The sequence below is a fragment of the Lissotriton helveticus genome, chromosome 1_1 (genome assembly GCF_964261635.1).
Source record: "Lissotriton helveticus chromosome 1_1, aLisHel1.1, whole genome shotgun sequence".
NCBI classification, from domain to species: Eukaryota; Metazoa; Chordata; class Amphibia; order Caudata; family Salamandridae; genus Lissotriton; species Lissotriton helveticus.
The window spans coordinates 827,415,377-827,703,734 of record NC_136057.1 but is presented as its reverse complement, the minus strand read 5'-3'; the positions used below and the strand labels follow the sequence as shown (position 1 = coordinate 827,703,734).

The 288,358-nt window shown below is 45.5% G+C and overlaps 1 protein-coding gene across 1 annotated transcript; it reads right to left on the bottom strand.

The window, feature by feature from the left end:
* Window positions 1-87,601: 87,601 nt before the first annotated feature.
* MRPL42 (mitochondrial ribosomal protein L42) lies at window positions 87,602-287,144 on the bottom strand. Its single transcript, XM_078655671.1, has 6 exons — window positions 286,923-287,144; window positions 229,555-229,636; window positions 181,051-181,114; window positions 140,082-140,166; window positions 110,038-110,201; window positions 87,602-87,841 (listed from the first exon to the last, which is right to left on the bottom strand). The coding sequence occupies exons 1-6, from the start codon at window positions 286,950-286,952 to the stop codon at window positions 87,796-87,798; spliced, it is 471 nt and encodes a 156-aa protein (XP_078511797.1). The 5' UTR covers window positions 286,953-287,144; the 3' UTR covers window positions 87,602-87,795.
* Between the last annotated feature and the right edge of the window lie 1,214 nt (window positions 287,145-288,358).

Genomic DNA, 288,358 nt, shown 5'->3' with positions numbered 1-288,358 from the left:
AACCCCGCTTAAGAATATCGGACCGGGTCCAGGAGACTGGCGGTTTGAAAGAAGCTCCTACGGGACACCGCCCCACCCCCCTCCCTACGTGGGGGTGGGGATAGTAGATTAGCTGGCTGTGCAGCAAATGGTTGAAGTAAGATCAGACATCTCCGGAATACAGAAGTAGGCGGGTTGAGGGACCATTCCCACCCACTCGTCGCCCCTGCTTTTTTCTTACCCCCCGCAACAGGCGCGGACTGAGAATTATGATGGTATATATACAAATAGTGCTGCGCTGGACATAGACAGGTAGTTAGTATCCCAGTTATTAATCCCCTGTTTGATAAGTTTTGCGTATGCAAGATTCTGACCTGGCAAGGACACCATATACCCAGACATAGTTACTCTGAACGTTACGAGAATGTAAAATCCCACAGGGCTACATGGGCATGGAACCAGTCACTATAGAATGAGGTAATGTAATGGCAAAATGGGGTGTGTTACCTGCTGGGAGCCATGCCTATTGGGCCCTGTTTATAGATATGCTAGAGACGTAGAGTGTTTAAATATCTATATCGAATTCTGCACTAGCCTGCTGATAAGTGTGATTATTTGATTTTTGTTCTTGAAACTAAACACGTGAAGTGACCGGAAAAGATAATATATGTGGTTTATTGTATACTAAAATGTCAATACAAATATGTTAAAGAAAGATGGCCTGCATGACACATAAAACCTTACACTACAAAATCCCCAATACCTAGCCTAAAAACGTACGTTATCAGGTGGAAACAGACTCACTAGGAGCTCCGACAATCTGCTCCTAAACCTTCTTCATTCAGCAAGAAAAAAAAACATATGATGGAGCATTTTCCGGAGTTGCACCAAGAATTTGGAACTCTCTCCCTCGAGCATCAGAAGAGTCTCTTCAACAACAACATTCAAAACGGAAGCTAAAATGTTTCTGATGAGCAAATTTCTCCTTTAAAATCCTCAGCATTCCTCATCCACCTTAACTTATTAAACTTCAACAGATATCATTTCTACTTACCCCTTTCTTAGAGTGACTCTCCCCACTTCTTCGATTACTAAATCGGTTTCCTGAGGAAGTTCCTCCTTTGATTACATCCCTGCTAACAACTCACCTATTCCACTATTCGAAACTCATCTCTATGATTCTTTGTGTGGACTGCCTTGCCAAATATGATTTGTTTTGTACTTAAACATGCTTTAATGCACCAAACTGAAATACCTATGTCTACTTATGTTTTTATCGAACTGTACTTTTCCCTTCTTCATATATGCCTGATATCATCCTGTTTAGGACCCTACTAAAACGTCTTTTCTTTTACTCATTACTGTAAAGCACTTGGATACCCTATTTTGGGTCTTTTTTGCTGTATAAAAAAACTCCCAAAATAAATAGTAGGTATTGTTGAAGATTGAAAACAATTTCAATGCTCTTCAGGATAATAGTAGTCAAAAATTTTACAGAATCATTTATTTACATTTCTGAAAAGGCTAGAGTATATAATAGAATATTCATGATAAACTGAACAAATGTTTAAAATTTATTTATATGTTATTCGTTTCCAATATAAATAATCTACAAGTTTTAGACTATTGTAAGCCTCAGCATGCTTCTCAAGGTATCAATGTGTGTGTTTGTGATTTTTTCTAGTGGCAGGATATATAAAAAGAAGCATACACATATCACAATACATTTGTTTCACAACATATGTTCTCAAAATTTGCGTACAAGAAAGTGCATGTATTACTTTCTCTTCCTTATACAGGACAGGAAGTATTCAAAGTGCTTTTTATTATATTTGAAAAGTTTATCGTTTTGACGATTGATGCATCTTCTCATTTGAACAACTATTTTAAGATATATTATAGAGCTAATAGGCCTAAGGTTTAAATGATATAAACTACTATATATGGCACAACCCGTGCACTCATACATTCATCTTCTACATATTACCAGTAGACTTATGAATCACATAGCGACTAGCTTTGCACTCTTTTATTTACTCATGCAGTACCTATGCACTCATTCATTGACTCAAGCATTATCCATGCACTCACGCATTCACAAAAGGAGTACCTTTGCACTCATTTCAACAGTCATACACTATTCATTGCACTTTTCTATTTCTTGATGCATTATCCATAAACTCCTCAATTCACTCAGCCACTACTCATGCACTCACACAACCCAGGCACTACCCATGCACTCATCCAATCACCCAGACACCACTCATGCGCTCATCTAATCACCCAGGAACTCCCCATGCACTCATTAAATCACTCAGGCACTATCTTTACACTTACCCATTCACTCAGGTACTACGCATGCAGTCCTATATTCACTCAAACACTATCCTTGCACTCAACTATTCACTCAAGCACTATGCATGCACTCATCCAATCACTGTGGTGCTATCCTTCAACTTAACCATTTACTCACGCACTACCCATGCACTCATACGTTCACTCAGCCATTACTCATGCACTCCTCTATTTACTCAATCACTACCCATGCACTTATGCAACCAAACAGGCACTATGCATGCAGTCATCCAGTCACCCACACACTACCCATATACTCATTCATTCACATGCACATTCACATGCACTGATGGAATCACCCAGAGACTGCTCTTGCACTCACCCGTTCACCTATTCACTATTCATGCACTCATCCATTCATTCATGCACTGCCCATACATTTATGAAATCATCGATGCACTACTCATGCAATCATCCAATCACCCACATACTACCTATGTACTCATCCAATGAGTCAGGCACTGCCCTTGCACTAATCCATTCACTCGGACACCACCCATGCACTCCTTTATTCACCCAGCCACTACCTATGCAGTCATGGAAGCACCCAGGGACTACCCATGCACTCATGCAACCAACCAGGCATTTTGCATGCACTCATCCAAGCACCCAGGCTCTACCCATACACTAATTTGTTCACCCAGGTACCATGCATGCACTCATGGAATTACCCAGGCACTGTCCTTGCAGTTATCCATTCAATGAGTCTGCACCCATTCACTCATGCAATCATCCAGGTGTTACTTGCACTCATCCAGTCACCCAGCCACTACCCATGCACACATGGAATCACTCAGTCACTACCTTTGCACTCATCCATTCAGTTAGGCAGTTCCCATGCACTCATTCAATCACCCCTGAACTACCCATGCACACACCCAATCCCTCTGGTACTATCCTTTCACTCAACCATTTACTCAGATACTACCTGTGGACTCATTTAATCACACATGCACTACCCATGCACTCATCCAATCACTCAGGCATTATCCTTGCACTCAAACATTTACTCAGGTACTACCCATGCCTCATTCAATTACTCAGGTACTACCCATGCACTAATTCATGTACCCAGCCATTACCCATGCCCACAAAGAATCACCCAGTGACTACCTTTGCACTCATCCATTCATTCAGGCAGCTACCATGCAGTCATTCAATCAGCTAGGAACTACCCATGCACTTATCCAATTACTCAGGCACTAGCCCTGCACTCAATCATTTTCCCAGGCATGACCCATGCACTCCTCTATTTACTCAGGCATTATCTTTTTAATTAACTATTCACTCAAGCACTACCCATGTTCTCTTCTAATCACTCAGGCACTATCCTTCAATTCAACCATTCATTCAAGTAGTATCCATGCACTCATGCATTCACTCAGGCAATACTCATGTACTCATCCAATCACCCAGGCACTACCCATGCACTTCTGCAATCACCCAGACACTACCCTCCACTCATGCATTCACTGAGGCACAACCAATGCACTCATCCAATCATTCAAACACTATCCTTCCACTCATTCATTCAATCAGGCACTATACATACACTCATCCAATCACCCAGATACTACTCTTGCAGTCATTCAATCACCCAGACACTACCCATGCACTGTTCAATCACCCAGGCACTACCCATGCACGCCTCTATCCACCCAGCGACTATCTATGCACTCATGGAATTACTCAGGCATTACCCTTGCACTCAGGCAACCAAACGGGCAATATGCATGCACTCATCCAGTTACCCAGGCACTATACATGCACTCATTCATTCACCCAGGTCAATCAATCAATCAATCAAAAAAGAAGTTTATTATGACTAATTGGTCTTTAAACTACATACACCATCATATCACAGTTAAAAATACAACTATACATTTTTTTTAAAAGGACCATCAACCAAATATTATCATACTATAAGACAAGACCGAATACTTAAAAATTCAATAAATAAAATAAATTTGCCTTTGATTATCCCTCCTTGGTCCACCCTTCCCATTTCCTTATTCCATGAGAAATCTTTTTGCTTCTTGTACAAACTTCGCCAAGGCAATTGCAATGTCAAAGAACTGCATGTCAGTAAGGAGCTTAATTGCTTGCGCCCTTGAGCTTATTCCATATTTTAAAAAGAGTGGCCTTAAAAGCATCCACCGTACTGGTAGCAATTTTTGGCAATCCATTACAAAATGAACACAGGTACATTTTAAATCTAACCTGCATGTACATTTACCACAGTCATCCATTAATATGTTTTTTATTCTCTCATTTGAACGGGCGGGATTGATACCTATTCTCATTTTCAATAATTCCAATCTCATTGCATGATTCAATACAATATCTAGATACGGATACCAATTATCGTTACTCCAGGTATTTAGCACAAAATGCACAGACTCCTTTTGATTGAAGTAACCCATGTCGATCTACCTAGATTTTTCATTTCCAAGGATTTTTAGTACACTCTTCCATTCTTCAATACGTAATGACTCAGTCAATTTTTACTTTTAAGGTTTCTCAAATGGAGTGCAGTTTATTTCTGGTAGCTTTTGCCCACTTCAGTTAAAACTGTTGGATCTCCCTCCTACACTAACATGCCACTTTCTCCTCCTCTCCTGATCCCAACCGGTTCCAAAATCTACACAGATTTACCTGGACTTGTATGTTCCATGCTGGCCAATCTAGTTCTAACCTAACGGCCTGTAACATTGAGGAGCTGAGTAAGGAAAGAAGAGTTTTTAAACATTTCCCTTCCTCCTTATCCCATGAACATTCCCCCCCAGCACAACATTTCTGCCCCATACTGCATCTGAGGGGGGATCATAGCCTTAAATGCTTTCAACACTGGTCTATGTGACATGTCTCCGTAATTACTATTACATTTTTTCAACCCATAGATTCCTGCTATGCCTTTTGTTTTCTGGGCTTGTAAGTGCATACCCCAGTTTAAAGCTCTATCGAACCATACTCCCAAATATTTATATTTATTACCGACTTCCAATTTTGTCTGACCCCGGAACCAGCTATATTTATGAGTTTTCTCTTTTTTCCAAAACACACTATTTTAGTTATTTCCATATATACTATTAGGTGTTTGGATAAACAATATGTCTCGAAAACATATAGCTTTCCTTGCAACCCTAATTCCGTTTGGTCAAAGATAACTAGGTCATCTGCATATAGTAGGCAAGACAGATGCTTTCCATTTATTTTTGGGCTTGCTCCTCTTTCAGTTATTAATAGTTTCGGTTACCCTGAACGAAAAATAGAAAATAGAAGAGGGGCCAATACACATCCCTGTCTTAAACCATTATTGAGGGCCTCGGGGATATTTGGTCTTTTTAGCGTCTCCCATAAGCATAAGCATTCTCTATCTACTAGATCGAATGCTGCCCGGAAGTCAACAAAGCAGCAGTATTATCTACGCTGCTGTTCTACCGACTTCCTAGCCACAGCTCTCAAGGTAAACCAATGATCGAATTTTGAGTGCCCCTCTTTAAACCCTCTCTGTTCTACCGGGACAATTGTATTTAATTCAACCAATTCTTTCAGTTCTCCCAGGATTATTTTGGAGAACACTTTCACACCGATATCTAATAGATTAATTAATCTAGAATTCTTGGGGTCCTTTCTATCCCCTTTTTTATGCAAAGGCCCAATTACGGCTCCCCTCCAAGAATCTGGAATTATACCTGTGGTTAATACTGCTGTAAACATTTTTGAGAAAAATTGGGCCCACCATTTTAACTCAGTTTTAATTATTACTGCAGGTAAATTATCAGGCCCTGCTGCACGGGCTTGATTTAACCTCTTAATTCTGGCCCATTGCTGGACTTATATGAATGATTTAGGTGCTCCTTCCAGGAAGCCTCATCGACTTCACAACTCATGGTTCCCGGGGATCGACCTGCTGCATCTTGGATCAGCCTCCAGAACTCTTTAATATTTTTACTTTCTATGGTTTCCAGTAAAGAGACCCAGCATTTTTATTTGAAGCTTCTTTTGTTAATTCTCACTAACATTTTGTATTCCTTCATCAATTTCAGTAAATTATTGTAACCCTCCTGATCGAATCTTAACTTCCACGTTCTTTCTTCTCTTCTCAGTAGCCTTTTTTTCTCTCTACATGCGGAGTCAAACAAACCCATTTGCTGTCTGCCTCCCCCATGCAGAGCTTTGACTCCTTTTTTTACATTGACAGATAGGCATAGTGCAGCCTGCTTGATTGTTTCTTCAGACCATGCAACACTCGGGCTCCATGCTATCTCAGAGTCTGAATTTTGTTGAAAACTAGATAATTTTGTAATATATTCCTCCATCAATTTTGTGGATAGTCTTTTTGGGTAGTCCATAGGTTGTGGTAAAACTTTTTCACAATCTCTTGGGGAGCTCTCAATATTTCACAGTCACATTCACCCAGGTACTATCCATGCACTCATAGAATCACCCAGACACTGCTCTTGCTCTCACCCATTCATCCAGGCACAACTCATGCACTGATTGATTCACTCAGGCACTATTCATGCAGTCATGCAATCATGCAATCATTGAGGCACTACCAATGCAGTCATCCAATCACTCAGACACTACTCATTGACTCATCCAATAAGCCAGGCACTACCCATGCACTCTTCCAATCACTCAGGCTCTACTCATGCATTCCACTATTCAATCAAGACACAGTGCATATATTCAACCATTCTCTCAGGCACTACTCTTGTATTCATACAATGATGCATGCACTACTCTTGCAGTCATCCATTCACTCAAGCACTATCATGCACTCCGACACTACCTTTGCACTCATGTATTTAGTCTGGCACTATCCATGCACTCATCCAATTACCCAGGCACTACCCTTGCACTCATGCAATCACTCAGGCAGTACCCCTGCACTCAACCAATCACTTAGGCAGTATCCTTACACTCATACATTCACTGAGGTACTACACATGCATTCATTCAATCATCCAGGCACTATCCATACATTCATCTACACACACATTTATGCAAGCAATCAGTTTCACTACATACACTTTTTCAATTTTTAACCAGTATCGTTGGTTCCATAAGAACCTTCTTTTTAAACTATTTAGATGCTTTTTTTGTATTTTTGTAACAATATTTTTTGTTGCTGGTTTTTTTGACATTTGTAAAGAGAAAAAAAGCTTGTGCAGTCCAACTTCAGTGTTTTTTAAAGAGCAAAGAAACACAGTTTCAAAACCAATAAAGAAAGTTAACACTGTGTTTTTTTAGAAGGTTGATGATAGCAGCAATAGATAGTTCCTCCACACACAGAGAGTGATTAGGCACTTCCTGCAGTGCAGTCCACCATCTGCCAATTTGGGGAAGATCTGGGGTTAAGGTGTGGTGGAAACCAATCCAGCAGGTGGTGATGGCTGATTTGGGTCACCTTGGGCAGCTTGCTTCCTCTTCTCCCGAGCCATCACTTCCCTCTCAAGAAGAGTCAGGTGCATGGTCTACAGATGCTTCTTCATGGAGGATGTCCCACATGAATTTTTCTTCTCCGATCCTCTAAATAGAACATTCTGGTTCAGGGAGCAGGTGACCTTCCTGGGATTGAGCTTTTTTTTCACCTTCAGGGATGGTAAAATAAGGCCTAAACAATGCTATGCTTATGCTTCTTGATGGACTGTTCAATATCTTCGAAATTCTCCAGCTGCTCTTCCTGTGGATTTGAAGATGCCATAATGACAAATTTGTATGTCAAAAGACCCCACAAATTAAAATCTAGTAGAGACTACAAAAAAATGCCCACAGATGTAGACACACCCAAAACAAGAAGAAAGGAACAGGTGTTTTATCCTCCTTCTAAGAGAATGAAAACCTTTTTAACCAATGAAAAGCTTTTGCTTCATGTCACATGGAGTCGCGCACCCATAGCAAATATGTTGCGCACCCTAAAAATGTGCTACATTTTAATTTAAAAGTAAACATTGTTATTTGTAAATTGTTTTTTAAACTAATTTAGTGGAAATTCTTTAAGCTAGTCAGATATTTAAACTTTGTACAGTGATATTTCATACTTTTTTCCCTACGCAATCCCAGAAATACGTGCTGCCAGGGTTCGCTACTCCTACGCGACCGGTGCGCAATGGTGCTGTGTACATAAAAATGTCTTAAAAATATTTTACAACTACATTAATAAAAAAAATGATATTCAGTAATAAACCTCTTTGTTGAACAAATATATTGTTTTAGTGTAAATCTGTATTTTACACTTAACGGATTCGAGCACCGAACATGTTGATCCGCGACTGGTGCGCGATATTGTCGCATCCATAAAAATCTGTTCAAAACAAATTCATAACTTCTGTAACACTAATTATTTACATTCAGTAATAAACATCTTCCTGAAAAACATATATATTATTTCATTCTAAATATGTATTTTACAATTACATTCGTATAATAGATTCACATACCTATCGTGTAGCTTCACGGTCAGTGCCCGGCGCTTTTGTGAAAACAAAAAACAAACAAAAAAATAAATATATATATATATATATATATATATAGAGAGAGAGAGAGAGAGAGAGAGTGTGAGAGAGAGAGAGAGAGAGAGAGAGAGAGAGAGAGAAGATATTTGTCATAATGACAACAATACATGTTCTATACTATTAAAAGTAATCATACAAAACTTAATTTAGCAAAAAAAACAGCAAATAAAGTTACCCCAAGATATTAAACACAGTTTTTCTTTTTCTATTGATAATTCTGTCATATATCGTACTCTACAAAATTATAAACAATAGAGCAATATTTCAATTAACAAAAAATTGCAATCATTTCAATAAATAATACTATAAATCTTTAATCAGCTACATTAAATATATTTTGAAAGTGTTTATAATTTTTTTACGTTTTTTAGAAATACACAGAAAATCTTACAAAAGAAAACACAAAAAATAGTTACAAACACCTTAGCAAACATACTGCTCAAAGACTAGTATTGTTAATCCCTTCGCTGCTAGGCCTTTTTCCCCCCCTGTGCCAAGCCTTTTTTGGCTATTTGGTGGAGTGCGATTTAGGCTCCTGTAACTTATTGTCCACATAAGGTATCCACCCCAAATTTGCATCCTTTTCTTCCGACATCATGGGGATTCTAAAGGTACCCAGGGTTTGTGGATTCCCCTGGAGGGGACCCAGAAATTAGACAAAATAAACCTAATTTTAGTTTTTGGGGAAAAATGGGGAAAAAACTGCTGCAAATGAAAGCATCTGTTTTTTCCCCTGCAAACGGTATTGAAAAAGGGTTTGTGGGGCTGAAATCACCATTTTCCCAGCATTTAGGGAATTATATACTTTTGTCAGAAAACAAAAATAATTACACATTTTGGCATTTTTCTGGGACATAGCCTATTTTTTGTGCTTTCAACCTCCTTCCAGTTAATGGTAGAAATGGGTATGAAAGCAATAATGGATCCTAGAAAGCATTTTAAAAAAGTAGACAAAATTCTGAATTCAGCAAGGGGTCATTTGTGTAGACCCTTCAAGGTTTCGTTATAGAAACTAACAGTTAAATATGGGAAAATTGAATATTAGGTGAAAAAAACAGCCTTTTGTGTCAACGTTTTAACCTGTAACTTCTTCTAATTATGACAGCTCTTTGAAAGCAATATACCGTTACATCTGCTGGACCTTACTGGTTGTGGGGATATATAGGACTTGTAGGTTCACCAAGAACCCAACGATCCCAGAGCCAAAAACTGAGCCGCGACTTGCAATGGTTTTTTATTATGTACCGGGTATATAGCAATTATTCTGGGAAAATGTATACATGGAAAAATCAGTATGAAAGACACCTATGTATTTCTGAAATGGGAACAAACTATAGAGTTTAGAAACAGTAGATATTTGCACATTTCCGAAATTGGGAATACTCATACTAGCATGAGAATCATTGGTCATTTTTCAAAATGACTTCTTTTTTTACACATTGTCTTTCATTTTGAAGGCAGAAATGCATCGAAAGTCAATAGGTAATAACATTTGCTTTACAAATCTGAATTACCCTAAGTCTCCCAATAAAAATGGTACCTCACTTGTGTGGGTAGGCATAGTGCCCATGACAGGAAACGGCTCAAAACGCAACGTGAACACACCACAATTTCACAATAAAAAATTACTCTATTTTTGCAAAGTGCGTAGCTGTAGTTTTTTAATCCTCGCCCTGCCGGCACCTAGGGAAACCTATCAAAGCTAAACATTTTTCAAAACTAGTCACCCAGGGGAATCCAGGATGGGGTGACTTGACTGACTCATCAGGTTCTGTTACCCAGAATCCCTTGCAAACCTAAAAAATTGTCAACAAAAACAAATTTTCCTCACGTTTCTGTGGTGGAAAGTTTTGGAATCTGCGTGGATCCACAAATTTCCATCCCCCCCCGTTATCCAAAGTCTTCCGAGAAAAACTGTACCTCAGTTGTTTGGGTAGGCCTAGTACCCGCAACAGGAACCGGCGCAAAACGCGACGTGGACACATCACAATTTCACAGTGAAAAATGACCCTTTTTGGCAAAGTACCTAGCTGTAGTTTTTTAACCCCAGCTCTGCCGGCACCTAGGGAAACCTACCAAACCTATACATTTTTAAAAAACTAGATACCCAGGGAAATCCAGGATGGAGGATCTTGACTGCCTCTCACCAGGTTCTGTTACCCACAATCCCTTGCAAACTTAAAATATTGTCCAAAAAAACGAAATTTCCTCACATTTCTGTGGTGGAAGGTTATGGAATCTGCATGGATCCACAAATTTCCACCCACCCGCGTTCCCCAGAGTCTTCCGAGAAAACCGATACCTCACTTGTGTGGGTAGGCCTAGTGCCCGCGACAGGAAACGGCGCAAAACGCAACGTGGACACACCACAATTTCTTTCTTTTTTTAAACTTCTTTATTAAAAATGTTCAGTTTTTCCTCCCAAGGCATCAGCACAAATCCAACTCAAGCAAAGCAACAGAAATGCAAGGCTTAATCGAAGAAAGTAACAAGAGCAAAAACAATATACTAAATTAAACGAATTCATACATTTGTCAGCTAAAGCTTAGGCAAACAAAAAAATATACAAATACAACAATAGGAAAAATACAGAAAATTGCATAGTACACATATCTCATTTCCAAGTAATATTTGAATAGTTTCACCCAGGTGTATTCCTCTCCTGTTGCTTTTAATTAGACTGATGCCTTCCATCTTATACGAGGGGCCCAGACTTGCTGCCCCAACTGCTTCGCTTTCTTTCCCTTCCTTTCATATCTCGCTCTCTCCAGCATGGATATATAGAGCAGTCGAGTTAGCCATTGCTGAAATGTGGGGGGGGGGGGGGGGGGGAGGAGAGGATCTAGCCAGGCAGAGGCAATATTAATCCTTAGCACTGCCAAGGATACAAAAAGAAAACGATAAGCAGTCCCTATCTTACTCATACTGCTTATTCCTAGCAGGATTAATTCAGGAGTTAATATAATTTTTTTTCCAAGAGAGCGATCAAGGTATTCAGTAATTAGCTCCAAGAGTCCCTGTAAATGCGGGCAGGAAGCGAACATATGAACCAGATCTGCCTCCAGCCCACCACATCTGGGACATGTAGTCCCAGATACTACACCCCACTGTGCTATTCTAGCCGGGGTATAGTATAAGGAGAAGACCGTTCTAAAGTGTTGAGCCTGGAGACCGGTAGAGCATAAAACCGATTGCGCCAACTCCAGAGATTTCAAAACTGCATTGGGAGCAGCACCCACCCGCTCTGCCCATTTAGCCTCATGTTTAGGCAGATCATCCAGTTTTAGGCTCATCAATTCTCCATATATCACCTTGATAGCCCCCTTAGTCCAACCTTTAATAATATAAATAATTACATTACTACCAAACCCGCTCACCCCACCAGCTTTTTTGCTAAAAAAGCTATACAATTGTAGATATTTAAAACAATTGGCTCTTTCTAACCCAAACTCCATCTGTAAATCGCTAAAGTGGCGAAACCTTACATTATTGATTAAAATCCCCAACCTTTTTGATCCCCTTACTAGCCCAACCTGCCATAATCTCATCTGAGAAGATTCCGGGGAATGTAGGATTTATATATAGAACTTATAGTAGTTGAATCTCCCCAGGCCAATCTTCCTTTTTAACCCCTCCAGATCTTAAAAGCAGCAATCAAAGTCTTAAATGTTGTCCTCTTATAATAACTTGGATCTGTAAACTTAAAAAAACAATTCTCTGCATTTTCGCCCAATAGTAATTTGTAGACGTCTGGAAGATCAATTTGACCTTCCCCATCCATATTCTCGGACATGATCCAACCAATATCCCCATATATTGTAAGGCAGCTGCACAATAATAACTTCGAAAATCAGGAACTGAAAATCCCCCCTTTTTCTTGTGATAACAACATAAATCTAAGTGCCGGCCTTGTTTCCCCCTGCGCCCAAATAAACCGATTAACTAAACCATCCAAAATAACAAACCAAGATCTCTGAAATTCCAGTGGGATTGCCCTAAAAAGATACAAAATCTTTGGTAAAAACAGCATCTTGATGATGTTGCATCTACCAACGAGCGACAGATGGAGGTTATTTACTCTATCAAAATCTCCCCCTTCCCTTCCTAATCACTGGTTACATATTTTTATCAACCAATTTTTCTAAATCTGCTGTAATACGTATACCAAGGTATATTGCCGAGTCAACCACACAAGAATCTTCACAACTAGCCGACCGATTCTTTATTACTTGGGTCTTAGAACTATTAAGTGCGTACCCTGAGAATGTGCCATACTCTGCAGCGATTGACTCAACGTTTCCAACGCCATATGTGGATCTGTGGTAGTGATAGCCACGTCATCGGCATAGGCGAGGACTTTGGTTTCATGCCCCTGACTTACGACTGGACAGATTCGAATATTAGTCTCAAGTAACTGTAAAAGGGGATCCATGTATGTAGCAAATAACAAAGGGGAAGAAGGGTATCCCTGCCGCGTCACCCTCTGTATATTAAAAGAAAGAGTGTAATTACCATTGAATTTTAACCAGGCAGTGGGGGCCCTATATAGCACTGAATTGATTTAATAAAACCCTCTCCCAGTCCGAACCATCTTGTTGTTCCCCAAAGGAAATCCCAGGAGACCCTATTGAATGCCTTTTCAGCATCTAACAATAAAACAGCCATAGGGTCTCCTGGGATCTCCATTGCATCAAAAAAGAGTAATCACCCGGCGTATATGTTGGGTTGTGCCACGCCCCACAATAAACCTGTGCTGGCTCAGGTGTATGGTCTTCCGTGAGATGCCGTTTAGTCGGGTGGCCAGTATTTTAGGGAAGATTTTAACATCACTATTCATAAGGGTGATCGGACGATATGACCCCGGGTTCTCTGGCTGGTTTGTCTTTTTTTAAGAAAACAACAATATCAGCGCTGGCCCAAGATTCAGGAGCAGGCCCACCCTTTTGAGCTAGCATCATTACCTCTATGAGATCTGGTTCAATAGAATCTTTAAAGATCTTATAGAACTCCAACGGGATCTGGTCTGGGCCAGGGGCTTTTCCAGAGGGCAGATCCTGCAGGGCCCCCATAATCTCATCTTGAGAGAAAACCCTCTTGAGTTCCTCCCTGTCTACAGGATCTACTTTCTTAGTAGGTACCATATCCAAATAATTACAGACCCCGCCTGGCACTAAAGCTTAGCCTGCATCATATAGCTGCTGGAAGAAAAGCCTAAAAGTTTCATGTATTTCTGATGCATCTGTGATAACTTTCTTTTCAGCATCATACATTTCAGAAATCTCCCCGCCTGATGTTTTTTGCCTAGCTCTTACGGCGAAGGTATGCCCCACCCGCTCATTAAATTCATAGCAATGCTCTTTTAGATAGATACATCTCAGCAGCCATCTTAGCAAAATGATCCACTGCCTCCACCTTTTTCAAGGCCAGCTGCAATAATATCCCATCTGCCACTTCCCCAGCAACAACGATCCTAGCTAACACTTCCTCTAGATTCATTCCTATCTTACTTCCTGCTCCCTCAATCGCTCCTTCTTTTGGCGATGCAAACTATAACTTAATGTCTCCCCTCTCATCCCCGCCTTAAAAGCATCCCAAACAATTCCCAACCTAGTGCTCCCCCGATTAAAATCCCCAAACTCCTTAATCCATTCCTATATATATACAGCACGGATGGCCCTGCGGTGACAAGAGACACGGAATACAACTGGCGCCACGCTGTGAGCAGCGTTTTCTGAGACCGAGGGATCGGTAATTCCGGTGTCCGCCTGGAACTTCAAGGAAGCTTTGACTGCGCAGAGATATTTGATCTCGTGAGGGCACACAGTCTCGCATTTGACAGCCCGACTTTCATTGTGTACCTTGGGGCAACAGGCTACTGCAGTAATACAAAGGGGACCCAAGGCTGACGCCCTTGTTTCAGCGGACCTGTGCACCTCCAGACTCACCTGCTGTGCGCACCCGTCCCACGACGATGCTCACTCCCCCACGCCACCAACCTGACTTTGCCAACACAGTGCTTGCTGGGAAATGAAGTTTACCTGAATTCACCGTGAACTTCAGCTGGTGAGCCGATTGCTTGAGGGGGAGGAGACTCAGGTGTTCACATTTGGACTTTAACAGGAGGAGTCAATTTGGGCGTTCTTAGCAGCGAAGGGCGCTGAAGAAGGCAGTCATGCTGAAATGCATTCGCCGCCGCTGGGGTTCTAAGAAATAAAGTGGTGTTCTGCCCGAAATTCCTCTTTGTGGCCTCTGATCTTTTCCGCGGAAAGGATGTTCAGCAATGTTTCCTGTGCTAGCCAGAAGCACAGCACGGATGGCCCTGCGGTGACAAGAGACACGGAATACAACTGGCGCCACGCTGTGAGCAGCGTTTTCTGAGACCGAGGGATCGGTAATTCCGGTGTCCGCCTGGAACTTCAAGGAAGCTTTGACTGCGCAGAGATATTTGATCTCGTGAGGGCACACAGTCTCGCATTTGACAGCCCGACTTTCATTGTGTACCTTGGGGCAACAGGCTACTGCAGTAATACAAAGGGGACCCAAGGCTGACGCCCTTGTTTCAGCGGACCTGTGCACCTCCAGACTCACCTGCTGTGCGCACCCGTCCCACGACGATGCTCACTCCCCCACGCCACCAACCTGACTTTGCCAACACAGTGCTTGCTGGGAAATGAAGTTTACCTGAATTCACCGTGAACTTCAGCTGGTGAGCCGATTGCTTGAGGGGGAGGAGACTCAGGTGTTCACATTTGGACTTTAACAGGAGGAGTCAATTTGGGCGTTCTTAGCAGCGAAGGGCGCTGAAGAAGGCAGTCATGCTGAAATGCATTCGCCGCCGCTGGGGTTCTAAGAAATAAAGTGGTGTTCTGCCCGAAATTCCTCTTTGTGGCCTCTGATCTTTTCCGCGGAAAGGATGTTCAGCAATATATATATATATATATATATATATATATATATATATATATATATATATATATATATATATATATATAAAAAACATAGTCAGGGTCAATCAACAGCCTTCGCTCAAACGTCCATGTGAAATTCCTTTTTTCCGTCCTCAAAAAATTAACAGTCAAAAGTAATGGGTTATGATCAGAAAGGATGCGTGGATGCTTCTCAATACCTAAATTAGTGTTAAGTTCGTTGGACGCAAAAAAAAAAAATCCAAACTGGAAATGACCTTATGTGGAGAAGAGAAAAATGTGCTACCTGCTTCAGAAGGTCTCAGGTGAGCCCAAACATCCAACAAACCTTTATTACAAACTAGATTAGAAAGGGCAGATCCCACCTTGCTTTTTTCCCTGAATAATTTCACCCTGAGACACCCCATTGTACCCCCAGTCCATTTATGTTAAAGTCCCTGCAAATAATTATCGGAGCAGGCCAGATCGCTAAGGTAGAATATAAATGTTCTAGCAGCTCTGGATCATCCCGTGTTGAGCCGTACACTGTACAGAGTGTAAACTTCTGGTTATTTACCAGACATTCGAACATAGCCCAACATCCCCATTGATCTACTAACTTTTTAAGGACCCTAGCATCGTTCCTCCGAGTGAGGATTGCCAACCCAGAGTTCGAGAACCCGGTGTTGTGTGTGCCAAAAGTTTAAACCCAAGTTGTTCTATAATGCGTGCTCTACAACCCTCTACATGCGTCTCCTGAATAAACAGAAAATCTACCCGAAGAGATTTCAGCCAGGTTGCTACCTTATTTTTCTTATACTGGTCGTTAAGCCCACATATATTAACTGTCAAAATCCGTAAGCTCATATTATGAAATGACTAAATTCTCTGCACTTAAGCCTATCCAGCATTAATTTCTCGCCCCGCAGATTCTCCTTTATGCTAATAGAACAGAACACACTAAATGACCAAATGAAACCGGCTTGAATCCATAAAAACATTCCTCCAATAGCCTTACAACTTGATATATTTCCTGCTGTGCTGATGCCTTACCGAACACCCCCGAACACCTCCCCTCTGCCACCCTCCAACCCCCACCCCCCTACCTCCCATACAGGCAATTTGGTCAAGCATGACCTAGGTACTACCACTGAGTTTGCTCCACTCCAGCGCCCACCCCCCCCATGCAATGAGCCCGCCAACTTTGTAACGTGACCCTCCCCAAGAAAAACCCTATCACCGCAATGCCAAAACCAAAATTAGCCGATGAGGTAACCTCGGAATCTTACATCTAATACCCGGCCCATACACCCAATAGTTCCATTATAGCTGAATTTAGCTTCAAGCTTTTCCTAAAAAGTTCAATAAGGTTCAATCCTTTCCTGTGGCTCCCTTTCCCATTACAGTACCTGGGGGCCTTCCCCCTCGTGATTCAGTAATTTCTGTAGGGAAGTCCTGGGCTTTAATCTCAGAAAAAAACATCCTGACCTTCCCTCTGTGAATAACCTTGAGCCGAGCAGGAAAGAGCAAAAAGCCTTTGCAGCCCAAGGCTTGAAATGGATTAATTATCTGGCTCAGCCTCCATCTGCGCTCGACCGTTGTGTGGCAAAAATCTGGTCGAGCGAAGAAGGTATGTCCCTCATAAGTTTTTTTAGAGTCAGGTCTGGCGAGTTCTAGGATTGCCTGCCTTAACAAAAAATTGCAGACAACAATCAAAATAGCTCTAGGTCACCCCTCTTGGTTTTTTGGCTGCGTTCTCGGCACCATTGGGAAGCAATGTGCTCGTTTTATTTCTGCCTCCCAATTCCAATGGGCCAGGTCTGGAAAGGAGCCCTTCAATAGCTTCACCACGTTCTCCTCTAAGCCGAGCAGACGGTCATTATTGCGGTGCTGCCGGTTCTCGAAATCCTCGAGCTTCCAATCTATGTTACGTGAGTGTTTCTCTTGGGTAGTCCTAAAGGCCTGTAGTTTCTCAACCTCTTCCTCGACTGTTCGTTCTTCTACATGAGTAATTCGGTCAGCCATATCAGAGCAAAGCTTATTTGTTTTCCTAATGGCACCTTGGAGTTTCTTAGTCGCCAATTGTGACCTCTTGCTTTTCTGCCTGGCCTCCCCCTGCATTTGTTTGAGGGTCGCATATAACAATTCCAGTGTTGGCGCAGGAGGGGTGCTTCCCGCCCTATTAGATCCGACTACACCACACCTGCAGCCTCTGCCTCGGGCCATTACTAGTACAGGCAAACTATGTTGACGCTGAATAATCCCACTCCAGCAGCCGAACGATCTGCCCTTGGTCCCGGCCCGCAGTCTAGAGGTCCTTACCTGGCTATTATGTCTCTTCTGTGTGACTGGGGATTATTCTCCTGATTCATCGCCTGATATACTCTCCTGTGATGTTTCAATTTCACTGGACTGCGTTGTGTCCGCTTCTTCATTTACTGAAAAGAATTTATCCGCATCCGGGGAGAGCAGGGGAGCACTTGCCCACATCGAGATCCCTCCACTATCCTCCTGCCCAGAAGAACTAGTACACGTGATGCCGGCTTGGGGCACCACGACTCCCGCATTTGGATGAGCCGGGGCAGACATGTTAGACTGACCTGATGCCTGAGGGGATGCTATCTCCACGTCTACGTTCATTGCTGCCGTTTCAACACTGGTAGGCAGATCACAAGCAGCTATGCTTCTTCCTTCTATGTCCTCGAAAGAGGTAGTTTGTATATTCCCCATTCCTGGTGTACTCTCCGTGTTCCCCCTATCTTTCTTTGTGGCAGCTGTTGTGTAATTAGACTCTACCCCCTCTTTTCCCAGACAGTCCTTTTCGCTACTTAATTCAAGTTCCCCCCTCAAAGTTTTCAGTTCTCTGAGGCAGCATCTTGAAACTGGAACTACCTGTCCCAGAATGCATCAGCTCATATGTAAGGGGATCAGGCACCTGGATACAACAAGTAGGGCTTTCCATCTGTGAGGGCTCCTGTTGGCCAGGTGGGGACTCACCACAATTTCACAGTGAAAAATGACCCTTTTTTGGCAAAGTGCCTAGCTGTAGTGTTTGAACACTAGCTCTGCCGGGACCAAAAGAAACCTAGCAAACCTATACATTTTTAAAAACTAGACACCCAGAAGAATCCAGGATGGGCTGACTTGACTGGCTCTCACCAGGTACTGTTACCCAGAACCCCTTGCAAACCTAAAAAATTGTCAAAAAAACCCATTTTCCTCACATTTCTGTGGTGAAAAGTTCTGGAATCTGTGTGGATTCACACATTTCCACCCACCCCGCTTTCCCCAAAGTCTTATGAGAAAAATGGTACCTCACTTGTGTGGGTAGGCCTAGTTCCCGCAGCAGGAAACAGCGCAAAACGCAATGTGGACTCACCACAATTTCACAGTGAAAAATGACCCTTTTTTGGCAAAGTGCCTAGCAGTTGTTTTTTAACCCTATCTCTGCCGGCACTTAGGGGAAACCTAGCAAAACTATGTATTTTTGAAAACTAGACACCCAGGGGAATACAGGATAGGGTAACTTGACTGTCTCTCACCAGGTTCTGCTACACAAAACAATTGTCAAAAAAAGCATATTTTCCTCACATTTCTGTGGTGAAAAGTTCTGGAATCTGCATGGATCCACAAATTTCCACTCACCACACGTTCCACAAAGTCTTTAGAAAAAAATGGTACCTCACTTGCGTGGGTGGGTCAAAGACCCGTGACCGGCAAGGGCCAAAAACCTATTGAGGTGACATCAAAATTACCTATCACAAACCAACCTGGTTTTACAAGGGGGTCCCATGAGTTTTTGGCCCTGGGCTCGGTGACCATCTAGGGAAACCTACCAAACCCACACATTTCTGGAAACTAGACACCTGGGGGAGTCCAGCAAGGTAAGGTTTGTGTAGGTCCCCTAAAGCTTTCCTACCCACAATCCCCTGAGAACCTCAAATTTAGCTGAAAAAAACCCTTTTTCTGAAATTTGTGTTGGAAAGTTTTGGAATCTACATGGATCCACAAATGTCCTCCCACCCGGCGTTCCCCAAGGTCTCCTGATAAAAATGATACCTCACTCGTGTGAGTGGGTCAAGTACCCACGACAGGCAAGGGACCAAAACCTATTGAGGCGACATCAAAATTACCTAATCACAAAACAAACTGGTTTTGCAATGGGGGTCACCTGGGTATTTGTCCCCGGGCTCGGCAGCCATCTTGGGAAACTACCAAACCCAAATATTTATGAAAACTAGACACCCGGGGGAGTCCAACAATTTATGGCTTGCGTGGGTCCCCCAACGTTTTCCTACCCAGAATCCCCTGCAAACCTCATATTTAGCTGAAAAAAATCACTTTTTCCATACATTTTTGCGTGGGAGCACCATGCCCGCACAAATGTCCTACCACCCAGCAATCCCCTTGTTCTCCCGAGTAAAATAATACCTCTCTTGTGTGGGTGGGCCAAAGGCCTGTGACTAGGAAGAGCCCAAAACAGACATTTTGAGTGTAGCACCGAGAATTCTAAGAGCTAAATTCTTTTAAAAATACGCTTTTAGCCAGTTCTGCTTTGGACACCCACACAAGTGAGGTATCATTTTACTCCGGAGAACAAGGGGAACGCTGGGTGGTTGGACATTTGTGCCAGCATGGTGATTCCACGCCAAAATATGTGGAAAATGTTTTTTTCAGGAACATTTGAGGTTTGCAAGGGATTCTGGGTAGGGAAACGGGGGATCCACACAAGCATACCTCCTTGGACTCCCTAGGGTGTCTAGTTTTCAGAAACATGTGGGTTAGGTAGGTTTCCCTAGATGGCGGCAGGCCCGGGGCCAAAAAAACAGGTGCCCCCCCAAAACCAGGTCGTTTTCTTATAGTAATTTTGAAAAATCACAAAACGATTTGCGCCGTTTCCTGTTTCAGCCACTGTGCCTACCCACACAAGTGAGGTAACATTTTTATCGAGAGACCTGGGAGAACGCTGGGTGGGAGGAAATGTGTGGATCCACGGAGATTCCAGAACTTTTTTTTGAGAAAAAAAGTTCTTTTTTTCAGCTAAATTTGAGGTTTGCAGGGAATTCTGGGTAGGAAAATGTTGGGGGACCCACGCAAGCCATATCTCGCTGGACTTCCCCAGGTGTCTACCTTTTAGAAATATGAGGGTTTGGAAGTTTCCTAAGGTGGCTGACGAGACCTGGGCCAAAAACCCTGGGGACCCCCTTTGCAAATCCAGGTTGTTTTGTGATAGGTAATTTTGATTTCTCCTCAATACATTTTGGGCCCTTGCCTGTCGCGGGTACTTGACCCACCCACGCAAGTGAGGTACCATTTTTATTGGGAGACCTGAGAGAACACAGGGTGGTAGGACATTTGTGGAACCACAACGATTCCAGATCTTTCCCACACAGAAATCTGATAAAAAAGTGATTTTTTTCAGGCGTTAAGAATTGGGCACCATCTCAAAACAAAGACATGTTACTCTGCATTTCTTTTGTGGTATGCATAAGGGTACTCCACCTCAAGGTGCTTGGTCAGGCACTGCCCCATTATTCCATTGAATGGTTGAAGATTAATAGCATGTTATTGCACATATGTACATATCTCAGTTACATTCTTTCAAGTCTGTGCTCTGGTAATACACTGAGCTACCATTATGTTTCGGTCAGTCCTCTTACCATCTCTCATTATATTTGCAATATGTCTGTCCATAGCAGGGTGTGAAGCAGTGGTCAACACCAATCCTATGTGTCCTGTTCAGATTATAGGTTGTAATTGAATGAAATTTATGGTGTGCACAAGCCTACCCTGGAACAAATTCATTTGCTCAGCGTAGGTTAAGGACACCTCAATGTACTTATAAGGATCATACTGTGCTGGAACATATATCTGTTTTCTTGGTGAAAACCCTTGCTTCAAATGTAGGTTTTATCTCAACCCAATAACCAAAGCTCTCAGGAGTATACTCCAAGATTGTCCCAATAATGTTATTAACAGTAATTGAAGGCTGTACTTTCACTAGTGTTTCTATTTGATCAACCCATGCGTACAAAGTCTCAGATGTTGATACTCCCGATTTTATGTTAACTATCCTTTGTACCTATTAGGATTACCAAACTGTAGATGGATACGAGGATGGACACCTTTCCTGCTCCGGAGGAGGATTTTGAAATTCCGACTGACATCTACAATTTAGCAAGTGTATGACAGTTTTTTTGGTCGTGCTAATTTAAAGACTCTTGAATGACACGCTGGGCATCCCTGTTGTAAAACCCCCAAATTTTTGGGTGTTGTATGGTTTCTACTTTTCCAGTGGGAATTACGTGTTTGCAACATAAACATTGGGATTGGTGCCAGACTGATTCTATGCACCGCCTCAGCATATGTTGTACCAGAGGCCAGCTAGCTCACGGTGCCCCGTCAGCCCCCCCCCCCCCAATCTAGACAGGACGCAAATGGTTTGGGCAACCTCAAAACATGACAACCATGATCTCTCTCACAAATCGTGGTAACAGATCTAGTACCTTTTTGCTCAGTCACTTATGTGCTCTCAGAAAGGTATACAGGAAGGACACAAAGGGGGGTTTTCAATATTTATGGAACAATCATGATTCTTGTATAAAATATACGCACTACAATGTCAAGAGACAGAAGCAGATGAAAGTGATTATAAGTATGAGGATGGTAAAGAGAATTAACAATTCCACCATTGTGCTAAAACAGTGTATATATGCTGGCATATAAGTACTGAGTATAGTGTACTCCTACAATGCTTTCCCTAACCTAGTTTTCCAGGGTGTGTGTGCTCTGCCAAGAATCCCCTACAGAATGATTTAACTCCTCTTTACCTAGATGCAAAGTATGTAGGTACCCGTCTTGGTCACAGGTTGGACATCCCTCCTCACTGAGGGATCAATAGGAACCAGCAAAGCTGAAACAAAAACATAGAAATGACCTCTCAATTGACAGCCAAGTGCTCCTCTGTCAAGCACAGAAGTGTATGTGTATTTATAAGAATGGCATCCATGCTTCAGTGTTGATGCCTCAGCTGAGGTGACATTTATGATCTCTTTGATAGCAAAGTCAGCCTCAAGAACAAAATAACAATTAACATTTGCACAATGTGTGTCCGGTCTTGAATGAAATGTTCAACGTGTTGTGCAAAGAAGTTTGGTAATCAAAGTGGTTTTGTAGAAACTAACCCTGCACTGTCACACAAAGAAATGAGTGTCAAAAGTAATTAAGTGAAAGAAAAAGCAACTTAAGAAATGTGTGCATGTTAAAATGGCAATGTTTCCTATCGGGCCGAACAGCCACGTGTCACCCACTCCTCAGACTAAGTCGACTAAAAGCTATCTAATAATAAAGCTAAGCATAATGATGCTGTAGTATATGTATATATATATATATATATATATATATATATATATATATATATATATATATATATATATATATATATATATATTACCTACTGGCGGTCGCCAGTAGGTATATATAGTAAGGATTTTTTCTCTATGGGTTTTTTGAAAATTCTATGTCTAATAACTTTGGCGTTTGTGGACGGAATTGGCTGAAATTTTCAGGAAAATGGCACATTTTGTTTCTGAGCAGCCCCTGAAAATTGGGGGTGGGGGGGTTCGTCCAGGGGGGGTCGAGAAAAAAGGGGAGTCCCAAAACGTGTTTTTAACATTGAGTTTTCCATAGGGCGGTTGGCCTCACTTTTAGCCCGAACGGCTGAATGGATTTGCACGAAACTTGGCAAAATTGTAGGGACTGGTAGCCCGATGTGCCTTTTGTAGGTCTCAATATATGTGCTACAGTGGATTTTGAGAAATTAACGTTTAAAAAAAGATATATATCTGTAACAGCGGACCGGGCAGCGCTCCAGGACGCGTACTTTTCGCGCAACGGAGCTTTGTGAAGCGAAGCTGATTGGTTCTCCGGCGTCTGTCAACATTCCAAACAGTCCGTAGCGGCCGCCATCTTGTCTCTCGGTAGGATCGAGAGACAAGAGGAGGCCAAAGCGAAGGGGCAAATGACCATAAGGGGGAATAGTAGATCCTCGCTGACCCCCTAGGTTTGATGTGGAGGTTTTAAAAGGGCCCCGCGGGGCAAAAAAAAAAAATAATAATAATAATCGAACGGCTGAATGGATTTGCACGAAACTTGGCAAAATTGTAGGGACTGGTAGCCCGATGTGCCTTTGCTAGGTCTCAATATATGTGCTTCAGTGGATTTTGAGAAATTAACGTTCAAAAAAAGATATATATCTGTAACAGCGCACCGCTTCGCGTACTTTTCGCGTTACGGAGCTTTGCGAAGCGAAGCGGATTGGCTCTCCGGTGTCTGTAAACATTCCAAACAGTACGTAGCGGCCGCCATCTTGTCTCTCGGTAGGATCGAGAGACAAGAGGAGGCCAAAGCGAAGGGGCAAATGACCATAAGGGGGCATAGTAGATCCTCGCTGACCCCCTAGGTTTGATGTGGAGGTTTTAAAAGGGCCCCGCGGGGCAAAAAAAAAAAATAATAATAATAATCGAACGGCTGAATGGATTTGCACGAAACTTGGTAAAATATTAGGGACTGGTAGCCCGATGTGCCTTTGCTAGGTCTCAATATATGTGCTTCAGTGCATTTTGAGAAATTAACGTTCAAAAACAAGATATATATCTGTAACAGCGCTCCGCTTCGCGGAGATAAAATTATATCTGTATTACCTAGCTGTTGCTAACACCAGTTAGCGACGGCTAGTAGGAGATAGCGACCATCTTGGGCCCCACTTTGCATGTGAGTGATATTTATCACTAATGACATGCAAAGTGGGCATGCCAAGATGTTAGCGACTGGAAACAGTCGCTAACATCGCTATCTCCTATTATCAACTTTTGGAAATATTCGAGATAAGCGCGAATATCTCCAAAAAGTAACAGCTGCCCTGAGCAGTTCTTAGCCATGTTATCCAATGGGAGGTGGATGACATGGCTAAGAGCATTAGCTCTGTAATGCATGAATATCGCTGAGTTTTCAGCGATATTAATGCATTGCGGTCGTTTTTTATCGTATTTGCGATAAACCTTGATAATAGCAAGGTTTATCTGCGATAATTTCTGACGGTAAAAAAATCTTTGCAATGCATCGTTAGGGATAAATATCGCTTAACTTTGGTAATATGCCCCAACGTCTGTTAACGTTCGATTCGAAGGAAATCAGGAAGTGTTGAAAAACATTGTCTGCGCCATCTTGTCTTTTTTCAAATGCCACACTTTTGTCGTGCACGGCAGCCATTTTAGATGCCTTGACCAGACCCACTCTGTGCACGCTGTCGATCCTTAGCATGGCTCCCCACCCTCGCAAGCATCTCACCCAGGCAGTGGTCACCCCCGCTCTCTGTCTTATGCATGGGTAATAAACCTCCCCCCATCTGCGCTGCTCTTCCCTGAGAATCACACCCTGTGCCCGCCCGACACCTCCCTTTCGCCCTATTCACTACCGCACCCTCTGACACTCCTTTTCCTCTGTGTCCGATTGTCCAGGCCGGTCCTAGGCTATCAGCTAGCCCTGCAGATGTAGTTTTTGGCCACAGCTGTAAAGAATCACCCCTCTTCAAAGGAGTTATAGTAGATCAAGGCCCACACTCGATGAGATCCGTCACAGCAGAAGCGTTGCTATTATCTGAAAACCATCCTGTATTGTGATTGGGGAGGGGACCGAGCGTGAAGCGGAAGATTCCAGGGATGACTCTTTGTACATCAAAGTTTTTACAATTATGTGCCACATTAAAAATATATAGCACTCCGACAAAGTAGTAAGATTATAAAACTTTAATAATTTATAAATATATACAAGAAAACAAAAATAGTAATAACATATAAACATTTTTAGGGAAAAACAACGAAGTAGCGGTCGGCTGTGCGAATAGTCCCAACGCAGCACAACGTCCAGATTTCCGGCGTGGGGCGTCGCGGGGGGTGGGTCATCAGTAGCAAACTGTTGTGCGAATAGTTCCAAGGCAGCAGAACGCGCCGAAATCTAGATGACACGAAAGTGATGTCTAGTAAGTTGCCACCCAGCAAATAACGGCGTGGGGCGTCGCGGGGGGTGGGTCATCAGTAGCAAACTGTTGTGCGAATAGTTCCAAGGCAGCAGAACGATGGCACCAAGGTGATGTCCAGTAAGTTGCCGCACTGGTTTTGGTATCCTACAATGCTGCTCCGAATAACGGCGTGGGGCGCCCCGGGGGAGGCGGCGTGAACGGGCCTCTCCAGGTGGAGTGTCATCTGTTGTAGTGGGGCGCCCCTTTACCGTTTCAGTTGCCATTCCGTCCGTTTTTGGTCCACTGTGTCAAAAGCCGCAATTCAGCTGAGTTGCGCCCACTCTTGCGGTGCAGCGATAGGCGGCTGTCACAGGACTCTCAAAATGGCGGCAGGCTCTTTCCTTTTTGGGCCTGGTCCACTGAAATGGCCCTGGGACACCTTGGAAATCGGACGCTTGTCTGCTAGGTCTTGGACCCCATTCTCGAAAGCGTCCCCTCCGCCTTGAGAATTCATCAAAAGTTTTGGGGGCCCCGACTCCTGCAGGCTTCTGGTGGGGAGCGGCTGCCATGATTGCTCGCGGAATGACCACGACGGAGCTACGAGATGGTGGTGCTCTCATGCTGACGCCAGTTTAGTCTGAAACATCCAGAAACAAGGTGGGGCTTTCATCGTTTGGGAAAAAAAAAAAAGTTTTCATCCAATGAAAAGTGTTGTTTTTAGGTCATATGATCAAGCCTTCCATCATTAGGAAACCAAAAGTAAAATGAACCAATGAAAAGTTTTATAAACAAGTCACATGACCTGTTATGCGGCATAGGGTATAAAATGCGGAGAAAATACGTTGGCACGTGAGGCGGCGTCAGTAGCGGACCGATGTGCGAATAGGCCGAAGGCAATACAACGCGCCAAGATCCGGATGGCACCGAGGTGGTGTCCAGCAAGTTGCAGCACTGGTGTGGCCATCCTACAATGCTGAAAGTCGGCGTGGGGCGCCCCGTTGGCCTGTGAGTTTGCGTCAGTAGCGGACCGATGTGCGAATAGGTCGAAGGCAGCACAACGCGCCAAGATCCGGATGGCACCGAGGTGGTGTCTAGTAAGTTGCCGCACTGGTGTGGCCATCCAACAATGCTGAAAGTCGGCGTGGGGCGCCCCGTTGGCCTGTGAGATGGCGTCAGTAGCGGACCGATGTGCGAATAGGCCGAAGGCAGCACAACGCGCCAAGATCCGGATGGCACCGAGGTGGTGTCTAGTAAGTTGTCGCACTTCTGTGGCCATCCTACAATGTTGAAAGTCGGCGTGGGGCGCCCCGTTGGCCTGTGAGATGGCGTCAGTAGCGGACCGATGTGCGAATGGGGCCAAAGGCAGCGCAACAATATTTTCTGACTGACACCACAAGGCGCTGAGATGCTGAGATGGCACCGAGGTGATGTCTAAGTTGCGGACTGATGTGCGAATGGGGCCAAAGGCAGCGTAACAATATTTTTTGTATGGAAGATACCACTAGGCGTTGAGATGCCAAGATTCGGATGGCACCGAGGTGATGTCTAGCAAGTTGCTGTACTGGTGTGGTCATCCTACAATGCTGAAACTCGGCGTGGGTCGCCCCATTAGCCTGTGAGATGGCGTCAGTAGCGGACCGATGTGCGAATAGGCCGAAGGCAGCACAACGCGCCAAGATCCGGATGTCACCGTGGTGGTTTCATAGTTGAGAGGCACTTCATCTGCAGTGGGGCGCCGAGATCCGGATGGCACCGAGGTGATGTCTAGCAAGTTGCTGTACTGGTGTGGTCATTCTACAATGCTGAAAGTCGGCGTGGGGCGCCCCATTAGCCTGTGAGATGGCGTCAGTAGTGGACTGATGTGCGAATGGGGCCAAAGGCAGCGCAACAATATTTTCTGAAGAGAAGACACCAAAAGGTGCTGACATTCCAAGATCCGGATGGCACCGAGGTGGTGTCTAGCAAGCTATGCAGTTGAGTTGTGTGCGCACTTGCGGCGAATAGGTCGAAGGCAGCATAACAATGTTTTTTGAATAGAAGACACCACAAAGCGTTGAGATTCGGTTACCACCGAGGTGATGTCTAGCAAGTTGCCGCACTGGTGTGGCCATCCTACAATACTGCTCCGAATAACGGCGTGGGGTGCCCGAAGGGGGGGGGAGCCGGCGTGAATGGGCCTTCCTAGGTGGAGGCTCGTCTGCTGTAGTGGGGCGCCCCTTTACCGTTTCAGTTGCCATTCAGCTGAGTTTCGGCTGCTCTTGATGCTACAGCGACAGGCGGCTGCAAGAGGACTCTCAAAATGGCGGCCTGTTCTTTGGATTTGGGCCTGGTCCACTAAAATGGCCCTGGGACACCTTAGAACTCGGACGCTCGATTTTTTTTTCCTTTCCTGTACATGCAAAAAAAGGTAAATGCCCGGTACGTTACACGCTTCATCTGCCACGATGAACTCTCCAGAGGAACCGAAAAAAAATATAGTTGTGGTAACTATACCATGCATCGTCATATGGAGAGGTGGCACCAATTAATTATAGTGCTGCATAAAAGAGAGATTTGGAGGAGAACCCCTGACCTGCTAGTACATTCATCAAAGAAGTGGCACTGAGAGCTTCAGAGGCAAGGGAAACGGTCCCAAATATTTAGAAGAACTTTGGAAAGATTAAAATGACATGTTTAGATTGTGGCAAATTAATTTCATGTGGACAGATGAGTGTTACTCTAACAAATACAGCATATGAACATCATCATAGTCGATGGTTGGTAGAGACATTTTGACTATATCCTGGACCTGCCCGTCCTCGCCCAAAATGGCGCGGGAATAAATGGGACTCGTAACTCCTTGTTGTGTACTGGTTGCAGAACCTTGAAATCACGAGATACGTATGCAGTTTTGAAGCACATGGCGGGCGGGGACGAGAATTGATTGACTATTTCGACATCCCTATTGATATTAAGTTCTGATGTGTTATTGATTACTGTACTGTTGAAAGTTCGAATTAACGTCACCCATGGTACTTGCCCGCAAATGTATATCTAGATAATTTTATTGTAACTGGCCCTGTCGTATTTTAATTATAAAATGTACGTCCACCGATTCCGTAACTGTTAGACACCTTAGTTCTTGCAACCTAATGGCCCGCCCGTTACGTTCCTCTACAGTGTAAATGTCTATTCATCATATACGATTACAGTTTGCTCTGTGGCAGGCCCACGTGGTTATAGGCTCGTATTTGTATAATGAAATTTTCACAATAAAGGTTTTTAAAAGAAAACATGGTAGTAGTATATACATTGGTAAAGTTTTTAATAATAGTGACTGTTTTAGAATCATTAAAAGGCAAGTGAAATAAAGCAGACCAATTACATGAAGGGTAAAAGGTATAATACGAAGGAACGCAGTAAAGATAAATGGTCAAGGGCTGTTGTGTTTTCTATTCCTGCAACATAAAGTGATCGATAAGAATCTCATATTCAGGCGTATCGGCGACTAAGACAGCAGGTCGACCCTCTTTTGCTCAACGGCTCCGTCATGGGACGAAGAAACGCTCTTTTTCTCGAAAAAAGAATATATTTTACTTGCAGGACAGTTGTAAAATTTCCGGGAAAGTACATTAGTCTGGAACATTATAACATATATTTAAGAAAAAATAATGTTCGGAAGTAATGAAAAGCGTAATTTTTAGGTCATATGACCAAGCCTTTCATCATTACAATAAGAAAAGTAAAATGAACCAATGAAAAGTTTTATTAACAAGTCACATGACTTGTTATGCTTACGTTACGCGCTGCGCGCCCCGGATGACTTCCGGATGCGCTAACGCGGCGCGTCATATGACGCATTACGCGACAACGCAGGTACAGAATATAGTCAAAATGTCTCCACCAACCAGCGGTCGGAACACAACCCCTTTCAGCAGGCTAAATAGTGCTGTTAAATGACAACAGAAGGGACAGGCAACAAGAACCATCAGTCAAAGAGGGGAGGGCTAGTTCTTCTCTACCGGGTTACATTGGGGCGCTACCGGAACTGATCGAATTGGTAGTCTACAGTGTTTCTGGATGTTTCAGACTGAAGCTGGGGTTAGCATGAGAGCAGCACCATTTCGTAGCTCCGTCGTGGTCATTCCGCAACCAATCATGGCAGCCGTTCTTTATCGTTATTTTGGGCGGGGTGGGTGGCGGAGCCGAGCTGTTTTGCAGCCATCATTGTGTGGAGTTCAGTTCATCTCACTAGTTTTGTATTTGTCATGAGGGGTTGTTCCTAATGTTTCTATTTTAGCGAGGTCAAAAAGAGATCCCATTAGTGGCCTACTGATTTTGCTCGATTCCTTTTCTTTTTTTTTTACACGATTTTTCGTTATCTGCAAAGACTAAACAGAGTATTGCGACTCTGTGTTTGTTTGTAAATAGAGAATGAACCAAAGAGAACTAATTCTAAAACAGTAAATACTTGGATAACAATCAATCAAATGGAGAGAGAAGCAGGCACGACGGATTACAACGGGGGCAAAGGCCTGCGTTAACTACCTTTCACTATCTGCAAAGAGAGAGTACTCCTCATAGAAATGAGGGGGGGGCACCATTCAAAGCAGATCAGTGTGCATAAACACGAAAATGTTTTCACTTACCACGTACTTGACATTCGACAGCTTATGATATTTGCTATTAAAAAACCATTGAAATTCACTGAAAAAACCATAGGTTATAGACCATATATAGTTAGGAATTAGCATTTACAAAACCTTATTTTACTCACACAAAACCATTGAAATTCCATATATAGTTAGTTGCACTAACTATATATCGCGCACCCGCAATCCACTGCTGATCATGTCACATATTACATCATTCATGACATGGTCAGTGACATCACTGATGACATCACTGATGACATCTCAAATGACATCACTGATGACATCACTGATGACATCTCATTTGACATCATTCTTGTGCTAATACGATAAACCTCTTCAGACTCTAATATAACCTTAGATACACTCAGTGTATACAGACACTCACACACTGCCACTCATCCATGGAGTTACTCACACACCCAGTCAGTCATGCAAAGAAACAATCTCACCTCCATTTCTTCAACTATACAGTTAAACACACCTTACTTATTGAAACATATACTAACACATATTTACTCTCTTATACAATCCCTGATACAAGTTCACAATGATCGATACAACCACTCACTCATTCAGTGGCTCTCATGCACAGTTATTTATATATGCCAACTCTCACATGTACTGTGTTTTACATATGTACTTACTATGACATGTAGCATTGAGATATCCATTCACTCATCAATACACTCATGCACACAGTCAACTGCCCATGTAGCTGTTTCCACATGCACTCTTGAACTCATACACCTAGTGAATAAACTGCTCACACATCTATGCATAGAGTCACACACCTTCCAGCCACCCCCACACAAACTCAATCTCCCATAGAAATACTTGGGCAACCAATTAATAACACATATAGCCTCTCGTATAGCTAATGATCAACACATGCAGCAGTTTACAGAACAACAGACATAATGATGCACAAATTAAGACAGTTTAGTCACTAACCCATGCATTCAGTGAGACACATTTAATCACTCACTCATACAGTCAGTCACGCACCTACTAAATCCTTCATCCAGACACTTATACATCCACTCATTCTTCAATATGGAAGACATATTTTAACTTTACAGAAACATACAGTCACTGGATGTTGTCATCAGTGATGTCATTTGAGATGTCATCAGTGATGTCATCAGTGATGTCACTGACCATGTCATGAATGATGTAATATGTGACATGATCAGCAGTGGATTGCGGGTGCGCGATATATAGTTAGTGCAACTAACTATATATGGAATTTCAATGGTTTTGTGTGAGTAAAATAAGGTTTTTTAAATGCTAATTCCTAACTATATATGGTCTATAACCTATGGTTTTTTCAGTGAATATATATATATATATATATATATATATATATGTACATATACTACAGCATCATTATGCTTAGCTTTATTATATATATAAATATATATATATATATATATATATATATATATATATATATAAATAAATAAATTCACTGAAAAAAACCATAGGTTTCACACCAGTTCTAGTTAGCTGCACATTTTACTCATACAAAACCATTGAAATTCCCACGTTATAGTTAGTTGGACTCACTATAACTCGCGCGCCCGCAATCCACTGCTGATGATGTCACATATTACATCATTCATGACATGGTCAGTGACATCACTGATGACATCACTGATGACATCATCCAGTGTCTGTGTGTTTCTGTAAAGTTTAAATAGGTTTTACATATTGAAGAATGAGTGGATGTATAAGTGTCTGGATGAAGGATTTAGTAGGTGTGTGACGGACTGTATGAGTGAGTGATTAAATGTGTCTTACTGAATGCATGGGTTAGTGACTAAACTGTATGTTGTGTGCATCATTATGTCTGCTGTTGTGTAAGCTGCTGCAAGTGTTGATCAGTAGCTATATGAGTGGCTATATGAGTTACTGATTGGTTGCCCAAGTATTTGTATGTGAGGCTGCGTGTGTGTGTGGGTGGCTAGGAGGTGTGTGACTCTGTGCATACATGTGTGAGCAGTTGATTCACTTGGTGTATGGGTTCAAGAGTGCATGCGAAAACAACTGTATGGGCGGTTGACTGTGTGCATGGGTGTGTGGGTGAGTGAATGGATAGCTCAGTGCTACATGTCCAAGTAAGTACATATGTAAAATACAGTGCATGTGAGAGTTGGCATATATAAATGACTATACATGAGAGCCTGTGATTGCATAAGTGACTGTATCTATCAATGTGTACTTGTATCAGTGATTGTAAAAGAGAGTAAGTATATGTTAGTCTATATTTGAATAAGTAAGGTTTTGTGTGTATAACTGTATAGATGAGAAAATGGGAGTGTGATTGATTCTTTGCATGACTGACCAGGTGTGTGAGTAACTCCATGGATGAGTGGCAGTGTGTGAGTGTCTGTATAGGTGTATGAGTGCATATGATAGTGTTGTAATGATGAGTGTCTGGATGTATGAGGGATTGTATGTGTGAATGAGTGGATGTGTGTGTAGACCTAGGAATCAGTGAGTGCGTATTTAGTTACTGATATTGGTGTGTCAATAATTTCAGGAATGGTAGTTTGTATTTATTACTTGATGTATCAAAGGTTAGATTAGAGTGTGAGCAGGTGCATCGTATTATCATATGGATGATGTCATCTGTGATGTCATCAGTGATGTCATTTGAGATGTCATCAGTGATGTCATTTAAGATGTCATCAGTGATGTCACTGACCATGTCATGAATGATGTAATATGTGACATCATCAGCAGTGGATTGCGGGCGCGCGAGTTATAGTGAGTCCAACTAACTATAACGTGGGAATTTCAATGGTTTTGTATGATTAAAATGTTCAGCGAACTATAACTGGTGTGAAACCTATGGTTTTTTCAGTGAATTTGAAAGGTTTTTTTAAATGCTAATTCCTAACTATAACGATTGTGAAACCTATGGTTTTGTCAGTGAATTTCAAAGGTTTTTTAAAAGCTAATTCCTTGCTATATCGAGTTTGTAACCTATGATTTTTTTTTTTTTTTTTTTAAATAAGACTTTATTTGCAGTTGCCAGATCCACAAAATTCTGAAAGCACCACAGAAAGGAAGAACTTATAAACATTCACAATGGCAACGTGTAACACAGCTATTCAGCCGACAACCTTCCGGTCCGGCAGCGAATTTGTAGAATGTGACATCGGGCAGCCAAAATACATCAGCAATTAGTATGTCGTCTTATATATATTTTCTTTTTTTTAACTAGTGTAAAGTACAAAATGCAAACAACTCAAACTTCAGACTTCTGCTGAAAAGGATAGATAGAAATTGTCAGTGTAATCATCCCTAATGACGTAGGTTATGCCCAGATACCTATGATGCGAGCACATTCCCGCCCCAGGAAACTCTATGCGGAACCAGGACTCAAAAAGCCCCTCATTCCCCTGGCCAACCGCCCTCCACCCACAGGCCTAATCTTCCAACCCTTCATCCTCGTCCGAGCTATCGCCCTCATCCTCTGAAAGTGGTTCGCACAGGTCCCCTCTATATTTATTCCACGCCATCCAAAGTGCATTCCATTTGCGTGGGTTGGCCCTCATTCTGTACACAGCACGTTCAATCACCATCAGTCTGTCCATAGTTCTACACCACAAAGCCAACGTAGGTGTTTCCGCTACTCCCCACCTTTGCGCGATGTCGCGTTTGGCCACCATAGTTCCAATTGTAACCCATTGCTGTTTCCGACGTGTCAGATCCGTCCCCTCCCATATGTGCAGAAGACACAAACGAGGGTCCGGGGTTAGTGACGTGTCAAGGGCCTGGGAAATGGTGCGCATGACTTGCTGCCAGTAGGGCGAGATAATCGGGCAACCCCAGAGCGTGTGTAGCAATGTACCGTCCTCCCCACACCCTCTAAGGCAAAGCGGGGTCTCCGCCCTGTGCATTTTGTGCAGTGCGGTCCTGGTGTAGTAGACCCTATGCAGTACTTTAAGCTGTATCAATCGGAACCGGGATGACACACCCGCCTCTCGTGGCGACGCTAGGGCGGTATTCCAGTCAGTCTCGTCCAGGGAGCCTAACTCAGATTCCCACTTCTCCTTCAGTCGCTGCAGGGGATCGGGTAAATTGTTCAGTAACTTGCGATATGTGAGTGATGTAGCGCGTGTAAGCATGTAGTCTGTGAGGAGTCTGTCCTCCAGAGGCGAGGACTCCGGGACAGTAGATCCCGGCTCAATGACCGCCATTAGCGCATGACGTATTTGTATATATCTGTAAGTTTCAGTGGGACTCATCGCATACTGTTGCAGTTGTTGAAAGGGGATCATGCCAGTGGAAGTCCAGAGGTCTCCCACAGTCGAGATGCCAATAGTGTCCCACCGGGTAAAGCCCTTACTCGACCTGAGGCAACCAAGTTGTTTAGTGTCCCACAGTGGAGTGAGTTTGGTTATGACGCCCTTCCATTTAAGCCGTGCCAGTGCCCTGTGCCATATGACGACCGTGTGTTTAGTCGGACCAAGTAGTGTCTTCGCGAGGCTAGGTGTGTAAAGCGGGGCCAGCAAGCTGTGGGTTCCCAGTTGTGTTCTGTCCGAGAAGTACGCCGGGTCACCCTGCGGGGCATGTATCCAGAAATTAATAACTTTGAGCTGTGAGGCCCAGTAGTAGAGCTCCACATTCGGTAAGGCTATACCCCCATCATACCACCCACGGTTGAGCTTAACGTGTGCTATTCTGGGCGGACGTTCTCCCCATAGCAATTCGGTCACCAATGCTGTCACTTTCCGGAAATAGGATGGTGGGATCAGGACAGGGGTGTTTTCCAGTACGTACAGGAGGCGCGGCAGCGCCATCATTTTGAAGAGCGCCGCACGCCCCAGCAGTGTGAGGGGCAAGGTCTTCCAGTGCCGTACATCCGCCCGCAGGCGGTTAAGGGGTGGTGTCAAGTTTAGATCGTGGAACGCATCCGCGTCACCAGTGACCTGAATGCCCAAGTATTTAAAGGAGGTATGGGTTACAACCAGCGGGCAGGTACTAGGGAGGAGCGGTGCTGGGCCTTTCAGTACATAAACCACTGACTTCGTCCAGTTGATCAAGTATCCGGAGTGCAGGCCGTGCGCATCACAGATTGCCAACAAATGAGGAATGCCCACCTCAGGTTGAGACAGGTAAACCAGCATGTCATCGGCATACAGGGATACTCTGTCCTCCCAATCGCCACCCCACGTCAGCCCTTTCAGTAGCGGAGTAGTCCTAATGACGGTAGCCAACGGTTCCAACACTAGGGCGAACAGTAAGGGGGACAGCGGGCACCCCTGACGCGTCCCTCTGGCCAAGGGGATCTCTCGCGAGATGTGGCCATTGGCCGCCACGTGCGCCACTGGCTCTGTGTAAAGCAGTCTGATCCATGAGATAAATTTGGGGCCAAAGCCCATACGAGCCAGAACCGCGAATAAGTACTGCCATTCCACCATGTCAAATGCCATTCTGGCATCCAACGAGAGAATGGCCGCCGGTTCCAATAGCAAGTGGGCTCGCGCCAGCACCCCATGTACACGCCGGAGATTGAGCGCCGTGCTCCTGTGCGGCATGAAGCCCGACTGATCCGGATGGATCAGATCTTGCAAGTGTGGGGTCAGCCTGTTTGCAATTAATTTTGCCAATATTTTGGCTTCCACATTGAGCAATGAGATGGGGCGGTAGGACGCGCAGTCCGCGGGCGATTTACCCGGTTTCGGGATAGTTACTATGGTCGCCATCCGCTGATCCCGGGGCAGAATCCCCACTCCCCGACACTCTTCAAACATGGCCAGCAGCGGTGAGCACAAGGTGCCCGAGACCGCTTGGAACCACTCAGCTGGAATCCCATTAGGGCCAAGTGCCTTACCCGTACATAAGGCACTAATTGCTGTTCGGAGCTCGTCCTCCGACAGGTCCGCCTCTAGTTCAGCCACCGCCTCTGGCGTTAAAGTGGGGACCGGCACGGTCCGCAGCGCTGCCGTCGCCGCCTCAGCGGTAACTGCTGCTAGTGGGGTGTAGACCGACTGATAGTGGTCGGCCAGGATCTCAACAATTGCGGAGGGGCGTGTATGATACGTCCCCTCCGGATCCTGCAATTGTAGAATATGTCTGCTACCCACACTTTTTTTCTCAAGCCAAGCCAGTAGCTTGTTGGCTTTGTCCCCCACATCATAGATTCTTTGCGCGGTCGATGTAATGTTTTCTACTGTCCGTCCCCTGAGGAGATCGTCATGTAGCTGTTGGCTGAGTTGGAGTGAGTGACGCGTAGCGTCCGACGGGTGCGCCATATGGGCCTCGTTAGCTCGCTCCAGTTGAAGCTCCAGAGCTAGCAGTTCGGATTTCTGCTCGCGTTTGTGTCTCGTTATCACAGCAATTGCTTGACCCCGAAACACCGCCTTGTATGCTTCCCACAGGGTCGTGGGGGAGGGCACCGAGCCCGAGTTTTCGGGGAAATAGAGCTTGGTGGCCTTTTTCAAGTCTCTACGGACGCGGGGAATCTTGAGATAGCCGGGGTAGACAGGGTACACTCTCCTACGAGATATCGCTGCACAGGACATGGACATAGTTAAGGGGGAATGGTCTGATATACCCCGGGGCCGTATCCGCACATCCTGTACTGTAAGTCGGCCGCCCGCCAGTGTAAGGAAGTAGTCGATACGGGATAAGCAGTCGTGTGTGGCCGAGTAGTAAGAGTATTGTCGGTCCTCGGGGTGCAAGTGTCGCCATATGTCTATCAGTCCCTGTGCCTCAACAAACTCACTAAACCTGGATAGGCCAGGTGTCTGTGTCCGGGTCGGGAATCTATCATGCGAACCATGGGCCAGCGCGTTGAAATCACCCCCCACCACTAAGTCCCCGTCGGGGAGTTCCAGGAGGAATTTACCCAGGTCTGGAAGCGCCGTCGCATGTAACGCCGGCGGAACATACACCGACACCACATTGACGGAGACTCCCTCCCATTGTCCGCAGGCTGCTGCAAAGCGGCCTGAACGATCAGTCTTAGTAGTTTGCAGAATAAATCGAGATGCTTTTTTTAGTAAAATGCCAGTCCCACGAGACCCCGTGGTGAAGTCCGAGTGTGCGACCATACGGTACCCCCGTCTATCTAGAGCCTTGTTCGCCGCACCCACCAAATGTGTCTCTTGAAGGAGGATCAGATCGCAGCGGAGCTGCCGAATGTGTTTAAAAACCAGTCCCCTCTTCACTTTATCCCCCAGACCCCTGACATTCCACGACATGATCTGTAGCGGTGGCACAGGTCCCGCCCCGGGATCATCGATCACGTGATTGGAATGTGACAGTCCTGCCATTGTGTAGTTGCAGATGTGAATCTCTGACCCATGGGGCCCGACAGCGGCACATTCAGAGTGCACCCAATCCCAGGGCGTCCCGCTTGTGTAAGCAGTGGGTGACCCAGTGTCAGTGAAGCAGCACAGGCCGGACGGCGTGCGCAGCCAGGCACAGTACGACTAATATGGATGTCAGTGTAATCAGCAGAGTCAAACAGTACAAACCAACAATTCGGAACCACCCTCCCTTACCCATAACTCCCCCCCTCCCTGCTTCCCTGCCACACGGACTTAGAACTGCCCGCCGCCCCAATTTAGCAGAGTGCTTAAACCCACCCAAGAAAAGGTATAAAGTTACTTGCTCGTTGGGGGTGAGGAATACTCCAAAGTCAGCGACCCCTCTTACCCTCCGCAGAGGCCCTCAGCCCAGGGGCCATGGCAGCCCAGGCAACAGCCTTACCATACAATGAGTCTCGAATCTGCCGGGCCACTAAGAATCGACCTCCAGTTCAGCATCAGTAATGTCTCTGAGTGGTGAGCCCCGTCCGGTCTCGAGGTCGTCCTCACGAACATCGCCATGATCCACCGGATGTTTGTCCTTGGCACCTCGCCCCCGACGTCGGGGCTGGGAGGCTGGCCGCCAGCCGTCCAACCAGTCCCGGGCAACCTCCGGATTATCAAAGAACCACGTCCTGTTGTCCGCTACCACACGCAGCCTTGCCGGGAATATCATGGAATATTGGATCTCCCTCCTCCTGAGCTCCTTTTTAATATCCACAAACGTCTTCCTCCGCCTCGCCACCTCCGCTGTGTAGTCCGGGAAGAATGCCACGGTGGAGTTCTGAATCTTAACGGGTGGGGACACCCGTGCCGCCTGTAAGATGGCGTTCCTATCCCGAAAGTTGAAAAGCCTCGCCAAGATCGGTCTAGGGGAGGCCCCCGGCTTAGGCTGGCCACCGGGCACTCTGTGCGCCCTTTCGATTGAGAAGAACGTCGATAGTCCCTTTGGCTGGAGCTGCGTTTGGATGAGCTCCTCTACAAAGAGGTCCGTCGCTCTAACTCCTTCCGACTCCGGAACCCCAAGAATTCGGATGTTGTTCCGCCTGGAGCGCCCCTCCTGGTCATCCAACTTCTCCTTCAGCCTTTTATTCTCAGCCGTGACCGCTTCCATCGCCGTTTGGAGCTCCGAGACATCTTCCACCAGGGATTTTGTGACCAGTTCCAGAGACCCCACTTTTTCAGCCATTTTGTGGAGGTCCGCTCGAATGAGAGTAATTTCCGTGGAAATGGAACCCACCGTAGCCTGTACCTGCGTGAGCGCCCGCATCACGTCATCCAGGGTCGCCTTTTTCGGCCCCGCATTGTCCGACGACCTCGTGGAAGTATGTCGTCCATCCGCCAGAGGGGAGGCCTGTTTGTCACTGGTGTAGCGTTCGATACGCGTCTGGGTCGTACCGCCCTTGGCGCCTTTGCCTGCCATAGCGTCCGCCGCACGGCACCTCAAGCCAGCCGGATGAGTGAGTCGGAGGAGAAGAGGCAGACCCCGGGCACTAGTTCGCCCCTACTGCTGTCGGGGCACTCAGCCGGACGTATGCAGGGAGCACGTACCGGTCAGCAGCGGCGACTCGGCCACACTATACTGGTTTTAACAGGTGCGCTGCCCTGCTGACCGCCGCGCACTGTGTACGTGCCACAGGGACCTCGTCGTGCACAGTTCAGGGTTGCACAAACAAACGACGCCGTCAGCGTCTCCAATCCTTGGGCCCCAGGCTCCGCAGCGGGTCCCCGGCGCACGGATGGGGTGGTCTGGCTCAGCTCCAATTTTCGCGCCTGAGCGACGCAGACCGAGCAACCAGCGTCACTTCGTGGCTCCCTAAGTGTGAGAGGCGGATGGGGGGGAGGGGGGGGCGAGTTCTGTAGGCGCCCGCAGCCCCCGCGGGTCTTGTGCTCCCCGGCGGCTGATGCGGAGGGTCCCGCAGTGATCTTCACCAACCGGCACTGCAAGGCGCCCCAGCCCCCTGTTGCCCCTCCGTTACCCCCGTCTCCCCAGCAGCACAGAGTCCTCTGCGCGGCGCTCCTCCACAGCCGGCGCTGACAGTGCGGCTCGCCGAGTTTGACACGGAGGTCTCCTCCAGCCGTGGGTACTTCCGGTCCAGTGCCGCCGGGTAGATCACACTTCCGGTCGGCTGTCCCGTCCACTGGGTTCCCGGGATGCTGGCCTGTGCACCGGGCTCACCGCCACTCGGCTGAAGCTCCGCTCCCCGGCACCCGATTTTCCTCCGGATTCCTGCCGCCTGGAGCGCCCGGCCCCGGGCCTTTGATACCTCCGCTTGAGGTTAAATTCGGTCACGGATCAATGGTCGGATAGACGGAGAGGCCGCTTCGTGATCGGAGCTGGTCCTCTAGGCAGCCGCCATGCTCAGTCGCTAGCCACGCCCCCTCGTAACCTATGATTTTTAAAGTGAATTAATACATTTTTTAAGTAGCTGGTTTTTTATAACTATTAATTATTATATTTTTTATATTTTTTTCTTTTTTTTTTCTAAAATTAATTTTTCAATGTATTTTTCATGTGTTTTTTTTTATCATTTTACCTCGGAGCGCTCAGGGTGCGCGCACCAGTAAGCGCACCCGTTAGCGTAGCGAGAGCGCTATTCCCACGTGCGGAAAAAAAAAGTATGTATTTAAAGTAAATAATAATGCAAGACATTCAGTGGCATACTTATAAAAGTAGTATTTTTGATTTTAAATAACCATATTTTAACTTTAGACGCATTTCGTAAAATCTAACAAAATGTCATTCAGGCACGCCGCGTAAGCGCCCCCGGAAGCGCTCCGGTGCACGTAGCGTAAGCGCATCAAGTCATGTGACCTTAAAATAACACTTTTCATTGGTTGTTAACAGTTTTTTTTACAACTAATGAAAACCCCACCCATTTCCTTCCCTACCTCTTTCACTTTGGAGAGAGCAAGACCTATTCCCTTCTGCTCTTCAATTCTTCAGAAAGAATGGCTGCAAGACCACCCAGCAGCAGTGAGGACTCTGATGAGTTTCTTCAAGAGGACTCTCCTCAGCCCAAAGTGAAGGAGCACTTCATTTGGAAATTTTTTACCATTCCACAAGGACATAAAAAGGTAAATGCTCCAAAGGTGGAGTGCAAAATTTGCCATACTATTCTTTCACGGGGTGACCCCACAAGAAAATATAGTTTTGGTAACCCCACAATGTTTCAGCATGTTCAAACGAGGCACCCCCAGAACTATCCCCGGGAGAGTGTCAGGGACCTGGCACGTAATCCCCCCAGAGATGGTGCCTCAACTTCCACCGGAGGAGCAACAACATCCGTGAGAGGAAGACCAGTTGAATTAATTCCAAATATTCAATCTGTTTTTACGGACATTGCAATTAAGTGTAAGCAGTGTGACGGAGAGCAGAGTATCATGCTAATTGTACGCAAAAGAGAAGACCATCGCTGCCCTCTCCAGCCCTAATTTTTCCCCTTTTTTTTTGCTCCTGTTGAGTAGTTTGCCATTCCCTATTTTTGTTTTTGTTCAGAAAAAATAATAATAATAATTTAAACGTTCGGAAAAAGTAAAAAAAAAAAAAAAAAAAAAGAAGAAAAAAAACCCAGTTCTTTTTAGAACTACCTCCAATCCTCCAAAAAGAGCTGTATTCTTTACAAATTCAAAAGGAGTGAGTGAGTGAGTGAAGTGGAGTGCAGTGAGAGAGGAAAGGAAAATGAGTGAGGGAGTAAAGAAAGGGACGAGAGGGGAAGGGAAGTGAAGTAGCGGGATTGAAAGAAGGTGAGTGTGGGAGGTGAGTGAGGGGAAGGGGAGTGAACAAGGGGAATGAGGATAAGTGAAGAAAACGGAGTAAGGGAACGGGGGTGAGGAAGGGTAAGAGAAGAGCAGTGAGGTTGAGGAAAGAGTGGTGATAGAGAGTGGATAAAGGCAAGTGAGCGTGAGACAAGGGGAGTGAGGGAGTGAGGAGACAGAGGAAGTGAAGGAAAGAGTGAGAGAAGCGGACTGAGTGAGGGAGCAAAGAAAGATAAGTGAGGGAGTGTGGCTGAGTTATAGGGAGTAAGCGTAACAGAAGAGGAGTGAGAGACTAAGAGGACGGAGAGAATGGGGGTAACAGAGAGAGAGTGAGGGAAGGGGAGTGAGTAAGTTAGAGGACAGAGGGATTGAGAGAAGGAGTTACTGAAGTGGAGTAAGGAGAGTAACAGAAGGGAAAAGAGTGAAGGAGCAAAGGAAGGGAAGAGACAGGAAGGAAAGTAAAGGAGAAGGTCTAAAGAAGGTGAGTGTGGGAGTATGGCTGAGTTATAGGGAGTGAGCGTGACAGAAGAGGAGAGAGAGACAAAGGGGACGGAGAGAATGAGGCTAACAGAGAGCGAATGAGGGAAGGGGAGTGTAGAAGTAAGAGGACAAAGGGAGTAAGAGAAGGAGTTAGTGAAGTGGAGTAAGGAGAGTAAGGGAAGGGAAAAGAGTGAAGGAGCGAAGGAAGGGAAGAGACAGGAAGGAAAGTAAAGGAGAAGGTCTGAAAGAAGGTGAGTGTGGGAGTATGGCTCAGTTATAGGGAGTTAGCGTGACAGAAGAGGAGTGAGAGACTAAGAGGACGGAGAGAATGGGGGTAACAGAGAGAGTGAGGGAAGGGGAGTGAGTAAGTTAGAGGACAGAGGGATTGAGAGAAGGAGTTACTGAAGTGGAGTAAGGGGAGTAACAGAAGGGAAAAGAGTGAAGGAGCGAAGGAAGGGAAGAGACAGGAAGGAAAGTAAAGGAGAAGGTCTAAAGAAGGTGAGTGTGGGAGTATGGCTGAGTTATAGGGAGTGAGCGTGACAGAAGAGGAGTGAGAGACTAAGGGGACGGAGAGAATGAGGCTAACAGACAGAGAATGAGGGAAGGGGAGTGTAGAAGTAAGAGGACAGAGGGAGTAAGAGAAGGAGTTAGTGAAGTGGAGTAAGGAGAGTAAGGGACGGAAAAGAGTGAAGGGGTGAAGGAAGGGAAGAGAGAGGAAGGAAAGTAAAGGAGACGGTCTGAAAGAAAGTGAGTGTGGGAGTGTGGCTGAGTTATAGGGAGTGAGCGTGACAGAAGAGGAGTGAGAGACTAAGAGGACGGAGAGAATGAGGCTAACAGAGAGAGAATGAGGGAAGGGAAGTGTAGAAGTAAGAGGACAAAGGGAGTAAGAGAAGGAGTTAGTAAAGTGGAGTAAGGAGAGTAAGGGAAGGGAAAAGAGTGAAGGAGTGAAGGAAGGGAAGAGAGACGAATGAAAGTAAAGGAGAAGGTCTGAAAGAAGGTGAGTGTGGGAGTTTGGCTCAGTTATAGGGAGTGAGCGTGACAGAAGAGGAGTGAGAGACTAAGGGGACGGAGAGAATGAGGCTAACAGAGAGAGAATGAGGGAAGGGGAGTGTAGAAATAAGAGGACAGAGGGAGTAAGAGAAAGATTTAGTGAAGTGGAGTGAGGAGAGTAAGGGAAGGGAAAAGAGTGAAGGAGTGAAGGAAGGGAAGAGAGAGGAAGGAAAGTAAAGGAGAAGGTCTGAAAGAAGGTGAGTGTTGGAGTATGGCTGAGGTATAGGGAGTGAGCGTGACAGAAGAGGAGTGAGAGACTAAGGGGACGGAGAGAATGAGGCTAACAGAGAGAGAATGAGAGAAGGGGAGTGTAGAAGAGGACAGAGGGAGTAAGAGAAGGAGTTAGTGAAGTGGATTAAGGAGAGTAAGGGAAGGGAAAAGAGTGAAGGAGTGAAGGAAGGGAAGAAAGAGGAAGGAAAGTAAAGGAGAAGGTCTGAAAGAAGGTGAGTGTGGGAGTATGGCTGAGTTATAGGGAGTGAGTGAGACAGAAGAGGAGTGAGAGACTAAGGGGATGGAGAGAATGAGGCTAACAGAGAGAGAATGAGGGAAGGGGAGTGTAGAAGTAAGAGGACAGAGGGAGTAAGAGAAGGATTTAGTGAAGTGGAGTAAGGAGAGTAAGGGAAGGGAAAAGAGTGAAGGAGTGAAGGAAGGGAAGAGAGAGGAAGGAAAGTAAAGGAGAAGGTCTGAAAGAAGGTGAGTGTGGGAGTATGGCTGAGGTATAGGGAGTGAGCGTGACAGAAGAGGAGTGAGAGACTAAGGGGACGGAGAGAATGAGGCTAACAGAGAGAATGAGGGAAGGGGAGTGTAGAAGAGGACAGAGGGAGTAAGAGAAGGAGTTAGTGAAGTGGAGTAAGGGAAGGGAAAAGAGTGAAGGAGTGAAGGAAGGGAAGAGAGAGGAAGGAAAGTAAAGGAGAAGGTCTGAAAGAAGGTGAGTGTGGGAGTATGGCTCAGTTATAGGGAGTGAGCGTGACAGAAGAGGAGTGAGAGGCTAAGAGGACAGAGAGAATGAGGCTAACAGAGAGAATGAGGGAAGGGGAGTGTAGAAGTAAGAGGACAGAGGGAGTAAGAGAAGGAGTTAGTGAAGTGGAGTAAGGAGAGTAAGGGAAGGGAAAAGAGTGAAGGAGTTAAGGAAGGGAAGAGAGAGGAAGGAAAGTAAAGGAGAAGGTCTGAAAGAAGGTGAGTGTGAGAGAGGAGTGAGGAAAAGGGGAGTAAACGTGGGGATTCAGAATAAGTGAGGGAAGCACAGTAAGCGAACAGGGGTGTGGGAGCATGAGAGAAGAGTTGTGAGGTTAAGGAAAAGAGTGTTGAGAAAGTAAATTTTGTACGTCAAACTTACCTTATAAGTAATGTAAACTTAATTACATATTTTCATTAAATTTATTATCTGTGAAAGAGAGAAAAAAGTAAGTTATAATATTTATAATATATATTTTACAATACAAGACACAAAGCAGGAGATTAAAAGTCATAAAAGGTTAGTAAGAGATAAAGTAGGAGTGAAGGACTCAGAAAGGAAAACAAAGGAATGGTGAAGGTCAGAGAGAGTTAAAAAGAAATAGAGGGAGAGCAAATTACTAAAAGGATAATGCCATGGATATATTCACTGACAGAGAAGAAGAGCAGGAGAGAGAAATGAAGTGCAGGTGAGTAAGATACTAAAGGAATTTGCATTAGGAAAACTAAAGGAAGAAAGGGGAGTAAAGAAAGGGGAGTGAGTGACAGGAAGCAGGAGTGAATGATGGTGGATTAATGACAATGAGGGATGGAAGGTGAGTGAGGGTGAATGTAGGGTCGTAAGACAGTGAGGAGACAATGGGAGTGAGGGTAACAGAGAGGGAGTAAGGGAAGGCAAGTGAGAATATGAGAGAACAGAAGGAGTGAGAGAAAGAGTGAGTAAAGGGGAGTAAGGTGAGTAAGGGAAGGAGAATGACTGAGGGAGCAAAGGAAGGAAAGAAGGGGAAGAGAAGTGAAGCAAAGGGACTGGGAAAAGGTGAGTGCGTGAGGAGAGAAAGAGGAAGGGGAGTTAAGGATGTTGAATGAGGATAACTGAGGGAACCGGAGTAAGGGAACAAGGGTGAGGGAGGGTGAGTGAAGGACAGTGCGGTTGAGGAAAAAGTTCCCCTTTCTTTTTTGCCAGATGAGGACCCCAATTAAGCTTGGAGTCAAAAAGGACCCCAAGGTATGAAAATGTATTTGTTATAGGAATCACTACATCATCAAGATTAAATGAAAAGTACCTTCTTAGTTGTTGGCCAACATGCATGATTTTGAGTTGTTGACCAGAAGGTCTCTATCCGTCATGAACAATTTAAAGGCATTTAATAAAGCTTGAAGGCCCCTCTCAGTTCTAGAAATTAAAACCGCATCATCTGCATATAAAAGTACAGGAATCCCCCGCCTACCAACTCTAGGGCAGTCGGACTGTACATTCTGCAACACACTATCAAGGTCGTTAATATAAAAATTAAAAAGAAAGGGGGCCAGGATACAACCTTGACGAACACCATTTCTGTTGTCAAAATTTTCAGTTGTGCTCAGATCTTGAGAGTATCTTACATTAGCTCTATGTAAGTCAGCCAGGAAATTGACAATTCCACTGTCTACACCCTTCACCCTCATGGACTGCCAGAGCCTTCCCCTGTTTACCCAATCGAAGGCTGAGGACAGGTCCATGAAGGCGAGGTGAATAGTGCCCCTATGAGCCACAGTGTACTTGCTAAGTATTAGAAAAAGGTTAAGACACTGCGTCACAGTTGATCGGCCACTGCAAAACCCATACTGTACAATGGACATAATATTATTTTCCATCGACCAATCAGAGAGTCTCTGCAGTAGTATTCTACCTATAATTTTGACCATGGAGTCTATTAATGAAATAGGCCTATAACAATTTGGGCTACTTCTGTCCCCTTTCTTAAAGACCGGGACAATCGTGGAAACCCCCCAGGATTGTAGACAGCCATTTTTTACTGCTGCATTAAACACAGACTCTAAAATAGGTGCCCAAAAACTTGGCTCAGATTTAAATAAATCTGGAGGAATCCCATCGGGACCGGGAGCTTCCCCTGATGTTAGACCCTCAATGCCCTCCATGATCTCCCCCCTAGAGAAGTTAATCATCTTCACATTGTCACTCGGGGCGAAGATGGTCCTTTCTTCCACCGGGCTACTGTACAATTGCTTGAAGTGTGATTCCCATTCCTCCTTTGGAATATAGCATTCCAGGCCATCACCCAGTACCCGGACCAGGACAGGTTTCTTCTTTACCGCCCAGAATCTAGAGCTACACTGCAAAGTGGAAGGGTCCAGAATCTCTCTCCAAGCCTCCTCTCTAAGGCATTCCTTATGTTTAGTAATGATAGATTTATAGTGCTTGCGGCACAGTTGAACTGTCTCCTTTATTCTCGGTTTAGCTGCTAGTGCCAACCTTAAATATCTGGCTGCTTTAGAGCAATCTCGATTAAACCACTTGGGTCCCACAGTTTCTGACTTCTTTGCTGGGACCGACAATAACTTTGTCACCTTAACCGACAAACTTTGGTAGGCTTCAAGAACCTTCCTCGGTTGTGGACCTTCTTGTGGGCAAACCAGAATTTCATCTGCACAAATGGTTTTAATATCTTTGTACAACAGATCTGGGGTAATTTTAGACCATTTGAGACGACGTCTCCCATCAGTTGTGCTTACCCTACCGGTAATGAGACTTGAGTCTACATTAACTATCCAGGGACCCCTCAGGTGAACAGTGAGTAGATTGTGATCACTGACTTCACTAGATTCAATAACAAAGGAATCCACAAAGGATTGCATTGGCAAAGTTATTAATACATAATCAATAAAAGTTCCCCTACCATGCCCCTTAAAGGATGGGATCTCAAAACACTTTGTAGGGTCTATCAGTCCCATGGTCAGAGATAGATCTAAATCATTAAGTAGATCATTAAAAAGTTCCCCCTCTGTCGTATGTTCCAGATGCAAACCCTCTAAACGCGGGCAATGCAAATCCGAGATACTTTTCAAAAGAAGATCCCCACAAGGGTGAACATTGAAATCTCCAATTATCATGAGATTATGGATACAATCCCTCATAGAATTTCTAATAAAAACATTCAGTACTGATAGCTGACTGATAGCTGAGCATGAATTGACAGCATTATAAAAATTGACCATACCAAGCGTACAGTTTTCTCCCGTTAAAATTAGACCAATAATACCAGAGTTACTAGTTATGTCTCTACGTGTTTTACACGATAACGCAACAGAGATGAACGTCACCATTCCCCCCTTTGGTCTTCCCCTAATTGTGGCTGTTGCAGGGACATAAAATGCTTTATAACCTTCCAGAAAATAATTACAATTGACTGAGCAGGTTTCCTGCGAACAGATAACCTGAAACTGCTTAATGTACCTAATCCAGTTACAGTCCTCCATCTTGGTACCCAAACCGGAAATGTTCCAAGAAATTGCATTGTTCCCATTCAGTTTTACCCGTGTGCTTTCCTCATGTCCCATTTCATTCAAAGTCTCTGTTACTTGTCCATCAGATTCCTTATGTCAATCGCACGCCTCCAGGCCTGAGAGTGAATCAAATCTATTCTGCGTTACAACATTGAACCCATTCATACCAAGATTATCAACATTGTACCGATATGCAGCTTCATAAACCGGAGGCTGAGTAGGGATAAATGGACCAATTTTGCCACGATGGGGAGGGGTTTGAATAAGGTGGGTATGAAAGTAACCAAGGGGACGTACACACACACTATTTGCATTCTGAATTAGAGAGGCTGCTCTTAATAAAACTGTAGCCACGTGTTGGGAATGTTTGAAGTTAACTACTACACAATCCCCACTAGATGTTTTTGAAAACGGGCCAATCCAGTTCACTCTTCGCGTTGACAGAATTTGATCAGAATATGCAATTGGAAAACCACATTTACTATTCAGCCATGATACCGTTTTATTTTTTAATGAGGCATGAGATTCATCAAATGGCTGAACTGAATGAAAATCAATGGGCGGCACATTAGTTAAAACAGCCACATAAGGTGCGCAATCAGGAGGAAGATTGATATAGCGACTTTTCTTTACTTGTCTAGTGACCGGGTTACACTTGGGATTTGATATAGCCTGTTTTTCCTTACTGGTTGTAGATGTAGAGCTAAGTGGTGCGGATTCATTTACAACAATTTTCTGATTATTCTCCTGCTGACCAGGAAATCTACCAGTACCTTGGCCATCTCTACTATGGCCCTTCTCCACAACCTTAGGTTTAGCGGCTGAGGTAGATGACAGGTGTGTTGTTATCAATACACCTAGTCTACTGACTTCTAGGGCCACACTATCCAACTTAGCTGTCAAAGGTTTCATTAACTCTACAAACTTAGCCTCTAGTTTTTCTTCGAGTGTGCTAATCAATAAGGCAAATTGCTCCAGATTAGTATTTATACCAGGTACGTTATTACCTTCATGCGAATCTTGTTCACTAACGAGGCTTTTTGGCACCTGTTTCGCTATTTCTACTCTTTTCTTCCCATGCTTCCCCCCACGTTTAGTCAGTGGTTTCCTACATGATCTCACTGGTCTAGGGGAGGGGGAAGGGGAATCCAAGGACTGATCTAATGCCTCAGTAGATATGTGGGAGATATTATCTTGTAAGTTAGCATGAACCTGCGCTTCAACCGCTATAACAGACCTATTACTCACTTCTTGTACATCAACTATAACTGGGTCAGTAACTATTAACGGAATATCATCGTCTGCCAACCGATCACTTCCACGACCTAATGAGGCCCTACGCTCGCTGTTAATCTGAGTAACCTTTTTAACCAGGTAATTATCCATAGTACCTAACCCGGTTGTAATCCTATCTGGCTTTGCTTTAGACATTGTCAATGAGATGAATAATGCAACAAACCCCAAAAAGCACTTTACCGCATAAACAATAAAATAAAAATAATATCTCACTTAGATGTACAAGTTCCTGAAAGAAAAATCAAAGTCCGTGGCCCAGCCCGGCCTCTTCTGGCCTAAGAGGGCCCGCCCTTTGCCCGGGCTTAGCCCGGCGCGTCCTCGCGGGACGAGGTAACAAACGGTGCTTTATGCGCCTCCTAGCGCTGGCTGACGGGGGGGGCGGCGTCCTAGGTCCAAGGCTGCTGGGAGAAGTAGTCCTGACCGGCGGAGCCAAGCCCGGCCAGTCAGGAGCAGTGAGTACAAAACGCTCGGCGGAGCAAGCACGGCTGCCACCCAAGAACAAGGAGCTGCTGGAACACCTCAGCGGAGCTAGGTGAGCTCGGCCGGCGTAGATTCCCCCTTAGCACTACCACAGGGTCCTCGGCATCAAACGGTGCTTTATGTGCCTCCTAGCGCTGGCTGATGACGGGGGGCGGCGTCCTAGGCCCAAGGCTGCTGGGAGATGTAGTCCTGACCGGCGGAGCCAAGCCCGGCCAGTCAGGAGCAGTGAGTGCAAAATGCTCGGCGGAGCAAGCACGGCCGCCACCCAAGAACAAGGAGCTGCTGGAACGCCTCAGCGGAGCTAGGTGAGCTCGGCCGGCGTAGATTCCCCCTTAGCACTACCACACCGGTTGTCCTTTCACTGGAGTTAGCTGCAGTAGATCTCCCAAAACAATGATGTGTTTGCCTTCAAATAGCACATCATACTCTGTTTTAAGAATTTCTTGCATTCTTAAATGCACAAAGCAAGCATTACATTTGATACCATGCATACCTCATCAATGATAAGAAGTTTCATTTTCTTCAAGACTCGGGAAAATTCACAACAAGCTTCTCCAGATAGCTTGTGGTATTGTAATTTATTATCATGCTCTACTGGCAGCATCAACAAGCGATGTAAAGTTATCCCTTTAATGTTATGTGCTGCCAACCCAGTTGGGGCGGTAACAACACAAGACAGCGATGACTCCGTTCTTTTCTGCAGATAAGTTGCAATTGCTTTAATCAGAAAACTTTTTCCAGTTCCTGCTTCTCCACTCACGTATAGTCGGACAGGTATAAATGACGTACATGAGCACTCTTTTTTCTCATGAGATAAATGTGGACTGGGGGTTGGTGCGGACCGGAATAACAGGCGTGGAGGCCGTATATATTTGGCTATGGTAGCTGTTTTTATTGAGTGCAAACAAAGATGGGATGCTGAAGAGGGTAGGTGACTGCAATCCGTAGGGTCTCTCCAGTCTCTCTACAGGACAATGGGGTCTTCGGGCGTCTTCTGGTCGTCAGGGAGGGGTCCGGTGTAGCCTCGGAGGGAAAACAGAGAGACAGGGCGGTTAGTCCTTTTTGGCTAGGACCGTCGGAGTACTCTCACCAACACCCGGGTCGTGAGGGGACCTAGACGACTGTGAGGAAGGGGACGGAAAAAGTTAGGCTCAGAAGAGATGGGGAAGAGAAGGGAACGGGAAGAGCGTGTCAAAGTGAGTGAAAAGGAGGGGCTATGGTACACGGTATGGGTGGAGTGTCGCAACTAAATATATATCTACAGTGAAAGGGTGAATTCTCTGTGCTCAAGAGTTCTATACAGATATTTACAGTTAACTACAGAGGGGCACGGAGAAAGGTGACAGTGTACTCACGTGCCCCGCCGCAACTCTCCAGCGAGTCGCGGCCGCTCTCCAGCCACCTCCTGAGGACTCCACCACTCCTCGGTCCAGACGTCCTCCGCTTCCTCGTCGTCGCTCCTCACACTCCTTCCGCTCTCCGTCTCTGGTCCACTACGCGCTGTCTCCTGCCACGAGTCTGCTACCTGGAACGCTCTCCTCTCTTCGTCGACGGCTTTTCTGCTCCTCGAGCCGATGACGGGGGCGGGACTTTCGGGTTCACTGGAGGTCGCTTCCAGGGCGGGACTTCCGGGGTCTCTGTGGTCGCGGGAAGCCGCATCCGTGTTCGTGTGCTGTCCTGCCGGTCTGTCGGTTACCTGCAGGGAGAAAAAGAAAGGAGGAGTCCTGGTCGTCAGGGACGCAGGAGGGTTAGCGTTCATGGGTTCCCTACTCGGGCGCCGCCCGGTCAAGGTGAGTGGCGCTCCCCTTCCACAATAAACCATGCTCAATTTGTTCTGTGACGTCATCATATATTTGTCTCTGCTCAACGTTTAGTTCTTTTTCCAAATCTTCTAAGTTAACTACATCCTCCTGAGCTTGTTCCATGGCTCTTTCAACTTCATCCATGGCAGTGGCAGCTTCATTTTGTATAATTGGTCCTCCTAGTGGATCCTGACTCAATGAAGCAGAACTCTGTCTTGAGAACTGTCTCTAGCAATCTCTGCTGCAATTGTAGCTTCTTGCTGTATTTCCTCGTTCAACATTTGCAGATAATTTGAAAAAACAGGACATTCTATGGTATCCTTGGTTGCATTGAACGAATCTTCATAAGTAAGTAAATCTCCAAGTAGTTCCTCTTCTGTACGCCAAGGCTTAAAGAGTTGCAAAAGAGCTAAGTAATAAAATTCTCTTTTGTCTGGAGATTCGCAACTCAATTTTCGATGATTAATCAAATAGCATTTTCTTTGTTTCACCAGACAACCTTCACATCAAATTACAGCATATACACCTTTATTGATATCTTCTGTGACGTTCCTCTTAAAAGTATAGGTTTGCAGAACTTCATACAGACAAATGTTCTCAAGATGACTACTTCTATTTGGATAGTATGTATCCAACATGTTTGTCTTCAAAATGTTATGTTATGTTACGGGTTTGTTGAGCGCGACAGCTGCCCCAGCGACGGGGCGTCACGGCGCTAAGAACCATAGCATAACCTACTGGGAGGGGGTAGGGAGGGCAGAAGCTTACAGTAGTGGGAACAGGTGAGTTTTTATTGCTTTGCGAAAAGCGGACAAGTTGTCAAGGCGGCGGATGTTCAGGGGAAGGGAATTCCAGAGTTTTGCTCCTAATAGTCTGAAGGAGCGACCCCCGATACGGCAGAGTTTCGTGCGGGGGACCACTACTAAATGTTGGCCCATGGAGCGAAGATTGCGTTGGTGGGTGTAGGGTGTTAGAAGTGGACGGAGGAGTTCGGGGCCATCAGTTTTGAGGATTTTGAAAGCAGTGGTGAGGGCCTTAAATTGAATGCGGGCTTCCACAGGAAGCCAGTGGAGTCTATGTATGGTGGCTCTAGCAGAGCATCTTCTGGGAAGGCCGACTATTGCCCTAGCCGCTGAATTTTGAATTCGCTGAAGCCTGGTTGTCTCAGCTTTGTTAGCGCCTAGCAGTAGGACGCTGGCATAGTCCAACCGGGAAAGGATGGTGGATTGGACTATGAGCTGCCGTGTTTTGGGGTCAAAGAACCCTAGAATGGAATTGAGGCTTCTCAGCAGCCCGATGCATGTAGCTGCTACTCTTTTGGTGTGAGTTTGGTAGTTCAGCAAGGAGTCCAGCCATACTCCTAGGTTTTTAACCAGAGATTTAGAAGGAGGGATGGGGCCCAGCAGGGGGGGGGCACCACTGGTCATTCCAACAACTGGGGTTCTTACCCAGGAGCAGTACCTCGGTTTTCCCTGCGTTCAGTTGTAAGCAGTTAGCCGTCATCCAATGGGCAACTGCAGCCAGTCCATCCCTAAATCTTGTGGCAGAGGTTGAGGGCGCCTTAGTGAGGGTGATTACCAGCTGTGTGTCGTCGGCGTACGACACCAGCGTGAGGTCCCATTCTTTAGCCACTGCCGCAAGGGGCTGCATATACAGGTTAAAAAGGGATGGACTGAGGGCAGAGCCTTGAGGAACTCCTTGGCCGATAGAGTGAGATTGGGAGGTGAACGGGGGTGCTGAGACACGGAAGGATCGGTTCGTCAAGAACGAGCGGAACCATTCAAGGGCCAGATCACTGATCCCAATGTTTTCCAGGCGACTCAGTAAGATATTATGGGAGACCGTGTCAAAGGCTGCGCTGAGATCAAGTAGTATCAGCGCAGCACTTTGACCGGTATCCAGTATCTTCGGGAGGTGTTCGGTGGTGGATAGAAGGGCGGACTCCGTACTATGCCCAGGCCTGAACCCGTGTTGGGAGGGGTCCAAGATGTTATTTTGGGCCATGTGGTCTGATAGTACGGTGTTCGCATGCGCTTCAGCTAGTTTGGACACCCAAGGGAGCAGTGAGATGGGCCTGTAGTTCTCCGGCTTTGTGGGGTCCAGGGTGGGCTTTTTGATAATGGGAGTGACCCATGCCTGTTTCCAACATGTAGGTACCGTAGCAGATGAGGAGAGGTTAAGGAGCGTGGCCAGAGAAGGAAGAAAGAAGTCCAGAGCCTCAAGAAAGTGAGCCGGTCTCATGGGATCTGAAGGGGCGCCGGATTTCACCCTTCTACAGAATTTAGCTGGATCCTCGTGAGAAATAGCAGGCAGACAGGTGAGTCTGGAAGCTTTAGAGGAAAGGTTGGGAGATCTAGTGCAGTCAGAAGGATTCTGTGAGAAGGTGTTATAAATCTTCCTCACCTTTTCAATAAAGAAGATGGCGAGGTCTTCACACTGCTGAGTGGAAGAGATACACGAGGCAGGATTGCCGCAGTTTTGTAGCTTTTGGACCAGTTTAAAAATCGTTTTCGTAGGGTTGGGGCTGGAGTTGATTTCCTTGGCATAGATGGATGCGCGAGCAGCGCGCATAGCTTTATGATACGATTTGAGTTTGGTCAGGTAAAAGGTTTTGTCCTTGTCCCTATAGTCTTTTCTCCAGTAACGTTCCGCTCTTTTGCATTCCTTTCTAAGAAGTTTCAAGTTCTCGTCGTACCATGGATTAGAGGGGGACTACGTCCTCTGGTCCATTTGGCCGGTATAAGTGTGTCGAGTCCTTTAGTGATCCAATCCTGAAAAGCGGCATACGACGTATTGATGTCGTTAGTGGTTGCGAAGTTAGGTTCTCCTAAGATAGCGGGAAAATCCTTCTTTTGGAGTTTGTGCCAGGGCCGTTTAAGACAGGAGGAAGGCGAAACCCTGTTGGGTTGGGTATCGGCCGGTATCACAAATGTGACGAGGAAGTGGTCAGTCCAGCCCATGGGTTTGGGAGGATCAGCTCTGGCTTCCGGGATATTGGTGAATACCGGGTCAAGTAAGTGACCAGCAGAGTGAGTGGTGGATTGTATAAGGGGGATCAGCTGTAAGGCTGTTAGGTCCGCTAGGAGATTACTGATGGTAGGATCCGAGGTGGAGTCAAAGTGGAGGTTTAAGTCTCCCAAAATCGTGAAGTTGGCGGAGCTCATAACCAGAGCGTGGGCTACCTCTAAAAGTTCCTCCGTGAATTTAGAGGTGGGCCCCGGGGGTCGATAGATAAAAAGGCCAGAGAGGGAGAAATGAGGGCTTGTGGTGATTTTAAAACGGGCACACTCACATCCCGTGATGTCTTCCTTCAAAAATGAACAAGTATATGACGTTCTGTAGATAACGGCAAAGCCGCCTCCCCTAGAGTCTCTATTAATGGATGTCATAGAGAATCCATCCGGTAACGTAAGGTTAGGGATGCTGGTTAGTTCATCCTTGAGCCAGGTTTCACACAGGAATAGTATGTCTGGGTTCTCATCGGTCAATAGAGTGTTTACCTCAGGATGGTGCTTTACCAGGGACCTGACATTAAGCTGAGAAATCGTGAGCGACGTATGTTTTCTTCTGCTGGCTTTGTGTCGAGGTAGGCTCGGCTCAGATATAGCTAAGTTACAGGATTTACACTGAAGACCAGTCTGTCCAATGCAACCCTCTAGCTTGTCACAGCGTAGGCCCGGGTTAAGTGCAAGGAGATAGTTTTTATCATAGTAGTATGCCGTCCGTGAAATTTGAGCAGGGGGACCGGCGAGAGGCGATGACTTGGCGATGACGGGCTTGCCTTAGGCGCGCCTTTGGCGCGCCCGCTGCGCCCGTCCGCTGCGCGTACGGTAAAAACACATACTTTTATAGAGGAAGAGGGAACAGGGGGCGTGGCCTCCAAGGGGGCATGGCCTATCTGCACGCCGGCAATGGCGCCGTGAATTGTTTGAGAGTCCGCTGACAGCGCAGAGACAGCTGTGCGGTGTGCTCAGGACCGAGTCCTGTGAAGCCTGGGCAGGTAGGTGCTTTAAAATCAGCAATTTATATTAAGTGACACAAATTTTTAAAAAACAATTACAGCTAGCTCCCGGCTTTCCGCCTCAGGAGGTTACAGGGTTCTGGCAGACAGCGCTAGTATTCAGCGTTATATACCTGATCGAAAAGGGGGCGTGGCCTCCAAGACGGCGTGGCCTATCTGCACGCCGGCAATGGCGCCGTGAATTGTTTGAGAGTCCGCTGACAGCGCAGAGACAGCTGTGCGGTGTGCTCAGGACCGAGTCCTGTGAAGCCTGGGCAGGTAGGTGCTTTAAAATCAGCAATTTATAATAAGTGACACACAAATTTTTAAAAAACAAACAATTACAGCTAGCTCCCGGCTTTCCGCCTCAGGAGGTTACAGGGTTCTGGCAGACAGCGCTAGTATTCAGCGTTATATACCTGATCGAAAAGGGGGCGTGGCCTCCAAGGGGGCGTGGCCTATCTGCACGCCGGCAATGGCGCCGTGAATTGTTTGAGAGTCCGCTGACAGCGCAGAGACAGCTGTGCGGTGTGCTCAGGACCGAGTCCTGTGAAGCCTGGGCAGGTAGGTGCTTTAAAATCAGCAGTTTAAATAAATGTAAATGTAAATGTACCGGTATTTATAGAGCGCACAGCTACTTCCCTGAGGTAGTGTCCCGGCGCTGTCCGTATACCGCTTAGGAACCCTTCCTGGTTTTCCCTGTGAGTGTCCACTCCTGGCCACCCCCACGGTGAAACCAGGCATCCCAGCGCTTTTGGGGCCGTTGTGGAGATTAAGCAAGCTATTGCCCAGAGTCACAGAGTGGGACCCATGATTAGAATAGGTACCGAGGCGAGAATTATCAGGTCCGAGGAAATTGAGCCCAAGACCCGCCGAGGCGGGTATTGAACCCTGGTCCCGGGCCAGACCTCTGCATCAGGGTCTGCCGCTCTAACCATTTGAGCCACACTTCTCCACATAATAAGTGACACACAAATTTTTAAAAAACAATTACAGCTAGCTCCCGGCTTTCCGCCTCAGAAGGTTACAGGGTTCTGTACTGTCTTGGTCTTTCTCTGCCAAATACTCTATTTCTTGTACAGATTTCAAAACTCGGTTTCGTGTTGCAGCAAGACCTAGACTCACCCAAATGATGGTTCTAGATTTGGCATATAGACTTGCTGATGATAACCGATCAGAACATTCATATGCTCCAATTTCTCGATGCGACAACATCTTCAGACTGTAACTGTATAATTTCTTGCTTAGACTCTTTTCATGTGAAATTTCCTCCCACATTTCCTTCAGTTCCGTCTTTTCTGATTTTGTGATGCAAGACGTCACATATCGATCCACAGCAATAGAGTTGTCAGCAACATATTGAATATCCATGTTAGCATTTCACATGGACAAAATGACTGGATTGTAGTCATTTATGTATTTGGACTCCTCATTTCTTCTTAGGTTGTATGTATTTTTTGGTGATTTTCTTGTCACAGTATGTCGCAGAGAAGACATAAAATTGTTCACTCTTCCTTTCGATGTTACTGGACGTGGAAATGCAAGATGACATTTTGTGTAGAACTTGTCCTTGGATTTTCGACGACAGTATTTTCCACAACGATGGGTTTGAAAGCGTAAAACTTAATGTCTTAAATTGTTTTCTTCTGTACTTTTCGGAACAGCACATGTAGAATACTTCTCAATGAAACTCATCACTTTCTCATCTGAATCTGTTCCAAATTTTGGTACATCTTTAATCCATAGCAGCATATCTATGTGAGGAGCACCTCTTGCTGGATACTCCTTTCTCCAAAAGAAATCCAAATCCTCTCCAAGCAGAGGATTTTTTTTGTTTGTGATAAAAGACATCATAGCTTCAAACCTATGATTGAAATACCTGCATACATTAACTGGATCCAAAGAGCACAGTTCTCCAGGTGTCTTGTATTCTATATTTTCAATGTTTTTATTTGCCTCTCGTAGAAATTGAAGTAAGTCTTCCCAAGCATACTCAGCACAGCTAAGAGTGAGGAACCATGTAGGAGTTCCTAAGTTTCTTAGCATACATTTCAATTCCCCATGACAACGGTACCAATACTCGTTAGTACCACGCTGACATGCCATGAGATTAATTAGCTGAGATTCCAAAACACTGTCTTGCAGTTTCACTTTATCCATAAAGTCCCTTGCCGAAACATTTTGTAGATGTACTCCACTTTTCAGTATATGGTTCACTGCATAAGAAAGTCCAGACAAGTCACTCTCAAACAGTAGATGGAACAAATATGGAATGCATTGACCAAACCTTGGATCTTCTGCATATAATCTTGAATTCCGGTATTCCGATGCATGAATTTGAAGAGGTCGGTCGTCATAATGTCCACCTTGACCTGTTGGAAATAACTGTGGAAAATAACGAGCTTCCAAACTTTCTTCCCATACACTAATGGAACTTCCTTTTGCTTCTTTCATTTGAAACAAGTCAATAGCATTCCCCATTAATTCTTTGGAATGCAATGGATGAACACTATAATGTTCATACATTTCTTCACTTCTAGAGACATCAACTTTTTCAATTTGCCCAGCTGAGATATCACTGTCCTCTTCTACAGTTGTTTCCTCTTCTCCTACATATACATTTTGTAGTACTGATTATTTTTTACCAAATACAATGTTGCCTTTTTGACTTTCCTAACATCCACTAATTCTTGCCAGATTTTCTTACTCTTTGTCGGAACACCATTAACTAGAATAACCAATGGTTCCTCTTCTACATTTTCTACACCAATTGTATCAATATTTTTCTTAAAATCTAGAGGCAAATAAACAACTCTTCCCTTTAATCCTCTCTGTAAATCTGAAGGAGGCAATTTCCCTGTCTTAGGCTCCATGCGAACAATAGCCTGAAAAGGATGCACACATTGAATCAGAATAGACTCATTGGTATTTAAATCCATCAATTCAGAAGGAATGTCTACCAACTCCAAATTATTATGAACAGCTCGAGCAAGCATTATGTTTTCATTTAATTTATTATAACAATATTTACAAATACGTTGATCAGAACCCAAATCAAAACAATTTTCTACCAACAAATAAGTTGCAAATTACTTCCACTCATAATTATTTTCCATTTCACTTTTTACATATAAATCAACTAATCTAGTCTGATTCTTATGAGTTCGTCGACAACAAACACAAGGAAAATTAGGCCTTTCACTTGAATTGACCTTAAAATTTGTAATTTCATGTTCAAATTTTTCTGTACTTGAAATTTGTACATTCTCTTCCACATTACCTTCTATTACTGTATCAGTTTCTGCACTGTCCTCTTTTTCACCAAAGTAACAAAACTCAATTTCTTCACAAATGTTCTTCACATCTAGTTCAGTCCCATGCAAAAGAGCACTGTTTAACTGTTTTAGCTTAAGTGCTGGACTTTTTGCATAATACAACCTTCTCACTAATTTCCTCACGTTATTATGATGCACTGCTAACATCCTAAAATGGTGAAAAACACTCTGACATACTTTTCTTGAAAGACAAGCCAGTGAATGCCCTTGCAAACCTGTTTTTTGTCTCACTCTACAAGGATCTAACTCTTGCAAAATGTTCATTTTTTGTTTTAGACTTTTCTTAGTATATGTCCGTAAGAAACTGAGAAACAAATCAATTGAATCCTGTCGCACACTACAAATACTACTACAATTCCAAGTATACACTGGAGCCTTAGGACATCTCCCTAAAACTTGATCAGTTAACACCTCTTCTGTATTTCTAGGCACAATTTTTTCTTTTTCAACCGGACAACCGTCCTTCACCTCATATGCTCGACCACTGGTGACAACTGCATGCACCAAATCATTATCCTGAAAGTAACTTTCTTCATTAAAAAATGGCTCACAACTTGAACTATGCTTCCATTCTCCAGAAAAAAACATCACAAAAATTAGTCCGATTAATTACTCTTTTCCACTTACATTTTGATTTGAAAACACTGATTACCTTATCTAGAGACAAATTCTATTGATTACTAAACCATATAATTTTTTTTCACTTTAAATGCTTCATCCACAATCTTCTCTATGCTTGTATGTTTCTTGTAAAAAGCGGTATTTTTTTTATATCTCTTTACATTTTTTAATAAATTAGACACTATTCTGTTATATAACATGTGTCTACGAATGTCAATAAATTGATTTCTCCTTCTATTGCTATAGACAATATCATCTCCTTCTATAGGTTTAACATTTTTTGAGGGGCACAATTTCTTCTTTCTAATTAGAGGTGTCTTATTCTTCTTTGAAACAAAATCTTTTTTTTTTACATTTCAATAACTTCCTGAAAAAATTCTTAGTTTGCTTACCAGGAGCATTATTTTTTTTGACTGAAGATTTTGTTTTGGCTGAGTCTTGTATTTCTGTTTTTTTGGACCTTAAATCCTGTTTGTATTTTTTTTTACGTCTTTCCTTTGATGGCATTTTCTTTTATCTTTCTATAGATGATTATAATCTGTGGTAAAGAAAAATAACATATTATAGACCACTACAAACATATTACATAGCAATTACAATAAGTAAACAATATAAACACTAGTTTACAACATAAGCCTGATTTACATTACATGTGCTGTGCTTTGTGTCAAAAACGATTTACTATGGAAAATGTTTTCTGGTAAAATGTCTGGCTTTAACATTTTTGTCAAGGATCACACTGAGTGTCTGTGTGAAATAAGGAATTACATTTTCACATTTTTCAATAATGTCACCTGTGCCTTCTAACAGTTTGCCTCTCATAGCTTGAAAGGTACTCTGTGTCCCATGTCACTTTGCACGTGCATAATCTCTGTTTTTCTGGGTGTCATTTCTCTCTTTGCGTGTGTGTCATGACATGTGTCTCATGTGCCTAAGATCACACTGTGAGTCAAGCCAGTAGAGACAGTGAGATAGTATTAGCACAAACACATATATTGCATGCAGAGACAGACATGGTACATTACATGTAACATCCTGGTCATGTGCCTAAGATCACACTGTGAGTCAAGCTTGATTTTAAATGGATCTGGGTGAATAATTTGCTTAGTTGATGTCTTTAAAAATATGGAAGTACATGTTTTTTAAAGTCAGTTAGGCTTTAGCATATGTACTAGTAGGGAATCTTAGGCAGCATGTCTGTTAGACCTCTTACTTCAGAAATAGGCTCTAAGCTGTGCAATCAAGATCCAGGGTGTGCCTTTGAAATGAAAAAGGAATGTTATGTCTTGCTTATATATATTTGGTCTGTTTTTTGCCAGTAGAGACAGTGAAATAGTATGAGCAGACACACACATACTGGAGGCAGAGCTTAAATAAAAATTGTGAAGTAAGAGGCCTAACAGACATGCTGCCTAAGATTCCCTACTAGTACATATGCTAAAGCCTAACTGACTTTAAAAAAACATGTACTTCCATATTTTTAAAGACATCAACTAAGCAAATTATTCACCCAGATCCATTTAAAATCAAGCTTGACTCACTGCATGCAATATGCGTGTGTCTGCTCGTACTATTTCACTGTGTCTACTGGAAAAAAAACAGACCACATATATATAAGCAAGACATAACATTCCTTTTTCATTTCAAAGGCACACCCTGGATCGTGATTGCACAGCTTAGAGCCTATTTCTGAAGTAAGAGGCCTAACAGACATGCTGCCTAAGATTCCCTACTAGTACATAGGCTATCCTCAACCGGCGCCAAAGTTATTCCCAATAGAATGTTGTGGATTTCCTATGGTAGCTAGGTCCTAACTTTAACTACCTACTGGCGACCGCCAGTAGGTAATATATATATATATATATATATACACATACATACACACACACACACACACACACACACACACACATATATATGAAAGGATGCTAAAAAAAGCTTCTAAAATCATTTAAAAAAAGGCATTCCTACAGTTTGAAAGCCTAAGCATACAGAAAACTATTTTAAAAATATAAAAGCAATTAAAAAATAAAATTAGGATGTTAAAAACAGGCAGAATAAAAAGTACCCATTAAACGTAATAGGCAATTGTAGAGGTGAACAAAACATTTCTGTTCCCAGCCATTGCAGACGATGATTCCAAAGAGAGATCTCGGAGTAGGTTTATGAAGCAAATGTATTCCCATTCAGCCCACGCAGCAGCCGCTGAGGGAGTGATCACAGCCAGTGAAAGGTCCACAGAACCAGAGCAAAGATCCAACTCACAAGAAGCAAAAGCATTAGAGCAAGGCTCATAGAATGTGTTCAGAAGCAAATGTATAAGTAATGGAAAGTGATACAAAGGGGCCTTTAAAGGGTCCAACAGTACATTTATGTTCAAAGGCACTACCAATTGCGTTCCTAAGCACAAGTACAAGGCACACTCAAAAGTGCACAGCAGACAGTAGAATACAGGCTGCACACAGTGAAGCCAAACTGGCCGAGATAACGGAAACCAACACTCATTCAGTTCTTGAAGCAAAGATGTGCCGAAGCATTGTAGCATTTGTTCATGGCACAGGAGAGCATGTAGTAGTGCCAGTTCCATTTTATCTTGAATCTGGACATCCATTCAGGAGCAAACAAACTTTAATCAAAATTCTGTCAGACAGATTACAGCTGTTCGGAAGTAGTAAGTAGCAAGATAGGTTTGCAACGGAAGCATTGCATGCCCCATGAAGTTAAACCTCCTTGCACACTAAGGAGTCACTCAAAGCATTCTAGAAGCTAAAAAAGATTTCAGTATCCTTTTTCAAATTACAGAATTTGAAAGGTAATTCCCAATACTCTTGTGCATACCCTTCCCCTAACGCCTCAGATCTGCCTACTTAATGGTGTTCTAAGCAGTGTTTGAAATTAAATATAAAAATCTGCAGAGTAATGAACCCATGGATTATCCAATCTGCGGAAAGTGTTTTAGCAACAGAGAATGGTAGCCTCTCAAATTTCTCTATGTGCAACATAGTGTATGTCACATCTTTGCGTGCCATGAATATTGGCCGTTTTGTTAGTTGGTATGGTGAAAACAAGCTTTCGCCATGGTACGCAACCAGAACAAAGTGTCTGAAGCATCCAACTCAATAGCAAGATGGATCTAATCTGTGATTGCTCATGTTGTAAATTGGATATGTCATGCTGTAAAATGTCAATTACTGATGACACTATGTTGCCCAGTGAGTACATTGTAGAGATAATGTTGTCATACCATTGTCAACTGATGTGTTCAAATCTTTTATTTTAGCTATACCAAGACATGAAGTTTGTTGCACAGCTTTGTTCAGGAAAATCCTTTGTTGCAGGCTCTAACGAAAGTCTTGTTCCCCTGAACCTGCCAATCCCTTGTCCCCCAAATTGATTTGACATCAATAGTATTCCTCCAAAGGTCGAACCATTGTCTGGGCAGCTGGGAAAGAAAATAAGCAGAATATTTCAGTCTGGTGTTTTGTATTAGCATATTTTTCTTTGCAGGTGATGGTGCAAGCCTATAATAATAATAATAAGAGGCAGGGTCAGATGTGTATCATAACCAGAAAAATAAGAAAACATCTGTGCAAATGTTTTTGAACTACCCCGTGATGATGTTGGTCAATGTTCCCATTGTGTATAATTATAAAAAGCACATGGAGTACTCACTTTATGCAGAAAATGAGGACTGCAATGTTGAAAACAAAATATATCATAATTAGACATACCTTTATACAGTTAATCAGATGAAAACAGTAGAATGCCCTTGATCTTTTAGCCTTTCATATACTGTATCTACATCCTTACCATCAGGGATAGTACTAGGGGTGCCAATGTTATTTAAATAAAGTTTAAACAAATATGGAATCCAGGTCCTGCATTGGAAACACGTTGTATTGGATGGGGGTAGCCTCTATCTGACCTTTGTGGACTTGAAGTCCGCATTTGACATGGTGGATCGTAATCAACTCTGGAACATACTGTTATCAATGGGAGTTCCACCATATCTATGTTATCAATTCAAACTCCTCCACGAAGGGACATATGCCAGAGTTCGATTTGGTAAGAACGGACAACTAACGGGCCCGTTTCCGGTTGAAAAGGGTGTTCGACAGGGCTGTGTTCACGCCCCCACCCTTTTCTCCCTTTTTCTTAATAGGCTCATAGATGAACTTCTGGCAACTAAAGATATTGACTCCCCCAAACTGGCCTCTCAAAGATTTCCTGCTCTTATGTTTGCAGACGACACTCTGCTGCTTTCTAAATCGCCAATGGGCATGCAGCGGGTGTTAAATCAGTTTACTATTTTCTGCAAAAAAAGGAACCTGGTGGTCAATATTGATAAAACTAAGTATATGGCTTTTAACGCCAATACCACCAACTGTCCTCACCCTATGATGGAGGGTATGCCTTTGGATAGGGTCCCTACCTTTGAGTATCTGGGTCTAACGCTGAATTACAAAATGGGGTGGGTCCCCCAAAAAGTCAAGATGAACTTAAAACTAACGCAGGCTGTTGGGGGCATTTTAAAAGTTAAAAAAAAATGTGTTGTAAAAATAATAAGTGCCCCTCTTGAAATATTTAGCGTTCAGGCAAGGTCCTCGTCCCTCTATGGGGCGGAACTTTGGGATCACATACCATCAAATTAACTAATTTGTACAGAAAATAACTTTATAGGGCAGCTTATGTCCCTTCCAAAAAATACGCCGCTCGTGCCGCTAAGGCTTGATTTAAACATTTGTCCTATTTCCGACGTTATAGCTTCGCGGCCTTTGCTGTATTGGAGGAGACTATGGAGCACTTCCGAGTTGGCGAGCTACAAGGAAGAACTTAAAGTGGTTTTGGGTTCTTTAGGTGCCTATAAGATCCCCTGATTCAGAAAAGGGGGTGGTGATGGACAGAGCATCTGAATTAACCAGAACACTCATACCCAGTCAAAAGATCAGGGCTTGATCCATCACCGTTTTTTTAGCTCACTGCACCATCCCAGTTCAGAACCTGGCTATATGCAAATGAGTCTGTCCCTGGCCCAGTGCATCATGGGAACAGGGCAGACCAAACTACTAAGCCAATTCTTTACTGGAAAGGAAACAAGCTTCCGGGGACCGGTTTCTGGCATTGCAGCCGTCTTCAACCCGGCTTGCTTGAATCCTGATGGTGCAGTGAGCAAGGGACTCATGTCCGAGCATACCCTGCCACTCCTATAGTGGCCAAAACGATTCAGAAAAGGGGGTGGTGATGGACAGAGCATCTGAATTAAACAGAACACTCATACCCAGTCAAAAGATCAGGGCTTGATCCATCACCGTTTTTTAGCTCACTACACCATCCCAGTTCAGAACCTGGCTATATGCAAATTAGTCTGTCCCTGGCCCAGTGCATCATGGGAACAGGGCAGACCAAACTACCAAGCCAATTCTTTACTGGAAAGGAAACAAGCTTCCGGGGACCGGTTTCTGCCATTGCAGCCGTCTTCGGCCCGGCTTGCTTGAATCCTGATGGTGCAGTGAGCAAGGGACTCATGTCTGAGCATACCCTGCCACTCCTATAGTGGCCAAAACGATTCAGAAAAGGGGGTGGTGATGGACAGAGCAGCTGAATTAAACAGAACACTCATACCCAGTCAAAAGATCAGGGCTTGATCCATCACCGTTTTTTAGCCCACTGCACCATCCCAGTTCAGAACCTGGCTATATGCAAATTAGTCTGTCCCTGGCCCAGTGCATCATGGGAACAGGGCAGACCAAACTACCAAGCCAATTCTTTACTGGAAAGGAAACAAGCTTCCGGGGACCGGTTTCTGGCATTGCAGCCGTCTTCGGCCCGGCTTGCTTGAATCCTGATGGTGCAGTGAGCAAGGGACTCATGTCTGAGCATACCCTGCCACTCCTATAGTGGCCAAAACGATTCAGAAAAGGGGGTGGTGATGGACAGAGCATCTGAATTAAACAGAACACTCATACCCAGTCAAAAGATCAGGGCTTGATCCATCACCGTTTTTAGCTCACTGCACCATCCCCGTTCAGAACCTGGCTATATGCAAATTAGTCTGTCCCTGGCCCAGTGCATCATGGGAACAGGGCAGACCAAACTACCAAGCCAATTCTTTACTGGAAAGGAAACAAGCTTCCGGGGACCGGTTTCTGGCATTGCAGCCGTCTTCGGCCCGGCTTGCTTGAATCCTGATGGTGCAGTGAGCAAGGGACTCATGTCTGAGCATACCCTGCCACTCCTATAGTGGCCAAAACAATTCAGAAAAGGGGGTGGTGATGGACAGAGCATCTGAATTAAACAGAACACTCATACCCAGTCAAAAGATCAGGGCTTGATCCATCACCGTTTTTTAGCTCACTGCACCATCCCAGTTCAGAACCTGGCTATATACAAATTAGTCTGTCCCTGGCCCAGTGCATCATGGGAACAGGGCAGACCAAACTACCCCTGGCTCTCATTTGTTAGGCAGTCTTTTATTTCGATTGGGCTAGAGAACCTCTGGACTACTCCCGAGGATTCTAGCTCCGCTATTTGTAAGAAAACACTTGCCCTAACAATAAAAGCTCATACCCTAACAAAAGTACTTGCCGCCCCCAAAAATCCAAGCCTAACCTACGAGTTCCTCGACTTTAAGCCACATTATGGCTTCGAGTCTGAATTAGATGTTATACAACCTACTTTAGCCAAGAAGCTATTTTTACAATTTAGATATGGAACTCTGCCCCTGCATGCACTTACCAACAGGTGGTCGGGAGGCCCACGCCGCCCAAGCCCAGGATGTAGGAAGGAGGAGGAATCCCCTCTTCATGTTATACTTTTCTGTCCTACTTATGCTGTGATTCGGAAGAAGTGGGTCATCCAGTTATGTAAAAACCTGGGCATCAGGAACTATCTCGTCTTTTATAGGATTTTGAGAACCGATACTAGTCCTGTGATAGTTGCTGCAGTTGCAAAGTTCCTTCACTCAATGTGGCAAATACGCAGGAAATTAATTAGCTAAACCCTGTAATGTTCTTGTATTAATTAAATCATGTAGATCTCGGGAATGAATTTGTGTAATACATGTAATTTTACTTTTCTTTTAATAACATTCAGACTTAATTTAAAATTTTATAAATCTAAAATTGTGCTTTTCCCATTGTGATATTTTTCAGCGTTGACGTATTTTAAACTAATTGGATTGTGATAGAATGTAATTTTAAAATTGATGGAGGAATATCTGAAATCTGTATTCTTTTTAACATGCATGTGCTTTTATGGTTATATCCAACCGAAATAAAGTTTTTTGAATGAATGAATGAATGTGGAATTTGTAAATGTTCAGTGGGGTCATACACATCATATGATACCCTAGCCCAAACAATCCCATCAAGTTCTGGAACAGCTGAAATGTTCACCAGCAAAAGATCTCGTCGTTCTTAGTGTGATGATGATTGTGGTTCAAGAACCAAGTTCACCAGTTGTACTGCAGGGCGTTCTGGGTAATAGTGTCCAATTAAAAGCAGGAAAATGACTGACCAAACCAATACAAAGGGCCAGAAAAAGTAATAATGTTGTAATTCAAAGATGTAACCATAGATAAACAATGCATGTCTTTTTCAGCCAAAGACAGAAACCATGCAGCTTCAGATGAAATGGCCACGGTGGCAGTTGAAGTCGAAGTAGCCAGAGGAGGTCCGATCTATTTTTGCCAGCTCAGCAGGTTTTGAAGAACTGGGAGATGAATCAGTCTGTGGTATGTTAATGTAGATGACATTCTTATCCGGATTCAGAATTGAAATATGTGTTTCTGTACTTTTTGATTGTACAGTTGTTGCAGTAACGGGCAGAAGAAGGGATACTTCACTGTTGTTTACTGTTCTCTCACGCTGGAGGGGATGATTAATCAGTTATTAAAGTTTCTGTCTGAACTTCCTGTATGGTAGTGAGAGGAGGCAGGTAGCTACCCAGGAGCCCACAGGGCTTACTGTTGAGAATTGGCCACATAATGTAGTTTGATTAGATCAATGTAAACAAATCTCTGGTCTTCACGACCAGAAAGAGTTGGAAGAAGTACAGTTCTGGTACCTTAAACAGCCAGGACAGGGGCTCAGTGAGATGGCCCAAATTATTTATTATCCACAATGTTTTCCCTGATCACATTCCTAATCTTTGGGATCCAGCCAGGCCATGGTGGTACTTCCTTCACTTACCCAGTGGCAATGCATTTTTCTTGGATGTTGCTTTGTCCATCCCAGAAACTGTTCAGTTCTTGTAAAAGAGACAGAGGTTCATTTAGCTCAAATGGTTTTTCCACCGCCACTGTGCTGGGACTGTTGTGGTCTGGGACCCACAGCTTTACCCCAAACAGGATTTCATAGAGAGTTCAACCACCCAGGGATTTTCATAGAGAGTCCAACCACCCAGGGATTTTCTAGGCAGATTGTTTAGTGCCCTTTGGACCCCATATAGATGATGGACCCACCTAACCCGAGCCTAATACCCTAGCTGTTAAGGACTGCTTTAAGCCCAAGTTTTTCCTCTCCACAACCGCGTTTCCGTACGGATGGTACGGGGAGGAGTAACACAAAGTCACACTCAAACTTCTCATGACCACTTTGTAAGCCCCAGAGCTAAACGACGGACTCTGGTTGGAATGTAGTGTGACTACTTCCTATGTCCCAAAAGACTTAAAGATCCTTTATAACAGTTCGGGCATCAGCATATCACTGTGGCCATATCCATAGGAATCAAGAGCAGAAATCCACTACCACCAAGATGTAATTGTAACCCACATCTGATGACAAAAGGCTGCAGTGGTCCAAATAAATCAAAACCAGAGGCTTGTTAGAAATCAGTAGAGGGGTCTGTAGTGGACGCACCACAGTGGAACCCTTCATCTGCTGGCAGATGATGCATTTGAGGACAAAGTCCTTAGTCTGTTTGTAAAGACATGGCTACCAATAGCTTTGCTGCAATAATGAAAGTGTAGCAGCCACCCCAGTGTGCTGAAGCAAGACCCTTGTATGCAGCTAGAATTAATCCTAACCTGCAGCCTGAATTATGTATCACTCTATCCCCCACTCCAGGAATGTGAGCATATGGTATGATTGTGCATCTAACTTGGAGTACTTGAGTAGAAAGCCTTTCAGTAGGTGGGTGTCATTGTGAGCAGCATCGACAGCCACCATTATATCTGTGTCTACCCTCGTACTTGACACATTATTTCAGCAACTGCCGCAGTTTGCTCTGTTTTAGTGGCTTCATCAGCCATGGAATCCCTTGCAACATGTATGCCAGCATGTTTATGAATCAATGTGTGCATTACATTAGTTCATAGAAACACTATTTCAGCTTTGCCACCCATTGCCACAGCATTTTGTGCTTTATTGTGCTCCCTTATGAATCTCTGAATTTTGGCTCCAATAGTGTAGATTTTCATTACAAGACTAGACACAGTAATATGAATTGCACACTAGGAGTGTGGGGAATACAGGATCCACATTCTCTAGTGCCAGAATTAGAGCCTTGAGTTCAGCCAGCTGTGTGGAACTGTCACCAAGTGAAAGAGTATAGGTTTTCTCAGGATGGAATTCTCCACCATGCATGGATCCTTTCACTACTGTGCATGCTGCTAAGTATTGGTGCTTTGTCCCAATGGCAGACTGGGCAGAACGATCAGTGTATATGATGTAATCATACTGTTCTAGAGGCAATACTTCATTAGGCAGAAGGTATTCTTGTTCAAATCAAATCAAATCAAAATAAGCTTTATTCGATATTACCAAAGAATATCATATAAGCATACAGTAACAGAAAAAATAATACAGTACATTTAAACAATTTCATTCAAATAAAAGGATAAAGAAAAAGATGATCATCATTTAAAAAGAAAAATCAAAAGAACCAGTGTCAGCTTAAATAAAAGAAAAAAGGTTAAAAAGTCTAAAAAGAGGAGTGAATTTAGGTAGGACCTTGCAAAGTTCAACAACACTCCGTGATTGCCAAGTCCAATGTAATGTAATCCAAAAACAGTAGGACAAGGTCCCAAACATAATTAGTTCCCTTCCACCCCCGGGTTGAGATGGTGAAAAATGGGGGTTAGAATTAGTTATTACCACTCCCAGTATTTCCCAAAAAGATCATGATGTAGACCGATCATGTAGGGTATGATTTCGAAAAAAGGGGAACACCAGGGATTGAGGGATAGAAGTCATATAAGTCCCATATAGATATTGGGCCGTCTGTTTCTTGTGGCGGCCAGGTTTTCAAATAAGGGACAATGTTTGTGTCTCTGAATCTCACGAGTACCAGGTCCCCAGGAAGATCCTTATGAAGGGAACCCAGCCAGTCCACCCTCCTGACGCTCCTTATTGCTCCATATAGGTGACGAGGCAGTGGCCTATTTTTTGACAGCCAGAATTTGGTTTTGTTAAGTAAGTCATGTTGACTCTCCATTTTTCCAGGGGGAAGAGCAGGGACGCCAGCAAGTATGCACACGAATGGGGCTGCTTCTGGTGGTAGATGGATTGATTTAATCTTATCATGAACTGCTCTAGGTGCGGTCAACTGGGGAAAGGAGACACTTGGAGAGTGTTTGGTTACTTTTTGCCCCACTGTACTAGGGCCAGTTAGTTGTATTTGACAGCTTTTATCCCGTTTAATGCCTTCATGAGTAGGAGGTGACTTTGGACGGTTAAATGTGTCACAGTGTTTGTCAGCCGACAAATTTGACTTGATTGCTGACTCTAATCCAGTAAGCCTATCCCCTAACATGTTAATTTTTTCCAACAACGGGGCTATCAGAGAGCTAAGCAATTTTTCAATGAGCGGTAATATATGCGGGTGTATAAGAGGGCTTAAGGGATCTTGGGCCTCAGCAGTCGATGGAATCGTTGGAGAATTAACAATGCGTGAGCCTGGAGGCGGTGTTTGAGTCCTTTTCACCGATGAAACCTGGGGGGGTGCAATATGAGGACTACAAGTTTTATTGAGTAATGTGGGCTGCTCCGAAAGAGTGGAATTAACTGATAGTATGATGTCGCTTTTGGGCGAAAGGGGGGTTTCTGATGGTGCATAGGTGGTTTGACATAAGAGGTTTAGCTCGTCTAACCATGAAAACTTTTGCCCAGTTCCTGCAACGCTAGCTGGATGATCCACTTTAGAAGTCATGATAATAAGGGAATACCAACAGATGCATGAGAAATAGTCTTTACCTTCGTGATGTAGTGTCAGGTGTGAAAACCAAAGGGGGTGGCCCGCCCCGTCCTCCTCAGGTCCTCTGAGGGCCACAGAGGGCCCGCCCTTTGCCCGGGCTTAGCCCGGCGCTGCCCCGCGCGCTCCCGCGACGCGGATACAGCCGGTGACTTTTCAACGCGCCTCCGGGCGCTCCTCCTTCACTTCCTGGACCTGGGGCACCTGGGAAACGTAGTCTCCCTCCGCTCGGCAGCCGCGGTGGTAGTTGCGGCGGCGGGAGGGAGACAGGACAGTAGCAGGACCTCTGTGGTCGCCTGGCAAGGTAACGGTGAGCTCTCCCCACACGCAGCTCGGCCCCCGCTCCACCGACACAGCCGGTGACTTTTCAACGCGCCTCCGGGCGCTCCTCCTTCACTTCCTGGACCTGGGGCACCTGGGAAACGTAGTCTCCCTCCGCTCGGCAGCCGCGGTGGTAGTTGCGGCGGCGGGAGGGAGACAGGACAGTAGCAGGACCTCTGTGGTCGCCTGGCAAGGTAACGGTGAGCTCTCCCCACACGCAGCTCGGTTCATATTGCAGAAAAGCTTGTGTCTGTAGTGTAGAGTCAAATCTGTAGTCACGTCTGTTGGATGAGTAAGTTAGCCTACTGTATCCAACATGGATGTAATGCTTTTGCATTCAGCATGTTTGCTCTGGTGATGCCTCTAAGGTAGGTACCGGGGTCACGACGATGATGTGCTTTCCCTGAGCCAGTACACTTTCTCTATCTTTCTCTCTCTCACCACAGCAGTCTGTACCGCTATCAGTATTTTTCTTCAACATTGGTGTATAAATTTATATGCAATTTGTACTGTGCCACCTTCATTTAAGGTCACATAGGTGTACCCCGATGACGCTGCAATAACGCAGATCACCAGATTTGTTGTGTAAATGTTTTGAAGCTAGCCTGTCAGCTTGTACTGAACGCAGTATCTCTCTCTGTGTTCAGTGGTCCAGTGTGCGCTTGAGAAATCTGGACACATTTATTCATAGAATGGTTTTACCCATTCTGCGTACTCTGCCAAAATGTAGGCATCCCCATATAGATTGTAACCTCTTCAACATAGTCAGAGGATATAAGAACAAACACTTCCCTAAGAAATTACAAGATTTTTGCCTTCACTTGACAGCTCATATCGCAGAAACAGGACATTGAGGTGGGCAATTTTAATTTTGGGATGTTAAATTTGTAGTCCATGTGAGCAATTCCCAGAATTGTGTGATCCACTCTTGTGAAGTGCTCTGAAAGGACATCATCTGTCAACTATATGTCATCGACATAGAACAATGCCTGGTCAATCATTTTTAGAAGTTCTGTAACCCTTGTTGAAAATAACCCAGGTTCTGGTCTACCGTGTTTTTATGGTCATCCTAGATGGTGGTGTGGGCAAACTCTCAGCCTCTTCCTGGGCGGAATCCTGTTTGGTAGTCTGAAAGTATTAAGTGATCTTCACTGAATAGTGACGTCTGGGCAAAAGCTGCTCTTTCCATTAGTTTACACAGGAAAAGTCAGTATGTAATTAGTCTGTAGTTGTTGAGTGTCGTGGTTTCTCTTTAATAATGGGAGTATGATGCCTTTGTTAGGTCATATGGAAATATTCCTATAGTTAAAGAAATAGTGCTGATTATTTTTACTGGTGCGGCAGCAGAGGTAGTTAAAATAATGTTCTTGAAGATTTTTGGTGGACAAGGGTCAGATGGGCAGCCAACTGGCCTGCTTGCTTTGACCAGATCCATAAATTCACTTTGTGAAACGTGTTTGAAGGAATGCAGAGGCAGGATTAGCCTGCTCTTGGGGGAAATATTTTGAAAATGGGTTGGCACTACCGGTTTTCCTTTGTTTTAAATGGGAGTACAACTTTTCTGCTTTGGTTGTGTAAAGATTTGCCAGTTTGCCAGTAAATTCTTGAGTAATGGGTGGACTTTCTGTGCATTTAGGTTTATGAAATTCGGTGGGAATTTTATAAAATTCTTTATTTGTACATTTAGCATTTTGAATTCTGTCTGAATCGAACTGTCTTTTAGCTTTTTTGATTGCTAACTTGTATAGTTTGTTAAGTTTGCAAAGGTAAAGTTTGCCTTGATTATGATTTGTTTTGAGCCAGGTGCGTTGCAGCTTTCTAATTTATTATTTTTAGTTTTATATTTCTCCAAGGTTCTCTTTTGTTGTTCTTAATGGTATTAGGACATCAAAAGCTTCCTGTAGCCACTCAAAGTTTTTATTACATCTAGATCTGTGCTGGATGTTAATTGTTTTTAAGTATTCAAAATTGAGTTTGTTCCACAGTTGATCGGTGGATGTATACAAGGTGCTCTTAGGCGTGTTGATTTGTGGTGTTTTATGTTGGAAAGATATCAAATGGTGGTCTGACCATGTGACTGGAGTAATCCTTTGAACTGTAACCAGTTCTAGAGTTGCAATAATGACATCTAGGATGTGTCCAGCGATGTGTGTGGTTTTGTGTACAATCGATGTAGGTTCAGTGAGACTAGGTTAAGGATGATCATTTTTGAATGGGGCATATTGGGCTTGTGAAACCAAATGTTTAAGTCACCACGAATGAATAGGTTGCAGTGTAGCTTTAGAAGGTTTGAAACAGTGTCTAGAAACGTGTCTGGGAATGTTGCATTGCTAGGTCGTGGTCTGCAAAAGGAGAAGTAAGTTACAGGAGGAAGCTTGTGTAGGGTTGCATCTGGTGATAAGGGCCTCACAACCTTATATGGAAAAGTCTTGGTGAGATTTATTGTTTGCTTGAATATAACAGCTACTCCACCTCCTGTTTTGCCTTGATGACTAAGTGTGATAGTTTGATAGCCTGGAGAAATTACTTTATGCAACACTGAAGCCATGTCATCTCCCAAACATGATTCAGTTATGAAGAGTAAGTCAGTTTGTGTGTCAGTGAGTAGAGGGTAGATGTGGTGCTGGATTTAGAGTCATCAAGTATTTATTAGTAGGCAGTTTAGGGATTGTGTTTGGGTGGTGGTGTGAGTGTTTTCTAGAAGAGTGAGCAGAGGTTTTTTGAACTTGTAGCAGGAGTGTCTTTAGTGCTGGTATTAATTGTATAAGGATATCAAGAGTGTTGTTTATCTATATCTTATTCCTTGTCCAACATGCTTCATAGGCATTGTGTTGGGTCTGCGTATGTAGTTGATAGAGATGGTGGTTGAGAGTGAGTTGATGACCTGTTATTTTTGTAAATTAGTCTTGTTGTATAATAGACATGGAGATCCGAAATTGTGAAGAGTGGCATGCTTATTTTGTTTGGATCGGTTTAGGTTGGAAGGTGTATAGGTTGGAAGGTGTATGGGTTAGGGGTGGAGGTGGAGGTGGAGGTGGAGGTGGAGCATGTGGGTCATGTTTTACTCCCTGCTTGGTGATTGCCCCAGGAAGGCGATCCCCAAGCAGGGATCTACCCACTAGCCCACTAGACACCAGGGGGAAGGAAAGCAGTCCCTTGGGCAAGGGTCTTTGCTCCCCCCAAACAAATTGGTTACCTTCAGTGTTTCTGCCCCCCATCCCTCAATCTCCCCCCCCACTAGAAACCAGGGATTTATTTGGGCATGTACAATTAGGGGTGGGTGCTGCCCAAAATGGGCATGCCAATGCCCCCACACCTCCCACACAGAAAGTTGAGAGAAAAGTGATTTTTACTCCTAAATTTGAGGTTTGCAGGGGATTCTGGGTAGGAAAACATTGGGGGTGTTTACAAAAGCCATACCTCGCTGGACTCCCCCTGGTGTCTAGTTTTCAGAAATGTTTGGTATTGGTAGGTTTCCCAAGATGATCACCTAACACGGGGCCAAAAATGCAGATGCCCCCTTTGCATCTGAAAATGACCTGGTTTTGCAAGGCAGGTCAGATGAGTTTTAGTCCCGGGCTTGGCAGCCATCTAGGGAAACCTACCAAACCCACACATTTCAGAAAACTAGAGACCCGGGGGAGTCCAGGGAGGTATGGCTTGTGTGGATCCCCCAAAGTTTCCCTACCAGGAATCCCCTGCAAACCTCAAAAGTTAATGAAAAAAAAAAAATCACATTTTTCTCAAATATCTATGTGGAAAAGTTGTGGGATCACCTGACTGACACAAATTTCCTACCACCCAGCATTCGCCCAGGTCTCCTGATAAAATGGTACCTCACTCTTGTGGGTGGGTCAAGTACCTGCGACAGACAAGGGCCCAAAACATATTGTGGCAACTTCAAAATTACCTAACACAAAACAACCTGGTTTTTCAAGGGGGTCAACTGGGTTTTTGGCCCCTTGCTCGACGGCCATCTTGGGAAACTACTAAACCCACACATTTCTGAAAACTAGACACATGGGGGAGTCCAGCGAGGTATGGCTTGCATGGATCCCCCAATGTTTTCCCACCCCGAATCCCCTGCAAACCTCATACTTAGCTGAAAACAATCACTTTTTTCTCAAATTTCTGTGTGGGAAAGTTCTGGAACCTGCGTGGATCCACACATTTCTTACCACCCAGCATTCCCCCAGGTTTCCCGATAAAAATGGTACGTCACTCACGTGGGTGGGTCAAGTACCCGCAACAGGCAAGGACCCAAAACATATTGCGAAGACATCAAAATTACCGATCACAAAACAACCTGGTTTTGCAAGGTGGGTCACCTGGGTTTTTGGCCCCGGGCTCGGCGGCCATCTTGCATTTGTGCCGGCACGGTGATTACACCCAAAAATATGTGGAAAATGTGTTTTTTTTCAGCTACATTTGAGGTTTGTAGGGGATACTGGGTAGGAAAACATTAGGGGACCCATGCAAGTCAAACCTCGCTGAACTCCCCCGGTTGTCTAGTTGTCAGAAATGTGTGGGTTTGGTAGGTTTCCCATTTCCGAGAGTTAGTTTCTATAAAGAGACCTGGAAGAATATAAACAAATAACCCCTTGCTGAATTCAGAAATGTGTCTACTTTCCTAAAATGTATAGCTTTCCAGGATCCATTATTGGTTTCATACCCATTTCTACCATTAACTGGAAGAAGGTTGAAAGTACACAAAATAGCAAAAATAGTCTATGTCCCAGTAAGATGCCAGTACAGTGCAAAAAATGTTGGTTTTCTGACAATAGTCTGTCTGTCCCTGAAAGCTGTAAAATTGGGATTTCAGCCCCACAAACCCTTTGTTGATACCATTTGCAGGGAAAAAAACAGACGCCATCATTTGCAGCACTTTTTCCCAATTTTTCCAAAAACAAAGCAAAGTTTTACTGTAGTTAATTTCTGAGTCCCCTTCAGGGGAATCCTCAAACCTTGGCTACCTTTAGAATCCCCCTGATGTTGAAAGAAAAGGACGCAAATGTGGCGTGGATACCTTATGTGGGCAAAAAGTTACAGGGGCCTTAGCGCAAACTACCCCTAACAGCCACAAAAAGGCTTATCACGGGGAGCAAGGAATAGCAGCAAAGGGGTTAAGGCTTTAAATTGTGCAATCGATGAGAGGTGAGTAAATGAGAGTTACTGTGTTGGCGTATTAGTGGTAAGTGTTGGTGGAGATAGACATTTTTGAAGTAAATATGGTTTAGGATGTGTCTTATTTGTGTAGTCATGAGGGTGGGAGTAGGAGTATGTTTCTAATTTGTGACAGAATGTATTATGAAAGTCTGTGTGAGATTTTGATGTGCTGTGTGTATGTTGTTTTTGGGGAGTAGTGAGAGGAGATTTTGATGTAGTGGTTTTCTGAGAAGGATTTGTATGTTAAGAGCTGTTGGTGAGTGGCGGATGAATGGTAAAGGGGGTGGTGATGTGTTCTGGCAATCCCAACTTTACCCCCTTATAAGTATCTAGCATATAGTACCGGGTACCCAAGATATAGGTGTAAAGGGGCCCCCAGGCCTACAGCACCGTTTTGTGCCACCCTAGGTGACCCAAGCAAACTACTGACAGCAGGCCTGCCATTGCAGATTGTAGGAGCAGTGCAAACTGCACAAACTCGACTGTGCCCTCACCATGTGTGGCACAGTTAAATGCACTTCCTGTAATATATGCCAAGCACCCGTAAGGCATGCCTCCTCAGCCCAGGAGGCAGTGTGCAGTATATTAAGGGTGAGGACATAGAAGTTCTAGCCTATATTTCCCTATAGTGGCATTCCGCATTGGAAACAACTACAAGTGTTAGCAGTCCATAGAATAACATGGGATGCCACCTGGGCATTCTCGAGGTTGGCAGCTCTATTATATTACCACCAAAGTATGTCATGTTTGGTATCAAACAACATGCCTTCTCATTCCGACATGAAATTTGTGCCCTGGGCGACGTGGTATGCACCCAGGGGATGACCTTAGAGGTTGCCCACCTGGTTGTTCCAGCTTCACTGTTCTCTGGCAAACCAGCTCATGCTTTCCCATACCTGCAGACACCAAGATATGATTCAGACCTCCTGCCAGGCAGTGTGATCACTCCCAGGAGTCAGGAACAAAGAGCTTAGGCAGGAAGGAGGTCACACCTCCCTATTACCAAGCGGGTCAGTGAAGTGGCATATCAAGACAGTGAGCTACAAAGGCTGCACCCCCCTCTGATATGCATCAGGGCTGACTCCCAGAGGAGGAAATAATTCTCCCCCTGCCCCAGGAACAACTTCACCCGGGCAGGCAGGAAATTAGCTGTGCCGAGAGGTGCACACCCCCACAAGCCATGCCAAAGATCCAGGGTGAGCAGCCTGGTCTGTACTTCACAAATTGATTCCTGCCATCTTTACAAGTGGCACAATAGAGGATTCTGGATAGAAAAGGAGACTTACACCCTGGGAAGGGGTCACCTCAGGTGGGGGGGGGAGCTAGGTGCAGGGACTAGCTGCCCATTGGCTACTAGCTCCCACACCCCTAACTCCCCTTAATCTAGGATTTAAGGGACCCCCCCTCCCCTAAACACCAGAACATGGGATCTGAACTTGGATCAAGGAAGGACCCAGAGAAGACACCTGTTGCTAACAGGACTTTGCCCACAGAACCAAAGCAAAAGAGGGTTACTTTGTTCCACTGGCCAAAGATGTGGAATGAGTGAACAACCCTCATCCTTGGTTAAAACTTGGCACCCCAGAAGAGAGGGACCCCACATAGGCCCGAAACACCCTCAGGCTCTCCTGGACCAGTGGCACTAGTCCCCTGCAAACTGCAGGTAAAAACACTCACCATATCCAAAGAATTGCTGACCACGGAGCCCTCTATGGGATCACCCATATCCAGGTGGTCCAGTGTATTGTTTGATATGTAGTCTCACCTGCCCCAAATGTTCAGGCCACTAACTCAGTCCCCCTAGGGTCCAGTGAAGTTTCAGGACCTTTTCACTGTGCTTACAGCTGCAAAGGCTTGCTGGTCACCAATACAGTAACCAACAACCACACTCGATACAGCCTCTACAGGGAACACGGTGCAACTTCCACCTGACATCAGCAGCTGTGTACCTGTGTTTTTGCATTCTGTTTATTGTAGTACTGTGTTACAGATAAAATCAGCACCCATGCAGCTCTCGTTCGGCACCACAGAAAGTCACAACAACTCTGCACAATGACTCCATAAACTAGATAAAATTGATCTGACTGATGGAGCTTGGCCGAGGGGCCCGCATGACCTTAACCCTGTAAGGGTTCCACGTAACTCAGCTTGCAAGTGACCAATCGTTACTAGTGGTTCTTGCCACTGACCACAATGTTATCTTTTTCATGCATTATTCTGCACTGATTTAATATTGCATCAAAAACCGATAACTCCAGTTATATGTATGCTGTTCCTTTAGTTTTGTTGTCTAAATTAAGATAAAAATACATTATATTTTCATAAATTAAATGTTGGTTTCAATGACTGATCGTCCATTTTGGCACTCTGAAACGCTTAACACGTGTTCTTCTAATAAAGCCTAACTGCTCTTTGCCACTCTACCAGGACTGAGCAAAGGACTTATTAGTGTGAATCTAAGGACCATCTGTGGAGAAAAGTGCATTTGCTGGGTGTTATTATGTTTGAGAGTTTTGATGAGTTAAAGTGGTGGCTGATGAATGGAAAAACTGCATTTGTCCTCTCCATCCTTTGACTTGATGCCCTGAGCCCCAAGGTAAAATAGCCCTAGGTCAAGTGACCGTTAGCAAATCAGAACCCTAGCCCTAGGACCAATGGGAGAGCTGGCCCTTTAAATTAAAAGTTAAACCCAGAGTCCAATAGAAACCGTAGCCCTAGAACCAATCAGAGCACAGATACAACAAATGTTAAGAAACGTATGCAAGGGGCATGTGACCTTAAACACAAACTGATGGGCAGGGAGCTGCTCCTGATGCCAGAATCTCCTTGGATACCGGCAGATCCAATCCATACTTTGTAGTTCCTGTTCAAACCTGCAGATAAGGCCTAGATACAAAGCCACTAAAAATACTGATTTTCGCACACATAAATCACTTTTTCTAGCCAAAAAATTCCTGCATGCACTTTCCAAGCACACAGATTAAACCACGAGCAGTCACTTTAACACACTCCGGTTCGCCTCCGATGAGTATTTTGCTTTTTTACCATGTTAAAAAGAGAGGAGGGATGGATTACATTATACAGGCCTTAGCACAGTATAAGGGAAAAACGAGGAGAGAAATGTAACAGTCACGGGCAGTTTTAAAGTACAAAAAGCACAGAAACCAAGAGGTTAATTTAAAAAGTCACAGGTAGATGGAAAAATCAGTTTTAACGTTTCAGGAATACACAGCACAAAGATTGTGTTCTTACCGATTTCTTAGTCTTTTGCTAAGTTGGATGTTTAGGACACAGACAAGCTGGGGATACAACATGAAGGAGGCTGTCTTGGGATTCCCTCCACAAACTTTAAGGGCCTGTGCAGGTGTGAGAGGAGGGCTCAGGGTTGTTTGGGAGCTAGAAGGCCAACCAGCAACCCACTTTGTAGTTATTTTTCAACCTCTGATCTCTTGCAGAAGGGTCTCTGTTAAGTAACACCATGTGGTTCTGTGAATGCAAAACAATAACCCAAGCAAGTCTGGCCAAGTATAGATGTTTATTCGGAGTAAGCTATCATGATTGCACAGAAAAGCGCCTGGTAACCCTACAAATAAAGATATCAGAATGATTCATCTTCTGGAACAGTGCCGTTGAGCCGGTAAGCATACAGAAATAAATAGTAACAATACAATAAAATAACCTGTAACATCAACTTACAACAGTTAATAATGACAGTGCACAAGACACAGGTAGCACCACCTTTCACCTTAAAAAATACCAAAACAAAACCAACTATCACTTGTACAGTACAACATCTATTAACATTGGCAGAAGCCTCAAGGTACTGCCATGCTGCATCTAAACATTGCTTTTATTCGGTACTTCTCTATCCGATTAAGTATTCGAACTAGATGGAGCATTTAAACCAATACTCATACAGTGCATAGCTTTTCATTGCTATCATTCCATCACCAGAATTCTAATCACAGTGTTCACAAAGCCCAGAAGTTTCCCCAGACATCATAATTTGTCTACTACTCTATTGTTTCACCATCTTTTTCTCTTTAATGGAACTGCTGTCTCAGATACCAAATTAAGTTTGACAGGCAAACATGAATTTAGTCTCCCGTTTAATTACCTCAGAGTTTTCTGATGGTGACCCAGTTGTCCAGTTCTATACAACCTTTTTCATGGATTTAGGATAATAGTCTTGCTTCATGTGTACCAGGTCCCGACTGTCTTACAAAACTTTGTTGTAGACCACATCTGATTGACTGAGCCATTCTAGCAAAATAAATGGAGACACACCTGTTGTCTTGTAACGAGGGACAATATAGTTCCATAATTTTTTCTAAGGAATGATTCAATACAAATCCTATTGCTCAAGGCTGTTTGAATAACCTCTTTCCAAACTTGGCTCTCGCCATCTAATCGTTCAAAGGACTACAAAGTGCAACTCTCAGGTGCTTCACTTTATGTAAATCCATACATTTTTGCATTTCAAATTAAACAAACTGGGTGCCATTGTCTGTAACAATGAATTAAAGAGTCCCTTCTAAGGCAAAAATATTTTTGGGGAAATCCATAACACTGAGTGTTATCTAACTTAAGAAAACAATACAACCATTTGGATTGGTAAATCAAACACCACTATCAAATACCTTTGTTTAGAACTCAGAAGGATAAATGGTTCTGAAAAATCAAACCCCGTCTATTCTCAGGATTCCTCAGGTCACAACACAGTTTGCAACGATTTTTACTAACCCTCTAATGTTTCTTAGATAAAATACACTATTTGCTTTCATCTACAAACTTTCAGACTTGTGTGTTTATTGATGGCCACCTTACTGGAGCGCAAGGTAGCAGAAATTTCCCGATGCCCATCATAAGCCATTCTCACCAAATTATGTCAAACTTTCAGGAGGAATAAACCAGTCCTGACGCAAAACGAAATCACAAGCTATTCACAATTCTAGAGCCGCTTGTGCATAAAGACATAGTCCTGCAGGCAAACATCTCTTGCGAGGCCAACCATTCACTATATATTGACAAACTTCTACCAAATGGGAATCATTTTTGCATTCAACTTGCCATTCTGGTGCAGAAAATGTCTTCTCATAATCAGACACCACATCAATAGCCGCTAATATACACTCTCCTGCACCACATCATTAGGACTAAAATCAACTCCATTTGAAATTGGCAATCTAGAAGGATAGTCATCCTCTATATTTTTATTTAATATCAAAACTGAGCTCTTGAAAGAAGGAGAGACAAAGCCTAACTAATCTTGAGAAAGCTCTATTCGAACAGCCGTGTATCTGCACACAGATAGCCCATCGCAGACGTTACACCAGGGATTGGTGCTGACCAGGTGTAGGCCTTTTAATGTTAGTAGCCATTAATAGATCATCTGTCCCGATGACTGAAAATGTGCGTGTTTCACTGTATTACATACTACAGGTGACAATCTACACTAAACTACACTTTCACCATCCTGAGGTCTAAAGACCAGTGTTATGCACTGATATGTGGTCAGAATGAACCCAGAGTGCACATCCAATTTGCACTCCTGGTGCATGAGGACTTTCTCATTTGTCTGACTCCGCTTCTAATCAGATTCAAGGATTCGATTCAAAGGCCTGCCAACCCGATAATGCCATTTGACAGTTCTTGGGCTGGTACCTCGGAAACTAAGGGCTGGGAACGAAATCTGTATGTTCACACTGCATCTGGCACAGGAAGGTTCACGCCTACAGAAAATAAGGCGACTGCCAGACCTCTGGAGACAAATACAGGATAGGCCTTCCTTTGAAGTTTTGGAGGGAAGAGACCAGGCAGCTGTGCGAGTTAGGGGCATAGTTTCAGGCTCTTAGAAAGGTCTTTCAAAGACTACTTCAAGTGATCATATTTGGAGGGTCGCAAAATGCTCAGCAGGAAGGATGATGCAGGGGTGGATTGATATCTCACCTTAGCATTGGGTAGAGGTGCCTACCTTGTAGACCTTTCGACCCCACTCAAATACCCCAGCACAAGGGAGAGATTGTTAGTAGAAGAATCCCAACTTCTGACTCCTGTTGCCTGGTTCCTGCTGGAAAGTGAGGACTCGCACAAGGACCCCTGAATAATCCTGGCACTCAAGGACAAGAACTGTTCTCCAAGGGTAAAGTAGCTAGCCTTTGGCTTACATGCTTACAGAACACAAAAAGCAGGACACCAGACTCCAAGAGTGTAAAAATTATTAGACCCTGCAGGAGACCTGGCTGGAGCGAGCACTTGTGCCCAGGAACCTGCCATGAGGAGCTGCAGGACTGAGCAGAAAAAGCTTTACCAGCAGTTGGAGACTAAGTCTGAAGGTAAAAGCTTTGATAGACACCTGCTTGGAGTATCTAACGTTAGTGGCAAGGGAATGCCCAGGAGTGTGTCCCATGCTCACTGCGCCACTGGAACTAAGCTATACCTGGCTGATGAGTCCTTATCAGGGAAAGACCGGTCCTAGGTTGCTTGTGTTTCGGTTCGCTTTGGACCTGGCGGTTCAGAGTGAATGCTCTCATAAGTAGCAGGGCCAAGGCTGATATGCATATGGCTGGGTACACACTGAGGTGGCATGGTGGGCAAAAGAATAATGGATTGGGATGCTACCTTGAGCAATTGCCAGTGGTTAGACAAATTGCAGTCATTCTTTCCATTACCTTTATTGCGCTTCATGTACAGCCGTACGTGGCAAGTTTATACCCACACGTGGGTCCTGTGCTTACTATGCCACTGAAACTAAGTTATACCTTGCAGGGCAAACCCGGTGCTAAACTGCTTGTGTTTTGGTTCGGTGAGGGCCTGGTTTGGCTTGGCAATTCAGGCTGGACTGTTCCCATGAGGAGTAGGGTCAAGGCGGATTTGCATATAGCTGGGTCCAAACTGAGGTTGCAAGCATACCTCCCTTCAACCTTTTGCTTGTTTTATGTATCTGACCTCTGCTTTCCCAGGGACGTCCTGAATTGCATCTAGGACTCAGTCCACCACGAACTGTTGTTTTTCCAGGTTTCTTGACTTTTTCCTATGAGCTTTTCATCTAAAAACATTCAAAAATTTTTTTGATGGTTTCCCTTAACCTATTGTGCTGATCACAATGTCTTTGTGTTCACTGATGTTTTCTCTATTTTAAAAAAAATATCTTTATTTGCATTTTGTCAAACAAACAGATTACAGTGGACATAAATGAAAAGGAAGGGGAAGAGGGCAAAGGAGGGACAGGTAATTAATCAAGCTCGGTTGAGATAATGGACAAACAATCAGCATAAGTGCAGGAAAAGGCCAGCAGGCATTTCCGGTACAGTCACAAACTGTGGTGTACATTAAGTCCATGTGGTTAGTGGCTGACCACAAATTGCATATTCAGTGTACAGCCTATCAGAAGGACCACATTTTAGTATTCATACAAATCAAAGGAAATTATTCATCCTATCTCAACTTTAAACATCCATAGCTGTAACTAACTATACGGCTCCATGCCAAATTGTAGCAAAATCAGATACAATTTGTTATTTTTTTAACTCTTCAATTAAACAATCTTCAACCTATTTTTTTAACTCTTCAATTGGCAATCTAGAAGGATAGTCATCCTCTATATTTTTATTTAATATCAAAACTGAGCTCTTGAAAGAAGGAGAGACAAAGCCTAACTAATCTTGAGAAAGCTCTATTCGAACAGCCGTGTATCTGCACACAGATAGCCCATCGCAGACGTTACACCAGGGATTGGTGCTGACCAGGTGTAGGCCTTTTAATGTTAGTAGCCATTAATAGATCATCTGTCCCGATGACTGAAAATGTGCGTGTTTCACTGTATTACATACTACAGGTGACAATCTACACTAAACTACACTTTCACCATCCTGAGGTCTAAAGACCAGTGTTATGCACTGATATGTGGTCAGAATGAACCCAAAGTGCACATCCAATTTGCACTCCTGGTGCATGAGGACTTTCTCATTTGTCTGACTCCGCTTCTAATCAGATTCAAGGATTCGATTCAAAGGCCTGCCAACCCGATAATGCCATTTGACAGTTCTTGGGCTGGTACCTCGGAAACTAAGGGCTGGGAACGAAATCTGTATGTTCACACTGCATCTGGCACAGGAAGGTTCACGCCTACAGAAAACAAGGCGACTGCCAGACCTCTGGAGACAAATACAGGATAGGCCTTCCTTTGACAAAGGAAAGAAACAAAGAAAATCGTCTTCACATCGTGTCGCCCTGTTTAGTGTATGTGTAGGAAATATGTCATCTATGTAGCCTTGCTGAATTAGATGCGTCCACCATCCTCCTGGGGATTAAGGGAGTTAGTGATTATATCGTCGCTACCTTGGCTCATGGAAGTTCAGGCATTCCCGCCTCCACGTCTCACTGATGTTTTCTCTATTTTCTAAATCAAGACTTTAATTGTGTTTTCTTTACTTTGAAAATATTGGTTGTCAGTACTGCTTATCGTACAGGTTTCTGGGATTTGCCTGTGTCATAGCTACTAGGGGTTGAGCAGAGATTTTTTCAGAACTGTATTTTGACATAATCAGAGTGGATATATTAAGTTGGTAGGAGTGCCTCTCTCCCACAATAATTCCATTTCTGACAGTATTGAAGGTATTTTGTAAAAGGCAACGGGAGCACTGTAGCAACTTTGCATTGACGTGACAAGAAGCTCAGGTTGGTCTATTTGACCTCAGGAAGAGCTTTGATCGGTTCAAACAGCTCCTCTGTAAAGCTCCTGTACTTATGCAACTGACCAGAATGATGGATCCACCCATCAAAATGTCTGTCCATTAGTCTTCAGTAGCAGCATGTGTAGAGCGGCCCAAGGGTCTGAGGTCATAAGCAGTGTGCATTCACTTACAGCCATAAGAATGTGGTAGAAATTAAACTGAGTAAAGCACGCTCAGGCAGCTGAGGAGACATTCCCTGCAACGGATCGTACTAGTTGAGGGCAAAGCAAAGCCTTGGACTGCACAGACACAGGCACATTCCATTTTAAATCATGAAGGGACAACTGAATGGGCCTTCTTACTTCACACACGTTACACAACAGACAAGTACACAGATGCTTCTTCCTTGAGATAACGACACATTGGGACCCTTTGAGAAAAGCTGCATGTGAGAAAGTGCCCTCTTTCTGCATGTTTGCCCCCACTTTCTGCTGAACTGCTGATGTGCTTTGACTAAGTGTGCCCTGGGCTCCTGCTAATCAGGTACCCAGGGCCTATGTTCTTTCCCTAAAACTGCATTGAAACCAAAACCCAATTGGCATCTCTGGGCACAGTTCGGCCCCTGTTAAATGGTACCACAGGTACCCAGGGCACTGTGACCAGGGAAGGCCTCTAAGGGCTGCAGCACTGATTGTGCCACCCTTGGAGGTCCTGTACCTTTACACTCACACACTGCCTTTGCAGGCTGTGTGTCTTGGTGCACAAGAAAGTCAAGAGTTGACATGGAACACATCCTTGTGTGCCATGCCTACAACCCACTGCCCTGGCATAGATTAGTCACCCCGCTAGCTGGGTGCCCTATACCAGTAGTGAGGGAACAGGTGCATGAGCCCTGTATCCCTGCAGTGTCTAAGTACATTCTTGAACATTGTAAGTGCAGTGCTGCCATTAAGCGCACATGGTGCTGGGAGTTTGTCATTACGAACTCCACAGCACCATAATGGCTACACTGAAAACTGAAGTTTGGTATCAAACTTCTCGGCACATTAAACCCACACTGATGACAATGTGGGATTTAATGAAAAAGCCACACAGAGGGCATCTTAGAGAGCCCCCTGAAAAACGACCTACCACTAGTGTCCAGGTTGAGTGGCTGCTTTCATCTGCCACCACCAGACATGTTTCTGGACCCCTGGGTCGAGAGCCTGCAGCTCTCGGGGGCCTGAAACAACAAACATCCTGGGACAAAGTGCCAAGCCTCCTCCCCAGGATGGGCAGGGTCCATGAAGGGGAAGCTTCAAAAGCTTGCTGCCTTTAAGAGCTTCCCCAGGCCACATGCTGCTTTCAGCAACTGGTCCCCACTGGTTCTGACCCGCACTCTGGGCGGGAGAACCGGCGGGAAAAAATAGTGAGGAAGAGAGGTGTGCCCATCTCTGCCAACTCCACCCCTCAGGTGGGGGAGGCGAGGTGAAGCACAACTCTCAGTCCCCGCCATCTTGCAGATATGGGGGGGGGGCTGCGAACCAGGGTGAGGCTTATGCCCCCCTCCCACTGCAGGGACTATTGGTCCCAACCTTTTACCTACCAGTAAAGTCCCTAAATCTAGTATTTAGGGGTGCCCCTGAACCTTGCTTTGGCAGACAAGAAACCAGAAGAAGAAAATAAGAAGGACCGAACAGCCGTGCAGAAGCTAACAAGAGGACGCCTACTGACTTGGCCCCAACCCTACTGGCCTGCTCCCCCCCGAACCTGCAGAAGCGAAATCCCGATGTGTCCTCCAGCCTGCAGCCTCAAGAACCCCGAAGACCAGCCCTGCCTTCAAAAGAAAAGACTCTGTCTCCCGTGAACACTGGAGTTGTCCACCAACAGACTCCAACTCAGGCAAGATCCGCAAGTCTGCACCACTCTGCATCCGACACCCACAGCCCAAGTTCGAGTGGCCCAACACCAAGAGGAGGTCTCTCCGGCGAACTTGACCAGAGATCCGGTGACCCTGGCCTGCCTCAATCCTTCAGCCGACATCTGCAGCCTCAAACTGAAAGGTCCCCCCAACCGCGACCAGGAGCTGGTAAGACCTGCCCCTAAAAGGCACCCTGCACCAGACGTCCCACAGCCTTGGGCAGCCCAACAAACTGTGCCTAACCAACCCCCAGCATCCCACCTTACCTCTCTAAGTGGTGATCACACCCAGAAGACCTTCGTCCCCGAGCCTGCAGTGTGTTTGCAAACCGGAGACTCCCCATTGAAAGCTACAGGGCGACGGATGCCAAAACAGCACTCTGCACCCAGCCGGCCCAGTGCCGCTGAGGGTGCACCTGTTGTGCTGGCTTGAACCCCCATTTGCCCTGAGCTTAAGTCCAGGGGCTTTGCTCCCACAATCCAGTGGCCTGCTCGTAAGCAGCCACCAACCCGAGGCCCCCATCCCTCACTGGATAACATTAGGCCTCAGCACTGTGCACTCAGCCGCCCTAGTGCCGCTGAGGGTGTAACAAGAGTGCATCCTTGACCCTGGGGGACCCAGAGTCTGACCCCAGAATACCAGCTCCCACAACCAAATGCTTACCTTTGAAACGATAACCCTATGGACTGTTTATCTATGAAAAGTTTTTAGGTGTGGATTCAGGAAATCTAAGAAACCCTTTAAAACTGTACTTACCTGTTTACAGAAAATAGTCCAGGCATACTGCACTGTGTAAGAAAAGTAATCTGTAAAGTAATCTACTTGACATTCTACTAAAAATCCTATACAAAGTATATGAATTGGATTCTTAAAGGCATTGCATTATCAGTAACTCTACTTTAATCCAACAAAGTGAATATACAATTGTAATTCAAACTGCATTACTGCTTTGAAGTATTTACTGCTTACCTGTGCCAGGCTTGCTTGGTTCTAGAAAATAAAACAACTAAAAGTATATTTTACACAAAACGAATTGGTCTGAAGTTCAGTCTTTGAGTGTGTGACATTTGCTGACTGAGTGTGTACAATAAATGCTTAACACTGTCCTCTGATACAGCCTTACTGCTCGACCACACGACCACAAATAGAGAGTAAGGTGCTATCTACTTTTACCTCTGCCTTCCTTTGGGGTTCCACTGGACTCTGTGCACACAATGCCTCACTTTGGTTGTAAATACAGAGCCAGCTTCCTACACTGCACATTTCCTTTTTTTCTAAATCTGTGTATAAAGCAATACATTTAATAATAATCATCTTAAAAGGCTTAATCATTGCTTTTATATACTTTAATAGGACACAATGGGAACCAATTTAGGGACAGATCACCAAATCCCACCGTTATTTTATCAGTGCAAAAATACAACTCTAGCAACACCAGTTTTCTAGAAAAAATGTTTTAATTTAACAATCTGTTGCTATTATTTCCGTCACACAGACATAGCTTGGGGAAGACAATTAGAAATCATCGGTCTTTTGGAGGATTCGTGTTAATGCGCCTTCGTCGATACCTAGAAAAAAAAAATATATATTAATTAAAACCATTTCACCACCCCATGTACAAGAAACTCACCCCAATGACCCCAGTCTTCTTTGGCGTACTGCCCCCTTCCTCTAGAGAAATGGAGTTTGCAGCATTCTCTATGCATAAAAACAATGGAAATTCTAACAGAAGGCTTCTCCCCGACAGGAACAAAGACTTACTGGCAGCTGCACACTAAGTAGGTCAACGAGTCAGGCATAACTGTTGATCTAAATAAACCCAAATAAAGAATTTGACGGGTATGGGTCAGACAAACAATTAGATAATATATGCAAGGCACGTTTACGCACAATCTCTTCCTTCTTTCAGTTGCACGTTGTCAAAAACAGGAAGGATGGGGAGGTCAGCAGACATTCTGTCTTGCAAGCAGCAGAGGCATTTTCCTCCCAAAATCGTATCACTCATCTCCTTGATCTAAAAACAAGTAGCTTAATCTCCTAAAAGGAGTTGGTATAACTGCTTATGGGGCAGAAAGGGGTTATCCAGAAGAAAGCAGACCGACATTGCACCTGTACTGTATATACTAAATATTCTCATACCACTACTATCAGGAAATGGCACTACTATGCTGTTCTTCGGACACAATTATCTGAATTGGCTAGGAGTGGCAGAAAAAACATTGTTTTATTCAGTGACATAGGATTTCTCAAGGACATACCCGGCACATGATGACTATGTCCGTTTCTTTATCCGGAACTAGAGAAATAATGGCAATATGATCTGTATCATTTTATTTTAAAAAAATGCAATATTAATACTCTCTGTGCCACGTCACTGTTACACCAAAAGCAAACAATCAAACACGTGGTGATGGACATTACATATTTCTATGCCTCATTGTCTGATATTTCTATTATGCCTATCTTGCTTCGCTTTGTATACCGATGCTCATGTGCTTAATAAAACAAATTTGAAATTAAAAAATGCAATTTTCCTTTGAGGCACGAAAATCTTTGCTTTAATACTATCGCATGGACTGAGCATAGAATGTAATGCTCATGACATAGGTTAATGTGTGCCGGTCATTGCTGATGGCACCACAAGCACTTATTTGAGCCCAAAGTGACTTTTCGTGTATTCACCAACACTAATTTTAATGGGACTGATAGGCATCCTCCCAATGGTGAAGCTGCGGAGTGAGTGGGGTGGGGGCAGTCACTGTGAGAACTGATTTTACTGAGAAAGCTTTAAAAACTCGTGTAACAAAGCTGCACAGTTTTATCCAGACAATTGCATTCAGTGGAACTGTTGTGCAGATCAGGTGGAAGGGCATATTTTTAGGTCGAGCCAGGCAGCAGCACGCATATGCTGCTCGCTCTGTGAGGCATGCTGTATTAGGTATGCACAAGCAGGCCCACCCACTCTCCACCCATATTTCTGGCTTCTGATTCGTAAATAGGCTCATTAGTTATGTTATGTTATTTGTACTCATAAAGCGCACTGCTACCCTAAGGTGTCCTAGCACTGAGTACTGATGACCTGGGAAGCATTAAGCTGTTGAGAGAAAAAACAAGTTTTCAAACCCTTGCGAAAAGAAATAAGATCTGAAGCGTTTCTTAGTTGGAACGGGAGTTCATTCCATGCCTTAGAGGCACAGTGAAAAAAAGCTTCTGCCTCCCCAATTGGTTTTCTTAAACATGGATGTTTGAACTAGTTTAGAACCAGAAGAACGCGGGGTTCTGCTTGGACGTACCATGTAAGTCTGTGCTTAAGAAACTCCGGGCCAATCCCATTCACCGCTTTAAATACCACACAGAGGGCCTTGAACCGTGATCTGAGTGGTACTGGGAGCCAATGTAATTTCCTCAGCTCTCCTCTAACTGAGGCAAACCTAGCAGTTTCCGACAGCAATCTTGCTGCCGCATTCTGGACCAGTTGCAACTTGTACATGTGTTGTTTATGTACATTAAGATAGAGACTGTTGCAATAGTCCAGGCGGGACAAAATCAGGGCCGTAACGACAGTCCTTAGGTTGCTGGCTGAGAGGAAGAACTTTATTTTTTTAATTATTCTGAGGACCATGAAACAGGGGGAAGTCACCTGATTCACTTGGTCCTCCATGGTGAGTTTGTTATCAACCATGACTCCCAGATTCTTGGCTTTCCTAGAGGGTATTGGGCAGGATCCGAGATCTTCCGGCCACCAGTCTGGTGTCCAGACCAGGGGATTATTGCCACATTTTAACACCTCCGTTTTAGCTGAATTGAGCTTTAAACAATTTGATGAGATCCAGGTAGAAATGGAGCTCATACGGTTCTGAAACCTATCCCCCGTTTCCCTTTCCGCTCCCTCCGTCAGCACAATCTGTGTGTCATCAGCGTAGGAGGTGAGCTGGAACACAAACGACCGGATGATATTGGCCAGGGGGGCCACATAGATATCAAAAAGCGTGGGGCTCAGCAACGAGCCCTGTGGCACCCCACAGGGAAGCGAGAAGGGGTCAGAGGCGTTCCCATCTAGGTCTACAGTTTGGGACCTATCAGCCAAAAAGGAGTGAAGCAATGTCCATGCTAAACTCTTCATTCCAATTTACGAGAGCCGGTTCAGCAGGACCTTATGATGGACTGTATCAAAGGCCGCGGATGGGACCAGGAGGATTAAGATGGCATTTCCTCCCCTATCTACGGCCTCTATGATTTCCTCCGTTGATTTTATTAAAGCTAGCTCTGTACTGTGAAAGGCTCTAAACCCAAACTGCGAAGGGTCCAAGGAGTTATTAGCCAAGATGAAATTGTTAAGTTGGCTATTCATTTCTTTCTCCAGAAGTTTAGCTGGTAATGGGAGTCTGGAAATCGGACGATAATTATTCGGGTCCTTAGGGTCCAAGGATTGCTTCTTCAATAAAGGCAGCACGGAGGCCTTTTTCCAATCTCTAGGAAAGATTCCAATCCGTAAAACTGCGTTAAGTAGAGGGGTCAGTACTTTTCCAATAATTTCCGGGATTTGCTTAATGATTCCCGCAGGACATGGATCACTGGGAGCACCAGATTTTATGGTGTGCAACAGTTTGATCAAATCAACATTCTTAATGGGGTAAAATGATCCAATGAACCTTCGGTAGTGATTAGGCCTCCTGAAGCCATTGGATTTGAATCAATTTGTTTACCATTGATCTGACCCACCAGTGAAGTAAAGATAGTTTCAATTTTAGTTTTGAAAAAATCTGCCATTTTATTACAGAATTCTACATCACCCTGTTTTTTAGGGGTAGTGGGTTTGGCTAATTTGCAAATCGTTTTAAACAGTTCTTTAGAATTTGATTCCGCCATGGTTATTTGTAAGGAGAAGTATTCCTTTTTAGCTACAAAGAGAGCTAGCTTGTAGTTGGAAATACAAGTTTTATACTTTTCCTTCTTACCATCGGTGTAAGATTTCCGCCAATCCCTCTCTGCATATTTACAGACCAAATTCTTGGCACTGAGCTCATCCGAATACCAGGGAACAGTGGGCAAGGCCCGTTTGGGAACCCATTTTTTGACAGGAACTAGCTGGTCACAAGAATTCGTGAGCCAATTGTTATAAGTGGATGTAGCTTCACCCACATCTGACGGAAACTGGACCGTAGAATTCACCAGGACGTTTTCCAGTTTTTCCACATCCAGATTACCCCAAGACCTAATGCCTATCTCTTGATTCTGTTTCTGGCCTAAGGGTTGTATGGCAAACATTTAAGTTCAAACTTGATCGCATAGTGATCAGACCAAGGGATTGGAAGAACCATAATCTCTGTTAAATCTTTGTTGTTTGTATATATACCATCTAGGGTATGGCCCTTTTCATGTGTCGGCACCTTCACCAATTGTTCCAGGCCACCAGTACCCAAGATTTGGTTCAGCCTGGATGTCTCAGCATCTTTGGAATTTTCGAGATAGAAATTGAAATCCCCCATCACTGAGAAGGATTCCAAACACAGTCCCTCCTCCAACATCGAATCCAGGGACTCCAGAAAACCACCTTTGGAGCCCGGGGGCCTTTATATCAGCATCCCTTTAAACGGTCTACGGGCATCAGAGTAGATATCAAAAGCTAGGGCCTCGCAGGCCAAATTGGTTGCTGGTACAAATTTGGAGGAGAGTGATTTGTGATAGATAATAGCAAGACCACCCCCCTTCTTGTTGGACCGATCCAAGGTGTTGCAAGGAAAACCCACCGGCGTAGGTTTCACCAGATCAGGGCCAGAGCTACAGTCGGTCCAAGTTTCAGTAATAAAAGCCAATTTGATTTCATGCTCCCCCAGTAAAAGCGCACATTCCACGCTGTGCTTCACAAGGGATCTAGCATTGAACATGATACGTTTCAATGTACCCCTGTTCCTATGTGTCACTAATTTTAAACTTTCCTGGGTGGTCTTATACTTGTTAATAGACCCGTTAAGGATAGTGGGGAGAGGTATCTGACAGCAAATGCATTGGGAGCTTATAGTATTGTTCATATCATTGTCTAGGGCCAACCTAGGACATTGCTGATTCCTAACTGCGGGATTAAGGTTAAGTAAATCCTTACTTGAGTAAAATATACCATCTGCATTACAACATCCAGGGGCCCGGGCCCTGCGCCCGGCCAGAGCGCGGACGGGCGCAAACGGGCTTGCCTTTGGCGCGCATCTGCTGCGCGCATGCCACATCATGCTTGCTAAATAGTGTGCCTTGTCAGGCCACCAGATCGCTAACCGGTGCTCCCAGACCTGGAAGTGAGTTTCTCTGTCTGGGCCGGAACCGGGTCTCGAGCAGTGCGCGAGTTAAAAACACAAGCCACCCCAAAGCATTCAAATTCCCCTTAAAATACAAAGCAGCCTCAAGGATTTAAAATGTAGTCATCTCTCCTGGGGAGCGTTGAACACAGCTTCGCCCAGGGAGCCCAGCATGGCACGAACGAGCATCCGTGCTAAATAGTGTGCCTTGTCAGGCCACTAGACAGCTAACCGGTGCTCCCAGACCCGGAAGTGAGTTTCTCTATCCGGGCCAGAACCGGGTCTCAAGCAGTGCGCGAGTTAAAAACACAAGCCCCCCCCCAAAGCATTCAAATTCCCCTTAAAATACAAAGCAGCCTCAAGGATTTAAAACGTAGTTATCTCTCCTGGCGAGCGTTGAACACAGCTTCGCCCAGGGAGACCTGCTTTGGTACTGCCTAGTCTGCATTTGTTACCGCCCATAACGAATGGACCTTACTTGGCTTGTTACACAGTCTGCTTTATTTAGTGGGTGAGCACGATTTTGTTTATGGACACTGATGGGGACAATGGCGGCTGCTTTTTTTTGTATTTGCATTTGCATGCTGAGCGAGTCTCCTGCTTCAGGGACACCCCACTCTGTTTATTATTATTTTAAATTTAATACTGAGCGCTGTGCCTGCTGTAGGGACAACCCTTTCCTCATTTTTTTTTTTTTTTACTTTAGTAATGAGTGCAGCATCAGCTTCATGGACGCCGCACACTGCAATACCTATAGATTGAATAATTGGTATTGTAAATGACAATGCCTTTTATTTTGTTTATAAAAGGCATTGCCATTTACAATGCCAATAGCTCAAACTAGCAATTGTAAGACCTATTGCATTGTAAATGCTTGTTTGTGAAGTCTTCATATCTAATGAAATGGGGAGGCTGACTAGCGACATTCAACTAGCCCTCGGATGCCTACCTCTCAAATCAAAATCTTGCGCTGCTGATGTCAAACTCATTTGACACAATTCTTTCCTAACTGGCCACAAGTTGTGTCAGAGTTAAAGCTTTTCAATCCACACCCCAAAAAATAAGATCTGGAAGATGTAATATGGCAACCCCACATTTCATAGCTAGGACACTTGTATGCTGATGGGTCTACTTTGGTGGGGGGGCTAGGATATTAGGACTCAGAGAATGGTACACACAGGCAAGCACAGGCCTCACCAGACCTATGTTCTCTAAGACATCCTACATAAAAGACCTATCTTTAAGGGGACCGTTGGGAAGAAGCTGGAAGTGGACGTGAGCGAGAAGGGAGACAAACACATTTCTCAGGTGTGGAATGTTGAGAATAGTGTGATACAGACAAGAATATAGCAAAACCGCTTCAGATGAGACAACACTCTTTCCAGAGACACTTACCATAGTCGCTGCAGAGAGGTGACAATGACTCAGTGACACAAGCTCACAACCTGCCTAGCAAGACACAGGCAGCACACAGTTGCTGAGAGGATCTGGCTGGAGATTCTCCTGACGCCACGATGCGAGGTCCGGGTCATAACTTAAGGACAGTATTGACAGTGTAGTGGTTTGCACAAGGCACGGAGAAATCGTAGGGGGCCGGCTGTATCCTGGGAGCATTGAAGATTAGGAAAACACCTTAGAGTAGATGGTTTAACGCTATGGTCATGTATTTTGTGGTATCTCATGCCATCTCCTTCCTTGGGCACCAACAAAATGGGTACTATTTTCAATAAACAAATAAATTTAAAAAAAACACCACACAAAGTGGGGATAAGGACAGTTGTCTGCAATCAATCCCTGAACCCAGATTCCCATTAAAAAAAGTCTTAGAAACCCAAAAATCAAGGTTTGATTATGCCTCCTATTGTTTTTTCCAGAGTGAAGAAAACCATATAAGATGTTCACAGAGTGTTGGAGGACAGTCCAAGGAAGTACCCAGGACTAAGAATTCCACCCTATTGTTTATGTGAAAGAAACTGAGCGCTGGTTAAGAGAAATTTCCCTACACTTGTGCTGAAGCAGAACAAATCAAGACCTTACTATTAGTAACATCTGGCATCCTGGAATTTCTTTCTCACTATTGAAGACTATGCTGATGGGGGGGCGTGGCTAACCAGCCAAGGTGGCAGTCGCACCTTAGCAAAGCTGCAAGCGACTGGCATTATTATTTGACATAGATCCTGTACCTAGATCATCCACAGCACCAAAGCGTAATCCTGCACTCCCTACAAGCTGCTACATTACTCTGTGGAGCCTGGGGTTGTCGAGGTATCACAGTGGCAGCTGCAGTAGCCCATGTCTGCGTGGAAACAGGGCGCCAAGAATCGTGGCCATGGCACCGCTTGTCGGTGCAGGGCCCGAGGAGAAACTTGCCCGTGCTGCTCCCAGCCACGATCTTGGAGCTGGATGCGCTGCTGCTGGGGCGCTAGCTGAGAATAGAGAGGACCCCCCCTCCCCGACTGCCATGACCTGGGGGCACCACTGGCACACCTGGCGAGATCATTGGCGAGACCCAACCCGGCAGGATGAAGCTGGCGGTGGGGGACCCGGAGCGCCGTACCCCACTGGGTATCTGAGAGAGAGCTGAGAGAACCCTGCTAGGGAACCACAGGTGGCCGTGTTGGGCCTAGGCTTACACACGTGGGTGAGGGCTGCCATGCTGTAAAGAGCCTGACGCCTTGTGCGGATCTGGGGGCCTTGATTGCAGACTGTTGATTAACCCAGTGTTCAGCTGAGGAGTGCCTGCACTGCCGAGGCTTTGCCTGCGCTTCCCCGGAGACAGCCACAGTCAGAGGCCCGTAGGTCACGTCTGGCCTAGGTCTGGCTGCGGGAGGGGAGGCGGACCTGGTGGACTACACCGACACAGCAGGTTTTCCCTAGTTGGACCCCGTTAAACATGCCTGGGCCGGAGGATAACAGTTGGCCTACCCGGTTACCCGGAGGGGTGCAGAAACATGCAGGCGATCTGTCGCTGGGACCCCTGAATCACCTGGGACCACTCAAGACCCATCCGGGTCGGAAAAAAACATACTTGGGGGTCCAGTTCTTTGGCACAATACAGCTTATATTCATATGGCTGAAGTACACTACTGCGCTGACATTTTGGGGGTGAACAGACATTGAGGTGCGGGGTGTAGAAAAAAAGAGACCTATTGCTGGTGGGCCCATGCTGCTCCCTTCATAGGACTTTGAGCCGAATGCCTGGGGGGAGGGCGGGCCTGGCTGTGTGGTGTGCCTGGTCTTTTATCAAAAGCCTTGTTGGCCTATCACTAATCAAATCAGCTGATTGCAGAATTGATTGAAACACTTAGTGGCTGACCTAGGCCTACCACTTGGGTCCTCAATACTCCCCCCTCCCCCCACCGGCGAAAAGAGTGTTAACCCAGACCCATAACACACTAGACCCCAACCGCCATGGGCAGCTTGCAATTGGGAGTGCCGCTGGCGCAGTCATGCATGGCCCCCACCCTGGAGCACTGACTCTAAGAACAGGCGACAGATTGGGTAACTAATTCGGACAGGTCTCTTGGGGCTAAGCTTGACATGGTCCTACAAGCAGTGGAGAAAATTGGTGCCACACACCCACATCACTCGAGCAGAGAATAGACAAAGTAACTGCAGACTTCACATTGTGCGCATGCTGACCACTGCAAATTAGAAGAAAAAGTGAAAACGATGGAGCACTCACTCACTGACACCCAACCTACAATCCGCTAGACCACAACTCTAGTTCAGACCATAATGGACCGTGTTCAGTTATGGAGAGGAGGGCTGCAGACGCCAAAGGCCGGTCTTGCAGAAATAATATCCGTTTAGCGGGTCTCCAAGAGGGTGTAGAGGGTCAAGATATTGTAGGATATACAAAGGGCTGGTTCCATGCGATGTTGCTAAACACTGCGTTCTCACCCTTCTTTACCATTTTCACCTACTGAACTATAAAGACTGAATCCATCCTCCGTGAGGCACGCAGATTCTTTGGTCACGCTTATTCATGATTACACAAAAACAGTGCTGAAGCAGCTCAGCTCATTCCAAGCAAGCAAAAGCCACCTTAGAGATCACAATGTCCACTATGTCTTGCTCTTCCCTGCTCGTCTCCACACAGTGGTCAATGGCAAAGCACACTTCTTCGACACCCCGGAGGAGGCGCGGGACTGGATGGATGTCACTGGACTTGCAGACTCACGCCGTAAGCCCCTCGGGGTAGACAAAACGGGAGATGCTGCAGGGCATCGTGGAAGGTTCACCCGCCCTCCGTGGATACATGCAGTGCCGAACCTGGAGCAAGTGATACTGGAGCGACAGCAAGCTATGCAAATGGCCTCCACGATGCGGGACTATGACCTGGCCCCGGACCCAGGTGTTACCTCCACGCAATCTCTCAGTGATGATGGTTTCCTTAACACATGGCGGTCTGGTGCGGATACCCAGACTCGAATGAACATTACACTGCAAACGGCAGACAACATTATATGAGTGAAGCAAGAGAGGTGATCCAGCGGCGCCGCGGTGGTGACTCACACCTACATCATAATTAAGATCTCTCGCAGTGATAAACAAAATGCTTTACCTCAATGTAGCAGCTGGAAGCCTGCGCAAGAGCACACTAACATTAAGCCACAGCACTGGCAAGACACAAGTTCAAAATTAGTTATCGTAATTTAACAGTCGCCAGCCTATATTTGGGCACACGTACACCACACACACACACGGGGCCCTGCATAGTTGGCCCTCGAGACTCTGCGCATCCTTTCACCAGCTCATAAGGCCGGTGGTTGCCACAGGCAGTTCGAAAGTTTGGGCGGATACCGGTCATACTTCTGCTCTAGAATTGTTGCGTATGTTCAAGTTTTGTCTCCTTCACAGGGTCTTATTGGTTGTGCCAGTACACCTCACTCTCCAGTCCATACCCACCAGACACCCCGCTGCCTGTTAAGGGCGACTTCTGCTTCCAGGACACCTCCGTGCACTAACCACTACCACGCCTCACTCATGATGCACACTAACACTACATTATCATGTGGAATGTGAGGGGCATGCACATACCCTCACGCCGATACATGGTGTACTCTTACCTTACCTTAAAAACAAATCTACTCACATAGCTTTGCTGCAGGACACACACTTGAAGATAGCCAAATCACACAGACTTAGGCGCCGTTGGAGGGGACAAGTCTTCGTCACAGATTACTCCTCATACGTGCGAGGTGTTTTGATATGGGTAAGACCAGGGCCCACCCCCTCCTTCGTAGCTGATGATGTGATGAGACACAGCGGGAAGTTACCTCCTGATTCGGGGTAGACTTAATGGTCACCAGATACTGCTGGGGTCGATATATGCCCCCAACACAGATCAGGCAACATATGTTATGTTATGTTACTTTATTTCTAAAGCGCGCAGCTGCCCCAGCAAAGGGGCGTCCCGGCGCTACCAGAAATAAATAGCACATAGCCCAGAAAAGTTGTCACAGAGGAAAAACTGAGCCCATAAATTATACTGAAGAGAAAAGGAAGGTTTTGATGGCTTTTCGAAAAGCAAACAGGATATCCATACCACGGATATGAACCGGCAGAGAGTTCCATAGCTTAGCGGCCAGATAACGAAACGAGCGCCCTCCTGCCCGGCAGAGTTTGTACCGCGGGGCCATCACCATGTGTTGTCCCAGCGAGCGCAGCTGTCGGCGGGGAGCATACGGGATCAAAAGATCGCCCAAAAGCGCCGGGCTGCCAGATTTTAGAATCTTAAAAGATAGACACAGGACTTTAAATATCCACACACATGAATGGGCATGGGCATGTCTAAGTCTGTACTGACGCAAGGTTTGTAAATCAAATATAAACAATAAACACAGATTTAAACACAAAAATTAAAGGGTATGCTGAAAGGATGAACCTCACAGACGTTTTAAGGCATAGGCAAAATGGCAAATCGTGCAAGGCCCTCAACTTCCAAGAGTTCTGGATAGTCACAAGTCTTGCAAAACTGTGTATAGAAAAACGAAGGGCCTGATGGACAAAACACTGGCCACAAATACTGGTCACAAATTTCGAACCGACCCAAGCACTAATAGGTTAGCATTTAAAGTCAGTTCCAATCCAATATACCTCATGAATAATAATGATGTTGTTTTCAAATTGCCTGCTGGGGTAAGCAGACCACCATATCTGTGATCACATTTATATAGAGTAAACATTTCATTTGACTGCATCCCATGTTCCTTAAAGGACACAGGGCAATGTTAAACAAGCATTTGCAATGCAATAGGTCTCGCATTAGGAAAGTTTGAGCTATTGGTATTGTAAATGACTATTGTTTTATTTATGTGTTGGTTTTGAAAATAGCGAAATGAATAGCTTTTTCATTTACAATGCCAATAGTTTTAACTTTTGCAAATGTGACACCTATAGCATTTGTAATGCAATATGTGTTGTATTTAAGCGATAGAGGCCTGAGTCATCCAGGCCTTTTCTGAGCCCAGATTTTCAGAAGCAAAATCAAATATGAATTATATTTTCTTAGAAAAAAAGTCTTGTTAGTTTGCTTGTCGAAGACGGCTCTTCTCTGTTACTAAGGAAACACTTCTTATTATGCATTTGACTTTCCCATGCTTCAAGTGGGGGTGCCAATGTTGAAACTGAAAGTTGATCCAGGTGGCACTGCATTTGGACTAAATTATTAGACATATTTTCCTTGTTAGTAACAGGATTCGCACTCCAGCCTTGCGGTCTGAAACAGTTTTGTTTTTATTGTTATTAAATGAGACAACATAAACGTGCTTGTCCCCTGGGTCCTTGTTAATAATCCCAAAGTTAGCTGGTGTGATCACTGGTGCCGCTGTGGCTGGGCAGGTAGCAGCCACTGTCTTTTTTGTCCCACTTCGGTGTCACTCATAGACGTTGAAATGTCACTTCCTAATTACACTGCAATTATGAAAGTGTCACACACAGCAATCTGAAATATTGGCAGCTATGAAGGAGTTATTGCTGGCAGGGTAGTACTGACATTACGGGGTCACAAACAATGCAGACAATATGTGCTGAGGGGCAATTCTACTTCGGAGGATCAGTGAGCATTGCTCTGCGGGTTATCCTGCCGCATATTTCCTCTTGATTCCATGAGGTGCCGAACGTTGTGCCTGTGCGCACGGGTGCATTAGGGGTGGGTGCATGGGAGTGGGGGGGGTCAGGGCAAGTGCGCTGTGCGGGGACGCGTGCAGCCAGGGTTCGAGGGATGCAAAAAATCAATTTCTGGGTTCAAGGAGGTGCTGAAAGTTCTGCTTGAGTGGAAGGGGGGAGGCAGATGGGGAACACGGGAGGAGCAGGGCACGTGCAGCCAGGATGGGAGCGGGATGAAGAAATATCCATTTCTGGGTTCAAGGGAATGCTGAAAATTGTGCTGGGTGCAGGGGGCGGAGGTGAATGCACGGGGAGGGCAGGGTACAGGCGCTGTACTGGGACGCGTGCAGCCAGTATTCGAGGCGGGAAGAAGAAAGATCCATTTCTGGGCTCAAAGAGGTGCTGAAAGTTGTACCGGAGTGCACGGGGCGGCGGTGGGTGCACGGGGAGGCAGGGTACAGGCGCTGCACGGGGACGCGTGCAGCCAGGATTGGAGGGATGCATAAAGATCCATTTCTGGGCTAAATGAGGTGCTGAAAGTTGTGCCTGAGTGCACGGGGCGAGGTGGGGTGCACGGGGCGAAGGTGGGGTGCACGGGGCGAAGGTGGGATGCACGGGGCGGAGGTAAGTGCACGGTGGAGGTGGGGTGCACGGGGAGGGCTGGGTACAGGCGGCAGGCGCTGCACGGGGACGCGTGCAGCCAGGATTGGAGGGATGCATAAAGATCCATTTCTGGGTTCAAGGAGGTGCTGAAAGTTGTGCCTGCACTCCCTGGGCACGTGTGCACGTGGAGGGCGGGGACCCGTGCCCCCAGGACTCGAGGGATGCCCGGAGCACTCGGCCCGAGCCGGGGAGGGTGCCCGAGCCCCGGGGGGCACAGCGCCTCACCTGTCTGCCGATGCAGCGCCTCGTCGCCTCGCTGGATCCGCCGCTGGCGCTGCCGTCTCGGCTCCAGCCTGTCCACTGCCATTGCCATGGTTACCACATTTCCCGGTAAAGCTGTGACTCACGGGGACCACTCCGCCGAGCGAGCCGTACCCCCCTCCTCTCGGCTGACGGCTCCCAACCGCATCCTGACCCCTAGAGAACATTACAAGCGAGCGAATCGCAAAAGTTACGATACAAGCACTGGTGAGCGCCACACACAGGGCTGGGCTCGGGGTGATGGGCTGTCTTAGGAAGGTGTGTTAGCAGTCTCAGCAGAGAGGCCAGTACTGTATTGGTCTAGGTGATATCTAACACCAAAAAAATAAAAAAGATCAGCCTCGGCCGGTGCGGTCGGGTCCGGTCCCGGGTTACCGTGTCCCCCAACAGCAATAACAAAAACGGAAGTCAGGCACTTTTGCCTGAGACGGGGGCGGGGCCTGCAATCCAGCAGGAAGTCCCGCCCGCCGCCACAGCCGCCGCCGAGGAAGAAGTGGAGCGATGAGACACTGAACACGCCGAAAGAGCCCGGTAAGTGGTGGGGATGGGGGTCACGCGCGTGTGTATGTGTCTGGAGTGCGTGTGTGTGACTGTGGGGGAGGGGGGTGTGTGTGTGAGCGAGTGTCTGCCGTGTGCCTGCGTGTAAATGCGCTCGCCTGTGTGTGCGCATGCAGAGGGGTGGGGGGTGGGGGCTGCCTATATGTGAAGCGCTCTGATACCTGATTCGGTTCGGGGCTGGGAAATAAAAAAAAAAAAAAAAAAAAAAATGCTGTTACTCTGCGCATGCGCGGGTGAGACGCGCGCTCCCGCGGTGAAATCCGCGAAGGAAACGCTCGTGTCAGATTGGTGTCCACTCTCCCAATAACGGGCAACATTAGGTCTGAAGCAGACTCTCTCAATGCTCACGCATTGAGAGTACGTCTGCTCGACCTAAAAACGAAGAAAAGTAATTTACAAAAATATATTTTGATAGCTGGAGGTGATCCCCAAGATTCACAAAGGGAAATGGATCCAAATGGATCCAATTGGCACAAAACTGGAGTAAGTAAATTTACAATGTTTTCAGGATACAGCTCCTAAATAATTGTTATTTGTAACAGACTCCTAAAACACACGTCTTCCAACATGGAAACCAGTTTTAGAACTCTGTAATAACTGACCCCTACAATAAGGTTTGTAAATATTTGAAAAAGATTCCAGTCGAAAACAGTACAAATCACGGTTTGCAACCGTTAAAATGTTTTGCATACCTGGTCCCACATTCTTTTTGTTTAACAGTGTGCATGGCTGACGTAACCTCTTCTCTCCATTTACCTCAATTCTGCATCATTCTCAGCCTTCGCTTTACCTCACCACTCACTCCATTACCTCTTTCTACCACACCTCTGAACTAATGACCACTGCTGGAGAAGCTAGAAATCTGAGAAGTAAAGGCTCACTGCCACTTAAAGTTCCTAAATTCAACTCTGCCTCCATGAGCAAACAATCATTCTCAATCTGCCTGGAGCTCATCACCAGCATACTTCACGACATTAAAACCACTTGCCTCATTCATGAAACAATTTAATGCACATCTACATAAACACTTACTGTATGAAGGTAACTCCATTATGTAGAATACATGATGAACACACACTCTTATGCTAAACCACAGGTGATTAAATATATTATTCTCTGTAAGGAAATACCTCTTTTTGTATGGTCACCCCCAAGGTTTTGGACTGATGCTACTGGTTTTTCGCTTGAGAGTGACTGTGGCCTGCTAACCAGAGCTCAGTGCCAGTGCCCTGACCGTACATTTGTTATGATTGGTTGGCTCATACCCAATTGCCATACGGTAACCTACTTGTAAGTCCCTAGTATATGGTACCCAGGGCCCGAATGTTAGCATGTTACCCCAGGAGCTGAAGCACCGGTTGGGCCACCCTAGGAGTGACAAAGGTAAAACATGACTTCCACTGCAGACTGGAAGGGCAATTTTATACTGCTACCTCAACGTATTCATTTAAAGTAATGACAAAACCCATTCCTCCCTTTTTAATATATTCAAGTCACTCCTAAGGTAGGTCTAACAAGCCCTAATGCAGGGTGCTGTATATTAGAAAGTGGAACATGTACTTTTACATGTTTTAACAGCAAAAACTCAAAACTGTCTTTTAGACCTCTTGTATATACTTTAGTATATACTTATATGTGTATGTACTTTGTGGGTTCTGGATATCATCCCTAGGACTTGTCTACTTCCGCTTAGGGACTTTTTTTCTGTTAAACTGCCTCTATTTAACTGTCTTGATAACAAACAACCAGTAGAGGTCAGTAAAGTACCAGAATTATTTTCTGCTTTTTCAACTGCCTCTATTTAACTGTCTTGATAGGAAACGACCAGTAGAGGCCAGTAAAATACCAGAATTGCTTTCTGCCGAGGGACATTCTTTTTTTAATTTTTCTGGCAACTGCCTTTATTTAGCTTTCTAGATAGAAAACGACCAGCAGAGGTCAGTAAAATACCAGAATCACTTTAGCATTCTCTAGATTCCGGTCGATAGAAATTGTCTTCCACGCCCATCCGTAGACAATGAAAAAAATTAAATTTGGCTACTCATTGGTCCACAAAGGGGGTGAGCTGATACTCGTCACAGGGTCGACATCCCTCAAAGAACTCTTGTTGCTGACAGAAGTCCAGCCACCAATGGAGTACCAGTCGCTCAGTATCACAGTCATAGGCCAATCCTTCCTGGGTCGTTAACTCGTCCAATGGAGATAGATCCCAGCTGCAATCCAACAGCACCCCGAGTTCAGTGAACTTAGGTGCAACTTTGTGCGTTGGGTTCTGGTCCCTAGTGCTGCACGGAGGTGGGTGGTGACAGGTCGAAGACTGTGCTATTAACTTGCCCCAGCAGGCTTCTTCAGCTGATGTGTCCCAGTGCTGCGAACAGGAGGGCACTCAACTCACCCTTGGAGTCACTTGGCTTAGGCTGGTTTCTGGAGACAGCTTCACCTTGAGCAGAATTTCCAGCAGGCACAGTCCTTCTCCTTTGCTAGCCACCAGGTGTTATCCATGACAGTGCAGCTCCTCTTTACTGGGTCCACGTACAGCAGGGCAGTCCTTCCTTGGTCCCTTTCCAGTCCAGTTGAGATCAGAATCGGAGGTCCCATGGGTGCCCTACTTATGCTCAGAAAATGCTCTCTGGGCAGGATGCAGTAGGGAGCCAATGGGCAACCAGGTGCCCCCCCCCCCCCGATAACCACTTCCTGCAAAGTGTGGCATCTAGGCATTCCAGGACTTACCATTCTACCGCTTCCAATATTGAAGGACCCCTCTCTCAGTGTGTGGAGCTGGGCACCCCAACCTACAGGTGTGGATACCAAGGATGCCCCTGAAAAGCCAGTTTGACTTCTGGCTTCCCTTCTTCCGTGTCCATAGTGCTGGCCTGTCTACCTAAACAATAGAGCAGCCCCTCTCCCAAGTGTTCCCCACCAACGATGACTTTGTCTTTTAAGCTCACCTTTTGGGTGAATACCCGTGTAGCTGCCTGCCTTGGAAGGCAACACCTCCTACAGTGGCAGGTCTCTATTGTTATCTTTCCTGGGAATCATTAGCATATCTCTCTTAGGAGGGCAGAACGCTGTATGCTGGACAGATCCAGAGTACAACAGTAAACTAGCACTGGAAACCGCGGGCAACTAAAGTGGCAAATTCTAAAGTTGCACTTTGCCCGCCAGTGCCATTACATTTGATTTAAGCATTGAATCAGATTTAATGCACTGATTCTTCGGATACCTTACAGTATAAACTTTAGTAGTCCCATTCAGAAGTTAGCAGAACTGAGGTGCCAGCCTGTAACTCTGTACTTGCCAATGGGGCTACTAGCCTTTCCACAGTAAAATAACAATTTAGGGGTTTTACTGCTAGAACACGTAAAAGTATGTTTCACTGGTTAACATACAATACTCTGCCTTAGGGCTCGTTAGGCCTACTTTAGGGCGGACTTAAATTAAAAGGGGGTGGCGGGGGGGGGGGGGCTTTGCCATTACCTTAAATGGCAAAGCGGAGTTGAAACTTTAATACTGCCCTTCCAGTCTGCAGTGGCAGACTGGGAGCCATGTTTTACCCTGTCCCACTCAAGTGCTGCAGTCCTGGTGGGACACTCTAACGTACAGGCCCTGGGTAACACTGGTACCATATACTAGGGACTTACAAGTAAGTCAGGCTATGCCAACTAGGGGCAAGCCAATAATTAAATAAGCACCATTTTAAGGGTCAGAGAACATGCAAGGAGTCCTGTTTAGCAGGGCTCAGGGCATTTCAGAGCCATTACACCAGTACCTAGTAGTTAAGGGGGCAGAAAGTTGGGGTTAACCTGCAAAAAGCCTGTTCCCTTACAATAATCATGGTGAAAGGAGTTCTTAATAATTTAAATTATTGTTTCTACTATCCTTCGTCTAGGTTTTTCCTCCGTTTATGTTCAGGTGCTCTGTTAGGGACTTTGGGCTAGATGTCAAACATTTTTGTGTTCACAAATAACCCGATTCACAGATGCCGCAATGATTATATGCAATAGGAAAAAGACAGAATTACATTGTGAGACCTTTTCTTTGGGAAGGAGGCAAAAGATAGTTGCCTGGCACCATCTGTGGCAGAAACCATTGTTTACATGTGCCATTTAAGAACTTAAGACCATTTCATTTAATTTTGAGGAGTTATTCATTTTAGAAAACTGTCTCTCCAAAGCTGGCAATAGCAAGTAGTCATGGCTTCCTCCAGGGGATGGTAAAGGTACTGGAACTCAAATACAATATGTCACATTAATCATACCCAGTAGCCACTGTATCCTGCAAGCCTAGTTATGTCTGTAATAGGGTCTGATTTAGAGAAAGTGGTTGTGTAAAACACCAAACAATTCACTCTCAAACTCTCACAATGTCCATAAAACATCTTCCGATATCTGCGTGTGTGTGTGTAAAGTGTTCTGTAAAGTGATAAAGGAAAGTAGGCCACCTTGCAAGAGCAAAGCGCTGCAAGGACGAGGGAAGGGGGCTAGTTTTAGATAGGCAAGGCGGGCAAACACAGTATGATTTGAGCGTCTTCCCAAAACAAATTATCCCAAACCTTTGGAAGTGACAGGAAGGCCTAGGGAAATTGCTGCGTATAAGCAGCACAGTTAAAATTGGCCTTGCTTGGGAGGTGAGAAGAAGGTGGAGTTTACAGGAGAAAGGGACTGCAGGATGGGTCTGACTGAGGAAGTGGGGGGCGCATTCCATAAAGTACATCAAGTCACATGGAGTTATCAGCCAGTCAATGAGCCTATGTGAGTAGGTGGCTAGTAGCTTCAGGGAGGCAAATCATGTACTGAAGGTTTGGAAAACCAGAAGTGTTTGGTTAGGTAGCCGGTGACGTAAGAGAAATAACTTGTGGATGATGGAAATGGTCTTGCATTCAATTATCTCCTTAATCAAGATCCAGTGGATTTATTCGAGGGCAGGAATAATTTGGTTATTACTTCCTAGGCTAAATACGAGTTGAGCGACATGGGTCTTAAACCTGCTCAATTTGGGAAGTGTCTTCTCAGATACCAGGGGCATGCAACTTAACATTTTGAAAATATCAAATCTCTAGATTATAGCTTTATTTTGAAAGTCAAACCCTACCTTCCCCAACCTACCTTTTCCAAGTTGCTAGATTTAATTTCCTAACTGAGGAAACAGCACTGAGTCTGCTATAATAAACCCCTCTTGTGTTAATGCTTTAGTTTAAAAATTGTCTGTTGACTAACTGGCTCCCAGTCCAGCTTTCGGCAGTTTTTTCCTGGCTATAAATTGTTGTTTTTAGTAATCTCTGCTTTATATCTTTAAGTTACTTCAGCTGTTTGAATCTCTTAAAAATGGAGTTTGAGAGCAATGGCGTTGTTTAGGCATTCAATTTGCATGTGAGGTCCTTTGGTGCTCCTGTCTGTTAATAATTTAACCACCCAACTATTTCATCCACATTGTCTTTTCCTCTTCTGCAATCTGTTCTTTCAATTTGCTGCAGCACTTGCAAGCCACTCCCACAAACCAGCATGTACCCTTTGTGTTGATTCCTCCATGACTGCTTACAACTTGTTGACTTGACTTGTTGTCCAACTTCACTGGAATAACCGGAGGCTTGACATGTCATTTGAAGACCCGTTGTATAGCTCTGGGCAGTCTGTCTTGGATCTTTTTCTTAAGCACTTATCTGGAAACAATTAGTACCTCAGAGTAACTATCAGTTTGAGAGAGATCTAGACCTAGCTTTGCCATCCAATTTGACTAATGTATTGTATTTCCACATAACAGGAGCTTTAAAATATTGTACTTATATTATTAGGGTTTTTATTTGTATTGTTGGTCATTTTACAGATATCTACACTAGATGAGTAGCTCCTTGCATAGCTGCTTTAAGAATGCCAGAAAATGAATGATCATTTGAAGTCACTTACTTTGCTATTAGATCTTATGCAAATTCGAGGGGCCTCACATGTTCCTATTGTGCCTAGGCCCCATAAATCATAGGACAGGCGGGCCTGGCTCTATTAACTGGGCAACCAATGCAGTTTACCTACGATGTTGTGCTGGAGACTGAAAGATTCACCATTTGTTTTTACTTTTTCGACTCCAAACCTTCTAAAGAGATTTTCACTCATTACATATGATTGAGATTCTACTTGGAAGGGGCAGATAGAAAAATTAAAGTTAGAGATACAGAGATGAGTAGATGGATGCTATGGTAACTGTTAGGCCTTGTGATATTGCATTTTCCAAACTGCTTACATCACCATATGGGTTTTCAGACTTTTGTTAAGAGAAATTATACTGAAAACGCAACATTTGGTCTCCATCTTCTAAATTGTATCCTATGGTGGGAGAACTTGCAACAACACAGATGACAGTCAGGTTTGCTTGGCATGACATGAACTTCAACGAACAAGGTGATAGATGGAATGCTTGAATTAATCTTAGCAACTGGTGATTGCTCAGGAGGCATTCCAGTCTTTCACCCACTATACCACTTTAGACAGAACACGGACAAATCAGCCTTGGCCCAGAGTATTTACGAAGTAATGAAATTAATTCAAACGTTCCACACATTACCTTTATGTTATTCCTTGTAGCACACCACGAAAGCATTGGAATACTTTGCTAGTTTACATTTTTTTTTAAAACTCTATTCAAGGAAGAACAACCCTAAATGTCTCCTAATAAAAAATGTGATTGGAATTTTAACTTGCTCAAATTCAGGTCAAGCTTAACACCCCAGTGGATACTGGCCTTCATCGGCGGTGTTCCCACCTTTTTCATGTTATCTGGTATGTAAACAAGCTGAACAATGTTACATTTTTTAACCCATTTTATGCCCTACCTTGCTCTAAAGGCCTGGAATGACCTGCCCCTACACATCTGCACTGCCCTCAAAAATCTTGAATCTCTCAAGAAGCTGAAGACTTGGCTCTTCAACTAGGCAAGTCCATCTATCAGCTCAGACTGCTCCTGCGGCAGGATACATTCCCAGGTGAAAGCGCACTTTAACAATACACATACTACTCCATCCCACACAACACATATAGGTCATGTTTGTGGCCTGATTGCCATGTTAATTGTCCTTCAGAACGTGGTAGATGTTCAGATTGCTATATGACAAGAGCGTTAAAATCGCAGCACTGCACGAAACGGTGGACCAGACTTATGCCACGTAGTCACGGAGTCCCCTGTGTGGCAAAAACAAATGTCCTTAGTAGTTTGGGACATGCACTTTAAAGGAACTTAGGACAGTCTTCTGCGAATCAGCCTCCGACACCCTCCGCAAACTGGAAGCAATTGGATTTAGCACAGCAAGTGCAATAAAGGCACAAGAAAGACCCATCTTCCTGAGCCTCATGTGGCTATCATGGGAGCAGTTAGTAAAGGTTCACTAGAGACACGTTCGGTAATGCTCAGAATGTCAGAGACAGATACCTGATCAGTAGTAAAACCGATTTTTAATTTCTAAAGCTTGGTTGAGGCACCAACCGTTGTGAATGTAGAGGTTTGCGTGTGGTGTGTTTGTATGTACGTTGGATGATGACTGGGTGAGAGGTAGTTTGATTGGGGATTCTGTCCTGTAGCTTATGAATGTGATGGGCCCTTGGATGGTGGAGGTATGTTGATGGGAGTGCACTGCTGTGTTGGATTGGGCCCAAGGCTGCCAGTATGAAAATCTTGTGTGGTGCCCGAAATGCCCATAAAGTGTTGGGTGCCTTGTGGCTTATGGTTCATCTTCAGCAGTTGTGTTGACAATATTCTGATACTGTGATTAGTATTTGTTCTATCAAGCTCGCACTTATGGAGGTACAAGACCAACCAGTGTAAGTGGCAGTTTCACTTAGAAAATTAAGTAACAATCCCTTTTTTTTAACATCCAGAGACGAAAATGGTGGTGTAACTTGCATTCATCCCGCTCACTTTCCCATAATGCGCTGAAAAACAGAAAAGTGCGTAAATGGCTAAGATGACTTATTTATTTTCATTTTGTGCTGGAAATTTATGGAATCTGCTGTGATCCACAAATTGACAACCACCCAGCGTTCACCCATGGTAGGAAAGGATACATAACGCAACATGGACACAAAGTTTTCCACTGGAAAGCACCCTGTAATCTCAATGTGGATAGCTATGGATTTTGGGGCTGCTCTGTGCCACAACTCAGAAAAACTTATCAGACCCGCACATTTCTCAAAACAAGACGTCCAGGGTGGTGTGGCTTGCGTGGGTCTCACAATGTTGTCCAGAACTCCTAGCAATCCTCAAACATTGGTTAAAAACACATTTTTATCACATTTCTGTGTAGCAAAGTTCCAGAAACTAAAGAGGATCCACAAATTACCTACCAACCAAGTTACTACACGTCTCATGACAACAAAGGTATCTCACTTGTGTGGGTGGGCCAAGGGAGCAAAACACCCTAAAGCGTCATGTGGGGAGATCAGCGATAGGGGCAGCTGCGTATTGGGAGCAGTGCTCGGCCGCCAACCATTGAAACCTACCAACCAGACATTATTTTTAACAAGACACAGAATAGATCCAGAGTGGTGGGTCTACATAAATCCCATGAGGTTTTCTTACCGCCAATGCCCTGCATAACCTCAAGCTTTGCCTAATATCATGCATTTTTCTTACTGCGATGGAAACTTCCAGAATCAGCAGGACTCCACAAAGTTCATACCACCCAGGATCCGGATAAAACTGCTGCCCTACTTGAGTGGCTGGGTCGAGAGCCCACTAAAGAAACAGATCAAACTGAGTCCTCGGTCCCCTAAATTCCAAATCTGTACCATATTCATTATTAACATCATATATCTGAAAAAATGTAGACCCTGTCTCTGAGTTCAAGACACAGGAATTATGTTTGTTAGAAGTATAACTTTATAGAAGGCACTTACTGCCCCACGGGATACCAGCGATGTTTGGTTGTGTAGAACATCTTGCTGAGTTGTTCGATGGTAGGGCCCTGCTTGTTCTCGGTCACCTCTTCATCAAGTCTGGCTTTCAGCACAAGGTCATGTGTTTCTTCTAGACTGTGCACTGGATCTGGTCGTGGTATAGGCTGCAAAGCATGAGACACAAATTACTTATTGCTTTATTATAATCCTGTGGCAGTTTTGCTTGACATGCTACAGGCTTGGTATAATTACACTTTTTCATTGATGTAAATAAACACGCCCAAAACCCCTTTGCTTGTAGGAAAGAGGAAAGAATTTGGACTAAACAAACATGATTCTTTCCTCTTAATGTCATTTCTACCAAAGAGTAAGTGGTTAACAAGAACCTGATTTCTGGCTTTTTCTAACTTGTATTCAAACATGCTATTTACAAGGGTTACAAATGAATACTGCCGAGATTCACGGCATGTCTTTTCTGTTGTTCCCTCATGACTGAATACGGTTTAAAGAAAGTCAAATGAACTGGAAAATCAGTCTCTACAATGCAATAAAGAGCAGTTGGAAGACTCAATGCAGTTGTCTCTTAAGGTATGGCATCTAAATGATGGCTGGAGTTCATTACAAGACCGGAGGCTACTATTATGCATAACCTTTAATTGCCACGCCTGCACAGCAGCACCTTTAAAGAACTTCCAACATAGAAACGGGTCCAGAACTGGAGCTTCGAAAATAAAATAGATGTCTTTTGCTTAGAACATTCCTCTTTAAAATACTGCTCCTGTTCAGATAAGTACATTCAGCATTTATTATTTATGGGTGTGTCTGTTGGTAAGAAAGATATATGGAGTTTTATGTATAAGCTTCTAATTTTCAGAAGCTGCGTATTTGTGTAAAGTGAGAGTCTTAGAGCATAGGTATTCTGTGCAAGTGTCTGTCTAGTAAAGTATTTTGGGGGGTTAAGTATTTTAAAATATGAAGTTTCTAAAATGGCAGGAGAAATAGTGGATTATTAGGTAGAGTGGATTTTGTGCAGTGATTTTTAAAAAAAGCGTTGGATCGTGCGCTGGGCCTACTGGTATGAAGAAGCGCGAGTGCATTAGAATGAGCCAGCCTGGTTGCACGCTTTCGAGCAGCATGTACTTGAACGAGGGGCTGGAGTCGCGACGTGCAGGTTCGCGTAGGACTACAGAGCTGATAGCGCAAGCAGGGTTGATCAGCTGAGTCTTGAGCAGAGAAATTGGTGCCGGTAGCGTGACAGTTGGAGGCGCGCTGTCACGCTATCGGCAGGGAAAAATAAGAGATTTGATTTGTCCGCTGTGATCTGGTGAGGTAACTGCGGCCAAATTGAATTGGAAAAAACATAATGAAAAGTAATGGGACATGTGGTCAAAAGAAATGGGTGAACATCGTTTAAACGACTGAGCAGGAAGGTGCATGTTAAAGGAGTGTGGGATTTGAGAAGATACACATCTAAGGTTATTGAGGTAGAGGAGTTTAGATTTGAATATATTTTAAAATTACTTATGAAGAGAATGAGGTCTGTCAACAGCTGGTTGAAGGTGAGTTAGTGAGGAGAGCTTGAGGAAGTTAATACAAAGTGAATTAAAAACTTCCTTAAGGGAGGGAGTAGAAATTGTAATGAATAGGAAAAGAAATGAAATACGGTCTGAGGAAGATTTTTCGTTGTTTTCTGATGAGGATGAAGGCAGAAAAGAGAATAGACCAGCCAAAAAGGCAAGGAAAACAAAACATTTAAATAATAAATAGCAAGGATGGATTTAACTCCATGACAAGAGTGGGTGCCTGTGGCGACACACAAAGCAAAGGTGTTGGTAGCAGCACACAAGATTTGTCTGATGAGGAATATACAATGGATATGGATGAAAACATCACTCAAGGTGGTGATAAGATGTATGATAAGTACATATTTGATGTGGATGAGGACAATGATTTAAATGATGATTTGAGAAATGATTTTGCGTCCTCATCTAAGACAGTGATTAAAGATACATTGGGAGAAGAAATGTTTAGTCCATATGAATTAAGGCACCCGAGAAGGGAGGATTGGTGGCCATTGGATCATGTTGGTATATTCATAAGACAATAGATACAAAAGCCTCTGGAACGAGAGGTAAGAAACGTAGTAAGGGCTGAGAAAACAAGGTGCGTTTCATATCAAACATTGATCCAGATAGGATTTCCTTTCTATTCAAAATGGGAAGGGACCCACAAAAGTGTCTAGAAAGGTCATTGAAACAATGTCAAGACAATTTGTTAGCCATATTAGGTCCATTTGCAAAAATAATGGACATGGCTGAGGAGGCTTATATTAACGGAGAACAGGTTGATGATCAACTTTTGAGAGGATGGAGCCAAAGGTCAAAGGTTTTTTCAGATACCGCCAATTCGGGTCTTTTGGCTGAGCGTAGAAAATCAGTTATAATCAAAATGAATCCTAAATTTCGAGGTCTGGCAGGCAAGGAACCCAGTGAGGAGGCTAAAGGGTTACTGTTTGGTGAAGGTATGGTAAAGAGTTTGAGCAAATACATATCACTGTTCACTGCATTCGAAAAAGAACAAACTACTATGAGAAACGTGAAAAATAACAAACTAATATGAGAAACGTATTTGGATGTGTTATGGAAGGGTTCAGCATACGGGCACAGTATGCTGGCCATGAGTTTCCGAGGTCCCAGTATAACTATGTGTACAGAGGAGCAGGAAGAGGATTCCAAGGGTCCTCTGGCTTCTTTCCTCAGTGAGGTCACTTTAACATAGGAAGAGGAAGCAGAGGGAGAAATTAGTCAAGTGCAGGAATACGATTTGATTTGAGTATGGAGATAACTTTTGGTTCTTTCCAAAAAAAAGTAGGATGACGTTTGAAACCATTTAAAAAAGAATGGCAAAAAATAACAAAGGACCCATGGATTTTAAAAGTGATACAGTAAATCAAAATAGACGTTGTAGAACAACCAATTCAGAAAAAGGAGGCAAAGAGGTTAAATTTAGCAAGAGAACAGACGGAAATTCCAGATTTAGAAATAAAGGAAATGTTATAGAAGGGTGCAATTTCCATGGTACAGGATCATATGAAAGGGTTTGTAAGCACTTTGTTTCTGGTCGAGAAAAAGGAAAAGGGATAGAGACTGGTAATAAACTTGAAAATTTAAATCGCTCTTAAATTTACAGGCACTTCAAGATGGAGGGGATCCATCTTTTAAGTTACATGTTACAGTCAAAGCACTGGCTGGTGAAGTTGGAATTGAAAGATGCGTATTTCTCTATTCCAATGAAGAAAGAAAGTCAGAAGTATCTACAATTCAGATGGAAGAACTAGTTGTATCAAATGTTATGTCTCCATTTGGTCTATCTTTGGCAACACTGTGCTTCACAAAGTTGATGCAATTGGTGGCAGCGTATTTGAGAGAAAGGGGATTTTGTTTGTTTGTGTATTTAGAAGACATTTTACTAATGTCGCAGGATGCAGTGGAACTGGTTTTACAACTCAAAGAGACAATAAGTATGTTGGATAATTTAGGATTCTTGATAAACAAGGAGAAATCTATTTGGTTACGTCTCCGAATCTGGAGTTTTTAGGATTCAAGATAGATACAATTAGGGAAGTCTTAAGGTTGCCTGAAAATAAAGTGAAGATGATCAAAAAAGTAGTCCAGTGAGCTTTGCGGAAGGTATAATTAACTTTGACAAATTTAGCAAGGATTTTAGGTTTGTTTTCATCATCAATCCAAGCTATCTTTCCTGGGCCTTTGCTTTACCAGGCCTTACAGAGAGTGAAGGCAGAGCCCGTGGGAAAGGGTTTATGGTATGAGACAAGGTAAGGCTGAATCAATAGGCAAAGGAGGAATTAGGTTGGTGGACGCACAACTTGGAAAGATGGAATGGAAGAGCAATTTTTGGATATGTCCCAGATTTTGTACTGGAGATGGATGCAAGTCAATTAGATTGGGGAGCAAGATTAGGAAATCAAGAGACAGGTGGAGCATGGTCAGGATTAGAAAAAGACCTTCATATAAATTGTCTGGAGCGGACAGTGGGATTGTATGCCTTAAGAAATTTCAAGGAGAAGTTACAAGGACAGATCGTTTTGATGAAAACGGGCAACATTTCAGCAGTAGTTTATATAAACCGTTTAGGGGTTGCAGATACAAGGGACCTTCGGATATAACCGAAGTAGTTGTGGATGTTCTGCCTGGAGAAAAAGATATCCCTATTTGTGGAGTATATGCCAAGCGTACAGAATTCGAGGTATGTGACTGATTACAGGGACTGGATGGTGGGCTAAGAGTATTTTAGGAAGATGGGGCAGATTATGGGTCCATTGGAAGTGGATTTGCTGGCGACAGGATTGACTTTTCAAATTAAGAGGTATTTCACCCGGTTACCAGATCCAGGGGCGGAAGCAATAGACGCTTTTTAGCAAGATTGGTCAAAGATAAGGGTTTATGCTTCTCCGTCATTTGCAATGATCCAGAGTGTTCTTCTGAAGGTAAGAAGAGAAGGAAGTCAGTTAGTATTGGTGACACCTTTTTAGTGTCTCAGGCTTGGTTTCCAGCAGTGCTGGAATTGAGATATGAGATTCCAATGTTGATCCAGGCAGAAGAAGGCTTGCTAACATACGTGGAAGGAGAAGAATATCCTTTGGTTCAGAATGGAATGTTGAACCTTTTTGTTTGGAAGGTGTCAGGAAACCCAGAGCATTCAAGGGCCTTTTCAAGGGGCTGCAGAGTTACTTGATGAATCATGGGCACCAGGAGACGGTATAAATGAGTATTGAACTTTTGGGTTGGTTGGTGCATGGAAAGGGATGTGGATCCGTTGGAGGCACCTGCAGTGGAGTTTGTGAATTTTTTTGAAGAGCAATTCAACAAAGAATCAAGCTAGGCAATAAATTGTTATAGGTCAACAATTTCAGCAGGCCATACTTTCACTGGAGGTAGATCAGTAGGTGGCAATGTTTTAGCTAGTATTAATGAGTTTGAGATTAAAGAGACCTCCTAGGGCACGGTAAAGGGTGTTGTTGGATGTAGATTTGGTTTTAAGGTTATTTCTTTCTTGGCCAATGAATACATATTTGAATAATAAAAATCTTTCAGTAAAGCTGGCAAAACACTTTTGTGTCTGATATCGTGTAGGAGAGTATCAGATGTTAAATGTCTTGAGCTAAACAATAGGAATTTCAGTCCGGATGGGGTGTTTTTTGAGATAAGGAACGGAGCTAAAACTATGTCAACTTCACTACTTTTTATCCAAAATATGAGGAGGGTAAGTAATTATGTGTGGTTGAATGTTTGAAGGAATAGGAATGTAGAGCTTTGGAGAATAGAAGGGATGGGGAGTATTAGCTACTGATTTCTTTTGTTAAACCAGTTAAGGAAGTAAGTATGGTGACTATCTCAAGATGGCGGAGTTCTGCTATGGAACAGGCAGGAGTGAACATGGAAAAATGTAAAAGCACTTTCAGTAAGGGGGCAATGTTGATTAAGTCTTGTTGGTATGGTGGAGGTCTGGAGAACATTTATTTTAAAAGCAGCAGATTGTTCAAATGTGGGTACATTTGCTAAACATTACTTTAGACCAATTGAACATATGTCTGGAGTGGTGTTGAAGAATATACGATGTTATCCCGCACACCATTACTCCGCATTTTTCACAACGAAAATGCAATTGCTCCGCGATACAATTACCCCGCAAACTTTCACTCCTATGACTTTACCACGCATGCCTTTACAACGCAAATGCATGCGTGGTGAAGTCAAACTTTGTAAAAGTGATATATATATATATATATATATATATATTCCCACCTGAACCCCAAAAATACCCCACAACCCCAAAACCCTAACGCACCATGAACACTAAAAAATCACCCTACACCTCAAAACCCTAAACCACTCTTACCCCTAAAATTACCCCTGCACCCCAAAATATACACGCACCCTAAACTCCATAAATACCCTGCACCCCAAAACCTTAAATGAACCCTAAACCCCAAATTACCCCTGCACCCCAAAACCTAAATGCACCCTGAACCCCGATACCCCTGCACCCCAAAACCTTAAATGCGCCCTGACCCCTAAAATTACCCCTGCATCCCAAAAGCTAAATGCACCGTGAACCCTAAAAATTCCCCGTACAACCCAAAACCTTAAAGCACCCGGAACCCCAAAAATACCCCTACACCCCAAAACCTTAACCCACCTTGATCCCTAGAATTACCCCAGCACCCCTAAACCTAAACGCAACCTGAACCCCAAAAACCCCCCAAAACCTTAAACGCACCCTGAACCCTTGAAATACCCCCTACACCCCAAAACCCTAACCCACCCTGACACCTAATACCCCAGTACCCCAAAACCAAAATGCATCCTGAACGCTAAAATTACCCCCACACCCCAAAACCCTAACCCACCCTGATCCCTAAAATAACTCTAGAAATACCCTCTATACCCCAAAACCCTAACCCACCCTGACCCTTAAAAATACCCCGGTACCCCAATAACAAAACACACCCTGAACCCTAATATTACCCCCTACACCCCAAAACCCTAACCCACCCTGACCCCTAAAATTACCCCAGCACCCCAAAACCTAAACACCCTAAAAATACCCCAAAACCCAAACATACACAACCCTAAAATTACCCCTAAACCCCCATAACATATACCCCTACATCCCAACCCCAAACCCTATACTTACCTTATACTTACATTTAAAAAACATGCTTTTACCATTCATGCATTTACAACGAATTTCGTTGTAAAAGCATGCGCGGTAAAAGCATATAAAATGTAATGCCATGCGCTGGAATGGCATTGCAGAGTCATGGTAGATGCGTTGTGATGGTACGCGGGATAAAAGATTTGTGGTAATGGTTGTTTACCGGTGTTGAAGGGCTTTCAACATGCATAATGGTAGCCTCCGGTCTTGTAATGATTTACGATTCTCACGTTAACATGACAAGAGAATCAGGATTTCATTAAAGACGCGGAGGCGAACATTATCCCTCCCTACGCGCCCTTTAAATATAAGTGTTAAAAAACAATAAAAAGGGAAAAGATTATAATGAGGTGAGAAAGGACATTATGTGTTAAGTAATTGGATTTAAAGTAAGAAGATTGTGTTACCGTTTTATGTATTTTGAAGAAGAATAGTTTAAATAAATTGTGTTCGTTTCAGAAGGACAGTCATAGTAGAGTAAGAAGAGAATGGAGTATAAAAGTTGGAGAAGTGGCTTCACAGCTTTGCATTTAAAAGACGAGGAAGGTTCTAAGCAAGAGACATTCTTTGTATTTTTGATGTTCCAGTTCTCGACTGTTTCTATGTTGGAAGTTCTTTAAAGGTGCTGCTGTGCAGGAGTGGCAATAAAAGGTTATGTAGAATGTTAGCCTCGGTGTCTGTAACAAAATCCTGATTCTCTTGTCATGTTAATGAGAATCGTCATTCTCAATCTGGCACGAATCCACCCTTCTTAGTCTCAGTGGTAGAGAAGATTCTGCACAACTTGGATGTCAAGTGTACCTTCTCCTTTATCTCGCCCAAGCCACGATCCTGCATTCACCAGAACAGTACTTTTGAGCATTGAGAAAAATGATGCCAGCAAGGGACCTGGTAAAGCCAGCATTACCAATACACTTTATGCATCATCCATCGCTATACTCTACATGGGGCCCAACTTCCATCCAATGTCATGACAAAGTCTGAGGTGCTGTCTGCAGTATTCTCCATTCGTGTGTCAGACTTGGAGAAGGTCTCTAATGCTCTTGATTGGGGATAGGTGTTTCATGTTCTATAAAAATAATAATAATGAATTGTGGCTGTTAAATAGGAGTGACCAGTTGCAATGTTCTCAACGTGTGCACAGAGCATGGAAGGCAACAGGTGCCAGGGAGTTCATAACATTTAGCAGCTAAGATGTAGAGAATAAGACATAGGCTATAATCCTATCTTACCAATTTGATACAATTTAATGATCTTGTGCATTTCAATTTCTTCATTGTGTAAGCAGCAAACTGTTTTGGAGTGCTTACAAAGGAATTCAGTTGGTAGTGTATCCTAGGTAGGGAACGTATTTTGCTCTGAAGCAATGCAAAGCTTTCCCAGAGAAATCCATGTTCCAGTTCCAAGCTGGAATAGTTCATAAAACCTCATTTGAACCTTCTTGGCAGTGTGGTACTTGTTTGTTTTTTTTCGTCATTCTTAAATGAAGGGTTATAGGCATTAGAATGAAAGAACAGAAAATGCCAAGACTCCAGGATATACGGACAAAAAGAATGGGGCATATGTAGGGCTGTAACTTGCCATCTTCCCAGAACTGAGAAGAAGCCAGTCTGTTTCCGTACTGCTCTCAAATCCTCTCAACTGTGAGCAAGGATTAAGATGTGAACTTAGTGCAATCAGTCTTTCACTGAAATATATAAAGGTTACCAATTGCCACCATATCTTCTGTGACAGTATTTTCCAGTCTTTAACAGCTACTTAAAAACTAATTCTTTGAATTGTAAATCTGGTTCACCTTAACTGAACAAACTGAAGTACTGTTTTGCATTACAAAAATCTTGACCGAGTTATCTTGTGGTAAATAAATAAATAATACCTCTCTTTTTGAATGCATAAATGAATAACAGATAGCTCAATAAATAAGAGTCAAGATTCGAGGTAGTAGGAGTTTTGCAGGTTTAATACAGCATAAAGACAGGGACAGGACAACCTGCACAGGAATAGGATGGCAAGGCCCAGCAGCTGCTGGGGCTGGATCTGGGATGAGCGCGCTAGCATTTAATAACAGTGCACGATCATATATACTAAAACAGTTGCATTACAATACATACGATAGGCGGAGCAGTGGGTGGAGCAAAGGGTGTGACGCGTATCAGTCGCGAAAGATAAGGGTGAAAAGAGGTGTAACAGGGCGTATACATAGACATGTGATGCAAACGTAACAGAATATGTCATGAATGGGGTGGAAACCATGGAGGGGGCTACCTAAGGAGCCGGGACCTCTAACCTGATGGTGCGCGCAAACTGGCAATGACGTATCACTAGGAGAAGCTGGGGGCTACGAACTCTGTGCTAGGAGCAGAGACTGAAGTCTGGAGAGTCAGGGCGACATGTACCTAAGCAGTATCTAGTATCTGATGTTTAGAGAACATGTTGATAGAATCCAAATGTTATCGGGGTAAAGGCGAACAGACTCTAAGACTGGAGCATGCATTATTCTACATGTAGTGCGTGATGAAGAATATTAAATGATCATTAAATGCAGTATTTCTCTTACATAGAGACGTAGAGGCTAGACAATGACGGAAACTATTGATGCGATTCAGTAGCTTTAGGAATGCAGAGAAGGAGGGCTGTACTGATAACTCGAATCATAACATACTCTTGGCAGACTCAGAGGCAGAGCCAGGCTGAACCGGGCACTGTGAGGCAGGAAGTAAGTGAAGGGTCGAGGATACAGGTGGGGGCTGTATCGCTCCTCAGCGAGGCTTCAGGGGACAGGAGCTGAATCTGGTGTCCAGGCCCTTTTGAGGCCTAGAAACGGAGACTTTACAATGGAATAACGTGCACACTGAGAAACGTGGCAACGTAGCTTTACATAGGCCTGATATTCGTAGTATTCACGAGAACTGGAAACTGACATACTAAAGGTGGACACAACTATAATTGCGTCTTTAATCGAACATGGGGAATAACATATGCATATTAATCATGCACAGATAACATATGATGGAGGACGCGTAGGGACACAGAACATGACAAAATTTACTTTTCCACATTCCCTCCTTGTCACTACGTTTCCTTCAGGAAACATCAATATTCATGATACCATCTATTATTTCGTACAGTATCATTTGCTCGTCTCGAATTTTCTTGGAACGGGTTTTAGAACGGGGCTTGGGACTAGGAATACAAGAGGTAGCACAAATGCCGCAAATCGCAGGGCCACATTGTATACAGAGGCAGCAGCTGAATATGATCGCTACTGCAATACCTAGAAAGGACAAGACTTTCCATCCCCAGGCGGAAACTATATTCCAGAACCAACCGGACCATGTCCAGGTGCCTGGATTTTGGTGTAACAGATGGGCAATTTTATGGAGTCTGGTTATAGCTGAATAAACAGACGGCGCGTTATTTGGAATGAAAATGCAGCAACTAGATCCGATGACTCTACAGGCCCCGCCCCTATCGGCCAATATGACGTCAAGGACGAGACGATTCTGGAGCACGACAATTCTCATAAAGGATTGTTCTTCGGTTAAATTACTTAGAGCAGAAGTAGTCTCAATTACTACTGCTTCAAGGGTTCTGGTTAACCTACGTATCAGTTTACTATTCACAACTGTACCTAAATAAGGGAAGACACCTTTATTGATATCTATATATTGTTCTAGAGCAGTTTCAGTATAATCGACAATCGGGAGGTTTCTCTTGTGTCTAGTATGTACTAGGTGGGAATTCCTATGGTAGTCGGGTGGGGCTAGAAAAACCGGTGGCAGTAGGAAGGCAATGTAACAGGTTCCCTCCCAATCGAGGGGCAGACGAACATATGCGGTCTGACCACAAATAAAATAAGAATGACGTGAAGCTTTGAAAATAGATTTCCCACTGTCACTATACTTGACAATAGTAGTACAATCACTATGTCCTACATGTACGGAACCATTATTTCGGACACATAATTCGCCTTTGACTGGTAGTACCGAAATTGCAGGTAAGTCTGGAGTAGTATCAGACTGAACATTCAGGATCATGAAATTCGAAGAATAATTACCTAAATTATACACTTCATTTTCTAGATCTAACCCGGTTCTGTGGGGGAGACCTTGCTTGTCTGGAAAACATGTACTGTTAAGAAAAGACATATCTGTTGAGGATGACGTTAACGTGGACCATGCTCCACACGAACCATTATGTGAAAATGGATAAGGAAAGAGTGGCAGAACTCCCTTCGGTGTCTGAAAAGGGGGGAGTCGACCACACACCCAACAATTAGTGGCATTGCTGGTCTGGTGTGAATAATGTAACATGCGGATGAAAGAATTATTTCGCATAGCGAGGCGGTAAGAGAGTTCATGAGGAGGCAGATCACTAAACGTGTGCTCTACTGTAACATTAGAAGACTTATTTACATGAGAAACTAGAAAATACAGGTAAAATGCATAACTGGTGCAGGAAATCATAATGCTGAGAAATAATATGAAACATAGAAAAACGATACATCGGATTGAGTTTTGACTAACTCTCTCACTATGGGGGTCTATTTTATACATGTCAGAAACAGTCTAACCGTTTCACCTAGGGGAGGACTTAGACAATCAAACTGGCTGACTTATTTTACTAGACCGGAGTTTCAACTTATACTCCTGCTGTGGAGTTTTCTCTAACAGGGAGGGTGCAGTATCATTGTTCTTTGCGGGACAGTCCTTGAGAATAGTACTTTGGTAATCCTTCAAATCCTGGGAAATGTTCTTTGAGACCGGTTTCAGTCCATAAAACTTCTTTACGTGCGAAAGATGCACCCAGCCTTTGCGACCCTCCAACTTCACGGCTGTACGGGTGGCGAGGAGGACCTGTCGGGGCTCCTTCCAGCGAGGCTCTAGCGGACTTGAGCGGTCAAAATTTCGCACCAGGACCATGGATCCTGGAACGATTTCATGCGGTGCCACCTCGGTATTGTCTGGAAATGCGGCGGCAACCTGTGAACGACAAGAGTTGAGGGCAGACATCAAGGAAGCTAGGTAATCTGTCAGCATATTACTTGAAACATCGGTAATACTTCGGGGTCTAGGAGTACCCCACATGTTAGGGGGGCGGCCGAAAACGACCTCATACGGGGACAGACCTGATCTGGAATGTGCGACCATGCGCATATAGAACAAAGCGACTGGCAGAGCTACTAGCCAGTCCACACCTTTCTCTTTACATACTTTGGCAATGCGAATTTTCAGGGTCTGGTTATGTCTCTCTACGAGACCTGCTGCTTCAGGATGGCGTACACAATGGAACTTCCACTGGTACCCTAACAAAAGGGAAACATGCTTCATTAACTCTGAGGAGAATGGCTGGCCGTTATCAGAATATACGACCCTAGGGAGTCCATAATGGGGGAAGAACTCACGAACCAACTGCTTGGCAGTGGTCGCGGCTGTGTAATCTGGGACTGGATATGCTTCTGTCCACCTGGACAAAGCGCATACGACTACAAGGACATACTTGAAACCTCGACATCGCTCCATCTGAATATAATCCATCTGGAGGACTTCAAAAGGGTGGTCAGGAGGTTGGAATCCACCTTGTTCCACCGGGACACTTTTACCTGGATTAAACTGACAACATATCATACAGGTACGGACTTTCTGCTTGGCTGCAGCTCGTAAATGCTTGTTGAACCAAATGTTCTGGATACTGTCTAACATAGCTTTTTCTCCTAAATGTGCTGGACTATGTGCAGTATTGATAATGACTTGAACCATAGAGTCGGGGAGAAACCAAGTGGCTTTTCCTTTCGTCACCCATCCTTGATCTGTCTGGACCCCTCCTTGTTCGGACCATTTCTTGATTTCTTCGGGAGTAGCATGTAACTGGATATCTATGACATCTTGAGTAGGGTCCTTAACTGTCATGCATGTAGTCGGATCTGGAGTGTGCGTCTGTGTCGGATTGACTGAAATGTCTGGAGTCTGAGCTGTAAGCTTGGCTGTGCAATCTGCTAGATCATTACCCTGGGAAATAATGTCAGTAACTTTCGTATGTGCTTTGCACTTCATGATAGCAATGGATGTCGGTAAATGTATTGCATCTAACAGAGCTTGAATGAGGAGACCATGCTGAATCTTGGTCCCATGAGAAGTCATGAAACCTCTCTCCTGCCAGAGCACTCCAAAGTCGTGTACGACTCCAAATGCGTAGCGTGAATCTGTGTAAACATTAACTTTCCGGTTCTTGGCGTGTATGCAGGCTTGTGTCAGAGCAACTAGCTCTGCTGCTTGAGCGGACAGGGTGTCAATACGGTGTGTCTCAATAACTTCAGTGTCAGTGGTCACTGCATACGCGGCGACTAGTTCTCCTGTACTTGTTCTCATACATGAACCATCCACATAAAGTGTCAGGTCGGGATCTGGTAATGGAATATCTGTCAGATCTTGTCTTGGTTTTGTCGTAATGTTAACTACTTCCACACAGTCATGTGTGTCCGGACTTAAAGTGACTGATGGTAACAGTGTAGCAGGGTTCAGGATGTTGCAGCGTCTGATTTCTATGTGTGGCTGGAACAGTGTCAATTCATAACCTGTTAAACGTGCAATTGTCAAGTGCTGAGTCTGTGTTCGGTTTAAAAGAACTTCCACGGAGTGTGGGACTTGTACTGTCAGGGAGTGTCCTAATACTATGGAATCACTTTGTCTGATAGCTAGTGCTGTGGCTGCAACTGACTTGAGGCACGCAGGCAGAGCCTGGGCTACAGGATCTAATGTGCTCGAAAAATAAGCACAGGGCTTGTACTGTCCTGCTTGATCTTGTGTGAGGACAGATAATGCTGTACCTTCGCGTTCTGTGACGAAAAGTGTAAAAGGCTTACTGTAGTTTGGTGTAGCTAGAACTGGAGCTTGACATAAAGCTTTCTTTAACTCATTGAAACTGAGTGTATGTTCAGATGTCCAAGGGAGGACAGTCGATACGGCTGCCTCCTGTGTCGTTAACTGTATCAGTGGCTTGGCTAGAAATGCATACTGAGGAATCCATTGTCGGCAGTAAGAAGTGAGGCCGATAAAAGCACGTACCTCCTTCTGGGTCTTGGGCTGAGGAAGACTCGCTATTAACTGGATACGGTCAGGTGTCAACTGCCTACCCCTCTTGGACAGTAAGTGTCCTAAGTAGACCACTTGCTGGACACAGAATTGAAGCTTAGAAGGGGACACCTTGTGCCCCATCTCGGCTAGGAAATACAGAACTGTGAGGGATGCTCGCTCGCAAGCACGTTCAGAACGGGCTGTGATCAATAGATCATCGACATACTGGAGCAGGGCAGTGTCAGTTGGCATGTGAACATTATCAAGTTGTCTCTTAAGTGCTTGACTGTAAATACTAGGGCTTTCTGTGAAACCTTGAGGAGCTCGTGTGAACATATAGCTCCTTCCATTTAAACAAAATCCGAAAAGGAACTGGCTGTCTGGATGAATGGGGACACTAAAAAACGCGTTCTTGAGGTCGATTACAGTAAAGAACATGGCTTCGGAATCAATGGCTGTTAATAGGGAAGAGATATCTGGGACAACTGGGTACTGAGGAATAATACATTTATTAAGTTCTCGGAGATCAATCACTAATCGATATACTGGGGGTGCATTTGGATCAGTACGTTTCATGACTGGAATGATCGGAGAATTGCATACATTGGAGTCAGTTTCTACAACTACTCCTTGAGCGATGAGCTCGTCAATAATTTTGGATAAGGCTGCTACAGCCTCAGGTGGCAATCTGTACTGTCTGATTCGTGGTAACACTACACCTGGCTTGAGAGTCACACGATGGGGTGTGATTTGCATATAGCCAACATCAGTTGGACCTTGCGCCCATAAATGCTGCGGAACATTAGACAATCTGGGATCAAAATCTCGTAATACATAGTGACCCTTAAAGTCACGCAGGAACAATCGTATTCCCTCTGGGGAACAGCATATAACTGCACCTAACTCTTTCAGTGTTTTAATACCTAATAGATTTTCTGGACATGACTTAGTAAGTAACAGATCAGTAGTACGAGACAATGGACCTACTTCTAGAGTAACTGGCTTTGATATTTCATTTACAATGGGTTTTCCTGAAAATCCAAGGGAAACATTTCTTGAGCCTGAGAGCGGAGCCCCTGGAACTTCGGCGTGACTTATAGTGGTCCTACTTGCCCCTGTATCAATCAGAAACTTTGTCTTTCCCTAATACTTGACTGTGAACATAGGGACCTTCTTGATCTACAGGTATCTCGATGAGAGGCAAGCCTACCTCCCTCTCTAGGCTGTTTCATGAATATGGCTGATACTCTGGATACTCAGACTGTGCATACTGGTACATCTGCTGTGTAACGTGCTGTGTTGCAGCGATGGGCTGCGGTGCTGTAACTGTCTGTGGTGCATTCTGTGGCTGAGGAATCTGTGAAACTTGTTCTTGTCTAGGCGGACGTGGTCTTTCTTTAGTCTTACCAGTAGCTATGTTGTGTTTCAGAACTGCACACTCGTTTATAAAATGACCTGGCTGTTTACAATAATTGCAGTTCCCTTTAACGGGAGCTGCAGGATGACTGGCTTGATTCGGACCCCTCTTCTGACTGTCTTGAGGAACAGATTGTGCAACTAGTACTTTCATTTTCGTGTCTTTCATACGTTTTCTCTCGTGTTCTTGCTCTTCTCTGATTCTATTCTGGTGGTATTGGAGCATCTGTAACATCTGGGACGGGGTATTAGCTTGCCAGGTACTTTCGACTTTCAAAACTCGATTCTTAATTTGTGGACTTGAATTCTCGACTAATTTAGTAACAAAAAGGTGAGGGTATGACTCACTACTTGTCTTGAGGCCACTGTTGATGCTAAAACATTTCTCAAATCTAGAATAAAAATCACTAATGTCTTCGTCTTGTTTCTGTTTACAGGCTGAGATTGCATCCCAGTCTTCCTTTTTCGTTGTTAACAATCTGGGTAAAACTTGAATCAATAATTCAGGTAATTCTTTACATTTGTCTCCAAGACCGGTACCTGGTACTCGTGCCTTATCTTCAGCTTCTAGAACTGCCCAATCGATCTTTTTCTCTCCCACCTCCCATTCTTTTTCCTTGAGCTTTTCATACACCCCTGCGGGCAGCAGAACCTTTAACATTTTAATTATATCTGGATACGTGTATTCTCCCATACGGAGCATGTCTTTTAATTCTCGATGGAACCCTGCTGGATCTTTATCATGACAGGGAATTAATTTTTTCATCTCTAAGAGTTCCATCTTTGTGATCGGGGTGTAAACAAACACTCGTTCTAGTTCGCCACCCGTTCCTCTAACTGGGTGGACTTCTCGTAACGGATTCTGTCTCTCTATGTAAAATGGCTTACTTTCTGGGGGTGAGACATGAACAAAATGCGGGTTCAAAAACGTTCTATATTTGTGACGCTGTTCTAGAATGACACTAATTAAATCGGTACCTAAACCTTTCCATCTATACTGGAGTAACTCGTTCAGGATATCATGTAACGGGCCTGGATCAGAGTGCTGACCCTCATACAATGTAATGAGGTGCTGAATCATATACATACCCGCCAGTCGTTGCTCGGCTGGGGGCATTTTCAGAAACATTTGTGCCACTATTTCGTCTGGAAAAGTGGTAGAATCAGTAGTCCATCGGACTGCTGATCGGGCTAGTTCTTGTTCATACATAGTACTTAACTCGCTATAACCGATTCGTGATTTCAGAATGTGATCGGTAGCTTGAAACACTTGTTCTAGAGAACCTTGTTCTGGTGCTGGATGATGGAAAGTTGACTTGTGTTCTAGGCGTAAATGGCGATCTGGAAATCTAGATTTTCCTACATACGCTATTCTGGCAGGATTCTCGTCGTCTACCTCTTCAGTATCAGAGTTACTTTCTTTCTCGCTTACTTGTGCTGCTTTACGCTGTTCGTGTAACTTTATTATTTCTTTACGGATTTTCTTGTACATACTTTCCATAGCACTGATGGTCCTGTGCTTACCCTCGGCTATATTATCACTCCAGTTTGTCAGGGTTCTCATTTCGGCTTGATCTTTGGACGGGTAATCTTGTTCTCTTATTAAACAATTAATCAAAAACTTTAGTATCATGAGCTGGACTTCAGCTTTTCTTTGAGACATGACTTCGCCAATGCTTTCTGGATCATCCCCTGTACGGATGAAACGATATATTCTGTCTAGATCTTCTTTCATATCTGGTAGGGTGACTAGATACTCGGCCACCTTTCTTACGCGTAATGAATATAAAACCATATTATCCTCGCCTGGGACTGGATCATAGCCGCATTCATTAAGGGCTTTTCTTATTTCTGCTACAGACTGATGTCTGGGCGTACGCTGTGACGCTTGTGCATGTAATTCGGCTGACGTTAAACGCTTATGTGGCGGCGGGGTCTGAGGAGGACCTCCTCCTGCGGCCCCTAAACTAGAATCGTCGACTGATCCTCTTCGTACTAGTGTGGCAGGAAATTGAAATGCGGGCTGAACTGGTATGGCGGGCTGGACCGGGGGGACCGTAACAGGTACTGCAAGGGGTACCCCGGTGTCTGGAGAAACGGGGAGTGCCTGATTTACAGGGACTGGCGGAGCGCGAACAGGATTTGCATATTCTGGGACTGTGTCGTCCAAATAGGACGAAATGAAAATATCAGCTGCGGTCGGTTTGTGACGTAGCTTGGTCGGAACTAATGGTGGCGGGAAATTACTGGATGCCTCCGGGGTCGCTTTTGGCAGGCCCTCGGCAAGAAGAGGATACATACCCTTAATAAGAGCATGCCTCTGTCTGTCTGACTGTTCGGTTCTAACTCGTTCACCAATCTCGATTAATTCCCTTTCTTGGGCTCGTTCCAAGGATTCTCTACTTAATTCTGACTTTCTGATTTCTTTTTCGGTTCTTTTATGAGATTCTTTGCGCCATAACTCGATGGCATCTTTCTGTGACTGTCTGGCTTTCTTTTTCCATAATGCTTCTTCTACTCGCATGATGCACTCGGCATCCCATGTGCCTGACACAGGCCATCTATACTTTTCCTCTAACTCTTTGGTATAATCTACCCATAAATCTAGATATAATATGGCACTTATGCCATGCTTCTGATACATAAAATGACCTGGACTGTCCCTAGGCGGGACAGGAACTGCTGCTTCCAGCAGACCCTTTCTTGTCTTTAACTGACGTAACTTAGAAAACAAGGGCATGACTGAACTGTAACTGAGACACAATACGTAATTACACAATAAACACGATAACTACTTCACACTCATACCACAACATCAAAATACATGAAGAACATTTAGAATAACAGTTCGAACAGAATACAACCTGGAATACGGAACACAGAATACATGAATTTTCTCGAGAACAGAACTGACTGGAACAGAAACTAGATGCACTGCTGAAACAGTACGAAACTTACCGGTCTCATAAAGAGACACGTCAGGACCCGCATCCACCGAAGTGGACACTTCGTTTGTGGGTCTGTGTACCACCAACCCACGGACCAGAGTCAATTAAATTGACCCTGTCTAGATACTACCCCAGTAACGGTACTCACCGGGCAGCAAGAACGGAAGGCCTCGGACTGGACTGGACTGCTTCGACGCCGGACGACGAACTTCGGACTTCAGTTACGGGTGGACCTCCGGATACCTCGGACCTTGGACTCTCGGCTTGGGCTCTGGTCGGGACTCGCCGCGTTCCTCCACCGCCTCGTCTGGATGCTGGACCGCCTCCTCCGTCTCCTCCGTGGGCCTGAGGGATACTTGAAGCAGAAATATCTGCACGTGCACGGTATGGTTCCGTCACGGCTGCAGAGGGTCAGGGGGCCAGCGTGGCTTCACCGGCGCGTGGGGAAAGGGCAAGTCCCTGTTCGGGCGCCATTATGTGGTAAATAAATAAATAATACCTCTCTTTTTGAATGCATAAATGAATAACAGATAGCTCAATAAATAAGAGTCAAGATTCGAGGTAGTAGGAGTTTTGCAGGTTTAATACAGCATAAAGACAGGGACAGGACAACCTGCACAGGAATAGGATGGCAAGGCCCAGCAGCTGCTGGGGCTGGATCTGGGATGAGCGTGCTAGCATTTAATAACAGTGCACGATCATATATACTAAAACAGTTGCATTACAATACATACGATAGGCGGAGCAGTGGGTGGAGCAAAGGGTGTGACGCGTATCAGTCGCGAAAGATAAGGGTGAAAAGAGGTGTAACAGGGCGTATACATAGACATGTGATGCAAACGTAACAGAATATGTCATGAATGGGGTGGAAACCATGGAGGGGGCTACCTAAGGAGCCGGGACCTCTAACCTGATGGTGCGCGCAAACTGGCAATGACGTATCACTAGGAGAAGCTGGGGGCTACGAACTCTGTGCTAGGAGCAGAGACTGAAGTCTGGAGAGTCAGGGCGACATGTACCTAAGCAGTATCTAGTATCTGATGTTTAGAGAACATGTTGATAGAATCCAAATGTTATCGGGGTAAAGGCGAACAGACTCTAAGACTGGAGCATGCATTATTCTACATGTAGTGCGTGATGAAGAATATTAAATGATCATTAAATGCAGTATTTCTCTTACATAGAGACGTAGAGGCTAGACAATGACGGAAACGATTGATGCGATTCAGTAGCTTTAGGAATGCAGAGAAGGAGGGCTGTACTGATAACTCGAATCATAACATACTCTTGGCAGACTCAGAGGCAGAGCCAGGCTGAACCGGGCACTGTGAGGCAGGAAGTAAGTGAAGGGTCGAGGATACAGGTGGGGGCTGTATCGCTCTTCAGCGAGGCTTCAGGGGACAGGAGCTGAATCTGGTGTCCAGGCCCTTTTGAGGCCTAGAAACGGAGACTTTACAATGGAATAACGTGCACACTGAGAAACGTGGCAACGTAGCTTTACATAGGCCTGATATTCGTAGTATTCACGAGAACTGGAAACTGACATACTAAAGGTGGACACAACTATAATTGCGTCTTTAATCGAACATGGGGAATAACATATGCATATTAATCATGCACAGATAACATATGATGGAGGACGCGTAGGGACACAGAACATGACAAAATTTACTTTTCCACAATCTGGTAAACTTATTTTGTGTAGATATGCACTGGTATTTATATAGCGCAAACCTAGATAGAAAGCAACAGATCGCACACATCGAGTGGATTACACAAATACAAATCATAATTACAATTTTCTTTCTTTAGACATTAAGTTATTCAAGTAAAACCTCTTGCAGCAAAATATTGCTCTAGTTCAGACGTGCATATAACAGTAAAAAGATACAGGAATGGGGGAAGACATGAGAACTGACTGCCCGTTCATAATCTTTCAAGTAAGCACTGCTTGTAGCTTTTATTTCTTTTAGATATGTGTCGGGTTGTGATCGCTCTGGAGAAATCTTTTCGATATCAACAACCAAAGAGTGTAAGTGTAACATAGTCTTAGTTCTCTTTCTTATATAAAAAACGTTATCCAAGCATGAACGTGTGTGCTGGGGTAGGGCTGGGAAGGTACTAAGCTGGCAACGAAGGGAGGGCTGGTGGGCACTAAGCGGCAATGCAGTCAGGGTTGGGTTTTCACTAAGCGGAAATGATGGGAGGGTTAGGTGGGGACTAAGCAGCACGAACGGAAGAAGTGCGGGCAGGGTATAAGCAACAGCTGCAATGGAGGGAGGGTGGGTAGGGAAATGCAACAGTTTAGTGGAGGGAGGGTGGAAAGAAAGCAACAACGGAAATGGAGGGACCAGAGGGAGGGTAGGAGGTCAGTAAGTAACAGCGGCAACAGAGGAAGGGTGGTCAGGGAAAAGCAACAGGAGTAAAGGAAGGGGTCTAGGCAAAGAAAAAGTACTGACAGCAATAAAGGGAGGCAGAGGGAGGAAACAGCAATAACGCAACGGATGGGGGATGGGCAGGCAAACGACAACGGAGGGAGAGTGGGGTAAAAGCAACAGCAACAATGGAGTGGAAGGAGAAAGAGTGGACAGACACTAATTAACAACGGCGATGGAGAGAGGGTTGGGCGGACACTAATCAACAGTGGAAACAGAGGAAGGGTGGAGGGAAACTTTGGGAGGAAGCTCACTGGCAAGAGATGAGCATGGGATAGAATTACATGGACAAGGAGCAGGCAGGACGAAGCAAAACGAAGGGAAGGAGGTTGGGGAGAGGGACTTGGGTGAGAGACAACACGTAGGGCAGGGGCAGTAGAACAGGGTGAGGAAACAACTTGGAGTACCATGGGCAGGAAGAAAAGCACACAAGGAGGACAGCTAGAAAGCACATGCACTCTCATGGAGTGCGTCATGAAAAATCAAAAAAATAGACCTAGAAAAGCAGACACGGGTGTAAGCATGGGAGACCATCCAAGAGATGCTAAACATGCTATGCTCCATGGAAAGGACACGAACTGGACAAGCTAAAACAAAAAAAAGCCAGCAAATAGAAAGCAAGCAAATGTGAGTGACAAAGCTAATAATCAGCAATGGGCGGAATGCATTCCTAAGTAAGCTTTCAACATAGCGGCTTGGTAGGTTTTGCCCTAAAAAAGATGACCTGAAAGGTGGGTGAGGCCGTGCACAAAGCTTACTCTTATGAGAACATTCGCTTCCGCTGCTCCCATCTCACTAGGAGAAGACTCAAAACAAAATGAATACCGCTGTACTCTTTAAGTAGCTGTCACCATAGCACCTATCTATCTGAAGACCACAAGGAAAGCAGATCAGGCCAGGTGTTCCTCCCACCCCTCTGGAGCCCGTGTTTGGGAGGCGGGGGCAGGAACCAGTGTTGAGTTCCTCCATGACCCCAACAAAAAGTACTGAGCTGAGAGGGACATGAGTTTGATCTGGCATCCTTTAGAAAAGATTTTTTTTTTTTTAAACAAGCCGAGTTTCCCCGCTGTGACTACATCAAGGGGGACCTGGATTGCCCTATAAGCTCCTGTGAGTGCATTTGCATAATTGGCTAGTGGTGTTTGAGGGCAGGGGCACCACCAATGTGCTCTAAAATGTACATGGGCTGCCAAGAGAGCAGCAGTAACCACAGGAGACCCAATCAATTTTTTTTAAAGTTGGTACAACTCTCACAGGGGATTAAACTAGTAACCCCCGGACAGTGTCACACTATTTTAAGCACTCCAAGAACTTCGAGTTTCCTCACAGGCTTTGGGGTAGGGGGACGCCTGTTGGTGGGTCCTATGGCTGCCCTTGCAGCATGCTGAATATTGAAAAGAGACTTGCGCTCATATTTTAATGAAACAGCAATACTTTAACAAAATTGACAGAAAAACTCTATATGCCTTAATCAAAGTGATAACAATATTTGACTTATCATCAGACTAAAAGACATGCAGTACATGTTCTAATGGATGTCATTGTAAGGTAATACTGTTGCTAGCAGGTTTAATGGTGTTGCATTTGTCGGTTATGACAGATGTCCGCTCTTATGAATGTGGTAAACCAACAAAACTGGTAGGCCTATCTTTTGATAATTACATCCACTTATATTGTATTTACTATATGTAGGGGGTAGCTCGCTAGGCATTTGGACTTTTAGAAGGGTGTCCCCACCTGCCTACTTTTACATATTTGGAAATAAATGTGTAGAATTATGCAGTATGTGTAATGATGCACTGTTCCTTTTTCTAAGTTAAAAGCTCTGGCTGGACAATGTTTATTGGGTATTGTTCATTACATACCTGCAGTGCAGACTGGGATACAAGGCCACTTCACCTCCCCCTTGCCCCCCCCCCCGCTCCTGCCGCCCCCTCCCCTCTAGAGTAGGCCTCGCTACCCTGACAGAGTCAAACACTACAACGGGGTACTTGGTTCCCAGTAGACAGACGGTTGCAGACCAATTACTGGAGAAGGACATCCATCATTCCGGACTAATAAGACTACATTTACACGGTCCAAGAGGGTGTGCAGCAGGGAATTGGGTGCCCCTGATGCAACGAGGGGCCTTCATTTAATTTTTTTAACGGATATGCGATTTAACAGTCCAGAGATCTCAAAAAAGTAACATTCCCATGAGGTCAAACACCGACTTTTGGAGAGAGTGCTTTACTTAAATGTGCCACTATAAACAGATTACGAAAACCCTTTACTAGCAAAACTGGCACTGGCACTTCACCACTGCATTTCAGGCTATATCAAGGTTATTTCATCACATCTCCCTAGATTCCATCTCTAGTATATTTGAGCCCAGAAGCATTATTCTAGATTATATAGGACTTTCCAGGTAGTCTACTGCAAAGGTTATGGAATTATTTGCATAGTTACCTCAGTAAACCACAAGACAATTTATACAGCCGCCTTACAATAGTTCTTGAGAATTCTATTCTTGGATAGTTGAAGGAAAGCTTATAATCACATAAAACACCCTGACCATGTACCTTCTGTTCTCATCTTTAATGTCGACCCTGTGAATGAGGCTGCAAGAATTACAAGGGCTTAATGGGCAGATGAAAAGAATCACAGTCCGCGGTCTGTTTAAGCAGAGCCATAAATGCTCTATTTGTTTTAGGCGCTTAGATCTAGTTCCTACCTCTAACGTGTGGTGGTTCTTTTAAGGGAGGGGGAATGGGGAGGGGTGATTACCATACAAGTGCACAAATGATGAATGTCTCCGGTATGGTCACATATTATAAGAACATACGAATTTGAAGTCTGGGATTTTCTTTGGCAAATATCATATAGATACCATATAACCAACTGGTTAGGGGAGGACTATAAATTGATCGTCATTCTATTTTTTGGTTGACATGAAAAATGTTACAATTCTTGCTGCAATGGTCTCTTAGAACAGGCAAATAGGACTTTGAGAGAGGCAAAACGTGGGGGAAGCTGGACCTGAAAAGGCCACGGATTACTTTTTGATGACAGACATAGTGGCAAGGGGAGTGATAGCTATGTGTCCTCTGCTGTCTCCAAAAATCACTATGAATGAAGGAAAATCTGAAGAGACTTTGTTTTGAGTATTGTTGGGGATTTTAGCCCTACTTTGGTTCTGGAGATGGTGGTTCTTAAAATAAGGCCTAAATAGTGAACTTGGGTAGAGATAGGGATTGTTCGGTCTGCTACTGCAGTTAAGTGCGTTTGCTTGCTGTGGAGGCAGGAAGGAGCGTCTCTTCTAGTTCTCGGAAACTGGGTGACTGACTAGCGTAAGCCTGGCAAATGCCTATGCGGGACTCGAGGTTTTTGTGGGACAGTCTACAAATTCATTGGATGTCCCACTATTTCTCTCATAGACTACTTATTTACTAACGGTATAAAACAAATAATGGTAATTCAATAAATAATCTTCATTAGATTATACTCCCCAAAATATTTATGAATATGTACTTCAATATGACATTAACTGCCTCGGGCCAAAGATGGCTTGAAGCCATCCTCAGCCACGGTGGTCGAGTGCTGGTGATGGCTCCAAGCCTTCCTGTCATCGACCTGTGTTTGGAGTGCTGATGCTCCTCCCATGGGCCCCCCCCAGCAACATGCCTCCATTGGGGGTTGCAGTTGAACCCCTACATGTTTGCTGACCCAAAGACTAATGCTATGTCAGGACCGAAGGCGAGGATTATGCTAATCTTTCGTCACTTTAGTGAATAGCAGCCATTTTAAGAACCACTCTAACAAACTACAATTCCCATAATGCCTTGGGAATTTCAACAAAATAAACAATAGAGTTCAGCATGACGATAGTCTCCTCCTTCAACCAATCAGGAGCCTACAATCCCAGAAATAGTCCATCAACACAGTCCACCCACCCTCTTTCTATGCTGCTACGCAGCCAGAGATAAATGCTATGGCTTATTACTAGTGTACTATTGGTATTAATGTACTGATTTAACTGCTATGATTTATTTTTTGTGTGTACTGATGGTTATTGCTGCACTGATTTCTATTGTGTTTCTTGCTTTCCGCGCTACCGTTTGATCTACTCTGTTAATCTTGCACGTTTTATTTGGTCACTACCTGTTTGTACTTTTTCCGCGCTGACGCGGTGTGTCTTCAGCTGCTAATTCCGACCGCAGAAGCCTACCTTGCTCCTTCGCGGCCACTGCTACCTGAGGTTTAGCTCCACGGTGAGTTCCTCCCACCGCCTGAGGGCAACCGACTGGTGCCTTCAGCTGCGACCTCGAAATTCTGCGCATTCCAGAGTTTCTAGAGCAGTGCACCACGGTCGGGAGCGTGTCTGGAGAGTGACGCCCTTCGTATGAAGTCCATACTGCCGTTAGGCAGCTTCAAAGTCTTCACCCCTTACCAAGGTCGGTAAACAGGCTGGTTTTACAGCCATGCTCCCACAGGAGTCTGTATTGGTTTTCAGGACGCTGTCCTACAGGGACCCCTCCCTTACAGTTTTTTCTGCACCTGGGGTGAACTGTCCCTGGGGCTTGGTCCCCACACTATGTGTCTCCCTCATGCTAATACTTTAGGCTGACACCCAGCCCCCCCCATATACTTAGCACTCTGCTTGAGTGCTGCACAACATTATTTCCTTTGCGCTGCAGTAACACAAAGGGACATCTCCCAGCAATGAAACCCTTTGACGATTTGCAGGGAGAGAATGGTCCCTTGGCTGGCTTCCCTAGGATGATTATTTTTGTGATGTGGTAGACGCATCAATTCATAGGGCAGTGTCTGCGGCCATGCCCCCCCACCCCACTGGTGGAGCGCCTCAAGCACCAAATAGCCTAGGCCTGTGACCGAATCGAGGGCATTCCTCGCCCCCTCCCCCCCACCCTTTGACCACCGGGTCCTCCCAACCCCAGGAATCAATACCCCCACCGTCAAAGCGTCCCCGTGAAGCTGGGGTGGATCTCAATGCCTTCGCTAGGTTGAGGCAGGCGTTCCTGGCCAGTACCGTGCCCACCCAGGCATCCCCACCCCTCGTGGATGACGATCATAGGGACACGGATGACAACACAGGCTCTTCCCGCCCCTGGCTCCCTTCCTCTTAGCCCACAACCAACCCTCCTCCCGCAGTGGACAGCCAGGGGTTGTGCTTGGACATGTTTGACCCGGATGAGATCCTTCACCAGAGGTCTTCCACATGGGTCAGAGAAGGCCGCGCAGTATGTGGTGGGCCACATTTGGAAGCCTCTGAAGAAGGATTCATGGAACTGCTTGCAGGCAGAGTGCCCCGAACCCTCTCTTGATGGCAAGGTGGCGATGACGCCAGATATAGATCCCTGAATGGCCACTTTCTGGCAAAAGTTTATTAAAGATCCCAAAAAGGAGATAGACAGATCGTGGAGGGCTTGCCAGGACAAGCTCCTGGATACCCTGGGCCTTCTAAAAAAGATCCTAGACAGGGCTGAGGAGGCAAAGATGTCAGGCTCCCTGATCTCCCCGGATACGCTCTCCGCTTGGGCACAGCGTGTAATCGTCTTTTTGGGAAACACGAATTGTGTGTTATCTACGGAGAAACATCGCTCGTTGCTTATAAAGGGAGACCCAAGCTGGGGGACCTGGCCAACTCAGATGCAGGTCCTATCGCGCAAGGAATGGAGCCCTTTATCAAGGAGTTGGGGCGTTATGGAATACTGTCGCCTCCCTTGATAAGGCGCAGTCCTCCATCTAAAAGGTTTTTCACACCCGGGCTTTCCGGGGGGCCGCTCGACCGGCCGGCCCAATAACCAGTATCACACCAGAGGGCAAGGCTCCCACCAACGCAAGTACCAAGTCCAGGCCAGGTTTGGTAACTTCTATCCTACCACAGGACAACGTGGCAAAGGCAGAGGAGCCAGGGGAGCAGGTGCCTCCAATAACACGGGCGAGTGTCCTCCCTTCTGCCCACGTAAAAATAGGGGGCCGACTGGCGAATTCTTTCCAGGCTTGGACTTCCATCACGGGAGACGCCTGGGTTCTAGAGACGATCCAAGGGTCCCTGATAGAGTTCTATGGCACCCCAGTTCAGGTCACACCCCCACTGGCCCATACATTTTTCCGTGGAGGACTCTGCTCTAGTGGATGCTGAGGTAAGATCCCTTCTATTAAAGGGCACTATATCCTTCACCACCCCACATCCCAGGGAGTTTATCAGCATCCTTTTTCTGATGGACAAGGCAGCAGCAGGTCATCAATCTGCGAAAATTCAACAAGTGGATCATCTACCGCCACTTCAAAATGGAGGGGATCCACTTGTTGCGGGATATCCTCTGTCACCGGGAATGGATGGTGCGTCTGGACCTCAAGGACGTTTACCTTTCGGTACTGATCTATTTCCCTCACAGTAGATTCCTGCAGTTCCTTTGGGGGGTGAGGGTGAGACTTACAAGTTCACCATTCTTCGCTATGGCCTCTCGTCCGCCCTCTGGTGCTTCACGAAGGTCCTCAAGCTGGTCATGTAGCATCTAAGGTCTCACGGGATGAGACTCATCGTCTACCTAGATGACATCCTCATAGTAGCGCAATGTCCCAACCGTCTGACTGTGCAGCTTAGGCACGAGGTCGACCTCTTACAGCAACTGGGCTTCATATATCAACGAATCAAAGTCCCTTCTGGTCCCCTCCCAGTGGGGGATTCTTCTGGGTTTCTCGATCGACCTCGTCACCAATACTCTCAGCCTCCTGTCTGGGAAGGTCACGAAGATTCAGCACAAATTGAGACATGCTTTGTCCAGACCTCGAATCTCTCGGAGACATGTGGCCCGCCTGGTAGGCCTCATCTCTTCCTCCATTGAGAGCATCTTCCCGGGGCCCATTTACTACTGTGCCCTCCAGCACACTTGCGCAAGGGTCTCTTGTACTCCCAACAGGTGACCCTCCAGAGATGCCAAGGAGGAAATCAATTGGTGGCTAGCCAAAATGGAGGCATGGAATGGCCGAGCGATTTTTGCTCTGCCCCGGACATTGCCAGAGTCGGACACCAGCAGATCAGGTTGGTGCGCCAGATGGGGCGATTTCGCTACAGGACGACTGTGGTCGCCACACAAGCAACATTTACATATCAATTGTCTGGAGCTCCTGGTGGGCTCTTTTGCAATTCGGTGTTGGACCAAGGACTGTCCAATCTTGCGTTCTTCTCAATATGGACAACGTGTCCGCAGTCCATTACATCAACCATCTGGGAGGCACCCGGTTGAAGGCCCTCTCCGACCTTGCCTCCAATCTTTTGCAGTACTGCCTGGAACACTAGACGCACAGCAGAGTACCTTCCGCATCAGGACAATCAAATAGCGGACTTCCAGTCCTGAAATTTCAGGGATGGGAGCTTCTGGAAACTCCACGAAGGTGTATTCTCGGACCTCCAAGCCAAACGGGGTCCTTTCTCGGTGGACCTTTTTGCCTCCCACCTGGAACATCAACTTCCCAGATTCTTCAGTTGGTGGCCGTATCCCCTGGCAGCGGCCACGGATGCGTTCCTCCAACACTGGAGGTAAGAGAAGGGTTACGCCTTTCCCCCGTTCGCCATGATTACGAGAGCCTCGGCACAGGTCCACCGGTAGGGTGGTGCTAGTCATGCCAATTTGGAGATCTCAAGCCTGGTTTCCAGTTCTTCTGGAACTTTCCTTGGATTTTCCAAAACCTCTCTTCCTGTTTCCAAAGCTGCTTCTCAACCCAACTCAGCAACCGCATCCTCTTATTCTGCAAGGGTCCCTCGCTCTCATGGCGTGGCAGATTACTGGGGACGATGGGCGGTCCCGGTCCTTTCGGATGCGGATGAATAAATCATGTCAAGGCCTGGGCGGACAAACACTGTCAAGCAATACAAATCCACTTGGTGGAGGTGGTCCCATTGGTGTCTGCGACGGAGCCTTGGTCCCGTGGCAGCAGATGTGACGCATGTTTTGAATTTTCTGGCCTCCTTAGCAGAAGAAGGTTTGGCGTTTAGATCGATTAATACCTTCCGCTCTGCTATCTTGGCAGGACATGAGGTAGTGGAGGGCTCTCCGGTGGGGGAACACCCCTTGTGGTGTAGATTTTTGCGGGGGATTCAACTTTCCCTTCCCCCCGAGCCCAGGTACTCCGCTCTCTGGGACGTGAACCAAGTCTCGAATCTGTTTCTCTCATGACAACCTTATAGGTTCCTTTCAAGGAGAGAGCTTTCAGCAAAGCTAGCAATGCTTCTCTGCCTTGTGTCTTGCAGACGAGTTTCAGATGTTCGAGCCCTGGACATCACCGATCCGATTTTTACTCCTTCGGGGGTGACCTTCACAGTCCGAAGATGGACCAAGTGCGGCACGAGGGTCGTCTCGTACCCAGCTTTCCCTACATCACAAAAACTGTGTGAGGTCTCATGCCTTAAGACCTATGAAGAGATGTCAAAGGAGTTTTGTCCCCTCGGGGAGCGTCAGCTCCTTATTTCACTGTGGAAGCTTCACAGGGCTGTGTCCTCTCCCACAATTGCCCACTGGGTAAGAAGCAGACATTGACCTGTGTTTGTTTGGAGCCCAATCTGCGCGTGGGGCGATAGCTTTTAAAGCCTTCACACTGGGTGCCCGGTTGGAGGATATTTTGATAACGGCAGACTTGTCCTTGGACTCGACCTTTAAAACCAGTGCTGCACATGGCCCAACTAGTGGTAAGTAAGCTTTGAACTAGCATAATCCTCGCCTCCAGTCCTGATATAAAATGTAAAATTTCCTAGCTATTGTAACACAAAGATTCAATTCTATTAAGGACGTGGAGGTGAGGATTATCCCACCCACTAGATTTGCCACAACACGTGATTGGAACCCTCCCTAATTCAGGAAGTAACTTTTTAACATTTTGATTAGTCCTTGCTTTGCTTGTTTGCACTATTAAGGAATATTGTGATATTTAACTCCTTCGCATTGAGGGATAGCATTGTGGCCTCCGGTGCCAATGGATGCAACTCTCCAGCGACTGGTCCGTTGTTCACGGTACTAGGGCCAGATTGTTCCAGCCTCATCCTGGGGCTCCTGCGAAAACCACACTCAGTGCAGCCAACTTAATGTTTCCTGAAGAAGTGACGCCAAATGTGCTAGGGGGCTGTGTCATGTGCCAGGAAAAATTTGTAAGAAATATTTCTAGGAAGACCAGGGTTGTAGTTGAAGCACCATCCTGGGGTTCATGTTGTGCCTTTGGGGCTGGAGCAGATTTCAACTTGGCACTGATGGATGTACACCTTAATAGAGCCAAAGGTTTGCATTAATATCTTCCACTGAAGGACGTTTACTTGCCGGAGATTTTACTTTCCATCTAAAAGGTTACAGTAGTATACAGTAATATAGCATCTCTTCCAGCTACAGATTCACAACAAGTGACAAACATAAAATCTTTACAAGCTTTTACTTGCTCACCTTTGTGTGTTCAAATGGAATGTCTACTGTTGGGTGATAGCAGACAATTGTCCTGTTATCCGAGGTCATGGCAAGCTCAACTTTGCTGGAAAAAAGTAACAACATTAATACATCTACGTAAAGCAGAAGTTAGATCTGGGCAGCTATACCACAACTTCTAGGGGTACAGTAACATCATATTCTTAAGGAAAGGTGCCATGCAACAGGGATTGGAAAAAATAGTAATAGCAAATGTGACCCCCTTGGTGCTATCCCTCCCAATGTCCCCCCTCAGGCCCTGTGTCTGTACCAATTTTAAATGCCAATCTCCAAGTAATTTGAGATGCACACAAGTTTATTACATTTCGTTCTGATTTACATAAGCACACTGTGAGAAAGTGGTTTATTAGTTTGAGTAGCTGGGTGTCCACCACAAGTATTAAAGTCCCTATCCCGGTAGGTCCAGTAAAGGGTTTCAGTAATTTAAACCCAAGCTCAACCCCTGGCAACTCTGGCTCATAGAGGCAGGCTTAATTTAGAGAAAAAGTTTAAAGCATTTAGAAGTACCAAAAAGTTAAAAAAAAGTCAAAAACAAAATAATAAAAATTTCAATCCAGTTTATAAAAAGAGAAAATTTAAAAAACAAAATGACACCAAAATGAGAAAAATTCAGTAATGGGAACAAGAGAGATTCATTTTTAAGTATTTAAGTGGGAAAAGCGCCAAGGAAAGAAAAGTGCCAATGGGGGTCAATGGTTGCAGAAGACTGGGACCTAGACGCAATTTGATGGTGACCACGAAGGAGTGCGGGTTGGATACATCAAGTAGATTGGCCCGCTGGGGACTGGAAGTAGGGGAGTTTGAAAAAGTTTCTAAGTTCAAATATGAAAAGTTATAATTGTTTTTCTGAAGAAAAACTATACTCCACGCGAGGCACACCTGAAATTCAATCAGATGTGGTGGAGTGCTGCTGGTTGGATACTTGTTACAGTCAGTCCACTTGAAGCTCAGAGCAAACGTTTTGAAGAACACAGTGATATCAGCCAAAAACAATAACATATGCCAGTATATCTCTACACGTATGTAGAGCGGCCATAATAGATGGGCTGGACCAGTCAGATCCTCAAATGAGCTGTCAACTGATAAAAATTCTCAACTGCCATGATCTAGCACTGAAAACAAAAACTATAGCTACAAAGCAGGCAGAGAAATCTATGATATGCTAAGAAGCGTTATTATCCATAATATGCAAGTGGAGAATGCGTGTAACTTTACTATCAGGCATGAAAAGTAACTATAACTAGTAACAGTGTTAGAACGCTGAAACTTTACGATTTAGCAAGTGCTTGCTGCAAGCCACGAGCCCCATTAGGAGCATATGACCACCATTTATTATAAAAATTGAGAATGTAAAGCTTTCAAGATTTTTAAAATGAAGACATTTTATTGCTTACTTTTACTCATGCGATAATTTGTTAAGGTTCTAACTAACATTAAACATTTATTATCATTATCACATACACATGAATAGCAAGAAGCATGATGGTAACCAAGCAGATAATGCAAGACACTGGTCCTTATGCTCAACATTCTCGTTTGGAGAAGAGTTGCGAGGGATAAACTATTAACTGAAGTATGTTCCTGAAATGGTAATGCTAAATGTAGGGGCTTGAATGTCATGTCAAAATTACTTGGGGTTCACTATTTGCAAACATGTTGACATACAAAGTGCACTGTCACTGTGCAGTTTTGTTATATTAAATCGATAAGAACTACAAAACAAGAATATCCTTCTCAAGCTTCTAAACCTCTTTCTATATCAACAACACACAAGATACAGGAAATTTAGATAGCCTTCACCAGTTTAAATCCTAAATTTGTGAAAAAAGCTTATATGCACCTTGATCTGATGCGAAGCGGTGTTGCTGAAAAGTACTACTACCATTGACAGACCTGGTTTGTTTTGTTCTTACTGTGTATATATATCGAAGGAGTTACAATTTATGAGCATGAGGAGGTGGAAGCTACGAAGGTCCTTATTTTCTGCTCTTATAGAAATAGTAACATAAAAAAATACTTTTGAAGAAATAACAAAGGGGCAAATTTCGGATTAGCTTCAACCTTCCCACTGACTTGCACAGAATAGATTTTTAAGAACGATAGAGAGGAAAAATACATCACCACAAACTATTCTTGAGTCTCAAAATCACGACTTGCTCTCTCAAAGGTTGATATTTATAATGTGGCATGCAGCACGCCACAATGACCTCTGCATGAAAACACTATTTTACTCAAAACTCATGCAGCGTTCTATGCCAGAGGAGTTCCTTCTTCAAAAGGAATTCAGAAGGAGGATGAGGAGCACAGCTTGAATACACATTGAAAGAAAAAGGTAAAATGATTAAATCGCTCACTTCTAGTTGCTTAAATATTTCATTCGAAGAAGCCAACCTAAATTTCCTTCCCTAAAAACTTATATTCCAATCTATGCATGTGCGGCATTTCAAGAAGGACAATTGTGGATTTTCTTGTGTAGAACAGTCACATTATTATTTATGTTTTAATGCATGTAAAAGTGCATACTTTCCAATGTATTTTTTACTTGTGAAACAAACAAAAAAATTAAATGGCATGTCTTTGATTTGGCAACTGCTGTTAAGTTCTGAGACAGATCATAAATAAATGATCTGATCATGTTGTTGTTAGGATCCGTGACAGTAAGCAGTGCTTACGGACTGTTCCACTTTAAGCAAAAGAATCTCTGTTCTTTACCAATATGTAGTTATGAACCTGAAAGTAGCTCTCCCAGCTCAGTAGGTGCTCAGGAGTAATTATGGGCATCAAACAATGGTATGTTGTAACAGCAAAATAAAGTATGAGAACTAATTAACCATATATAAGTTAGTTAAGGTTTTAGACAGTAAAGTTAAAGTAGTGAAATGCAGTTAAGTCCCACTTACTACCATTGTGGTCTCGTTCAGGCATGCATTCATCGAATCAGTTATGGATGTCCACCACAACCGCATGCTAATTTGTCGCTAAATAGGTATAATCCAGACCCATCTGTAAATCGAGATGTTGCACTTGGATGATCTTATATATACTTACTTTGGGCTTACTGAATTGGAAAGGAATGGGAAACAGCTTCCAAATGCTGAACTCGATAGCCCAAACAGAATACCTTAGACAGAAAGTAGCTCAGTTTTTCTTATGTGGAATTAATTTATTCTGAAAGAGTTACATCCATCCTGTTGCCCTCCCTCCAAGTTTAGTCCCTTTTTGTAAGCCTTTCAATCATTAGCTTAAAACCAACAGTTGCAATGGTGGCTGTCAAATCACAGAATGAAACACGTGGGCATGTATGGTCCACATTCTTGTGAAACTCTCCTGTTACTTTCACTGGGGAAGACTTTGGGCCACAATGGAGAGGTATGGAAACATAATCATGTATCTCTATTTGTTTAATGTTAATGTCACCCTGAACATGTATATCACAATGAGCACCGATGATCAAATGTGCATGCAATGTTTTAAAATTACTTTTAACTGCCCTTTAGCCTCAATTTGCCTGCTAAGTTTCATGACTCTAGTAGGCCTAGAAGTAATTGTATTCAAGGGAGTGCATTTGAACATTTCCTGTATTTCGCAGTAAAGGGTAGTCTTTGTTTTTATGTTGGCAACCAGAAGTGGCATTTTAGGAATTCAATTAAATCAGCAGTGTTTTCATGTACTTGTATCTTAGTTTCAAGGGCCATGCATTGTTGCAGTAAAAAGATCGCTCCACCTCCTCATTATAGAAAGTTTCCTGACGTAACACGTTTCTGTTGCATATTTATGCTCCTTAGACTTCTACTAAGAGAAAAGTGCATGCATCTTTAGCATGACATGCTCCAACTGGCCTTTCTGGGTGAGAGCTCTGGAAATGGCAACTGTCTTCTGATTATTTCCTGTGCTGCTTGCTGTTTTTGCATTAAACACATAAGACTTTTAGGCTTCCCGAGGTACTGTGTTTTATTTTAACAGATGGTGCACGGTCACATCAAACTAACTCCGTAGACAGATGACAGGAGAATGATGACGGCACCAGAGTAAGTGCGAAGTTTGTTCAAGGGTGAAGCACGGCTCAGTATTGGATCTGGGGAACTTGCTAAAAGTGTGAGCATGTTCGAACCAAAAGTGTAACTGTACTTGCATGGCCTGTACTGTTTATGGTTGTCAAGGTTTTGCTAAGAAAGGTGCACACACATCATTTGAATGGGAAACGACAGAGAAAATAAGTTGGTTGGACAGGTAGGATTAGGAGGAGTTCAGTGAATAGAATATTGTTTGTGAGCGTATATCCATGATTTAGGATGAGCATGTTTCAGAAATAGTGTGGTAGCGGGGGAAGATGGGCAAGAGCACATGGATCTAAAGCACAGACCTTTGAAGGATGAACGTGTGAGAGACAAAGGCCATCTGATCCAGACAGTAGAATCGCTAAATGCAAGGAGATTTTTGAGTGCAATACTGAAGAATAAGGAGCCATGGTGGAGGCCGACAGAATGTACACTTAAACACCAACCCCTTCCCAAACTATATATTAATAATGCGATAAAGGAATGTGCAAGTATTTACAAGAGGGGGTAGGGCTCACTAATGCGGATGGGTGGAAATCCTTTCCCGATCATGGTACCTTGGAGATAGAAACATTCTCAAACTTGCAGCATAAAACTCTTGGTTGCTTAGTGCACTAAACAAATCAAAATAGCAAGGAACCCACAATTAAAATAGATGCAGAGCAATGGCCTCCTTCCTACAATGATTCAGAAAAGGGGGTGGTGATGAACAGAGTGTCTGAATTAAGCAGACCACTCTTACCCAGTCCAAAGATCAGGGCTTGATCCATCACCGTTATTTAGCTCACTGCCCCATCCCAGCTCAGAACCTGGCTATATGCAAATTAGTCTGTCCCTGGCCCAGTGCATCATGGGAACAGGGCAGACCAAACTACCAAGCCAATTCTTCACCAGAAAGGAGACAAGCTTCCGGGGACCGGTTTCTGCCATTCCAGGCATCGTCGGTCCGGCTTGCTTGAATCCTGATGGAGCAGTGAGCAAGGGACTCATGTCTGAGTATACCCTTCCACGCTTATGGTGGACAAAATGATTCACTGGGACAGGAACAGACTAATTTGCATATAGCCAGGTTCTGAACTGGGATGGTGCAGTGAGCTAAAAAACGGTGTTGGATCTAGCCCTGATCTCTTGACTGGGTGAGAGTATTCTGCTTAATTCAGAAACTCTGTCCATCACCACCCCTTGTTGTTAAATATTTTGTCCTCCCTAAGCGTGGAAGGGTATACTCAGATGTGAGTCCCTTGCTCATTGCACCGTCAGGATTCAAGCAAGACGGGCCGACGACGCCTGAAATGGCAGAAACCGGTCCCCGGAAGCTTGTTTCCTTCCCAGTGTAAGAATTGGCTTGGTAGTTTGGTTTGCCCTGTTCCCATCATGCACTGGGACAAGAACAGACTAATTTGCATATAGCCAGGTTCTGAACTGGGATGGTGCAGTGAGCTAAAAAACGGTGTTGGATCTAGCCCTGATCTCTTGACTGGGTGAGAGTATTCTGCTTAATTCAGAAACTCTGTCCATCACCACCCCGTGTTGTTAAATATTTTGTCCACCCTAAGCGTGGAAGGGTATACTCAGATGTGAGTCCCTTGCTCATTGCACCATCAGGATTCAAGCAAGCCGGGCCGACGACGCCTGAAATGGCAGAAACCGGTCCCCGGAAGCTTGTTTCCTTCCCAGTGTAAGAATTGGCTTGGTAGTTTGGTTTGCCCTGTTCCCATCATGCACTGGGACAGGAACAGACTAATTTGCATATAGCCAGGTTCTGAACTGGGATGGTGCAGTGAGCTAAAAAACGGTGTTGGATCTAGCCCTGATCTCTTGACTGGGTGAGAGTATTCTGCTTAATTCAGAAACTCTGTCCATCACCACCCCTTGTTGTTAAATACTCCTTCCTACAATGGCATAAGAAGATACACATGTGTAAGCATGAATCTTAAGTCAGGCGTATGAGAAATACACAGGAGTAAAGTATCAAAGAAGTCATCTTAGGGACACAAATAAGGTTTGTGTTCCAATTGATCCGCCTCTTCCATATGTATTACCTCAGATCACTGAGCCCCAGAAAAAAGAGAGTGAGACTTGAGGGAGTAATATCTGCTGGAAATGCTTCTCATGCTGGTAGAGGGGGTAATTCGCCCAGGAATAGAGCAGTGCCTGCCGGCGACTGGAGCCCAAGGATCTAACATGCAAGTGAGTGCTGGGATATAACCGACTGACAATGAAGCGCCTGTTAAGAGGAGTAAAAACTGACACAGAGTCCAGTCCTGAACCCTGCCTCTTAATGCCCATCTGTGTGGAAGGGGATTTCCACTATTGAATCTTTATCACGGACCATGCCACCAAACCCCAATTTAATGAATGTATCAATTCTAAACTGTGTTAACATTTTGTTGCTGGATTAGTTCTCAAAAATAATGGTGTACTGGTTGCTGGTTATGCTGTATGGACAGTGTATCATACTGTGGAAAGATGTAATGTGTGAAATGTGAGATCAGCTCAAGTGAGAGCTGGCTGCACTAGCCAGGGCCGAATGTATGATGTTTCTTAGCATGCCATTACTTAGCATGCTTTTTTTTCCTAAGTTTTTACTTCGCAAGTGCCTTTATTTAGCAGCATTTTATAACGCATGCCATTACTTTGCAAAATCATAGAAAAACGAAGAAAGTGGCATTACTTAGCAGTACATTACTTCGCAGGTTATTACTACGCATAGAGATTCTTTTTTTTCCCTACACGCCAACTCTACCCTCCACGGCCCCTACACTTCCCTAAACCCTAAAACACTACCCTACACTACACATACACTACAGCACTACCCTAAAACACTTCCCCCTACACTACACATATACTACAACACTGCCCTAAACCCTAAAACACTACCCCCTACACTACAACACTACCCTAAACCCTAAAACACTACCCTACACTACAACACTGCCCTAAACCCTAAAACACTACCCCCTACATACACTACAACACTTCCCTAAACCACTACCCCCTACACTACACATACACTACAACACTACACTAAACCCTAAAACACTACCTCTACACTACAACACTACCCTAAACCCTAATACACTACCCCTACACTACCACACTACCCTAAACCCTAAAACACTACCCCTACACTACACGTACACTACAACACTACCCTAAACCCTAAAACACGACCTCTACACTACACATACATTACAACACTACCCCTACACTACACATACACTATACTAAACCCTAAAACACTACCCCCTACACTACACATACACTACAACACTACCCTAAACCCTAAAACACTACCCCCTACACTATACATACAACACTACCCCAAACCCTAAAACACTACCCCCTACACTACACATACACTACCCTAAACCCTAAAACACTATCCTGCACTACACATACTCTACAACACTACCCTAAACCATAAAGCACTACCCCCTACACTACAACACTACCCCAAACCATAAAACACTGCCCCTACACTACATATACAAAACCCTTAAACCTTAAAGATAACACCATGCATGACCCTAAAAACTACACTGCCCCACTTACCTCTCTCTCCTCGTGGTCCCTCTCTTCACCTTCAACCATGGATCCACTCTTCTCCTGCTTCATGGTGAACGTCGTGGTGGATTGTCTGCAAATAATTTAATTTGCGAAGTAACGGCATATGCGAAGTAAAAGCATACTAAGAAAAACCATGCGTAGTAAAAGCACCTGCTAAGTAAAAAATGCGCACTAATGGTAAGTCGTAGTAATGGCTGCTAAGTAATGGTAGATTACCGCCAGGGCCTGGCCAAAGAAAGGATTGTGACTGTGCACACGGACTCAATTTCCAAGGATGCAAAGAGATATGTTAACATTTATTTATTTATTTTTATTTATTTTAAAAGTTTTATATAGCGCGAACAAGATCTTTGCAGATAACAGAGCGCTTTACAAGGGAGGTGGAAGGGTGGGGAACAGGGGAGCATAGTAGGAAGGCAGGTCAACAAGTTAATGTAACATCATGGACAGTATGTAAAAAACCTTTTCAAATGCCTTGGTTACCCAAGGAGGATGGGGTGGTAAAGTGGGCCATGAACAATCTTCCTCACAATGATATCGCAAGGGGTAACACCCTATCTGATTCTGCCACTAAATGATGCTTGTTCTAAAAATGCTAATCTTGGTATGCATGTTATGAGCACTGACTTGTTACACACCCTACAAGATTGGTCTCAACTGTAGGAGCAAGCCTCCAACAGTGAAAAATAGTCCTGTAACAATGTAAAAGAGTCCCCAAAGGGGTATGGAGAACCCGCACTGGGCATGTGGTTGCAACAAAATTTCTGCACCCTAACCACGCCAGGACATATCACGAAGCAGCCCATGTGGGTAGGGACGGCACAATACATGCCTGCAGCAACCCACTGGTAAGAGCCCTTCTTTTCTTTCAGAGCTCAGATTTATTCTGAGTACTTTGCCATCTGCCTGCACTGGAAAGGCAATTGAGTCCACCTAAGCATGTGAATTGAGTGAGCATAAATGGTATATTGGTTATTGTTCAAAAGACAGTCAAATTATGTTGCATACAAAAATCCACACAGGATGGTATCCTCACTGTCACTTACAAATTAAAACATTTGTCTTTGAGTTGGTGTTAATATCGATGCCTTTATCGATAAAAATTAACTTCCGTCCTTACCAACAGAGTTGCCTGTTCTGAACTCCACGTCTACCTCGACAAGCAAGTATGTAGTCAGGCAGGCCCTGCAACCTAGGCCTGTGATTACTGATTGATGGTTCACAAGTAGGAGGGTGCGTAACTGGAAGACAAACACATAGGCAGGGAATTGCAATAATCAAACTTACCATGGGATGGTATGACGGAGGTATAGGGTTGCCGGACATGTGTCTCGATTATCAGGCATCCCAGCTGACGGCCATTAATAGATGGGTGTTCAGTCCGCACGATGATCCCAATTTCCGCACGGACCATTGGCTCATGGGGAAGGGGGGCTACAATAGGGCACTATATACTAACTATCGGAAGTTACACTTGACTGGCCCCAAGGCTCGCACAGTAGAAGTGTGGCATGGGATTCAGCGCAAGCTGGGGTGGCACAACTGCCTGACAAAGGCAACTCCTGGAACCGGATATAATGGGTCGCCTCAGCACCTGTCCGGGTTTTGAGAAATGGGACACAATTGGGATCTCCAAAGCGGGGGGATATGTGGGTGAAGGGGAAGAAGGCCACATTAGCTGATCTTCAAGCTAAGTATCACCTTGCGGAGAAGTGTGGCTCACCGATTAGAGCGGCAGACCCTGAGGCAGAGGTCTGGCCCGGGACCAGGGTTCAATCCCCGTCGCGGCAGGGTCTTGGGCTCAATGTCCTCGGACCCGATAATTCTCGCCTCGGTGCCTACTCTAATCATGGGTTCCACTCTGCAACTCTGGGCAATAGCTTGCTTAATCTCCACACCGGCCCTAACAACGCTAGGATGCCTGGCTTCACCTTGGGGGTGCCCAGGAGTGGACACCTCACAGGAACAGGCCAGGAAGGGTTCCACAGCGGTATTCGTACAGCGCTTAGAGACCCCTGGGTGATAGGCGCTATACAAGTGCAAATTACATTTACATTTACATTACATTACATTTACATTTACTTGCACCTTCGTTGACTTTTCGATATCTCCAAATTAGCCATCTCATTGATTCGGCTCTCCCAAGGGGTACCCCCCTTCCACATTCCTCCCCGTTGGAGGACCGACTACTACTAGATCCAATGGACCACAAAGCCATTTCCCTCACATATAAAAATTAGTGAATAACCGTACAGACCCAATGCTGGGACTACGAGAATGCTGGGACTACGAGCGTGCTGGGAAAATGATCTGGGGGATATAAACAACGAGGAATGGAGAGATGCGCTCGCTTCTCCCAGAGAGGTGGCGATCCCTATGCGACTTCGACTCGTCGAACTCAAAGTTCTCCAACGGGTCTATTTTGATGCCAAACTATTGTTTAAGTTGGGTAGGAGACCTGATCCGCTCTGCCTGCCACGATGGAACCAGACCGGCACATTCACACATATCCTCTGCGAGCGCCCCCACATACAACAGTATTGGAAAGAAGTTACCCGGCAACTCGCTAGGACATGTGACAAACTCATTCAACCCTCCCCCAAACTTTGTCTCCTCAATATCTGGGAGGCTACAGACCTTTCACAAGCGAGCAGTCGGGCCACGATGGGATGGACTATCGCTAAATGCAATATCGCCCAAAAATGGGGGGCGGACATGACTCCACAACTACAGGATTGGGCAAATGACATGCACGGTGTCATGATTGCAGAAAAAACGGTGCTCAAGGTAAGGGGATGCCCCAAAAATGGGACCATAAATGGGGAAAGTGGAACAAATATAGGGTAGACATTTGCATTTCTCCTACGGTGGAATTGAGAAGCGAGAGACAAACGTTGATGGGCAGATTGGGAGAGACTATAGTAACCTTTACACTGGGCAGCCAACAATAAGATGTTATTGCAAACGGACCAGTTGTTTGCTTTCTCATATTTTTGACTCTGTGATACTGTAGTAACTATAGAGGAAGAGGCAACCTCTGAGGCCACCGGAACTATGCACTCCTGATCCAGATTATGTAGTGAAACACTGTTGATATTTTGTTTTGCCTTAACAAAAGATGTCTGTATAATGCCTTGTACCGATGCATTTTTGTTATCAATAAAAACAGTTAAAAAAACACTTAGGCAGGAAACTCTTGATCAATCCCACAGATAGGCACAGGGACATTACAATGGTAAGGGGAGATTGTCTCAATAAAGCGTACCTGGTCATAGGGGGTATGTGCGCTTCTGAAACAACCAGAAAGTCAGATGCCACATGAGTTAGAAACACATAGCCAATCAAGACCTATCACACATAGTGATAACATGCTCTTCATGACGGACATTTGGACACATTCACCATTGGCCACACTGTATCCATGCAAGGTCGAGACCCACCTGTAGTAACCATTTTAACCATTAATTTATGACTAAGACACCAGCCAAAATTCCTCACCCTGTATGGTGCGCCAGAAACTTTTATGGCTTGTTGTAATTTTGCATATACGAAGAGCACAAACTTAATGTAAATTGGTAAGTCCTCAGACCTTGTGCCTGTAACTGTTCTCCCGGCCAAATTGTTCCTGTTTTGCCAAATGCTTCTGTTTTTTCTGAATTCTAACCGGGCAACATTGGTGTCAACAGAGTTTCGACCCTTTATATGGTACTAGGTTCTCATCAGGACTGCAATAAACCTTGGGACCAGATGAAATGCGCATAATTAATGGTTGGGGCACAAAAGACTGGACGTTATATTTGAGAGGTTTTTAAGAATACATACTGGTTCAACTGACAGACGAGGTCTATATGAAACAGCAAAAGACCACGTGGTAGGCTGCGCATAGTGGTCCCAGGAGGAGACTTATAAAAATGTAGGTGGCATTAAATTACCTGGGGGGGGAGGGGCATGAATGGGCAAAATGTTTATGACATAAATGCATGGCTGCTTACTAGAGCTTAATCAGGCTGGTCGATGCACCATTGTGCAGAAAGGATGAGGTGTATTTGAAACACCTAAGGTTGCCCTGCTAAGGTAGGAGAAAATGAGGCATTACCCATAGAGTCCAAATGAGCTGCTAAAAAGTATTGAGGTTGAAAAGGCGATCTGGGTAGCAAGGCAATTAGAAGAATCCTTTCCTGTACATGGATAGTTAATGCAGCCAGAGGCTCCTGATGTGAGCAGGCTAGTGTTTACAGCCAGAATGAGCAATTTCCCAATCAGAGATTCGCTGGATCAGAAGATTACCCTACTCGGGATAATAAGGATACAGCACCTTGGCCGTGCTGCGTACTCGAGGAGGTGGTGTGTAGGGGAGCATGACGGGGTGTGATACGAGGACAGAGGATTCGTCTCTGTGGAGAGCACGATTCCCAGCTGGCTCAAACAATTGCAGGGTTTATTATGTGTGAAGCACGCATAAAACAGCAAAAGGGAGATATGTAAAATAATCAGCGAATTCATCAAAAAATGTAAGTATATTAAATTGAAGAGGACGGAGACTGAACCCGGGCCCATATGCCCAAAGTTAGGCGCTCAGGGAATTGACATAGGGGTTATACGTAGGGGCCTTTGAGAACGTGACGGTTTTGGATACGGACAGTCCCTGGGCTCCACAACTGAGGATGTGGCGAGGTTTTATTGATGACGTCTTGGTAATCTGGAGAGGCGATAGAACATCAGTCGACCGCTTTTTAGAGTGGTTAAATGACAAAAATCCATTCCTCCATTTCACCTCGACCATCACTAAAACCAGCCTCCCCTTCCTGGACCTAGTGATAGAGCCTAGTGAGGGTGTTCTGAAAACCAAGGTATTCCACAAACCAACCGACAAAAATGCCTTGCTGGTATTTGAGAGTTTCCATCCCGATCCTTATGGGAAAATTTGCCGGCTGGACAATTCTTTCGAATACGTCGGAATTGTTCGGATAGAGCTGATTTTATTGTGGAATCGGATACACTCACGCAGAAATTGCAACAGCGGGGATACCCTCCCAGGGTCATCAAAAGAGCCAGGAAACGGGCACTAAATGCAAATCGTGACTCCCTCCTCTCTAAAACTATCAGACCCCAATCCAATAAACCAGTGTTTGTATCTACCTTTAATACAGCGTCACAGCAGGTTAGACGACTAGTATTAAGAAATTGGAAAATATTGAACTCAGGGGGCCTGAATATAGAGAGACCCCTCTTTTCTTTCAAGCGGAGCCAGAACTTAAAAGACCTACTTGTACATACAAGACCCAGGGTGTTGGCGGGTACGAGGGGCACGACAACTGTGGCAGGCATGCCCAGATTGATAGGCCACACACGGTGTGGCTCATGTAGCGTATGCCATCTTCGTGCAATACCCAGTTAATTGACATCGGACTACCAACCCCATGGGAACAAAGATCCCACACTAACTGCAACTCACAGGGGGTCATTTATTTGATCACCTGTCCTTGTGAAAAAATGTATGTGGGGATGACTAGCAGGAAGGTGCGAACGAGAATCACAGACAATCGAAGCACAATAAGGTGCGGGAAAATCAATACCAAACTCACAGCACACTTTCTAGAACGGGGACACACGATTGAAGACCTTAAATGGACTGTCATAGAGAGAGTACCACTAGGGAGACCAGAGAACATTGTTGCTGAGAGAGCAAAAATGGATCTACCGTTTAAGAAGTCACCTTGTTGGGCTGAACGATGAGATCCCGTGGCAGTCATTGGGAAGACAGTAGAGACTTACTCTTGTAGGGTCTTAGATATAATAGGTACCCACAGTACATATTTTAGGTGTACTACCCGTCCTCCAAAATCTCCCGCTCCAAATGCTATTTTGTTAGATACCAGTCACAAACGATTTTTATGAAACCAACTGCGGAGGTCTAATGATGGAATTGCACCAACATCAGCATACTATGGTGTAATTTGAGATATAAACATCTTCGATCATGCCTTCATGTGTGCGTTGCAATGATTACACCTCTGGCACACAAGGGTAATGCAAGGAACGCTATGGCGTAATTACACTTTTCACCACACTTAGGTGCTTCCTCACGGTGCGTGATGACCGGTACGTCTTGTGCCACCCCCCTCCACCTATAACAGTATTATTCTTGGGCACCAACCAAACACAGGTTTCTTATTAATTTCTAATGAAACCGAATTCGGATTCGCACTAACAACAGGATACTATGGTGGAATTTTGGGTATAAACACATTCCATCATGTGCACGTTACTATAATTACTCCGCTTACACACAAGCGCACTAACATCAGTACACTATGGTGGAATTTTGTGTATAAGCTCATTTTATCACCCCATCACATGCGTTTTACCAGAATTACACCGCTGACACATAAGGGGAATGCTAGGAACACTATGGCGAAACTACACATTCCATCATCCTTAGGCGTTTCCCGACGGTGCGTGATGACGTCCTGGGCGGGACCGTCAGATCACGTGAGGTGCGAGCCAGCCCGTTTCAGAAAGTAAACAGCCTTCTTAAGAGCCAGAAGATGTCTCGGACGCCGTCTTCACGGTGATCCGGACAACAGGCAGAGACGGCAGGGCAGGCCCACGGAACAATAAGGAGATGAGATATATAAGGGGGGAAGGGGCACCTTTGTGAACTACGAGAGACGCCGGAGGGCGCCGCGGCACCATGTTGTTGCGAGGAACACGGACTACACTATCAGTCCGACATTGGTGGGGAAAGGGTTTTACGGCCATTTCCTTTTCCTTTCTTTGTGATGCAGATTGTGTTCCCGGGATACCCTCCTGACGGACAACAGCTCGAGTTTATACACCATATAAACTCGGTGAGTACCAATGCGGGCATAGTTGATTACGCCCGATTTCTAATAACGAGAGAGGGAGGTGTGTGATTAAGGGAAGAGACGAGGTGATACCTGGAGTGTGTGTGTATATATGCAGCAATGGTGGTCTTTCTAAAACAAACAGAAGTAATACCATTTAAAATGTGTTTAAAACTCGGATACTCGAGGGACCATTTGCAAACCCGAGTAGAGAGTTGAGAGGGTGCATTTATATGCCTCTGACCACACAGTGAACTCAAAGAGATATTTTTAATGTATAGGGAGGAAAAGAGATTACCTGGGAGTGTAGCATGTCTATACCATCTCCTTTTCTTTCTAGTTAATGTTCTCCCTGACTATTGGGAACATTCACTTCACGTGACGAGAAGGGCTAGGATCTTATTAGACCGGCTCTGACTTCGGGGCACACTAACCGAAATACGGTGGGGCCAGAAGTGGTACTAAAAGCGACATCAGTCCTGAAGAAGACCGGGGTGACCTTTTGAGGCACAGTAAGTCGGTCGAAACATGTTGACCATAGCAGTACCAGGAGGGAAGTCTTGAGAAGCCTCATCTTCTTATCAAGACATTACCCTTTCTTTTTCTTTTTAACCCTGGTGGAGGAACCTTGGAATAAAATGTGTGGATTGGTATCCTTAAACCAGTTTTAATTATTTCCTACTAACTGCACTTTTTGTCGCACTACTACTTTCAGTCACTTGGTGATTTGCACTGCCTCATCACTTTTTGTATGTTACGTGCATTACGTGTTGAGTTCTGTAGTTGTACTTTGTTTTGTGTGGAATTTATTATTTTTTCCCCCTCCCTTATGCTCCGCCCTGAGTGTGGCTACACCAGGGCGTATTGCAAGCAGGCTCTATGATGAAGCATGTCACACACTTCGGTGTGTGAGTGAGGGCAGTTTTTTCTATGAGTTTGTCTAGTTTGTTATATGTTAAGTCTCGGGCTCTCCACCCCCCGTTGTGTCTTTGCTCAGGGAATTGAGCCAGCCCAGTGTTGCTCAATGGCTGTCAATCTAACAGGGGATATCTTTTTACTGGGTTGGAGCAGCAACGAGCCACGATTAGACGGTGCATGATAGAGACGTTCTATCAACTACAAAAAACACACAAGCCTAAAATAAAATACACAAGGTATATGAACATTCAAAATACAGAAATCAAAATATAGAGCTATATTGAAAAGGGTGAGAAATTAAACATGAAAAGAATTCCAGCATATTAAGTTAGGCAAGGAAGAAGATTAAAAGTCACAACTAATCCATAAATGATTACAGTTACGCAAGTCTACCAATCTCACTGGGATCGGGAAAGTGGTCCAGAGTCATTGATAATGCTGCAGGAGTAACATAATTGATCTTTCATAAGGGCAATGAATTTTCGCCACTATTCCATGGCGTTCAGTCCATTCCTTATTGAGTTGTCTTTATCTATGCATTTGCATTCGAGTCTTTGAAGGGTGTATGATAGGTCTCCACCTCTGGGGCAGGCATGGCCATCTCTATGACTTGCCACTTAATGTCATCCGCTTTGTGATGTTTTCCAAGTAGTGTTGGATCATGGGAGCTGTTTAGATCGAGCAGCGGATCCGGTTTCTTTGTTGGCTTATCCTGGTGGCTTGGATTTGTTGGGATGTCTGCCTGATTCAATTCATATTGCAAGGCACCAATCACAGCAAATCACATTAGTCGATGTATAATTAGTGTGATGTTGTAGGGTGGTCTTGATGTGTTCATGTGTGGTGGTCTTTGTTTTCATTGTTTACTGGCATGAAACACAATTTTCACACTCATAATGGCCCTTTGAAGGACCAAGTTGTGTTACCTGGTCTTGGGACGTTGGCATGAACCAGGAGGTCTTTAATGTTCTTGCCTTTCTTATAGGCGAAGCGTGGAAGCTCACTGAAGGCATCCATAGTTGTTCAAATGGGCCAGTGTTTGATGGTCTTTTGATATCTTTTTGGTGTCTGGGCAAAATGTGGTGACACATGCAATCTCGTCTGATGTAAGATTAATTCTGGTCTGTAATATCTCCTCCCTGGGAACCGCTCATTCGGGCTGCAAACAATAGCCTGCTCACATCGGATGCCTCAGGCAGCATTAAATATCCATGTACGGGTAAGGATTATTCTACTTACCCAAATCACCCCTTCAGCCTCAATACTTTTTAAGAAGCTCATTTGGACAAAATGGTTAATGACCCATTTTCTCTTAACTTCGCAGGGCAATCTTAGGTGTTTCAAATACACCTCATCCTTTCTACACCGACCAGACTGATTAAGCAATAGAAAGCAGGCATGTATGCTTGTCAAACATTTTATTTACAACAAGGGGTGGTGAGGGACAGAGTCTCTGAATTAAGCAGAATACTCTCACCCAGTCAAGAGATCAGGGCTAGATCCAACACCGTTTTTTAGCTCATTGCACCATCCCAGTTTCAGAACCTGGCTGTATGCAAATTAGTCTGTTCCTGTCCCAGTGCATGATGGGAACAGGGCAAACCAAACTACAAAAGCCAATTCTTACACTGGGAAGGAAACAAGCTTCCGGGGACCGGTTTCTGGCATTACAGCCGTCTTCGGCCCGGCTTGCTTGAATCCTGATGGTGCAATGAGCAAGGGACTCATGTCTGAGTATACCCTTCCACGCTTAGGGTGGACAAAATTATTTACAACAAGGGGTGGTGAGGGACAGAGTCTCTGAATTAAGCAGAATACTCTCACCCAGTCAAGAGATCAGGGCTAGATCCAACACCGTTTTTTAGCTCATTGCACCATCCCAGTCAAACATTTTGGCCAGCCAATTCCCCCTCTCCCCCTGCCGCCCCAAGAAATTTAAAGCTGCCTACATTCTCTATAGGTCGCCTTCTGGGAACCCTACGTGTGGCCTGCCCAGTGTTCTTTTGCCATTGCATATAGACCCAGTCTGTCAACACAACCAGTATGCATTCTTAAAACCCTCACAAATATAACTGTCTTTTGTGTCCCAACCACTAATTGTGCACATTTCTTCAGTTTCCCCGGTTTATTACAGTCCTGATGAGACTTAGTACCGAGTAAAGGGTCAAAACATCATTGTCCCCAACTAAAAGACAGACCTTTTCATTTGTAAATGGCACACTGGCGATACCACCCTGTGTGGGTATTTGTATGAAACATAATTGGCTGTCTTTTGAAACAATAACCAATAAATCATTTATGCTCACTCAATTGTCACTTTTTCTCCTATATGGTTTTGACTTCTCTCACTTGGGGTTCTTGCGAAATTCTTTCCACTGCTCACCTGACTGATTGTCTGATCGTTACACTTTGCTGTTAAAAAATAAATTTCAACACAAATGAATTGAATAGGACAATGAAATACTGGTGGTTTTTCTTCAGCTTCTTGTAGATTAATTCTGGGCAGAACCTCGTCTGACCCAACTTAATTCTTAGAATTCAGTTTAAGTCTACACAGGTGTTAGAAACGGGATCTCTGGCTGGCCAAGGCTTGCGCCAAAGTCAGTCAGAGACCACCACTTCCACGTCAGGGCAAGGGAGTCACACACCAAGATAACCCCTGCTCACCCTCTAGGTAACGTGACGCGAACAGTCAGGCTAAACTTGGAGGCTATGTAGGTTAAGTGTTTGCGCGCGCACCCAGCAACAACACCCAAGGCCCACCACAAAGGAAACTCCACACAAGGTTATATAAAAATAGCCTTTGTATTATATCAAAACACATTAGATAAGAACACACATTTTACAATGTGCCAAAAGGCCCGGGTCCAACACAACCCCCTTCCAGCCAAAACGCAGGGTAGACCGATCACCACCGTGATGGGCTTCCCTGCTTTGGGCGATAGAACACGGACACGGGCCCGCCACTGCCGGGACACCGTCCTGTTCCACGCCACTGTGAACCCCTGGGATTCCTTCTAAAACCACCATCTGGAACAACTGGGCTACCCCACTGGTACTCCCAAGCTGTCCGCGGCCAGGACCAGGCCCTGGGCCACCCAGGTGCCACTGGTTCCTGCCTACTCACAGAGTGGGGGGTAGTAACCCCTGGCACATAGTAGCCATTCTCCACTCTTCCTGTCTGCAAGACAAGGTTAGACTGCCACTGGTTCTCCAACCTAGGGTCTACACCCTCAGGTGGACCAGGAGTCTCAGGGAAGGCTCTCCTCCCCCTACCTCTTCTTCTAGGGTTCCTCCACCTCATGCGAGGGGTACACCCATTCCAACAAAGCCCAGCCCTATTCAGGAACCAGGTGCAGCCCTCCCTCACATCACTCATGCTAATCTCTCCACTCACCACTGGGCAGACCCATCCAGACTTCCTGGAGCCAGGCTTGCCAGCCAGCTACAGCCAATCACACGCCAGCACCCTCACTGCACACACACACCCATGTCTAGAAGTGGCACTTCCCCACTAGACACATACATGCCGCATACATCATCACGCAGCATTCAATCTCACAAGTTCGCACATACCAAACTCGAGCCTGTACTCCCCACACATCAGGAACTACCAGGGACCCAGATATTCCCCATGCACTCCTATGGAAGGGCAGGCCAACCTTACTCCACGCACTCACTTTACCCTGGGACCCAGGGAAAAAAGTGCGCCAAGCCAGGAATCATGAACGCCAGGTTGCCAGCAAAAGGTTTAGGGGTGAACCAGCCCAAAAGGCCCAGGTCCAACAACAGGATTTTCCTGCGCTACTATATCGTTTTGTTAAAAAAAGAGTTCCATGGGAACGCTTGCTCCAAGTTTATGCTTTAGAGACAAAAGTAGTCCTGCTTCTAGATCTGTGCCTGGTCCTGGGTCCCCTTTTGGAACTTTTGTTGCTGTCACGTGCCTGTGGGATAAGTAAACCGTATCCACCTTCTCTCCCTGCTCTACCACATGATGCTCATCATTACCTCCTCGTCAGTCCTCCCCCGTCCCAGTCCTAACTAAATGAGCATAGCTCCTCCCATCAGAAACTCCCAAGCAACTAAAAAACCCATCACTTCCCTCCAGGCCACAACCACACCATGAGGCATATAACCATGTGACTCGCCAATCCACAACCGGTTTGTATTTTCTGCTGACTTATTTCCAAGCAGATTTCGTCGTGGGGGGGTGCTGGTACTGTGCCTCCTTTCGTGTAAGTGTGAAATGGTCTGCTTGGTGGCCGATTAGTCCCCTAAGGGCCTGTTGCGGCTATATTGGAGTCCTTGCTTTAGTGGGACCGTGGAGTTGAGGGGTCCAGACTGCCTGGTGTGGGGTGGCGACTCCCTGCTGAGGCCTCCCCTCTTCCGGGTTTGTTCCCTGCTCTAGCTGGAACACACGGGGAAGGAGGGGAGGTGTGTTGGGCGCGGCTGGCTTTTCTGCACGCCGGGGGTGTGGCAGTTTAGCTCCTCCTCCGAGGTATGTTTCAAGGGCTCAGTTTTTCGTCTTGAGCCCGTGTTTTCCCTTTCTGTTGAATTCTGCTTTGATAAGTGGCGGTCGGCGCCTTGTGGGTCCCCACGGTTATTTAGAGGCGTGTATGCCCGATCATAGTGAGGGCTGCCTATGATTGAATCTGAGGGGCGTTTCCGTTTACCAATACGGGGGGCGCCCTGGTGGGGGTTTCCCTGTCATTTGGTCAGTGTTTACTGACGTCTTGAAGTATTTTTGTGGCTCTAGAACCCTGCTCCAGGCAGATCTACTGAGACGTATTAGGAGTTGCTTACCCGTGTGTTCCCCAATTTCTGTAGCAGGGGCTTCTTGGATCTTTCAGGTCCTTACAGTTGGGGCCTGTTTCTGTCTTTCTTTTTGTGGGTTTGAGGCTGTCTCTGACTGGCCGGTAAATAGGCCGGCCGTCCTGTTGTAGGATTGGCTGTGGGTCCGGTTGGCATTCTCTGGTTGGCCCGTAGGGATTTTTCATTGATTGGTGTTGGGTATTTCTTGGAGGCTGGTTCTCTGTTCTCCTGTTCACATCATGGAGGGTAGAAGTTCGGATGTGTGTGGGCTCCACTGTGAGGAGGAGGTGGTGGTGGTGGTGGTTGCTGGGTCTTCCGCTGCTCCTTCCCTCTTGGATGTACAAAAAATGATTGAGGCTGCTGTGGCGGCAGCCTTTATGGCTCGTGAGCCCAAGGGGCCCAAGAAGCAGAAATTGGATGCCTCGGCGGAGGTAGTTTTCTCCAAGGGGCTTACCTTCGCTGTGCTCTACAGCATGTTCGGGACAATTTGGGGTTCCCTGATCCCATGGAGGGTGGGGAGTCTTAAGACTTCTTCGCCAATTACCTGAAGAAGGAGCCTGAAAGCCTCCCTATTCATAAGTCAGTTAGGAATGTGCTGGAGGGGGAGTGGAAGTATGTTGACAAGCATGCCTTTACCTGGTTTCTGGCTAAGAGGTATTCTTTGCCGGGATTCGCTGAAGAATTCCCGGCCGTGGTGAAGGTGGATTTCCTGCTGGTACGGCATCTCAGAGCCTGGTGGTGTCCGAGGATGCGGTTCCTTCAGATCCTGGGGACAAGCGGGTTGAAGGGGCCATGAAGCGGTCCTTTGCTGCCTCTAAAGTTGCTGTTCGGTCTGCGGCTTACACCAGCTATCTGGTTCAGTCACTTCTTAAAGACTGTCTGGGTATTTCTGAGCAGCTCTTGCGGGATGAAGATCCCTCAGAATCTTGTCCATGTTGGAACAACAGTTCCGTTTCATGGCAGATTTGTCCTTCGACTCCCTTAGTGCTGTTGCGGCAGTTGGTGCCTTTGTTGCTGCTCGGAGATAGTTGTGGCTTAAGTCTTGGAAGGCACAAGCTGCTCAGAAGGCTGTAGTGATGAATCTTCCCTTCACAGGCTCTAAGCTGTTTGGGGAGCCATTGGAGGGTTTGATAAAGAAAACAGCTGAGGACAAGAAATTGTTGGCTCCGGTCCGCTCTTCTCAGAAGGGGAAGTTTGCAGGTTATAAGCGGACTTTTGGGCAGGCGTTTCAATCTATGATGGCAGCCCAGCCCTTTCGTGGTAGGGGACGTGGCGGGGGCGTCCCTTCTTTTCACAAATCCCAGGGCCAACAGGGTGCTTCATCTTCTGCAGGTCCCTCCAAGTCGCGACTATGTGGAGAGTTTGTTAAAGGTGCCGGTTGGAGGTCGCCTCACCTCTTTTTTCCCTGTTTGGGAGGAGTTTGTTCGGGATCAGTGGGTCCTGCAGGGGGTCCAACTGGGCTACAGAATCGGATTTGGTACTCCTCCTGTGGACCTGTTCCCAGGTCTCAAAGTGTCGAGCTTTGTTGGATGGAGTTTGGGACTTGGGTTTCGAAGGGGGCTGTGGTGAGGCTGACTGTAGGTGAGCAGGGTCGGGGGCTTACTCGATAAGATTTCTGATCCAGAAGCCAAATGGGGACTTCCGTCCTGTCCTGAATTTGAAGGCTGTAAACTTGTGTATCCCTCATTGGTCCTTCAACATGGTGACTCTACAGCAGATTCTTCCCTTCCTGCCGGTGGGGGATTTCCTGGCTTCTCTAGATCTCCAGGACGCCTATTTTCATGTGCCGGTGCACACGGCTTCGCAGAGGTTCCTGCGTTTCTGTGGATCATTACCAGTTCCAGGTATTACCGTTTGTCTTGTCTGCCTCTCCTAGGGTGTTTACTAAAGTGTTGGCACCCTTGGTGGATTTGTTGCATGTTCAGGGAATACAGGGGTTCCCTTACTTGGACGATAGGTTGATTTCTTCCTCCCGTTTCCTTCAGGCTCAGGCATATACCCGGGAGGTTTGCAGTCTCCTTCAACGGTTTGGGTGGATTCTGCACTTGGAGAAATCCTGCCTTTGCCCCACTCAGGAACTGCTGTTCATTGGGGGGTGTTCAACACCAGGTTGGGGAAAGTCTTTCTGTTGGAGCCCTGCAGACTGACTCTTATGCACGAACTGAGAAGGGTGTTGGGGGCTCCATCTTCCATGGCTCGCTAGTGGTTGCGTGTTCAGGGGCTGAAGTCAGCTACTGTAATGATTGTACCTTGGGCCCGTTTCCACTTGTACCCCCTGGTGAATCATGTTCTGAGGCATTGGGATCCGAACTCACTGGCTTACGAGCTGTTGATACCGGGGGATGTGGCCATCGCTCGGCAGTTGTACTGGTGGCTGATGGATCAGAACCTCTTGCAGGGCTCACCCTTTGTGTCCCAGGAGAGGTTGGTCCTGACGACCGATGACAGCGAACTTGGTTAAGGGTGGTCCTGGATCAGGAGTCGGTACAGGGTCTTTGGTCTGTGCTCGAGGTGGAAATGTCCTTGAATTGGAGGGAGTTGAAGGCGGTTCAGTTGGCGTTGGCTCATTTTCTGCCTTTGGTCCTCCAGGGGGATGTGATGGTGTGGTCAGACAACACGGTGGTAGTGTGTTATATAAACTGCCAGGGAAGTGCCATGGTGGCTTCCCTAAACTTGTAGGCACAACAGATCTGCCTGTGGGCAGAGTCTCACTTGTTGTCTCTGAGGGCTTCACATCTGCCGGGGGTTTTGAACTTGGAGGCGGAGCGCCTAAGCAGGGTGTTTCCCTCCCTGTCAGACATGTGCCTGTTGCAGGAAGTGTTTGGTTGCCTGATGGCCCTGTTCGGGGTCCCGATGGTGGACCTTTTTGAAGCCCCGAAGAACACCTTGAGGGAGAGGTTTTGTTCTCCGGTTCGGTCAGCTGCGGTTTGGAGGGTGTATGCCCTGTCCTTCCGGTGGGAGGGGGGGCCTGCTGTAGGCCTTTCCCCCTATTGCTCCAATTCCACGTGTCCTGCTGAGGGTCAAGTTGGATCGGGCTTCGGTGATCCTGGTGGCTCCAGATTGGTCCAGCAGGCCTTGGTTCCGTCTGTTATTGAGGTTGGTAGTGGGGCCTTGCTGGATGTTGCCGGTGGTCCCTTGTCGTTTCCCCCCCTCTGTCTCGGGAGTGTCTGGTCCACCTGCACCTTGCGGTTTGGCTGTTGAGGGGATGAACCTTGTGGCGTTGGGGTGTTCTCCTTCTGTGGCTGAATTTATTCAGGGGTCCAGGCGCCTTTCAACACTCAAGTCCTATGCCAGGCATTGGGTTTCTTTTCAGACTTGGTGTACTGCGCGGGGTGGTCTGCGTTGGAGGTGGATCCGGTGCATGTCTTGGAGTTTTTGAAGGACGGGTCTGACTTGGGTCTGGCTGTGTCCTCCCTGAGGGCTCAGTGGGCGGCTGTTCGGGCCTTTCGGGGTTTGGTCTGGGAGCCGGTGGTTCCCCTGGGGTCCCGGTTGTTGAGGAGTTGTTTCCTCCAGAAGCCTGTCTTCGCTCCTTTGCACCTAGTTGGGATCTGCCTCTGGTTTAGGGACCTTACAGGGGGCTTCATTTGAGCATCTGCTTGAGGTTTCTTTGCGGTTTTTAATAATCAAGGTGCTTTTCATTGTCGCTATTACCTCTGCTCGGGATATTGGGGAGTTGGGCTCCTTGCTTTGTTCAGTCCCCTTTTTGCGTTTTTTTCTGATCTCGTGGTTCTGTGGGCTGATCCTTCCTTTGTTCCTAAAGTTCCTTCCTCGTTTCACTGCTAGGCGGATCTGGTTTTGCCTGTTTTCTGTCTGAGTTCTCGTCCGGAGGTTGAGGTGCGGCTGCACTTTGGCTGTTCGGAGGGCTCTGGAGGACTACTTGCTACGTATTAAACCTTTTCGTAAGGTGGATTCCCTTTTTGTGACCTTTGGGCTGGCTGGTCAGTGTTTAAAGCCTTCTGGTGCTACCCTCAGTCGTTGGTTGCGGTGGGTTGTGGGGGCTGCATAGGAGGCTTGTGGTGTGTTGGTGCTTCGGTTGGTTATGGGGAGATCGACTCAGGGTCAATCAGCCAGAAATTTATAGAGCGCACTACTCACCAGTGAGGGTCTCAAGGTGCTAAGGGTGGGGGGTACTGCTCGAAAAGCCAGGTCTTGAGAAGTCTCCTGAAGGTTAGCAGGTCCTGGGTCTGGCGAAGGTGGATGGGGAGGGTGTTCCATGTCTTGGCGGCGAGGTAGGAGAAGGATCTGCCGCTGGTGGTCGTTCGGTTGACGTGCGGAACGGTGGCGAGGGCAGCGCAACGAAGCTGGCGGTTGGAGATGTAGAGGGTGAGTCGTTTGTTGAGGTATGCTGGTCCGGCGTAGTGGAGTGCTTTGTGCGCGTTGGTGAGGAGCTTGAAGGTGATCCTCTTGTTGACAGGGAGCCAGTGCAGGTCACTCAGGTGGGCAGTGATGTGGCTGTAGCGAGGGATGTCGAGGATGAGGCATGCAGAGGCGTCCTATATGCGTTGAAGTCTTTTCTGGAGTTTGGCCGTGATTCCTGTGTAGAGGGCGTTGCCGCAGTCCAGCCTGCTGGTGACTAGGGTCTGGGTGACTGTCCTTCTGGTTCCGGTGGGGATCCATCTGTAGATCTTGCGAAGCATGCGGTGGGTGTTGAAGCAGGAGGAGGAGACGGCGTTAACTTGCTGGGTCATTGACAGTGCGGAGTCCAGGATGAACCCCAGGTTGCGTGTGTGGTCATCGGCGCAGCTCCCAGCGTGGCTGGCCACCAGGAGTCAACCCAGGCGGAGGAGGTGGAGCCCAAGATGAAGACCTCCGTCTTGTCGAGTTGAGTTTCAGGTGACTGTTCTTCATCCATTCGGCGACTGCCTTCATTCCTTCATGGAAGTTGGGTTTGGTGGTGGCTTTAGTGAGGGAGAGGATCAGCTGGGTGTTGGCTGCGTTTGAGACGATCTTGAGGCCGTGTGATCGGACAATGTTGGCGAGTGGTGTCATGTAGATGTTGAAAAGGGTCGGCCTGAGGGATGATCCTTGGGGTACGCCGCAGGTGATCTTGGTGGCTTCGGATCGGAATGGAGGGAGGTGGACTCTTTGGGTTCTGTCTGTGAGGAAGGAGATGATGCAGTCCAGGGCTTTGTCGCGGATTCCTGCTTTGTGGAGGCGTGTGCGTACGGTGTGGTGGCAGACGGTGTCGAAGGCAGCCGAGAGGTCTAGGAGGATGAGGGCTGCGGTTTCGCCTTAGTCCAGCAGGGCCCTGATGTCGTCGGTGGCGGTGATGAGGGTGGTTTCGGTGGTGTTGTTGCTGCGGAATCCAGATTGGGACGAGTCCAGGGTGTTGTTCTCTTCAAGGAAGCGGGTCAAATGTCTGTTGACTATCTTCTCGATGACTTTCGCAGGGAACAGGAGCAGGGAGATGGGCCGGAAGTTCTTGAGGTCTTTTGGGTTTGCCTTGGGTTTCTTGAGTATGGCGCTGATCACGGCGTGTTTCCAGCTCTCCAGGAAGGTGGCGGTTTTGAAGGAGCTGTTTAAGATCTTCCGGAGCTGGGGTGCAATGATGGAGCTTACTTTATTGAAGATGTGGTGAGGGCAGGGGTTTGACGGTGAGCCGGAGTGGATGGTGTTCATGGTTTGATGGGGTCTTCATCGTTGACGTGGTTCCAGGAGAGCAGGAGGTCGGTGTGGCTGGGGGGCGGTGGGTCTGAGATGTCCGTGATTGTTGGGGGGGGGGGGGGTCTGAGTGGTGAAGCCGTCGTGGATGTCTATGATTTTGCGGTGGAAGAAGGTGGCTAGAGAGTCGCAAAGGTCTTGTGACGGTGGGATGTCGTTAGAGCTGGAGCTGGCGAGTTCCTTCATGATGATGAAGAGCTCTTTGCTGTTGTGTGCGTTGTTGTTGATGCGTTCCTTGAAGGAGGTCCTTCTGGCGGTTCGAATAAGTTGGTGGTGACTGTGGCTGGTGTTCTTGAGGGCTGCATGGTTGTCCGATGTCTGCTTGTGGCGCCACTTCTTCTCGAGTTTTCGGCGGTCTGCTTGGATGCCTGGAGGTCAGTGGTGAACCAGATGGCCCTTCTGTCGGAGTGTCTGACGGTTTCTTGATCGGGCGAGGATGTTGGCGCAGTCGTCGATCCACTGCCTGAGATTACAGGCGGCTGTGTCGGTGTGGTCGGTTGGTGGGTCTCGGGCGAGGGTGGTGATTAGCTTCTTCCTGGGCTTGTTTTCAAGGGGCTTCGATGACCGAGATCTGCAGGACTGCTACCTGGAGTTCTCCTCACACCGTTATGTCCCATTATCGTTTCGTGGTGGGTGGGACTGATTCTGCTGGGTTTGGGGACGCAGTGTTGCATTCTGCTCCGGTTGTGTGACTTTTTCTGTTCTTTAATAAAGTCTGTTTTTGCTACTGAGTGAAGCCGATTCTTGATTTGGTATCTGCTCATTTAGTTAGGACTTGAACAGGGAGGGCTGACGAGGAGGTAATGACCGGTTACTTACCGGTAATATTCATTAATCCGAGTCGTAGCCCTCCCTGTCCCAGTCCAGGTTCCCATCCCTCCCTGCCTGTTCGGTTTCTTGTGCTTGGTGTTACAGGTTGTGGATTGGTGGGTCACATGGTTATATGCCTCAGGGTGTGGCCTGGAGGTAAGGAATGTGTTTTTTTTAGTTGCTTGGGAGTTTCCAGTGGGAGGAGCTATGCTCATTTAGTTAGGACTCGGACGGGGAGGGCTACGACTTGGCCTAATGAATATTACCGGTAAGTAACCGGTCATTACCACCTCAGTCAGATGTAAGCACCTCCGCCTCCCAAATACCAGATCCCTTGGTGGGTCCGGCTTGTTACTTTTTTCACTGCCTTGAGTTTGTTGATGGTGGGATATAGCCTCACTGTGGAACAGGGGAATCCATCAAAGTTTTAATTGTACTGAACATGTCCCTGCATTAAGCTGTTACTCTGCCTATGGTAATAACTACTATGTGATGTTAATGGAACAGTACAAAGGAATAATCTGGCTCAATTTGAACACGCCTCTCTGTTGATGTAGGGGGTAGTTTTCTTTTGACTGGTATGCCCTTCAGTTATGATGACACTTGCCTTGATCTTTTCTCCCTGGGCACCCACTGTCAGTGTGCTGGAATATCCCCCCACTTGTTATTAGGGCTTTGAAAAGATTAACAATCTAACAAATGGAACACACCAGACTTGACTCATCTTGTACTAACTGAGTCAGGATTTGCTTGTGAGCACTGTAACGTAAGAAGATTCCACTGCTTTAGTACAAAATAGTACATGTGACTTTGTTGTAGAGAACATTCTTTTTAAACTACCCCATTATGAAATCAGTCTTCCCCATGGACTGTTACATAAGTACCCCCAGCACGGGGCTATGCATATGCCTATCCACGGCTGTCCTTAGATTGTACTGTGACTTATCCGGTATGCATTATACCTGCTATGAGACACTTTGATGATTACCCTTTACAACGTAGGCGGGCTGCCTCAAGTACTAGGTTACTGATATCACTTGATGAAGTACAACAAATCATACCCAAAAGGTATATCTGGGGGTTGTATGTCAGAACAACATAAGGCTTTACCACGCATGTCATTACAACGCATCCGGTACAACGAGTGAGTCTTTACCATGCACATGCCTTAGGGACCACGCCGGACTTTTGAGCGTTATAATTTACTATTAGAAACTCCATTCTGCGCAACAGTGAGGAAAGTGTTAGACTTTAAAGTCCAACTCTGCTTTCCCTAATGCATGTCCTAACGATATGCGCAGTAAAGGAATGGGTGGGACATAACGCTAGTGTGTTGTAAAATGCTGTTTCCCATATCTCGGCGCTCTACTGAATCAGAATAAGCAGCCTAACTAAAGCAGCCCTGTTTTTTAAAGTTTTTTTTTACTTACTCAGCCTCGTACATGATCAAATATGTAAGGGCAGTTTGTTCCAATACACAAGAGCAACCCGCCAAATCTCGAGGTTCAGATTAGAGGAGCTTGGAGTAAGGGTTTGTCCTTTGATCTGAGCAGTCTGACAGGACAGTGAAGGCTGAACTTACTCCACAAATAGATTGGGTCTTTCCCAGTCAGTGCTTTGTGGGTGAGACAACATAACTTGACTAGTACAAGTTTTCTGAATGGCAGCCGGTGTAGAGCGCTTAGGATAAGGGCAGCCAGAAGGAAGATTACATACGAACCTGGCCGCTGTGTTCTATACAACCTGTAATTTAGACATTATTGTATCATTAGCCGATACATGCAAGGAATTTTCATAGTCCAACCAAGTGATGTTTGAAGATTGTATTAAGGAAGTTTGAGGAAGCCACGGAAATGTTTTTTTCAATAGGTACCTTCTCTGTTCTCCACTGGGTAAACTAATTACCCACATACTACCAGACTCACCATAGCTCAGAGAAGGAAGGCTTAGGATGCAATACCCATTTAGTTGTGGTAGACCAAGATCTGGTAAGACTTGCTGCTGTGGTTACATACAGACGCAATAAATTTAACAAAGTCTGGGCCACTTTAATACATATGAGAATCCCAAACAGTGACAAGATGCTATTAGCTTCCTGCTGTTCACAGATGGGATCTACTTGGGTAAATTAACATGCAGTGATGTTTTATCATCTTTGTTACCAATATCACTGACATACACATGCAACCAGTTTGTGCAATGTGGTGAGTGGCTGTAGGAGAAGAGGAGTTTTTTAAAATGGAAGCAGATCACCAATTTTGAGTATTGTTATGTGTTTATACTCTGTTATAAAAGACGTCACATTACCCTGATGACAATATGACGAAGAGTTATCAAATTCATGTATCCCGTACATTATAAAAATGTATTAAAAAGTTGGAAAGAAATATGCCATGGAGATAAAACATGCGTTAGCAAAGCGAGAAAAAGGAAGCTTAGTGAAGTGTCATGGCTTGAACGCAATGGCAATGTTGAGTCTCCAACTGTATCTAAGAAAGCAGGAAACTGATCGGCCAGAGGCCTGCAACTCTTTACAAAGGCTTAGCACTGGGGCTGAGTACCTAAACCCCATTTATTCGGCATCTCTTTAACTGGCCAATTAGCAGTGATGATGAACATTATGCACTTGCATCAGCCCTTGTGAGATGGCTGCTAGCACACCTGCAATTCATTTCCCCACTTCAGCCTTATCTGCCAGCTCGCCAGATGACAGCACTAAATTATTATAAGCATGTCCTAGCTTTAATGTTCATTTACAAACACGCATTTGACAGTCTGAAAGGTACCTGATCAACCAGGTGATGAAAGAGCAAAATAACAAATCATGCGTCTGACAGTAATTAGATGCCTTGCAGTAGTAGACATAATTTTTGTGATGGAGCAGGGTTTTACATGAAAAAAACCTGCTTGGATTAAACCTTCCATTGTGTGGAAATCATTAACAAAGTTTTTAAATTAACCGGACAAGTATTATTAACCTTTTGTTTTAGAAAATAAAATGAGAAAGGCGTGGGAAAATGACAATTGGTTCCGGCACAAAAAGACAGCAAAGGAGCAAAAGTTATTTTCATGAGCAAATGTGGAATGAAAATGTGTTTATCGTTTATCTTTAATTTACCATTATTAATTACATAGAATAATAGTTTTAAATGATTGCATTTATATTAGACTAATGAAAGGTTGAAATAAATTATGGAATGGAGCTTTTTTATTTCGAACAAATAAATGAATCTGTTTATTTCTCCTAGAGAAAACTGCATGGCTTGCAAAGAAGGCCTCAAAAGTTGCTATTAGGGTTAATTCTTCTTTAAAACGTAGAAATGCAGACAAAATAGGTTTTATTCTTCATAGATGACTATTGTGTTCTTTCTTGTCGATGGCTGCAACGTGTTCGGAGTATCAACGGAAATTCCTATCGTCCGAGGAAATATTTAGTTTTGTGGATAACTGTGCTAGTAAAATGTTACATTTGTTCAAATGCGCATGTGTTTCGAGGAAGGAGAATATTTAGATATCCTTTGCTGAAGGACGATTATGACAGCGTGAAGCTAAACAAAGAACTTTTGAGAGAAAGGCGACCGAAGTGGTGTGACTTAACACCCTATGCTTCTAGATCAATGAGGAGAGAGAGTTTCCCGGATTTTGATACAAGATTAGGGATGGACTTTTACATTAGGGTATAACTATTAGTGACAGAATTCACGTTTTTTTTGTCAGGTTAGAACAAGACTTCTGTATGTGTCGTTCGTGTGAGCGGTTTCTGTTAGATTCTTTGGCCGATGCTGCCGGTAAGCAAACTCCTTAACTCTGCTTCTCATACTGTTATGAGGATTGCCCCAGCTTTCCCTTCCAGCCGGAGGGTTAGCATTTCCAGCTATTAGAACGCCGTTCTATAGTTCTCTTAGGTTCCTATGAAATTCTGTATTTGCATTGATCTTTTGTCTCATACACATGCTCCGTAATTGAGATGTTATTGTGAATTACTGAATTTGTGTTCTCTTATGTGAAAATCCTAATCCGATACGGTACCTGTGTTTGATTATTCTATAGGCTTTCAAAGAAAATAGATAAAGCAAAGTAATAGAGAAACGGAGTGTAGTTATTGATTATTGTAAATATATATATATATTCACTGAAAAAACCATAGGTTATAGACCATATATAGTTAGGAATTAGCATTTACAAAACCTTGAAAATTCACTGAAAAAACCATAGGTTATAGACCATATATAGTTAGGAATTAGCATTTACAAAACCTTGAAAATTCACTGAAAAAACCATAGGTTATAGACCATATATAGTTAGGAATTAGCATTTAAAAAACCTTATTTTACTCACACAAAACCATTGAAATTCCATATATAGTTAGTTGCACTAACTATATATCGCGCACCCGCAATCCACTGCTGATGATGTCACATATTACATCATTCATGACATGGTCAGTGACATCACTGATGACATCACTGATGACATCTCAAATGACATCACTGATGACATCATCCAGTGACTGTGTGTTTCTGTAAAGTTTAAATATGTTTTACATATTGAAGAATGAGTAGATGTAGAAGTGTCTGGATGAAGGATTTAGTAGGTGCGTGACTGACTGTATGAGTGAGTGATTAAATGTGTCTCACTGAGTGCATGGGTTAGTGACTAAACTGTCTTAATTTGTGCATCATTATGTCTGTTGTTCTGTAAACTGCTGCATGTGTTGATCAGTAGCTATATGAGTAACTATATGGGTTATTGATTGATTGCCCAAGTATTTGTATGGGAGACTGAGTGTGTGTGTGGCTGGCTGGGAGGTGTGTGACTCTGTGCAGATCAATGTGTACTTGTATCAATGATTGTATAAGAGAGTAATTATGTGTTAGTATATGTTTCAAAATGTAAGGTGCTCTATGTTTAACTGTATAGATTAGAAAATGGAAGTGTGATTGATTCTTTACAGGACTGACTAGGTGTGTGAGTAACTCCATGGATGAGTGACAGAGTGTGAGAGTCTGTATAGGTGTATGAGTGCATATGATAGTGTTGTAAAGATGAGTGATTGTATGTATGAATGATTGTATGGGTAAATGAGTGAATGTGTGTGTAAACATAGGAATCACTGAGTGCGTATGTAGTAACTAGTATTGGTGTGTCAATGGTTTCAAAAATTATACTCTGTATTTAACACTGGGTGTAACAGAGGTTATATTAAAGTGTGAGGAGATGCATTGTATTGTCACATGAATGATATCATCAGTGATGTGGTCATTGATGTCAAATGAGATGTCATCAGTGATGTCATCAATGATGTCATTTGAGATGTCATCAGTGATGTCATCAGTGATGTCACTGACCATGTCATGAATGATGTAATATGTGACATCATCAGCAGTGGATTGCGGGTGCGCGATATATAGTTAGTGCAACTAACTATATATGGAATTTCAATGGTTTTGTGTGAGTAAAATAAGGTTTTTTAAATGCTAATTCCTAACTATATATGGTCTATAACCTATGGTTTTTTCAGTGAATTTTCAAGGTTTTGTAAATGCTAATTCCTAACTATATATGGTCTATAACCTATGGTTTTTTCAGTGAATTTTCAAGGTTTTGTAAATGCTAATTCCTAACTATATATGGTCTATAACCTATGGTTTTTTCAGTGAATTTCAATGGTTTTTTAATAGCAAATATCATAAGCTGTCGAATGTCAAGTACGTGGTAAGTAAAAACATTTTCGTGTTTATGCACACTGATCTGCTTTGATTGCTGCCCCCCACCCCTCATTTCTATTAGGAGTACTCTCTCTTTGCAGATAGTGAAGGGTAGTTAACGCAGCCCTTTGCCCCCTTTGTAATCCGTCGTGCCTGCTTCTCTCTCCATTTGATTGATTGTTCTCTTTGGTTCATTCTCTATTTACAAACAAGCACAGAGTCGCAATACTCTGTTTAGTCTTTGCAGATAGCGAAAAATCGTGTAAAAAAACAAAAGGAATCGAGCAAAATCAGTAGGCCACTAATGGGATCTCTTTTGACCTCGCTAAAATAGAAACATTAGGAACAACCTGTTGAAAATAGCAATGCGTATGTATATAAGCGGCGTTCATTTGTGTTCACAGTACCCCTTGTTGATTGTTTCAATCGAGCATTGAATTGTTCGAAGTTAATTCTCTTAAGGATCTTCTCTACCTGCAAACGAGGAAGAATAGGAATATTCTATCTCCCTTTGCAGATAGTGAAGGGTAGGTAACGCAAGCCTTTAACACGTCGTACCTATTTCATTCCTCATTGATTGATTGATTGTCCGAACATTGACTGTTTGGGAATTAGTTCTTTTTGGAGGTATTCCCTGTTTGCAAATAAACGTAGGAAAATCTTTGCAAGTAGTGAAAGGGTACGTAATGCGGACCGTTCTCCCCCGTTGTAATCTGTCATGCCTATCTACTCCCCACTGATTGATGCACCTTTTTCACCCGGACCATTTACTAGAGATACGTCATCTGGCCCGACCAGAGAGCACCCCTAGTGAAAAGGACATATGCAATAATAACGAAGTGATCACTGTATCCTGTTAACAGAAACTTTACCATGAAACAACCTGGAAAGAAAAAAATAGGAAAACGAAAATCAGTAGGCCACTGATGAACATGAACTTTCATTAAACAACGAACAAAGAAACGATAACATAACGTAATGATAAAACCTATTAATGTCCTAGAAACAAGAAAACGTTAAAATATGCCAGTGGTGAGAGACCAGAAAAACAGTAAGAGAAACCAAATCACCCCTCGCTGTCCCACCGCCTGCCACGCCAAAAAAATCGATAGACTAGGGAAAATGCAAGTCAGTAGAACATCCACCCCCACTCTGGAAACTTCCAAGGTGGGGCAGGGTTCCGGCTACGCCCAGCCGGGAGCAGCCCATATAAGGCAGGTCCTGCTGCCACGCCTCGGCCAGGAGATCCTAACGTAGGGTGTAGCCGAAGGAGAGGCCGACGGGACCCGGCCAGGGGATTGCCTTTACAACGCTGAACAGTTGCAGGGGGGGGGAATGTCTCCTCGACCCTCCCCTCTCTCTCCCAGTCCGGCCGCGGTGGCCCATGAGAGTTGCAGGTAGTCCCGCCACATGCTCTTCCGGTCCGACCACCAACGGTCGGGGGGCCGAGGCCGACGGGATCCGGCTGCAGCCGATAAACCAAGAAACCCGTTCATGGGGCCAGAGCCAGGGGCGTCCGGCCGACATCCACCGGAAGCCCGGCCCGAAGACGGACGGGACACTTCTTTCTTTTATAATGGCTGCGACAACACTGGGGGGGGATGTCTTGCACATGCCTCCGACCCCCCCCTCGTCCTCATCGCCTGGTCCGGCCATAACAAATCTCAAGCGAGACGCCGTGGGGTGCACTGGGAGGGAGAGACGGTGCGAACAGGCCTCTCCCGCCTCCCCAGGTGGAGACTTCCCAGCTGCACCCTCAGCGCTCCAGGCGCCCGGAAAACGGTTCTTCCACTGTGGCCATGCTGCAACGTCTCGCCCGGCAGGGTGGTGCCCGTCCGCTCATGTGACCCCGCGATCGCCGGTAGCTGCCGAACTCTCAAAATGGCGGTCGACCTGGCAAGAGCGGGCCCAGCATAAAGAAATGGCCCGGTCACTGGTTGACTCCACCACCGTAGTCCTCCACGACCTTGAAGATTCTAGAGGAGCCGCGGGAGTCTCCGACCCCCGATGGGGAATGACTGCCATGATCGCCCGTGGAGTGACGAAACTGTATCCGCGGGACGTCGGCGCTCCCATGCTGGCGCCAGCCTCACTTTGAATTACTAGAATCCTGCAGACCTCACTTCCGGTGAAAGCAGTGTGACCCGGTAGGAAAAATTATTGCACCCCCTCCCCTTTTTGACTGATAGTTCAAACCACCGATCCTTTCCTTTGCCCTTTTAACGGAACTTTGGACTGCCTCCCCCTCTTTTACATTTTCTAGAGAAAACAAAACATTAACCACTACATTAGCATAGCAGTTGACACCAGAACTGTTTTCAAATTGAAAACCAACAACATCTTCAACAGAATCCTTTTTGTTTCTGCTGTGACCCTGCTACAGCACAGGCATTGTCCCCAGCAGTAATTCTGCAATGCCGGTAAGAATAGCTGTGGTGCCTACTGGACTCACTCACCCCCGCGGCGCCCCACGCCGTTTTTTGCTGGGCGGCAACTTACTAGACATCACTTTCGTGCCATCTAGATTTCAGCGCGTTCTGCTGCCTTGGAACTATTCGCACAACAGACCGCTACTGACAAGAATATTTCATTATTGGTGCTGTCAATTTCAATAAATCTATTAGATAATTAAAAAGAAATTGCCACGGTCTCTTCGTTGTTTAAATGTTTTTACTGTTTTTGTTTTGTTGTATATATTTATATGTTATTAAAGTTTTATATTCCTACTACTTTGTTGGAGTGCTATATATTTTTAATGTGACACATAATTGTAAAAACTTTGATGTACAAAGAGTCATTCCTGGAATCTTCCGCTTCAGGCTCGGTCCCCTCCCCAATCACAATACAGGATGGTTTTCAGATAGTAGGAACACGTGTGGTGTGACGGATCTCATCGAGTGTGGGCCTTGATCTACTATAACTCCTTTGAAGAGGGGTGATTCTTTACAGCTGGGGCCATAAACTACATCTGCAGGGCTAGCTGATAGCCTGGACAATCGGACACAGAGAAAGAGGAGTGTCAGAGGGTGCGGTAGTGAATAGGGCGAAAGGGAGGTGTCGGGCGGGCACAGAGTGTGATTCTCAGGGAAGAGCAGCGCAGATGGGGGGAGGTTTATTGCCCATGCATAAGACAGAGAGCGGTGGTGACCAGTGCCTAGGGAAGATGCTTGCGTGGGTGAGGAGCCATGCTACGAATCGACAGCGTGCAGAGAGTGGGTCTGGTCAAGACACCTAAAATGGCTGCCGTGCACGACAAAAGTGTGGCATTTCAAAAAAGGCAAGATGGCGCAGACAATGTTTTTCAACACTTCCTCATTTCCTTCGAATCGAACGTTAACAGACGTTGGGGCATATTACCAAAGTTAAGCGATATTTATCGCTAACGATGCTTACCAACCAATTTTTTACCACTAAGCATCGTCAGAAATTATCGAAGATAAACCTTACTATTATCAAGGTTTATCGCAAATGCGATAATAAACGGCCGCAATGCATGAATATCGCTAAAAACTCAGCGATATTCATGCATTACCGAGCTAATGCTCTTAGCCATGTTATCCACCTCCCATTGGATAACATGGCTAAGAACTGCTCAGGGCAGGTGTTACTTTTTGGAGATATTCGCGCTTAGCGCGAATATCTCCAAAAGTTGGTAATAGGAGATAGATATCTTGCATGTTGTAATGCAAGTTATTGTGGTATATGGAACTCATACCATAATCTCTCAGGAAAGCAGAAACTGATCCTTTTGGGACCGCCTAAAAAGGCCTAGGGGGTGAGGAGTACTCTACTTTGCCCCCTTTTCACGTTCCGAACTATTTTATTTTACTCTCTTCTGTAATTACACAAAATACCAGCGATAAGATGCATCGGAGACACACAGTGAGAGAAAGGAGGCCGGAGATGAAGAAGACATGTCAAATACACATTGGAGATAATATAGTGGCAGAAGGGAAGTAAATATGAGTAAACTTACCATGTAACATAAAAATGTTGCACTCTATACTATAAGTCTCATTTTATACTACAATCACTTCGCTACAACCTCATAAATTAAAAATAAAAATGAATAATGTCTCAAACAATTTTTGATTTCTAAATATAAATTTATTCTTCAGAATTTTCTAAATTTGAAAGAACTAGTAACATGTCCTCATCAGCAATGTCCTCATTAAAAGTCTCCAATGATGATTCTTGTAACTCTATGGTCTCCAAACACTCGATAAATTCGCCATCAAGAGATTGATCAAAAAAATCATTCAAGTCATCTCCTCCTTGTGACAATATTTCATTATTGGTGCTGTCAATTTCAATCAATGTAGTGGAATCATTCAAGTCATCTCCTCGTGACAATATTTCATTATTGGTGCTCTCAATTTCAATCAATGTAGTGGAATCATTCAAGTCATCTCCTCCTTGTGACAATATTTCATTATTGGTGCTGTCCATTTCAATCAATCTAATGGAATCATACAAGCCATCTCCTCCTTGTGACAATATTTCATTATTGGTGCTCTCAATTTCAATCAATGTAGTGGAATCATTCAAGTCATCTCCTTGTGACAATATTTCATTCTTGGTGCTGTCCATTTCAATCAATCTAATGGAATCATACAAGTCATGTCCTCCTTGTGACAATATTTCATTATTGGTGCTCTCAATTTCAATCAATGTGTTGGACAATTCAAAAGAAATTGCCACGGTCTCTTCATTGTGAGCCATTTTATTTTGAAATTGCTTGCTGTAAATTGCAGAAAAAAATAATCACTTTCATTTATCGTTTTTAGTAATACATAATATAAAACTAACTTTATCAAGTATTTAGTATAACAGAAGGACTGCAAATAAATAACAGAAAACATTTTTCAAATTATCTTCAAGTGTACAACATAGTTCCCCTTACAAATTAACAACTCACCTTTTTAAAAGTAGCAGAAGTGTTAGTACTGTGTAAATCAAACACCAGAAATTCACCACCAAAAATTCCTCACAAATGTACCTCAGACAGTAGTATCACAAAATGGCTGTGGTTTCCTCTCATTTGACATATATACATAACCAATTAACTTTCATCACACACAAATACAAAACCAAAGTAACATTTTAATTGGTTCTAAATTTCAACACTTTCAAATGTGTTTTCCCCATGCAATTTTCCATAGGACATTTACATACGTCTACAGCCTGAATGGCTGAACGGAATTACACCAAACTTGGCAAAATGGTACATCAAACCTAAGAGGTCAGGAAGGATCTACTATGCCCCCTTATGGTCATTTCCCCCTTCGCTTTGGCCTCCTCTTGTCTCTCAATCCTACCGAGGGACAAGATGGCGGCCGCTACGGACTGTTTGGAATGTTGACAGACGCCGGAGAACCAATCAGCTTCGCAAAGCTCCGTAACGCGAAAAGTACGCGAAGCGGAGCGCTGTTACAGATATATATCTTTTTTTGAACGTTAATTTCTCAAAATCCACTGGAGCACATATATTGAGACCTAGCAAAGGCACATCGGGCTACCAGTCCCTAATATTTTGCCAAGTTTCGTGCAAATCCATTCAGCCGTTCGATTATTATTATTTTGGTTTTTTTTTGCCCCGCGGGGCCCTTTTAAAACCTCCACATCAAAACTAGGGGGTCAGCGAGGATCTACTATGCCCCCTTATAGTTATTTCCCCCTTTGTTTTGACCTCCTCTTGTCTCTCGATCCTACCGAGAGACAAGATGGCGGCCGCTACGGACTGTTTGGAATGTTGACAGACGCCGGAGAACCAATCAGCTTCGCTTCACAAAGCTCCGTTGCGCGAAAAGTCCGCGAACCAGTGCGCTGCCCGGTCCGCTGTTACAGATATGTATCTTTTTTTAAACGTTAATTTCTCAAAATCCACTGGAGCACATATATTGAGACCTACAAAAGGCACATCGGGCTACCAGTCCCTACAATTTTGCCAAGTTTCGTGCAAATCCATTCAGCCGTTCGGGCTAAAAGTGAGGCCAACCGCCCTATGGAAAACTCAATGTTAAAAACACGTTTTGGGACCCCCCTTTTTTCTCGGCCCCCCCTTGACGAACCCCCCCCAAATTTTCAAGGGCTGCTCAGAAACAAAATGTGCCATTTTCCTGAAAATTTCAGCCAATTCCGTCCACAAACGCCAAAGTTATTAGACATAGAATTTTCAAAAAACCCATAGAGAAAAAATCCTAACTATATATACCTACTGGCGACCGCCAGTAGGTTATATATATATATATATATATATATATATATATATATATATATATATATATATATATATATATATATATATATATATATATATATATATATATATATATATATATATATATATATATATATATATATATATATATATATATATATATATATATATTCCAGCTCAGAGTACCCAACGTACAAAGGAGCACCCGGAACTCAGCTGCACACAAGGAGCCTTGAATGGTAAGCACGCCTCCAGCACAACGACATCCTTTAACTGTTCAAACTGCCCTGGATGCCTGACGCGTTTCGAAGTGTCCCCACTTCTCTTCAGAGGCTTTGGCAGCTTTGAAGGAGTGCTTGAGGCACCACACCCCTTCTTGCTTAGATGCACGCCCTGGATGGGACTTATGGGACTTGTAGTGCCTCATGTCGCGCTAATGTTCAGTTGGTAACTTTTCAAGCCCACAGATGGGCCTCGCTGTGTGGAATTCGTGCAAAATCCATACGCTGCTGTCCCATGTTCTCGGCCCGTAGTCAAGACCGCATGGCCCCCGGTTCTTTCGGGGTGGTGCTCCTTCCGCGGCATGGGTCGCCGCGTAAATATTCCAGCTCCGAGAACAAAGGAGCACCCGGACCTCAGCTGCACACAAGGAGCCTTGAATGGTAAGCACGCCTTCAGCACAACAATATCCTTGTGGGCTTGAAAAGTTACCAACTGAACATTAGCGCGACGTGAGGCACTAAAAGTCCCATAAGTCCCGTCCAGGGCGTGCATCTAAGCAAGAAGGGGTGTGGTGCCTCAAGCGCTCCTTCATAACTGCAAAAGCCTCTGAAGAGAAGTGGGGACACTTCGAAACGCGTTAGGCATCCAGGGCAGTTTGAACAGTTAAAGGATACCGTTGTGCTCGAGGCATGCTTACCATTCAAGGCTCCTTCTGTGCAGCTGAGGTCCGGGTGCTCCTTTGTACATTGGGTACTCGGAGCTGGAATATTTACGCGGCGACCCATGCCGCGGAAGGAGCACCACCCCGAAAGAACCGGGGGGCATGCGGTCTTGACTACGGGCCGAGAACATGGGACAGCAGCGTATGGATTTTGCACGAATTCCACACAGCGAGGCCCATCTGTGGGCTTGAAAAGTTACCAAATGTACATTAGCGCGACGTGAGGCACTACAAGTCCCATAAGTCCCATCCAGGGCGTGCATCTAAGCAAGAAGGGGTGTGGTGCCTCAAGCGCTCCTTCATAACTGCCAAAGCCTCTGAAGAGAAGTGGGGACACTTCGAAACGCGTCAGACATCCAGGGCAGTTTGAACAGTTAAAGGATATCGTTGTGCTGGAGGTGTGCTTACCATTCAAGGCTCCTTGTGTGCAGCTGAGGTCCGGGTGCTCCTTTGTACGTTGGGTACTCGGAGCTGGAATATATATATATATATATATTTGTATATAGTGTAGTTTGTATAAATATTCCCTTTGTTCTAGGTCCTCACGAGGGGGATATTCATCTAAAATCTTGTCACTCACTGATCTGTCGGAGGACCTGATGTTGATAAGTGCCAGAATTAGGTCCAATGGAATAGAGATTTTAGACTGATTGGCGCGTGGTGTAAAAATTACATACTAAACCTTTTCCGCTGTGTCACGCGCTATCATTTAAAATAGAAATGTATTGAAAATCAAACAGAGTGAGCGCAGCAATCGTGAGTGCAAACAGTCCAGAAATTAATTCCATCATCAACAAATTCGGTCACATTTCAGAAAGGGGTCAAACCCCCCAAAATAATCCGCTACCACGTTTACAATCAAGGTCCCGAATCTTGTATTTAATCAGACTGATTCCCCCAAGAGATCGCTACTCACTTGGACCGATTTATAATCGTGATGTAACCAATAAATTTAGCCCCCCCTGATTTCTCAATTGTTTTGATCCAGTCCCGATGTTTGAACCCTCCCTTTCAGGGCCATATGCCTATCAAGGTTATGTCACATGACCAGTGAGAGATTGTCAGTAGCACAGGACACCCCCAATCTTTTAGTGATGCTCCTCTTCGCCACAATAGAGACTCTGGTGTCTAAGCATATCTTTTGCCCCTAGCAGTGCAGTTGCGTCTGTAATGTAATACTGTTTTAAGGTACAGGGAGATACCATGTACTACCTGGGAATATATATTCAGCAAACACTACAAGTGGAAAATACAGATAGCATTACCCATAATTTCGGGTTAAAAAAATACAATAGTTCAATTGGAAGTGCATTTTTCTGCAGCCAAGATCAAGTGCAATGAAATAATGAATGTCCCTGGTCAATGCTGGTCTTCATACATACCAGTTTGAATCTTCTGGCAGAGCAGAGTAAGTAGATTTATGAGAAGCAGGGGACAAAACTGCACCTGTTTGAGGAAAGGAATCAGGTTAAAACATGAATGAAACAAAGGAAGCCTTTGAATTTAACGCTGACATTTACTGTATCATTTTGAATTAATCACATCAATGTGCACACCCAATTAGGCAGAATAGAAGGTGCCTTTAACCAAGAAAGGAATGTGAAAAGCAATAAATGCCATATTAAGATGGGTTGATGCAGTTATCCCAAAGCAAAACAATCCTGCTCGGAAGATTACAAGTAACTTCTTGTAAGTCAATGTTCTAAGCCAGTCTCACCTAACAAGGTCAATAATTGTATTTAATAATTTAGAAAGCTCAACATATGCATGGTGTAGGTGTTGGAGGTGTTCAGGAACATGTGGCAGCTAGTCAGATGCTTTAGTAAAAACAGTCACGTTCCCAAGGGCCCTCAGGTGTTGACAAAGTATGTTTCAGGAGAATTTAAACAGAGGAGAGAGGCTGCCTCCTGTACGTCTCTCCAATCACTAGATCAACACTCATGGTATGGAACTCTATTACGCGGGAGAGGGGGGTTGCTTTAGCTCCCTCACCGCTGCATTTACACCGCAACGCAGACTTCACACCCGGATTAACACTCAAGACTTCCAAATTTGGAGGTCAGAGGATAGCATTCAACTCTGTGACTTTTATACTGATGAGGCTCTTAAGTAAGTGTGGCAGGAATTGGCAGAGTTAGATTCCGCGTAATTACATTAAAATTACGGCGCGGAGTACGAATTTGGTGCTAGTTCATATAACAAAATGCACTTGTGTCCACAAATAGATGCAAGGGTGGATTTTGTGCTATGAAAATAGTGCAGCCTAATACCACTCGATGCCCCTGCATATTCTGCAGTGATTAAAACCTTTAATCACTGCAGAGTATGTAAGGGCGCCGAGTGGCATGCAGTGGTATCTAAACTTTAAAGACCACTGCATATCTCTAGCACCCCCCCCCCCCTTATATACTCAGTGATTACAAGGTGTTAGGATGGGGGAAGGGCATTGAGTTAAATATTAATTTTTTCCACAAATTTTTTGATTATCCTTGTACCATAATTGAATTAAATAATAAAAGCTATTGAAAAGTAAAAAGAGGATTACGTAACTTTAAGGTTGAAGGGTAGCGGTTTTCGGAGGCGGATTTGAAGCCCCACCCATTTTCCTCATTCGCTGGTGTCATCTGCCATGCAAAATGCTGGCTTCTGATTGTAAAGGAGGCTTCTTAGTCCCTCCTTGTTGCCGCCTTGTCTCCTTTTGGCCCCGCCCACCGGGATTGGATCGTTTACTGGCGGCGTGTTACTATCTCCTTTATTTACAGGGTGAGGACTTGTTTTTTGTCATTCCGGCTGGAGCGATTTTTTACTTTAAAACTGAGCGCTGCTCCGCTTCACGGACACCGCGCTCTGATTATTTATATATTTCTGAACTTTAGCACTGAGTGCAGCGCCCGCTTCAAGGACACCATGCTCAGTGTTAAAATTAAGATATATATAAAGAAACCGAGCGTGGTGTCCGTGAAGCGGCGCCACACTCAGTTTTAAACATAAGAATTTGCAATGCAATCGGACCGCTTACATTGCAAATGCTTGTTTTTTTTGTAGTCGAGATGTGGCTACAATTCCGATTGTGACCGGGAGACGGCTCTTCCCTTTTCCGCATTCTCAAACCATAGAGAAATTAGAATTGCAACTCCTTCTGTGTGCCGTGGTTCTACTTCCTCAGAAGGAACGCTTATTGCTTGTAAAATGTAAAATGACTGGGCTTTTATAATAAACCGTCTGTTCCGCACCATTAGGGGCACTAACCCCACCATGCCTCAACAGACCCTCAGACTGAAATAGTCGCTGGAGAGAATTACCGGGAGCGAGCTGCATTTCTCATACCCCTACGAATCCAGAACAGTCTAATTGCATTTCAAAAGTCGACATCCTGCTTTCCTGGGCAATGCAGCCACTCTATATAATAGGGTGACTTCCAAATGGCTCCACACCAACAAATGCGCGTATTAAAAAGTTATTAGGTTTGAACTGACCTGGGTTTGGAGGTGTTGACGTTGGCAAAACTGCAAGAGGAGGGATTGAGAAGAGGGAGGATCGTTTCTTATAATGACTTCCTCGTCCCGCTTTCATTTGGCTAGTTTTGCTTTTCGTTAGCCCCTACAATCGAACAGTCTACAAAGCCACATTTTCTTTAATACACCTTTTATGCCATTGAGTTTGTTTCAATAGAGAGGTCTAATTACGTACTTTAAACGGCAATCGTTCGTTGTGAAGCGTGGTGAGAAAGGCAGTTCACGTAGAGAGGCGCATGGGGCACACAGAAGGCGGACAAGCTTTGGGGTTTTATGTATTTTCGTGCATACATTAACTTCAGAGAGCGCCGAGAGATAGCTCCGGCTCTGCTGTGAATCCCTAACAAGGCCGCCACGCTCCCAGCGTACTACGTCATGACGCGACGTAGAACACTAGAGCACAACACTACATATCTCCACCCTTGGCAACGCCGCAAAGAGTTACAACAATGACATGGTACTAAAGCTATATATGGTTTATGAAGATAAAAGGTTAACTTTCCATGTCAAACTCACGATACCTTTTTGGCAGTACCACGGTCCTGCCTGTACGGATATCTCTCAGTGGTGTACGTGTCACATTGTCTCTGCTGCCACTGGGTGGGGCATCATTAGGTGTCGCCTGTAGGTGGTCCCTGGTGTTTCAACTACACGCACCTTGTTCTTCTTGCTCTGCCTGCCGCTCAGTGACTTCTGGATTTTCGTGTCTTCTGGTGGTGGTAGCCTCTTCTGCGTTGATGCCCGTTATGTCACCTCTTGGTGTATCTGCGTCATCGTTATTATCTTCCTCCTCCAGGTTCCCTTGATTGCTCTCTTCCTGTTGTGTAGCTCCTATCTTGGCCCATTTCATCACTTTGTTACACCAGGACATTCTGTCTTGTGACCATATCTTCCCATCGCTTAACAGGGCCGACCTGGCGAAAAATTTCTCGTACCTGCTGGGGCGCACTGTACTTGCGGTCGCCCTTCCTTCTCAACTGAGCGAGCTTCACTTTGACCCATTCCCCCTTTTCCAGCGATGTTTCTTTGACGTTGTGTCTTCTGTTGTAATGGTCCGTGTAGATCTTTTGAGCTTTTTCCAGGTTGCTGCGTACCACCGCTGGTGACCATTTGCTCTGTACTATGTGTTGTTTCCATGCTACGTGGTCCCTGGTAAAAGGGTCACGGCCCCTTAAAATCTTGAATAGACTATAACCAGTCTTGGTGGGGGTGATTCGGTAAGCCCATATTGTGCACTTGAGTTCTGCCTCCCAGTTCTTTCCTGCGTTTTTGGCTGCCTAAATTGACCCCATGATTACCCTATTAAATCTTTCTGCTAGGCCGTTCCCAGCAGGATGATATACCTGGGGTGTGTTTGGTCATTATTCCATTCCGTTCCATGAATGCGTTCCATTTGTTAGACGTAAATTGAGGTCCATTGTCACAAGTAATGACTCGTGGAATCCCTTCTCTGAGAAACATGGAAGTGAAGCAGGCCAGTACCGCATCCGTGTCCACGGTCTCGCATATCTCAATTTCCGGCCACTTGGAGTACCCGTCGACGAGTACGATGGCATACTTGGATACATTGTGCGCATCTAAAATGGGTCCCAATATGTCCACTGATAACTCATCCCATGGATTTACAGGGTTGGTGAATTTTCCTAACGGGGGTCGCATCGTGGCCTGTGTCTTGTCCGTATTGCTGCACTGTGCACATTCTCCGACCTGTCTCTCCACCTGGCTGTCTAGTGCAGACCACCAGTATGTTTGCTTGACCCTCTGTTTCGTTTTCACTATGCCTAGATTTCCTTCGTGCAGCATGGTGAGTAGCCGCTTTACCAGTCGGCCTGGGGGCACTACTTTGTCACCTCTCAGCACGAATATCCTGTTGTCTGCTACTGACAGCTCTTCCCAAACTTCGTAAAATTTCCGCTGTTCTGTGTCCAAGTGTTTCTTCTCTGGCCATCCTGCTACTATGAACCGTTTGACTGCCGTGAGACATGCATCCTCTTCATATGCCGTTCTCCACTCTTGTGCGCTTATGACTGCCTCTGGGTCCTCCATGAATGCTATGGTGTAGTCGTCTTCTTCCGTGTGTAGGTGCGTTTTCCATTGCCACTGCCCTGCTGATAAAGTCGGCGACTTTGTTCTTGGTGCCTGGAATGTATTCAACGTCATACACATAATCCAGTAATCACAGGGTCATTTTCGCTATGCGGGGTGTGGCAGTCGCATGTCTGCTGGATGAGAGTACCTTTACTAAGGGCTTGTGGTCCGTCCTGAGCAGGAATCTGGAGCCCCAGAGGAATTGGCAGAATCTTTCCATTGCCCAAATCGCCGCCAGCATCTCCTTCTCCACCACACTCAATTTCTCTTCATTCGGAGCCAGGGAACGAGAAGCAAAGCTGACCATTGTCATTTCCCCCTCATTGGACTTCTGCATCAGTACAGCGCCTAGTCCTCTGTCACTGGCATCTGTGGTGAGGATGGATAGTGCCCTTTGGTCAAATTCGTGCAGAGCCTCACATATGTCTTCCTTGATTTGTTGGAATTCTGCCTGGGATGCTTCCGACCAGGTAAAGGCAGTTTTTTCTTTTAGTAGCTGATGCAAGTTGTGAGTTTTGGTGGCGAAATGAGGTACAAACTTGCTATAGAATTCCGCCATACCTAGGAAGGAACGGACGTCGTCCTTGTTCCTGGGAGTGGGTGCGTCCTTTATGGCCTTTGCATTCGCCTGTTTGGGTGCGATTCCTTTGTCACTTATTTCGTGGCCCAGGTATGTGACCGATGATACTCTGGACTTGCACTTGTCCCACTCTGCGGGAAGGCCATTTTGTCTTAGTATGCGCAGCACTGTGAAGAGTTTGGCCTCATGATCTGCTTTGGTTCTTCCCATAACTAGGATGTCATCTTGGAAATACTGCACCCCTTCCGTGTCTCTGAAGAGCTTATGCATTCAATTTTGGAAGACGGCTGCAGCGGATGCGAGACCGAACGGCATCCGCCGGAATTGATAGCACCCAAACGGTGTAATGAACGAGTTCAGTTTCTTGCATGTTGGGTGTAGTGCGATCTGGTGATAAGCAGAGGTTAGGTCTATGGTGGAGAACCATTTGATGCCTTTAGTCATGGCCAACATTTCATTGATCCTATGCAGCGGGAACTTATCTACCAAGATGTTTTTGTTGAGTTCTCGCAAGTCAATGCAGAGGCGTACCTTTCCGTTGGGTTTCCTGGCTACCACCAGGGGCGCCAGCCACTCTGCGCTCTCGATCAGCTCTATTACTCCGGTGTCTTCTAAGCGTTGCACTGCTTCTCTGCTCTAAAAGGGGATGTTCCGTACTTTGTGGCTCACCGGTTCGGCCCCCTCTTTGAGGCATATTTAGTGGGTGAATTTCATCAACTTGCCAATGGTGCCTCCAAATACCAACGGGAATTCAGTCGTCCACCGATCAGCTTCATATGTCTGTGCAGGGCTCATCATTAGGACTTGCGTTGTTCCTCCTGGGTTTAGTTGAATTCCTAGTTCTCCTTGATCCACTCATCCTAGGACTGAGGGTCCTTTCTCCTCCACGTAGAGCTTCCCTTCCGCCATGCGGCCTTTGAATTCAAATTGTAGGGGGCGGTACCCCACCATGGAAATGGTTTCTCCTGTGAAGGTAACTGGATGGATGTTCGGGGCCAGAAGATGTGTGCCAATGGTCCGCGCGAAGTCTCTGTCCCAAATGCTACGTTGTATGATGAACCTGAGTCGGCGATCATTGCAACTTGGACCCCCCCTATGGTGAGTTCGCACAGCGGTTTCCGTGTCCTGGAGCGGTCTATGCCTAAGACTTGGTCATCTATGCACAGCACACTATCATCATCGTCTTCGCCTCCTCTCTCTTCTGTCTCCGAGTCTTGCCCCACATATCTGACTGCCATTTTCTTGGGTTTGAACCTACAGACTTTTTCGAAGTGTCCCATGATCCCACATTACGAGCATTTGGCTCTGATGGCTGGGCATTGTTTGTCGGTGGCTGTGTGTGTCCTATTACCGCACCTGTAGCAACTGTTCCTGTCCTCTCCGTGGGGCTTCTGGTGTATGGCTGGCTTGTGTGTGAATTTCTTGGGCTGCCGAGAGTTTCCTGTGTACGGCTGCTTCCGCTCCTGGGGGGTGGCTTCTGTGACTTTGCTCACTGTGGCTTTATGTGCATTGTCCTTTTTGGCAGCTTCCGCGCACCGCTTTGAGAGTTCTGCCTTTTTGACTATGGCCACTATCTCTTTGAGGGGAGCTTCTCCTATGACCCATAACTTCTCTTGAATGGACGTGTTCACTGTATACATGATGATCTGGTCCCTTATGAAGTCATCGTGGAGTCCTCCGAATTTGCAGGTGACCGCCAATCTCTTTAACGCTGCTACATAGTCATCCACTGATTCCCCTTCGATCTGTTCCCATTAAAATAAGTTGAAGGGGTCTATCGCGATACACACCACTGGCTGATAATGGCCGTCCAGGTCCTCTATGGCGTGTTGGAAAATGTCTTCATCGTCTTGAGGTCTGGTCTTTACCAAGTTCATGTACACTCTGATACCTTCCGGACCCAAGTTGTGTAGTAGGATCTTCTTTTTCCTCTTGCTCGGGAAGACTTCGCCCCCTTCATCCTCTAATGCTGACAGGTAGTTCAAGAAGTACGCATTCCAATCTTCCCATTTCATGGCTGGTTCTCCTGGATTTAGTAGAAAGGGGACTGAGTTTGTGAGGGATAAGGTTTGGGCACACAAGGCTGCTTGCCTTCTTGGTGATACGTCGTCCGCCCTGTGTGGGGGGGGCTCCCTGGCACGCTTTGTTCTCACGGACCCTCTGCCCCTCCCTAAGCCACGAGGTCCTCTCCCGCACCACCTAGTCCTCTGTGCGCCAGGTTGGGCGTCTAACAGTTGCTTGGCGTACTTTTGGCTCCTGGACTGTGGAGTGCCTGGTCTAGCTGTAACTGGGGTGGTGTGTTGCTGGATCACCGCTGCTCCCCTGATGCGTATGCCGGTCCCCACTCCCTTCTGGCCATTGTCGTAGTCCTCACCACTGCGGGGCACCTCCTTCTCTATTAAGGGTTATGCCACCTTCTCGTGGGTCTGTGTGGCTGCGTATGGTCAACAGGGAAGAGTCTTCTGGGTCACCACAGCACCCCTTGACTGGTGGGCGTTACCGCTCCCACCCTTGCGGCGTGGTGCACAGTTGTTGCCCCCTCTGCTGGGAAAAGGCACTACTACGCTGTTACGTGTCCCCTCTACCCGTCCTTGGGTGGGGGCTGGTGTTCTCTGTTGTCCCCTGCTCTGTGGGGGAAGGGCTCCCCTGGGCCATGTACCGTGTCCCCCAACACACCCTGGAGCTTGGGAGAGGTCACGCTATGTCCAGTGCAGCCCCACTGCTTATGTTGCAACTGTGGGGGTGCTGCACACTTACTGTGCCTTTTCTCCAGTGCACGTGCGGAGCGCTGAACACTCACTCTGCCAAACTTCCAGCCCACTGTCGGTGCGGGATAGCTGGTTGCACCGGTCTCCGCTGACACTGCGCTCCGCTCTCTCTCCGTGGCGGGTTCCTCCGTGATGATGTGCTGGTCCGTGGTAGCCCCCCTGCCGCGCTCTCCACTGTGTCTCCGTCACAGCATGTGTTTTTGCCGTGTCGGGACCTAACAATGGGCGCGTCCGCCTCCCCAGCCTCGTCACCAATTTGTAGAGAGGTGCATAGGGCACACATAAGGCGGACACGCTGTGGGGTTTTATGTATTCATTTTCGTGCATACATTAACTTCAGAGAGCGCCGGAAGATAGCTCCGGCTCCGGGCTGCGGCTCAGAAGTGAATCCCTAAAATGTCCGCCACGCTCCCAGCGTACTAAGTCATGACACGACGTAGAACACTAGAGCGCAACACTACAGTAGCTTTTAAGCTAAAGCTGGTCAAAAATGGCTAAATTTGCTATGTTCCTTATAGGACTTTACCCGTTTTGTTACGTGATATTTTACCATAGAAAGTATGGTGCTGTGAAATTATGCAAGCTCACTCACATGATTGATTTTTTCCCCCCAGATATATTAACACTAGGGAAATTTGTTTGATTCATTTGTCATGTTCGTTATCAACGTTACAGATATTTCTGCAGATTTAGGAAAACTAAATGTTTTAATGGCATTTGGAACCATCTTCCACGTGGTCTTCAGTATGGCGTGCTAATCTGTGCCATTTATGCACTTAGTAGTTCAGTGTTGTACTACAGTTTTTGGGCTGGCCTAGAGATAGCTTTAGTTTAGTTCTAACCTCGTGATTTTTTTTTTCAAATACAAGATTAAAAATGCAATAGGTCCTGCCTTTTATTAAGTTAAAGCCATTTGCTTTGCTATACTAACTTAATCAAAGGCTAGACCTATTGCATTGTTAATGCTTGTTAATTTATACAAGTCAGCCCTAGAGCAGGCCCTTTCTAGCCTATACAGCGTGTGCACTTAAAGTTGGACATGTACTTTTAAAATTTACATGCCCTGGTAGTCAAAAACTCAAATTCGATGTTCAATATTGCAAGGCCTCCCTCTCCCATAGGAGAGCACAGAGTTAGCTTATTACATTTAATAAGCAATAACTGGAACCGACTGTACCCAGCTGATGGAATCATAACAAGGGCACAACCGGTCCTGGGTTGCTTGCGTTCTGGTTTAGGAAGGACAATTCAAGCTTGACTGTTGCCATAAAGAGCAGGGCCAAGACTGATTTGCATATGGCTAGTTCAAACTGAGTAGGCATGTTGAGCGAAAGAAGGATGGGTTGGAGTGTTACCCCCCCGAGCGATTGCCAGTGGCAACACGCCTCCCATCACCTTTTGTGTACTACATATTAGTTCATCCCAATTTGCTCTGCCCATACTTATGTACATATGTCACAATAACAATTATGAGATTATGTAATGCTATAGAATGGGTGAAGTAACCCCTTCACCCCTGTGGCAGCCACTGATGGGCTAAACATGGTGTCATCAGTTAGTGACTCCCCCATTCCACATACACTAAAGGGCAGAGCCAGTCGGAAGAGACTACAGAAAATGTGGGGATCAATTAGTCAGATAGGAGAATTAATAAAATTTGATTTAGTGTATAGAAGACACTCATTCACCGCAAGACATCTTGGTGAATGCTGCTCAATGTATCTATATTTGTACTGTATTTATACTTGGAATTAATTAGATTTTGTACTGCTGGCTGATTTTTCACTTTCATAATAAAAAGGTACTTGGCTTTATTAGCGTATAGTATAGATCACTCGGTTAGGACAGGATGAGTGGAAACTGTTGATGGGAACTTAGGGTAAGAAAATTGATTTGTACGACAGAGCAAAGCATGTTGTCATGTCCCCAGCAATGGATGTCACTGAAACAAGATAAGATAGACTAGAGCGGGGAGGAGGTAATGGCCCTTGGCACACCTAAATGTGCAAAATGAAAACAAGCATAGGCAAAGCCAGTGGTTCTCATCTTTTTGAGAAATTCGCTTTGCCAATGCAGAACAAAATTAATTTGATGATCAAGCGAATCAGTGTGTACATGTCATGACATTCTGCAGTAGGATTCAATTGGAATGCAAATGCAGGATGTATTGAATTGCACCATTTTATCATTTTTCTAAATTTACCGACTCAAGGTGGTGGGCGCCACTTGGCAGAGTAAATAAAAAAGAAATTATTTTCACTTGTGAGAAAGCACTTTTTAGGTTGAGCCTATGCAGCGCATGAGCTGTCTCTCGACATACTGTATTCAATCGGTGGGCTTACCGCCTGCCACCAGCTTCAGATTGTATTTTGTCATTGTCCTTACAAAATAGTTGTTTCTAATTGGATAATGGTTCCTGCTTGTTTCACCTTTTTTCTCAATTGTGAACTCCCGTGGATCATCGCCAGGACTTGTCCTCTTCCACTTATTGCTATTGGATGTCCCGTCTTTGGAAGTTTTATTTTTTTATTTTTTACATTGACAACAAACACTTCCCGCGACATCCGATTCACGGCTGCTGTGCTTCAGTGTATTCAAACACTGCTCTCAAGTGTTTGAAAGATTTTTGTTTTGTTTCATTGTCTTCAAACAATAACCATTTACAACTTCCATGCTTCCCCCACCCACACCAACAGCCCAATCCAGTCGGTGAATACCACCTTGTTTAAATGCACAATCATAAAGTAAGAAAAGTCGATTCCTACCATTTGTGTTTCATAAACATACTTTGAGTTTTGTTTGCCAGCATCATGTTCCAGGAGCCACATTATACAAGTGTTGACCAAAAGTAATGTTGACATGTGTAAGCAAGAATTACATTTGCATAATTTAACAATGTAACCAAAATCAAAAAGAACATAACCAGCTGAAATCAAGGTAGAATGAAATAATATAATTGCTGAATAATCTAGTCCCTGGATCCTGTTTCGGTTTGTCAACCCAATCAGTAAGCTGGTGACGGTATATATGAAAATAACATTATGGATGGGGCAGCACTTCCAGGTCTAGTAAGGTGGAGTCGGAGGGGTCAATAGAAATTCCTCTAAAGTCCGCCCAAACCTGGCATATACGTGTGTGTTTCTGAGGGCAACCCCAGGCCTTGAAGACAGGTTCTTCCAGTCCCATGCAAAAATCTAGACCCCGCTTCCAGACACCTAATAATGGTGATGAGGGTGCCTTCCAGGAGAGAGCGATGTCTGGTTTGGCCAAGGTTAATCCTAAAAACAATAAGTGGCACTCATATCTATTGCCCCCAATATCTTCTGCAATATGAAGTAGGGCTATTCGTGGTGTACTTCGTATGGTCCATCCCAGCACCTCAGTTAGGCATCTATGAACCCCCTTCCAGAACCTATGCAGAGCTGAACATATCCACACCGTATGTATAAAGGTGTTCTCTTCCACCCCACAGTGTAGACATGTAGGGGCCTCAAATAGCCCGGCTCTATAGAGCCGCACCGGAGTATAATATATTGTATACAGATATTTTAACTGCATCAACTGCAATCGCGAGGAGATGGCAGCTCCTCGGGAGGGCTCCAGAGGCTCCCTCCAGTCGTCATTATCAATAGGGCCAATGTCCCTCGAAGGGACCCTAGTGAAGATGCGCTGTGGGTAACCAAGGTTTGATATAGTTTGGAAATGTTTTGGTCTTGTAGGTCCCCAATAAGAAGTTTGCCCTCCAGTGGACTTAATTCGGGGAGGTCTGTGAGAATTTTGAGACAGGGAGAGAGAGCGTGGCTGAACTGTAAATATTTGTAGAATTGGGTGCGTGGCATGGAATATTCCCTCAGGAAGGTCTGAGAAGGATTTAAGAGTAATGCCTTGAACGAAGTCCCCCAATGTAGAGATCTCAATCTGATCCTAACCTTGAAAGCCTTGCAAGCATTGTAATTGTGGAAGAAGGCAGTTACACCAAAGTTGGGCCCTCCCTGTGAGCCTATTTAGAACAAGCATTTACAATGCAGCGGTTTCGCCTTTGGAGAAGTTAGAGCCATTGGCATTGTAAATGACAAAATGTGTATTTGTGTTGGGTTTGAAAACAGATAAATAAATGGCATTGTCATTTACATTGCCAATAGCTTAATCTCTCGCAAATGTGAGAACTATTGTACCCTACGGACGAGCTCAGCAGACAGCAATTACTACCACACACACACACACCCAGAGCCACACACACACACCCAGAGCCAGCCCAGCACACCCAGAGCCAGCCACACACACCCAGAGCCAGCCACACACACCCAGAGCCCCACACACACACACCCAGAGCCCCACACACACACACAACCAGAGCAGTCACATACACACACCCACTGGAGCAGTCACACACACACACACACACACACACTGGAGCAGTCACATACACACACACTCTGGAGCAGTCACATACACGCACACACACTCTCTGGAGCAGTCAAATACACACACACACACCCAGGAGCAGTCACATGCACTCACACACTGGAGCAGTTACACACGCACACACTCTGGAGCAGTGCGCACATGCGCGGCTCTTAACCATGTGTCAGACAGCAGGCGGCAGTTTGTCATGCACCCCCCTACCCCGCACAGCACGCCCCTCCAGTAACCCACCGAGCTAATGAAGGTCAGTGGAGTGACGCTGACCGCCCCTCGTTACCACATTGTAAAGTTGTATCCGGCCTCATTGAAGCCCTGCTGGAGATTTCTACTAGTACTCACTGCAAGTTTCAGAGGCAAGTCAGCTTCCTAATCATAAATTAATAGTCCACAATAGCTGACTCTGATTACCTCGAGCTGCCGCAGACTGCATTGGGCAAGCCTCAAGAGAGTGAGGCTGAGGCACACATGATAGGTAGTTGTTCTATACAATTAAAAGAGAGTGTGTTATCTTTTGTCATAAAGTCTATTACATGTTTATTTTGTTTTATAATAAAAGTGTACTTCGACATGTTGCTGGTGCTGGATTTAGAGGCACGGGTGGTGCACTTTGAATGAACGTAATGCTATTTTGCTCGAATTTCTGGAAAAATCAACGCTCATTTCATCATGGCTATTGCCAATTAGGTAGGCTCCGAATAATTTTGCAGATGCACGTGACGACTGACTCCTGCACCGCCGGAGAGGTCGGCTATGGTGTCCGTTAGTAGCTGCAGCACACTAGGTGCTGCATGCATTGTCTCAAGTCGTTTGTGCGTGCAAGCACATTATATGGGACACTTAAGTTAAGCATTAGCCCGTCAGCAACTGAATGAAGCCCCTCATTCCAAGGCTAGGCACACTTACTTTTTTGCAGCAGCGACCAGCGAGTGCAGCTGCAATTATTATTTCGTACAACCCAGCTTCCTGGCTTGCCTCTATCTCTGTGCTTTATCTCCACCGGCCATCAGGCTCGCTTGGGCCGACTCAGCTAGCTGCACAGTAAGGGGTACCGGCGGTGTTCTGGGCAGGTGAACTGCGAATGAACCACCATGACAGCCACTGCAGTGAGTCCAGACCATGTTCAGTCACTGTCTTGCCTGCCGCCCGATGCATTGGTTCGGTGTCGGTCACGGGATTCATTGCAGTGCGAACTCATTGCAGGTGAGGCAGCAGCCAATAATCTAAATTCAACTACCTCCTGCTCGCATCACGGGCGGCAGCCTACGTAATGGCTCCACTCGCTGCTAACTAAGAGTCTGACAGAAGCTCAGACCTCACTTGTTGAATATGTCGGTAGTATCCATTGACAGGCACTACTGACATGATTGTGACGTCAGTTAAATGTATGCCGTGTGGTGCAAGATTGAATCCAATGTTACATAATAGCTAGCCGATCAGCCAGCCCTCAAGTCTCCCTAGCTGCCTGCCACTCGACTCCAGCAAATGGCGTTCTTATAATTAGCAGCCATCACACTCCGGGCCGCAGAGCTTGACAGGCACAGTTGAAAAGGCGCTAATATGCGTGACTTCTCATTTCTGTGCAGTGATGATTCTAGCCTGTTTGACAGTGTTGAACTGCTAATGTTCGATGGAAAGCTGCATGTGGTGGTGCTTTAACAAAAATAAACACAACAGAAAAGCTGGATTCCTCGGCTCGAGCCCTTTAGTTTAAAAAAATGTAATGTTTTTTTCTTTGTAATGAACAGTGTTACGTTATAACTTGATCAGTACGTGATCACAGGCACAAAAACGACAGCCACGCACGATAACCAGAGCATACATACCGGGCATAGACGGAAGACGGAGACGACAGCCACAAGCCAAGTACGACATAACACGGAGACCACAGGCAACCAAATGACAAAAACATGGCTTGAAAAAGAAAAATAAAAAAACACCTCCGCATGACGTAGGGAAAGGGGTGGGATGAGTAAAAATCGCGGGAACGCCCACGAATCTGCTCCGGCAATGACGGGCAGATCTGTCTTCCAATGGCTAGCCTCCATTTATGGAGCTAGCCAATGGAAGACAGAGGCGGGAGAAAGCTCCATACTTGTTTACAAACGTTTTCGCCTGCGCGATACTGCTTGCGCAGTAAACGCCAGGCGAAACCTAAAAACCAAAGGTGGTGATGGACGGAGCGTGGACAATACAAACACTCACCCCCAGTCAACTGATCTGGGTTTAATCCATCACCGTTCTTTAGGTCACTCCGCCACCCCAGTTCAGACATGGCCATATGCAAATCAGTCTGACCCTGTGCCTCATGTGAACAGTCCGGCCCGAACTGCCAAGTCCGGCAGCGGAGCAGGATGAAGTTTTTAGCTGTTTAAAGAGGTTCCAGAGCTTTTGTCAGTAATTTTCCTGTGGTGAGGTTGTAGGTCTGGAGGTGGGTATCTCCCCCTCCCAAGTCCGCCGCCTCCCCACAGGTATTCCTGGGCCTGTTGCGGAGTGGTAAAGCTGTGGTACTTACCTTGTACTGTGATGTGTACCTTTGCAGGGTAGAGTATTGCATAGGGAATATTTGCTTGCCGCAATTTACACTTTGCAGGCAGATTTTTTGTTGTTCTTCCTGCTCTGCCATTGTGAAGTCTGAATAAAAAGAGAAGTCATTTCCTTTATAGGTGAGGTTACGCAGCTCCCATGCCAGTCAGAGCACAGTATCGCGATCTCTGTACTTTAACAACCTGGCTATGATTGACCTAGGCAGCACGCCTAGTGGGGGTCTTGCTACCCTCGCCACCACTAGCTGCTTGGACAATACAGAGGTGTCAAACAGCGTTATAAACATGGTCTCAACGTAGTCTTCTATTCGTCCTGCAGCTGTGGATTCTGGAACGCCACGGTTACAGAGTTTGTTCCTCCGGGATCTTGCTTCAAAGTCTTCATTCTTGGCCACTATGGTCCACAGGAGATGTTCCATGTGTTGCATTTGGTCTCCGCGCAGAGGTGTCTTCTATGTTGGATATGTGTTGATCAGCTTCGCCTATACACCAGTCTTGTTTTTCCAGTTGTTGTGTAATGAAATCCATGCGCACACTCATGAAGTCCATTTTGGCTTCTATAGATACTGTGGTGCATGGCGGGCAGCAGGGTATGCATGTCAGTATCCGGTTTGAGACTGAAGGTTGGCCCGGCTGTCATGGCCCATGGTTAGGCCCCCCACCGGTCCATGCGTTGATTTGTGGGCCTCAAAGTGCAGCTTAGTTTCTTTTTCGTCAGTGCGCCCTATTCCCTCAAATTATATTTTTTAAGTACTTCAGCTGGGGGGACTTCGGAAGAGGGGGAAGTGGGGGCCCGCAGCACAGCGTGCGTTATGTTTAGGCTAGGGCCCGGGCCTTCGCTTCACAAGTAATTTGTACCTATAGGTTCAGCTTAGGGCGATTTGTCAGTGTCCCGATCACAGGGGCTGTGTGCAGTAGAGATCTCCTCAGAGTCATGTCTCTACCTTTCTTCCTCAGGCCCTAAAGGGCTCAACCACCCATCTGTTCCCAGTAGCCTCTTGCCACTTATGCAACTGTTTTTGCCCTTCTCCTTTTCCCCCACTCCGATCTAGGTCTCTTTCTGCTGTGTTTTTAACTGCTTTTCTGTCTTGGTGTTCCATGCAGGCCTACATTGATGGTGTGAAAGGGATTAGGAAACAGGCGTTCTTCCCAATATTCATGGAACTCATAAGGCTCAATTTACGTGGCAGCTGGGGAGGCTATTTTTTACCTCTATCTTCAGGCGTATACTACGCAGTTAGGTCTTTATTGTGGTTCCGTGCCGCAGTATTATTTTCCCTTCCGTAGTTTTAGTCTGTGTCTCTTGGCCTAACCTAGCTGCTTCACTTGCACCCTGCGATGTCAGCACAGAATACATAAAATCTGGTCTTGCTAACTACATACAACTGGCTGGGCTTCTCATACCTGGCTGCCTTGTCTGGCCATTCTGTTATCAGGATATAGCAAGGAAAGGGGAATATCCAGGTCTGAGCATAGCAGCATCAGAGACACGGAAATAGCTGTGTCTGTGGATGCAGAATGCCCAGATTAGGGCCAAGGCAGCGAGGCGAGCAAGAGCTCACCAGGCCGGCGGAAAGCCGCACCCAGACCTAGCTGGGTCGCCTCCGCAGGAGCCCAGGCTCAAACTCTACGTGCGGTGTCTATTACCCCCCTCTCGGCTCTCACTCTTCACCCCCCTCCTCCAGTCAGATCTTGAACTGATGGTGGGGTCATGTCGGATCTTACCAGAACTGGAGCAAATGTTAGCCTGGCCTGAGCCGCTCAGTCCCCCCGGCCAAAGAAGGGCAAAAAGACGGCCTTTAGCTCATCCTGCCGGATTACTACTGTGGTTCAGCCCTGCAAGTCTTTTGCTGTTCTCGATATGCTCACATCGGCATTTTTCTATTTACAAAGGGGGAGGGGGGTGGAGGCGAAATCAGCATCACACAGCTCCGATCTCTTCTCTCCGGACTCAACCTCTGCTTTCAATTGGAGGTTAGACGCCACGTCAAGATGTCCTCAGCTGCAACTTTCTTGTGCATGGCAGCCTCCGCCGCGCAGTCTGCTTGCTAGTGCCCTTAGTTGTTGTTGTTCGTTCGTAATTAAGGCATTTTTAGGCAGCTAATGTAATCAGCAGACAGAGATCGATTCAGAACTCCCCATTAGTTCTGTAGGAAATAGGATATTTGCCGGATGATGAGCCGGGACGGCAGGAGCCACACACAAGTGCGGCTACCTTGCTCGCTGGCACCCCCCAAGGGTTTGTTGTGACAGGCATTCTTCGTGCGATGTCCTTTTAATTTGCATACACCTACGCTTTTTGGAGCACTTAGAGCGGCACATGATTCATGGCCACCACACACCTGTAGTCAGGGGCGGATTGGCAATGCGGGCATTCGGGAATGGGCCGAAGGGCCGGTGTCTCCGTGCCCTCTGTGGGCCGGTTTTTCTTTCTCCCCTTTCCCAGCCACACAGTGAAGCTGCATTCATTTCTCTGTCTCTGTGCTCACTGTGGACTTGGAAAGGGGAGAAAAAAAAAAACGGCCCACAGAGGGCACCGAGACCGAGAAATGAATGCAGCTTCACTGTGGGGCCCTACAGCGATTATCCGCTGTGGCCTCTCCTTGACCCCCTGCCCTGCCAAGCAATCACGCTGATGGTGGGCTGGCGAGGGGTGATTGTATACAAGAATCGGCCTCCCAGGGGGGCAGGTGTTGCTCAGGCCTTTGAGCTATTTTCACCTCGGCCACCCTGGGGCTTACGCAGTGCAAACAGTCTCGCCCACAGCCCTTCACATTGAGGACACAGTGGGCGAGGAAGAATGGGTCTCGCTGTGGGGGCCAGGTGATGTTTGTAACTTGCACCATCTTCACCTCAGCCTCCCCCTGGCTAATGTGGATGACCCAGCAGCTGTGTTTTGTGCTCCCCTACCAGGACATTGCCCTGAGGCCTGGAGGGCTGGGGAGGGCTGATTAATTTACTAAATGCAGGGGCCTTACTGCTGTTCATGTGCTCCTGAGCTGAAGGTCTGGGGAGGGCGGAGTAGGTTAGTAATAGCAGGGGCTTCCTGCTTATTAGGTGCTCCTTCGCGAATAATTTTGTGACAGAAAGGGGCCTTGCTGTTTTTTTAGTGGCTCAGCATGTAGGCCATTGTCACCTTGGCCCTGTGTCCTGTGCAAGAAGAGTATCCTCTCACTTTCATTCCTTGTCTGTGCCAAACATCTTAAGGATTTTGGGGGCCCTGGGCCAAACATATTTTTGGGCCCCTGTTCGGAACAGATTTGAATTTATAATCCAATTTCTGCTCTTTGATGCCCTCTTTCAGCTGGTCTCTAGACAGAGCACTACCATACTTGTCCAAATTCTTAATGTATTTACATCTAATATTCAAGGACATTGACATGTGTTTTCAATATTACAACACAGTAGCAGCTCACTAAAATTACTGAAAATAATCTCAGTGACATCCTCCCATTTCTCATATGTGATGGCCTGTTTGATCTCAGACATTTTTTATGGATGCTGCATGAAACAAACTAATTTTTCTGCAAAATCTCTGTGAAAGGTTCTTACTCATCGCCCATATTAAAAATAAATTTGAAAAAATGGTATTTAAAACAATCTGTTTAAGGAGTATGCATGGTCATTAGGGCAAGATTCTCTGCAGAACAGAGCTGGCTCTATCAGGGGGCTCCCTGAAAGGCTAAGGCCCTGGGCCAGAGCCCACATTGCCCATGCCTTAAAATGTCTCTGGTCTGTGCATAGGCATATGTGGCCTGACGCCAGAGTTGCAGAGATCGGGATTCAAGTTTGAGTCCCAGCGTCTGCTCAACAACCTGTGATTCTGGGCAGATCACTTCATCGCCCAGGCCCTTAATAAAAAATTGGACCATGTGTACTGTAATTGGTACTCATAAATAGAACTGTGTTTTTTGTATACGGACATCACCTGCTGGTTGTGAAATACATTTATGACTAGATTGTACAGATACATTTTCCAGCATTCTTTACACCCCCAGACTGCCTTTTCCGCGTTTGTGAATTCTTACTTTTGTTATTACACGTTCTATTCCCAGAGATTCCAGTCTTACCCTTTCTCCTTCACTTAGTGCTAGATTTCTGATTCATGTGATGATTAGAGTCTAGGACATAGCTGGTTGGAAAAGAGTATCTAAACGCATTGTGCAGGGCGTCAAGACTGCAAGTAAGTATTCAGTTATCAGAACTGCAGTGCTCCTAGTCTTTACCAATGTTACCTGCTCTGTAAGCTTTAAAAGGCTTAATTTACTAAATATTTCTCTACAAATTAGACCTCAAAGAGTAACCAAATGGTGTTCTATGAAAGGGCACGCCCATTGATTGTGGGCCACGCCCCTTAATTTTGGGCCACGCCCCTTGAATGTGGGCCACTTTTTTCGTCAGTGCCCGGGCCAAATTGTGACCCCAATCTGACCCTGCCTGTGGTAGCATTTGTTCTGCTTCGACACTCGATGCTATTCCCAGCTGCCCCTGGTCCTTCAATAGCTGGAAGATGGGAGATAAGGGAAGTATAGTAGATACAGTGGGAGAAAAGTATAACCCTGATACAATAAGTCTTATCCGAAACCTATGGAGATGCTGCTTTGCTTTTTAAAATACTTTCAAATATAATTTATTCAAAATGACAAGAAGCTCAAGTCAAACAATATTGTAACAGTTTTTCGTTTGGCGGTTTATTCTCAATTTAGCGCTAAATTTACCTGTTCGTTTCATGTAGCACCTTTTGCTCTGTTAAAGGCTTTAGAGTTATTTTACGTGTTTATAAATATTGCACTTGGTGGAGATGTTTTCTTTCACTTTTTACGTACTGCGTCAGTTCGCCACGCTTTGCGGGCAGATTCTACCATTTTCTCCCCTTCTGCCTGCTTCCGTGTGCATTTTTTTTGTTGCAGTTTTTTATATAGCGTAAACTAGACCCGAAGGTATTGAAGCACTTTATATGAGCACCAGTTACTTTACACAACGAGACATTCATATTTGGTAGGCATCAGAAAATGAAGCGATTTGCTTCGAATCACAGGATGTTGAGCCGAAGCCGACTCCGACTCGTCCTGCCTCTTCTCAACGTAAAGAAGCTTCAAGAGTTGCACTCCAAGCCTGCCAGGCTTCCTATCAGGTGAGTGCTGGAAATTGTTTAGTTTGCAGGGTGAGTCATTGCGGTCATCAGGGATGCACAATGCTTTTGTGAAGAGTAACGACGGGTGCAATGTGCACGGGTAGAGTGAGTTGCGAACTTCTCATAATTGCATTAATTGGCGGCATGAAGTGCTCGGCAGGCATGATTGAGCACTTCACACTAACATTAAATGCAATCAAATATCAATAGATTGCCTGTGTCTATGTAGCCGTGTGCAACTATGCTTTACATTGTAGGAGCCACTTGGGGAGTTATTATACATCAAGGGCAGGTACTCATTTAAATGTGGTGAGTCGGTGCGGCAGGGCTAAGGGCAAGACGTGCTTATCTATACTAGTTGCATCACATACCGACACACATGAGAAATGTGTTTCCTTAAACAAAACAGGTTGTAGGATGCGCTCTAGTCTATGAGCGTGAACGCGATGACGCGTCACGCCATAGACAGGAGCGCGACGCGCGCGCATGCGCAGTAGGCGCCAAAGTGAAGGCGCGAACGGGGAGAACGGCAGTTGGCGACCGGAGCAGTCACTGTGTAGACGCTCGGCGCCCTTATGCTCCCAACACTTGTTTTGAATGAAAATAAAGATAAAGCAGTTATACACCTACCTGGACTCAGTGTATAGTGTGGGCAAGGAACATTACATTGGCGACGAGGCTGGGACCACGAACACCAGGCACTACAGTGGTCAGGAGCAGACACTCCACGACAGCCCCACACCACCAGCAGTAGGACAACAGCAACAAAAAAGACGGGCAGAGGGCGTGGCAGTAGCAGAAAAGCACGGGAACAACCAAATCCAGCTCCAACAACCAGGTCAGTGCTGGGCTAGGGAAGGAGAGCACAGCCAGCACCCTGGCAGCCAAAGGCATCGACCCCAAGACAGAGGAAGGGGCGCAAACTGACGACCCCACGCAGACTAGAAGGGATAGCACACCAGGTAGCCCCAGAGGGCAAGGGAACACGGCAGGGAGTGCAGGAGCATCCGGTGTACCCATTCAACACAGTGCCCAGGTGGTCGACCCCAGAGGTGAGGCTAGGATGGCAAATCAAGCGTCCGCTCTGATGGCCCCTGTCCCATTCCTGCCTAGACCGGGCGAACCACAGTTAAAATGGGAAGACTGGAAGGAATATTTTCAAAACTACATTGAAGCACTCGAAGATGAAAACGAAGGGGCATTCACCCCAGAAAGGAAGAAGAGACTGTTACTCCACAACCTGGGCCCGGAGGAGGTGAGAGTGTTCAAGAACCTGGTGCCCAAGGAGAGGGGAGCGACTGAAACAGATGTCTTTAAAAACGCCCTGGATGACTTGGACAGCCATTACCGTCCAGCAGTTTGTGTCTCCATAGACAGGTATAATTTCCAACAGAGGAAGCAGGAGGTTGGTGAATCGATTGATGATTATGTGGCGGCGCTCCGACGCTTGGCCATCACGTGCCAGTATGGGGGTCTTCAGGAGGAGTATATCAAAGACCAAATTGTCATGCACACCACGTGCAGGTCTGTCCAGGACAAACTGTGGGCGCAGAGTGAGACATCGCTTAAAGAAGTTGTTGCAATGGTCAAAAAGGCTGAGATGTCAAGACGCGGTGCAGAGGCAGCCAAACGTGAGAACGCACCGAGACAGTTGGTCAACAAGATAGACGAGGCACCCCAGCCCAGCAAACCCAAGGGGGTGTATGGAGATCAGAGGAAGGATTCGAGATGGACAGGGAAGCAGACAGTCCGCCCTGGTCCAGACAACAAGTTTGCATGTTATAGATGTGGCAGCACGGCACATTCGGCGCAGGATAAACGCTGTCCCGCGTCAGATGCTCGTTTTGCGGCCTGGTCGGCCATTTTGAGAAAGTCTGTCGCAAGAAGGGGAAGAAATCCACGGTCAAGTGCGTCGATGCGGCCACAGCGGATGTCAGCGGGGAGGACGACCTGGACGACGACGACTTGGTGTTATGCATCGAGGACCAAGTGTTAGAGGTGACGGGGAAGCGAAGAGATAAGCCTCGCACGGACATGCTGATAGGGGGAGTGAAGGTACATGTGGCCGTCGACTCAGGATCTCCTTGGACCATCGTGCAAAGATCCATATGGGAGGAAGACTTTGTGCCTGTGGTGGGGCCAGACCTATGGCCGCCGGACATCAGACCCATCTCGTACACGGAGAACGCCATTCCCCTGGTGGGGTGCCGAGACTTCACATTCGAATTCAGAGGGAGGTCAGCCACGTGCACCCTGTATATAGCAGAGAGAGGTCCTTCAGTGCTGGGGTGGAGAGACGCAGGAGATCTGGGGATCATACTCAACCCGGGAGGAAAAGAGCAGATTCTCTTGACAGACGAGTGGCCCCTCACGAGAGATGAAGATTGGAAGTCAGCATACCCCAAAGTTTTTGATGGCTCAGTTGGGAAACTGGACAAGTTCGTCCACAGAATGGTCCTCAAGGAGGGCGCAGTACCAGTGGTGCATAAAGTCAGGAACATACCCATGTGTACCAGCGGAGCGGTACAACAGGAACTCCGGAGGCTGGAGGAGCAAGGCGTCATAGAGCCGGTGGACAGTGCGGAGTGGCTATCCCCCTTGGTAGTGGTCAAGAAGCCAAATGGACAGGTTCGTCTCTGCGTTGACCTCCGCGAGCTCAACAAAAATCTCATCGTGGAGAAGTTTCCCCTACCTAGAATCGAGGAGATGCTCGCCAAGACTAAAGGTGTGACTCACTTCTCCACCATAGATCTCACGTCTGCATACTATCAGATTGAGCTGCATCCATCGAGCAGAAAGTACACCGCCTTCATTACTCCTTTTGGGTGCTACCAGTTCCGGAGGATGCCCTTCGGCCTGGCATCCGCAGCGGCTGTCTTTCAGAAGCTGATGCATCGGCTGTTCAAGGACATTCCGGGGGTACAGTACTTTCAGGATGACATCCTGGTGATGGGCTCTTCCAAAGGAGATCACGACAGGAAGTTGCAGAGAGTGCTGGAAGTGTTGCAGAACAAGGGGCTAACGGCGGAATGGAGCAAATGCAAGATAGGGACCCATTCGGTGACCTACTTGGGCCATGAGATCAGCACGAGTGGAATTTCACCCAAGGAACGAAATGTGAAGGCCATAAAGGATGCAAAGGCTCCCAGCTCCAAGGAGGAAGTGCGGTCGTTCCTTGGAATGGCCGAGTATTATAGCAAGTTTGTGAGACACTTCGCCACCAGGACGTACAGAATGAGGCAACTCATCAGAGACAAGACCTAGTTTGAGTGGGACGCAGAAGCGCAATTGGAGTTTGACACAATCAAAGACTGCATCAGTCAAGCTGTTCCATTGCAAGGGTTTGTCCCCTCGGGCAAGACCGTGGTGACCACAGATGCCAGTGATAAGGGCTTAGGGGCGGTTCTGGCACAAGTGAGGGATGATGGTGCCACTGAGACGATCTGCTTTGCTTCACGTGCGTTGTCTCCGACGGAGCAAAGGTACAGCGTCATTGAAAAAGAGATGCTGGCCGTCACCTGGGCCTTGGGCAGATTCCGGCAGTTCGTTTGGGGTACGAGATTCAAGCTGCAAACTGATCATAAACCCCTGATCAAAGTCTTGACCTCCTCGGGTCATGAGACAGCGACCCCGAGAATAGCCAAAATGACTCTGAAGCTGCTCGATTACACCTATGATGTCGAATACCTGCCAGGAACACAGAACAGGGTCGCGGATTATCTCAGCAGGGCTGCGGCGATGGAAGTGGCGCCGGAGGATGCCCTGGACAAGGAGGAGATGGTGGCAAGCATGGAGGACCATGAGAGATCGATAAGTGTCCAAGAATGGGAGGCCGCCTATGATCAAGACATGGAAAAGGTGGAGATCAAGAGACATTTGACGTCAGGCTGGCCCGACAAAAGGAAGCTCACCGATGGAGTACGGAGGTTCTATGAAATAAGAGAGGAACTGTCCCTGAGTGACTCGGGAGTGTTCATCTATAGGGGCGAGAGGGTCGTGCCGCCAGATTCACTGGTACCCAGATTGTTAACTCTACTACACGAGGGCCACCTAGGTATTGTAAAGACCAAAGCACGCGTCAAGCAAATGTATTGGTGGCCAGGCATGGATGTCCACATCGAAAGGCAAGTAAGGGAGTGTGGCCAATGCCAAGGCGCTGACAAAGTGCTTAGACCACTCCGACCGGCCTTGGGGAAGTTTGACACGCCACAGGGACCTTGGGAGAACGTGGCCATCGACATACTGGGGCCGGTCCTGGACAGCAAAGGAGTGAACAAGTATTTATGTGTAGTAATGGACAAGTATTCTAAATGGCCTGAGGTGGACATTCAAGAATCCATGGACACTGACACGATTTTGAGATTCCTGACGTCAGTATTCTTAAGAGAAGGCATTCCCAAAACCATCCTCAGTGACAATGGCCCGCAGTTTGTCTCGGACAAATGGATTAGGTTCATGAGGAGAAATGGTATTGAATCTAAACACACGGCAGTGTATCATCCCGCATGCAACGGTCAAGTGGAGCGGTTCAACCGTGTGCTGATGGGCTCCATACAGGCGGCCATCACGCAGGGAAAGGATTGGGAGACCGAGGTGATGAGTATGCTGTGGTCCTACAGGATCACCCCCACGGCTGTGGGGTACAGTCCATTTCAAGTGCTAAGAGGAAGGCATCCGTTCACTCGGGACAATGTAGTATGGAGGGAGAAGACCATCACCAGTAAATGGTCCCCTGTGGTGGTTCAGCACAATTTGGAAAAGGCCCAGAAGATCTATGCCGCCAATTATGACAAACGTCGAAATGTGAAAGGAACAGAGCTGGAGGAAGGAGAGTGGGTTAGGGTTAAACTCCCTACCCTACAAAAGAAAGGTGATAGCAAATATAGTCAGCCTTTACAAGTCAAGGAGGTGCGAGGTAGAGCAGCCCTCCTCAGCGACGGCAGGGTGTGGTCCCAAGACCGCATGGCCAGAGTGAACAAGATAGTCGTATGGCCCAAGCTGGAGGAGATAGAGACACAGAGGGACTTCCACGAAACCACGCCTCGACCAGAGCAGGGTGATGAAGTCTTTCCCGAGGAAGTAGGAGAGGACAGTGAGATGGAAAATCCCAGCACAGGGTGCGCAGTCAGAGATGTCACACCGACTGGAGTAACACAGAGTGGAGATCGGAGAGATGGATCGAGATCAGGCGGAGACAGAGAGGTGGAAGAGAACATGCCGGTAAGACACACCCGTAGTGGCAGGGCAGTTACAGTGCCCTCTCGATATAGAGACTTTGAAATGAGTGGACATTAACAATAGGTTGTCATACTGGCAGCCCAGCCAGAGAACATTGGGGACCATGGACATACCGTAGAGTTTGAGAAGTTAATTTTGTTTATTGTTAAAAAAGGGGAGATATGTAGGATGCGCTCTAGTCTATGAGCGTGAACGCGATGACGCGTCACGCCATAGACAGGAGCGCGACGCGCGCGCATGCGCAGTAGGCGTCAAAGTGAAGGCGCGAACGGGGAGAACGGCAGTTGGCGACCGGAGCAGTCACTGTGTAGACGCTCGGCGCCCTTATGCTCCCAACACTTGTTTTGAATGAAAATAAAGATAAAGCAGTTATACACCTACCTGGACTCAGTGTATAGTGTGGGCAAGGAACATTACACAGGTTAATTTGTTATACAAAACCAAAGTCAACCACAGTGATATTTTAACATTTCCTTATTTTGTAATAATTCTCTCGCTTTATCTCACACAAAAACACGCACACACAAGCAGGCAAACAGACAAACGTAAGCAGAAACTCACAGTAAAGAATCAGGTGGTGTTAAAGCCCATTTAACCTCCTTACCGCCCATGGCTTTCTTCATTGTGCTGTCACTGGGCTGCCTCGATTCCTTGCAAAACAAATGATGGTAAACACCCGGATATCTTTCAAATTAGTCCACGCTGAATAGTTCAGCGGGGCCTCAGCTCAGGGCTATAAAAGTGCTTTGGCTGTCAAAGAGACAGGCTACTACCACTAGAGGCCAATGCGCCTACCCCTTCATTAGTACCGGTAAGCTCCACAGTAGTAGAGAGGTGCCGGTACTCAGAGTGATAAAAATGAGAAGTGCCGGTACTCGGTACCTGTAAGTGCCGGCCCATTTAAAGCACTGTAATATACATGAAATGAATAATACAGAGAATCCAATCCGCTTCCCCAGTTCAAAAGTCCTCAAACTCATGCTATTATGCCACACCATCTCTCACAAACAACTTTTTGTGAGTTGTTGTGTCCATTTCCCTCATTTAGTTACCCTCCCTCCATGCGTCCACCGCTTAACCCCCTTCCTCCCTTTTGTTTCTCTGAGCGCCCCAACTGTGTACTCACCGCAGCGCAAGTAAAACCAAAAATAGGGTAACTGCTTTTGTTCGCTACAACGAGAGAAGGAGGGGCATTTGTCACACAACATTTTTTGAGGGGTTCTTTTTGGGAAATACAATAAAGAAATTATTCACTCAACCCCTCCCCCCCTTCTCCTCAGCTCTCAAATAACGAAATCCATGTTGGGAGACTGGGGAGGTCTTCTTACATGAACATGCAGAGTACAATATTCCCCAGCTGAGTATTCGTACAGCCCAAAAAAACAAACAAAAATGCCTTTTTCAGCCTGGCTTTCCATTGGCTGCTCTCAGAAAACTCTGAGGCTGCCTGCCCCTGGTTCTCACACCCTCCTTCTCTCTTTGCTCTAGCCTGTTGTGGCCTGAAGTGAAATGCGGCACTGGTTGCTGCCTTTGTTCTCTTTCATGTGCCGCCGGAGACCAATAACAGGAGCAGAGGCTTGCCTACAATTGATCTAATCTCAATGAGGTGTCAATCTAGCTCCCTGGTGGGAAAAGGCAACGGTTTTGTGCCCACCTCTGTCTTGGGAATAGAGTGGAGGAAAACACTTAATCAGAGGAACACAAGGGGGACTGTGCCACGGACTCTAACCAGAGTCTGTGTTTTTAGTTTTCTTTTTGGGAATGATGTCGAATTTTTGCTTATGGGAACTCACTTCTGCAAGCTTCCTTCAGTTGCCCCAAACCACTGCAAGCTACCGGACACTGCTCCCAATGCTGTGAGCTTTCACACGTTCCTCACTTCTGCAAGATCCCCTTGGCTTTCCCTACACTACTGCAAGCTACCAAACACAGCTCCCAATTCAGAGAGCCCCCACAGGGACCATTTTCGGCTGATTTATGTAGTTTGGAAGGGCAGTACATAGCAGATGTTACCATTCACACACTTAATTGTACCTATGTTCTTAGGCATGGAAAGACAATGGGCTCAGTGGCTGCACTGCAACTTGAAACTGCGAATCATAGGTTAAACATAGGTATGAACTTATTGAGCTATGTTATTAGATACAAAACATACTTAATTGGAACTACCAATTCCATTTATTCCCGCCATCGAGCGGGACCGAAATATGTTAGGTGACCGATTGCAAGAGGACTTATTTTCTGTAACAATGCCATAATGAGCATTTTGTATTTTATTAGGTCGAGCCTATGGCAGCACGCATGCGCTACATAGGAAATCGACCTCTTGCCATCACTACAGCTTCAGGAGAAGCTTGTGCATGTGGTGCTCACACGCCATTGGCCTTTGCGTCTGGCTTCAGCATCCAATTGGCCAAAGGCGTGTGGATGTCCCAGCTTTTAGGAAAATGTTCCCTCCCAGAGCGTTTTGCTCTCAGGAGCCAGCAGTGGCGCGCAGGCGGACATCTGTTTTGTGTCACGCAGCGGCGCGCAGGTTGACATCGGTTTTCTATCACCTTTCACTTTTGTGGCCGCAGATTTAATTGTGCTCCCATTTATTTCTTCCTGGTGTATACTTGCTGTCAGAGGATTGATATGTGTTTGCAGCTACCCCCCACCCCCGTCTAGCTCCTCAGTTCGTCGCCCATACTGGGCGCTGCACCACATGCTTCCGTCTGGCTCTTGCTCGTGGTAAAGTTTAAAAACGCTATGCTTCCGTGCACACATTGACAAAATGGTTTTACCAGAGCATCGTTCCCCAGCGTCGCTCTCCCGCTCAGACATGGATACGGAGTGACTGTGGACTGAGTGGTGGAGGCAGCTCTTTAACTACTCCCTCCCTTCTCCCCCAATCATTAATCCTACCCATGTCTTAGTAGCGTATTAACCATACTCATGCCTGATATTACAGTGATAAAGAGGCATTTCAGGTGCTGTAAATTGGCAAAGCTTCAAAGCGCTACTAACTGATGCTACCATTATTTCAGCAGGGCACTCCTGTTAGCCTTTTTAAGTGTCCATGGGCGATAAGTATGCTATGCCAAGTTTCGGGGATAAAGCCTAGGGGTGAACATATTTCACTAGTACATGTGCGCAAGCCAACGCACAAATATATCTTAGAGATTTATGGTCTCAAACGGAGTACAGATTTCAACTGCGGCACGAACAATACAAAGCGAGGACCTTTTTGCAGCAGCTACTTCCGAAATTACTTGCGTTGTATGACTGTTTTAGTGGAGTGTTGTGTGGCTTTGAGTTTGTCTGTCTATCAGGGTATTGAAAAAATAAAAGAGCAGGAAAGAAAAGCAGGGGGTTTCAACGTTTTAAGGCGTGGGCAAAGTGGGAAATTACAGAATCTCCGCCTAAAATAGAAAGTTACATTTCTATTTTACACCTGTCTACTCTATTTCATTATGTTATCTTCTTGGCCTACAATTACTTCTGATTGTCTCTCTACTCTGTCATCTTAAGTATTTTTGGGGTTCCGGCAAGACATTTCAACAAAGTTTAACATAACATTTAGTGCTCGTGGCATCGTGTGGGCTTGAATTAGCAGGAAATTGGCAATACAATTAAATGTTTTTACAAGCGGGTCCTGAAAAGTATGTCTTGCTTGAGGCCTTCAAAATTCTCTAGAAGATGCTGGGTAGGGGGTGGTGGGGGCTGTCAACCTTAGGGAGAGTACAGACAGGGTCTGGTGAAGCTCAAGTCAAGCCACCGAAAGATGAAAATCAGGCAACAAATACGATAAAAAGATATATGACTCCTTAAACACATTTTTTTTCAACATTTTTCAGATAAGTACATACATGCACTGAATTGATTGACACTTATTGGATGAATGTTTTTAAAACAGGAAGCATTCAATAATAAATACCCCCATGCCCTGACGACTTTGCCACGGTTTACCCAAAATGTGGGAGTTTTCAATGCAATGTAAAACCGTTGAAGTCGATATTCAAAAGCTTGTAATGTAAATTTAGACTGTCCCATAGGCTGCACATCAGCGGAAGTAGGATGGTGGCTATGACAGTAAAAAAAGAAAACTTTAAAGCATTAAAATATGCCACATTACCTTCTGTAGAGATATGACAGACTGGATTAGCCGGAGAACCTTCATCTACTGACACACAAATTGCTATTTAACCACCCTTCGAGTAGCTTTGCCCCTCACTGCATCACCCTAGCACCAACAGGGCAGATAGCGTCTGTGGTAGTTGACACTTTATACAGTTTTTTTTCTTTATGAAGACTGCTTGGATTTTAAGTTGACCCACGCCTGATGATGTGCTTCTTCCAATTCTGTTATTTGTAAACAACAAGAGTAGGCCTTGTCTGTTCAATTTTTTTATTATAAGATTGGTTCTACTGGTCCCAGTGTGCTATGTGTTGTTTAAGTGGGTGGGCATGTGATTGGGGAGAACGTGCTGCATGGTTAAAAACGTATGAGGTCCCAAAGGCAAGACCTTTTGGTTATGCCAATGCTTGTTTTGTTATGTATTAGAAAAATGAACCACTGAATGGCAGCCTCAGCATTCTCGCCTAATATGAAAAGAACTGCTGTCAACAATGCATGAGAGGCTCGCCTGAATTTCCATTTTTAGTAGATCCCGAGGCAAGAGCTGCTTTTTTTATATATAAAATTTTATTTTAATGCTTGAAACCAAACAAGGGAAAGTAACTTAGTAATATGCAACATGTACTATTGTCTTCGAATACATAATGACGGTACATAGAAACACAGTAATCAGTGTTACGTAGATCTTCGCACAACCAAACACACTGTGGATGTGTACAATCAGGGCACATGTACACATCTGTGAGGTCTAGCCAGGAGTAGGACCAGGAGTGCCATTCACAAAGCCCAACTCATAGTAGGCCCTCCACCATCCCTAAATTTTGTAGAACTTAAGGGGACATCCTCTGCTGCGGTATATCACCTTTTCCGCTCCATTTAGAGGTCCAGTCCCCTCTGCCACTCACACACTGTGGGCAACACTGGCACTCCCCAGAAATTAGCCACATCCCCTTTTGCCATCATTCAGCCCAGTATGCTGAAAAGAAGATTAAAGTGTGGGACATCCACATTGTTTGGGATCCCAAACACAAACCGTGGGTCTAACTAGACTGCCACCTCCAATAAGTCTGAAAGTTCCTGAATAATTATCTTCCAGTAAGCAAGTATGCAGGGGCATTGCCAAACCAACAGCCTCAGCACACCGCAAACAACAGTGTGGAGGCTCTCCCCATGTTTTGCATACCCTGTGGAGTACCTTAAATTGGATCAGGCGCAAACACAATTGAATAGCCACTTCGCAAGGGTGCATTAGTGCCGCCTCCTAATCTGCATCTTCGAGGTCATCCACGTCCCGACCCCATCTTTCCTTGCCCAGCGTGTCCAGCATGACGTGGTTGTTGATTGTGCTATATGTGAAGGAGACTGCACCGGTCTCTATCTCTCCCATCAATAGCCGCCTTTCTAACGGGGCATATTTTAGAATTTTGGCCCAAGCCAAACCACTCTGCCTGCCACGAATGGTGTAGCTGTGCATATACAAATAAAAATAGGGATAGGTATAAATTGTATTACTGCAGCACAAAAGAAAAGGCATGATATCCCCATTAGAGGTCTCCGCAACTGTGGTGATGCCTATAGTGTCCCCGGCCCCAAAGTGCTACAGCTTCGCCACCTCTTTCAGCCATGTCCCCATCCAAAGAGGTGTTATGGTAATCTTGTGTGCCTACCCCCAAGCATCCTTGAGGCCCTAACCCAAGCCACCAAAATCACCTTTTATATAGGCAGCAGTCTACGGGACCCTTCCTGCCATGCAGATGAGACCCGCTTCGCACGCTCGAGTTGAAAGGTCGGGTGATCCTTCATATTGATCAAGTGAGCTGCTCAGTAATACCCCTCAGCATCCGGGAGAGTGAACATGTCATTATAAGGATTACTCTGCAGTGTTCTGAGAAACACTCTTGGGTGGACCCAGTCCCACAGCAAGGTTCTCAATTCCCCATTAATATTAGTGAACGCAGTCTCAGAGACCAAGTAATACGTTTTCTGAAGCACATAACAGTTTGGTCAGAGTAACCATTTTGAAAAGGGATACCCATCCAAGTAGGGAGAGAGGAAGCCCCTTTCATCTCTCTACAACAATATGAAAGTTTGACAGAACCCAACCCTCAGTGCGAATGTAGCAAAGCTCCCTCTGTGCCAATACAAAAATCCCCACGGATCCATAGCCAAATGCAGTGGCATAGAATCCAGCAGCTCTCAAGGAGAACAGAGTACTGATTTGTCCCAGTTAATCCTATACCCTAAATGGGCCCAGCATTCCCATAGAAACTGAAAGAGAGCTGGGTCCATTATATAGACAGCCTAGAGCAATATTTTTTCCTCTGGTTTATCATCTTACGAAATCCGGAACCCCTGTTAGCTGGCTAAAATGGTGGCCAGCCATTTCGTCTCAATGTTTAGCAATGAGATTGGGCGAAAAGATTCACATCTACCCCTAGGTTTCCCCTCTTTGGGAAGTCTGACAATGGTAGCTCTCCGGAGATCTGGTGGAGTTCCCCCATTCAAAGTCTGTTTTTCCAACCTGGGACTTCCTTGCAGCCGCGTGTAGCTCAGGAATGGGAACAGTCTCCAACTACTGCACTATGGAGTCAGACACGTGTAGTGGTTGGGCCAGATTGAACTGTTTAAAATAACGAGGAAACTACCACACAATGAGCGTCCATGTTACAAGTATCCCCTGTTGAGGTACGAATAGTTTGCACCTACCTGCTCCCTCCTACTCAGCCACGCCAGAAGCCTACCAGTCTTACCCCTTGACTCATATAGACGGTACAAACACCTACTTTTTGGCCCCTTCTTTCACCAAGTCACAGCACTCTGTCTTCAATGTTGCAACCTGCCTAAGGAGAAGAGGGTCAGCACCCGATCTGGGAGTTCCCTCGAGCTGCAATGACAGATTCCAGCTCCGAGAGCTCTCTTACTGCCCTTCTCTTTTTATGTGCAATCAAGTTTTGGGCCCTAACCTGGAGGACCGTTTTCTATGATCGAGACAATATCACCGTGTAAGCCACAGACCTGATTTTCTGTAAAATAAAGCTCTGTATCCACCCAGAGTCCGCGTGCCACAGTCCTGTCCCGTAAGTCCCAGCCATTCAGCTTTCATCCACTGGCCAGCCGGTGCCTAAGGTGACCCAGTCCGACTAGCAGTGGGGAGTGGTCGGACAATCCCCTCACCAGATAGTCTGCTTGAGCTATGTCCCCCACCTCTCCCATGGGCACAAATACATAGGCGAGCCTCGAACAGACCCAGTGAGCCCCAGAAATGTAGGAGGATTTCCTTTCCGTAGGATGAATCCTTCACCATCTAATCAATTAAGCCTACCCTGTCAGAAAACTGCACTAGCGCCGTCAAAATAGGAGGAACAGTCTGAGCAACAGAACGATCATGGCTCCCTACTATAACGTCACTCAAGTCTCTGCCTAGGACATGTAGTGTGGAAGTAGATTCAACAAGAATTTCTGTAACCTTGGCCAAGGTAGGTGCCTGCCGTCGCAGCGGCACATAAACGTTCAGCATCTCAGTGCGTCCCCGATGACCTTGGACGCCTACATACCTGCAGTTGCTGTCCACCCAGGTTTGGGTCACCTGGATTAGGGGAGGCTTTTTCTCACCAATATGGCAACCTATCGGGCCACGCAGGTGAACCCTGCATGCGGCAGTGTAGTGTATGCCCCCCCCCCCCCTTAGAAAGCAGCTTTGTGTCCCCTGGTGATGAGTCTCTTAGAGGAGAACTATGTCGGACTGCAGCCTTCTAATGTAATGTCCCACAAGCCCCCTCAATCTTGTTCCCTTTACCGTTGACATTCCATGTCAACTATTTAAGGGGTGGGTCTTCTGTCTGACTATTGTGTGACATCTCCCAAAGAGTAGTAGGGTGACTGCATGGCTGGCTAGGCACCCTCTGAAGTGAAATGACGACTCTGCACCATTGTTACCAGCAAAACATAACATAACCCCTCCTTGAAATCTGTATTATCCAACTCAAAAAATATCTTTCTTGGGGATCTTAAGCTCCATTGGAACGATACTAATGACCCCACGATCTCCCTCCTCACTTAGATCCACATACAAAAAACACATCTTTAAGCAAAAGGCATCCTTCTTCCGCATTCATCTAGTTCGTGCCAAAAATAGACCCAGGGAACTCTTGAATATAATACGTAATCAAACTTCCCCAGCACCTCCTAATATGACAGCCTCCTTGGCCAGATGCGACGAAATTGCCCATTTCTTCTCGGAAAAAGTTGCCAAATTGACCAATCCTTCCCTCCCACTAAACCACCCTCCAACCCGCTCCCTTACGACCCTTCTCACCCTCCCTCTTCTCTACACCCCCCCCCCAACCACTCCACTGGCCTCCCTCCTAACACTTCACTGGCTACCAACTCCTCTAACTCACAACTAAAGAACAATGCATCCTTGCTCAACTTCCTCGCCGTCACAGAGCTAGAAGTCCTCAAAATAATTAGCAATCAAACCGTCCTCCCACACAAAAGACCCTGTACCCTCCATTCTTGTCCCCACCCTTAAACACATCATCGCCCCATTCTGGACAAAAATCATCAACACCTCTCTCCACGGGCTGTCTCTCAAATCTCGCCCATAATTAAAAATCCAAACGCGGACCCAAATTACCTAAGCAATATCCGCCCTATCACCAACCTCCCCCTTCTCTCAAAGGTCCTTGAAAAAGGTGTCCTACTACAACTTGACAAACACATCGAAAACTTTAACCTACTTGACCCCCTTCAGTCTGGCTTCAGGAGAGGCTGCAACACCGAAACGGCAATGCTCAATGTCATTGATGACATCCATCAATCACTGGATAATGGCGAGTCCGGCCTTCTTATCCTCCTTGATCTCTCCACAGCGTTCGATACAGTCAACCATTCAGCCTTACTCAATGTTCTTATGACCCGTTTCAGCCTTAACGACACCGCCCTCAAATGGTTCACCTCATACCTTCAACACCGAACTCAGCAAAGAAAAATTCAAAATTGTCTCTCTAACCCCTCTCCCTTGGAGCCCCCCAAGGTTCTATCCTCTCCCCTTCCCTCTTTAACCTCTTTATGGAACCCCTCACTCTCGTTCTTAAACAAGCAGGCATCAACTACCACCTTTACGCTGATGACACCCAAATCTATTACAAGAATAAAACTCACGCTGACATCTTACACCTGAACAACTCCCCTCACAAGATTCAATCCTGGTTCAAGTCAAATCATCTCAAACTAAACCCAAATAAAAATGAAATCATCCTCTTCGCCCCTAAAAAGAACCGTCTACCCATTCAATCATGGATCTCAGACCTTAATGCACTCAACTGCTCACTCACACTGTCCAACTCCGTCAAATCTCTTGGCATTACTATCAACAACACCCTCACCCTTAACGTTCACATCACAAACTCTGCCAAAGAAGCCCTCTTCACTCTCAGTCATCTCAAGAAAATCAAACCATTCTTACCCAACGATGATTTTAAACTTGCAGTTCAATCACAGGTTCTTTCACGTATTGACTGTGGCAATGCCATCCGCAACGGAATCCCCAAGGTCCACCTTGCTCCTATTAAAGCTGTGCTCAAACTTGCAGTCAGGCTCATCACAGACTGTAAACGCTTCAATCATATCTCCCCAGCTCTCAAATCGCTTAAATGGCTCCCTATCGAAGGGAGATCAACTTACAAAACGGCATGCATTACTCATAAAGCACTCCACCAAAACACTCCGCAGTACCTATCCAAGAAACTCCTTATCGCTGATATTACCTGTATTATATTGCTTCAACTCCTACTTGATCCCTCCTTGATTTTGTAATTATGTTTGTTTTTTAACTTTGTTATATGCTTTTCATACCATGTTTGCCTTATTCTATCCTGATCATGTAAAGCGCTCTGATTCCTCTAGGTCTAGCCAGCGCTATATAAAACCTTTAAAATAAATAAACAACTATCCGCCAACCCCCCCCCCCCCACTTTCTCCCCTCATCACAGAACCACAACATCAGACCCAGATCATGCATTAAGAGAGTACAAGAGGTCTGTAGCTTACCACCTGCCTTAACTTACTAACCCCAAAACAGTGTTGGCAACCAAAAGCAAGAACAAGAGAAAGAAAGGAAAAACACACTCTTCAAAGCGAGTGAGTGTTACAGGCAGGGAAAATGCTGGGGGTGGTGAGGATGCAGTGGAATGAACAAGTCACTCTCAGAAATTCAAGCTCAGTTAGTTGGCTTCACTCAGGTGCCAGGCCAACCTCGGCCAGGACTCACCTCTCCCACCGGGCACGTGTGACCCAAGTGCCCCTGTTCCAGATTGGAAATTGTGGCAGCCAGCGGGTGCATGCCGTCACACTCTGGCGAAGAGTCACTTGCCAAAACACATGGCGATGTGTCACCCTGCCCTTCTTATTCTTTTAGCTCAATCAGTGGGGTCCCCTTGAGGCACAGCACAGCACCTGGGCTTGGCTCTATCGCCTTCTCCTCAACGTGCATACCTTTGATTGCGCCCTCCCAAATAAGAAGCACTCTGGCCGGTCCTCTCCCCTACTGCTGGCTGTCTGGGGGGGCCGCTCCTCCAGCAATGTCCATGCCTTAGCAGGAGAGTGAAAGAAGTGTGCCTTACCTTTAAAGAGTACTTTGAGCTTAGCAGGGAACAGAAACTTGAAGTGGAGGAGAGAAAAGTGAGGGAGGTTGCCCACTCAATCACTAGCAGTCTTTCCTGCTGATAAGCCCACCTCCATGCGCAAGCAGAGAACTTTACATTGGCCCGGCACAGTCCCCCATGCCACCGCAGCTTCCACAGCAACATCAGTCCACAGATATAGGCAGCCATCCAGCACCCTGCTCCCTCAGAAGGCGATGCTGGGCCACAGCACCCCCTGAACAAGGTTGCGTTTCTGACCAGTATGCACAGTCAGTTGTGGGAGGGGATTGGACCGACAGTTCACCACCCAGCCCCACAGTATAACTGCAGTCATATGTGGGGAGGGGGTTAGGGGGGAGAGAGGATTGATATGTAAAGGGGAAGCCCCCCCCCCCCGCCCCCAATCAGTCACGCTGTCCCCAGCAAACTTCTTCCAGGGCCCAGGCAAAGAAATCACCTCCAGCTCCACCAAAAAGCAGTTAATGGAGCAGTCCACAGCCCCCAACAGCCAGAGGGGCCCAGTCGCTTCTTACTCCTCACCTGAGCCAGCCTCTCTGGACTACTCCCCAACCACAGGGCCACCGGCAGGGCCTCAGACATCGCCTCCCACCGACTCCTGATCACTGCACACTGCTTCCCAAGCAGCGTCTCAAGGGACAAGCTGCAGACAGACCCTGGCGGATGGCCAACTTGGAGCTTCGCTCTGTGGCATGCAGCCGCACAGCCTGGCTCTGGCGGCCAAAGACACAACAGATGCTAAGCTGCTGCGCAAGCACCAACAAAGGGAGCCACGGGCTGAGGAGATGTGTCGCAGTCAGCAGGGCACCGGCACCTCCGCGGTCCTGCCTTCAAGCTTGGCCAGTTCCGGCACCAGCCTCAGCTCCTGGCCTCTGCCATGATAATGTTGTTGCCATGGCTGCAACAGCCATTCACAGGGCCATAAAGATTGCATACCTGCACTATAGTGGGCAAGCACCGGTCAATGTCGTGACCCGCCGTATCAGGGTGTCGATCAGGGGTTGGGGGGGCAGATAGCGGATGGTTGACTGAACTGCTTCAGGATAAGTTGCAAGCCACCGGAGATCTCGGAAAATGGGGCTCGTTGTCTATCCTGCTGGCCACGCCCCTGCACAAGAGATGCTTGACCAACATATCACATTGAAAATAACCTTGGACAGGGATTTTTAAATATCATTGACATGGGCCAGAACAGAGTACCAGTTGACTGGTGCAGTAAATCGGGAAGGATGAGGCTGCAACTCTGACTGCTACACATACTAACTGCCAGGAATCAGCTCGGGGATGAAAAAAAAAAATCTCAGGACTGTAGTAAGCTGTCTCTCTATATAGTGTACTAAAATGAAGTACACAATCCAGAGTCCAGTCAGTCCCCTATTGGTTTACAGAGGCAAAAGAAGATAATACTAACGCTCTATTTGTGGTAGTGGGGGCGAGCAGTTAGGTTTATCACAGGGTAGTGCTAAGCATTTGTTGTACTCAGAGGCAACAAAGGAGACACACACTCAATAATAAACTTTGATTTACAGTAAGTACTTTCAAAGTTACTATTTTTAAGCGTTCAGAATGTATCACTTTTGTGCGCAATTACGTACCATTAAAGTCAATAGGGAAAAGCAGAAAAATGAATATAAAATGAGGCATTGTTTTCATAAAGTTCACCTTCTCGTTTTAGGCGATAGTAGAACCAGGTTAAAAGTTCCAGCAGCAGAAGATTGGGAGCATGCTGGAGTCGGCTGAGAGCAGGTTGCGGAGGGTGATTTTAACTGGTGCGTTACGAAGAAGGGAGCCATCTGGAAAGACAATGTAAAGGAGAACTTAACGGTAAGTCTGGTGGGTCCCACTCGAGGGACGAGGTCGCAAGGGTCTTGGGACTATGGGAGCGCAGCTGGGTCGTTACCGGGGCTGGTCCAGCCGGGTGCAGAGCAGTTAGGTCAGCAGGCAACTTGAAGAGGCGATTTTTGGACAGCTGGTCCACTGACTACATGGGTGTCAGGTGTCTTGATATCTCGCCAGGTGCATGCTTGTGGGGTAGTTTGAGTCCGGCACAGACTCTTCATCTCGCAGTTTGAAGACGGTCCTGTGCTCCAGTATTAGTACGGTGCGGCTCCGGTAGGTCCTGGTGCCTCCAAACTCAGTGAGGAGACAGACCTGACCCTCCGGAGCAGATGTACTTATTTTGGTACAGGTACTGCATCAGTCGCCAGGGAGCAGCACATCATCAAACCGGAATTAGCAGGATCAGTGCCTGCCTCAAAGGGAGGTTCTTGGTGATTTTTCAAAGGCTGGAGAAGCTCCGGGGTTCTTGGAGTCTTCACAAGTTCAGGACGAGACTGCACCACCAGGATTGTCAAGTCCTTGAGGCAACTAACAGGGTTTGGTGCCAATGTTTACTGCAGCAGGGCTTCAGTTCTTGGACAGCAGCTCTTCTGTTCATCTCTTCTTCTTGCCAGTCGAATAAAGGTTAAAGGTCCAGGTATGCCACCTAAATACCAACTTTAGGGGGCTTTAAAGGGGGAGGCAGGTAGTAGCTGATGGGCTATCTACCTTTAGGGTGTCTACACCCTCTAAGTGACAACTTCCTGTGGAAGGGGCACTGCCATAGCCCTGATAGGTTATATTTCCACCATCCTAAGATTGTGTATTTTCAGGAGAGGGGTTCACATAGAATGACACCTTGGGTGTGGTGCTGGCTGAATGTAGACTCTCCTCCTTGTTTAACTAACTTCCCCACCTTTTCTCCTGTCAAAAGTGGAGATGGGGGCAGGGGGAGGGTGACATTGCCTACTATTTGGGGAAGCCTGGGCTGCATTTCAATGGCAGAAATCACCTTTGAAGCTTCCTGCTCTGGAAGATCATTCCAGCCTGAAGGAGGTGTGAAACATGTCTGGTAGTGGCAGACTGGCTAGGTCTAGTCTGAGACCACACCAGTGCTTGGTAGGTTTTTAGGGGAACCTCCTAAGGGTATCTTGTGCGCATTTATTAATAAATCCAACACTGGCATCAGTGAGGATTCATCAAGATGACAGGTTTGGTACCAAACATATCTGGGTAGAGTGAAGCCATTCTGGAGCTAGGTGCCATGTTGACTCTTCAGTTTTCTCTGCACCAAGACAATCAGCCTACAATGGCAGTTTGCACGGTCTTGGTGAGGGGTCTTTAAGGTGGCCGTAGCCCTGGTGGACCCTCGTCAGTCCCAATGCTCTAGGTACAAGGGGTACCATTTTTCTAGGGCCTTATAAGGTAAGCTGGAGTGGTACAGTTTTAGGAAAAGAACACTGGTACTGGGAGCCTGATTGGCAGGGACCCCGTACACCTCAGTCAAGGTTGCATAAAAAAACCAGGCAAAAAGTGTGTGTGGGTGTGAGGGGGGTAGAGGCTACCTGCAGTAGTCACCTAGATTCTTACAAGGAGAATCAGAAGCAAAGTACAAAAAATTTATTATTTATTTATATGGGAGCTGGAACACAAAGAATAAACTGCTAGGAGCTATAATAACCAGAATAAGGTGGTAACCAGCACTTACCAAATCCTAGGCAAAGCTGTGAGGTCGCTTTGGTGATCTGAAGTCATGCAACTCAAGGAGTGTGAATACAATTTTAAACAAGATAAGTAATCTGGGATCACAAAGTCAAATGATACAAAACAGATGACTGTCTTAAAAAAAACTACATTTTAAGGAGGAATGAAGGCACAAGTCAGACACAAACATGACCTGTCCTACATGCCTTTGTCCTTCGACCAGAGAAATTCGATTTACTGCGAGAGAATTGAAATGACATAGCTCTCAGTGTACCTGTCTGTCCTACAAGTTTACAAAAAGGGCATCCTTGATGCTAAAACAGAGTTTTATACGAGTAGGGTAATGGCAGCAGAGTCTCATTCGAAAGAAATATTCTCTACTGTCCATGAACTTGCATCATCTGGCAGAGCCACAGCCTCTATTCCCCCTTCCCAGTCCCTCTGTAACTCACTCAATGAGTTTTTTATCGACAAAGTCGCAAAAATTAAACTTAACATCCCCCTTCCTTCCCCTACATTTATAAACCCTTCTCCACCCCTCACGGTTTCCAAACTGTTCTCTTTTCCTTTACTGACCACTGATACTCTCTCTCCGCTGTTGGATCGAGTCAAATCAGGATCTCCTTTGGACTTCGCCCCCGCCCATATCCTTAGGGAAATTTATCTAAATTGTCCTACCCCGCCCCTCACCCTCCTCAATGATTCACTCATATACGGCACCGTTCCTAGCTTACATAAATCAGCGGTTGTCGTTCCAATCTTAAAAAAATCTGGCGTCGATTCATCCTCCCCCTCCAATTATCGTCCCATTTCCCTTCTGCCCTACCTAGCTAAAGTCCTTGAGACTCACGTCACGACTACCCTGAGTGCCCACGTAGAGACAAATCACTGCCTCTCCTCCTGTCAAGCCGGGTTTAGGCCCCTGCACTCTACGGAGAAGGTAGTAATCTCGGTAATGGACAGGCTACAGGAGGGTATTGATACCAACGTACCACAAGCCCTGATACTTTTAGATCTGTCCGCCGCTTTTGACACGGTGGACCACTCCATCCTCCTCAGCCGTGTCAGGGCGGCGGGCATAGAGGGCTTGGCCCTCTCGTGGCTTGAGTCCTTCCTAACTGGGTGAACTCAAGCGGTCCATCTGGCCGGCTTCGCCGCGGCCTCCCGGGGTTCCTCAGGGATCGTCACTTTCCCCCCTTTTATTTAATTTATACATCTACCCCCTCATTTTTATGTTACAGCAGCTGGAGGTCACGGTGTTTAACTATGCCGATGACCTCCAGCTAATCTTCAATCTTTCCCCTTCCCCTTCATCTGCCCAGAATGTCCAGTCAGTTATGACGTTCATCCAGGACTGGATGAGCTGCAACCACCTCAAACTCAATCCAGACAAGACCGAGTTGGTCTTGACCGGAGGTGGTTGCAGTCCGTGGTCCCCTTCCTTTTGGCCCCCCTCTTTTGGTGCCCCTCCACTCCCTGTCTCTAAAGTTAAAACCCTTGGGATTTTCTTAGATTCACAACTTTCTATCCATTCACATATTGGTTCAGTCGTTTCTTCTCGTTTCTTTTCCCTAAGAATAATTAGGAAAGTCTCTCGGTTTTTTTCCCTCCCTGCCCTAAAAATTATTGTCATGGCCATGGTACTGTCTCGTATTGATTATGGTAATGCAATCTACAATGGGGCCCCAGCCTACGCGATCCGCCGTCTGCAGCTGGTGCAGAATCAGGCTGCTCGCCTGATTCATGGCCTCCCTAAATATCACAGGGCCAGTCCATTACTTAAAGCTCTACACTGGCTGCCGGTGCGAGAGCGTGCCCTTTTTAAACTTGGCTGCCTCACGTTTCAGGCTAGGTCAGGCACTGCCCCTAAATTTATATGTTCTGCCATTGTGTCTTACCTCCCAGGCAGAGAGCTACGCTCCTCGCACATGGCCCTCTTAGTCATCCCCCGCTTTAAAAAACAGAGGGCGGGTGGAGCGAGGTTCGCTGTCCTGGCCCCAGCATTCTGGAATTCTCTCCCTGTTGCCCTCCGTACAACACCCTCTTATGCTCAGTTTCGCAGGGAACTCAAAACCCTCTTATTTGCGCAAGCTTACTCTGTCTAAACCGCCTCCAACTGCTACCGTCTACTGCAACTCAAATAGCGCCATGAAACCGCTGGGTGAAAGTGCGCTGTACAAATGTTTTTAAATTCAAATTCAAATTCAAGAAGGACCTGCTTGAATGAGATATGGTCTAGATGTACTGGCAATACTTAGGTAAGATACAGGTTCAATGAAGAGGAAGCAAACATAAGTTCTATGAGAATACAACATTTTCCAGTGCCTGCTTTTGTCAGTGAAGAGACCACTTTCACGTTGCAATTCACTCGATCAGCAGAAAGTGAAAAATACATTTTACACATACCGTACCTGCCAACTCACACGGCGCCACCGTGTGTCACACGATTTTGGCCCCTTCACACGGTCACCTGGAGAGGAGCCAAAATCACACGGTGGCAGGGAGGACGAGCTGAAAACTCCTGTTAACAGTGGAGTTTCAGCTCGTTTTCAGAAACTGCAGTCAGCCGATGTCCATTAAAAGCCATGAAAGCATTTAAGGACATAGGTGACAGCCTCCATGACCCTTTGTTTTGGGGGGGTTTTGGGAGGGGGTGGGGGGCTTAGTGAGATTCATAGTGCCTCTTAGATAGCTCTCAGCACCAGGTCCCCTCCTCACACGGTGAACCGATTCTGTAAACTGGCAGGTATGACATACACAATTCTTTTTAAAAACATGGATCAGAAGGAAATAACAGGATTCTAGCTTTGGTGGTAAACCTGATCTTAAGTACAGAAAATAATTTATATTAGTTCTAAATTGCGGCGATCATGTTTCTTAAGAGATAGTTTCAGACAGCAAAAGCATTTCATAACCGAGACTAGGTTGAATATCCCCAGACCTCCAACTGCACAGCTATTTTAGTTTTGATAAAAAACACAGGTCAATGATTGTCAGAAAAAACATGTTTCCATGATAAAGTCTCATCACCAAAAGGCTCAATTAATTAGAAGAATTAGCTTGTGAGCCCCTACAACAAAGAAAATACAGTTACAACTAGGCAAATCAAGTGTAGGAGAGAATGTGACCATGCCTATCATTTAGCATTTACCATTGAGGCATTCAACAGGGGATGCAGCATGAAAATATTTATATTCATCCCAACTGGAATGAATATTTTTAAGATACAGTTTTGCACAGACCCCACACAATGGTTTTTATTTTAAAACACACACTAAGCAACTAGTGTGCTTATTTTTGGAAAGGATAAGCTATAGGATTCAATTGCATTTTATTATTTTTTTAACTCAGAAAAACTTTAAATATAGCAAGAAAGTGAATTATTAGTTGTGGCGGATAGTACTCCAACACAATTAATAAAGTCACTTACTTGTTCAGTCAGAGGTTTCTGTAATTTCAACCTCAGCTCAACCCCATGTAGCTGTAGCAAAGGGCAGACAGTCTTAACTTAAAGAAAATATGTACAGCATTTACTAGCACCTAACCAATTAAAAAGTAAAAAACACAATAATCCCACTCCAATATATAAAATCAAGAGAAACATTTGCAAAATGAAACGAAACAAAAAATCAGTAAGGGGAACAGGATAGGAATATTTAAAGGATTCAAGTGGGAAAAGCACCAAAGTAAAGTATCCAACGTGAGTCAATGGTAACAGTAGACTGGGAGCAAGGTATAATTCCAGGCCGCCTGCGATGGAGCTCCTATTGGAAACACCAAGCAGATTGGTCTTTGTGAAAATCTTGACACTAAAACATTTGAAATTCTTTCAAGCCACACTTCAAAAAAGGACTTTGTCCATTTTTTAAAAAGAAAAACATTGAAATATCCCAATCAGAATCGCACTTCACCACTTTTTGAGAAGAAAAATCCTCCTCAATAGGGTTCCTGCAGAAACTGTATCCAGCAACGTGGAACTGAAGGCTAGATACCTAAAGCAGTTTGTTCTCACTGCCGCTTTAGAGGTTTCTCAGAGAAAACTTCATGGTCACAAAGCAGAATAAAACATAGCTGTTTTTTCTGAGGTGCACGGATCTTTGAGTAGAACAAAGCTGAAATCCAATCAGACACCATGAATGTGCCGGTTGGCCACTTTGTAGCGTTCAGCGGAATCTCTGGAAGAAAACGTTTTCAAGTTTTCTTCTGGTGCCCAGATAACCACAGGAGTACACTTCTAAGGCAATCAGCACCTCCGGTGAGGCACTTAAAGACTCTCATGGTGTCAGGCAGAGGCCAGCAGCAGGTCCAGGGGCAGTTGCTACTGGTCAGCTGGGCACTTGAGGAACATGTTCTCTTGCAGCTATTGTGTCCCTGTAGGTACAAGAGGTCAGGCAACTGACCCTTGGAGACCTTTGTCCTTGGTACAAGTGGGAGCAGGTCCAGCACTTCAGGGATCCTCACAGGTTTTAAACAGTAGGTGCACTCCTTCATCTGTTCTTTTCCAGGCTGAGAAGGTATTCCAAGGATGGTGCAGTGAGGTGCGACTTTATGCCTGGCACCAGCTAGAAGGTGGAATGACTCTGGACTCTTCCCTGACTAATGGGGGATGAATTTCCCTGGGGCAACCTCAACTCACTTTTGCAACAGTTTCGGTTTGTTCTACTGCAAACAGCCCCAGAGTGCATTGTACTCTCAAAATCCAAGATGAGGAAACAGTTCTCCCCTTGTGCAGAGCTAGTGTGCCCACCCAGAGGTATGGCAGGTGTAATGAGAAGTACACTCTTTAGTTATCACTCAAAACTTGTTCTAAGATTCGCTTTCCTCCCACTGGGTTTAGTGCCAGCTTGACTATGGGGATGAGAGTATGGCCTTTTCAGGAGTCATCCGACATTTGCTTGTGACAAGGGCAGGTCCCTTTGAAGTTAATTAAGTTCCAGGGCCTAATCAAACTGATCTCCTTTCAGGGGACAAAACACCTCCCCACTCCCAGATCACGGACCCTGAACTATGAGCAATTTTCACCCCACTTTAAAGGTCAAGCACTTGATGGTCAGCTGCTGGAAAGCTAATGTAAATTGGCTTTAACGAGCTTCAGGAAGGTAAAGGGTATTTTTCTAGAAGTTACCTTTCCTAAATACTTATTAAAAATCAGACCATCTTTGAATTAGGCTTTTATTAAAAAGAGAGGGTGCATTATTTGTCTACCTAGTCCCAAACCAGAGATACGTATATAATATTTTAAAATCGGTATGCTAGTTTAATATGACAGCCATGAAAAAATAGCTTTTAGAGAACTTGTCACTGCAGGGCATGGTAACATTACATTTGTACACATCACATTGTTAAATTCCATGTGCCCTACCTTGTCCCCTACCACATAGGGCTGACCTATTAATATTTAAAATGAAAGTCTTTCCCTTGTCAAACTTGTTATTTGACAGCTTGGGCTGCAGCAGGCTATACGGTTAGGCATGGAGCCTTGTTTTCCTTTTCACAATAGTGGGTTGCTAAATAAGTGCTGCAGTCCACAGGTGACTTAACTTTCTATGCCATGGTTGTAGTTTCTAAACTATGGCTTTACAGGAGAGTTAAATATGCCAATCAGAGACAAGCACGTTTTTACATGTTTTAGGGGTCATAGCACATACACTGGGCACAGGACAACAGAGCCTCAGTTTTCCGAGTCTAAAAAATAGTCGTACAAATCATCAATAATGAGAGTGACCAGAGAGAAAATGAAATAATTTCACAAATTTATTTTGCACAAGTGCATATTGTGGCAATGGCACCAAGGTGTTGGATTTTCTTTAACAGGGAACACCTGCAATAGTGTTTAAAGCTAATGAAAAATACTACATATAATTACACAGAAGACAGACCTGAAACCCCCACAGCGAATGCTGACGGAAACTACAGAATATCTGCATGTAGGGGTTTAGTGTTTCTCATGCAGTGGCCTTATGTACATTCTGAAATCTGTAAGGAGTAACACTTTTGTTTATTAAATCTCTTGATAGTGCAACGGTTTTGTTGTAAGTGTGGTTAAATTAAAATGTTTCTTAATGCAGAAGTGAAAAAAGGATGTTTAAAATAAGATGATGTGCACTGAAAGATGCAATGGAGTCTGGTTGCCACTGAATCAATTTCTTAATAATGTCTCATGTTCCATACAACATTTTTAAAAGTTAAAGTGCACTTGAAATTGAACATTGTCGTTTTAGAGACAGACCCGTGTTTTATTATAGGAAATAGGTAGTTCATGTGCTTCCAAAGTGAATTAAGGGTGAAAAATATAATTTTAAGGCTTTTACGTTTCTTGACATAAAAATAACGTGTATTTCTACGTAGTGTTTTCTGGAAGATTTTTTAAGATGTGCTTGTTATAAGACACATTTAGAGATTCAAATTCTATTTTGGCTGCTTTTATGCCAGTACACATTTTGAATAAACTCATTCTGCTAAATGTATAGCCACATTCCTAAAAACTACTATCAAAATAAGAGAAACCCTTGTTTGATTTAAGTGTTTTTGTGTAAATGCATATATGTTTTACTTTTTTGCTATGTAAAATAACTTTTTTATTTCTGATAAGTTTTTATCTGTACTTTTTATGGTTGCGAATAAGTGGTAACCGAATAAAAGGAATAAACTGAACTGAAATAAGGATTTCCAAATTGGCCTAAGTTTTATTATTCAGATGTTGGCAATCTTGACATTCGTGTTATTTGTAAGGTGCTTGAATGGGCCATGGCCAATAAAGAATGCTAGGAGTGCCTCTCCTGTAGTTTTAGTAGTAACTGGTCAAATTTAAAGGGGAGAAAATAAATTGTAGATTATTATTTTGAACAATACAACTAAAAATCTTTTACAAATATTGAGGGTCAGTCTTCTACATGAAGCCTTTCTTGGGAAAATTGTATTGGAATGTACCTACACCATATCGCGATCTAGCTCTATACCGGATGCAAATGAAATTAAAACCCTTCTCTTCCCTTCCCCACTACATTGTATATCATTAGTTTTTTTCCTTACATGCAACTAGACCATATTACACGCCTTGCATACTGCAATATTTAGGGGCAGTACTTGAGCTTTCTTGAGTCTGTAAACTACTTGCTTCCCGTTTCTGGACCGATTCATGTACGGTGGGATCAGTCATGATCTAGACCCATTCCCCAGCCTTCTACCTTGTACTCTCTCATTTTGGGTCTCTAATGCTTTGTGGGTTTCCAGTGAAGCTGAACATTTGTGTTTAACCAAATTCAGGACACAAACGCCCAAGTAGATGACCTCCTATTTTTTGTTAGTAATGGGTGGCTTAGAACTGGCACACTGTTGTTTATTCAGCTCTCTTCTATGTTTTCTACCTGGCATACTGACAAAGATGTATCTACTCATGTGCCCTTTGCTATGGACTGTATATATAGTATTGTAGACATTCATATTACCGTAGTCTTGCCACAGTTCCAAGGACAAGGTTCCCGATAGTCCATTCTTTCAAAATGAGTCGGTGTCCTCTCAAACTTACTCTCTTGGCTAAGGACTGCCAAGTTTGCTTGGAATATTTAACAAAGACTCATAAGTCCATTCTGGATACACATATGCTTCAATGGAAAAGAAACAGATGTTTTTATAAGCTTACCTGCGAAATACAACTGTCACTCAGAAAGGGGAATGAAGACTGACTACAAATTGTCTTACCTACTTAAAGGACAGTTACTAGAATCCCTACTGAACTCTCACACAAAATGCATTTCCGAATATCCGGTGATCCGTTTTACACTTTTCCAGTATTAATATTTTAAAAATGAGGATCAACAGCCATTTTGTACCCTCAAAATCAATAACACTTGTTCTTAAAAGACTACAAGTAAGTAACTGAACAACCTGCACTTGAGTCAACGTGAATTTATATCACTTACTGACTCGGCGATTGGTGAGTGGATACCTTGATTTTATGGTTGTTCGCTCTTTATGAAGTTCAATAGCTCTTTTCTTTGTAGCTCTATTTTTTCTTTCTGTAGACAATTTACTTTACCTGGCTGCTGCCTTTATCACCGATGCGGTTGACATCATTCAGGGTCTCTGTCATCAACAGTGATTGTTCTTCTGCAGGTTGCATCCTCTATATCCATACTATGGAGTCAGAACGCCCTTTTCAGATCTGCCCACTGGACCCGAGGCTTCCAAAGATTTGGTACACTTAAAAGTTCTTCATAAACAATTGAACATGGTCCATAGCAGCCTTTGCAACCTTTGCCTGCACAAGCACATTATTTGAACTAAATAAATTATTTGTCATGCTGTGAGGTTATGCCCCAAGAGTAGGATTGAAAAAAGTGGAGATTAAAAAATGACAGCCAGCATTCTCAACAGGAGCAGACCAACAGCAAACAGAATAGCAATTATGCGCAATCTGACGATAAAGATCATCATAACAGCAGGGTTACACAAGAATTCAATAGCCAATATATATTTGAATTGGAAGAAGACACCTACAATGTCACTGGCAACATTTTATTAGTATAAATTGTAAGAAAAACAAGTTTCACAGAACTTTTTTTTTTTTGCATAATTCCATCTTGACATCGGCCATCTTCAACCTCAACATGAAGCTCTCAACCTTCTCAAATTCCTAAAATCTCTGTAGGGTCTCAGCAAGAGAGTCTTCCAAAGAAGCCAAAGTTTAAAAATGCCACCACAAAGAGGTAGACTATTCCTGCTAGAAACTGCTTCCGAACTGCCATTTATACTCTCTTCCTCTTGAATCAGGATGGTGGCACACTGGCCCCTTTAAGGACATCCTACATGTACCAGCAAATCTCAGGAAGGGCCTGAAGAAATATGATCACCCTCTCCCCCATTGGAATGTAACTCCGACTGCCCTTGCCACCTAGTACTATTTTAGAATGTAAAATACTAACATTTCAATATTATATAGGTAAGTATATTTAAAAGTATTCGAAATGGAAATAAAATAACACTTCTATATACAAATAGATTATGCGTATACATATTATAAAATGATACATGAAAAGATGAGGATACGGCAGATAAGAGAGAACGAATGATAATGAACATAAGTTCAGAGATTTAAAGAACCCAACAGGATTGAAATGCAAAATCCGAGGACAGTGGGAAGGGGTTGAGGATGGGGGGTGTCAGCGAGAAAGACTGAACTTCCGTAATTCTAAGAGAGCAGTCACACCATTATAGAAAGGGAGGCCACGCTAAAACCATAATACTCAGTTTGTTTAGGTTTCTCTCTTTATTTTTTCCATTACTCTCACTTACCTGGTTTAATTCTTCGCAGGTAACTAAAAGGGTGATGAAGAAGAGGGGACTGCTTCAGACCAACCCACAGGAAGATGTCCACCTTGTGGAGGGAAGAAGACATGTTTTGTAGGCCTATCAACATTTTGGATAAGACTGAAAGAATGTTTTGGAAATATAACAATAATTCAAAATAAACTTCACTTTATTCCCTTCTCTGGGCCCTCAGGTTTTATTGAGTCATGCGAATTCCCACCACTAAGACAATACATAAACATTCAACAAGATGTTCAACATCATACACACAGGGTGCTTTTATTTCCAAAATATTGCCTCAGCTGCTGCTGCTGCGAGTATGAAAAAGGTCATGAGCGGAGGAAATCTTTCACTGGCTTGGAGGCACGAGCAAATGTTCTGTATTTGGCTTGCATCTTAATAGAAATATGAGAAGACAATCTTGATATTTGTGCTGGTGGCGGCAGACAAACAATACTTGAGGTTCCTGAGCAATCACCCACAATGATAGCATACCACTTCATATGTCCTTCATTGGTCTGCCAGTTCACAGTTATGGATTATTTGATAGATTGTTTTGGTGTTCTTTAATCATAACTTTGTCCTCATTCAGAAACTGATTGCTTTCGGGAGTGGTTTGAGAAGTGTTTTTCCCTTACTTGTTTGAGTGCTAAAATTCCATTTCCCCTACCCCTTCAGTAGTGTTTTTCTGTCTAATGTTAATAGAAGCATGAATGTGGATGCAAATCTAGTGGTTAGTATAATGCTTAAAATTCTGTATGTGTCTATTTACTGGTCTTTGACTGACTTAGACCATCTGTCATAACCTAGTATTATAAAATGCTAAAACACTTGAACCTAAAAGATACTTGCACACAGACTATTGTTATGAAGAACAGATTAGTTAATTTTGAATACAAAGTCAGGGTCTTTAGTGTATTTGGACGGTAATCCTAGTTTTTGTACAATATGCCAAATTACTTACATGTAGGTCATTAGGGTCATTGTCGACATTGCTAAGTTAGCATGAGCTCTGCTGCCATGATGCTGCTTTTGCGCACGTTACTACATGACTTTATTTTGCAAGACTCCGTTTGTGCCTTTCACATGAGAACATTCTGCTTTCTGCGTTCTCTTCTTGTTCCTGGAGTTTAGTCTGAATACGATGTGCAAGGTCAGTAAACAATGTCCCTTGTTATTCTGTTCTGGTCAGTCCCTAGCACCTAGACAAAACATGCTAAACACAACTGCACTGCTGGAAACTCGTGCTTTGATATTACGGGGATGCATGTTGTAAAAAACACACACTTGGCGCAAGACCCTTCCTTGGAGAAGAGCTGTGCAGTTCCTATGATGTAAAACTTCCATCTAGGCATTAAAGTATAGGGTCTGCTGACAAAGCCCAGAGATCTTCCTTTATATAATAAACTTCAACATACCAGGGGGAAGGGTGGTTCGGCCTTATAGTCCATTTTTCAGTGTCTGTATATGATGACATCTCCCCCTTTATGTTCCATGGAATTGTAACTATGCCAACTGTTTAGGTTTATGCATTTTGTTACTGGTAGTGGCTTGTATACTGCATTATAGAGCACAATACTTAAACTAAACATTTTGAACTATAACCATGACTCTGACAATTCTTATGGTGGAAAAGTACGAGTGAGTGAGCGAAAGGCTACGTCTTGCTACCGCGATTCCCGAGAGAGTCGGTAGTGTTGTGTTCTGGATTGTCTAATAATTTGTAGCTTTGTGATTATGTAGGAGAACGAATAAGACACTATGGCTAGTCGGTTTTGGGATTTTGGGTACTAAGATGGTAGGAAGATACAACCCCTATACACTGTGTTCCTAGTTTCCAGCGCATAGTTCTGTGTATGTGCAGAATCCCCACAAAAGAAACACATAGGTATTTTGATAGAAAGATCAACATCAAATCATTCACAATTTTGGTTTATGGCAGTCGACAGTTACCATTATTTTAAATATAATTGTGTAGTTCTAGTACAGTTTATTAGTTAGTTAGGCCAGAAATTAGTGAAGTAATGCTATAAGGAACTGTGGCCCAGATTACGATGGTGGTCAGACTGCACAGACAGGCACATCAGTGGCAGTCCGAACGCTGGATTACAATCCCAGTAGTCGGAACCGCAGAGGTCAGGGGGAAGACCGCTGCCTGCGACAGGATGAGTGATCCCGATGGGGTGGCGGTGCCAAAGCAGGCTCAGCCGTCTGGATTACGATATCACTTTTCAACAGCCTTTTTATGTCGGGAAGACCGCCATGAAAAGGCTATCGGAAGCGCAATTTGGGGGCCCCAAGCAGGGCCCTCTTCCGCCATGGGCCACTGTAAAGTAGCCTGGGGTTACATGCAGTTCTCCCACTCACCACCATGCAAAGTATGCCATGCACAACATGGTACGCTGTCAATGGACATGCTGGTAGTGCTCCTATCATGGCGGCTTGTGCTGCAGCCCTTTCCCCTTGGCTGCAGCACAAGCCGCTGTGATAAGGTGCACTTTCCAACAGCGAGCACGGCAGTCGCATCATAATGCGGCGGTCGTCTGCTTGCCTGGCAGTCTCCTGATCATTGCTTTATCTGGCTGCGGTCTGACCAACCACCATCGTAATCGGCCTCTGTATGAGTAAAGTAGTGAGCACGGGCAAAAGAAGCAAGATGATTCCCCTATTTGTAAGGAGTAATTGTGGTAACATGTCATACCGAATAAACAAGCACCTGTAAATCCAATAAGCCCTGCCTATGAGAGACCTTATTAGCTTTGTCAATTTATATTTAGACGTACTCCACAGCAGCACAGGTTTTTGTGCAACATGGCTTGAAGTGGGGAAAAAAATGATGTGACCAGCGTTGGCTGCGTCAGATCTTTTTTTCAGCTCTGTTGCACTGCAGCCCGGGCTAAGCTTTCATCAACTGAAGCTAAAAGAATCAAGAACATTTGTGATACTGAAAATGTAATAGGAAGGAAACATCTGACAAAATATAGACAGTTGAAAGATAATATTCGCCTCAGTCTTAATAAAAATCAGGATTTTCTATCTATGTTTTACCTCAGAAAAGCTGCATCTTACTACAGGTCCAGAGGCTCGTATTATGCCCATTCACCTCTACCCATCCTAAATGTTGAGGCTCTGGACCAAATTAGCAGATCTAACAATGTCCTCTAATCTTATTTCATCCAATGAGGTGGTCATATCGCCTCTTGTGGAATGAGCCCCCAAAAGATTTTATAGCTTTTTCAGACAAAGACATAGCCATAGCCCATCTGGATGAAGTAGGAAACTGTACATAAGCATTTTTTCCCATAAAGATTAACAAAGGAGGAGAGCATATACTCAAGTCAGTAGTTTTCTATTCATATTATTTAGGGCAACTAAATAAATCTTTAGATGAGAAGGAACATAAGGATATTCAACACAAGTGAAAGCATTCATTTTGCATCTGGTAACAGAAAGAACAACTCTGAAGGAGAATGTCTAGTAGAAACACCCAGAGCCGTTTTTTTTTTTACTCTTTCAAAAAGAAATTGAGCAGATTAGTGAGGTTAGGCAATTGTAGTCAGACTACATTTGGATCAACTGAAGAATTAGTTCAACGTCTCATGTTGACTATTAACAGAGTTTAAAGGGTGAAATATCGGCTGTTCATCAGCAATACACAGACTAACTGATGTGCCAACAGGAGTTAGTCCTTAAAATATATAGAGCCAGCAGAATAGTTTGTCTGTACCCATTAATAGAGATGTAAACCTCGAAAGGAAATTCAGAACTGAAAGGAAATTTTCAAAAATAAGTTCGGAATTCCTTTCCACACACCAACCACCCCCAAGCTTTTTTGTAAGTCTTGACGGTACCCGGAACTCAAGAAGATTTTAAGAGGATACAAGCTCGAGGTAAAAGGCAGGTCAGTAGCCAAGAATTCCAGGAAGGTTTGAAGCAATCCTAGGAGTAAATTATTACTCTTGCTGTGGGGATCTTAAAGGAGGTGAGGTTAAAATGGTAGCAATACAGAAATATCTATGGCCATTTTAAGGAGAGATATGAACCGGGCCATGGGCATCCAGAATGGGGAACCAATCCTGAGACAGGAATTTTCTGAAATTGGTTGCTAACGTAGATGAAACGTATTTTGTAATCAGTTAACAGTGGGCAAGAAAATGGGATGCAGACCTTGAGAAAAGGATGAGAAATATCGGCTCAGTATCCTTGGGGGAAAGAAAGGTCGGCCATTGGTATTGCTGAAACTAGCCACCACATGGGAACCGTTGTAACAGGTTACTAAAGTTGTTTTGGCACTCAACAGTTCCTAGAACCACCTGCTTTGTCAAACAATGCTTCCCAATCACCCGCTTCAGAAAGTACTGCACATTGTAGAGTGAAGTAAAGACTTGATCTATCTTCCCATTCTTTTTGTAAAAATGTCAATGAAAAAAGTAAACCCTGAGCTACTGAACCAGTCTCTGAGATTGCAAGTTCACACACTTTCTAATCAATCTTTAGCAACAAGACTGTGTCGTTCCAGCAAAATAGCCACTTTGACATTATCAGCCAAAACAAAAGTCTGGTTAAGCCCAGGTAGACATGTCAGTCTCCTGAATCCCTACACTCGTTGCTTGTTCCAAGAGTTCTACAATCTTAGTATGTGGATCCATCATATCTAAAAGCTTATCCTGGCAGGGGACACAAGCCTTCTCAATATCATTATTAAGATCAATAAAACAAATCACCTTTTACTTGTTTCACTGACCCCTTAAACTCTTTGTAATAAAATAGACACATGATCATAGAGATGCCAGGACTTGAACACTTTACCTTCAAAATGAGAGCCCTACACCTTAATCTTTAGGCTAGAAGTGACACTCCCACTTTTGTTGACATATGTAGCCATTCTAAAATCGGTTACAGGGGCAGCTATGGAACTGGGGTGCTGAATCATAGACAGATTAGATATAGGGTTCACATTAGCATGTAGAACAACGGACACTAGTTCTAGGTTACTCCTATCTACAGGGAGAGGGACAATGGACATACTTTATCTTTTTGACTGGTCTGCACTAAATCAGAAAGTGTTGGAATCATTCAATTATCTGAATCAGTGACATTTAATAATCATAAACGTGTGCATTCTACACAACAAGACTTTATGTCTTTTGCTTTCTACCTTGAGAGAGGAGGTTCAAATGATTAGCTATGTATTGTTATGTTTGGGCTGTTGGGAAGTGCTAATCACAATGCAAAAGTAATAGAACCACCCCAGTTATCTGAATCAGTGGTATAATTACAACCCTTTTGTGCATTCTCTAAAAGGACATTTCTTCGTCTTGCATCCTCTAGACGTGAGGGTCAAAGGATTGACTGAGTGTCCAATTCTTTGGGCAGCTGAAAACTAACCACAGTACTGAAAGAGTCTGAAATCCATTATATAGAAAGCCCCTAGACCTTATGAAAATGTATGCTTGATTTAAAAAAAATGTTTACCTCTTGACTGTACAATGGCAGCCTAACCAAAACAGTGCGGTCCCCTAGAATAGGATGAGTGCAGCCAGCTACTACCAGTAGGTGAGGGTCAGGTTTTATTAACTGCCCAGGCACTGGAGCCTATGCCAGGAACTTTCAAACAGAAAGGGAGATGGAATAATATAGGTTATATTCTAGCTGTTTACTTCTTCTTCAAAACCAAATTCACATGAAAAATACCACGCATTTCATATAAAAATGTATCAGAATCTACATTTTACATGAACCATTACAACAGTATTCACACACATATATACTGAAATCTAAAGTTTAGAAATGGAAGGTGCCACGCTGATGCAGGAGGTAATTTTAATTTTACTTCTGGAGCCATGCACAAAACAATCTGACTTGTGCATGCACAATGCCATCAACCATACCCCATTCAAATGTTTTCCCACCAATGCTTCCTCTGAAAGGTATGAACGAGTGATCCAATTACGTCAACGTCACTATCAGATATGCAATAAGCACATTTCAAACAAACTACTGTCATTCTTTGGAGCCAAAATAACACTGTAGAGTAAGACTGCCACCCTGGACTAAGGAGGACGTCTACTTTTCAACTCTTGGAATAGTCACTACCCTGTGAAGTGCTTGCCTTTGAACAGACAGTCCTCAGAGACATTGATATGATGGATTCCACAATCTTACCAGGAACGAATCTCGAGCCCTGGAGTCACTGAATAACAATGACGGATTGGACAAAAACCCACAGACAAGGGAGGAGTAACAGTGGTTATGCAAAAAGCAATGTACGATACTGAATGCCTTGCCTAGTATTTCATAGCTATCTCTATCTGAGCAACTGGCAGCAGATTTTTCAAACTGGATAAACTCCCGGGACAGACACCTAAAGTTCACAAATTAGATTTGTGAGAAGGAAGCAGTATTTCTGGACTTGGTAATAACCATTGGGCAGAATGGCATAGAGACACAAGGTACACAACCAATGCCACTATTAAGAATAGCTTGCTGTTGTATTACAGCTTCAATCCGAGGGCCATATGAGATAATCTTCCAGTGGGACAGGTTTTAAAAGTGAGAAATAATTGCTTCTCCCTGGAAACATATGAAACACATGCCACCCCCCTGGAGAAAAAGTTACTTGCGTGAAAATACCCAAAGAAAACAGCAAAAGAGAGCTAATAACAGAAACAAAGAGGCATTGTTAGAATTTAACTAGAACCCTGAAACTGGCAGGATTACATGTGTGACCACATACACCCCAATATGGAGGATTGTGAAAAAACAATGGAGAATACTAAATAGAATAATTTTAGAAAAAGGTTCCTTCCACTTTTTTCTTTTAAACGAAACATGAACATACAGGGACATGCTTGCGCATACCAAGATCACGAAAACTATAACTCCACTAAAAACAAATCTCTGGAATAATCCACCCCCTGTGGGTCATTTCCCCTGTGGGAATTGCGTGGTATGTCCTTTTATAATACCAACGAGAGAAGTGGACATCAAGTCAGGGAAACCATGAATATTAAAGGCCCGTCAAACTGCAATAGTGAGAATGTAATATACTTGATCACTTGTGCATTTGGGCCTATTATCAAAAGACTCGACAACCAGAAAAATAAAAGTGAGGAGAAATGAATATCGCAATACCCTCCGGTGCAAAAACATGAACAAACAAGCATTTGCAACGCAATATGTCTCGTATTTGCAAGAGTTTGAGCTATTGGCATTGTAAATGACAATGCCTTTTATTTATGTGTTTTGAATACCTGCAAGCGCAGCGTAAACACGCACTTGTACTTATAGTCGTTACATACGAGAAGCAAGGCTGGCAGTAACTGCGCCTCTTTTACTGCCAGCCTTGCTTCTTGAAAGCAAGGACTATAAGTATGCTTGCAGGTTTTAAAACATATAGATAAAAGTCAAGGTCATGTACAATGCCAATGGCACAAACTCTCGCAATTGCGAGACCTGTTGCATTGCAAATGCTTGTTATGCTGGCATGCAGTATGTTGTTATACATCTTAATAAGGGTGTTCTTTCCCACGTTGTCTCTTCGCATGACAAACAAAGCTCTTACTGAAAATAAAATTGCCACCTTTGATAAGTTTAACAATAGAAACTAGTATTGCATAATGGTCTAATGTCGTTTTCGTCTCTCTGGAGGCAGGCACCGGTTGACCAGCCAAATGTGGCATGTGAGGCTTTTGGCTTCGATAGGAAGACGTCCCGTGCCAGTGTTAATGACAAAAAAATTAGTGACTGACAGCTGCTTCCCCAGCACTCTAACCAGCTTATGGATTGTCAGTGATGTGATGAAGGCAAGACAGCGAAACAAAATAAGTTACCCCCAAGGTGCCAGCATCTCGTGAACCCTTCCCTCATACGTTCCCTGGCTCCAAGCTGCTCTTGTCCCCTCTGGCAACTGTGGCCAGAGATCCCACTAGAGATCAGTCTGTGACTCCCTGTGAGCATCAGCTGTAATGGCAGCGGGTTTCCGGTGTGCTGCAAATATTGCGGAAAGGTGTGGAGACAGGGCCCGCTTGGGAGGCGAACTGTAAGATCCTCCTTCTTGGCACCTTTAGATTGGGGCTCACAGATGGTAATTAACTAGGCCCTGTGTAAAGTAGCCTAATACCCAAAGCAGCCAGTGCCCACCTATTATCCTTCACCCCATATTCCTAGCGCATAGCATGCCTGTCGCATGTCTGTCTACAGCCTGGTAATAACAAATACTGAGAAAGGGGTGGCCCTGCATTTCTGTGAAGCAGAGTCCTTTGGATTTATATAAAGAAAAACACATTTGAAATGTATCTAAAACTATCTCACCAATTTCAGAAGGACAATAGACAATTCATCAAGGATGAATTTGCCATTACTTAATAGTATTATTGTTTTATTGAGGACCAAGAAAACAACCGTCTCTACATCAATTAGCAGCAAGTGATTAATCAACACGATGGATACACCGAACAAAAACAGGGTTGCTTCAAACGGTCGTGCCCATGAGCGTAAAATGTGCGATCATCGTTGATGGATGTAAAAGTCACAAGTAGCAAGGAAAAGTTCTGACTAGTTGCCAAAGGATTCAATTACCAGGGTGACCTCCAAATTCATGTTCTGTCCAAAAGTAGACCATTACATATTTCGACCTCTCAAGAAATTTAGGGAGGGGTTTCATCAGGAAAAGGTCTGGTAAACTTGAAGTAGCACCCCTGTGATGGGGTTATTGTCAAGAAGTCTGTAGGAAGCATAACTCAGGAGCACCCACATGGAATTGAAATATCGTACTAAAGCATAGACAATTTGACCAGTTAGGAGGCTTTGTTGTTAAGAACAGCAATGTGGCCAGTGTCAAGAGACATGGCTCTGTAAAACAAGCATTGCTATCCGCACCAGGAGGCGGACGTGCCGGCCTGGGAGTGGCCTGGACTCTGCCATCTCCTGGGAGAGCGCGAGGCCGGCGGCGGGGCTCGGTGATAGACGTGCCCTGGGCAGGAGGCACCTCCCCTGGGCCCTGGGACTCTGGCACTAGTGAGTGAGTGTGAGCTGCGCCTGAATTACTCCAATCCAGGCCCGGGGGTGAATACAGACCGCTGTACAAAGCGGGCGAGTGAAAGGGGTGTAAAGGAAGGAAAGTGCAACAAGCACAAGCACGAGCGCAAGCAGGGGGGCCTGCGCGATTCACTTGCGGGAACAATAATTGCTCCCATATGGCGCTGTGCGCTCCCGCAAGTGAATCGCCACACATGCACGCGTTGCCATTGAAGGCAATGGAACGCGTGCACGTTTTTGGCTGAAAAGCCAAATCGATCCTAAAAGGTCTTTTTGCCTATGCAGCGCATGCGCGGTGCGTAGGCGAGACCTGAAAACTGACAATCCATTACCTTGAGGCTAACTACAGAGATCTTTCTTGGGTCGTCCTGTAAAAAGTGGCCACCAGTGTCCCGGACAGAACTACAAAACTCTTCAAACATGGACAGAGATTGGTGTACCATCTACTAACTTGGGAAGTGGGCTCAACGACAAAATACCACGGCTCCAACTGTGACTGATTCTGGACCTATGGATTACATTCCCCCCTGACTATAGAGTATAGAGCATAAACTATGGAATTAATGCATCAGACTACCATGAAATAATACCACACATCAGAAGTATGCTGCCTATCAAACAACTTGAAGGGAAGTGAGCATTCCTTTAATAAACAATGCCGTGTTTACTACCCTTATAATAAGGGAAAGGTTGGAGCATAAGCAATAATTTGGCAAGAACATAATTGATACGGGTCCACAGTTGCTCATCAGTTATCACAACAAATTCAAGGAAAGTGTGTTTCTTTGGGAAACAGCTGTTCACCATGTTTTGATTATTAAAGCATAGCCCCTTTAAGCCAGACGCAATGTCACAGTATAGAGCTTGACATTTCCCGGTACTCCTCTCACCTCATGCGCTGGGAGGCTGGTACCACTGTTCCTCATCAGAGGCAGCGGTCGGTGAGTTAATTTGCCATGGCAACGAAAAGCCACACATGGAAAACAGAGCAACGAATACTGTACATAACTTTTGATCTCACGAGCAATGGGTGATCTCGGGAGCGGACGCAATGAACATAACTAGGCATACATGGTGGTTCTCGAGTGAACCATAATCTCACACAAAGATTTCATGCAGCTAAATTCTATCAGGGAAGAATTAGCCAATCAATCACATAGAGGGTTACATGCATATTTAAAATGGCTCCGCTTTGACTCCCACAATCATAAGGAGCCGACAACAGTAATGCACCTAGATGCAGTAAGTGGGTAGTGATGGGATATTAGACCTGGACACTAAGCCCACTCCTAATTTTTATCTCTTATTTTACCTAAAAGTTAAGGGTGACAATCCTTTTGTCTCCCTTGCAATAATGTGAAACTATGGGGGATCCTGAGCACTTCCTCTATGGGGCCCAGACAACCCAATATTAGGGTAAGAGGATCTGAGCTGGTCTCACAGCATGTGTGATACTGGAGTACAAGTGATGCATGCGTTTGATGCTCTCATATTATGAGTGGGACAATAGTCCTGAATGTTCAGTTAAGAAATTGGCTATTATAACTTCACACTGATGTGTTTCAGATACATAGGGACCAGAGAACATAGGGATGTGACTAAGGTCAGACCGCTTAACAGTGGCATGCTCATTGTGTGTATGCCAAAACAGGATACTGTGTCCTGTCCTGATGGACTCTTCTGAGCCAAAAGGCATAAACATGTTGACAGGTTGCGTGGTAATGTGTACTAGTTCCACTTTCCTCCACACAATATATTTTTAATATCGAGTAGTGCTGCACCCAGCATTCCGGTCATATTGGTGGGCCTCATTGGTTTTTACTTTATTTCACGGTTCCATACATAGTTAGAAGTGCCTCCCTGAATTCAGGGTGTAGGCCCGCTCTTCATCAAACCGGGTTTCTGAAGAGCGAGGAGAGTCCTATGATGAAGCATGACACCTCATGGTGTGTGAGGACATCCCGTCACATTTTTGTGTATTGCTGACATAACATGGACATAATGCCTAATATGCTAAATTAAAATCTCTAAAGTTGTTCACACGCGTGGCTTTTTTGTAGCATGCATAATTTGCTTACAAGTTTAAGACTTTGGTATGTTTCTTGCACAGCATTATGAAGTACTGACAAAGTGTTTTAGCAGAACTGAAAAATGTCGGACTGTTCATTAAATCGTGATGCACAACTTTACTGTGGAAGCTTTGCATGTTCTCCCTTTGGTAAGACAGTCATTTTCCCATGCAGTTCAACATCTTTCTTTTCCTGGGAGAGCATTCTTTACCTTTTGTTCATGGAACTGTTTTTTCCCTTGAGTTGCTTGCCAAGGTTCCTAAACCTGGCCTAGAGGGAAGAGCATTTAGAGGCCTTTCTCTCAAAGTTTGTGTCGCCTGATTTTAGTGGAACTTTTAGGGTCACACCCCTGTAGAGCAGACGTAGGCAAGTCTGTTAAAGTCCCGTTTTCTTTGTTTTTTCCTAATGTGTACAGACTTTGTGTCCTGCATTGTTCCTGCAATATGTATCCCGGTATATTTTGGTTTGTGCCAGTAAGAGGGATGCCTTGGCTCCAGAGATGGCATAGTAGCATTCCCATTTATTGTTGATTGCATTACACAGCCACCACGTCATTGCCAGGGGACTGAGTATGAAACTAGTGGAAGGTTTTTCCCCCCATTTGTAGAATGCATGACCAGGCACGCATTATGCAAAAGAAGCCAGCCTCAAGCAGTCATTGGTAGTTCTCTGGGACCAACTCTGGGCAAATTTGCCCCCACCTCCCCCAAACTACTTTTTGAGGTTCTGACCTAGTGCAGCTGGATATTTATTTTTTTATTAGCTATTTTTAAATGTGTTATTATCGTAAGTATCTTTGATAGCATTGTATTTATGCGAAGGTGTATTGGAGAAAAATAAATGCCTCAGATGTTCAGCCAGACTTTTAGGAAGTTCACCCCTAGCAAATTTGGAACTGAAACGTAAAAACACCAGTTGTGCACTGGGCTGCCTTTCCCTTTAATGCGTTGAACAGAAACCTCCCAAACAAGCAAAGAGAGTGAGTTAAGGGTAACCGCTACTTGCCTGCCAAAGTTGGTGTATTTTCATTCAGCAATCTGAATCCTTCTCTCAATTTTATACGGCAAAGTTCCCTAAAGGAAAATGCATTTTTGGGGCCACGACACCCAAATAACATTTATTTTCTAATGCACGGCACATTTGGCAAACAACGAGTACTTGTTGAACTAACTTTTGTGGAGAACTTTGGTTACATAACCCAAAGCTAAATGCTTCCCAAAAGGTCAATTTCTCAGAAAGTGGAGGAACAGATTCCGATCAGTCTGTTAAAGGATGTATTTTGAAAATGCTCTGAGATGGAACTTTTCTTTTAGCATTACTTGTTGTAGGCGATTGTTGCCATTTCCGTCACAATAGTAACAAAAATCTTGTCTGCCACTGTCGGAAATAAGGGAGTGTTTAAATGTTTTTTTTTTTATTTTCCTTTAGCGCTTACTGGCCGAGAATGTTCCTGGAACCAGATGAATGAAATGCACAGTATTTTCATGTGGTCACTGCAGTCCACAAGAGTACTTGATTGAATGAGGGTCATTTGAGCGTGACTTATTCCTTCCAGAAGAACATTCAACGGCAGCCCCTAAAGTATGTTTCACGACCAAAATAGGTCACCCATTTGTATACACATTGGGCAGAATAGGTTTTTAGGTTTCGCCTGGCGTCCACTGCGCAGCATTGTTCGCGCAGGCGAAATCTTTAGAGTTTCAGTATGGGGCTTTAACCCGCCTCTCTGTTCCATTGGCTAGCTCCATAAATGGAGGCTAGCCATTGGAACAGAGATGCGTCCGCCATTTTCCGAGCAGATTCGTGGGCGTTACGGCGATTTTTTCGCTCTCCGCCCCTTTAACAACGTCATTGCGGCGGTGGGCGGATATTTTTTTTTTTCCGTTATGTTTTGGTCTTTTTCAAAGTGTCTTTTGCCGGAGTGGGCTGCGAGATTTAAGTTGCCAGGAAGTACTTTGTATTTGCGATCAGGTAAGCAGCATTTTCTTATAATTTTCTTATCACTTTGTACGTCTACCCCATCTCATGTCGTCTCCGTTTGTTTTACGTCTTTGCGTGTTTTTTTTTTACTAGGTCTGGTGTCTCCGTGTATTGTTGTCCGTGGCTCGTGGCTGTCGTCTTTGTTTTCTGTCTGTTTTCCGTTTCCCGCTGTCCGTGTGCCCGTTCCCACCCCCCCTCCCGCTGTCCATGTGCCCGTTCCCGCCCCCCCTCCCGCTGTCCGTGTTCCCGTTCCCGCCGTCTTCCTTTTTTGGAGCCCCAAGCTCGCATCCATCTCGCTCTCCAGGATCATGGTTCCATTGCAGGCTGGGAGAAGCCCCTCCGGATATGGGGGGCCCGTGGGCTATGAAGGAGCTGCCTTAACAGAGTTGCTTCGCTCCTTTTTTTCTTTCTTCCTGCCTTTTGATTGTGCCCATTCCCGCCCCCCCCTCCCGCTGTCCGTGTGCCCATTCCCGCCCCCCCGCTGTCCGTGTGCCCGTTAACCCACCCCCCCCTTCCACTGCCCGTGTGCCCGTTCCCATAGGACTTTTAAAAAAAAATATTTGTGTTGTCATTTGGTTCCCTAAGGCTGCTTCCTTAAGTCGCCTCGTGAAAGCTCCAACGTTCCCGCCCCCCCTCCCGCTGTCCGTTCCCATAGGACTTTACATTTTTTTAAATTTGTGTTGCAATTTGGTTCCCTAAGGCTGCTTCCTTAAGTCGAATTATTTGTGTTGTAATTTGGTTCCCTAAGGCTGCTTCCTTAAGCCCCCTCGTGAATGCTCCAATGTTCCCGCCCCCACTCCCGCTGTCCGTGTGCCCGTTAACCCGCCCCCCCCGCTGCCCGTTCCCATAGGACTTTTACATTTTTTTATTTGAGTTGTAATTTGGTTCCCTAAGGCTGCTTCCTTAAGTTGCCTCGTGAAAGCTCCAAAACTGGTGGCTTAGGAAAGGCATCGAAGTAGTGGGTGGCCAGGATACCTCCATTACCTGGCTCCCACTTCTTTTAGGTAATCTTGATAGATTTACCTGAAATCAGGTCGGAAATCTTTCAGACTGACCTCAGCACATGGACAATGAGCGAGCAGACCAGGGTGTGAGGCCGGTGGGAGAGCTCACCTGGTAGAGAAAGTAGAGATGCATTAGACAAGGTGAATGGGTTGATGAATCCCTGCCCCCGGCGTCCTTCGGGTGGAACGGTATGTAATTAGCCGGTGTCGGCTCTGAACATGAGGTGGTGTGTATAGGCTGTGAGGTTGAAATAGGCGCCTCTCTTGTTTCTGCTGGTTCGTCCATTCGAGCAGGAAATTAAGTCTTAGTTAGATACACGGTTCACTTTCAGATCTCTTTCGGAATTCTGTTTTTTTAAAACAACAATAACTTTGTTGAAATCTGAAAGGTAGGGGTAACACTATCTCACTTAAACTCACCTTTATTAACTAGAACAGTAGATTAAGCTATTGGCATTGTAAATGACAGTGCCATTTATTTATCTGTTTTCAAAACCAACACATACATAAAAATGTTGTCATTTACAATGCCAATAGCTCTAACTTTTTCAAAGGCGAAACCGTTGCATTGTAAATGCTTGTTTATATGTGCTTTCAATATAGCTCTTTATTAATTTTCCATGAAATACAACAAGGATCATGCCTGATACACACGTGGTACAAGTAACACTAAAGGAGGGCCTGTACATGACATGTTTGCATAAATACCCATTCATCGGTTAGCGTACCACATAGGATGACAAAATATACAGTGAGCATAATAGCCACATTATAAACAAACGAGAACAAATGTGTCAACCCCCTAGATCAGGCCAAGCCCATAAACACATAGGTATATTCGTCATGGACGTCAGCACACTACCTGAAAGAGGAGAATCATCTGACCTGATCCTTGCAGACCTCTCTGCAGCCTTCAACGCTGTATGCTACCACACACTCAATGGCCGACAACACCAGATCCGAATCAAGGACGACGAGCTCAGATGGATGGCATAGTTCCTCAAGGGGCACACTCAGATTGTCCACTTCCCTCCCTCCCTCCCTCTGCCTAAGCGCACCATCTGTGGCGTCCCTCAAAGTTTACCCCTCAGTGAGACCCTCTTTGACAACTACATGATGCCGCTGGCAGACATAGAACCATCATCTCCTGCACTGACGACACCCAGCTCGTCCTCTCGCTGTCAGCAGACCCCACCACGACAAAAGCTAACTTTCACAACTGCATAAGCGTTGCAGCATGGATGAAGGACAACTGCCTGAAGCTCAACATGGACAAGACTGAAGTGCTGATCTTCGGCAGACATTGCTCTCTGAACGACTCCTGGTGGCCATACGAACTCGGCCCGGCACCCACGCCGACAGGCCACGCCCCCAACCTTGGCTTCATCCTGGATAGTGGACTCTCCATGAAACAGCAGATCAACACAGTCTCCTCAGCCTGCTTCTTAACACCCCACATGGCCCACAGAATCTTCAAGTGTCTATCCATCAACACCAGGAAAACAGTGATGCAGGCCCTCATCACCAGCTGGCTCCACTATGGCAATGCACTCTATGCAGGAACCACCAACGAACACATGGGAAGACTCCAGATGATCCAGAACACAGCAGCCAGACCGATCCTCAACCTGCCCAAAAGGACCCACATCATTCAGCACCAGAGAAACCTCCACTGGCTCCCCATCCAGAAAAGATGACATTTCAAGCTCTTGACATGCCTACAAAGCACTCAACAATCAAGGACCTGCATACATGAGGCACTGCCTAAAATTTCCACCCAACACACAAAAACCTCTGCTTAACTCACCCAGACACCACACATTCATCGCTGCCGCACCGGGGGGCATTCCTTCTCCCACCTCACTGCCAAAGGCCGGAACACTCTCCCCTCCACCTCCGAACTGCACCATCTCCGAAAAACCTCAGAAAGGGGCTCAAGACATGGCTGTTTGACTGAACGCACGCAGCATAGCGCCGGAATATCCTCACGGGTAATAGGCTGCGCATTACAAAAACTGACTGATAGACTAGGCTCCCATTCATCCATACAACGTCCCACTGGACACCAGGTACTATATTAACAACCATTCTAGGCCTTCTTAAGTGACAGGTGACTACTAATGGGGTCCACCAACCTATGATTATCTGCAACGCTATTGAGTATTCTTTCCACCTGTATGCTGGGTGGATGTTCATCAGACATTAATAGGTATGTCATGGCATTGCTGCTTCTTCTCTCAAACTATTACCTTCTAGTTGTCGTTTTGCAATTTACAAATCATGCTCCGTACAAATAAATTCAGTTTAATAATCGGAATTTCAAATATCTCAACAAAGGAAGTAACGTTTGATGACTGATTGCGTCCATTTCAAATAAGCTGATTCCTACATAAATGGTCTCCAGCTTTGCAGATCCGCACAGTTCTGCTATCAATTCAAGCTTTGTTAAGTGCCTCTAATTCAGATGATCCATTACCAAACAATATAGCTGAGCAGTGGAAGACCTGTGAAGCCCAAGCCATAGAAACGGGTACTGTATGAGTTATGACATGCCTGCTTAGGTATTTGTCTTTTTTTAGTTATATGCCATGTTATTGCTCAGGATTCTCCCCGTAATGTTTTAACCAGTGTGCTTGACTGAGGTTTGCTGTAAATGTTAACAAAAATGGTCGAAGGAACTCTTAAAATTGATGTAACATCTATCCCTTGTAAAACTGTAATCATTCCCGCCTAGCTTAAAATTGTAAGTTGCGGTTAAGGATGTATCCTCTGTGTTTGCATTCAAGATGGTTCAAGTTTAAACAACATACAAAGCAAACAACTGTTTATTGTGGTAGATCATGCGTCTCCAATTACACATGTATTTAGCGCTACACACAGAAACCACCCCTTGGTAGTATCTGGTCTCTGGCAAACTTTTTGTCACATTTCTCCATACATTCATTTAGAAAGGAGGGGAGAGGGTCGCTGGAAAGCTTTTAAGCAATGGCCTTATCATTTAAGACTCGGGAGTTAGATAGCAGGGCAGTTTTAAAAGCCTTATGGGAAAGTTGTGTGCGCTGTGCTGTCCTTTAATTGCAGCACTGCCCTAGAGGTACTTACATTCCTCTCCAAAGAGTTAAGCCAACAGCAGTGTTGTTAGGGAACTACTTTACCTAACAAGTCTTTTCAAATAAAAACAAAATGGTAACCCTTGAGGACCTACATCATACAAATGCTAACTACCTTTCACTGTACAGAGGCCACACATCCCAAGAAATGGCTGTATGTCCACTTACCCAATCAGGATAGGTGGACATATATCCAGTTATTTACTGTCCATCACCGCCTGGCGGTGAGGGAGTGTAAAATGTTAATAATGCTCCCATGGAGTAGGGAGCATTTCATTTTTATTTACAAAAAGAAAATCCTGTATCGGGATTTTGTTTAGGAAAAGAAAAAATAATACATTTTGGTGCAGGGCTGCATGCACCAAACAGCGCAATGCATTGGCAGGAATTGCTGTAACGGCGGGCAGTTCCTGAAAATGCATTATAAAGGATTGCCTTTTTGGCAGTCATTTATAAATTTGGCAGATGGTCCCTTTGCCATGGGGATGGAGTACTTTACTCTGTTCCCCTGGTGGAACGACGTGCCCTTTGCGAAATGGTCATTTAGAAATGATGTTGCTCACAGTTATCCATGTGTGCATCTGTTGGGTACTGCTTCCTTATAGTTTGTGTTGTCAGTTATCCTGGTTAACATCACGAAAGATAATCCTTAACAAGTTCATGGGAGAATCAGCAAGGCTCGCACACCAGTCCTTTAATCTGCTAATGTCTCTGCTGACGCTGGTTTGTGATCAGAAATGTAGCATTAATTTAAATCTAATCATTTCCTTCCCATGTTTTTGTCTATTCAGATGAAGTGAACAACTTTTAACTCAAGTGCCCACACTGCACTCTGAGATCCCAACACTTATAGGGCCTTACCTGCACAATTTTACTCCACTTTAAGCAAGGAAGTAGCAGTTGTGTATGATTCTGGACAACATGCCATGACAGAAATGAGCTATTCCATGTTCCAGTGCTTAGTCTTGAACCCAGATCGAACCCCAAAAAGATTATCCTTCTGATAGTGCGAGGGTACAGGCCGGGGAAGGCAACAAAAGAAGTCTGATTTGAAAGAGATAATGTCACACTTTGAGGTTGGTCTGCCTACAGTTTGTTCCAATGTAACCTGATCTTAAAAAAAAAAAAATTCTCAAATTTTTTATTACAGATTGCACAGTGTACACATCTTACTGCCTACAACTCTGAGTCCGGCAGCAGAAAAATACATTGATGTTAACACAAAATACACAGCTCATACGCCGACATCACGAGGGACCGGCAGCGATTCCTGAATCCTTACAGTGGCGTGTAATATTAGTGTGGACATAGTTCTAACCATGTGTGTTAAAATCTGCAATATAATAATAGTAAGGAATAAACTCACCCCCTTCCCTCTCCCACCTGCCAAGTCCTGCAATCACCAGACTAACATCGAACATATTTTGGGACAACCTGTAGTGTGTTTATCTAGGGACCTGTATCGATACTCCAATTTCTGACCCTTGTCCGGTTATAAATCACTAATATCCATACAACGGCACAGAAACCAGTTTCACAAATTAGTCATAGCGCATGCTGTCACATTAAGCAAGCACTATTCCTCCAGCCCCCTAGAAGGCACACCGAGTTCTCTAAACAAACCAAGCCTCCAGCAAACCTGGGAAATCCCCGCTGCTATTGTTTTGATTTCGTTTGAGAACTCCTGTAAAGAATGTAAGAACGACCAGTTCTTAATTGACGTCTTATGTCCATCCTTACGTCAAACCCGGCACCTCTCAGGTATAAATATACAGACACTGCCCTAAGTAAACACACGGTGGTGATGAGCTTGGAGCAGCGACTACTTGCCGGAGAGCCCAGCTGATGCGAGAGCCCACGGACGCTGCCCCTCCCTTTTTGACGCGCTGAGGAAAAACGCTGCCTTTCCTCTTGCAGAGGAATCCAGCCTCCAGCGTTTCCAGCTTGCCCTCGCGGGTAACTGGGATACCGAGTCCTGAGAAAGAGATACCAGCCCTCCTGCCTTCTAAATCCCAGGTACTGAACTGACTAACCCCTTACAGAGAATTCTTGAGTCAGACTCTTGGCAAAACAAACTTAACTTAAACTGCTACTTACTTACTCCCTCCCATGTATTAGGCTTAGGTCAGGTACACCGGGGTAGGCGTAGTTAGAAGCACCAGTTGAGTACGATTAGTCAATGTATGTATGTATATCTTTTATCCATTTTAAAGTAACATATGGCTAAGAAACCATATCAATGCTTTTACAGTATTTTATAATCCTGCTTTTACTGTATGCACTTTACTTAACTATAAGTATTACAATTGTAGCGATTCATTTCTCTTGTATGAGAAAAGAGACTGATCAATAAATAACACCTTTTATTGAAAACGCCCGTCTCTCTTTTTCTCTGCAATCTGGTGAAACTAATTATGCACGTATTGACTGAGTAAAATAGCTGTCTTTTGTTTTCACACGACTCTAGAGATATACTCTTGATCAGGGAGAGCAAAGTTGTCATGTTCTATGGTTGTCAGAAACTAAATCCCTTCTTGTCTATCCAGGGAGGTTAAACTCCTCCTCGCCTATTCGAGAAAGTTTCTAGTGAACTCTAAGCTAGCTGGCACACACACAAAACGTAAGTCTAATATCGTCAGTGGAGACCTAGTTAACCTCAGTCCTACGTCTATACTACTGAAGATATTATATAGGAACTACACTACATGGCGCCCAACGTTTGGTAAGGCGATAAATCTAACGCAAGGCATTAGAGTAACTCAGTTGTGCTTTTTCACACAGACCCTTTCTCCCATAAATACTCCAAAGACGTCTGGAGTGGGTCAAAGGTTAAAAATCCGCCAAACTTAGTAGGAGGAGACTCCTATGTATAGTTTTTGGTTTATTCAACGTTGAAGGATACAGTGTTCCAAAATATTGTGCATCTAATCTTTGTTTCCTTGGAAACCTGATCTGCAACAAAAAACCTTTCTGTCAGTAAAAATGTCAGAAACTGAAGAAGAGAGGGAGACAGCTAGAATAGCAGCTCAACTCCTAGCGGAAGACAGAAGTCTCCTACAGCAAGACCCGGATGCAATACTCATCCCGGTCAGCATAAGAAAAACTATAACACTTAAACTTATAGAAAATGGACTAACACCAAGAGGTGGTACAGTCATATTCGTAATTGAGGCACACGAATATCGGCAGACAGAGGTATTCTATTCATGGATAAACTTTCCAGCAGCAAACGCTATCACAAAAGAGTTCCACTATTATAAAATAGAGGAACCTCCGGATGACTACACTCCTTTCGAGGAGGTGGAAATCCCATTAAAATACCAAGAGCACCTGCTCTGGTTTAAAGGCGCCCTAAAACATAATCACATCACCAGGCTCGGTCCACTAGGTAGACCAGGAGCAACGTGGCCGGTTCTAGCCAGCTACACACCACATCCAGACATTGAAAAAATGTCAATAGCAGAACTTTTAGCACAGCTAAAACAACTGATTAAAATACATAGACAATTAGTCCAATATGTAATGCGGACTTCAACAGTCCAACCAACTATTAACATTCCACAGCTGACCCCCTCATCAGGGGAACACAAATAAAATTACACCACAGAACATACAATCATGTCTGGGTAAAGTACCCATAAAACGGGAACAAATTCCATTCTGGTTAGCACAGAAAATCACTCAAATAGGGGCAGTATTTCCGGATACTACCCCTACTGAGAAACACAGAATTCTGACTATCTGCCTTCCAATGGGGATCGCACCACATGTGGAGGACTGTGACACTTGGGGCACAGTCTTTGCTTCCATTTACACAAAAACACATGGTGTTCCGTCCATGGCGGTAATACCTGATGTGCTAAAACAGATTCAAAATGAATACGGTCCAGAGCCTGCTTTAACTCTGGGTATGAAATTACTGAAAGACTTCAAGCAGGTCTCAGCTTTATTGTTATCCAACATAAAAGGAGAAGCAGCATCTGTGGCGATCCGCCAGAAGTTGAAAGAAACAGATATAGAAGAACCACCATTTGAACCTGCCAGAATCATAGAAAAATCCTATGAAGAACTAGGAAGAGATAGTTTGGGTGGGAAACCAGTGAAACCCCAACTTGCTGAAAATCCTGAAAAGGTATTTATTAAAAATAATCTAACAGCTCCAAAAAAGAACTGGGATGGAAATAAACAATCCACTCCCAAAGAAAAAAGATTCCAGTCCAGAGGAAGGTCTCCTCGGTGGAGAGAGAGATCTCCGGACCAAGGACACAAGTCTTCCCAGAGGGAGCCCCCTGAGAAAAAATACAACCTTAGAAATAGGGATAAATTTGAAGAAACCTGATAGATATCAAGATATTGATACACGTCCCTCTCGATCTTTTCAGACTTCCTCGCAGAAATCGGAAAGAAGAGGACGGTCAGAACAAAGGGAAGAGCACTTCAAGTCCAAAGACAAGGAACCTGCTCATCAAAGTAAAAAATTACAATTTCCAAAAAAGAAGATAGCCAGTATTAAAGTAATCAAACATGCCGAGGATCCTGAGGACACAGCTGAAAAACGGAGAGTGGGCTCAGACAATGCTAGACAGCGCAGCAGAAGTGAGCATAGCTCGTAAGATCCTGATGAATCATCTGGAGACAGTGGACACGAATGAATACATTCAGGTGGAAACTGCAGATACCAGAGTTAGCAAACCTCATAAAATATACGAAATAACATTACGTATAGAGGGAGATAAGACTAGGAAAATAAGGGGTCTATTTTGGGATAATCTCTCCAAAGGCTATGACATCCTTTTAGCTGAAAAAGACTGGCCACCGGAGTTTGTCTGGGAGTGCCCTCATGGCGAAGAAATGATTATGCCTGCCTTCTCAAATCACATTCCAATTCATAAAAAATATACACTTGCAAGAAAGTGGGCAGTAGCCCAAGCTTCTGCATTATATAAAAACCATGTGGGATGGGATGAGGACTCTTTTCCTCACAAAATCCAGTTAAAATCACAACCAACTGCACAGAGGCAGTACCCAATTAAGCAAGAAGCTAAAAAACAGGTCAGGGAGATCTTAGATCAACTTGAATACCAGGGGGTGATTGAAACATGCACCTCACAAATGAACAATCCTTTGTTTCCTGTCTCCAAACCAGATGATTCATATCGTCTAGTTTTGGACTACAGACACCTAAACTCATGTTGCAAAACTTTTGCAGTACAAAACTCACACAGTGCAGCACTAATGAATAGCATAGTGCGCAAAAAATACAAAACAACATTAGACATCTCTAATGGAGTCTTTTGTCAAAATATAGCACCTGAAAGCAGATATTTGACCGCTTTCTCAATAAATGGCTCGCAGAGAAATTTCTGTCATTTGCCACAGGGGTTCAAGAACAGCCCAGGATTATTCTCAGCGAGAGTAACGAAGTTACTACAAATGTATGATGATGAGGCATTATCCTATGTCGATGACATCTATCTAACAGATGATGACTTGGATACTCACTTAAAAAGAGTGAACACCATAATACTTGGGTTCGCAGCAGAGGGTTACAAATTCAACTTCAAGAAGTCAAGAATTGCCCATCTGACTGTCCTGTTTTTAGGATATGAATTATCAAGTGAAGGCAAAAGCCTGGCAGACAATTTCCTAGAGAAATGTGCCGTAATCCAAGCACCAAGAACGCTGAAAAACTTACAATCAATTCTAGGTTTCCTGAATTTCGGTAGAACGTACATTATAAATTATGCAGAGAGGGTTAAACCTCTCTATGACCTAATAAAACCAGATTTTAAAACAATCAATTGGACTCAAAAACACACAGAAATTTTGAGATCATTGCAAACAGATATGTTAGCTAAAACAAAATTGCAAACACGCGATAACACACGCAACCTTGTGATTCGGGTCATCCCAGGAAGATGCGGATTCACATACCTAACCTCTAATGAGGGAGAAACGGTACCAATAGCTTACAAATCACATTTGTACACAAAAGCTGAAATAAAATGTAGCCCAACGGAAAAAATTCTAACCGCGGTACAGACTGCTGTAGCGAAAGAAAGATCCCTAGCACAAGGTAAACGAATAATCATCGTTACACCAATACCAGCCCTAGAGGCGGTAACAAAGGCAAGCATTCCAAATGCTAAAGCATTACATCCGAGATGGATACAGTGGGTTAATTCTCTTGCTGCAACAGACGTGGTATACGAATTTGATCCTAATTTAAAAACACAAGAATTTCTCCAATATGAATTTGAATGTCCTCTGCCGACCGAAATCCTGCCTCTAGAACACTACGGCTGTATAATATATACAGACGGATCAGCACAGCCCGCAGTTGGGGGTTAACAAGCTTACAGTGCTGCATGCGCGATTGTTAAAGGTCACTGGCACGAAGGAAAATTTAGACCACTGGTCACTAAAACACAATCTCTAGGAGATTGTACAGCTCAGCGAGCAGAACTACTAGCATTTAAGATGGCGCTTGAAAATACCGATCGTGAATTCCCCACACTCATAGTGTGCGATTCATATTATTGCGTGCAGTCTTATAATGAATACGTGCAGATCTGGGTTGAGAACGGTTTCAAAGACGCAAAAGGTGGCACAATCAAGCAAAAATCGCTTTGGGAACAAGTAGTTCTTTTACGGAAAGAACTACCAAAGACTCACGTGATACACTCACTGAGTCATCAGCGTGATGGCGTTCACGCTGCAGGGAATTCATTGGCTGAGACAGCCAAAGCGGAAGCAACTAAATCGGCTCCCGTAGCTACAAAAAAGCGTTCAGGAAAATACGTTGACGGGGAAACCATGCTGGCGGTGAAAACGTCATCAAAAGGCGACTGCTCAGCGCTACCCATCACCTATTCACTCAATTATACATACATAATCGATGCAAACTCCGTTCCTTTTCCTCAAATCCCTGGAGTGGGGGATAGAGTAATTCCAAACACGAACAGGAGAATATTGTTAATAGCAGACGCACATATGGGTGAGGGTCTTAGACACCTTAAACTAAAGGATTCTCTGGAAAAATTGCAATCCACATACTGGTGGCCAGGAATGAGCCTGCAACATCACATATTTGCGAAAAACTGTCCAAACTGCAACAGAGATCGCAGAGGCGACCGAGACGGTGTTTTGCCATGGCGTTTCGCTCAAAATGGGATTAAACAATAAAATATATAAAACCCAGTATGATTAATGCGTCAAATTAACATATAGAGACTATCATCACTTAAAATGTAGACCCCAGCTCTCGGCTGACGTCTGAACTGTTATAAAAAGATTTGAAAGTCTATAATGGCATATACGCAATTGGCATGCTACATTCTGACCATTGCCCTGCTTTTAGCTCTCGAGCTTATGGGGGGGGGGGCATGGCCAGCATGGGCATTGCATTGCGGGACTCTTATCACTTCCTTCCTGAGGGAAACAGGATGGTGTAAAGAAAAAACCAAGGCATAGAGCAATCAATAACGGCAAAGGTATTAGGTTCGGTAGCTGGGTGGGTCAAACATTTAATAAGCGTCCAACGTAGTCTTAACAATCTGCCAAGAAATTCTCTGAGAGGTCTCAGTCCGTACGAACTATTGTTTGGGACTAGAATGTTAATCCATACCTGTTTTACTTTACTCCCTAATGATTTGAGTTTCACTCTCTTGTTGGTATGCCCTGCTTTGTAAAGCGCTCTGATATCTGCAAAGATCTTGTTCGCGCTATATAAAACTTTCAAAATAAATAAAATAAAATAAATAAATCCAGGACCTCGATAGTCAAACTTCAGTGGTTAAAGAAAAATGCTTTGATATCAAAGATCGTTTGGCTATTTTACAGGACTTAAACGAAAAAAGAAAAGACCTGAGCAACATAAAATTGAAACAACAGCCAACAACCACTGATGAGAAACCACCTGTCCCAGCAAGGCCTGTCTGGATTCCAAAAATCAGGGATCTGGTCAGAGAGAAAATAACGGTGAAGAAGGAATTTGGGCCTTCTTACAGAAAGGCAGTACCTGTCTTAGCTATCAACGGAACAAGATCAGTTGTACTACCGCCCCTTGCTGGTAAAAAGTAGAACCGAGTTGTATCCATCGACCTGGTTAAACCACAATCATGTGGCCGATAATAAGTAGTAGGCCAAGTGGACTCCCAAAAAATAGCAGAACACCAAAATTTGCTACAAACACAGAGGTTCAAACAGAGACTAATCACATTTGATAAACCTACAAGGACTATGCAACAAAGTCATGGAACTTAAACCTCTTGAAACCCAAATCACAATAATGCATCAAGAAACACCAGTCTACAATGATGTAACCACAGACTATGCTAATGAAACAAAGCAAATTCCAAAAACAAAAAGGAATCCAGAAGCAATTGAAACAATTGACAGAACTGAATCAGGCTATTTCATCAACTTCGATGATTTTTCTGAGGATCTGAGCGAACCTGAGGAACTGCCGACACCATCAAAGACTTTTAAAGACAAAGCAAAAGAACTCTTTCATCAACTACAAGAAACCTATCAGATTTCTCCATGGATTGAATTTTGGGTGGCACAAGGTGTATTTGTCCTCATACTTTGGCTCATCCTGGTACTATACTTGGGTCATTTCATTGAGGGAAAATATGTTACAATGGACACAGCAAGTCAGAATATCAACTTGGTCCTAAAACCACACAAGTCTTCACACATCGAGAAAAGAGAACTTTCTTCAGTAAACTTCACAGCCAATCCTATACCCGGTGGGGTAGCATGGGACAAAACTGATTACGAAATCTATGGCCCTGTCGAGCTCCTGAAGTATCCTCATCAATTCAAGATTTCATTAAGTGACTTTGTAAAATCAAGCACATTCGCTGATGATTGGAACTTTGAAAGTATTAATGATATGATGTCAGATCTAGTGATGTAAGCTAAATTTACAGAACATGATTATTTACAGGGTTCATCTAATTATGACCAGATGTACTGTTACAACCACTATGGTAACCATTATCTGCATAAATCTGCTCAACCTAGAAATGTTTTTAATTATAACCAATGGGAACATTGTGCAACTCCACCAAAAGGCAGTTTGAAAACATTTTATGAAAAATTTCTATATTTCTCAGGGTTTAACACAAGTAATGCAGAAACATTTTATTTCAAACAGTTAAATAAGACAGGAATGAAAACCATGCTTACAAATACAAAATTAATCTATTCAGAGACATTTTTTGACAAAATGAATACATTCGGTTTTGATTTCTGGAACAATAACATTGAAACGAAAACAATCTGGGGTACAAGAGATTGGCAGGTCAAAGGTATAGAATCATTGTTTAGAGCCTGCATGATCCCAGAACAAATTATATTCTTGAATGACACAATTCAACAGACAACCTGTTTTGGCCTAGCCAAAATTAAAGACTTCAACAAACCGTCTATTCCAAAACCAACACCTGACAGTAATAACACTACAGATGATGAGATAGACGTATCCCATATTTTAAACCAAAACAGAACACATCCTGATTGGAAAAAATGGTTGATCTGGCCCACAGACACAAATAACTGTCAAGATAGATTCCTGAACAAAAAACAGGGGTTCACATTAACCAGGCCAGACCCTAGATACTCCCAGCGACAACATCCAGGGATTGTAACTACATACAGTGTAGGAAAACTCTGCCTCGAATGGCTACGAACATCCACACTGGCAGAAATTAAGCAACACTTGACTTTACTTAAAGAAGGTGCTGACTTGCGTGATTTCATTATGGGACCACGCAAACAGCGTCAAAAACGTTTCATAGCGGCCTCTATATATGCAGCTTACAACGAAGCTTGGAAAGTAACTCAAATTGAAACAGCAGAGAAAATACGGGAAATTGACCGTGTTAATTTGGAAAAATCACTTTCTGTTGTGGACAATGGGTTAATGACTCTGTCTTCCAGAATATATTCACTGGACAGTATTGTATCATCTGCAATCGATATAATAGAGCAAGACTTACTGATGTTACAACACGGTCAGTCCCAATTGCGTTCTATTGTACAGATTGGCTGGACGTTACAAAATCTGCGTTCAGACTACGTGCCTTGGCGTTTAATCAACACAACGTCATTATTCGGTATCTTTAACCTTACTGATACACAAATCAGCTTGGCACAAAAGGGTGCAGAGTATACAATTCTGAGCATTGAAAAACTTGAGATTGACAATGTCAGAACGACCTGTCATTGAATGGATAATACATGGAATCATAACTATTCTGATAACGACTTTCCAATATCGATACTGCCAGAAATATATACAGGCAGGCCAGTATGAAAGGTTGGGTAAAGGATACATTAAGTCAACATGGAACCTACCTTATACACACACATGTTAGTGAAAAAGGACAGAGTGTATTTCTTAGTGGTAACAATTGTGAAAAATCACTAAGTGGTATACTTCTGTGTCAGGGTATAAGTTTACATGGGGCCTGTGAGGGGACTTCAAATAACCTTTCATGTCACCAGCTCGGCACACCTGCAACAAAAATAGAACCATTCTTTAGACGGCTTTCTAACAGGAGTTACATTCTAAATGTGGATCACAGATGTTGTGGTTTGCTGCCAGGAAAACCTTATCTGGTAAGCGTGAGTTCCATGGTCACTTGCTGTGAGCGAGTATTGTTTCCGAATGACACTCCAGGCAGGGAGGGAAAAATTTGGCCCAGTTTGAAAATCTCTTCTATTCGAATTGATACTTTAAGCAGAATGAAGACTGTGCTCCTACAGACGCCAGTTCACTTGACGTCATCAAAAGAAACGTATGATCTCCAAGTTGCAAGGACAACGGAAGAGATACATGCATTGTTATCGACAAATTGCCCCCTACACTTCGCAGAAATGCTAAACGAAATATTAACATTTCGGATACGAATGGTATCGCAAGTGTATTTAAGACCGTTTTTTCGGGACTGTTAACCCCATTCAAAGCAGTCCTGGGTATATTTCCCAATTTTGTCCATTCTGTCTTTGGCGGACTTCCACTCCTGTTGGGACTCGTAGCAGGCATCTTATTTTTGCTAATCCTGCTTCGTTATGGCAAGCCATGTCACAGACAAGACTCCAGCAACAATGGAAGAAACGATCCTAGCTATACGCTATCGGGACCGCATAACTAAAGTCCTTGGATTAGCCCGGCTAAGAGATTTGAATATGACCTGGTTTCTTTCGTTCAGACCCATATGGCAGAATTGTGTCTTACCTGTATTGAGATGCATACTATGCGGCGAGGAATGCGTGTTGGACACATGTCTTACACTACAATCAGAAGTACCATTGGATGCAGATACTTTGTTGGGTCCAGTAAAGGCTCATGCATTGTGCTGTCCCCAGCGGCTACCTATCCTGATGACGGCATTCGTGGAGACTTCACCACTACGATTGAAGGGTAGTGAAGTACAGGATGAAAGCAGCATCAACCAGGTACGGCCTTCTGTAAGCAATGCTGATCAAAACATCACTGAAAGCGAACATGCGCAAGACTGCATGGTAGCGACATTTTCCAACTTGGTCGAAGTTTCACCTGAGGCAGTAAACAGTTTTTTTGAAAATCTGTCTGAAATGATGTTTTCACCAGAACAGAGAGAGTGACTATAAGCAAACGTGCACACAGCGTTCCCTGAACTCTGAATTTGGCCTTCGGTTTTAAAAACAAAGCTACTGACAATTTTTTCCTTCTTCCCCTGAAAACAAAAACTTTTTTCCCAAATCCAAAATATTTACTTTTTGGCACTTATCTTCTGCTTAAGGTAGACCTATTCTTAGAGAACAGAGCTTCTATTTTTAGGAACTCTAGAGACAATACATTACCTCAGCCTCTAGCGTATTTACAAGTAATTGTGTTTATATGTGATGGAGTGGTCTCGCACTTTTTTGTTCTGTATTAAGAGCCATTTCATGTGTTATTTTCGCAAATCGAGATAAATTGTGCATCCCTTTTTTTGAATGATTACACTGCTTGAATGCATACAGTACCGATACTCATTTTCGTGTATTTCGAATATGCCTATTTTCAAATGCAAAACATTTATTTTGAGGTGGTTTGGAATACACATGCACTATTAGTTATGTTTACTATTGATTAGGTTAGTAAATATGGACATGAATTCGTGGAGTGGGTGTAGTGTGTTTATCTAGGGACCTGTATCGATACTCCAATTTCTGACCCTTGTCCGGTTATAAATCACTAATATCCATACAACGGCACAGAAACCTGTTTCACAAATTAGTCATAGCGCATGCTGTCACATTAAGCAAGCACTATTCCTCCAGCCCCCTAGAAGGCACACCGAGTTCTCTAAACAAACCAAGCCTCCAGCAAACCTGGGAAATCCCCGATGCTATTGTTTTGATTTCGTTCGAGAACTCCTGTAAAGAATGTAAGAACGACCAGTTCTTAATTGACGTCTTATGTCCATCCTTACGTCAAACCCGGCACCTCTCAGGTATAAATATACCGACACTGCCCTAAGTAAACACACAGTGGTGATGAGCTTGGAGCAGCGACTACTTGCCGGAGAGCCCAGCTGATGCGAGAGCCCACGGACGGTGCCCCTCTCTTTTTGACGCGCTGAGGAAAAACGCTGCCTTTCCTCTTGCAGAGGAATCCAGCCTCCAGCGTTTCCAGCTTGCCCTCACGGGTAACTGGGATACCGAGTCCTGAGAAAGAGATACCAGCCCTCCTGCCTTCTAAATCCCAGGTACTGAACTGACTAACCCCTTACAGAGAATTCTTGAGTCAGACTCTTGGCAAAACAAACTTAACTTAAACTGCTACTTACTTACTCCCTCCCATGTATTAGGCTTAGGTCAGGTACACCGGGGTAGGCGTAGTTAGAAGCACCAGTTGAGTACGATTAGTCAATGTATATATGTATGTATATCTTTTATCCATTTTAAAGTAACATATGGCTAAGCAACCATATCAATGCTTTTACAGTATTATTTTATAATCCTGCTTTTACTGTATGCACTTTACTTAACTATAAGTATTACAATTGTAGGGATTCATTTCTCTTGTATGAGAAAAGAGACTGATCAATAAATAACACCTTTTATTGAAAACGCCCGTCTCTCTTTTTCTCTGCAATCTGGTGAAACTAATTATGCACGTATTGACTGAGTAAAATAGCTGTCTTTTGTTTTCTTTTTTTTTTTTTTTTTTTTTTGAAATATATTTTTATTGCAGTAATCAGCAAACTGTTACATATATGACCATCACCAAAATTCCACTGAAATCAACTAACCGCATCCCGCTCACCCCCCGCAGCACATTTTCATACATAATCATTCAGCCCACAGTCCAAAGGCTGGGCTATAAAATCCAGCGGGAGCTCAGCAGGAGCGCAAGGCTGGTCCGGATGATCCCCTGGCCCGTCATCTGCTTTTCTAAACAAGCCCCAAAATCCAAAAGAAAGTCCCACCCATAAAACACTACAGTACAAAAAAAAGGAAAAATTCCCTCCCCAACCCACCCCCGCCATCAGTGTATGGTAGCAGCCGCAAAGGGATTCGTGAGAGACCCAAGATGAGCGTATCAGAAACAGAAAACGCACTCGCCTATCGGGACTCAGGGCGCGCTGCAATCTCACCATCAGAGTCGCCAGGGGCGCAATAGTCTCTGAGGGCCTGTACTAGCGTCTCCCATTCTAGCGCTGCCTCCTGTGCTTTTTCGTTACGCTGTCTCCCAGCCAGTTGGTATCTCAACGTGCTTTCTCCCGCCGCCCACTTCAAGAGTTCGCTATGCCACCTGTTCCCAGTCGGACCAGCACGTGCCTTCCAGTTCCTGGTCACCTCTCGTTTGGCCAATAAAAGCCCTAAATCAATAAATTTACTGGAAATTTTGTTTTTGGGGGTATGTGGAAACCAATGCAAGAGACCCACCGCCGCATCGACCGATAGTGGTCTCCCCGTCACCTCCGTCAGGGTCCTCTCCACTTCCACCCAGTAGGAGGACAAACCCGGGCAGGCCCACAACATATGTAGGAGGTCCGCCTCCGGCGCCGGGCATCTGGGGCAGGTTGCTGAGCCCGTGGCGAAGTACTGTTGGATTTTCGCCGGGGTCAGATATGCCCGATGGAGTATGTAATAGTGGACCAACTGAAAACGGGCGTGGCGCGTCCCCCTCCAGGCCCGTCGTACGAGCTGAGACCAGGTCGCTTCCGGGATTTCCTTGCCTATGTCTGCCTCCCACCGGGCCTTCAGGGTCGTAAGGGGGGTCAGCCCTTCATTGATCAACCTACCGTAGAGGCAGGTGACCGCCTTCACCGTGCCCGCAGACATCATGACGTATTGGCACACCGGAGACGTAGGAGGTTCCTCCCGTCCGCCTTTCCAATGTGCCTGGATCGCACGGACCAGGGCCGAGTGCAACAGGAAGTCACCGTGGGGAATCCCGAAGCGGTCAATGAGCTCCTGAAAGGGCAAAAGTACCCCAGCCTCATAAAGATCCCCCACCAACTGCAACCCCGCGCCTTCCCAGTCCGCCAAACGCGACCAATCGCCGCCATGGGGCAAGGCCGTCAACATCCCCAACGGTATTTCAGGCGCATACGGTATCCGCAATTGTCCCCGGACGTGAGCCCGGTTCCAACATAGGCGAAGGGTCTTTTCCTCCAACGTCAGATCCTGCAAGGCCAAGCGTTGGCGTAGAGCTATGAAGGATAGGACATGCCTGGCTATCCCTATACCCCTCCTGTCCTCCGGGCCACGGAATTCCCTGGCAATCTCCTGGGTGAGGGTCTGGAGCTGCGCCGCCAGATAGTATTTCTCAAGATCCGGCACCGCGAGTCCCCCCTCGGCTTTCGGCCTCATCAGGGTCTTAAGGGCCACTCTACGGCGGCCCGAGCCCCAGAGGAAGCCGACTATCATCGACCGGAGGAGCCTAAAGGTGGCTGGCGGGATCCAAACCGGTAGCGCCCGGAAATAGTACAGCAGCCGAGGAAGGGCCACCATTTTGAGGAGAGCGACCCGCCCCGCCAACGAGAGCGGTAGCGTAGCCCAGAAGTCCATATTCCCCCGTAAAGCCCGACTGCATCTGGTAATGTTTCCGTCTAGGAGGTCAGATGGATCATGATAGATGTACACTCCCAGGTACCTGAAGCAGTCAGGTTCCCATCTAAGCTCTCTATTGAGGACCGGACTAGGGGTGCCTCTGCGAACCGGGAAAAGGCATGTCTTGGCCCAATTCACTCGTAGGCCCGAGACCACCCCAAACGCCGTGAGCGCCGTCTCAGCTCCATGTAAGGCCCCGACTGGGTCCTCAAGGAAGAGCAACAGGTCGTCGGCATATAACGAAACGTGGTGCGGGCCCGAAGGTGTCCAGAACCCACTGTAATGCGCCCCCGAACGGAGTAGCAATGCGAGGGGCTCCACCGCTAGCGCGAAGAGAAGTGGGGATAACGAACAGCCCTGTCTCGTACCCCTTTCTACTGGGTACTCCGAGGAGATTAACGGACCCGCCCGAACCCTGGCCGATGCGGAGGCATATAAGACCGCGGTCCACCTGATGAAGCCCTCGCCGCAACACAGCGTGTAGGTAGTCCCATTCCAGGCTATCAAACGCCTTCTCTAAGTCCACCGATAGGACCACCGGGCACGGGGCATCCACCAGCGGGTCCCCCAGCAAGCGGAACAACCTACGGATGTTCATTGTTGTGTTGCGCTTGGGGATGAACCCAGCCTGGTCCTCATGCACCAGGGAGGTCATATGGCCCAGCAGTCTCGAGGCCAAGATGCTGCTCAGAATCTTATAATCGACCGTCAGCATCGATAAAGGACGGTAGGACGCCGGATCGGTCGAGTCCCGCCCCGGCTTGAGGAGGGGAACCACCAGGGCCTCGCGCATCGAGCCAGGCAGTCGGCCAAGCCTCTTCGCCTCTCTATAAACAGTCACCAGTCTTGGAGCCAAAAGGTCGGCATAGGCCGCGTAAAATTCCACAGGAAGACCATCCAGGCCTGGGGTCTTATTCCGCGCCATCTTCTTAATGGCGCTGCGGACCTCCCCTAGTTCAATATCGGACCCCAGGGCTTTCGCCACGTCGGGCTCCACTACTGGGAGCTCCAGGGGCCTCAGATAGTCCTCGAGAAGGTCAGGGTCTTTGGCAGCACGACTGCGATACAACTGGTCATAGTAGTGCCGGTAGCAGCCTAAAATCTCCGGTTGAGTGTGCACCATGGTCCCATTCGCCATGCGCATGGACGTCGTCAGTGAGGTCTGGCGCGTAGGGTTAGCCAGCCATGCCAGCAATGCGCTCGACCTATCCCCTTCTGCAAGGGACCGAACCGCATAGGCCTTGTAGTCGAAGCAGCGCAGCCGCTCAACCTCAGCCGCCACCGCCTCCCTTGCCTCCGCCGTGCGTCCCTGGAGTTCAGGGTGCCCGGGGCGGCGGAGTTCCAACTCACGGAGCCTCCGATCAGCCACGTCCAAGTCCTCAAGGATAACCCGCCTCACCCCTACCTTCTTGGAGATGCAATAACCCCTTACCACCACCTTAAATGCGTCCCATTCCAGTGCCCTCGAGCTCGCAGAGCCCCCATTGGACGCGAAATACTCCTCGATCTTATCACCTAAGTCCGCTCTGAATACAGTGTCCTCGAGGGTCTCAGGGCGTAACTTCCAGGTGGGCACCGCCGGCGCCCCTGGAAACCAGCGAAGGGCCAGCAGGAGGGGATTATGGTCCGAAACGGTCCTAGTCAAGTATTCGGAACGGACGGCCGCTGAAACCAGTTCAGTCGAGCCAAGAAACCCGTCCAGCCGAACGTGCAACTCGTGAAGACCCGAAAAATAGGAGTAATCTCTAGCCTCAGGGTGTTGCGCTCTCCAAATATCCGTCAGACCCCACCGTGCCTGCCAGTCCCTACGGCCCTTGGCCACACGGCGGACCGGAGAATCAGGAAGGGGCGGGTGTGAACGATCGGTCTCCACATCCACTACCGAATTGAAGTCCCCACCGAGCAGGAGGGGCCCCGTGAAAAAGTGGGCCAGCGAGCCCGATAACCTAGAAAGGAAGGCAATCTGGTCCATGTTAGGTGCATAAACACAGCAAACGTTCAGGGCCCTCCCCCCTAGAGTACCCGAGATGGCCACGTAGCGCCCCTCTGGATCTACCACTGAGTTTGTGACCTGGAAGGGAACCCCAGCCCTAATCCAGATTAGCGCCCCCCTGGCATACGCTGAGTACGACGTATGAAAGACCTGCCCCCTCCATCTGCGCTGTAGCGCCGCCCCTTCCGCCTTGGTCAAATGGGTCTCCTGCAGCAGCGCCATTTGTATTCGCCTACGCACTAAATAAGCGTGGACTTTGTGCCGCCTAGACATGGTATGAAGCCCCCGCACGTTCCAAGTAATACACTTCACATTAGCAACGTCAGCCATTGTCCCATACTGTTCGTGCAAAGTCTCCCCATCTGGGTCTCAACAAAAAGCATACAACAATCCCCCCAGCACTGATGGCGGTCATTTCCCCCAACCAGAACTCAACAACTCTTACATTAACCAAACCCCTGCCCACCCTCCCCAGAACAGGACCCAAATAATTCCATCTAGTTCCCATCCAAACCAAGCCCTCAGAAAACCCTTCGTCCCAAACTAATCCTACGGTCGCCACCGTAGGAAGGCCTTAAGGGCCGGGTGCGGGCTGGGTGGTGGCAGTGGGCCCCCGACGCCCTGGCTACCAGGACTAATGCAAGCCCCAAACAGCAACGGAAACCCTCGGGGCAAAGGCAAGGCACCCCACCCCCCGCTTCTTCGAGGATCATGCTGAACCATCGGCTCCTGCCACCCCCGCTACGGGCCCCCACCCAAAAGGATGCAGCTCACCCCGTCAACCTTGTCCATCAAGAAGGTCCTCAGCCGATTTTGGCGTGACCTCCGGTGTGCCGGTGCTATCTGCCACCGAGTCCTCCGAGTCCGTCGATGCCCCCTCGCCACCAGGGTTCTCCTCTTCCGCGATGGTATCACCTCGTGAACCAGACAACGCAGACAGCACCTCCAGTACCCCCTTCCGCTCCGTCGATGTCTCCGCAGTAGAAGGGCCGCCCGACCGGCCCGTCGACCCCGCACCCTCGTGGATCGCCGTCGCCGTCCTGGCTCCGCCGTTGGCTGAGATGCGGAGGCAAAGCCATCTTTCCCAGCTCTATAAAGTTCAAGCCAATTACAGGCATCTTCCGGGGTATCAAAAAATTGAGACTTGTCATCGACAATGACGCGGAGCCGTGCAGGAAATAAGAGCGAGTATTGGATGCCCTCGCTCCGAAGCTCGCGCTTGACCGCCAAGAATGAAAACCGCCTGCGTTGGGTTTCATAGGTGTAGTCCGGGAAGATGTTCACCTGGCTGTTCTCCACCTTGAAGGGGCCATTATGTCTAGCGGCATTGAGAATGAGGTCCCTGTCGCGAAAATGGAGGAGGCGCGCCACCACCGGGCGCGGCGCACGGCCTTGTTGCGGCGGCCTCGCTGGGACTCTATGAGCTCGTTCAAGGGTGTAGAAAGAGGATAGGCCCTCCGGGGCCACCGTGTCTCGGAGCCAGGCCTCCAAGTAGGCCACCATGTCGCCATCCTCGATCTTCTCCGGCAGGCCCACCACACGGATGTTGTTGCGCCTGTTACGGCCTTCCGCATCCTCCGCTCGCTGCTCCAGGGCAGAAATCCGGGTCAGGGCATCTTTCATTGCCGCGGCCAAGGTGCGCTGCGCCGGCTCCAAGGTCTTCACCGAGCCCTCCACTTCTTTGACCCTGTCCGACAGCTTGCCATGATCCGCCCTGAGGAGGCCCAGGCTCGTCGCCACCTGGGCAATGTCCTGCTGGAGGGCCGAGCGTGTGGTCGCAATCGCCTCCAGGACGCGATCAAACTGTTGCTGCAGCGGCGCGCCACCAGCACTCCCCGGGTTTCCATGGCCTTCCTTGTCCGTGGTCTCCGAGTCAGAGGCCGCCGGGGTGGCCCCCTTGGCCCCTCTCGGCTTCCCCATGCCGCTGGAAGTGCACAGTGCGGACTCAGAGGAGGGCGCCACCCAGTGCGGGCGCCGACTATAACTCCCCCGAATGCAGGCCCTCGGGGTGAGGGCCGGTGTTCCTCCTCTCCAGGGCCAGGCGGGTCTCCTCAGTTTCGGCTCGCGCCACCCCCGTGTCGTCTGAGGGCGCCGAGGAGGAGGCGGAGACACTCGGCGCCAGGCCGGGTAGGCCCGTCCGGCTGACGAGGATCTGGAACGAGGGCCACCTACACCACCAGAGACTTTTTGACGCCAGGGGGTTGTGCTTCCCATGGGATCGGGTCAAACGGGGGATGCAGCCAAGCGCCGCGTCGGGGGTCGGCACCCCCGTCAGGCCCTCCAGGCGTCCGTGTGCCGGGGTCCACTATGGTAGGGGCCTCCGACCGCCCGGGCGCAGTTACCAATATCAGAGTCTCAGCAGTGCAAAGTCCAGCTCCTCACTCTCCAGGAAAACACAAGAGCGGAGGGCACGCCATGACCAACGACGTTCTCTCAGGCTAATGGTCCCGTCTAAGGGGACCAAGGGGTCCGGGCGCCATATTGGGTCGCTCTCCGCGGGACCACAAACTTCAAGTTTCGGGCGGATCACCACCCGTCCAGGCTGTGCCAGGCGTCCCAGCAGGGTCCAGTTGGGCTGAACAACGATTTGCGGGGGCTAGGGTGCCCCGCGGCCTCCGATTAACAGGATAATCCCGGGCTCAGTCCCGGAGCCGAGCTCTCAGGCGACCATCGCCATCGGCGCCCAAGCCACGCCCCCCCAGCTGTCTTTTGTTTTCACACGACTCTAGAGATATAATCTTGATCAGGGAGAGCACAGTTGTCATGTTCTATGGTTGTCAGAAACTAAATCCCTTCTTGTCTATCCAGGGAGGTTAAACTCCTCCTCGCCTATTCGAGAAAGTTTCTAGTGAACTCTGAGCTAGCTGGCACACACACAAAACTTAAGTCTAATATCGTCAGTGGAGACCTAGTTAACCTCAGTCCTACGTCTACACTACTGAAGATATTATTCCAATGCGCAGAGCCTATTGGGAATATAGGAACTACACTACAAACCTACATATATGCAATGTCCGACCCAACCAACCCGGGTCAACAACATTGTCGCCACTCTACAGTCCAATGCGACTCTACGTATATTACATAGTACGTATAACAAACCTTGCCAGCAACAGGCCTGCAGCCCAACCCAGTATCTCACATGGTGTGATCGCCCCCCCAATTCCATCCAACTCACAAATGGTCCCCATATATCTATAGGCCTGGATCTACTAGGCATGAGTTCCCAATAATGGGATAATAATAATAATAATAATAATAATAATAATAATAATACTGATATTTGTAAAGCGCGAACAGCTACCTCACAAGGAGGTGTCCCGGCGCTAGATGAACATTTCTTGTTTAGGCAGAGCAAAGGAGGGGGAGTGCTTAGTTTTTCTGGGTAAAAAGCCAAGTTTTTAGTAGCTTCTTGAAACTGGATTCTGTTGTTGCAGATTGGATGGCGGTAGGCAGGGCATTCCAGAGTAATGCCGTGCCAACCGAAAAGGACCTGCCTCCAAGTCTAGCTTTTTTGGCGCGCGGGACGAGGAGCTGAAGCAGAGAGTTGGAACGCAGGCACCTCTCCTGGTAATACCGGGGGAGTCTGAGTTTTAGGTAATTGGGACAGGTCCCCCTTAGTGCTCTAAATGCCAAGGTTAGAGCTTTAAACTTTATTCTGCTAGCCACAGGGAGCCAATGCAGATCGTGTAGATGCGGAGAGACATGCTGTCTAAAAGGGATGTGTTTTAACAGTCTCGCAGCCGCATTCTGCACGATCTGCAGGCGATGTACTAAGTATTTTGGTAGGCCGAGATAGAGGCCATTCGCGTAGTCCAGTCTGGATGTAACTGTTGCATGGACTACCATTTTTCGACAATCTACAGGCAACAGATCAAGGAACTTTCGAAGGTTCCTCAGTTTGAAGAGACAACCGGAAGTGATCTGTTGTATATGCGAGGAAAAGGAAAGACCTTCGTCCCATCTTACGCCCAGATTCTTCGCATTGGTGCTAGGTGGAGGGGGTGGACCCATTTCAGGGGGCCACCACAGGTCTGGGGGAGGGCGATTGTGTTTGCCAAAAAAGACGACCTCCGTTTTGCCAGCGTTCAATTTTAATTTGTTGGTATTCATCCAACTGGAAACATCTCGAAGACAGCCCCTCAATTTACTAAAAGCTGCCTCAGATACGTCAGAAAAGGGGAAGACTAATTGCGTATCATCTGCATACGAAATTGCCCTAACTCCCCATTTTGAAATCATAGCTGATCTCTGCAGTATGTGGCAGTGCGCAACCATTCGGCCACCGTAGGAGGATGTTGCTTCTTCCAATGTATTGTCACTTGGCGTTTTGCCAGCAGCAGCATGGATGTTAGTTTTCTGGAACTCTTTGGGATTTCTAACACAAAACCCAGCAATGCTATGACCGGAATCTGTGTGGTGGTGATGCTACCTATGTCTAACTACTTCCGACCAGAATTGTGCTTTTGGCCTGCAATACCACGCTAAATGAATAAATGTGGCATCCTGGGCCCCACATCTTCAACAATTCGTGTCTGGGTGTATGCCCATGTGGTGTAACTGAGATGGTGTGCAGTACACTCTGTGTAAAAAATTAAAGTGGATTAGTCATAGCCTATAGTTCGGCGAGAGGTGTTCCAATTGCGAACAGCAAAAAAGCCACTGTTTGTCTGTGATTCCTGTGTTCGATTCCATTTCCCAGTCTGCGTTAGAGGTAACGGAGATGATAGGGGATTTCTCCTGTGTAATACTGTAAATACGTGTTATCAGTTTTTTGGGAGACGAATTTGACAATATATTTTCCAGCGCTGGTAACGTAGGCGGTGCCTTAGGGAATTCAACATATCTCGTCTTACATGTCGCCCTTATCTGATAATACAGCAGCATGTCGGAAGCTAGAGGTGTTTGCAATTTACACATCTGTTGAAGTGTCATGAATGTGTCTTCTGGATATAGATCAGTCCCTGTCACTAAATCATGAGCCCTCATTCTCATGGTGATCACCTTATCCGTCAGCGGCGTAAAAAGTTGGTTACCCCTATGGGCATGGAATTGCAATGGTTTTAATTAACTATGCAAATAAAATGCACTTACTTACTACTTACTATGGGCATGGACGGAGCATATAGCTCCTTTAGACCGGCCCTCTTTGCGAATTCCCGCCATGCCAAACGCTTCGTTTCCACAGTATCTATTTCCAGGTGAGGTCGCTTATATGGTTGATATACCGCCGTCTATAATGGGATAGGAGCAACTCTATCCATCTCAAACGCCACATAGGGCTGATATGGAGTCGGGTGCTGCCAAAAGTATAGGTATTGTGCCTGTGCGCTATATGCATATAGTTCAAAATCTGGAGCGCCCAGTCCTCCTGTGCGAATGGCAGAGTCAACAGATTCCACGATACCCGAGGTGGTCTACCCGCCCATACTAGTTCCAGTACAACGGAACGGAGACGTTTGAAAAAGTGCTTGTTTAGGGGCATTGGTATATTTACAAATAAATAGAGCAGTTTGGGTAATATCACCATTTTTGTAATTGCTATGCGTCCCATCAGAGATAGTGGCAATTATTTCCAACGTTGAATTTTGCTTTCTACCCAGTCTATCACTGTTCCGTAATTGGCTGACCATATTTCTTGCAGAGACCTGCTAACCCATATGCCCAAGTAACAAATTTCACCCACCGCCCACTGTATAGGAAAATCCGTGTTGCACGGAACAGTGCAGTTCGTAAGCGCCAATAGTGTGGATTTCGCCCAATTGATCTGAATACCTGTTAGGCCACCATACCTAATCAATTCCCTCATTACTACATCAAAGTTATCTTTAGGGTTTACCAGGTATATTGTCATATCGTCTGCGTACATTGAAAGGAGTAGGCCTCTAGATGTAAATCCTATACTTCTTTGCGTATGATGTTGCCGGAGCCTGGCCGCCAGTGGTTCAGTGGCAATGGCGAACAGCAATGGTGATAGAGGGCAACCCTGCCACGTTCCTCTTGTTATGGCAAAGGCTTCCGACACTTGTCCATTCACCCTTACCCTTGCCATTGGATTAGTATATATGATTTGTATTTGTTAAATAAATATGGGGCTCAGTACCATGTGGGCCAGCAGTATAAATAAAAACTTCCATTCTAAAGATTCAAATGCTTTAGTTGCATCTAAAAGCGCTGCGACTGCCTGTACGTGAGGGGCCAAATAAAGTCCGAATATCGTGCGCAAATTATGTGCGGTCGACCGAACTGGTATAAACCCAGATTGATCCGGCAATGCGATCTGCGGGAGCATCGGTTGCAACCTGTTAGCCAGTAGTATGGCATAGATTTTAGCATCCAGGTTGATTAACAATAAGGGCCTATAGGAATCCGGTTTAGTGGGGTCTTCATCAGGCTTTAAGAGGGTGATTATGGGGGCTTCTCTTAAGGAAGGGGGGAGGACACTAGTGGGGCAAGGATATCTACATATTCCTTATAAAATGCAGCAGTGAGCCCATCCGCTCCAGGGGCTTTGTCTGCTGGCATACTACTGATGACTTGTCTAACATCGTCCACTGTAATCGGCAGCTCCATATATTCTCGGGCACCGTTATTAAACCATGCCAATGCCACAGTGTCTAAATAATCAGTTATATCTGCTTGGGACGGTTCTGTATGGGATGTGTATAGCTGTTGGTAAAATTGCGACAGTGTGTGTAGAATGTCCTGTGGTGATCTAACCATCTCGCCACCGTCTGTTTGTATTTCGGTGATATAATCATATCCCCTCGGAGATCTAAGCAGACCCGCCAGCGTTTTCCCGGCACGATACCCTTCTCCATAACGCCTTGCCTGCGAGTGTTTGTGCATATAAACCCTTTCTCTCTCTGCCTGAAATTCCGTAAGTTTAGTCCATGATTGCACAGTATTAGCTGGGGATTGATTGAGCAGAAGTGATCTCTCTAGCTCCCTAATCTCGCGCTCTAATCTATATAGTGTATTGCGTATGTCTTTTAGGACCCCCATTTTTAGTGCTATACAATTACCTCTAGTGACCACTTTGAACGCTTCTTATAGCGTACCCGGTGAATCTACTGTCCCCTCATTTAACGTGAATAATTCAACAATTTTGTCACGTAACTCCTCCCGAAAGACCTGATCTAATAACGCAGTGGATGGAAATCTCCAAGCAAATGGTTGTATGTATGGTGCTGGAATTGGCAGTTTTCTCAGTGTGGGCGCATGATCAGAAAACGTGCGTGGGTAGTGTTTGGTTTCAACAACCCAGGTGTGGACATCCCTTGAGTTCAGCCAGTAATCCAGCCTGGACCATGCATTTCGGTGATGTGTCACATGTGCCTTCCCTTACTGCTGGGTGCAGTGCTCTCCAGGAATCTATCAGTTGTAAATCCTCTATGATGCCAGACAACCTCTCAGCAGCTTTTGGGTGATGTTCATGAGATGCCCCGTGTGTCTGCCGTAGGCGAGAGGACAACATTAAAATCTCCCCCCCACATTATTGCCACGTTCCCCAGTGCCTGAATTTTCTGCCAGATGTGTTGAAAAAATTCTGGGCAGTCAATGTTTGGCCCGTAAGTATTGACTATCACCATAGGGGTGTTGTAAAGTGCACCCTGTAGCAGGATATATCTCCCGTCCATATTGGTTATCGTGTGATGTGTTTTCCATTGTAACCCTTTACGAATTAGAATCGCTACACCCCTGGAATAGTTAGAATATCTGGCTTCTATCACCTCCCCCCACCTATTATTCCAGAGTGTACCCGTAGCTGTGGCAGGCATAAGTCTACCCCATGTCTCAAGAGATAAGAGTGGATCAGCCTGGTCTTTCTACGGTCATTTAAGCCACGGACATTCCATGATAGACATGTGGAGGCGTTCATAAGCACAATATGGGATACATTGTCTCCAAGTCAACTGGTCTATCACTGTCATCTGTTACATGAACCAAGGTAGACAAGGTGTCGGCTAGTCCCTATGATCCAGCGTGTTAGTGCATTGAAAGTAGTGTTGTATAGTCTCTGTTGTCGTGTGTGGCTTGGTACAGCATATCAAAACACACAAGATGATGGACGGAATGTTGCACAATGGCAAAATAATCACCCCCCGTCACAGATCTGGGTTTAATCCATCGTTTTTTTGCTCACCAAGCCACCCCAGTTCAGACATGGCCATATGCAAATCAGTCTTGACCCTGTGCCTCGTGGGAACAGTCCAGACCGAACTGCCAAGCCATGTCTTCCCTGGACCGGAATCAAGCATCCTAGGACCGGTTTCTGGCTATCAGCCATCTTCAGCCAGGATAGCTTGACTCCAGTGGTGCAGTGAGCACGGGACCCACGTCTGGGCATACCCTTCCCACATAGGGTGAACAGCAAAACACACACCGTATATGGCAGGTCTATAGAACAAAACTCGCCCCCCCCCCTCCACCAGATTTTGGCGATGAGTTGAGCAACCTCTCGGACCCATTGATTTAAACTGTGCTGTTTTGATTACTTCGGAGTGTCACACGGATGACTAAGAACTGGTATGCGACACAGCTGGAGAAGAAGCATAGTGGAATTTGCGACCATTTGGGACAGACAATCCAATTTGCAGTAAGTGGAGAAATAATTTGAGCAATTTTTTTTAGGATTGATGCGACTGCTGGTGGTAGCAATTGTCAGCAGGAGCACGCCTTCCTGTTAGTAATTTCAGTTATGGGCCCAGCATGAAGTTGTTCATAACGGCGCGTGCAGCCTTCAGCACGAGCGTGTCTTGCTGTGTAACGAGTCGAAGAAGTGCTTGCGTTGTGAACACATGACAATCCTCCACAAGACCTATAGAAACAAGGGCCATTGCTTCAAAACAATCCCTACTTCCTTTGGAAACAGGCCACAGCGTCCCGTGGCATTGCGTCACACATAAAGAGGATGACTCATGTCGGGCGAGTTCTTCCTTCAGTAACAGACGCTACCTTCGCACCGATTGTTACAAACTTTGACAAAGTGCTCAGTGACCGGCACACCTGAAGAAAGAAGTCTACTACATTTATTTTCCAAATTTCCCGGTATTTGGTGCTCGATGATTGGGCCCACCATTTAACAAAAGGGGGTCGATTCCGATCCTGGAAAAAAACTGTCCGTAAGTTTCGTATCCGGAGCCCTCTCTGTACGAATCGTAAACATGGCGTACGACCCGACGAGTACGATCCGGACCGGGGTATGAGGACGCGATTCGTACGGTCCACGTCAGGTAAGGGCAATTCGTACAGAAAACCACACAATCACATCGTACGGTCCGTACACCCCATGATCGCAGGGGTACGGTGGGTACCCCTGCGATCATGGGGTGTACGCACCGTACCCGGAGGGGGCGTTCCGTACCTGTTTCGAGGCGAACTCTGCTTCTCCGGATGTTTTCGGCTCCCGTAGAAAAAGCTTCATACGGTGCGTACCAGACACGATTCGTACTTGCTGGGTCGGAAAAACCAGCCGCGAACCGTACGGATATCGCGTACAGCGGGTTCCCGAGGGAGATTCGTACGGGGATTAGATTCGTACGGTCTCTGTACAATTCGTACGGAGTCCAGCTCCTGGTACGAATCGTACTTAGTCGTACGTACGGGGGACGTTGCAGGGTACGATTTGTACGAGAAAAACGCTCCGTACGGCTATTCAGAGCAGTTTTTCCCGAATCGGAATCAACCCCAAAGTGTTTGCACTGTGCATTAAGTGGGAAATTCTGATAATCTCATTCGCACGTTTGTTGTTACTGGATTATATCCAGAAACCTTTCTATTTGTATTCCTCTTCTCTCTCCAGAAATAAGATTTTTTTTTTTTTAGCATGCCTCTTTCTGAAGCTCCTCTTGCAGCTGGTCCTGGCTTACAATAAAGGTATAGTATGAGGAAGGATAATGAAACAAAAAGTTGACAAATCAAGAATACAAACTATGCTTGCTATTGTAAGAAAGTGCCATCTTTCTTGCATTGGTATGCCCCCACTTTTTGCTGAACTGCTGATGTGCTTTGACTGAGGGTGCCCTGGGCTTCTGCCAACCAGGTGCCCAGGGCCTGTGTTCCTTCCCTAAAACTGTATTGAAACTAAAACCCAATTGGCATCTCTGGTCACCTATCCGCCCCTAGTAAATGGTACCCTAGGTTCCCAGGGCATGGTGACCAGAGAAGACCCCTAAGGGCTGCAGCACTTATTGTGCCACCCTTAGGGGCCCTGTACCCTGACGCCCACACACTGCCTTTGCAGGCTGAGTGTCTAAGTACAGAACTAAAGCAAGGAGTTGACATGGCACACATCCCTGTGTGCCATTACAACAAAACCCACTGCCCTGGCATACATCAGCCACCCCTCTAGCTGTGTGTCCTATGCCAGTGGTGTCGGCACAGGTGCATGAGCCCTGTGCCCCTACAGTACCCAGGGCCATTCGTATATGGTGCTTGGATATTGTCATTACGAACTCCACAGCACCATAATGGCTACACTGACGACTGACAAGTTTGATATCAAACTTCTCAGCACATTAAACCCACACTGATGCCAGTGTGGGATTTAATGTAAAATGCACTACAGAGGGCATCTTAGAGATGCCCCCTGAAACCTACCCTAGGCTGCCACACAGTAGACATGTTGCTGGACCCCTGGGTGGAGAGCCCCCGCTCTCCTGGGCTTGCAACAATGCACATCCTGGGACGAGGTGCCAAGCCTCCTCCATCAGGATGGGCAGGGGAAGCATCAAAAGCATTCCGCCCTTGGGAGCTTCTCAAGACCATTTGCTGTACTCAGCAACTGGTCCCCACTGGTTCTGACCTCCACTCTGGCGGGAAGACTGGCGGGAAACCCTACGTCAGGAAGGGGGATGTGCCAGCATGTGCCAACTCCACCCCTCAGGTGGAAGAGGCGAGGTGAACCACGACCCTGGGCTCCGGCCATCTTGATGATGGGGAGCCTTCCCCAATTACAGCTAGGCACCTGCCCCCCTCACACAGGAGAGGAGCAGGCTAGGAGGTGTACCCACCACAGGACTGGGAATCATTGGTCCCTGCCCTTGCCCTACCTGTAACTCCCCTTAATTTAGTATTTAGGGGCACCCTGAACCTTCCTTCCTCAGATCCCGGTTCCAACAAGACCAAGAACCAAGAAGACCTTCCGCGCAGCTGCTAACAAAAGGACGACGCCCACTGACTTGGCTCCAGAACCCTACAGGCCTGTTGATCCTTGAACCTGCTCCTGTGAAACTCAGGCGTCTCCTGCGGACAGCAACCTCGACAACCCCGGAGGACCTGCCTACCTTGAACCTTCCACAAGACTGGGACTCCCATGAGCAGTGGTTCTGCTCCAACAGCAATACCCCTGGTGCCAGCCAGGAACCGTGAATCCAGCCCACTCTGCACCCGCCAAGCCCGGCCTGTGCCTGAGTGACCCAAGACCACGAGGACGTCCCCCCTGCAACTGGGACCCGAAGGCCAGTGCCCAAAGACCCTCCTCTATGAACCAGACGAGGCCTGCAGCCTCAGAACCAGGGACCCCTCCAACCGTGACCAGCCGAGGGTAAGATTTCCAGACACCAAAAGACACCCTTGCACCCGGCGCCCCCCTGCACCTTCCTTTGGGGTACCTATCTCTTCTCCAAGATGCCAACTTACCTCTCGAAGTGGTGGTGGAACCTGAAGAATCCCCGTCCCCGAGCCTGTAGTCTTTGTTCACTTTTTAACTTTCCCATTCGATAACATTGAGCGCCCGACGGCTCAAAAGCACTCTGCACCCACCCGCCCAAGTGCCACTGGAAGTGCAACAAGTACCCTACTCTACTTCCCCACTTGCCCTGAGTAAGAGACCAGGAGCTCAGCTCCCGCAGCTGCGTGGCCTGCTTGCTTGCAGCCACCAACCGAAGGCCCCCTACCCGCCATTGGATTGCATTGGGCCTACTCTCTCTGCACCCTGCTGCCCCTGTGCCGCTGAGGGTGTAACTACTGTACCTTTTCGACCCCCGAGTCTATTCCGAGAACCTTAACTCCCCCAGTCGAGTACTTACCTAAAAGCCGATAACTTGCTTTCCTTCCATAGGCTAACATTGACTGGTTTTCACTGAAATTTCTTCTAAGTGTGGAGTTTTGAAACTTTAAAATATTCATCTAAAATCAGCCGAGTAACGAATTCCGAAATACTCACCTGTGATCTGGAGAGAAGCCAGTACTGTACCTTTTAGCCCAGTACTGAACCGCAAAAGTTATCTTAACTGTACTTACCAGTTACCTGCATTTTCTTCCGTAGGAAACCATTGACTGTTTTTCTGTGAAATTTCTTCTTAGTGTCGATTTTTGCAAACTACAAATATTCTTTCAAAATCGTACCAAATACTGAAACGTAAATACTGACCTGTCTTAGGTAGAGGTCCCAGTGCTGAACCTAGGAGTCCAGTACTGGATTACAAAAGTAACAAGAACCTACTTTACCTGTGACTTGAATTTCCTTCCATAAGACAACATTGCTAGTTTTTCACTAAAAAGTTTATGTCAACTTTGAAAATACATTTATATTCTTTAAAAATTACAACTGTAACCAAAACGCTTTTACTTAACTATTTACAGCTTAGGTCCCGGGACAGAATCCAGGATACAGTCCTGTGGTTAGAAAAGTAATCGTTAAAGTAATCGACCGCATTTATGTAGAAAAACCCATTGAGCTCATTGTTAAATTGTGTTTAGAATTGTGTTGCCTATTGCAACCACTGTAGCTATTGTACTTACAAAGTCTATTGCCTTTCTGCAAAGTAATTACCTAAAGTCACTCATATTGAGAAAAGTAGATTTTGATACCTGTTGGATCTAAAAAAAAAACAATTCTATCTTTTGATATAAAAACAATTGGCCTAAAGTTCAGTTCTTGAGTATGTGTGTGAAACCTTTTGCTGACTGAGTGTGTACAACAAAAGCTTTACACTGTCCTCTGAGACTGCCTTACTGCTCGACCAAGCTACCACTTTAGAGAGTAAGGTCATATCTGACTTTAGCCTCTGTTATAACTCTGGAGACCGGGGACTATACACACTGTACCTTACTTTGGTCCAGTATATGTAGAGCCACTTTCTTACAGCTATCGATGTGGAAGTATCAGCCATTCTGCAAGAAGTGATAGGTGTCCAGCAAAGTCAGCCAAGTGTATGGAATGTGGCTTTATAGGACACTTTGCTAGGGTTGTCAAACGTAAGGAGGGTAAAGGAAAAAAATATAATAAAGTAGCATGTATTAAAGAAAACGAGGAAGAGGAAGCCACGTCAGATGGCAGTGCTCAAAACAGTAGTTCTAAGAGTGAATACAAAAATAAAGTAGTCTTGAAAGTCTCTGGAAAAGGAGATAACAAGCCTTTGTGTTGGGTTACTATACAAGTGGCTGCAGATTCTGGATATCCGTACACAATTATTGCAGAAAGCATGTGGCTAAATAATTTTGTCAGAACAATTGGGGAACACTTAGAGACAGCAGATATCAATCCTGAGTGCTTTACTGGGGAGAAAATTGAGATGTTGGGTATGAGACAGTTAATTTTCAGCTTTAAGAACAGCCATGCTACTTGTAATTTGTATGTAGCTAAGGACGGACCGTCTGTGCTGGGATGGAAGGATCAAAGGAAACTGAATATTATTTTTGATCCCCACAGTCCTGAGCAAGTGCTGGTTGCATGTGATGGGGAGAACACTAAACAAGTGGGTGCTAGAGGAATTTCCTACTGTGTTTTGTGATAAAATATGCAAATTGAAAGGATTTACGCATAGAATAAGATTGAAAGAAGCTGCTATTCCAAAAATGCATGAAGCACGCAATATACCATTTATTGTGAGGGAGGAAGTAAAATTGGAGCTGGATAAACTTGTTGAAGATCGTATTATTGAACCTGTTGAGGTGTCTGAGTGAATTTCTCCATTGGTGGTAGCAAGACAGGTGAACAACGAAGTTTGTTTGTGTGTGAACTTGAGGAATCTAAACAACAACATACTGGTGGATAAGTTCACATTGCCACGAATTGCTGAAATGTTATCACTTACCAGAAATGCTAAATGGTTTTCTGCTTTGGATCTTTCCGCTGGCTATCATCAGGTGGTTCTGGACACTAGCAATAAGCATCTAACAGCATTTTGCATGCCATTTGGATGCTTCCAATTCTGATGCATGCCATTTGGTCTTGCATCAGATGTGTCAGTTTTCCAAATGCTCATGACATAATTGTTTGGTCATATGCGGGAGGTAACATTTTTTTCAGAATGGCATACTCAACATGGGGAAAAAGTACCCAAAAAAATTACGACATCCTGAGAAAAGTTTTGAGCATTTTAAAAGAAAATGGTCTTAATGCAGAAATAAACAAATGCAAGTGTGTGGTCCGAAGTGTCACTTACTTGGGGCATGAAATTAGTGATAAGGGCATTAAACCCAAACAGAAATTGGTAGAGGCCATCTCTAAAGCCCCTTCACCTAAGAGTAAGAGAACTTTGCTCATTTTTCGGATTAGCGGAATTTTATTCCTAATTTATAGAAACTTTTTCAGAGTAGACGCATGAAATGCATGCGCAATTTCCTTAAGAACAAAAATACGTTTGATTGGTCTGTTCAGTGTAAAGAGTCTTTTTTTTAGACATTAAGCAGGTGATTAGCAGTGCACCTACATAACAGGGTTTTGAACCTGCTGCAGAAACTTTTGTAACCACAGATGCAAGTGGGATAGGTTTAAGAAGTGTGCTAACACAGAACAGTATTAATGAGGGGAAAGATGTAATTGCATTTGCATCGAGATCTTGGACACCTACAGAGGAGAAGTACTCTTTTATTGAAAGAGACATTAGCTTGTATTTGGGCACTGGAACATTTTCGGAAACTTTTATATGGAAGGAAATTTACTGTCCGCTCTGACCATAAGCCTTTAAAGAAATTACTGACTACTGATGGTTTTTCTAGGGTGTCAGAATGTATTGCAAGGTTTTCCATTAGATTGAAACATTTGATAAGTAGGTTGTCCTTGCCTCTTAACCCCTTGCGTGCTCGTGACGGAACCATTCCGTCAAGAGCCACGGTGGGGCTGTGCTGGTGACGGAATGGTTCCGTCACGGCCCGGCCGCCGCGCCTGCGCGGCGCTGATTCCGCGCCTGCGCTGGACGTTCCATTAAGCGGGCGGGGCCGTGACGGAACCATTCCGTCACAAGCCCAGCGCCACCGCGGCTCGTGGCGGAGTGGTTCCGCCACGAGCATGGTGGCACCGCGTTGCCCCCCCTCCCCAAGGGGTTAAGGAAGTGGATTGTAATCCTTGGAATGATGTATGTGTAGCAAGTATTTTCAATGCTGTAGATGTCAAGAGTTTACAGATGGATGAGTGGAAAGCAGCCGAGATGGATGATGATGTGCTGAAATCTCTTAAACAAAGAAATGTGAATGGTTGGGGGAATTGTGTAAAAGCAGAACTCACTGGGTGAAATGAAAGCCTTTTGGGAAATTAGAGATGAATTAGGAGTGGGTGATATGTTTTGGTGAGAGGCTACAAGATTATACCTCCTAGCAAGTTAAGAGGCAGAATTTTCAATCTTTGCCATGGAGGGCATGCAGGTATTACTTGTACCAAGCATGACGTCAAGGCCTTGTATTGGTGGCCCAAAGTTGATGTTGAAATTGAAAGGTTTGTAAGATCATTGTTGGAATGAGAGACTGCTGATCAGTCTTTGAAAAAATTAAATCCCACTTTAAGTTCATTGGGCTGTCCCAGTTTGCTATAGAAAGATCTGGCATTGGATATTATGGGTCCTATTATATGGAGTGATAGATCGACTAAATAAATGTTGTTGCCTCTGGACTTATTTTCTAAATGGCTTGAGGGAGAGGTGACTGGAAAAGTAGATACAGGATGCTATTACATTTTTTAAGGATATACTCTTGAGAGAAGGGTTCCCCATTTCGATGCTCATGGACAATGGTGTCCAGTTTAAATCTGAATAAACAAGATCATTCATGGAATGCACTGCATCATCCCAGGGGTACTGCTGTGGTGCAGAGAATCAATAGAAGCATAAAAGGAATTTTGCAATTTGCTAATAGGAGGAGGAAAAAATTGGGGGAACGAATTGAAAACATTGGTTTGGACCCAGAGTAAAAGTTCATGACTATGTAGATTAGAGTCCGATTGGTATCATGAGGGCTCATGTGCCACATTTTATAGCGAATCCAGGATGGATGAAGAGAGGAAAAAAGAATATTATGGGATTCTGTAGAAATTAAGAGAAATCTATTAGCATCCCAGGAGAATAATAGAGTGCATTTTAATGACAAACATGGTGTACGGAATGTGGATCTAGCAGTAGGTCAATGTGTACATGTTAAGTCGTTCAAGAAAGTTCCTAAAGGTGGTTCTAGGTTCAGCAGTCTTATCAGAGTAGTGAAAGTTATGAGAAATCTGTGGAATTGTAGTATGGTAGTATCGGTCACACGAGTAGATTGGTAAAAGTTAAAGGCAATAGGGAGTATAGGGACGTTTCTAACAACAGAAATTTTAGTAGTAACAAGTATTGGTAGATTAATACGGTTCCTGATGGAAACATTGTCGACACTGAAAGTGGTGTGGTGTGGTGTAAAAAGAAAATGAGCAGGTTTGTGAGAATGAGGTGGCAAATTAATGCTATGATTACGTACGGTAATCCCCATTACTCTTAGTCCTACTCGTCCTCGACCCAGTCATCACTCATGAGGTATTCCACACACGACAGGAAACAAAACAGGAAACGCTTTCTGACTCCACCCACCCTCCTCTCAGGTGCTATAATACACCCCACCACCAGAAACAAATCCTGATGTACCAAGCACCAAAGGCCTGGAAAGGGAGGGCGGGCGGGTCGTATGACTGGGTCGAGGACGAGTAGGACTAAGAGTAATGGGGATTACCGTACGTAATCATAGCATTACCTCTACGTCCCTCGTCCTCGACCCAGTCATCACTCATGAGGCATACCAAAGCAACCCCACAAAGGCCTTTGGCACACCACAAACAGAAACAGAACAGAGACCAAGGAGTGCAGCAAGACACAGTTTATTAACAAAACAGAAATAAACAGAATCAAACAGATGGGGGGATCCCCACAGCTTGCAACACACCAGAACCAAAATTAGGGCGGCTAGACAGAGCACAATTCAAACGATAATGTCGCACAAAAGTGGACTCGGACGCCCAGGTACCCGCCCTACAGATCTCCTCAAGGGGAACCCCATGGAAGGCAGCCCAGGAAGCAGACACACCCCTGGTAGATCTCGCCTGAACCCCAGACGGGCAAGGCAAACCAGAGCCCTGGTAAGCCAACAAGATCACAGCCTTGATCCAGCGACCCAAAGTAAGACGAGAGGCAGCCTTACCCCTACCAGCCAAACCAAAGGTCACGAAGAGGGAGTCAGAAGACCGAAACCCAGCAGAACGATCAACATAAACAGACAACGCCCTTCTCACATCCAAAGAATGAAGCAAGACATCAGAAGGAGAGGAAGGAGAAGGACAGAGAGAAGGAAGAACCAACTCCTGGGAGGAATGGAAACGGGAACGAATCTTTGGCATAAAACCGGGGTCCAAGGAAAGGACCACAGCGTCGTCCAGAAACCTCAAAAAGGGGGGAGAACAACGCAAAGCCGTAAGCTCCCCCAATCTCCGAGCAGATGTAACAGCCACCAAAAAAGTAACTTTGAAAGACAGGAATTTCAACTCCACCGACTCCAAAGGCTCAAAGGGAGGGGACTGCAAGGCACCCAGAACCAAAGAGAGATCCCAAGGAGGAACCGGTGAGCGGACAGAAGGAGCAGAAAGAGAGAAACTCCTAAACAGACGGGAAACCAGCAACCCGTCCGAAGGAAGAAGAGAAGCCGGATCACGAAAGGCCCGAATAGCAGCCCACTGACCCTTCAAAGTGGACAAAGCATAGTGTTTTTGAAAACCCTCCAAAAAAAACTGCAGAATAGAAGAAACACCACAAGAAGTAGGAGACAGATCCAGGGCAACACACCAAGAAGAAAAAGAAGCCCAGTGTTTCGAGTAGGAGGACAGAGTGGACTTCCGACGAGACGCCTGCATCACAGTGATGAGGTGGTCGGGCAGACCCCGGACTCCAAGAGACAACCGTTCAACCTCCAGACCGCCAAGGTGAGAGGAACCAACAGGGAGGGAGACGGGGAACACAGCGGAGAGGGGTAGCGGGGCAGGATCCACGGAGGGCCCACCGCCAGACCCAGAAGCAGAGGAAACCAGGAGCGGCGAGGCCAATAAGGAAGAACAGCCACCACCTGAGCCCCCACCCGACGAACCTTCAGCAGGAAAGCAGGGATCAGAGGAAAGGGGGGAAATGCATAGAGGAACCAAGGAGGCCAAAGGACAGTCAAGGCATCCACCCCCCAAGCCCCCGACTCCGGGGTCCTGGAACAGAACAGGGGAAGCAATGCATCGGACCGGGAGGCAAACAGGTCCAGAACCGGAGTCCCGAACCTCCGGCAGAGCAACCGGAAAATCCGAGGGGCCAGGCACAGGGAGAGAGAGGACGGGAACTTCCGACTCAAGGAATCGGCAACCACGTTGTCCACACCCCGAATGTGCACAGCAGAGAGAGCCACCAGATGACACTCGGCCCAACTCGCAATTGCACAGGCCACCAAATTCAGGGAGAGGCAGCGGGTACTGCCCTGGTGGTTGATGTAGGCCACAGTCACAGTGTTGTCCGACCTCACCAACACGTTGCACCCCAGAAGACGATCCTTGAGAAGGCGGAGAGCCCTCTCCACCGCAGACAGCTCCCTCCAATTGGAAGAACGGTGCGACTCCGAAGGAAGCCAACGCGCCTGCACCGACCAACGACCCAGAGTCGCACCCCAACCGAAAGCGCTGGCATCCGTCGTCAACACCAAGGGAGCCGGAGGATGGAACCACATGCCCCTCGACAGATTCGAAGAGTCCAGCCACCACTGGAGAGCAGACACCAACTCCGGAGTCACAGGCACAGGAATCGAGAAGTCCTGGACAGGAAAGGAGACCCAACTCTGAACATGCCACAACAGAGGTCGAAGATGAGCCCTGGCCCAGGGCACCGTGAACACGGTGGCAGACATGTGGCCCTGAACCACCAGCCACTGCAGCAGAGGAGCTGAAGCCCGGGAAAGCAACCTCCTCAACAGCAACTGAAGACGTAGAATCCTGGACTCCGGGAGAAAAACCATGCCCAGAACTGAGTCGAACACGGCCCCAATGAAAGTCCTCCGAGTGGCAGGCTCCAGGTGACTCTTCGGCAGATTGACCAGGAACCCATGAACCTCGAGCGTACGCATGGTCAAGGAAAGGTGGCGAGACATGACCCCCGGAGAAGGAGCCTGCAGCAGCCAGTCGTCCAAGTAAGGAAAAACGGACACCCCCAGGAGATGGAGATGAGCCACCAAGGGAGCCGCCACCTTGGTGAACACCCTGGGGGCGGACCGGAGACCAAAGGGGAGGACGCAAAACTGCCAGTGACGACCCTCCAGGCAGAAGCGCAGGAACCGCTGATCCTCCAACGCCATCGGAACATGAAGGTATGCATCCTGGAGATCCAGAGAGGTGAACACCCAGCCCTCCTGGATCAAAGGGATCACCCTCTGCAAAGTATCCATTTTGAAAGTGATCTTGCGCACAAACAAGTTCAGGGCCCGAAGATTGATGACAACACGGAAACCCCCCGTGATCTTCGGGACCACAAAGACAACCGAATAAGTCCCCAGGCCACGTTCCAGGGGGGGGACCGGGACAATCGCCAGTTTGACGAACAGGACCTGAACACCCTCCAACAATCCCAGACGACGAGACGGGTCCGAAGGCAATGGGGTCACCACAACACCCGAGGGAGGTGGGGGAGACAGGAACTCTATCCGCTAACCCCTGGACACAACATCCAGTACCCACTGGTCGGAGGTCGTCAACAACCAAGCAGGGAGGAACAGCCGCAGTCTCCCACCAACCGCGGGCCGACCACCAGCGAGATCGGGCACCGGAGCGGCGTAGTCAGGAACGAGGAGCGCCAGACCCACCATCCGGCTGGGGCTTCTTCTGGAACCTCCGAGGAAAGGACCCACGAGCACCACGCTGGCCCCTAAACGAGGACTGCTGAAACCTGGAAGGCTGGCGAAAGGACCTCGCATTAGAAAAGGAGGATCCCTTATGAGAAGGGGCAGGACGGAAGGACAAAGAATGCTTCCTCTCCTTGAAAACCTTATGGAGCTTGTCCTCCAGTGCGTCCCCAAAAAGAAGAGTACCTGAAAATGGCAACCGCAAGGCCATAGAACGCTGCGCCGCATCCGTCTTCCAACCCCGCAGCAACAAGTTCCGACGGGCAGCCACAGAGGAACCACAAGACAGAGCAGAAGCCCGGACTGAGTCAAAGGCAATGTCTGAAAGGAACTCCGATTGACGTTCCATAGACTCCAGCAACTCCGGACAAGTGCCCCCCTCCTGCATAGTAGAAAACAAAGTCTTGAAGTCAGCCAACAAAGACTGCGCAACATAAGCACCATAAACACCCGACCGAAGAGCCAGGTGAGAGCCAGCATAGGACTTCTTTAGAGCAGAGTCAATTTTCTTATCCACTCCATCCTTCAGGATATTATCATCAGCCATGGAAGGCCGACCCACCAGGGAAGCAACAATAGAGTCCACCTGCACCGAATCAGGCAGGGCAACCTCCGAATCCTGCAAAGGATACAGTTTCGACATGAACCTGGGCAAAGAAATATGGTCCGGGTCTTTCCACTCCTTAAGAAGGACATCCATAACAAAGGGGTGGATGGGCATGGAAGAAGACACAGGCCTCCGAAACTGCGGTAGAACAGCATCCTGGGAGGTACTGGCCACAGAAACCTCAGGGAAGCCCATATTCTCCCGAACATGACCAAGAATATCAGGCAACAGCTCCTTCGAAACGTACTTGCCCTGCAGATCCACCGCACCCAAAGCGGACTCATCAGAGGAAGCAGAGGAGGAGATATCAGAATAAAGGTGAGCAGGGGACTCCGAGCGACCCCCAGCACCCTTTTTTGAAGCCTGGAGCTCGGACAGCGTCTCCAAAATCAGCAGCTTCAGCCTCTTCGAGTCACCCAGACCAGCACTCCGACCAGCAGGGGCAGAATCACCACTGTCGGAAGAGGATGACCCAACAGGAGAGACATGCTTTCTCTTCCTATGGTGTTTCCCCATAATGAACAGCAAATACACAGCAAACCAGCAAAGCAACACAGCAACTCACACAAGTGGTACAGAAGAAAGAAAACGAAATCCCGCCATAAATAGGAGGAAAACACTCACCCCACAGCTGCAGCCCCTCGGAAACCGAGGAAGTAGAAGGAGGCGGCAGAAAAAAACGAGCCATCCAGGAGCACCGACGAAGGAAAACACCCCGAGTCACCAATGCGGAAAGGAGACGATGACGTCATCGCAAGGACCCGTGCAGCCAATCCAGGAAGGAAGCCAGGGAACCCGGAGCCCACCCGGGTGCCCGCGCAAGCAAAAATGAGGCTCCGAGGACGAGAACGGTATCCTGCGTCCAGCCCCCACAACGCGGCTTCAATCACAGGAAGAAACGGCCCCCGCGAAGGGAGGGGCGGAACCGGAGCCAGGAGGTGAGCGCGCCCCGCCCAAAAGGACCGGAGAACGCGGGCAGCCAGTCCGCCACCAACCGTCCAGGAAAGCGAGTGCTCCACCACATGGCCCACACCCCAGTGACCGGCAAAGGGCAGGGCGCGAGGGCAACAGCCCAAACGAGCGCGGAGACAAGGAAGAGTCCAGGATCCAGGGGTAAAACCACGGGGACCCGAGAAGCCCCGCAACCCAGGGTCCCCGCCAGGAGCGAAGTGCAGGAAGCCCAGCAGCCCGCCTCCAAAAAGGTCCCACGTAGGTCCATGAGCACCCCCCAGGGCCCAGCAAAGGAGGAACACCACAGGACAACCGAAGCAGGTAAGTGCCCGGCACTCACCCAAGCGTCACCCATCAGCATCCAACCGACAGGAAACAAAACAGGATTTGTTTCTGGTGGTGGGGTGTATTATAGCACCTGAGAGGAGGGTGGGTGGAGTCAGAAAGCGTTTCCTGTTTTGTTTCCTGTCGTGTGTGGAATACCTCATGAGTGATGACTGGGTCGAGGACGAGGGACGTAGAGGTAATGTAGGGAGACAGGGGAGGGTGATATGGAAAATTCTGACTGGCAGAAAGAGTTCTAAAAGTAGAAGAACAACTGATTTTGGTAGGAATGTAAGATAACAAACGAATTTGGAAGATTATAACTGTAGTGTATAGCGCATTTTGGTTTTTTTTAAAGGGGAAGGGATATGTAGTTATGGGGTAAGGAGAATGTTAGCAATAGTATAATTAATATGTATAAGGTATTATATGTACTTAAGCTAGAGTTAATAATGTTGGTGTTTGATGATGCTTCACTAGACTTGTGTATAAACAAGTCCTCCAGGCTGTAAGAGGTTGCTCAAGTAAAGAATGCTTCAATGTATACCTTTTGTTGTGGAGTTACCACAGACACTCGTAGTCCTTGAAATCTCATTCATAATTACATTGAATTTATTGAAATGTTACACATAGCAATCTGAACCCTGGCTGCAATGAAAACTATCTTAAACAGAAGAGTCGCGCACACTAGCCTCATTCTTTCTCGCATTTAGACTACTTTACTTTCGCCGTCCAAGTGTAGAACTCGGTTGGCGCAACAGTGCGCAAGCCCCATCCTGCAGCCAACGTAACACCCCACTGCGAACGTTACCATAGCAAATGAGACACCTTCCGGCCGGGCTTCAGAGCCCCGACCAATGACCACTTCCTCCCCTCATTTCGAAGTCCTGCTGCACCGCCATATTGCATTGGGATGGGCTCTATGTAGATTCCAGCCTCAAACCCATCTAATCCTTCTGTCTTCTGACCTCCCATAAGCAGAGGCAGCATCCCAGAACTCTTCTCTTGCAATGCTACGACTGAGCTAACCACTACCCCCCCAACAATTCCACTGCGTGCCCGGGAGCCGCGCCTCACCTTGGTGACCCTGCGGGCCAGCCCTGCCATCTTGCCTCAATACAGAACTCCGACTCTTCTGTGATCTCGCGCAGAAGTGGAAGCCCGGGTCTACAACTTCCGCTCAACGTCGTCACTAAATTCCCCGTGTAATGCCGGGAAATAGAGTTCTCCGGGCAGTTTGCTGTACCTCATAAACTAAGGTGAACTTTGGATGCTTATTAGCAAGAAATCACGACACTACGAGAGACAGTTCATGCTGGGCAGAAGAATGGTTAACCAAAACAAGAAATGAGGGGGTCCTGATTCGAACAGGTGTTCCGTCGTATTCAGCACCCCATATGTATGAGCTCTCCCTGGTGTATGCGCATGCGCATCACCGCACACATGCGATACGCATGTACACCGCGCACTTTGACTTATTACATGTATTTTTGAGTTCCCGGTGTTCTACCGCTTTAGTGCCCATGCGTGTAACTATATGCATGCGCACGATGTGATTTTCCATTCAATTTGAAGCTCCTCGCGGCAGCGTTACTAGTGATTATGGAGGAGCGTTAGATAACCATACATGCCCAGGGCCGGCTTTAGCACTGGCGGCGCCCAGTGAGACAATGTTTTTTGGCGTCCCGCAATGACCACCTCTACCACGGATTCCCTCCCCACAGTCTCCATAACCACTATCACTCAGATGCATTTAATTCATTTTATAGCATCACTCATAAAAGTGAAGGTGTCAGCACTTAACATAACACTCACATTACACAGAGACTATCAATCATAGGTGTGTAAATCAGTAGGAAATGTTACATAACACAGAGGACAACAAGGGGTGGATTCACATAATATCCATACAGGTAGCATACATGGCAACATTTCAAAAGAGCAAAGTGGGAGATTTTTTTTTTAAAGAATCGGGAGAATGGGGCCTTGAATCGGGTTACTGTCATGTATTGGCTTTGTTCTTTATGATATTCCTTCCCCTCTTTTTCCCTGGCCTGATCAAATTTTGAGGGGGTCCCATCATATCTGCTGCTAGCATTCGCGATTTTTTAATCGTGGGATTAGTATTACTGTTTTAATTATATTCTTTTTTGGATTTAGAATAAGTGCCTTGTTGGACCCAACACATATGCTTTCATGTGACCGTGGATTTGAGTGTGTGTTTTGCATATTCACTTTATTATCCCTTTTTCTTCTTCTTTTTTTCACTAATTAATTCTTGCATTCTTTGTAGTAACTCATGTTGATACATCACTTGGTGAGTACATATTGACGAGTATATTGCTGATTAATTCGAGGCCGTTCTAATCATGGACAAGTTCCAAACTTTTGGGTTTACAGATGATGATTTTAACTCATTGATGGGTAGAGTCATAAGTGACACAGGCACTACCCCATCTCACCATTTAGAAAATAGTGAGTGTCAGAATTTGCTCAATATGCGTAAAAAACTC

Excerpts from the sequence above, each read along its gene's own strand:
- MRPL42 (XM_078655671.1), bottom strand. The coding sequence starts at position 286,952 with ATGGCAGGGCTGGCCCGCAGGGTCACCAAG. Across the intron at positions 229,637-286,922 it reads TGGCCCGCAGGGTCACCAAG|GTGGACATCTTCCTGTGGGT; the intron begins GTGAGGCGCGGC and ends TCCCTCCACAAG. Across the intron at positions 87,842-110,037 it reads CGCTGGTATCCCGTGGGGCA|GTATCGACGAAGGCGCATTA; the intron begins GTAAGTGCCTTC and ends TTTTTTTTCTAG.